Source organism: Podarcis muralis, chromosome 6, assembly GCF_964188315.1.
Source record: "Podarcis muralis chromosome 6, rPodMur119.hap1.1, whole genome shotgun sequence".
NCBI lineage: Eukaryota > Metazoa > Chordata > Lepidosauria > Squamata > Lacertidae > Podarcis > Podarcis muralis.
This window is the reverse complement of record NC_135660.1, coordinates 49,108,387-49,396,744: the sequence shown is the minus strand read 5'-3', so window position 1 is coordinate 49,396,744 and position 288,358 is coordinate 49,108,387. Positions and strand designations below refer to the sequence as shown.

The 288,358-nt window shown below is 40.6% G+C and overlaps 1 protein-coding gene across 38 annotated transcripts; it reads right to left on the bottom strand.

The window, feature by feature from the left end:
- Positions 1–57,299: 57,299 nt before the first annotated feature.
- TCF7L2 (transcription factor 7 like 2) lies at positions 57,300–259,205 on the bottom strand. Of its 38 annotated transcripts, none has more exons than XM_028730252.2 (16): positions 258,697–259,205; positions 258,227–258,293; positions 257,874–257,998; positions 181,910–182,011; positions 99,745–99,813; positions 92,088–92,220; positions 88,567–88,669; positions 85,714–85,800; positions 79,688–79,828; positions 77,184–77,343; positions 75,672–75,791; positions 68,229–68,277; positions 67,649–67,699; positions 66,451–66,523; positions 65,737–65,809; positions 59,376–59,514 (listed from the first exon to the last, which is right to left on the bottom strand). In XM_028730252.2, the coding sequence occupies exons 1-15, from the start codon at positions 258,883–258,885 to the stop codon at positions 65,767–65,769; spliced, it is 1,512 nt and encodes a 503-aa protein (XP_028586085.1). In that variant the 5' UTR covers positions 258,886–259,205; the 3' UTR covers positions 59,376–59,514; positions 65,737–65,766. The 38 variants fall into 38 exon arrangements, with proteins under 38 accessions (XP_028586064.1, XP_028586065.1, XP_028586066.1 ...); XM_028730257.2 differs by lacking the exon at positions 65,737–65,809 and adding an exon at positions 64,917–64,941 and having other exon boundaries at positions 59,381–59,514; XM_028730231.2 differs by lacking the exon at positions 65,737–65,809 and having other exon boundaries at positions 57,300–59,514.
- Between the last annotated feature and the right edge of the window lie 29,153 nt (positions 259,206–288,358).

Sequence of the window (288,358 nt, the reverse complement as noted above, 5' to 3'; positions counted from 1 at the left end):
CCCCCCCCCCAGGCCAATTTGATGAGTTAACCCAGTTTTAAAATATATCTTTGGATTCTTTTGTCAAAGTTTTTTTGGAAGGAATCGCATGACCAGACTACGGAACAGAATCAATCATATAGAAAAGGGGGGGGGGAAGTATTTGGAAGGATTACAGTGGTACCTCGGGTTAAGTACTTAATTCGTTCCGGAGGTCCGTTCTTAACCTGAAACTGTTCTTAACCTGAAGCACCACTTTAGCTAATGGGGCCTCCTGCTGCCGCCACGCCGCGGGAGCCCGATTTCTGTTCTCATCCTGAAGCAAAGTTCTTAACCTGAAGCACTATTTCTGGGTTAGTGGAGTCTGTAACCTGAAGCGTATGTAACCTGAAGCGTATGTAACCCGAGGTACCACTGTATAGGGCTTTGTTGGGAGAAAGGTTCACCTCTCTGTTGCATGGGTACCTTGTGTAGTTTTGAAGTTCATCAAATCCTAAGATGATTTTGAACCCAGATTTTAGGGCAGCTCATAAAGAGCAGTTTCATATCACCTCAGATCCTGTCTCTGACTTGTTCATTCTTGCCACCTGCCACACACTCACATCTCAAGCCACCCCTACTTGCAGACTATGGACCCCCTCTCACCAACAGTTTCAGTACTCTGGAGAAAACCTGGCATGGTATGGGGAGTACTAGTAACATCATATCCTTTCCTTGCTCATGCCCTGCCCATGTGACATAGAACTGCTGAAGGTGTGGGCTTTACTCGACAGTAAGACGTGTACAACTTGTGAACCAGAAAGACTTCTGACTGGAGGACCTGGGAAAGCTATTTCCAGTTCACTCTTTGCTACCAGTTCAGAAACAGAGGTGAGACTGGGCTGATGCAGTGAGAAGAGCAGGTCGCAATAACATCTTAGTCAGTTAGTTATAAATAAGGTCTCTGGGGTGAGTTACAAACGATGTAATCATACAGCGATAAAAACAAGTAAAATAGTTACCACACAAACCACAAAACCAAACCTTGACTTTCAAATACCAGAGTAAAGAGCTGTGTATGTAGCACATGGCAGGCACTGTGAAGGAAGATGATAGGTCCATCTGTGGGGAACGAGTTCCACAGTTTAGGGTCTGCCATAAAGAAAGCTTTTTCCCGCACTTCTGAGAGTAGCAGAACAACTAAGCATGTCCCTCTGCTGCTCTTTACAGAATATATTTAGGGATGAAGATGGTCTTTCAGATGTGGTACCCAAGCCAGTTGGGCTTTAAACACCAATGTGACCACTTTGAATTTGATCTGGAAACAAACTGGCAACCAGCGCAGCTGCTTTAAAATGAAGGCATGAACTGAACGGATAATGACTGAGGACATCCTTGAACATCATTTGGCGATAGAACAAGGAGCGATGAAGACCCTTGTTTAATTTGTAGCAGAAGAGTAGCAGAGAGTGTGGCAGCTGGAGTGGCAAATGGACAGGGTAGAGACTTCGTGGATTCTAGCTTTTGGAAGAATTTAGTATTAGGGAAGACATAGGACCTTTGATTAAATGGCAGTTAGCTGGAGTGGTTGACCATATTTTCATTCATCAGTGAGAGGGCAGGTTGGGAAAGGAAATAATCTACTTAGTCTGTGAAAGGGTGCTTGCCTGCAGTCTTTCTTTAAGGAGACTGATAATGCGTTACAATATTGTGCCTTGTCTATCTTTGACTGCTCTTAGCTAGCAAATTTTCTCTGCATTGTTACGGTTTTATTATTTTCTATATGCAATATACATTGCATATAAATTAGCGTACAAATTTTATTTGGTCTACAGTGATAGGCATGTAGATATGTCCTCTTTTTTCAGTGGCGTGCGGACGCCCTGCTCATGTTGAGCAGGCAAGAGTGTCTGCTTTGCTCTTGCCATTTCTGTAAGTGCTTCACTTTGTGATCAGGGCACTGCTGCTGTTCTAGAATCCGGTGGGAAACCACCATTACGTGAGAGGCTTTTAATCATTGTGGAGAATACAAAGGAATTTTTTCGCTTAAAAAAAATTGAACTCTTGGATTCTGAACTCTTTAATGATTCTGAAGTGGCTAATGAGAGTGAATCCTCTTTTCCTTTGCCTTAGGCTCATAGAAAATGGAATGTGTGGTATCATGCAAGACCTTGGCTTTTATAGGCATTTGGAAATCTGTTCCTGACCTGTAAGCTTGTAAGATATGCTCCCTGTCTGCTCCCCAAATCATAGAATTCCAGAATTGTGTATGATGCTATTTGACAGAAAAATAAACCCATAGTGATTAAGGCAGTGGTTGCCTTCAGAAGAGTTTTTTTTGTCTAACATATGCATGTATATTACTGTAACATGTAACAAAATGTGTATGTTGAACAGAATTGCATACAAATATATACATTCGGAGAAATGCACATTCAAAAGCTGGTGAATTTTCATGAGTAGTTTTTTTTAAAAAAAATGTTCAAACTGATGTGGAAATGTGGAGAACTGAAAAACAAGATTGAAAAAAGAGTAGTAGTAGTAGTAGTAGTAACAACAACAACAACAACAACAACAACAACAACAACGTATTTATTTATACCCCGCACATCTGGCTGGGTTTCCCCAGCCACTCCCAACAGAATATGAAAAACACGATAAAACATCAAACATTAAAAACTTCCCTAAACAGGGCTGCCTTCAGATATCTTCTAAAAGTCAGATAGTTGTTTATTTCCTTGATACCTGAAGGGAGGGCTTTCCACAGGGCGGGCACCACTACTACGAACAAGGAAGATATCTGGCAATAGAAATACAAGTTCAAGGAGAAAAAATTTTGGTATTGGGAATATATGCACCAAATGAAGGGAAGGCGGAATTTTTTAAGAAGTTGCATGAGACTTTAATGGACTATTTGGACTTTAAAATCATAATGATGGGAGACATGAATGGTGTTGTCTCCACCAACATGGACAAGGCACAGAGACAAATAATTTCTAAAGATGGAAGATTACCAAAGACTTTTTTTGAAATGACTGAAACATTGGACCTGATTGATATTTGGAGAGTGAAGAACCCTCTGGAGAGAGAGGGAACTTTTTTCTCTGAAGCAAAAATGACATGGACAAGGATCGACCAAATCTGGGTAACTAGTAGCATGGCTCCAAAGATAAAAAAAGCAGAAATCTGCCCAAAGACTTGCTCCGACCATAATGCTGTGAAGATGGAGATGAAATTAACAACAACTGGAACCTTCAGATGGAGGATGAATGACGCCCTATTCAGAGATGAAGAGATTTATAAGAAGGCCCAAAAAACTTTGAAAGACTATTTTGAGATAAATTTGAGAACAGATGTGATGCGAGGTTTCCTGATACAACAAAACTCTATAAAGAGGAAAAAGCAGAATGAGAGGAAAGAAAAACTTTTGGAAAAGATAAAAGAAGGTGAGAAGAAATTGAGGTCTAAACCAAAGTCTCATGAGATTTTGAGAGAAATAAAGTATTACCAGACGCAATATATGGAACTGATGAATCAAGAGATAGAATGGAAAATAAAGCAAATGAGACAAAGAACATTTGAATCGGCAGATAAATGTGGGAAACTTCTGTCATGGCAACTGAAAAAGAGACAAAAACTGAACACTGTGACAAGTTTGGAAATGGATGGAAAAATTATTCATAAACCAAATGAGATAAGCAACTGTTTCCAAAGCTTTTTTAGGAAATTATATACACAGGGGCCAATTGATGAGCGGGAAATAGAAGAATTTATTAAGAAGTATGGATTACCAAAGATCTCAGATCAAAGTAAAATGATTCTGAATGAGAAAATATCAGAGCAAGAAATAGAGGGCGCCATTCAGAATATGCAGTTGGGAAAATCTCCAGGACCAGATGGTCTAACGGCTAGATACTATAAGGCATTGAAGGAATGGATAATACAACCACTGAAGGAGGTCTGCAATGAAATTTTGGAAGGGAAAAAGGCACCTGAATCGTGGAAAGAAGCTTTCATCTCACTTATACCGAAAACAGAGACTGAAAAGAACCAGGTTAAAAACTACCGCCCTATATCATTACTTAATGTGGATTACAAAATCTTTGCAGACATTTTAGCAAAAAGATTGAAAAGAGTACTGATTGAGGAGATTCATAAGGACCAAACAGGCTTTCTCCCAGGGAGACATATGTCAGACAATGTCAGGAACATTATAGACATTTTGGAACTGCTGGAAGTGAACATTAGCAGAAAGGCGGTGCTAATCTTTGTGGACGCGGAGAAAGCCTTTGATAACATTTGTTGGACCTTTATGAAGAAGAATCTCCAAGGTATGGGGGTAGGCCAAGGTTTTGAAAACGGTATAGGTGCTATATATTCTAAGCAAAAAGCAAAGTTGATTGTGAACAATGTGGTTACGGAAGAAATACCCATAGAAAAAGGTACACGACAAGGGTGCCCAATATCTCCCTTGCTTTTTATAACAGTCCTGGAGGTCTTGTTAAACATGATTAGAGGGGACCAATTGGTTAAAGGGATTCAGGTCGGAGCCAGAAATTACAAACTAAGGGCATTCGCAGATGACCTTGTATTGACTTTACAACAGCCAGATACTAGTACTAAAAGAGTATTAGAACTAATTGAGATATTTGGTCAAGTAGCAGGATTCAAATTGAATAAGCAAAAAACTAAAGTGTTGGAGAAAAACCTAACATTGGCAGAAAAAGAGAAGTTTCAAAGTGAAACAGGTTTAGTAATAACAAAAAAGGTGAAGTACCTGGGTGTGAATCTGACTTCTAAAAATGTGAATTTGTTTAAAGACAACTATGACAAATGTTGGACAGAGGTGAAGAAAGATCTAGAAATATGGTCAAGGTTGAAACTTTCCTTGTTAGGCCGAATTGCTGTTATTAAGATGAATGTATTGCCTAGAATGTTGTTTTTATTCCAGACACTCCAGATCCTGGATAAAATGGACTGTTTTAAGAAGTGGCAAAAAGACATATCAAAATTTGTCTGGCAGGGCAAAAAGCCCAGAATAAACTTTAAGATTTTAACTGATGCAAAAGATAGAGGGGGGTTTGCCCTGCCGGACCTGAGACTTTACTATGAATCGGCAGCGTTCTGCTGGTTGAAACAATGGCTGCTTCTTGAGAACACAGACATTTTGGATCTGGAAGGGTACGACAACAGATTTGGCTGGCATGCTTATATATGGTATGACAAGGTAAAAATGCATAAAGGTTTTAAAAACCATATTGTTAGGAAAGCACTATACAATGTTTGGATAAGATATAAAGATTTACTGGAAAGTAAAACTCCCAGGTGGCTATCACCAATGGAGGCTAAAGAGACAAAAAAACTTAATATGGAGTCTAAATGGCCAAAATATTGTGAAATTTTAGAGCAAGATGGTGAAAGGGTCAAATTACAGAGTTATGATAAATTAAGGTCAAAAGTACGAGATTGGTTGCACTACCTTCAGATAAATGAGGTATTTAAACAAGACAGGAAAATAGGTTTTCAGAAGGAGAGGTCGAAATTAGAAACAGAACTGTTAGAACCCAATACTAAGAACTTGTCAAGAATGTACAATTTGCTGCTGAAATGGAATACACAAGATGAAACAGTAAAATCGGTTATGATCAAATGGGCACAAGATATGGGTCATGACATTATGTTTGATGACTGGGAAAGGTTATGGAACACTGGTGTGAGATTTACGGCTTGTAATGCTTTAAGAGAAAACATAATGAAAATGATCTATAGATGGTATATGACCCCAGTCAAACTTGCAAAAATTTACCATTTGCCCAATAATAAATGTTGGAAATGTAATGAGACTGAGGGTACTTTCTATCACCTTTGGTGGACCTGCCCGAAGATTAAAGCCTACTGGGAAATGATCTATAATGAAATTAAAAAGGTCCTTAAATGGACATTTTCTAAAAAACCAGAGGCTTTTCTCCTGGGCATGGTGGGCCAATTGGTGCCAAGGAAGGACAGAACTTTCTTTATGTATGCTACCACAGCAGCAAGAATTCTTCTGGCAAAGTATTGGAAGACGCAGCAGCTACCTACTCTGGAAGAATGGCAAGCGAAGGTGATTGACTACATGGGAATGGCAGAGATGACCGGCAGAATCCGAGACCAGGGGAGTGAGACAGTGGAAGAAGACTGGAAGAAATTTAAAATATATCTTAAAAACTGTTGTAATATTGAGGAGTGCTGAGATGCTATGGTGTTAAGAAACGGAGAATTGCAGCTGTATATCATAAATTTAAGGGAATTACAAGGAAGATGAATTAATTAATTAAATGGAGGGTTGCTGATACAAGGGAAAAATAAGGATGCAGAAAAAGGGAGGTATGGGGAAGTCCGGGAAACAAGGTGAAGGAAAATGAGTTTATGAAACTATACATGTTTATTTGTGTGTATGTTTTGTTTTGTTTTGTTGTTTGTGTATAATACATGTTTGGAAAATTAATAAAAATTATTTAAAAAAAAAAAAGGAAATGTGGAGAACTGAAAAACAAGATTGAAAAAAGAGTAGTAGTAGTAGTAGTAACAACAACAACAACAACAACAACAACGTATTTATTTATACCCCGCACATCTGGCTGGGTTTCCCCAGCCACTCCCAACAGAATATGAAAAACACGATAAAACATCAAACATTAAAAACTTCCCTAAACAGGGCTGCCTTCAGATATCTTCTAAAAGTCAGATAGTTGTTTATTTCCTTGATATCTGAAGGGAGGGCTTTCCACAGGGCGGGCACCACTACTGAGAAGGCCCTTTGCCTGGTTCCCTGTAACCTCACTTCTCGCAGGGAGGGAACCACCAGAAGACCCTCGGAGCTGGACCTCAGTGTCTGGGCTGAGAAGTTGACTGATTGCCCCTCACTAGTGGAAGGTGAAACGGAAGCCAGTGGCCATGCTGGGCCAGAGCCAAGGCGAGGGACCATCTCCCTTTCCCACCCACCCACCCTCTCTCCCCCACTCCCTCTTTGGTCTCCCATCCCTCCTCCCCTCATCCCCACCCAGCAGGTCTGGGTGAAATTATTGCTTGCAGAGGACTTTTGAAGTTAAGTTGGGGGCCCTAGGGCATCAAGTTGCCCACCTGTGCACTAAAGGGGCAATGTATTCAGGATTTAGTGAAGCATCTTTCTTTTGCTACATCCATGTGAAGCACATGAGTGATTGCCCTGGGTAACCCAGCACTGCAACGTCACAAATGCCTCGCTTCTTCCGCCACACATCAGTTGTCGTTTATGTGCTAATTTCGAGGTTGTCTGATGCATTAGATCTTGGCACAGCCAGCTCAGAACTTTCAAACTGTTTGCTTTGTTCTCAGATTACACATTCATTTTGATTCTGGAAAAGGATTACCTAATTATAAGCAAGCATTCCAACAGAAGCCGGTTGCAGCTCTTTCCAGTCATAATGATTGTTTTTAATGACTATTTAAGATGCACCGCCTGGGGGTTGTATAATCAGCCCATATTTATTGGCTTTTGCAGAATTCACGAGGAGACACCTCATAGGAGCAACCCTTTAGCATTCGACGAGGAGGAGATTTTACAGTACAAGTCTGCCAGGCTGTCACAGCGTTAATTATTACCTAGGAAGCGAAGAATGAGGGTTATTTTCAGTGTTGTTGTTGTTGTTTTTAAACAGTCATAATGCTAAGGAGCCAAGCCATGCCAGAATTATCTTTAGGGTAATTCAAGAAACAGAAAAACAATAAATTTGTTAATTATTTAAATGTGTTAATTATTTAAATGAATCCATGCTTTAGAATAAATCCAGGGTTCAAACCAACCATAGCTGATTGCCCTGACCAAGCCATCTCTTGTAGGTAAGAGGACTCTTGCCTACAGTACAAAATCTCTTCTGTTCCTTTAATCTTGAATTGCGAAAGTTCATGAATGTAGCTGGTATAAAGTTCTTTTTACGGGGCTGTGATCTTGTGTGGCACCCTAAAACACATGTTTTTAAGCACTGTGCAAGCATGCCCCACAAAAGCATGTGTTTGGGGCTCTGTGCTCTGTACAGGTCACATGACTCATGTGGGAGCACAGACAGGAAGACGCGTGTCCCAGTTTTGGAATTCAAGAGGTTGGAGGGTATGAAACTGGTACACTTGAAAAAGTTCATCAGGATAAATCGTCTACATTTCGGCAATTAAGAGTCCAGGACTATAGAGGAGGTGTGAGCTTTTACCAGCTGTTTCTAGTACACCAGCTCTGGTTGTATCTGGATCGGAATAACTCAGCCGCTGTAGTCCATGCATTGATAACCTTGACATTGGATTACTGCAATGGGCTCCATATGCAGCTGCCCTTGTGCCTGGTCTGAAAGCTCCAGCTGGTGCAGAATAAAACAGCAAGACTGCTGATGGGGCAGAATGCCAACAGCATGTGACACCTCTCCTAAACTATCTGCAATGGTTGCCCATGTTCAAGGTTCTTTTGTTGATATACAAAGCCTGAACAACCTGGCTCCAGAAGAGTGCTGTTGGTTGCCCTGTGTTACAGAGACCTGACTGGCCTTAGCTAGAAGCTGGGCATTTATCATGTTGGTGCCATGTTCTGGAACATTCTTCCAGCAAAGATCCAACAGGCCTCCTGCTTTTTACTTTCTGGTGTCTCTTGAAGTTGTGTGTGTGAGAGAGACACAGACAGGCCTTTGCCGCTATTTAATTTTTGATTTGTCAGGCACCTGAGTGATTCTCTCTCTCTCTCTCTCTCTCTCTCTCTCTCTCTCTGTGTGTGTGTGTGTGTGTGTGTGTAATTTTAAATGATGTTTTATGTTTTATAGTGCATCCCACCTTGATATATTTCATGATATGGCAGTATAGAAATACTTTTTTATAAATAAATGAACAAGCACTCGGCAATGTTATTAGGGACTCTGGGATTTTTAACCAAGAGGAAATTTATAGCCTGAGGCTGGAAGCTGGCTTAGTTTTAGCTACCTTCGAGTGTGTGTTTATGCCCAGGTTTCAGTAGGCAAGAGGAGGATGCAACACCAACCCTTGTGATCGAAAGGCAGCATGAGGTCTCCACACTAGCCAAGCCTGGTATGAATACGAAAAGACCAGCTTTCTGCCCTTGCCTGGTCAACAGAGAAATGCCTTCTGTGGTCTTCCCCAGCTCTTCCAGCTCATGCTTCCTCTAGCATCTGCAAATGACCTAGAGTACATACCCTCCAGCTCTAGTTCAGGGACATCTGCTAGCCTGGTTGGTCCCTAACAAGAATCCATGCTGTGTCAGAGATGTCTATAGGATAGGAGAAGATGAACATACTCCATGGTCACCACTGGCTATCCCCTGAAGAGGGAGGAATTTAGACCTGTCCCCAAAGTATACAATAAAGCCCCTGACTTCTCTGCAAACCCCAGGAGAAAATGCTACCCCATCTCCTGGCCTCTTCATTAGACATTATTTTGACACAAAACAAAGAGAAGAGTTTACTCCTATGAGGACAAGCAAATGAGATTTCCTTCCCTTTAGAACCCCGATGCTGTACCTGAGTGTCTTACAACAAAAACTAAACCACAGAGCAAAAACCTATCACAAGTTAAACATAAAGTTTTTATGAGTTGAACTCTGAACTTTAAAAAGTCTGAAATCTTTAGCAATTGCTTCTTGCCTGCAGGATAGATGCAGTTAGTCTTCTGCCTTGTGGGCATGCCCTCAGCTGCAATCCTTATTGATGTTCCTTTGCTACTGCTTTCAAAACTGTTAAAATTCCTTCACTCAAGTGTTCTTAGCACTTATGTTGATAGGGAATACTTCAAAGGATACATCTTTACTTTATCAAATCTGCTCTAATTTTGCAGATGGAATCAAAGAGCTTTATTTTAAGTCTAGTCAAGTTTGCCAACTGTCCTAAGCCCCAGAAAATCAATTCTATGTTACTATTGTAATCAAACTCGGTGTAAAAGCCTGTAACACAGTGGGCCAAAATATTCCGTGGAGTAACTGTTGAGCTCAGCTAGTTTACATGAGGGATAGCATTAGGCCCAGTTTGCAGGATTCCTCCCCCCCCCCCGTGCTCTTTTCCTTAAGGCATCACCTGATATATTCTGCTCTTTGACTACATTGATAGGTGACCTACACATCAGTCCCCAAAACATCTTTCTCTTTATTCATAATTCAGAACTGTGTTCTCTCTCGCTTTCTTCAGAAAAAACACACACCAGTCCTCAGGAGTGAATTACATTCTGGGTGTTCTGATGGAGTTATTATAACGACAGGGAATATAATGAGATCCAATGTGTTTGGCAGGCTTTTATGACTGACTTGTATAGGAGAAAGCAGCAGTAGTATAGCTGAGGGTCTGGGCATTAACATCCACCAAACACTGAAGGAAAAATAATATTTCTCCCCCTTCATGGGCGCTCTCTCTCTCTCTCTCTCTCTCTCTCTCTCTCTCTCTCTCTCTCTCTCCCCTCTCCCCCAAAATGTTGCGTCCATGCTGGCAAATTGACCCTCCTACTATTAAATTGCACATATAAAGACTTTTAAGTAGGTTGGTCTTCCATTGGGATTATTCAGATTGCATCACTATGCAGTCTTTCCTTGCAGAAATAAATTATTAGGACCTCATTATCAAAAGTCATTATTGTTCACAATTGCAATGTGTTCCTCATGTTGCTCCATTCTAATACCACCACAGAAAAGAGTCCTAGTACTTTGGTTAGGTAGTCTTTTCTTTTCCTTTCTTTCATTTTGCTGTTGTCAGCCTGATTTGGAAGAATGTATTAGAAATGAAGCCAAGCAAACAAGAATACTTTGACAAAGTAAAGATGGCCATATTGGCCTAGAAGTAGCATTCCAAAGCCACCCCTTGATTAGGCCAACCAAAATGTCACAGTGTTGATATTCTATCAAGCTCTTCATCAGGCTTGAGGGCAAACAAGAAGAGGGGAGAGAAAATTGGACTAGTGAGAATGCCGCAAGTCTGCATCTGGTAAGCGTCTTTTGCGGGTTTCTTGCCCACAGTAGTAGATATGATGGTCTTCCGAACTGAATTCGCCCATTCCCGTCCATTTTAGTTCACTGATGCCCAGGATGTCAATATTTATTCTTGCCATCTCACTTTTGACCACATCCAACTTACCCAGGTTCATGGTTCTTACATTCCAGGTTCCTATGCAATATTTTTCTTTACAGCATTGGACTTTCCTTTCGCTTCCAGGCATATCCGCAACTGAGCGTCCTTTCGGCTTTGGCCCAGCCGCTTCATCAGCTCTGGATCTACTTGTACTTGCCCTCCGCTCTTCCCCAGTAGCATGTTGGACGCCTTCCGACCTGAGGGGCTCATCTTCCAGCGTCATAACTTTTATATGCCTGTTGTCTTTGTCCATGGAGTTTTCTTGGCAAGGATACTGGAGTGGCTTGCCGGTTCCTCCTCCAGGTGGATCACGTTTGGTCAAAACTCTCCACTATGACCTGTTCATCTTGGGTGCCCTGCTCGGCATAGTTCATAGCTTCTCTGAGTTCTTCAAGCCCCTTTGCCACGGCAAGGCAGTGATCCGTGAAGGGGGCACTACTGCTAATATCACCCATATGTTGTAGTGCCTACTCCAGCAAATTGGTTATGAACTCATCACCCTGGGAATGTATTATCTACATTCAATATTTTCTTTCGTACTTTGCAGGTGTCATTCTGTAACCATTAAAATATTGGCAATATTAAAGGTCTGTTTCACAGAAAGAAGAGCATCACAAAGGCCTGTTGCATAAAATATAGCAGCCATGTGGTGGTTCTCTCCATGTGCTAAGTCATTAACATGCAGACCTTGCATTGTTTGGGTTGGGGAACATTTGCTAAAGCATGGGAAGGAAATTCTCCGATCTGCATGGTATCATAAACAGATCACTGCCACATGGACAAATCTAAAGTAGCCATGGGGTGTGCTGTATAATGTGCCCTGGCCCTGAGCTATTCAATTCACTGTGTTGTTTTACCATCGCATCATTTATCCCGGGCACAGACATTCACAGGAAGTCCCATGTGCTTGAAGTTTTAGCTATGTTTTTTACACTGCTGAAGGAATACATCCCAACACACATACTCCCAAACACTTTAGTTCAGGGCTTTCACCACATCTTCAGCTGTTAACAGAATAAATCTATCCAAGTTAAAAAACAACACATTGAGCCAGGAAACATTAGGAACTGTATTTCTCACAAACCTGGTGGCAATGGAGAATTATCCAGATCTGAAGGCAGAGGCTGGAAACAAACAGATTAAATTAAGGTGATTAAGACAAACTGGATGAAAGAAAGACAACTCGAATTAGAGGGAAGAAACTAGTAGTGGCTTTTATGATGAGTCAGCCATTCTCATGACTATCAAAGTCAACTAGCAGTGGTCCGTAAGAATCATGAACAGTCTGTACGGTGTGCATATTAGCCCTAGATTTGGATGGGATGGCCATGTGTCTTCCTCTAAAGTCCTCTATTTGAAGGGTTTGTCAGAGGACAGTTCTCTATTCGAAAGCATCCTGTATTTGAAGGAGTGTTGAGTCTAAGACCAGTTTAAAGTTAAGCAAGGAGAGCAAGATCCGTGAAGCCACTCCTCCCCAAAGGGCACCTGGACAGCAGAAAGAGCAGGAATATACAACGCCTAGTCACAGTCTTCCCCCACTGTAACAGGAGCTGTTTTTAATTTTAATTACAGTCCTTGATTCTAATTTTTCATCTCAGTGTATGTTTTATCCCGTGCAAATCTGTGTCCTCTTTTGGGCGACGCATTTGCTCTTTTTCTGACAGTGTGCAACGGGCTACCCTTGTTTCGGAAGGTTCCTGATCATATGGGGGGGGGGGCTGAGCAAGTGCAAATCAGAATGCCCAGAAGCTCTGTACAGACATTTGTCAGTATACATGCCCCTTCCCACATGTTCTGTGTGACCCTGTTGTGTTATCCTCACAGGGCTTACCTTGGGAGCCGATGAAGGAATACTCAGATTTTTCATCACCAAGCTGAAAAATGAGTATGCATTTCACCCTAATCACAGACATAGTATGCGGGGGGGGGGGGAGTACATATGTGCTTGTGTAGAAATATGTTAAACACCTATAGCGGGAATATGTCGATTTGACAGAATATTTGCATCGAGTATAAGAATCTCGGCTGGTGTAAATCAACCTTGTCTACTGCGGGAAACTTCACGCTGCACTCTGCTTTGACAGCTGGGAATCAGGCCCATTGTGTGTACATATTGGTGAGTGGGTATGTGTGTCAATTAGGCTGACATCTTCCATGCTGATGGCTGCCTCTCTGAATGCTGCCAGCAAGAGAAAGGTAGCCGTGTTAAGTAAAGTTGCATGAACCACGGCCTTGTGGGAGACAGGCAGCCAACAAAGAAAGAACGTTAAAATGACTGACACATAAGAATTGTGCTGCTGGAGAGGCCTTTGTCGTGTGCCTGCATGGCCTCATCAGGTTCTCTCCCCCCAGCCCACCGCCCCGCACTTCCCTGAATTTGTTTTGTGGCAGCGATACTTGAAGCTACTGTGGTATGGAGCAGGGGAATCGCAAACCTCTTATGATGGCTTTTCCTTTAATGGCCTTTTCAGATGCCAATAAAACCAATTGATCTGCACCTTAAAAGTGAAAATATATTGAAAAAGAAAAAGAAGAAGTATTCTTTACCATTAAATCAGGTGTTCAACTTTACAATAAAGGAGGCACCTTTGAGAGGCTGGATGGAATAATCAGCAGCCATTTAGAATGCAGGGTTCTTTTGTGTCTTATTAACCTCCACATTAAGAACTTGTAATTTTTGCTTGCATTCCTTCAGGCAACTTAGCACACTGTTCTCTCCACCCCCCCCTTTATTAAAAAATTGTCAGAGCTAGCACCCTTTCAGTCTATCATCAGAGAAGACACACACACACATGCATTCACACAAACGAACTTCTGAATGATCATTGTTAAAAATAAGTGGCGGGTATGATTAAGAGTTAATGATATCAAATACCAAGCATAGAAAGCAGCACATATGATATTAAGAAAACATGGTATTTAATTTCAGTGAGTGATGTTTTTCTCGCTCTGTGTGGTGAGGGACTGCAGCATTAATGGAAATTCAAATGCTAGCCTCAGTCTCCTACTAAAAAAAGAAAGGGTTATTATTTAATGGGCTATAGAGTAGCCAATTTTTGGAGACAACTCTTTTTGCTCCTAGAGAAGCACATGCTGGGTTGTTTAGCTAATTTCCTTTAGAAAGAATGGAGGATTCAATCTTTATTTTTCTTCCCGGAAGCAAAATCACATCGGTTTGCAGAGCCACGGTGGCAGATATCATATCCCCTGATCAAAAGTTGGAGAAGTGGAAACAATCGTTACAACCTTGATCAGTGGGAGTAATCTGGTAGAGGGATTAATCATAACATGGTGCCTATCAGTTGCCCCTAACACTTCCATTCTACCCTGGTCTGGATTACTGCTAAAGTAGCTGAGGGGGAAAAGGTCAACAAATGGTTGCCTGTTGTAGAAGCATGGAAAAGACTGGAGGCATTTCACTGTTTAGGCTTCAGTTCAAAATATCTGCTTTCATGACTTTCAGCTTTGTTACCAACTTACCGTTAATAAGGTTCACCCAGTGCAGACTCTTTTGACTCTTTTTCTCTCACTGTCCTCACCTGTCAGTCCTCTCTTCATCAACTATATTTATTACAATCAAGCCCTGTCAACTGTCACAGCTTACATACAGACTGCCGGTAAATATGTCTTTCCAGTCATTAGACATTCCTTTCAGTCACCTTGGGATTTCTACCTTGTCTATCTCACTCCAAAAAAACTTTTGTTCAGAAGTATTAAACTCCCACAGAGCAGTGTCAGCTTGGGGCCATTACTGTAGGAAGTGACAGAAAACACCAAACTGTCACTCATTAAGGATCCGGTTTTTCCAGGAGTTGATGCAAGTCAGTCTTAGCCCCCCAAAATGAATCATGATTTATTTAATATATTTGCTTCTACAAGTGTCAGCTCATCAGCTTAAAATGTTTCTCCTTTAACTCTATTGAGGCCTGTACAGCAAGTTGGCTTTGAAACAGATTTTTTTCTTCTTCTCTTGCTCTAAGGCTTCATAATTAAAACAGAGTAGAGAACAGTCGAGATTTTGCTCCATGGCTGCACTTAGTGGCCCTTGGTTTTATAATTATATGTACAAAGCATTTCTGTTAAAATTAGAGCCGGACACACTTGGGAAAAGACCTCCTGGTGAGTGAGTTCCTTTTATGCCAGGCTCCTAAATCCAGGGTAAGATAAATTATCAGTCCATGGACAGGTTTAAGGTGAGAAAAACAATTAGGAAAGCAAGGTAGGAGGAAACCCCATTTCCCTCTAATTATGCGGTGAAGTATTGCTCTAATGGATCCCTATTCCCAACCCACCTGAAGCAAAGCGGTAAAGGTGAATTCACTTCTGCACTTGTTCTTGCCGCATGAAGATCGTCTTTCTTACTCTTTTCCTTTGTGTGTAAGGAACTAGGCAAGTTTTTTTTAAAAAAAGAAAACATTCCAAAACAGTTTTCTTCACAAGAAGCATATGTCAGAAATAATTTGTACTTGGAATAAAATTTTAAAAGATGGTGGTAAATTTTTCTCCCTAGGAAAAAAAATTAAGTAATTTTTCAGAATTAGGTTTAATGTATGTAATTCCTCCCCATCCTCAAAAGGACGAGGAGGGGGGAGAGAGAGAGAGAGAGAAAGAGGATATAGACTGCAGCGGGGCATTCTGGAAGCTGGAAACAACAGAACTGTGAATAATTATCTGGAGGAGAAGCAAAAGTGAAAAAGCAGGAGGCAGCATTTGAAAGCAACAAGGGAAGCAATAAAATGCTGAGTGAATGGGGAGCGCAAGGGGGCAAGGGGAAAACAGAAATCTTAAGGAAACTGGATGTGTAGCTTGTATGATCAGGGAATGAAATGTGTTCTGTGTTAACTCTCTGAGGCTGTAGTCCTATACACATTGTAAATGGCAGTAAGCCCTATTGAAAACAGTGGGGTTTACTTGTGAATCTACAGGCATAGGGTTGTGCAATGAGATTAGCAAACCAGAATTAGGAATCTAGAAGTTAAAAGAGTAGTGCAATAGACACAAGATAATATCACCAAGGCAACTATCTGTAAACAAACAATAAATGGTCATGAAATGGCTAAAGTAGTTTCTTTCCAAAATAGGTTTTATCTTAAATAATCTCAAACACAGTAAATAAAGAGTCCACTTGTAATATATCAGTGGTTCAGTGCTCAGACGTCACTCGTTTCGTCCCCAAAGGGCTTAGTCATTGAGCTTTGTAGTAAATAATATACAACAGAAGACAGTATATAAACAGCTTAAAGCAGGGGTGTATCTGTGTCCATCGGGAGGAACATAGAAAGAGGATGGTGTCCTTCAGTTTGTTAACCCTCCTAGTTTGGAAAGAAACTACTGTCGCCATTTTATGGGCATTTATTTTTTCAAGTACTGGTTGTGCCAATGCTACACTCAGTCCCAAGTTCTTCAGTGTGGTGTAGTGGTTAAGAGCGGTAGTCACGTAACCTGGGGAACCGGGTTTGCCTCCCCGCTCCTCCAGATGCAGCTGCTGGGTGACCTTGGGCCAGTCACACTTCTTTGATGTCTCTCAGCCCCACTCACCTCACAGAGTGTTTGTTATGGGGGAGGAAGGGAAAGGAGAATGTTAGCCGCTTTGAGACTCCTTAAAGGGGGTGAAAGGCGGGATATCAAATCCAAACGCTTCTTCTTCTTCATTGGTATTTTCTACTAGATAGACCCTGGTTCAAGATTTAGGGACCCCAACATGGTATAATCACCATTTGGTGGACAAGCTGCCCATCTCCAAGCTTGTCAAGGTACCAGCATTGTTCAGTCAAACTCGTGTTAAAGCTCTGTGGCGATCACACAGGGCCCCCGGACGTTTGATGGTCTATTAACCCTGTGCCACCACTGTGATTGCTTTCTTCGCTGCTACCACCCCGTTTCTCACGGGGACACACGGAGTCCAGACAGTTGTTAACATAAACAAATAATCAAGTTTATTTTTAAATGCAGGAACAAGCGTATGGTTTCAGTTTATTTTACTCTTGTCAGTTTCTTAATCTTAATTCCTAACAACTCCAAGCTGATTATTCCAACTATCTATCTGATTCCACCTGACAATTCCTCTCACTCTCTCACAATACAACTCTATCAACCCGCACCTAATCCTCCCTCTTCCTTCTTCAACTCCCAAACCTCAACTGACTTTCAAAACCTCCCACTCTAACTTTTACTCCCCCCTTGCATTCTCACTGGCCAATCACATCACACTCATTTTAACTCTTTCCTTATGACCCACCTAGGAGGCAAACGCCACAAGCTCATTCTTACAGTCTTTCAAACACATGGGAGCCATAAGCTTTGGTCTGCTAGGGTGGACTTTGCTTTCTCACAAAAGGTCATATCAGAGCTACCTGGTTTTTGCTGCATATGAGCAGAGCTCACCTGTATCAACTATTTGCACTTAATTATAACCACAGCTTGTCAGCATCAGCAGTCATATCATATATGTTTTTTGGAACTCACAGACTGCCATGGCTCCAAAGGTTATGAGAAATATTACTTGATTTCTATAACTTGGTAACTGGAAAAGCCAATGCTCGTTGGGTATAGAGGTTGTCAGTATATTTCCAGAAACAGAATGTTAGAACAGACATGATGGTATTGTGTGTTGTTGTTTTTTAAAAAAATAATAATCACTACGAGACTTATTAAGCAAGCTTCAGGTAGCAATGTGCAGGGTTGCCAGAAAATACTAGTTTTTGTTGTGTATAGTCATAAGAACTTATGATAGTGAACTAATCAAGAAAAACATGGTATTACAGGTGTTCAGAAAGGAAGCCCAGAGCAACATCAAACCCTTTCCCAAAGATGTGAGAAAGTCCAACAGTAGAAGTATAAACAAGCTATATCTGCATTCTCTGATCTTTATTCAATGTTCCACTAATGCACTATTAGCAACCTTAAGCTATTTCTCTGAACTGAACAATATAGCACAGATGTTACACGTCACCTACTTTTAAATCTAATTGAATGCCATGCGTAGGGAAGCTTTAGACCAGGTTAAGTAAATGTTCCCATGATGACTGTAGTGGCAACATAATTATACAGAACGTACCCAACAAAGAAAATAAGCATTGTTATGAATTCAATGAGGAGGGGTGGAATCAAGGGAGCCTCAAGGTTAAATGAGAAATGGATGGGATGGGAACTAAAAAAAAGAGAGAGAGAGAGAGGTAAACAAGCAAAATCTTTTGGCATAATTTTGAAAGTAATGGAAAACAGTTTTATTTTGCAGGTGTGCAGAAAGCACTCTTCGGCATTTTGCCATCTCGTACTCTGGCTTCCAGTTCCTTTTATCAAGAGGCCTTTGACTGAAGTCTCAATTGTCTTTGGAAAGAAAGGATAAAATGCTACATGAATAGCTTAAGTGATAGTTTGTAACATCTTGGCTGCAGCAAGAAAAAGGCAGGGTAATGGGTTTGTACACTAAATAACATGGGAATTAAAACACATAGTAATCAAGAGCGAGGAAACGAGAAAGGTAAAAGCCTTGATCTTCTATCAGCCAAGTTGATTTTACAAATGGAATTCGCAAAATTTGTAGAATTGTTTAGATTAATAATTTCACATGTGTTAGCATACACTGGGGGTCAAGCTGGCCATACTGTCCATTTTGTAGGCCTATTGATCCAATCTATTTTCAACTTTTAGTCTTCAGGTGAAGGTGATGGAGCACCCATAGGGTGAAAGGTAGGAATGCATGAGAAAGGATGGGAATCTTTGCCATCTCAGCATCCTTTGTGCATCTGCTAGAAATGTCTATTATTATTATTATTATTATTATTATTATTATTATTATTATTATTAATTTGTACCCTGACCATCTGACCAAGCTGCCCCTGCCACTCTGGGCAGCTTCTAATTTATATAAGAGCATAATAAAACTTTAAACCCTAAAAAGCTTCCCTATACAGGGCTGCCTTCAGATGCCTTCTAAAGGTTATATAGTTACTCATCTCCTTGACATCTGATGGGAGGGCCCTGAGAACAAGTTGAGTGTTATCACAAGACCCATTGCCTGTCAGTTAAGCCCCTGAGACCTTGTTATTCATCAAGACATCCTCTGTCTCATAGGGCACACCTGCAGAAAAATCTTAAGGCTGCAGTGAAGTGAAGAATGTTGTCTAGAAGAAGGAGCAATAGGGCACCAGAGAACCATGCACTAAAATAGTTACTAGCCCTAAATGGCAATGATCCTCAAGCTGCATGTCAAGGCACAAAGGCTGTCTACCCAGTCCCATTTCCGCTGCATCCAGCCCACTCTCACTGCTGCATTGGGAAGCAGTGTACAAATGACATTAGGCAGAAGCCATATCTATCCTGAATATGAAAGAATGCATTTTCCCCAAAACCAGTTTTGATCTGGATTGAGAAAAAGAATTATCTAGCTGTATTTTAAGCTGGTAATGTGTACAGATAAATCTCTGCTGCCATTATATCTTAAGTGTGCGTTCTCCACAGTAGTGGTAAGCTGTTATCCCCACCTTCATGCTTAAGTCCTATTTAATGTGCATATTAGGCAAAAAATTAGATTTAGAACCATCTAGACCAGCATCTAGACGCGGGTGGTGCTGTGGGTAAAACCTCAGCGCCTAGGACTTGCTGATCGTCAGGTTGGCGGTTCGAATCCCCGCGGTGGGGTGCGCTCCTGTCGTTCAGTCCCAGCGCCTGCCAACCTAGCAGTTCGAAAGCACCCCCGGGTGCAAGTAGATAAATAGGGACCGCTTACCAGCAGGAAGGTAAATGGCGTTCCGTGTGCTGCGCTGGCTCGCCAGATGCAGCTTGTCACGCTGGCCACGTGACCCAGAAGTGTCTGCGGACAGCGCTGACTCCCGTCCTATAGAGTGAGATGAACGCACAACCCTAGAGTCTGGCAAGACTGGCCCGTACGGGCAGGGGTACCTTTACCTTTACCTTAGACCAGCATTCTGTTCTCAGTGGGGATGTGAAGGGGCTACCATGTACTGGCTCCAGGGCCACAAAAGAAGCTTCAGAAGTGGCCTGAAAAGACTTAGACATGCCCGTCTCCTCAGCTCCAGTTCCCCCCTCCAAAATGTAATGGTAACATTGACCTGCCTTATAGGAACTGACACTACTACTCACATAATATACATGAAGTGCTTATCATGGAGGGTGAGGGTATCAGCAGCAGCTCACCACAATGGCTATGTTCTGCCCCAACTCTCGGGAAGTGTACCTCTGAACACCAATTGCTGGGAATCCCAAGTAGGGAAAGGGCCGTGTTGCTCAGGTCCTGCTTATGGGCTTTCCACAGGCATCTGGTTGCCCACTGAGAACATGTGGGAAGAGCCCACAATGCCAGGGGCGTAGCTAGCCGCTTGGGTGCCTGGTGCGACACGCACGCCCTGCAGCCGGGGACGGGGCGAGTGGCCCATGGGGGCGCTGCGTGCTGCATGGAGCCTCTCTGCAACCTCCCCCTCAGCTGTAGGGCGGCTGAGGGAGAGGCGGTGAGCAAACGCAAGCTCCACACTGCCGTTTCAGGCAGGCCCGAGCCTGCTGGCGCTCAAGCCATCACGTCACTCCCAGGAGAGACGCGTGGCTAAGGCCTCATGGTAAGTGCCGGCCCCCACGGTGTGGCGCCCAGTGCCAGCCGTGTTTCATTGCGTTTGTTGACTGAACTAAAAAGTTCCGTGAGCCCAATTTATTTATTTTTTAAAAAATTAACTCATATTTTTGTCATTTTGTCACCCTCCCCCGCAGTGATGACACCCGGGGTGACCCGCACCCACAGCACCCCCCTTTCTCCGCCACTGCACAATGAATCTGCTTTGTTGGCCAAGCTTTAGAGATCCCACTTTACCAACTTCTCCCAAGTGGTCCACGTTTTCTGGTGTTACCTAGGTAATGCAGAGAAGGACAAGCTCATTGCAGCTTCCACACCATGGAAGCAGTGTCAGACCACACACACACACACACACACACACACACACACACCAAGGTTATGGTTGAGATGACATCATTTATATAAACATGCCATAAATGCAGAAATGACTGTTCCTCAAACAGTAAAGCAGTTCTGTTTCCTAACCTCTTAATGCCATTCCCCTTCCCCCATTTAATATTTGTGCTTGTGCTTTCCCATCCCAAACGGGCCTGATGATTCCTTTTCCATAAGTTTGCATCAGCTTCCGCTGGCTTAAGCCACGTGCTGCAGGATGAGGAAAAATATTAAAATCAGAAAGATTCCCCTTGCACCACCCCCCACCCCATCCTCAGCTATTATTCTAGTTTAAATTACTATAGCTCTATACATCTGGTTCAGGTCATTCAAAACGACTCAGGTTCTCATTCCTTGTTTCCCTCAGGGACAACTTCTCTCAGTCTCACTGAGGAAAATGACCCTCATGCCATCAGGATTGGGCCTTGAGAAGTCCCCAAAGCCTCATCTGGAATGAGAATACCCAGCTGGGTTTTGAACTTATTGCATCAGAGACCAGTAGGTCACTGCATTAATCAGGAACTCTTAAATCCGGTGAGATACTTTGTTGGGAACTGTTACAGGGTTCTGGCTAGTCTTAACTATAATTTTAAAGACATTAGCCTTTTTTTAAAAAAAAAGGCTATTTCCCATTCCTTCAAACTTTATGCCTACTTAAACGTTCTTTTCCGTTTCCTTCATGCTGGATGATTTGTAATTGACACATATTACTTTACATCTTTGGCCTACTTTGCCTAAGAGAACTATTTGACTGGCTGCATTCGTTATTACCGTCATTACTATTATTCTAGTTTACATTTTTAATGCTATGTGCTAAACATCTCTCCCCCACAAACAGTGATATGCCCCCCTTTAGTTTTCTTTTATAACATATTCAGCATTTTTTTTTCCTGGGACATAATTAAAACATCAAACAGTTTTCATGCTGGTTATGCTAAATTCTGAGAACTGGAGTCTGCCAGTGTTATTGAAAATTAAAATGTACTATTCTTATGCATATTTAGAATGACCTTAAATAACGATCGAAAATGGGTTTGTAGTCCATCATGTAAGATTGCCCCACAATTCTAAAATACCTGAATTAAAGAATGTCTCTAATTGGTAGCAGGAGGATTCTTGATAAAAAAAAATATAAAATATGTATTTTTGTTCACTATTTTCTCAGGCTTAATATGCCTAATTTTCCCATGCAACTTTATCCCTAAGGAAAAATAAAGAAGAAAAACCCATTACCAATACATGAAGTTGAACAGCCCTCTCTCTCTCCCCCCCCCCCCTCTCATTCTCTTAAGATGTAATTGCTATCAAGGAGACTGGCAGCTGGGTAATTTTAGTTCAAATGAGTACATAGCCTGAAAAAGGAGGTAAATCAGCCTCCATAGGTCTGAAATTAGATCCCACTGTGGGTTTAAGTTCAGAAAATAAATGTACAGTATGCTCATAAAGGATGTTCCATAGAATGCAAGGCCTGGCAGATCCAAGCGGATGAAATGCAAAGTTGGGTGGAGTAGGCGCATACGGTGCTGGTCTATAGCAGGGGTTCTGCTTTTGCAGGATTATTCTGGTAATCTGGCACTGCCTGACATGCAAATAGGTGTAATTGTTGTGTGTATCACTATCACATTAGCCTATTGTTCCACCTCATAATTTAGAAAAGCAACCCCATGCCTGTTTTCCTGAGCCGCAGATAAAGATAGTGAGTGAAACCAGTAGCCTCTCTATATCGCCTTGAGCTCTGTAACGTAAGGGGCAAAGGAGGGATATCAATATAATAGAACAACATTGTGCTGCACCATCTCTAGAATGTGTACTTTATTCTCTGGGAATGAATTGACCTATTTTACTTAAGTCCATAAAAGAGCTGCACACTATTTTTTTTAATTTATTTTAGTTTATTTTTACAAAGATCAGAGAAGGTGAATGAGAGTAGGCTATTTTGTTCATGTTATTGGAATTTTCCCCCTACAGTTTTATTTGTTAAATAAACAAATATATTTTTGTTGTTGTTTAGTCGTTTAGTCGTGTCCGACTCTTCGTGACCCCATGGACCAGAGCACACCAGACACCCCTGTCTTCCACTGCCTCCCACAGTTTGGTCAAACTCATGTTAGTAGCTTCAAGAACACTGCCCAACCATCTCGTCCTCTGTCATCCCCTTCTCCTTGTGCCCTCCATCTTTCCCAACATCAGGATCTTTTCCAGGGAGTCTTCTCTTCTCATGAGGTGGCCAAAGTATTGGAGCCTCAGCTTTAGGATCTGTCCTTCCAGTGAGCATTCAGGGCTGATTTCCTTAAGAATGAATAGGTTTGATCTTCTTGCAGTCCACGGGACTCTCAAGAGTCTCCTCCACTCCTTCATGGCTCACTGCCTTGTCGTGGCGAAGGGGCTTGAATAACTCAGAGAAGCTATGAGCTATGCCATGCAGGGCCACCCAAGACGGACAGATCATAGTGGAGAGTTTTGACTAAACGTGATCCACCTGGAACAGGAACTGGCAAGCCACTCCAGTATCCCTGCCAAGAAAACTCCATGGACAAAACAACAGGCATATAAAAATATATTTTACAAATCAACAAATATATTTTATATCCCACCCTTCCTCTTAAAGATGAATTTGCATAATAGATATGTGCACCATTGGGTGGCAGAACTGCCTAACTGCATTACAAGAGCCCTGGGGATTCCCCCTCAGTAGTGGCACATGCATTGGGACAGAGCCACCAAACCAACTTTCCAGCACTGGAATCCGACACTGAGGTCCAGCGCTGAGAGCCTTCTAGCAGTTCCCTCACTGCGAGAAGCAAAGTTACAGGGAACCAGGCAGAGGGCCTTCTCGGTAGTGGCACCCGCCCTGTGGAACACCCTCCCATCAAATGTCAAAGAAATTAACAACTATCTGACTTTGAGAAGACATCTAAAGGCAGCCCTGTTTAGGGAAGCTTTTAATATCTGATGAATTATTGTATTTTAATGTTTTATTGGAAGCCGCCCTGAGTGGCTGGGGAAACCCAGCCAGATGGGCAGGGTATAAAAAAATTATTACTGGATGGGCTTCAGGTAGGGTGACAGTGGGGTTGGGGTCATGTGGGTGCACCAGTGGGAGAACTGGGGGGCGGGGAGCGGATCCCAGTAGTTGTACTGTGCAGTGATATAGAAGTAAGTAAGTGCGGGTGGCACTGTGGTCTAAACCACTGAGCCTAGGACTTGCCGATCGGAAGGTTGGCAGTTCGAATCCCCGTGACGGGGTGAGCTCCCGTTGCTCGGTCCCTGCTCCTGCCAACCTAGCAGTTTGAAAGCACGTCAAAGTGCAAGTAGATAAATAGGTGCCGCTCCAGTGGAAGGTAAATGGCATTTCCGTGCGCTGCTTTGCTATCGCCAGAAGCGGCTTAGTCATGCTGGCCACTTGACCCGTAAATACTGTCTGCAGGCAAACACTGGCTCCCTCAGCCAGCAAAGTGAGATGAGCGCCGCAACCCCAGAGTCGTTTGCGACTGAACTGTCAGGGGTCCTTTACCTTTTTAAGCACCTAAGAGGAAAGAGTTCCTGTCCTGCACACTGAGTGTGGAGATCAACCAAATGCAATGTTCCACATTGAATCTGATGGCATAATGGAATTTGTTTCTCAATACATCCAATTCGCTTTACATATCCGCATACGATTTCCTTCATAATGACATTGTAGATTGATGCCGTAACCCTTGAAAATAATACATCAATATTACAATGTATTCCAGATGGGGATACTGATGCTTAAGAGACTGCAGCCCATAATGTTCATGGCCACACAAGGATTGGGTGGAGCCCAGGTCCAAGGTTTTCCATGTTAGATAACACCAGCCTTTTAAAGACAACTGGAGGGTTCATTCACTTGCTCCCCTCACTTCTGGGCCTTTAGAGGAGAAATCACTGAAAAGGAAAGAGTTGCAGAAAAAATGCCAAGCATCTCTCTTAAGCTGAGGAACTCAAAATTCACTATGTATGCCGAGGTAAAAACATAACCCAGAGTAGTCCCTGGAGTCTAAAAAATTTCTCTCATTACACAGGGTTCAAAGACAATGTGAGCTGTGTAGCGCAGCTGAAAGTGTCTGCATAAAGGAGTGCTTTATGATGTTGTTTTGTTTCTGACTTGCCTTTACCTGGGCTATCTAAAGACATTGTTTGAGGCTAAGGAAAAAAATATGAATAATGTTGGGCCTTGAGATCAAAAAGGATTCTTATTATCACAGTTGTTAGTCACCAGTATCCCAGGTGGATCTGTTCATTTTTTTTAAAGCGACACTGAGAAGCAGGCTGTATTAAGTAGAGTTCCTTTTCAAATTTTATTTCATATTTCCAGGAGTTTGTTCTCGATTTTTTGAAGATGCTGGAAGCTTTTTGATGTTGCAAAACCAATCATAGCAGGCAAAAGACAAATTTAAATGTGAGATAAAACCAGTTTTACATACCTAGATAGGAAGGCAACCCTTGAACAAATTACTTGCTGGCTTTGCAGTGACTCTATTCCTTTATACAATGAAATGGTTGACAATATGAAGGAAATAGAATATTAGGACTGGAAACATTGCTGGTTGATTGGAGTGCTTGTTACTTACTACTAATTCATGTGAGTCAATGAAAACTGGTATTTTGATTATTTCAATAAGCAAACATGAAGCAATATGTAATTTGAAAATATAGTTCTATATATCTTAATCAGCACAAAGATTAGGATGCCTAACTCCTTTTATTCTTTGGGATTCTTCAGATGAAACACTAAACCGTGGTTTGCTAATATTTGAAAAACTTAGAATGTGCCTTGGGCTACACACCTTCCTTTGCCTCCTCGTTTGCTTGCATGTTACAGTGCTCTCCTTCCTTCCCAGTATGAGGACAGGACAAGCCATAAGAAGAAGAAAAAGAAGAAGAAGAAGAAGAAGAAGAAGAAGAAGAAGAAGAAGAAGAAGAAGAAGAAGAAGAAGAAGAAGAAGAAGGAGGAGGTCCATTTGGCTGGGTTCCCCCAGCCACTCTGGGCAACTGCCAACCGAATGTTAAAAGCACAATACAGCATTAAACATTAAAAACTTCCTTAAACAGGGCTGCCTTCTGATGTCTTCTAAAAGTCAGATAGTTGTTTATTTCCTTGACATCTGATGGGAGGGCATTCCACAGGGCGGGCACCACTACCGAGAAGGCCCTCTGCCTGATCCCCTAACCTCACTTCTCACAGTGAGGGAACCGGCAGAAGGCCCTCGGAGCTGGACCTCAGTTGAACAATGGGGGTGGAGATGCTCCTTCAGGTATACTGTTTATCCCTTTATTTCTCCCTTTAAATGTTTCTTCTTTGCTTTTTCTTCTATTTGCCTCTTTCATTATTTTTCCTGTTCTGCTTTCTCTTTTATCCAGGTTTTCCTCCACTCTCCTCTCCCTCTTTTGGGAGAGTCCTCAGGGCTGAGAGAGACCCCTGTCTAAAACACAGCCACTTCTTTTCAGAATAGACAATGCTGAGCTGCATGAAGAAACCATCTGACTCATAGACAACTTCCTATGTTCCTATGTTTTCTTTTCAAAATCCTCTTCCCCATTTTTGTGGCCTCTCTTTTTGATAATCCACAAATGTTCCTGTATTGAGAACTGAAATTTGGGCAAAAAAATGAACTTTGACAAGAGGAGGCATTTATGCTGCATTTGAAGTCTTCCCGGCACATCTCATAAACTTAGTCAAAGAGACAATCTAACGAGGTGAGTTGTCTCTTTATTTCCCTTCACAAGTGGCCTTACATACTCTTATTCCGAAAGGTCTACATTCGGAATGCAATGTAACTAAATCAAGATGAAGTGTTTGGAGGAAACCTGCAACGTTGAAATTAATGCTCCTTCACAAGACAACACCATCTTGAAGAGCCTAATTTTCATTCAGTTGAGTAGATTGTTTAGCATCTGAATCACATCATCATTCAGTTGACCCTTGGTTCTGAAGTGAGGTATCTAGTTTGAAAGAATGCAATTAGCTCAAGGATTTCCTTGTTGTTGTTGTTGTTGTTGTTGTTTTTAAGCCACATTGGTTTATGAAAAGTTACGTGTTGCTTCTTCCAATGGCATTCATTCTTCAGAAGCTGAAGAGCCATTTCTCCTTGACAGATACTGTCAAGAGCTGAAACAAGACGTGCAAACAAGTCATTGCTAGAAGCTAAGGGTAAATGTAACAAACAATGAAAGAATTCACCAACACAACTATTTTAAGTGTTATTTTAAGCCTTTTAGAGACAGTTTAACAGTGCCAAATCTTTGCAAATAGCCCCTCACTATCAAAAGATTATTTGTCACTGGTCTATGTCCATAGAACTCCACACCACCTTTCGCTTCTGGCACAAAGGCCGTCACAGATAAAACATCCTGATGTACAGCACCCCAGCAGCTCTCCCTGTGCTGGCATATCTCCAAATGCATAATTTGGCTCTCAAACTAATATCCGTGAAGGAAACTCCGAAAGCTACAAAGACAAAACTCCCAACGAGAACTCTCAATATTTGGTTCCTTGTCCAACCAAGCAAGGCTCATTGAAAAAGAAGCACATAAATCCATAAAGTCTAAGGACGAAGCCAAACACAATATAGTGCCCAACTTGGCTTAAGAGATGTGGCTGTATAAGCACCTGAAAGCAATCAGTGCCAATGAACTCTGGTAGGTCTGAGAGGACAAATTACTCTGACGATCAGATGAGCTCTGGCCAGAAGAAAAGAAAACATTTGCAAACAATCCAAGGTCTGTTTTCATCTGCTCTGGCAAGACTTTGACCCCCAGCAGAACTTTTACCTCAGGGATGGGAAACATCGGGCCCAGGAGCTGAATGAAGGCCTTCAGGCCTCTTGGGACACTGCCCCAGGCCAGACCCTCTCCAGCCACACACTTCACTAGTCCTGCTTCACACCATCTTAGGGTCTTTTTGCCAAGCTAGAAGGTGTCCTTCAACTCTGGTGGGGAATAGAAAGGGTTTGGGTGTGTAGAAACTGGCCTGCTGTACAAAGGTGAAATTTACATTAGTTGCTTCACCAACCTTTGCCTCTAGCTCTGCCTACCAGGTGCCCCCTAGAAGGTTACTCAAGAGCGAATGTGGCCCTTTGGCTGAAAAAGATTCCCCACTCCTGACTGACCCATCGATATCCACAACAATATACGTAAAGGGAAGCAGCAAATGGGTTATTACAGAGGTCAGGACATTAATACAGAAGGTTCTGACTATCTTGCATGTGTTTCTTTTTAATACTGATGTTCTCGATGCTGTTGCTGATAAATTTGAATAGTGCTTTAGGAAAAATTCAAAGCTCTCCTCCTTAGCTAACCTTTTTACTAGGGACTAGCTATTTTCCACTCTATGGTGTGTATATAATGTTATCTCACTATGCCTCTGAATGCCATTTGCTATGGATCGTGGGTGGGAAAGTCCTGTTATAGGATGGAGGTGGTAGCTGAGATGTCATGTTTGGGTCCCCTCCTAGTATGTGGTGTTATGCCTATGTGATGGGATTCTGCAGAAAAATGAATTCCTCAAACCAGTCTCTTTGTTAAATTAATGGCTCTATTCATTAAGTATTTCTCTGTATGACAATAGGGGTTGTCCAGGTACTGGCATGCTGCCATAGAAATTAGTAGCCAATGATGCTTCCAGAAGATGGGGGCAGACCTTCCACCCTCACATGGATGTAGGCCAGGGAACAGTCTTGTCTTGTCTTGTGCAGATGTTGGGAAGAAACACAGAGGCTTAACTTGTGCTGAATCTATAGCTATGGCTAGAAACATAATTGGGGAGGAAGAACTGCAATCTTCAGGGTTAGCATAATAACACACCTGGTTCTCCTAAGCCTGTTGATACCTTCCACTTTTGCATAAGTGGTGCCATTTAGCTATGTAAGGAATGACACACACACACACACACACACACAATGTAGGTGTCATTTATAAACTTAGTGGGTGGGCTTAGGTGAGCCATTATATCTCATTCTGAGTTACTTTAGGTTCTTCTTAGACATAACTAGGATACATGTGAGAAGAGTATTCAAGTACTTGAGGAATGCTATATAAACACTAAGGCACAATCCAGTCAAATGTCTTTCAATACTTTTCTGGGCACAGTTACCTGAGGAGCAGCAGGACTTACTGGAGCAGCAGGACAAACATTGCACCTACAACCTGAAGGAGGAGGTGGTGATAGGGGAAAGTAATCAAGACCAGATCAGGCCTGATGCCATTTCATGATCACAGTGAAGCTGGCTCAGACCCTTGCCCAGCTCAGCCCCTCCCCAACCTGTTTTAAGGGCTAGCAGCAGCAGCAGCAGCAACTGCTGGTGGCACATTCATGTGCCCACACATTTGGAGGCCGAATAGGAAGTTCCATGTCAGCATAGGGACACTGGCATCTCTGTGATCCAGCGGAGACCAGCTGAACTGGGTAGACAGACACCAATCCAAATTCCTCCCCTGCCCCCTGCTCAGGCATCCGCAGACATTTTCTTACCCCTTTAAAGTGGGAGAAGAGTTAACCGACTAGTTTTGAAAAGAAGATATCTGTTCAACTTAGAGGGAGGAAAAAAACAACTGTCTAAGGGGGTCTAGCAGTATACAAAAACCATAGGTGAATGCATAAAATCAATGCATGTTACTTTTGATACCATGTGGATACATGACAGGATTGGGGGCATAAATGGAAGTTCAAACAACAAATTCAGAGGAGACTTGTCTTGTCACTCAAAGAATAATAAATGTTTGGAATGGCCTACTGGGCAAGGTTGTTGAGGAAAAGGCAGTGGGTTCGTTCAAGAAGCAATTAGATGCTGTCCTGGGGGAAATGCTGTAATACAAGAGACAGGCATCAATGTGGTGAATAGTCTTTTCCCGTTCCTAATATTTCCTATGTTCTTTTTCTGTAGTGCATGTTCTTAAGAGGCTGTAGCCATCGGTGTGCAATATCAATATGGAAATCAGTCCCAGTGACTGTTCTGTACTAAACTGGGCCAAGAGACTGGATAAAAGGCTTAGACTCACTCCAAGGGTGTCGGGGCTGCGTTGCAACGTTGTTTATTTCATGCTGGGTGCTGATCATGTGGTAAACCAAAATGGTCACATTCCTTTTTTAAGGAAATTTAAATATCACAACCCTGAAATCTTGTCATTCTGCGTCAGTGTCAGCATAATGGTGACACTCCAAAGATGGGTGACAGGTGCCACTGTTCCCTGCTCCACAAGACACTTTGGAAAGCCTTTGGGATAAAACGTACCAGATGAATGAAAGACGGGGGTCGTGACTGCACACACTTTTATAGGGAAGCCTCCTCCCAAGTGCAAAAGAGAGTGGAGGAAAAATCTTTGAGGGGAAATGGATTCTGTCAGATAAAGGTTCATCTTTCTGCCCTAGGAAAGCATGGGCTGGGGGATCGACGGCAAATGTGCTGTATTAGAAATAATAAGTGGGGTTGGAGCTGCCTGTGAATATCCATAAAAGACAAAGTAGTAGTGCTTGAAGCAGTGGAGAAACCAAGGCCGGAAGCAGTAGAGTCACAGGGAAAATAACAAGAGTGGGAGGCCATGTTTAGAGGAAGGCTTGCAGCTCATTTAATGGAAGCCATTTCAGTTCTCTACAGCAGTGTTTCCCAACCGGTGTTCCGCGGCACACTAGTGTGCCGCGAGACGTTGCCTGGTGTGCCGCGAGATGTTGCCTGGAGGGAGGCGGGCGAGTCGGGCGGCGGGAGGCGGGGCGGCGGCGGCGAGGAGAGGCCGCCCAGCGTGGGGCTCTCGCCGTCTGCCTGCCTGGCTGCCTGCGTGGCGCTGACGTCACGGGGCTGTAACGTGCCCCACATAGGCACACGCGGGGCGGCGAGCGAGCTCCCTCCCACATCCCATCGCCGCTCGCTTCGGCCGGCCTACTGGGCTGTCGCAGGCAGAAGGCCTGCACATGCGCGAGGTTTTCGCGCCTTCGGGATTCCCTTCACGCCTTCCTCCTCCCGGGTCCTTGAGAGCGCGGGAAGCGGCAGCGCGAGACCGGCGTTGAGCCTGGTAGGTATTGCGCTTGCCAAGGCAGTCATTTGGGAAATGAAAACTTGCAAAGCAAGCAACCAGTTCAATCTGAAGTACGTGTATGCTTAATATCCTGTATCTGAAACCTGTTCTGCCCCCTCCCCCACACTTGGTGCCATTTTCATCTACACATGCAGCAGAGTAAGTTGACCCAGAATAGTACCAATTCAGATGGCAGATGGGAGAATGACAGTGCTGAATGCTTTCCCATGTAGAACAGTCCCTGCAAATAAAAACCTAGCATATTTGGAAGAGGGATGCTAGCCTAACCATTACCTTCTATGCTGTTACTATTTTTTTATTATTTTTTTACATAAGTAAAAAGTGACCTTTCCCCATCTGGCATGGTGGTGTGCCTCGAGATTTTTTTCATGAAACAAGTGTGCCTTTGCCCAAAAAAGGTTGGGAAACACTGCTCTACAGGCATCAGAGTTGAGGATAAAACCAATATGTGAGTGGCATCCTGCTGAATAGCACCTTTCCTGGCATCTGTACCTAAGGTCTGAATGCCTGCAGACAGCTGTGTGTGCAACGGGTTCCACAGGTCTGAAACCCCGGGTGCTTAGGGTTTCACATTGCATGAAAGCCTTCATGCATTCAGCTGCATAAGCAAAGCCCTCTTCCCTACAGATGTTCACCCTGTATCTGCAGCCACCAGTGGAAAGTGAATCTCAGCAGAGCACCACTCCATGATAGCACATTCTTTAACAAGTCAGTACAGCACACAGTATACATTGGAAGCTGCCTTGTACAGATGCAGTCCACAGGTCCATCCAGCTCGGTGTCTACTCTGGATGGATTTCGCTAGAGCTTTTCTGGATTTCAGACAGGGGTCTCCTCCAGTCCTACGTGGAGATGTAGGGAATTGAGCCAGGGACTTTCTACAGGCAAAGAAGATGCTCTACGGCTGAGCTACAGACAGGGCAAAGTTTAGCAACGAGAAAGGACACCTGATCCGTAGATGTGCATCCCCTCTTGACACATAACCTAAGTACAGAACAGACCTAGTTCGACTTTTCCAAATGGTTTAAATGATCCAGTATTTGCTACAATCCTCAAGACAGCAAAATATGAGACTGGGTGCTGCCAAACGAATAACCGAAAGCCACCTAGGAAGCTTTTGCTGAAAGGCAGCATAGAAATGTTTTAATCACATAAAACAAACAAACATTATTTGGGCTTCACTGTAATTAGATGGCTTTGGCTGCAACGATACCAAGGGGACTACATATTTATCCTGGGCCAGGGCACCCATGGAGCTTTTGATCTGTATGCCCACACAGAGCTGCCTCCGACATGGAAATTGAAGAGTGAAGTCTCTGTCCAGCTGGACCTCCAAGCGCTCTCTGGAGGCCAGCAAGGCTTTGAGCTGGAATGCTGGGAGTCTACCATGTTGAATGACCAGCAGATGATGACTAGAAATATGAATGCTATGTTAGGCTGCATTGGTTAGCCTTTCTGCCTTGCTTTGCCCTGCATTTATTCATTCTGTTAGGGGAAATGAATAAATACCAGCTCACTGCATTGTACACTTGATGTGCTCAGGTGAAGGAATGATAAACTGCCTTACACAGTTATGCATTTCTCAATAGGACTATGGAAGTCACCTCCTATTTTGTGATTTCTATTGTTAAAACAACGGAACAAAAAGGGTAAGGCTGCAGCGCCATGAACAATTATTCGAGAGCAAGCCCCACTTGAACTCCAGGGTCCCAACTTTCAAGTAAAGATAATAGGCTGCAGAAATTGTGGCAAATTTCAATGTCCTTTAGAATTTAGTATGGTGTTCTTGTGGTTGCAGCTCCTTATTTGGAGCTTCATAAGCTGTTCTTAATGATTCTTGGGAGGATTCAATGCTGTGCTGTGATTAATGTTCCATCGGAGCAGTTTGCCAGACAGAATGGTCCCCCTCTCCCCACACCACGCACACTCTTTTTTTGGAGGGGGGTTATTCTGATCCCCTCAAGACAAAGAAGAGGTGGGAAAGTCCCATGATGAAAGTGGCAGTCCTTGCACAGAGCTTTCACAGATGAAGCTTGTTAGGGGAATCCCACCCTCTGTCTGATGCCTAAGGCTTATGGGAAGTGAAAGATGGGTCCCCATTTCATGTACAAAAGCCAGCGACCTTGCCAGCTGAAACTGAGGGCAGCCAAGAACATGGGGCTGGCCACATGGCACACACAGAGGGGATGCCCAAGGGAACTCAGTTCTGCTGCTGAGATGAGTGCCTTACTCTAGCTCACAGATGGGTCTGCTTAGGCCCATAGGTCCTCTAGGCCTCTAGGAGCATCGGACTCCTTCCAGGCAACTCCCCTCACTGGTTCTGTTTCATACCCTCTCTAAGTGTTTTTGTCTGGCTGGAATGTGTTATTGAACATTGTGATTGCCTCTCGTTTGCCTGCATGGAGGATGGAGATGGATGTGTCAGTATATGTGTGAACATGTAAACCAGGCTACTGTGCAAAGGTAAAAAAAATAAATATTCATTGCTCTGCTCACCTTTGCCTCCCACCACTGGCATGTGGCCCTCACAAAGCTTCCCAGAAGGCAGTGTGGCCCTCAGGAAAGGGTTCCACACTGCCATTGTGCCTGATGGCTGGGGCAGCTCTGCTTGGATATGCCAAACTATAGCAGATTTCCTGCATTGTTTCTTAGATTCTCTCTCAAGTCTTAATTTCAGGAACCAAGAAATAAATTGATCAAAGGACATAGCACCTCTTTAAAGCCATGCAACAAAATGTAATTTTCAGTTGGGAAATAATGCTGACTATAGCATTTACTCATTGGAATAGTTCATATATTTTTGCATGTGTTAGTGAGCCGTTATCAAAGGCGAACTGCAGATTTGAAGAAGTTGAGCCAGGACTGCCTGAATCATTCAGCTTAGCCAATAATACTTGCTCATTTTCTGATGATAAATGTTGAGACATGTTACCCTTTCAAATAAATAGTTTTAACGTGTGGTTTTTGGCTAGCTTTGCTGGGGCACCGCAATATCCATTTCTCCTAGCAGAATGCATCGTGTTTAATATCATTGCTACACTCCACTGTGTTTCCCAGGATGATAGCTGTTGGCACAAAAAAGGAATCAACTCTGTCAAACAATAAGTAATAAATTGTGCAAGGGTGAGGTAAATATTTTTCCATATCCCTAAACAACTCTAAGCACATTGCTTAGATCCATCTTCCAGACTTGCAATTAATCAGACTGGGAGCTAGCCCACCCCCTGATTCAGAGGATCATAGACTCCTAGAACTGAAGAGTTGGAAGGGACCCCGAGGGTCATCTAGTCCAACCCCCTGCAATGCAGCATTCATCTGCAGAAAAGCCTCCTCAGTGCTCCCTCCCCATTTCCAGCCCACTGGGAGAATGAAGCAATGAAGCAGCCAGCTAAACTTTGTTCCATTTCTCTGGGCACTGCCAGACCCTCTCCTCCCCCCCCCCCCCCCGGCTCTCACCTTAGCAGAAGGAAAGGGACCAAAAAGAAAAAAAGAACTAGCTTAACTCTGCTTGCCCTTCTGGGCAAATCTCTCTCCCCATCTGCTAGTTTCCAAGAATATCCTTGCACATTAACACACAGCCAGCTTCAAAGCAGATATGTGTAATCAATTCAAAAAGGGTACCTCATCACATTCATGCCTACAATCCCGTATAATAATAATAATAATTTATTTATACCCCGCCCATCTGGCTGGGCTTCCCCAGCCACTCTGGGCAGCTTCCAACAAAATATTAAAATACAGTAATGCATCAAACATTAAAAGCTTCCCTAAAGAGGGCTGCCTTCAAATGCCGCCTAAAAGTCTGGTAGTTGTTGTTCTCTTTGACATCTGGTGGGAGGGTGTTCCACAGGGCGGGTGCCACTACCGAGAAGGCCCTCTGCCTGGTTCCCCATAACTTGGCTTCTCGCAGTGAGGGAACCGCCAGAAGGCCCTCGGAGCTGGACCTCAGTGTCCAGGTAGAATGATGGGGATGGAGACACTCCTTCAGATATACTGGACCAAGGCCATTTAGAGCTTTACAGGTCAGCACAAACTCTATGAATTGTGCTCGGAAACGTACTGGGAGCCAATGTAGGTCTTTCAAGACCGGTGTTATGTCGTCTTGGTGGCCGCTTCCAGTCACCAGTCTAGCTGCCACATTCTGGATTAGTTGTAGTTTCCGGGTCACCTCCAAAGGTATCTGGCAGTCCGCTCATCTGTGGTCTCTTCTCTCCCCTGGCTCACACTGTATCAGCAGCAGTTCTTGCCCTAGTGCTGGAGCATATCGTAACAAAGAAACTGCCATGGGTGAACATGACAAGAAGGTTTTGCCTGATTGTAACTCATGGTTCACTGCTGCCCTCGTTGTGCAGCCGGCACAACTGTCCCAGGAAGCAGAAGCAGCTCTTCATACCTTTATTTTACCAACTGGTTTTCTTGATATGTGATTAATGTTTCTATTGATGCTATTGCTGCAGCATTATGCTTTAATGGTGTTGTCTGCCATCTCATTTTTCTATGAAAGTGCAGTTTAACAAACAAACAAAGAGGCATGAATATCCAGCTGAGCCAGACTGATTTTCCATGGCTGGTGGACTTGGCTTGGAAAAAGGTGGTGCAAGTCATCCAGCAGCCCTTGTTCCCCCGGCTAGTGACAGAGGCCAGAGTGTGCTTCCCTTCAGCTCTGTAGTCCCAAGGCAACTGGCAGCTGGAGCAGAGTCTACTTCCTGGCAGGGAAGAGAACTTCCAGCAGCTGCTCCTTCTTAGGCAGATGGATGGAGCCGGGCTGGTCTTCCGCTACCTGTGATGCAAGGAGCAGAGAGAGACCAGCAGGCAGTTCTTGTGGAAATCAAGGTCATATTGTGAGACGGCATCCAATGTCACGTCCAAAACTATTTGGCGAATTGGCCAGAGCCAAGAGTAAGGAAGGGCAGGAGTGCTTTGTCCTACATTGTACCAGCTGGCAGATAAAGTGGTGGCATTGAAACCAGGAAGAGCATCATGTCAGCCTTAGCCACTACACAAGCTCTGTCACTAATTACAGATTAAGCAATATAAAGATGGTGAGTCTAGAAGCAGTAAGCAGCCAGATGACTTTGATCTATTGAAAGAAAGAAGGCCAAGTGGTTTGAAAGGGCAAGCACATTTGTTCAGGTAATCAACAGAGAACATGGTGCTGGATTTACTCATTTCTCTTTCCTAAGAAAGGCAGGAGGGGCCAAATCTAATCTGTCAAGTGCGCCAGATGATGTTGCCATTACTTTTTCCTATCCTTTCTTTCATTTTAATGGCAGGACCTGCATTGACTACAGTAATTAGTTTGATTATATATTGCTTTATGGAAATAAATGGAAACACTGTTAACATAGAAGAGTATATAACATAGGAGGGCACACCATAATCTTGATCTAGGCACATATTCACCAAAATATCTAGGAATATTGCTTATGAGGTCTCTTTAGATGTTTGAAAAGGGGGTCTCCATAGACTGCTTTTCTGACTCCATAATTGATCAAGTAAACTTTATAAATCAGCTCTGGGTTTGTCAGATTATTGGTTCCCTGGGTCAATACATAACTTTTTAAAAAGAGAAACAGTTATTCTCTGTTGGCAGCAATGGAGAGAAATGCCCTGCATACATACATCTATACTTTGTACCTTAGTCTTAAATAATAAGAGCAATTTAAAGAGCATACATTCCATTAAGTCCTTGAGCCCTGTTGGGATTCTCTCTATCTGGCAGAAGACTGGATCTCAGATATGGAGACATCATGTAGAGAGGCAAAATTTTGTAAGAACATTCATAATGATGTCCCTAGATTGCTCCTGCTGTGGAAATGCTACCTCTTCATCTCATTACTGTTTGGTACCACAATGGTATCGTGATGGGCTCAGAGAAATTAACAAGAACCAGGTGTGGAGGCTCTAAAATGGCTGCAAGCCTGTTGAAATGCTTAACTGTTCTGTGGCTTTAACTAATGTCCTTTGCAGGCCTTTCTGGAAATTCTCCTTATCAAAATACACCAGCAATACTGATCAGATGTGGAAAATAACAAGACAAACAGCACTGTGGGTGTTTTTTGACCTATGCAGACAATAGACTGAAGAAGCCCCAGAGGTTGCCCCTGCTCCGTTTGGAAAGGACAGTCATAAATCCCACCCTCAGTCTCATCACTGTTTGCAGTATGGAGCACAGGAAGTCCATCTAGGCAATACAGTTCGCCATTGTGCTGTAGCTTCTTCCCCTTTGCAGTCCCATGGCTGAGTGACCTAACATTAAGGATATGTATACACCACATTCAAAGCACATTATTTTCCCTCAAATAATTTGGGGTACTGTAGTTCATTCAGGGTTGCTGGGAATGGTAATTCTGTGAGGGATAAACTACATTGTCCGGAATTCATTGAATGAAAGACTATGCTTTTAATGTGCTTTGAAAGGTATAGTGTGTACACAGCCTCCTTCCTGATATCATCAAACTCTCTTCCATCTCAGCATGGAGGTCCCATGGCTGAATTGTTACAACTTGTGCATCAAATGGGTGTCAAAGCAGAGGACACCAACCCTCTATTGGGTGGACACACTGCTGCACATTGGGAAATCTTTGGATCGGGGCCACTCACTTGTAGGTTTAGCACAGGGGTCAGCAAACTTTTTCAGCAGGGGGCCAGTCGACTGTCCCTCAGACCTTGTGGGGGGCCAGATTATATTTTGGAAAAAATAATGAATGAATTCCTAGGCCCCACAAATAACCCAGAGATGCATTTTAAATAAAAGGACACATTCTACTCATGTAAAAACACGCTGATTCCTGGACCATCTGCAGGCCAGATTGAGAAGGCGAATGGGCCGGATCCAGCCCCCAGGCCTCAGTTTGCCTACCTATGGTTTAGCACTTTACCTTTAGCACTGCCAAATACTGTCCTCCACTGCCACAATACACATAATATTACCTCTTTCCCACCATACAGTAATAAGGCTTGGCTGCTTTAAGAATGTTCCATACGGTGGAACAAAGCAGCTGAAAACAGAATTCCCCCTATTAAATGTCTCAGTTTACAAGGATACTCCAAAACATCTCAGCTGCATTATTTAGTGTTATGGCTCTTGTGAGAGTTTAAGTTTAAAGCAGCCAGCTGTTTATTTTATGTATTCATTGATTAATCAATAAGAGCATTCCTTGTTGGAAGTTGCTTAAGGTTACTTTCCTGCACATTTTAACAGCAAGATGGCATCCTCCACATATACTACATAGGAGAATGCTAATCCCACTTTCCAAGGCTGCCCACTTGCCTTTTCAGAGGAGTAATCTAAAAAGGACCAGACCATCTCCAATACGTTCTCCTTGGCTGAGCCTATAATTCCACATCAAATGGCACCGAGCACACTTAGTAGTCATGGGATATGAGGACAGGTCCTCTTAAGGATTAGTAACTGGTTAAACAACAAGAAACAGAGGGTTTTAGTAAATGGACAGTTCTCACAATGGGAAACTCCTGTGAGACCTTCCAAAGACTTGTATATATTTGATTAACCAAAAGTATTTAATTACTTATAATGATCACAACTTGGGGTGAACAGCAAAGTGATCAAATTGTGGATAGCATAACGTTTTTCAGAATGGTATTACTTACTGTATTTTTCCGTGTATAAGACGCCCCCATGTATAAGACGCCACCTATTTTGGGGGACTCCAAATTAAGAAAACACCCCTCAGCACTACCTGTGTATAAGGCGAGCCCCAATTTTAAACCTATTTTTTTGGTTAAAAAAACAACAAATCTTATACACAGAAAAATACTGTGTTATTTTGTTATATTTATCAGTCTTCTCACCTGAAGAGCTTCTACGTAGGTCATGTACAGTACAATAGAAAGCAAATAGTAAAACATAGCAAAATACCAGCCAAATAATGCAACCAACCAACAAGAGAAAACAAGTATCAACATTGACACCATCATATAAAGATGAAAACTCCAAATACTAGGAAGTTTGAGATGTTAAAGGTAAAGGTAAAGGTACCCCTGCCCATACGGGCCAGTCTTGCCAGACTCTAGGGTTGTGCGCTCATCTCACTCTATAGGCCGGGAGCCAGCGCTGTCCGCAGACACTTCCGGGTCACGTGGCCAGCGTGACAAGCTGCATCTGGCCAGCCAGCGCAGCACACGGAACGCCGTTTACCTTCCCGCTGGTAAGCAGTCCCTATTTATCTACTTGCACCCAGGGGTGCTTGAGATGTTAGAATAACATTAATGTATTAAAAGACTCAAGCAGAATGTGAAGAGCCTCATAAGGACCTCTCCAAACTGATTGAATGGGCAACAAAATGGGAAATATGCTTCAGTCTAAGTAAATCTAATGTGATACACATGGGGGGGGGGGCATCCCAACTTCACATATACACTAATGAGGTCTAAATTGGCAGTAATGAAGTGAAGAAGAGAACCTGGGGCCATGACTCACTGAAAATATCAGCTCAGCAGTGGTGGGTAAAAAAGACTAATTCTGTGTAGGATGGCTAGGAAAGGTACTGAAAATAAGATTACCAGTATAGTATAATATAAATGCATGTTTTGGCCACATCTGGACCACTTTGCATTTCTCATCACTTCATCTCAAGAAGGATATTGTACAACTTCGAAGGGTACAGAAAATAGCAACCAAAAGAATTTAAGGACTGGAGGACCCACCTTACAAGGAAGCATTCAAGTATTGGGGACTTTTCAATTTAGAGAAAAGCTTATTAAAAACTGGGGAGGGGTATGATACAGTTTTATCAAATGATGGGGTGAAGAAAGTGAGAAAAACTTTTCCCCTCCTCTAATTTCTTTTCTTGCATAGTTTAATAATGTGTTTTTATCTATATCGTTGTGGAATTGGTTTTACACTTGTAAGCCACTTAGAAACCCTTTGGCAATTATGTGGTATATAAATTAAGAAATCAATAATACTAGAATTCGTCAATGAAATTGATTGGTGGGAGATTCAGCACAGACAAAAATCACAACATAACATACAATTAAAGGAATTTGCTACCACAGGATGTGGTGGTGATCCTTTCATTGGCTTGAAAGGGGACAAGGCTATCAATGACTATTTGCATGCAGTGGAAAGGATCTGGGATCAACCAAGTGTGAGTTTAACATACCCACAACATAATTGATGACAGAAAACCCCCAGTTTGTGCAATATAGATCAAGGATTGGGCAGCCCATTTGCTGTCTGGAAAACCAATGAAGTTGGCATGCTGGTCAGTTTCACTATGGTGCAGGCCGGGCATGATGGTCCTCAAATAAACTGGGACCAGAGTTTTCAGTTCACTTCCCCTGTCCCCCATTTTTCAGTGCCACTCTGTCACTCTTTATGGGCATCCCTCATAGGCAATAGATCCTGCCCAATGGCCTCACTCATCAATGGAAAACTTGTGAGAGATTGAGATAGTCAGTGAACAGATACACTCACAGCCTTGCTATGAAGAAGGGCGGAGGGAGCTCACCAGCCAATTAAGGCCATGAAAAGAATGCCGTCTTGGATCTGCTAACTAGCAACCAATGCTGTTCATAGTAAGGGTTCAGAGTGAGTTAGCTGGCAACATTGAATGCATTGCAGCACTCACAGTGAAGGCCAGTCCTCAGAGAATGAGTGCAGAAACAGGCTTCCCCATAGGCCCCACCCAAAGAGCCAACTAGGACCACCTATTGGCTCCTGAAAGGGCCAGGTCTGGTCTGAGTTACAGCTTGAAGGTGGCCCACCCAGACTCAGCTAGCTGCCTCCTGCCCCCTCCAAGCTGGGGTGCAAATGTGGACCACTGTGGAGAGGCTGTGAGCTGGTTGTAGTCCTGATGGCTGTTATGGAGGCTACAAGTACAGAAGCAGTATTGTGGCTGAAAACCAGTTATTGAGGTCAAAGCTATAGGAGAGTTTCTGCCTTTGTGTCTTTATGGTGGAATCTGGTTGGTCATGATGAGCTACAGAATGCTATACTAGATGGACCCATATTCTGATTCAGAAGGTCTCTTCTCATGTCCTTATACAAAAATGTTATCGTTGTGGCACATACATTCCCATCTTTATGCCAACTATCATCAGCTTTGGATGTTTTGGACTACAATTCCAGAACATCTAGAGGGCACAAGGTTGCAGAAGGCTGCTTTCTGCATACGTTGAGGCAGATCCGATTCTATGCAGTGGGAAACACACACAAAAACTGGCAAAGGGCCATAATCCCCTTCTGAAGAAAATCTTGTTTTGTGGTTGGTCTCAAGCTGCCCATCATTATAGCAGAATATTGCTGTGAAATCATCTAGCCCCCAAAATACAGTGAATATTGTAAAGTATTTGCACATAGGGACTTATTTTGGAGACAAAATGGTACCATACTACACCTTGATGAAATTAAGCAGCATCTAAACTAGTAAATTGTTTTCATCCAGATCAGCAGATCACATAATAGAAAACTGATCCATAAATAAAGCCTATGATCTTTTATACCTGGAGATGGGCAAATGAACAGAAAAAAATGAGGACATAATCCAACCCATGCCAAAGATTAGAGTGGTGTGTATGACTGTGTTTTCCATTCCTGGGAGAACTCAACTCAAAGCTCAATCCATTCAAGCACCTGGGTTTCGTTTCATAATAGCCTCTGTTCCTTGTTCCTTATTATCAGAGCCAACTATGTTCAAGCTAAGGCAGATCTTGTTCCTAAATTTATGTCTCTGTGTGTGACCACTACAATATGTGTTTTGTATGCTTTCTCCTGAAAGCCTAATATAGTGACACTGGTGACACAGCTTGGACTCTTCCTTTCATGTATATTACCAACTTGAACTGCAACCTGCTGGCAGATTTTTCTTAAACTCTAAAATGAGGGTCTAACCTTCTCTTCTTCTTCTTTTTCTTCTCTGTTACCTATAATCTTGATTTGACTCACACAAAAGCGACACAGTGGGAAATCCACTCAAGAGGACTTTGACAACGAACAATGGAAGCCTACCTACACGGAAGCTGACTGGTGGCGTTTATAGTGAGGAAATGTATTAAAGTTTAAAGATGTCATGTATGTTAACTGACTGGTGTTGCTGGTCAAAGGAAGGATGCTTAGAGTCACATCAGCTAAAGTGCAAATATGCTTGCGTATAGAGCACACAGGATAACAACAAGAGGAGGAGGAGAGGAGGGTTGGTTTAAAATTGTAAAAACAGAGACATAGGATAACACCTAAGTGATTCTATGCCTGATCAATGAGAATGCTAGAAATGATCGATAGTATGGTGGAGCAGGTGGAGACTAATAAAAAAGAGTTGTGTTGCTAACAATGTGAGCACTCCCAAATTCCACCTCATAATGAACTCGCAGAATGGCCCTAGGCAAAATGTTGCAAGATGGAAATAATAATATTGACTATGTTACAGGGTATTTTTGACCACTTGAAAAGTAATGTAATGTTTGTTAGGAAATAACTGGGGAATACATGTGTGGGAAATACGGAAGAAAAATGTCTGACTGCTTGAATTCAAAAAGTGTGAGGGGCTTGACTCACTCCCTAGCCAAAAGGGCCCCCAGCGGAGTTTAAAACAGAAATACGTGCAGCATTTGTAAAGCATGGGAAATACAGGTTGTTAGACCTTTAAATGTCCCTGTATTAAGCACTCACAATTGTGCTCCCCCACCTCTACCCCTCTCAAAGTGAATAAATTACAACCTAAAGTAAGTTTAAATGCTTTACTTACAGTAATCAAAGTTCTCAACCCTCGTTCAAGGCTATAGCAGAAACAACACAGGCAAGGTGTTATTGGTTACAAAATGCAAAAGTTAGTCTCACACATGTGGTCAGAGTCTGGAAGCCCATCCACAGATGTCAGCTGCATGGTTCAAAGAGAAGAGAGCGGAAAAGAACAGGAAGAGGAAATTTTTCTTCCTTCCTCTCTGCAGCTGAGGGATCTTGACAAATCCAAGCCTTCTTTAGCAATTAAGAACTCTGTGATCCTTAACCCCTTGTTGACTAGCAATTATGCAGAGTCACGTTTGGCTACATGAATCTCTCACAATATCCATGTTCTATTGCAGTGGGTACAGATATTGACCCCACCCTCGCTGCTGCCTCACTTTTGCTTCCACCACACCACAACAGCATCAAGGTAAGCTGCAGCAGTCTCTGTGCCAGGAGGGTGGCTCCACCCCATCGCACACACTGCTACTGTCAAGGCAGAGCTTAATTCATTACAGTTTTTAACCCTCTCACTCCTCTAAGAAGCTCAAGGCAGCATATATTGTGCCCTTCCATTTGGAGAAATTCCATTTGGTGGAATGGAGAGGTTCACCCAAGGTCACCCACTGAGCTTCACAGCTGAGTAGGGAAGTGAACCCGCTTTCCCCCAGGATGCATCTGACAGCAAGCCCAGTAGGACCAGCACTCAGCCACAATCTTGTTTTTCATGCTAGGGCTCAGCCCAGGCACAGGTACAGTGTATGTGTGCCAACTGCTTTTCGTCTCACTACGCCAAGTACCAAAACATCTAGGATGTGGCGGTGGCTGGGTTAGTGGCCAATGGTCATGGATTTTAACATAGGCCAGAACTTGTGCAATCCTTGCGAAATTAACCATTCTCCATTTCAATTGCATTTTTTAAAGAACCTGGAGGTTTTACCACCTACACTTACCACAGAAAGCCTCTGAGAAGGAAAATAAATTCCACTGACATCCCTTAAAAAAAATAAAACCCAAGCCCAAATTGTTTTTACTACCTCCATCCAGCCTCGAGTCAGTATAATTTCATCCTGCTGCCAATCTGTCTGGCTGCAGAGAAAAGCTTTCCAAATGGGCTCGGACGTGAAGGGAGTGCATGGCTTTACTTACTTTGTTTAAAGAGCAACCTGGCTCAAAGAAAGGCAAAGGCAAGATTAGCACCTGCACACTTGTACAGGTGCACAATGATGCTGCAGAGGAGCACCATTGATGCAATTCCAACTAATCTCATTCATCTGATTCCCAGAAGGGAACGCATGCCTAAATCACTCCCCTATAGCCATTTTGGAAACTATTTTTAGTGGCATATAAATATTTGAAATCACGGCAAACTTCTGGATTGGATGGCCGAAGCAGTTTTCTGGCCACTGCTGTTCTGAAACTGGTGTGTGTGTGTGTGTGTGTGTGTGTGTGTGTGTGTAATCTGAGTCAAGTGCCTCAGACCTCTAATTCTAAGTCCTAGCATTCTGGCAGAAGGAAGGCTAAGTATCCTAGAATCTCCTAAATTCCTGATAAACCTGCTTGGACCTTCAGTACCCTTTACCCTCCTCTCCGCACCTGAAATGTGAATGCAGGTTTATCCAAGTCTCTGAGGCTGCCTTTTTCCCTTCTGAATCATGAACCAAACCCAGATCCATGACTGGCGTGTATGTGTGTATGTGCACATGCATGAGACTCATGTCACAATCATAATTCCATTAGCAAGTTTGTTTTGGAAGAACAGTATTGTTTGTTTTTAAGGCACCGACATCTAAGCAACAAACCAAACCCTTGCTATGGTTTCAATCACATACCAGAAGAGATGAATTGTGAGGAAAAGAAATGTTTTCCCTGAACAAACTCGTCCGAAAAGTGTTTTGCCTTTGCATGCAAGCAAGAAAATGCCCTGGATAAAACAAAGTTTGCTTATTTTAGTTTCTACTCAATTACCTGTTAATGGAAAAAATCTGGCCCTACTAATAATGAGGGAGAAATGAGATCACTGTTCTTGAGGCCTGGTTTGTCAGGGACGCTTGCAACAAGAAGTGCATTTATCTGCCTTTCTATAACCCTTTTCAAGCCCCCTGGTAAAGAGCCGAAATTGAACAGCCAGTTTAGGAGGAACTTGGAACCTGCTCCAGGCTTCGTAGGCCCTCTGGGACGAGGAAAATTATTGTTGGCAAGCCTGCCTGGCTCCAAAAGTCAATCCAGTACCCCCCACTTGCCCAAGCAGAAGCTATAGCAGCAGCAGCAGACACAGCTAAGAATTTTGTTATAATTAAATAACAGAGTGCTGATTGGCTGACTGAAGGTGGTCTTGAAACCGGTGCTTAAGGCCTGATAGAACAACAGCAGCTATTCATAGGAAGAGGGAGAGAGGCTCAAAAGCCGCGTGTTTCCATTCCAAACTTAGTCCCCACCTACCTAAAAATGCCAACTCACTGTGTTTTAAAACTACCACCTGCCTGGATCTTTTGTACTTGACGCATTTGAAAGTGAAGAGAGCATCTTTAAAAGGTACAATTGGGACTTGAGTGGGAAACAGCAGCCTGTTGACAAGGGAAGATAACAAAGTTATCTGGCAAAACCTGGCATCCAGCAGCAATAAATGGGATTGTTTTGCAAATAAGATAGCGATGTTTTCTCAGTGCTTTCCTGCCTTGCTCATCGACCAGAAAAATATATATATATATAGGGAAAAAGGTTTGCAGCCAAACAAGACATAACGCACACAGAGCCACATCTTGTAAATGCTCCACAAATATGAATAGGCTCACTAACGTTACACCACACAGCAGAGTGTGTATTTTAATCCAACTGGCTCTTGCCTGCGTGGATGACACCAAGCGGTGTTATTGACTTTGCTACAGAACCATGAAGAGTCCTGGGGCTTCGCTGCACAGAAAGCTGAATTTCCTCCAAATGAACAAGTCTAAAGAATTTCATAATTTACTATCCCACAGTCCAATATAGATATATATATATATCTACAAGCTGAGGTTCAATCATAGTCAAATATTGTTGTCCCTTCTTCCAAAACCCATAGGTCACAGAATATATATATATATATATATATATATATATATATATATATGCACAAACACATACACATGCACACACACAGTAGATTAATGGTTTTTAAACATAAAGTTGATCATGGGCAAAACTTTTACCTGGATGTCCTGCACAGGTTTTGTCTCGTTTAAATGCTTTTACTGTATGAGCCAACTTAAATTCACACTTTAGTGTGCCAGCTACCTGAGACCCATGAGACCAGGGCCGCCAGGCCACTGTACTGCAGTCACCAAGCTAAGTGAGGCAAAAGGGACCAACTTGTTAGCACCAGCAGCTTCACATCCAATAGCAATTGATCTCTTTGGCTTGCTGCAGGAGGAAAGAAAGAGGGTGGCTTTCAATTTAGAAGTAGGACTGTAACCTGGCTCCTTCATCCTCCATCAGTTTGCAGACCAGCAGTGGTCCACAGGTCAATTGCTGGGACTGGGGCAAAGGAAAACCAACAGCCCTTTCATCCAACACACTATGTTGACTATATAGAATTGATATAATATCTCCACAGCATCCCTTATTTTTGGCATGGAAGTGGCAAGGCAATTCAGGCTGCAGAAAAAGCTCCTATGAATTCCTTTTTATTGTCAGTGCCAATTAGCATAGTCAAAGAGCAAATTTTATTGCACAAACTGGGATAATTTAAATGTACAAAATGATATAATTACATGAGTTTGTATTTTACTTCTCTATGTCAACACACACACACAAAGTAAGGTACCAGCCTCCTGCTCTGGGGAGAATAAAATCAGACAAAATAGACTCTCAGTTTGTAGTAATGATTGTGAGAGGTCATGGTGTAACACAACTACAGTCTGCAGCATTTAAGACACTGTGGGATCACACAATAGAGATGGATTGGCATTGATCTGATACACAGGCAATCCAAACCTGTCAATATGTTTACATTTTATTGTATTTGTGTTTTTGGGGGGTGGAAGGGAGAAAGTAAGGCAAAATATAGAGGGGGAAATACACTGCATTCTTTATCTTAAGTCAGTGGGATCTAATGGGTGGAATGCTGTTGGTTCAAACTGCCCTCTGAGATTCTTTCCATATGGCAAAATAATGAGACTATAATAGCTACAGAAGACTATCTCAAGGCAAATCTTTAAAAACTTAGTATAAACACCGACAATTGGGAATCACTGGCCTGTGAGCATTCCAACTGGAGAACAGCCTTTACCAAAGGTATCATGGACTTTGAAGACACTCAAACTCAGGATGAGAGGGAGAAACATGCTAAGAGGAAGGCACATTTGGCAAACCCTCACCTTGATCAACTCCCACCTGGAAACCTATGTCCTCACTGTGGAAGGACATGTGGATCCAGAATTGGCCTCCACAGTCACTTGCAGACTCGCTGTTAAGACTGTGTTCATGGAAGACAATCTTACTAACCTATGAATGATCGCCAAAGAAAAAAGAAGAATAAGTCTTCTTCGTAGTTTCTGATCATTTCCTTCCAGGGTCTTACACCAGATGAAGATATCAGTTTTGTCTTTTCTGTGACCTCAAGCAATTGCATTTTTCTATGGAATGATTTGGGGGAAAACTTTAAGCCAAATAGTAATATGAAAAAACAGCACCTTTCAATGGTGTGTGAAGGATGTAATACCCCAGTGGACCATATACTCAAACTTATTTGATGGGCAAAAGGAAGTCTAGAGCCAGTGTATCATCTTGCAGATTTGGGAAGCAAAGTTCATCCTGAGAATGGATAGTTGCATCTATGACTCCTAGTATTAGCAGCCCACAAAAATATGTGCTATTTCAAATTTTAAAAATAGGGTGGGGGTGGAATTAGACACCTTGGCACAGCATGTGTAATAAAACAATATTGACTTCTTTCTTCCTTTTCCTTTCCATTCTCTTTCATCTCTTTTACCTTTCTCTTTCTTCCCATTTTACTTTCTCTTTTCTCTTTTTTCCACTTTCTAAAAAAAGCCCAAATTGTACACAAGCAATTTCTGCTAAGCAAAAATGCTTAATACAAAACTGTAACAACTGAAGATAAGAGAGGTAGTTGTGGGACAAGAAAACAGTAGTTTGTAATCAACACCTACTGTTAAAAAAACTGAAATAAAATATGAATAATAAAGAATTTTAAAGTGCATAATCATGAACTGCAGTCTGTGAGAGGACCTGCCAAAATCCACATGAGAAATCCAAAGTAGTGAAATAGTTTGCACCTGCCAGCACACTCAAGATTTCTTCTCTGCTGGGAAATGGAAAAATGTTCTCTCTCCGTATAGATTTAACTGTTTGAGATATAGACACAGATCCTTTTTCCTCCTTAGTTTTATCACCAAAGAGTAATAAAGTAATTTCCAGTAATTTGAAAGTCCACCAATTTATTCAGTTTGCTTTTAAAGATTTGGCAATACTAGAGTAACATATATGGGGGTATGTATGTTTGGTCTATTTGGTGTAGTCAGTTGTGTATCATATTCCATTTTTAGTTTACCAACTCCCCTGTGAAATCAATGAAACAATTCCATGTTACCAGGTGCTTCCTCCTCCGCTGAGTACATTCTTTTGATTAAGCCAAGCACTCAAATTCTAATATAGGTGGTCCATTATCCGACACAACAAACAAAATGAGCATGCTGTTTTGTAACCCATTCTAACTGAGCTATCACACTTTCAGTAATCACATTTGGTTGTGCTGCCGTGTTCGGTTTGAAATTCCCTGCAAAACTATTCACCTCTAACAAAATATTCCAGTCCTTTGTCAAAAATGGTTGCTGTAAAGCGGAGTTTCTCTAATTTTCTATTTGCCAGGACCCAGTTGAAAGGGTTGGAAATTACTCACAAAATGACAGCAGGTGGAGGTGGAACACCTGGAAATTGCTGACATCATTCTCTATAATTACCTATTATTTCTTCCAGCCTACCTCTTAAAGGAGACCTATCCCCACAATAATTCCAACTTCTTAAAGCTGCAATCCCATGGTCCCTGTCAGCCCCAGATTTAGGGTGGTGGGGGGACAGTCCCCTACATAAGGCACTGAGCCAAAGGGGCACATGACAACAAAAACAGCAACAACCTATATTTATGTGGGTAAATACACAAGTAAACTGCACCAGAAGGAACTATTGCTCCAGGCGCCATATTACCAAAGTCCACCCATGTCCCTGTCACAGCTCTCTATAGGCCATAGAATAGTATGGACCTCCCTCTCTAAAGGCTGACCAGGACACTCACTCACCAAGGCATCCTCCTCGGCGGCTGTGGAAACCTCTGTAGCTGCCCCTCCTCCACTGTCAGTGCCCAGGTGGTAGAGTGGGGGGAAAGGAGGCATTCTGGGGTGGATCAGGGGATACTTCAGATCCATTGGAATCCAATCCATTCTGCTGACACAGACCCAGAACAGGACAGAAAGTATGCCAGCTACGGAACTTCCCAGTGGACTCAATGAGAAGACATTCTGACTTGGCTGCAAGTGATCGCCAAAGGAAAGGCATTGGAACCCTTTTTCCAGTTTAATTTGTCTGCAGAAGTGATGTCAATAGATTGCCTGTTATTTTCAACACATGCTTAGGAGATATGAAGCATAACTGCTGGGGTTTTCTTTGTGAACACTATTTTTAGAACCAATTTTTCCTTCTCTAAAAAGTCTTTGAAAACAACCCCCAGATGTTATTAAACCTCTTCACTCTGAAACAAACAGAAAATGGCTGGGTACAACCCAAATCACTACCATAAAAAGCATACGTGATTTTGATTTTTTTAAAGCCAGATACTGTGTTTAATTTACTTTTTCTGGAATTCTATGACAATTGCCTTTTTATTGAATAAAAGTGTTTCTTGAGACTACACACTCATGGTTTTAAGGCAAGCTGTCTTTTGTCCATCTGATGCTTAGTCAATGCATATTTTTTAGCTTGTTTCAAAGGGTTTGTCTGGTTTTCTTGGTGTATATGGTTACTCTGCTCCCTTAATAAACCAAGAATGAATCACAAATACACATTTTAAGTGATTATAAGAAAATAGAACTTTCTTGAGGTACCAAGTCTTTCAATGGGTTCTATCTTTTCAACTATGGACTTTCCACCACTACTTGATTGCTTTAAAGTGGCAAAGGAAGAGGGATATTTGCAAGGAGGTGAAAAGCTAGGGAGAGTCAATGGCAGATGAGACGAAATTTTCAAAAGTCAGAGTCATATCCTAATTCCATAAGAACTGGGGAGATCTATAGTTTTTCTCTCCCCACTCCCCAGATCTTTCTTTCTCATCAGACAAGGACCTCATTTTATTTTAAGCATTAGAGAAATTTCAGAAGTACATTCCTCTTTTTTCTCTTTGTCCTGGTGATAGCGGCTTATTTATATTGGCCCTGTCCTATCCAATGAACCAGTGTGTGCAACTGAACTCATTGCCAGAAAATGTGACTAAGCAATTAACTGATTGTTGCCCAATGCTTATATTTTGGATGTCTATAAATGAACAGTTTAAACAGAAGTTTAAGCTAATAGTCTGGACCGGATCACTTTGTAACTGGAGCAGAAGTAATGAATTTAAAATTTCCATTCACTCTCCATCATACGTTACAAAATTGCATCTGTTTATTTTATTTTAAAAGCCTTTAGATTAAAAATGTGATTCATAAGTATTGTTTTGCATTTTACTTTATTTTGATATTTTAGATTTGTTGTGGTTTATGTTAGAACGCGGGTGGGACGCGGGTGGCGCTGTGGGTAAAACCTCAGTGCCTAGGACTTGCTGATCGTATGGTCGGCGGTTCGAATCCCCACGGCGGGGTGAGTTCCCATCTTTCGGTCCCAGCTCTTGCCCACCTAGCAGTTCGAAAGCACCCCTAAGTGCAAGTAGATAAATAGGTACCGCTTTATAGCGGGAAGGTAAATGGCGTTTCCGTGTGCTGCGCTGGCCACGTGACCCGGAAGTGTCTGCAGACAGCGCTGGCCCCCGGCCTCAAGTGAGATGGGCACACAACCCTAGAGTCGGACACGACTGGCCCGTACGGGCAGGGGTACCTTTACCTTTACCTATGTTAGAAGAAACTTTCCATTACGTGGCATAAATCAGATGTGGAGATAAAATTATTATATAAAGGAAAAATACTCCTGGTGTAAGAAACTTCTTATTATAATATTGTTTGTTGCAAACTTTGCATGGCTCGTGAAACAGAAACATGAGAGTATAAGGAGAGCAGCGTGCAGTCATGTTCGTTTTCATTCCTCCAGTTCTCTTGCAACAACTTGACTCCACTGCAACGTTTACTCTGGTAAATGATGCCATAAGAGAAAGGCCTATCATTCAAAGATCCTATTTCCCAGAGTGGCCAACCAGATGCCTCTGGGAAGCCCTCAAGCAGATGTCAGTGCCACAGGAGATGTGAATGGCACAAACTTCACCTGACACCTAAACTACAGGTGATCTCAAAATGGCTCCTGTGCTAGGTTTCAATTCTCTGCTGGTATGTTCCCCATATGCTTTCATTAAGACACTCATAAGTAAGAAAATTTTGGTTCCCACTAATCATTAGATCTCCCTTTTATTATTCTCTGTATCTGATTGCCTCCCCATTGACATAGTCAGCTCAGTGTCAAAGCACTTCTCTAAAGCCCCACTGACACTTGGTACCAGTGTTTTTTTCCAAAAAAATAAATAAATGTTTAGGGGTACTCTCATTTTCCTACTCATATTGAAATGCTGCCCACAATGAGGCGAAACTTAGATTCACAAAATGTTTAGGGGTATGTGTCCCCCTGCGTCCCCCCAGGAAAAACCCACTGCTTGGTACTACAAACATTTCAGTTTCTCAGGTCTGATACAGGAACATCTCCAGTCTCACTTGTTTTGTCCATTGTGGGCTTGTGACTTTTAGTGTTCTCCAGATTTCCTCTGTTGACTACTGCATCATCAGCCTGAACCAAATATGATATTGATTTATATGCATTTCTTTAGTTATTTAACATTTTACACCCTTTCCCTTTAATCTCAAAGCACCTTTCAACTCAAAGCTTCATTAAAACGAGAACTGTCCTAGCTTGTCCATCTTTTGCTTCAGTGTTTTGTTTTCAGTTTCCCGTCTGATAGAAATATTTGCTGCTGACAAGCTTACAAAGCAAACCTACAGAAGTAAAGCAGAAGAAACTTTTCCTTACTGAGCAACTCAAAGTACCACTGAGCCTCATTGGCCCACAGGAAGAAGAGAGACCTGCAGAAAATAAGAGTTAGCTGTAGGTGCATGCAGAGCTACGAAAGTGGCTTCAAAACTCTAAATAATGAACAAGCCAAGTTTTGAAACCAGTTTGCTCCTGGCTTGTCCTCACAAAGTGGTTTAAACAAACAATGGTTTCCAAGTTCATATATAGACGTCAACTTGCCAAACCTGAGAGATCAATTAACTCTGGCATCAATATCTTCTGATTGACTCAGATCATAATTGGATCTTATAGGTTAGCAGCTGCCTGTGAGTTTATTTTCTGAAACAACATTGTTTTCCCAGCTTCCATTCTAAACCCCACTACAAAATCACTGACCACTGTTGGGGGGAAAAGCACTATTTCCCCAAGTGAACATTAGACAGGAATTTAGTCCGCTGAATGAACTGGAAAAACCCACTAAATGTAAACTATTGGGTTGGCAAAAATTGCATTCCTGCCACACTCCCGGAATTAAGACGTGGGAGAGACTGTGAGTAGGTCAGCTATGGGTCATATAACTATTAATTTACATGTCTAATCTGCACCACTCTGGTGCAAATATGAGAGCGAGGAGACTTTAAATTGGTCCAAGAGCCAGGGCCTGTGTGTGGTATATACATTTAACAAATGAGTAAAACTGTATTTCGCTGTTTGGCTTGTACAGGTGACTCTGTGCTAGGCTCCAACCTGTGACTGATCTTTGTTCTGAAAGGCGTGGACAGTCAACATCAGGAAGCTTCTAGAAGGGCTGGGAGACTGCTTAATCTAAGATACTTTGAGTGGGAAATCTGGTAAATCTGGATGGATTTCAATCAGTCCTTGATGGTGTTGTACTCCCCTTGAAGGATTAAGTTTAACATTTGGTGGTGCTACTAAACACCTTGCTGGCTGGGAAACCTCAGGTGACAATGATAGCCAGGAGTGCCTTTTACCAGCTTAGATTGGTATGCTACTTGGGAGTCCTGACTGAAGAATTCAAATCTCACCTCAGTTTCAAACCACGCCAGGCCTACTGTAATGTGCTCTGTGTAGGGCTGCCTTTCAGAAGCTTCAACAAAATATGGCTCCCAGCCTATTGGTGAGAAGCAGGCAGGCAAAATTTGCCACACCAACTGCATTTCTGGGCCCTGTTCAAAATGCTGATTTTTACCTTTAAAGCCCTGAACACCTGCAATCCCTACAAAGATAAGGCAGGTTCCATGTATCAGGTCTTTTAAGAAGGCAGCTTTTAAAGCCTGTTGGTTCTTGAAAGCTTTTAATTTCGGATTATAAATGAGAGTAGGGATATAGCTCAGTTATTACTGTTTTGTGCTAGCCACTCCTCCTCCAATTATTATTGATGATGACTAGGGGCTTTAAATGGTTTTATGAAAGTAGATTTGCATTTCAAAAAGTTGTAAGGTGTCTTGTGGAGGGTTTTCTCTGAAAGCAGAGAATAACTCTTATAAATAAATGCATAAATACAGTGGTACCTCGGGTTACAGACGCTTCAGGTTACAGACGCTTCAGGTTACAGACTCCGCTAACCCAGAAATAGTACCTCGGGTTAAGAACTTTGCTTCAGGATGAGAACAGAAATCGCGTGCTGACGGTGCGGTGGCGGCGGGAGGCCCCATTAGCTAAAGTGGTGCTTCAGGTTAAGAACAGTTTCAGGTTAAGAACGGACCTCTGGAACGAATTAAGTTCTTAACCCGAGGTACCACTGTAAATACCTTCTGGACTCCCTACTCAAGCCCCCCCCCCCATGTTGGTTGCAACCTATGGAACAAGCCAAACAGTCTCCCCCCCCCCCCTAAAATTTACTCCTCAGACCCACTACCATCAATTGACTTAATTCTGCACTGCCAGAAGTCGGGGTGAGCAATTGGGCTGTGACCATGGCTAGGAAATGCAGTTTGGAGGCAGCTGGTGTAACAATTTGTAACTGAGGCAGGACACCTCAGTAATCCAGCCTGATCCTCATGTGCCCCCCTTATACTGCAAGGGGTGGAAGAAATCCAGTGAGCAATGAGAGGCGAAAGAGGCTTCTAATGATTTTTTTACTAAAACCCCAACCTGTCAAATGTCTGTTAATGCCTTTTTTAGATTTTCCCTTTCCCATTATATTTTAAATGTCACCACATCTCCTCTAACTGGTGCAGAAAAACCATTCCTTTACTAGCCTTTGCTGAATAATGATTCCTATTGCTCTGCTTCAGATAAGAGTGCATATATTCATAGCTTAAACAATAATCCAGGAAAGTTGAAATGCACACATCTGCTTCTTCAATTGGCAGTAAGTGGCAGAAGAGCCTAACACTACTGCAGTTAAGACTGAATGACTCTTTTTACCACACACATACCAGAATCAGGAAAGTGGCTCAAAAGTAGGGCTGCAACCTGATTGCGTTTTAACTAATCTTGTGAATTTCAGCTGAGCAATTACATATGCGTACATGCAGACGCAGTATACTTAAATTGAGGAGCATACTTTTGTTGTTCTTAGATAAATTGTTGCATGTATCAGGTATCATCTTAGGAGAGGCAGCACCTCCAATGTAAGACAGGATGCCTCTTTTAAGATGAGGTTTGCCCTCTGCCGTTTTTAGAAGTACTTGGAATAAAAATAATTTGCCATTTGTAAAAATCTACTGCCTGGTTAACTGGGGGCATCATTTAGTCAATTAAAAATTGATTAAACACTGTAGCCCGACTCAGGTGGCATGTGCAAGATCAGCCTTAGAGATGTGGGTAAGGGCAGCCCTAGTCCTTTGCATCTTAACATGATAAAATTACTCCACTGGGCAAAGAAGAAAAGGCAAGGTAGTGGAAGAGTGCAGAATAAGCAATAAACAAGTTTTCTGTGCCCTGTCGGAGGAAAAAAATGTCACTGGAGAGTTGACCTTGGGCCAGTGTGGTCCTCTGCCTGCAAAAGCTTAGCCACCCAGGTAATTAACTGACAAAAGAGTAACCTGGGAGCAGGGTTGGGGATAAAGTTCAGAAGCAGGTAGAAAAAGCAAAATTAAAGGATGTTGGAAGAGGATTTGGGCTGTGGACCAGCAGATAGCAGGGTGGCTTTAGCTGTCTTTGCAACCTAACAACCTTAAGGGGCTGAATTTCATGTCATGTTTAGAAATAACCACTATGTGAACTTAACTTTGTTCTAGTTGCACTTTTATTGGTCTCAAAGCTCCAACAAAACACGGCCACCACAATTTCCTGGCAGGGCCCTGTGCTTTTAAAAACTGTGTGGAGCAGAGGTTTATCAAGTAAAGCTTTTCCCACTTAAGAGATATAGCAAATGTTGTGCCTGCTACATTTTTGCCAGGCATACCACTATGGAAATTTAATCAAGGCACTCTGAAATCTACTTTTTTGTATAAAACGATTGATAAAACAGCAGCAGCAGCAGCAGCAACAATAGGCATGGCATCCCTGCCAAGTAAAATGAGATAATATGAAACAAACTATACAACATAGCACAAACAGAATAATATTTGTAAAAGTATGTATGCGTGTCCAATTTATATAGGTTTGTCTGATTTAGTTTAGAGGTGATTTTTTAAATTTCATTTTGTTTTATATCCTTACTTGTTTGAGCTTTCAGTATAGGGCAGTAAGAAATATGGGACAGAAATTATTCTTCCTTGTATGTTTTAATAGTTTCTGATTGGGAGGAAAAACATGAGATTAATACTTTTTTTCATCCCACCATTCCTCTACCTTTTAATCTATTGTCGATCTGCAAAAAAAAAAGGTGCAAGACTAAGAAATTCAGAGAGAGAAATATCCAGTACAAGACGTTCCAGTGTTTCCCTCAGTACATTTTTTGCTCTCAAACAATATGCCAATTCTAATGTCTCAAATACATCTTCTCTCAGCTACATGAGTTATTGGTGTTCACAGATGGCTACAAGTTGCAAAACAGATACAGTAATCCTTTTTATTGAGAAAATAATGTCATGCAGATAATGCAACATTAAGAAGAAAACACAACATACTGCCAAGTAAAGGATATGTACATTATTCAAATGTGTGCTGTTCTCCAAACAACAGTGTCCAAAGTTGGGGAGCTCTTAGAACTGAGGAGCCACATGAGTTTTAGTTGATGGGAAAGCATGTGTCAGAAGAATTGAAATGCACACAATGTAAGCTGAATTGAGCCTACTAAGTATCTACAAATTCCTGGCTGCAATAATTCTTAGCACTGTATGTGCTTCAAATGCATTCTGTCCTTGCAGAGAAGGGAAGCTGGAGATTCCATTCAACAGACATAGGAAGACGTATGGTTGTACCAATAATTAAAATCCTCAAATGAATGGCAGCGGAATTCTAGAGATGATCTTGTCTGCAAAGATGGGAGAGAGATATTTGCTCCAAGTTTTTGACAACAGAATTTACTGCAGTGGGGAAGAACTGTGGGTGAAAAGGGTGTCCAAATTTCAAAAAAAGAGAGACAGGATTCCTGATGGACTTCTTTTCAAGAGCTGTACGGAGGAGTAGAATGGCATTATAGTTTTTTCCATATCCTTGCAACATTTCAAGAAGCACTGAAGAGCATCTCAGCATGTTTTCTCTCACTTACTTTCTGCTGCTCCTTGTAATCTAATAAAAGGGAACTCTCTACTCCATCTAAGAAATACGTAAGCTCCATGTTCATCTGAAGCTTACACGTCTCCCTTTTTTGTTCTTTTGTTTGCATGGAACTGTGGAAAGCGGGATCCTAGGTGTGGTTGTGCTTTCCCTCTAAGATGCTTCTTGAAACCTGCCAAGAGGCAACTGGGTTCTCTTCAGATCTCCTACAGCAACAGAAGCTCTACCCCTTTTCAGATTATGGTTGCCCTATGCTTAGTCTGGAGCAGAGAGAACCACCATGGATGCCCTCCAGAGGTTGTTGCACGGCCAGTGGCAAAGATGAGAACATAAGTTGGCTGCTCCTGGCCTAGAGGCTAAAGTATCCAAATTTAGTTCAGATTGTGTATTTTGGGTGAGACACAATCTCTCAGTGAATATTACCTATCTGTGTTTGGTGAATAAACACAGTGTCCAAATGGCCTTGAGTCAATCCTATGCTCCTCTGATCTGAAACATTATAAAATAACCTCAGGCCTAGGCAGTCACAAAATACTTAGCAACCTGCCCAACCTCTATGTTGGTTTATTCAGCATTTTTTAAAGCTGCTTTTCCTGAAACAGATAAAAACACATCCTGTCAAAAGCTTTCTTGGCGGAGGTGCTGGGGGTTAAATAAAACCTCTAGGTAAATGAGCTGCAAGTCCATCTGCACGTACTAAGTTGCTTTTATTAATCCAGAACTGCATGCTACAGATACTGTACAGCATGGACATTTATTCATTACAAAAATGGCTTCCAAACCATTAGAAATGAAAAATCGGAATAAGAGCAATAAAACGGAACAGTAACATCACAACTGTTAGGAAACATTCAAAGGATTCACAAAAAATGTCATAGTTAGCATCTTAATAAACCAGAGAAGAAAACTGGAGACAGTTTTACAATCGCTTCATGTCAACTACAATGGCACTGGATGAACAGATGAACATTTTTTTTCAGCTTTATACAGCATTTATCTTCTTTTAAAAAATTTGCAACATCAACATGCCTAGGTTTTTTTTTTAAAGTTTGCTACCTACCTGTATGTAGTAAGTGTACATAAAAGTGGCAGTCTGATTTTTCATTTTATGAATAATCTAATATACAGAATTTGGCCCTTTAGGGTTTATACCTCTTCATTTTAAAATGCTTTCTGGACAATCTGCTACCAAACACGTCTGTAATAGGTGACATTAAAAACTACATACATATCTACCTATGTAACATCACAGCAAAACAGGATGAACAAAAAAAAATACAGCATAAAAATTGTTGGGAAAGGAGAAAATCACTGAGAATTTTGGCACATAAAATTTTTTGCTCACAGCCTACAAGTGGCAGGGGAAGTCATCTGCAGTTCTGAATGGGAAACTCTGCTGTTTTTCCAACAGCACTGATAAAAAGTCCCGTGCTAAATTTTCAAGTCTTATTTCATGTAATGGCTTTTAAAGCTTTTTTTTTTTTTTTAACACTATTGATCCATCTGCAAATGTCCATTTGGTGGCAACTGTGTGACAGAAAAAAGGAAGAATTTAAAACAAAATAAAAAAAAGAAGCCAACAAAAATATATATATACACATTTATATATAAACTTAAAAACCTTGTACAAATGAGTTGTTATATATATGTTGCTTACACTAAGGGGGGAAAAGAAGACCTTTACACAATGTTTCAAGGGAAAAAAAGAAAGGAAAGCATTTCTTTTAAAAAATGGACAAACATACAGATACAACAAGCAATCTCTAAAGCAATAAATACTACTGGTCCAATAGCGTTGTGATACTTTTTAATTGTTGAGTAGCGTTCCCTCCCCCAAAAAAGAACAACACCATGGAACAAGGTATATTAACACATTTTAACCCTTTGTTTCTGTACATTTAAACAATAACAAGTAACATCACAAGGAAAGTTATATCACACAAAGGGAAAAAAAAACGGGGGGAAAATAGCGGCACTGCATTCATTGTGCCCTTAAAAAGTTTTAAAAACCAGATGTAAAATGATTGGTTCGCAAGCTCGTATTTAATACAAATAATAAAGAACCAACGCCTTCGGCAAGGGCTGCTTCAAAATTGCTTCTTTTTTTCATTTTTAAAATCAGTCTTTGAAACTAAGCTATTGGAACTACATAACAGTTATGTATATATATATTTATATATATATATTTTAAACGCTACAAAGACTTTAAACAGCTGTTGATAAAAATTTTGGCAGAATCATGAGGCTTTTTTTTTCTCCATCTACATATTTAAAAAGGAAAAAAAATTGAAATAAGGATGGGTCAAATATTGACCAATGAACTCGATACACATCAACTAATGTAGCCAGCCATATGGCACAAATTTTTAAAAAATATATAAACGGAAAAAGAAGGGGGGAGGGGAGAAATCTTGACACAAAAAGAAATGAAATAAAATTTAAAAACGGCTACAAGAGGCTAAAGCTATTCTAAAGACTTGGTGACGAGTGACAGTGGCTGAGGCTGTGTCCCAGCCAAAGAATTATGGGAATGCAAGGAGGATGTCGAGGGTTGCGCTAGCGAAGAGGAGGACGGCGCGGACTGCGGTAAAGTGGCAGACTGATGGTCCAGTGCCCCGTTCTGACAATTACTAGCAGGCAGACCGCTGGATTTGCTAGTGGAGCTTTCAGTCAGGGCTATGGAGGACGGCGGGGGCGGCATCATCGAGAGGTGTGAGAGTGGGTCGGGTTTCAATGTGAGCGAGAGAGGTTGGGTTTGTTCAGTCTGTGGTTTTGAGTCTCTTGTGGGGGAGGCTAGCATGTTGGGAGAAGACGGTGGAGAGTCTAGTAGGCTTCCATCTGAAGAGGGTGGGCTGACGCAGCTGCCTTCACCTTGTATGTAGCGAACGCACTTTTTTTTTCTCCTAGAAATAGGGAGAGAGTAATCTGTGAATGAAGGGCAAAGATGCTATTTGGAGGGGAAAATAATAACCCTAAAGCAAAGAGCCATCAACCAACTATGCCGGGCTCTGTTTAGCTGTACCCAATTATATAATGGTGCTGGCTACCTCTGGACAACGATTAAGGAATCCGTCTTTCTGCTAACTAGCGGAATTTGCTCTTTGTCCCATTTATTTATTTTAAAAGCCATCAGTTTTATGTTCTTTTAGCACCAAGTGAATTCATTCTTAGCTGTTTACATTCTCGTTCCCCTACAAACCAAAATATGGCAGATACTTCCTCTCAGTTGGCATCAAGCATTCTGAAAGACTGACTCTGGAGTCTCGCTTCTGGAATATCTCCCTGCCTGCCTTGGAAGAAACCCCACCTTTGCGACCAACTGTAGCCGAGGATCTACCACTCCTGCTTGTTTCTGTTTAGAACCACACCGTGTGAAAACAAGAACAAACAAAAAAAAATCAACGTCACACAGACACAAAAAAGAGGAAAGAGTAACAGGAAGAATAAAAGTGGGAAATGAAGGAAAAGGAAGATGAACAGAAATACCGTCCAAATTAACAAGAATAACTGGTTGTATAACCTGCAGGTTGTGGATTATCACACATTCATGTATTTTATTTTATTTCGTAAAGGGTGGGGTGGGAGAAGGAATTGTTTGGCTTCTACTTTAATTTATAAAAATTAAAAGAACTTCAAAAGAAAACTTAAATCTCGGTTAGGCGTGGAGTGCACAATCAAAGCAACAACAGGTATCATTGTAAAGAGAAACAATCAGAAAATGGTTAAGAATTTCACAAAAATTATCAATGCTATTAAATCAGGCCACTATGCACCCTGGCTTATCCAACTTACATAAAGAACGACATCTATGCATTGCACCTACTGCCTAATATTCAGAAGACACGTCTAGTGGCAGAACAAAAATATTAGGCGTACAATGAATGCGTCCTCTGGAGCAGATTCCCACAGGGCAAACGGATTCTAAAAACCGGTCACAGCAAACACGACGTTTTGATCTTTTTCTTTTTTGCCCAAAGCACTCGTGTTGGAGTTATACAAGGCACCTTTCTCAACTGAAGTTCATGTCTGTTAGCATGAGACTCTCAGCTGAGGCTGAGAGGCAAGTAATCGTATGTGGCCAGTTGACCCTATGTTGAAACTGACCAACATCAGGTGTCAGGGCTTAAGTGATTGATTCCAAGCTGACCCATATGTAGAATTATAAAGGTCAGCTGGCACAATTTTCCACTGGTGTAATTATAAAAGTCCAGTAAAGTAACACTATTGCCCAGTCATCTGTAATCTGAGAGTTAACACTTTCAAATCCAAGAGAGTGGACCATGTCCACTTCAGAGGGCATTCCACCCAGCATTAGTCTCATGTCACAGTCTCCATTTCACTTCACTGATGCTCTGTCACTGCACCTTTAATGCACTTTATTCTATGAGGTCCCAGGTTCAATCCCTGGTATCTCCAGGTAGGACTAGGAGAGACCTCTGTCTGGAAGCTGCTGCCAGGCAGTGTAAACAATACTGGTCAAAATGGAGCAAATTGTATAAGGCAGCTTCCAAATTTAGCTCTTATTCCCCTCCCCCCTTTGAATTGTTTTTAACCTTTTATGGTATGGTTTTTAAAAAATCATTTTAATGTTGTAAACTGCTTTGATATGCTCTTAGGATTTAGTGGTATATAAATATTTTTATAATAAATAAATAAATAGAATGGGTCACATTTTAGAAAGGATTAGCTAGGAAACCCAAGCAACTTGCTCTTGTCAATTCCTAAAGGTTTCTGGAACAGAACAGATTAAGAACTCCCCCCCCCCCCAAAAAAATGAGATTAAGGTTCTGCCCAAAGTTCCACACAGCAAAGTCAATTGTTAGGGCAGTGGAGAATTTTAACCACATTAGCCTGCTGATCAATACATGCTAGAAACTAAGACAGCCATGCATGTAAAACCTTATGAATTAAAGCAACAAAGCACAGAGCAGAAAATAAAAGGAAAGAGAAAGTGCAAGATGGCAAGCAACAGCAAACCATGCTTTATTAAGGCAAGTTAAAAGATAAAAAAGAGTAATTGGTGGGCTCTAAACAGAACCTTGCTAGAAGCCTCCTACCTCAAGTAATAAAAACTGGAAATCTATTAGCAAGAAATTGATGTAGTCCACTGGCCTGAACTATTTCATGTTCTTTATGTCTTACTCTTTAATTAGTCCCTTCAGGCAGAAAGGAGGCAATGTTACCATATCAACAGTTCAAAGCAGCATATATTTTTTTTACCAACCCATGGGAAATAAGCAAGATTATATTAACAGAGTGGTGCTAATATTTAGGAGATCCCATTTTATGTTCCACATCGGCATGCAAGGTACTATTATCTTGCCTTACAGGTCAGCGTTTTCCAAATAGCACACAGAGCTCTACCTGTCAATGCCATGGGGACCTTCTGAATCAGTCGCCATGCTGTTGGTGGGAAGCAGTGGGAGGCTCTGGCAGGCCATGCAGGACAGAGGGTAGAGGAGCATGTGTGTGCATGCATACACTTCATGGATCAATGGATAGGATCTCTAGATGCTAACCCCTCCCACCAAACTCAACTTCACAGATGCACCTCCTTGCTCAAGGATTTGGTCATTACAGACATAGCCTGCAATGGTAAGCCCATAAAGAAGCCAACAAGCTTCAAGATGGGTTCTTGTTCTGAGGTGCTGAAGAGAACTATACATGTCTGCATTACCAGTCTTGTCCCTAATAGGATTGGGATCAGTGCCCAAATTCAGTTTCCTCCACCTCCCTGACACCCACTCTTCTTTACAACTAAAGGGTTTCCCTACAGCATCGGGCCAAGAAAACCCAGAACATGTGATGGCAAAATGTAGCGTCATTACTGAAAGTGGCGTTTCGGTTGTTACTGTTTGCTGCTGTTCATTTACAGAAATCACTTCAAAATCAGAATCAGTCTCGTACGGTTCAGGCAAATCAGTTTTATATAAAGGACAAGAGAAACTGATGTTTCTTAGGACGTGTGTGTTTAGTGTTGCATCAGGTATAGATTTATAGCTGAGTAAACAGTAGGTCATCAGCATGAGGCTTGTAGAAAACAAGTACTAAGGCCAGGGTAGTATGTAAAAAAAATAAAATTCAGTGCTGAGAAAAGCTGAATTCTATAACAACTAATAAATACAGACCTGTTTCCTTATCCTGAACAATTTATTTTGTGAGTTATGGCAAGGGACAAAGTGCTACGCAAGCCATAAATGTATTTTCCTTCTCTGGTCAACATTTGGGAATTCAAAATGTTGGCAGTGATTTTCCTGACCATAAGGTCCAGGAACTTGATTTTTTAAAAATAATAATCTTAAAACTTTTTAATTCAGCACTCAACAAAAGTTTTTGTCCTTACACGGAGCAGCCACAGAACTGTGAAATATAAACACAGCACTAATAAGTCATGGAACATGCAAAGCTCTCTCTCTCACTCTCTCTTTTTGCACTTTAGACCTAGTGGATTATGGGCAATTTTTTTTAGCTCCAAAGCATGTTTAGATCAATTAATTGAATAATTAAGGTGTCCCTGAGCCCAGTGGTAAATGTCTCATACATATATGCTTTAATATAGTGTAGATGGCATACCATGAAGCAAATACTGGAATTGAAACCCAAAAGCACTTTATTGTTCAGCTAGTTATGATGGCACTGGTAACATCTATAGAAAACCAAATATCTATCTAAAAGCATTATACCTAATTTAACTGACCTTTAAAGTATTTAACTCTATGTTCTAGACAGTACTGACCTAGGTATGATACACACATGAAGTGTGGGCCATGATACTTACGTATTCTCACAGGCTAATGCATATTTGGAATATTAAGTACTAATTAATACTAATATTGTCCCAACTGTCCTCATTTTACTCTCAGTAGAGTTTGCTATCAGAAATCAAAAACTATCTTGGGTTTGTGGGATGCCCGCACCCAATCACGTCCACTATTTGCTCCTTCACTGAACTCTGCAATGTATCATCTATCCCCAGAAAAACAAAACACTGGAGTCAAGTAGAAAGAGTGAGGGAGAGAAAGAGAGAAAGTGATGACCTACAGAGTTTCAAGTTAAAGTTTATTGTAACTGTTTTTAAAAAATTTTGCAGTGTTAATATGCATGCTCTGTAGCTTCAAGAATGACATTTTAAAGATCCTACTGCAAAGCTTTTAGAACTAAACTGAAAGTTAAGCTGAAAATGCTATTTTGTATTAGAGAAAAGAGTTTGTTTCTCCCCACACACAATTCAACAATCATTTGACTGAAAATACTACAGATCATGTAGCAGATCCTCTTTAAATATGACTTGAAAATAGTTAAATGTAGTTTTAAAGCAATAAAATACTGGCTGCAGTAAAAAGGTAATAAAAGAGGTAGATGCTGGAGACAGGCATCTAGAGCCAAATCTGATCCTCGTAAGACATCCTATCGGGCTCCCTTGATCCCAACCTCCTTCCCATGCACAATTAGGCACCTTGGCCACTTAGACCAAACCAAGACACATACAAAGACGGTCTTTAATCTCATTTTCCTCCCAGGGCAAAGAGAATTTCAGACCCGTGCATAAACCAAGTCACAGGTGAATATGGCAGTGAGCACCTGAGGTGCCCCAAACGACGCCTTTGACAAAGTATTTATTACTGTATATTCTGCAAGATAGATGGCTAGGGATGCCTTTGCTTATGTTGCAGTGACCAGACGTGTGGAGCCAACATTGCTGGCCTCTATCTCAGTTCAAAATAGTCCCTTTACTGATAAGGGATTTAGAGCAGAATTTCTACCTTCCATCAGCATTCTAGTTTTGACAAATATAAAAATGGCCGCCTATGTCTCTATGTACTAGAATAATTGCCAGATAAGCTTAGTAGTGTTAAGAGGAATTTCGCTCTCTTAATGAGTTATCTCATTTTTTCAAAGCTAAAGTTGTTATCTGGCTGTTCCAATGTTTCTTGAACGTGTAATTTTCAAAAGGTATTCAATAATCTGCATTGACAATGACCTGTGCTATTTTGCTGCTTCTGTCACACAATCACAGTGCTTACGCATGCATCTGATGGGAAGTTACAGCGTTCAGGTGGAATGCCGTCCTTAAAGGACAATGCATGAACTTTATCTAACAATTAGATGTACAGTACATTTTCAATCCATGTGTATAGCTCGGAATCACAAAACTAACAGAATTGGCATGCATATAATATGAATAACTGCTCTATTGTCTAAAAAAACAGAATGAAGCACATGGTATGGGTGTGAATCAGAGGGAAAGGTGAGGAGGGGGAGCACTACATACAGAAAAGAGTGTGTGTTGGACTGAGATACCTACCATCATAATATTCCAAATTCAAAGACTGCTTGGATCAGAACAGAGAAATAACAAATTTAACCATATTAAGGGGAAAAAAGAATGCAACAAGAGATAGTTTGCTTCCCTTCACCAAGAAACAAGTGCACACTGAATTTATCCTGCAGTAGAACATGGGTTGTTTCAAATGTTTTGGTCTTCGGTGCCATTAAGCTGAACAATGCAGAACAATGTCCTGTAATTTGATTAAAATCCCAAAACAACTTGCCAAGCAAATGTCAACTTAACAAGCCAGAGACAAATGGACTACTGCAAATATTTTTTTGCCAGGCACCTTATGAATGTGCCTAATATGAATTTTAGTTGAGCTTTCATAAGCACACAAGATTGATTCAAAAATATACAGAAGAATTTGTTATATAGACTCCCAATATATTATTAGCTTAGATCCAAGCAGAAATTCTAATTTGTATCCTCTTTCATCACAGTGCAAATACCAGTGCTGCAAATATCCTTTGGAGACTGAGAGCATACACATAGACACTTGTACGGATGTCCACTTAACACACTTGTTTGACCAAGAAAATGTTAGTTTCTGCATCTTGGGGATGTGTGTACCAACTCCCAGTTCTACTACCAAAAGAGAGGTTATTGGTCAAGAAGGAAAAGAAATTTGCACTGAATTAGCAAAGAATTCTGAAGATCAAAAATTGATTAGCAATCGATGTCGTAGAAGCAAGGAAGGCGAGAAGTGGAAGGGGAGGGGTTAAAAATAAACCACACATTTAATACTAGGATGACAGAATGCTTTTAGTTCCCAAAGGCCTAATGGGTAGTATACCTGCACGGTTTGCACCATAAACTCTGTCGGTCAAGCCCGAACAATGCCCGACACTTCTTTGGAGTATTTGCATCTGTTAGCACAAGGTAAACACAAAAAAATACAACACAATGGTGGATAGAGCTCAGTTGGATGCGAAATCTTAGCTACAGCTAACATTTCTCCCAGTTCATTTGGCAATCTCGCAGACCAAAGGGCAAGAAAGAAAGTGGATCTCCACAAGGCGACTCACACTTACAATGCCTAAGCCTGCTGTGCATTCTCTTCACTTAGACCTGTGTCTTCTCTGCTGAACTCTGCACTGTGGTATCAAAGGATGTTTAGCAATGTTATATATCTATATCTATATATATATATAGATAGATAGAGATAGATATATATGGTATGGAACTTTCCAGAGAGGAGGGTGGGATTGTGTGTGCAAGCCTAGGCTGATGCTGTCTTACAGTGGGAATTTTCCAGCTAGCGGCAGTGTGCAGGTGGGTGGAGGAAACAAAAATGAAGGGGGGGGGCGGCAGAAGAGAGCGAAATCCTTTAAACAGAAAGAGATGATCATTCACGGCAGCGTCCCACTCCCTTGTGTCTTCTAGATCACAACACAGAGCTACAAAGCAACAAAGCAGGAGGAGAGGGAGGGGAAGGGGGAAGTACCAAATAAACCAGCTGCAAAACCAGCCATAGCAAGTCGGGGTTGGGGGGGGAGACTATACACACCTGCAGGGGCCGCACCAGTTATTCTGTTGATCAAGGCCAAAGCGCGCTCGGCATTTCTTAGGAGCGCTCAGGTCTGAATGAGGTCAAGAAAGAAGCGAGCAGGAAAAGAGAAAGAAAGAGAGAGAGAAAGAGAGAGAGAGAAAAAAAAGGAGAATAAAAAAATAAAAAATAAAAATAAGAAAAATAAATAAAAATAAAAGGAAATAAAATCAATGACCTCATTATTAACTGCAAAATATCAACTTTTGATTGTTTTATTTTCTTTAAATAGTGATTGTCACATCTATCAAACTTTTGAAATTAGCTGTTGCAATTAAAGCTGCAGTATCCCTTTGGAAAGGACTGTATAATAATAATAATAATAATAATAATAATAATAATAGGAAAAATTGCAATTGATTCAAGAGGCATTGGAGGCACAACCCATCTACTGTTTCTGCACAAGCCCCCAAGAAATGCAGCGGGTTTGTGAAGAACACTATTTGGTGGACTTCTCTTTTGATATAGAAATACTTCTTTTTATAGGGAAAAATGGTGTGTAGGGGGGAAGACAAGGAACTTAGTATAGAAATAGCTAACATGCTTTCTTCTTGGGGGGGGGGGATAATGCAGCTTTGGGAATAAACATTCAATTTGTATTTTTTAAAAAATAATTTAAAAAAGAAAAAAAGAAATGGCTCAGAATAAGCAGATAGCAAAATGGATATGTTAGTTTCAGCCAGAAATAAAATGATCAGAAGCATGGAAGCAAGTGGTATGCAGGTAAAGCAGGTGAATAGCAATGAATATGTTTGAGTAGAAAGGCATATGTCTATATATATATCTCTATACAGATATATATATTGCATGCAGGCATGAGAAGACTTAGTGGGTGCCGCATAAAATGCCATTAGATTAAGGAGGTTCATTATTAAGCTTTTTATATCAGTCTCTTTAAAGAAATACTGCATATTCAATTTGCACAGTTAGTACAAATGAGTTATTTTTACTGCATTACTGTTTAATAGCAACTGTAATGAATAACAAATCAGAAACAAAGAAAAAAACTAACCATAGCACATATATATACGCTACAAACGTGTGAATGATAAATTTATTTTTAATGTCAGTGTTTAAATGTTAATAAAATCTAAAATGGCAGGATAAAAAAAAGAGCAATTTACAAACTATTTTAAATGGCTGAAAATGACATTAGCACCTGTAATCGGAGGAAGTGAAAGGCAAGGATTTAGGAAACATTCGCTGTGTTCTGAAAAAAAAGAACAAATTATACAAAGGCTTCAAAGAAAAAAATTAATCAGGGCTTTTCCAAAATTGACTATGAGATTGCCTATGCAGTATTTCTAATTTTCTAGAAAGAATGGCAAACCTCCTTAATTTAAAAAAAATGGCTGCAATTTACCACTGTAAAGGCATGCATCAGTTCACACAGAAACAGCCCAGATTAATACCAAACTCTCTCTCACACACACCTTTGGTAATAATGGCACAGGCATTAACAAACTATGGCTCTACAGTGAGTAGCTCTGCAGTTATTAAGGACAAACATAACTACCATTATAATATGCTATTCATGCATTTACATGGCTACTAGTTTTAAAAGGCGAGCAATAAGAATTTAACTGTACTTAAAATCCAACAGGAAAAAGCTGGATGTAGTAATGGCCCTGTGGCAAGAAGGTTGGGAGATTTCAAACTTTCTTCTTATGCACAGTATTAGTAACTTATGGCCTTCATTGTTCCACTACGGAATACGTAAAACATTCCATTTTACTTACCATTGGTCTCTCCTGGCTGTTTGTCCCTTTTCCTTTTCTTCTTTTTGCCCTGAATGAAACACAAATACATGAAAGGGTTGTTACAGAACCTACTTTGAAAAAGAGGCAAGAGGAAAGGAATGTTCTGCAAAGCTTGCTAGAATTGTACATATTTGAAAACATTTCAATGTGTGTGGCAACACAACGCTTTTCAGCAGCTCAAATTGCCCACTTTCTACTTAACATTTCATTCTAGTCATAGCGACACTTCAGAACTCCTAAGAGTATAACTTACACCGTGTACAAAGAGCAGCACATAAATGTATGATAAAATAAATCATTTGCCAAATGCGTGTTTGGGTTAAAGGTGGGGCTTGGATCTGAAGCGCTGAAGACTACTGATATAGACTACTATTGGATAAAATCGTGTCAGAGCATTTAATGTCAACACTTCCCATAAAGAATCCAAAGCTGGCCAGCAATCAAGACTCTGTTTGTGTTACATAAATTACCATTACATACTTTTGCTCTTCATCCAGTCAGAACAAATGGGACTGGGGATGGCTGGGAAAATATTGTACCCAAAATATGCTCTACAATGTCTGACAAAATCTCACAAACAAATAAAGTTAAAAATGGATTGCAAACTTGCATTCAGCAGGAAACCTTTTCCTGTCAACAGTCTTGTTTTAATTATTTACTTGTGTTTTTATCTTGTATTTTATTTTGTAAACCACCCTGAGATCTTATGATGAAGGGGGGGTATATAAATTTCAACAAACAAACAAACAAAGACGTAAGCATTAGAAATAAGGCTCAACTTCCCCATGAACCTTAAGGAAGCATCATTCTTATTTTTAATACGCCAAGAAATGAAAAGAACAGCAGTCCTAATCAGGTATTATACCAGTAAGGAAATAAAACACCTGAGAAGGATGATGGGGGTGAACATGCTAGGCTCGACCTCCAACACTGTTGCCATTGCCCCTCACAAGCTGAGCTGCAATGGTCTGCAGGGAGGTTTTCCCCACTTGGCTAGGATTCCTCCATGATGCAGAGCTCACTTTTATCACAAGCAGAAGCCAGCTCCCTGCTGCAATTAGTCAGAGAGCAACCTTGTGGGTGTATGTGAAGTAAAGCTAGCATGCTCACACCCATCTGCCCTCTCACATCCCTCATTAGTGTAAGGCCTGAATAGGGCTCGTGTCTATGTTCAGTAAATTTGCTTTCCCTACAACAGAACTGGCAATGCTGAGCAACCATTAAAAGGCTGCTCAGTCTCACCTTGCTTTATTGGCTCTGCGTAGTGTGGTTAGGCTGGTGGTTACTTGCATGCTCTGCTTCTAATAAGGAGATATTAATGGAAATTCACAAGGGAGTAACAGAGACTAGATCTCTGTTCACCAGCGGGTAAACTGAAAGCATGCTCTCGGAACGAGAAAGCTTTGGGCTTAGTGAAGATTTGGCTACAACCCTAAGGTAGGTGGGCGAGAGGCTTTCCTACATCTGTGATGTCTTCTCTTCAATAGCTTGGTCTAGTTCCCACTTCAGCGATTCATTTTGGGTTTCAACTCAGCATGTCCACTATGATGTTTATGTTCCCTGGAATGTACCAGTAAGAAGAGGAGATGTGAACGTTCCTTTTGAAAATGTAGCTCATGCAGGTCTCCAGGCATAAGGTCTTTGAACTTGTTCCTCCTTGCTCATTCTGGTTGTAAACTGCTACCCTGCCGATTTGGATGTGACAAATAAAGTCTTGTTCAGGTGAACTTTTGCTGATGGAAGGCTGTGTCTGTGCTTGCTTGTTTTGTTCAGATTTAATGCACCTGCCGGGAATTTTGTGGCACTACTACAGAAACGGTGTAATTACCCAACTTAAGCCTCAACTTAATCTCCACCACATATAAGGTGATTTGCAGAATGGAACTAGTATCTCAGCTATATAGTACTACCATACTCAAAATCCACAAAGATTAATGTTTCATAGCCTTTCCATAAATAATTCCACAGAGGGGACCAAAACAACTCAGATATTTCAATGGTGTACTGCATAACTAAGGATCAAAAATTTTTACGCAATATTATTGAAACAGTTTTAAATTTGTGGTATAAAATATATAGATTTTATTTTACCAACAAAAGTGACAAGGATAGTGAACTAGTAAACATCTTTCATGGAGAGTTTATTATTTTGCATGAAAAGGACTGGAGCAAAACAGGTAGAACTGAGTTCATCCTTCAAGAGGAAGAGGTGGGAAATTCAATTCCCCCTCCCCACATAAAAGTCAAGCAATTATAAGTTTCTACCTGACCAACTTCCTTTACCATCAGATAACAAGATAGCTTGTTGAAAAGTAAATTCCTATCATTTAATCTGACACTGTAATAAGCATTTTAGAAAAACTATTCTCCTCTTCGAAAGTAATCCATCAAAAATCCCCGACAAGTGCATCTTTTCACTTCAGATAGTTTGGTTGACTTTTCAAACCAAGCTAGAAAATCTGTGTTAATATAGATGAACTTGGCGAAGGCCCTTCCATATTTCCTCAAAAACAAGTTTCTGAACCCAGTACATAATATTAAATAAGTGGCATTGTTGTGGGAAGAGAAACAGTATAAAGATGTTTTGTTTCTATTAGAATCCTGGCATTCTGGAAGACATGCGTACTTTTCATTGAAGTATATGCAACGTTCACAAGCTCCTACACATGATGTCTAAAAGCTATAATTAGGTGGACTGGCAAACCTCTTTTTGTTTACTGAGCCACCATATAGACATTTCCAGTGCCTAAGGCAAAGATAGGGAATGTGTGGCTCTCTACATATTGTCAACCCAAGCCTGTATTGGCTCATAGTCAGGGATGATGGGTGCTGCAGTCCAACAGCATGTGGTGGGCCACAGGTTCTTCATCCCTGGTGTTAAGAATAATTAAATTTATGCATTGCCCCTCACCCGAGCAGCACAGGGAGTTTTATAATAAAAAAACACATAACCTAATATTAGTAAATGTTACACAGACAGTTCCATTCAGCATGGGAACATACGATATCATGTTATATGGTATCTTGAAAATGAATGGAAAAAATGTAGCTGTCTCAAAATTGCTACATTTTACATTCTTCAAAAGCATTGTCTTACTGGATCAGCCCAATATTTACCTACACTTAATATTAATTCCCCAATAACAGACAGTTGGATGCTTCTAGATGGCTTAAAACCAAGAAACTCTGTTCCACTGCTAGTCCCCAGAGTTTGGTCACCAGAGACCTAGAGCCTCTGAAGATGGAGATGCTATGACATGGCTAATAGCCATTGACTAATTATTGATTAATTAAAAGCAATCTAAGCTAAGAGACATTATATCTCGCCATAATAAATGTTAATAAGGCATTGCATGTTTAAGTGCTTCCTTTTTGACTTCTAAACCTTACACTGCTAAGGTTACACTGCTCTATTGTTCTCCCACATCATTCACTTGATAAAAATGCATGGTTTTATAAATCCTTATTATATCCTCCTTAGTTTTATATTTTCCAAACTAATAATCCGCAAAGACTGTTGCTCTTTCAGCAAACTGGCATACTCTTTGAGAGAGAGGACCAGAAATGTACCGTATTTTTCGCTCTATAAGACGCACCAGACCACAAGACGCACCTAGTTTTTGGAGGAGGAAAACAAGAAAAAAAATATTCTGAATCTCAGAAGCCAGAACAGCAAGAGGGATCGCTGCACAGTGAAAGCAGCAATCCCTCTTGCTGTTCTGGCTTCTGGGATAGCCGCACAGCCTGCATTCGCTCCATAAGACGCACACACATTTCCCCTTACTTTTTAGGAGGGAAAAAGTGAGTCTTATAGAGCAAAAAATAGGGTACATAGTATTCAGAGTGATCATACTTTTATTTGATAATTTCAGTCCTTCTTTAGTATTTCCTAACACTGAATTTTTATTTTTCACTGATGAAACACGTACTTTTAGTGAGCTCTCCACTCTGAACCCATAGCTCTCTAGGTATTTTTGTGATTTTTGTAAGTAGCTTTAGTAATAATAATAATTTTTAATTATATCCTGCCCTCCCCAGCCGAAGCTGGGCTCAGAGAGGCTAATCTTTCTACTCTGTTGTTTTACTGATTTATTTATTTATTTAACCTTATAACTTTTAATTTAAAATTACAAGTAACTATAGCTGGGCCATCTTCATGTCATGTCACAGTGAACTGATGTTTCTATGTGGATATGGCACATGAAACCTCTACAATTTCCATAGTGGTACAAGCTCAAAAACCTTAGACCTCTGATATATATGCATCCTGCAGAGATGCGCCAGCTCCCACAAACAAGAGAATTTATATAAGCATAGATTAGATGTGAGCTGGTGGTGAGACCTTGTGTGATCTAAGTGATCTTGGGGTAGGGGCATTGTCACGTGTGAGCCAGCTGTCAATTTATTAGTACTGTACATTTGTGTCTTGCTCATCAAAATAAAATTTTGTAGTCCCATGGAGACTGAATAGCAAGGGTATTGTAAACTGAATCCATCCATTCTGGGACTGAAATTGAACTTCTGAGATTATTTTTAAAATGAAAATTCATGTTTTTGTATAACAACTTTTAATCTGTCTTCAGGGAGTGGTTTTTTTTAAAAAACATCGTTCAAGTATACAAAATTCTTATCCTGGTTGACATGCTGCTTAAATAAAAATAAAAATATGAATCCTAAATTTAATACTTAAATTTTGACTACACAGTTGGAACCAAGGACTTAGTTTCTGATATTTAATTTTGCTTCAAGTTGTGAAAAAATTAAGATATGTGCACAGAGGCCTCCAAAACTTCATTAGGTATGGCAGACACTATCATGTGTGTGAGACATAAATACAAGATGAAAAGGACACAGAGGGTCATCTAGTCACTACATACAGTGCAGTCCCCATTTCCTTTCTATATCTGTAGAAAGACTGTTGTCCAAAGAAAGAATGTGGAAGAGGATAGACTCCAAGAATTCTGAGTGTTATGCAGAAAAAAGTAAAACCCTTGTAGATCATGTGCTTGTGTGATCCAAAGCTATTGAGTTCTCCTACTGTAGTAAGGTTCCCCCTGAAGGTCAGGTGGGGATAGAGCCTCAAGCTGCTGGGGACGTATCAGCTTTCTTATCCTGTCCTTTTTAGCTTGAGAAGAAAGGGATTTTCAGTGCTCACACGCTGAGGACAAATGTAAAGGTCCTAAACATTTAAGACACAGTACATGCCCATCTGTCAGTGACACAGTCACTAAAGCAGAGGAAATGTTTCCTGGAAATCTTTCAAGCATTACGGCACATCCCAGCGCTACTCCCCCAGGAACTCCCAAGAGGAATCAGACTGCAGAGTACCAGGAATGAATCGGCCCTGTGGTCTGACAACTTCATTCCACTCCATTCATGGCACAAAATGTGGGCTATGAATTTGGTGGTGGCAAAAATGGTCGGAGACAGCTCCTGGGTTGTAAGGGAAATCACCTCAAAAGAGGGTATACAGATACTCTCTTATGCATGTGAAGAAATAAGAACTAGGGAAGGATAATGTGAGGATTTTGATACCACAGATGTTGATTATAAGTTTTAAACAACACTTCATCTTTAGGAGCCAAAATACTAAACTAAGATGCTGTCTTTGTTTTCTCTCAATAAATGGAATTAATAAAATGTTGCTTGGTAGCATATTAATGTGCCTCTCCTCTCCATGTAAGGCTATATAGGCTTATGCATGCAAATATGTGCAGCTGCATAAGAACATAGGTTTCCTAATTTACAGAAGAACAAATTCCTGCCTTTGCAAAACAAAACAAAACTAACACACACCCACACCCGCACACTTAGATCTAAGACTCACTGAGTTCTATGGAGTTTACTTCCAGGAAAGTGTGCATAGAACTGCAGTCTAAAGAAATAATCAAGACAGCATATTTATTAACAAAATTCCTAAGTATAATGCATATCAGATTGTCTGCAATAAGAGAGGTAAGGTTGGCAGGAACAATACAATGTCCAGTGGCAAAGGAGGTCAGGGATCCTGTACCTATTATACCTGTGTGAAGAAGGAATTTCAGAGGTCCAGCTTCTCATGTTAAGGTGAAACCTCTCCAATATAACTCTTAAAGCTACAGGATCTGGTCATCCTACCAGATATAAAGCACACCCTTCTCAATTATAGGCCTTTGTAGAACCAGCTGCTCAGGAGGTTTCTCAAAGCCTACTTATATTAACTTTTCCATAGTGCTTGCAAGACTTGGTTTAAACATCTGTTTGGTAGGGTCTAATATGTTGGGGCTGTGTGGGTGTATTTCAGCTGTTATGTCATCTTGTATATTATTCTAATTCTGCGAAACAGCTCAAAAGTATCTGTGGCAAAAGCAGAGGCAATTAATTATGTCTGGGAAGCTTTAATTAATTATGTCTGGGAAGCTTTAATTAATTATGTCTGGGAAGCTTTAGAGATTTTACCAATTTCTATTAGGTACAAACTTGGAAATACTTATCAGTGAGCTATTACTTCCTTCTGAATGTACATGCTATGCTTATTTCCTGCCTATGGGATTTTGGTTGCAATTCAGCCATAGCTGTGACCAAACAGTCATGCGTATTAATTGGTAGATTTATGCATGTTTGCATCCCCTTCACATCTAAAGACTAAGCCAGCCACTTCATCAGGGTTTGAATGAACATTTTAGTGTCCAATGCTCATTCACAATGCATCTGCATTGCCAGCTCAAAGGCAGGGTTTGTCATGCATGCAAAAGGCAGCTTCCATGCACATCTCTCTCTTGTTAAATCAAAACACTGATCTCTGAAACCAAGCAGCCACAGTTAGAATAACTCAATGGAAGAAAGTGTGGCAAATGAGAATTGCACAGGAATAGTTCACCAATAGCTAGCACCAAGATGTTTGGTAAAGACATCATGAATTGAAAGCATTTATGAAAAAATTGTGACCATGACAGACAACAGTACAATAATATAAAAAAGTAGAGGGTGGAATAATTTATTTAGCCCCACTTGAGAGCAAGACCTCCAACAAGTCTTTGCCAGTCCTTCTCTGAAGCTAGGGTAAGCCATTCTTCCACTTTCCACTATACTCTCACACAGGTATGCAACAAGGCACTAATTTGGGGGGTAAGGGAAGGAGATGAGGGTGATAATAGAGAGGGAGCTCTTTCTTATTTTCTTATTTTATTTTTTTGTAAACTGCACAAAAGCTGGTGCCCTGATGGAAGACACATGGCCAGATTTCCCCGCCCCCCCTCAGAGCTCTACTGACACACCTCAGTTGAATGGGTGCCAATTGTATCCAAATGGGTTGGCGACAAAACCAAAACATCCGCTAGAATTACTGGATTGGTAGTGCTTGTCTTCCGTGTGTGGGTGTACTTCAGCAGATTACAGCAGTACTTGTCTACAAGCTCTACTACTGAAAAAAATTCCACCTACATAGCCACCTACATAGTTATCCCGTGCGGACCAGCCGGGGTAAAGCTGCATGTGGAGCTGTCGTTCCTTTCTGGCTAGTTCATAATATTTAGCTTGTTCTTCTCTGGATAATGCATGCCACTGCAGAGAGAAAGAAAACAAAACCACAAGCACAACAGAATGTCAGTAATACAGTGTGTGTACAATGTGCATTCACATTCAAACTTTGGAAAATGGCAGCCAATTAAAGCATATCAACTGATGCAGACTATTTATTTATTTATTATTAAGAACTCTGTTTTATCCAGGTTAGCTTAAGCTGGGTTATACCGATGGAGCCTTTCACTTTTGAAAATGGAATAGTGTGATTCTTCAAGTACTTTTACCAGTGGTAGATGGTGCCCATTGGAAGACCAACAGTAGTAGAAGCAGGAGCCAATGACAGGCAGAATCAACTAATTCCAGCTTTGTCGCCAACATCCTCTTTGCTGTGTTGTGAAGGGGCAGCACTGAGACTAAGGAGGAGGAAAATGACAGGCGGTGCCATACCAGGAATGGTTGTAAGTAAGAAGGCAGGCAGGTGAGGTCTTGATGGAACAGAACCCCACTCACCCTGATGGACCAGCCGCCAACAGCTATTCCCCTTTAACCAGCATTCATTTGAACAAGACATGCAAGAAATGCCCATAAAGTAGACCACACTTTAAATTTGCCTCTCCCTTCCCCACTTGTCACAATTTGTCACTCTGGTAAACCAGCCTCCTCCAAATAATAATAATAATGACATACATTAATCAAATACCTATTTTTAATGCCTGTAAGGCAGACCTGCACAATGTGTGACAGAACAAGTAAAATAGAACCTACAAGCTGTAGCTTGCTGGGAAGTCATTAAATCTTGAATTTGCTACCTGTCTTCAGAACTATGCTTTGCCACAAGTTGCGAAGGCCTGCTTTAAGATACAACATTCAGACTTAAGGTTTCTACATCCAGGGAATGGAGAATCAAGCTTCAAGTAAAAGCTTCTACAGCCTTCTGAGTACAGAGTTCTTCACTAATAGGCTACAGTGGTGTGTTTAGAGATAGCTTACAGAGAGAAGTAAGAATGCTGGGGTTCCTAAGACATGTCTCAGAATTAAGGGGCAGAGCAACCAAGGTATGGTGATGCCCAAGCACTGATGGAGAGGTAGATGGAGTTGAAAAGGAAAGGTCTACATCAAAGCAGGGTCATATCGACAGAAAAAGAAATGCATCTGCTGGATAAAAGTAAGTAGCATATGATTATGCTGTGCAGGTGCACATGCATTTGGTGAAAATGTAACTTTATTTCCTTGTCTGTGAACTAGAATGCAAAGAAGTTTCAAAGCACAAGTATTCAACCAGAAAGCTCGGAAGTTCCACTGGGCAGCCAAATGCCATAATCACACTTAAAATAACATTGTGGATTGTGCCCTTTCATTTCAGACATGTATCACACTCTCATTCTATCCCACATGCAAACTTGCATATACATATCCTGACTAGTTACCTACCCTTCGACCAAGGATTTGATTGATGGCTGCACTCTCTTTCAATGTGCATTCTGCTACAACTTTTGCTCTCATTTCCTTCATATACAACATAAATGCATTAAGAGGTTTCTTTATGTGTGGCTTCTTTTTCTCCTCTTCTTTTTTGGAGTCCTGATGTTTTCTGGATGGTTGACAAGAACAGACAGAAGGAGCTTGTACAACATTGTCAAAATACTTCTGTGCACTTATCCCAATCTTTGCCTCCATCATTAAAACCATATTGAGGGGAGCAAAGAAAAACTCAAAAGACCCTGAAACTAGCTGTAAAGCATCATACCAGCAGCCATGTACGGGAGAGAGATGCCCTTGGTGCACATCCAATATATTATTAAAACTTTGATAGATAATATTGCTTGATTACAGTACACTACTCCATGTATTTTTTTTACATCAGGAAAATTTATTTACTCAGATTTTTAACCTTTTGCCATATCTACATGGGCAAACCTAGGGTTCTGTGCACCAAAATATACATAGCCATCAGTTTTGAGTACCTGACTCTGAAGCAAATATGAGTTTTGAGGTGAACTATCATAAGATGCAGAGGTAGCAAGGAGCCATTTTACTGCCCTCACAGTAAAGGGGTCCTCCCTGCTGCCCAGGATATTTATAAACACTTCCAACAATTTTCTTCTCTTCCCCACCTGTAACTTCCCCTGTGGATCGTCAAGTAACACAGGCATCTAATAATTTACACAGTGAACGCGTGAAGAAGCTGACTTATAGTGAACCTGACCATTGGTCTAACTAGCCCAGTATTGGCAACAGCTTTCCAAAGTCTCCAGCAGGCAGGTCTTCTCCAATCTAATCAGCTACTGGAGATGCCAGAGAGTGGACCTGGGGCATAAAGTAGGTGTTACTCTGCTGGGTTATAACCACTCTCCCCAAGGCAATAGACAGCCTTCAAACCCCAGGTCTTAATTTTCTTGCCTGGCAATAGGTGCTGAGATATGAAGCAATTAGGGTAGAGGATGACGAAGAGGCAGGTATCCAATCTGATGGAGAATGGGAAATCAAAGCCTGTGCGAGTGAACCTGCTCATGAGAATGCAAGAAGAGCCTTCCAAGATCAGAACAATGCTGTACATCTGGTTTCCAGCAGTAGCCAGCCAGGTGCCAAGCAGTGTGTGAAGGCGATAGCCCCTTCCTGATGCTTATCCCCACCATGTGGCTCTGAAATGTGTAAAACCAACTGAGCTGATTGTGATGACTCTGAAGGCGGGAGGTTTAACACAATGTCTGGGCGGATGAAAAATTGGGCCCCGGGTTAACCATTCAAAATGCTTATTTAGTTAATAAGGATCTTGGCCAATAAAATTACGGCCCCTATTTGTGCTTGCTTTGGCAGCACATATACTAAATTATGGCCCCTATTTAATAAACAGCATATGAATGTGCAAAATATTTGTGGGGCAATACTTCTCCCCAAGTCTTACTAGAAACTACAGGCTTTACATGGGATCACATAGACTGGGTTTAGCCAGAATTGTTGGCAATTGCTTTGGAAACAAATAACTGAAGTTATTTCAGAAGCTGCATACTTTGCTATTAGGTAAAGGTAAAGGGACCCTGACAATTAAGTCCAGTCGCAAACGACTCTGGGGTTGCAGCGCTCATCTCGCTTTAAAGGCCAAGGGAGCTGGCGTTTGTCCGCTTCCGCAGACAGTTTTTCCAGGTCATGTGGCCAGCATGACTAAGCTGCTTCTGGCAGAACCAGAGCAGTGCACGGAAACGCCGTTTATCTTCCTGCCGGAACGGTACCTATTTATCTACTTGCACTGGCGTGCTTTCGAACTGCTAGGTTGGCAGGAGTTGGGACCGAACAACGGGAGTTCACCCCGCCATGGGGATTCGAACTGCCAAGCTTTCAATAGGCAAGCCCAAGAGGCTCAATGGTTTAACCCACTGCGCCACCCGCGTCCCATAAATACTTTGCTATTAGCAACCCATAAATAAAAAGATAAGGAATTCCCGAGTGCTTCAAATACACACATTTGTTCACTATCTTGACTCGTTCAAAAACCATAGACTTCATATATATCTATACAGGCACTCTCCAAATGAAGGAAAGGGGACTTGGGATTTTCGCAGGTCTGGGGTGGGCAGGCTCGTGTCTCTTTGACATCAATTCACCCTGAACAACTCAAAGGCTAATGAAAGTTAAGAGATTGTAATCACAGTCTAGGTGCTTGTAAATCCCAGCACACCCATCCCGTAGGAAAAGGGCTGTTGTTTAGTGATAGAGATGTATGCTTTGCTTGTAGAAGGTAGTACACTTGATCCACAATATTTCCCTGTCTGAAACCCTGGAAAACTATTGCCAATATGTGTAATATTGAGCTTGCATGGTCCAATGGTCTTTACTTTGTTTGTCATAAGGCAGCTTCCAATATTCCACACCTTCTACAATAAGCAACATTAAATAAAAGTTTGTAAAATAGATTTGAATATTAAAAAAATACTTACGAGCTGTGGAGTGAGCCGACATCATTCTGGGAAGATTCCTGTTTGACTGTTGGGGTGACTATGGCCGGATGAGGGATCCCAGTCGTATGTAAACTATGATGTGGAGGGACCATGTGTGGAGGGAACCTAGAGGAGAGAAAGCTGTGTAAATCGTCAGAATAAAAATGAATGAATGGGGAGGGGTGTGTACACGCATATAATAAAAGCCATATAAAAAGCAAACAAACTCTAGACAAGCATATATGAAAACTGGCAGCAACAATAAATGATACTTTAAACATCATAATTCTTTTACTATCATGAACAGAAATAACAACTTTTAAAATAATAATAATAATAATAATAATAATAATAATAATAATAGCAACAATAACAACAACAACAATAATAATAGTTCAGTTCAGTTCATGGTTTAAAAAAAATAGAAATTTGCCCACTCCTTCTTCATTGTAAAGTGCAGGTCCTACTCATATAAAATTATGGGGAAACAGACTCTGGGGATTTGAACTTTTAATATGAACCTCAAATCAGGCTGAGGATTACAAAATGGCTCTTTATTTCATTGTTATAAATAGCAAGTGTTTGTGGAACCTCGATTTACATGCAATTCTTCACCTTATTAGCTATAGTCTCTTAAAATGGAACGTAAAAAAATTGGGGGTTTTGTTGTTTTTTAATCATTGTCTTATAACTCCATGGCACAGGAAATCAAATTTGAAATTGTCTTGAGATTTAAAAGCAGGGACTTCTTAAAGAAGGAAAACAGGAAACATTTGAAAGGAAAATGGGAGATGTGAGTGGTAAGATCCAAATGTACAGTCAAATAAATATTGAATCATGTACTGGTGTTGTACCTATGTTCCTATAGCCATCTTTTACTAAACAAGAATCAATAAATATGCTTTCTAGTGGCAAAACAATACACTGATTAATGAATGGTGTTCAAGTGTACTCAGAGTAAGTAGAAGCAACATTAAAGTTGACTAGGCTATTTCCCTTCAATCCTAAAACGCTACTCTAGAAGGGGTGTGTATGTGTGTGCTGAACCAAAGAGAGATGGGAGAAGAAGTAGAGTCCTTCACCTCAACCCACATGCAAAATTGCACAGGTCCCTCTCATCTTTTTGTCATTCTTTGCCATATTCTAATCTATCATAACCAAGCTACAGACAACAACAATGGCATATGTTAGTGCCAGAAGCAGCTCAGTAGGTGAGGCCAAGCAGATCACCTGTGCTAGCTTCCCAACAGGTGGGTCGCTATTGCTTACTGGAAGGGACAGGAGCAAGGCACTGGAGACATCTGCTTGATGCAAATGCAGCAGCAGAGCCAATCTGAAGATCCTGGCTGGTTGCCCCTCACCAACCTCTCCACCACCTCAATCCTGCTGCTCCCAGGAACAACACTCTCAACCACCAGCCAGAAAGCTAGTGTAGTGGCTCCATCTCACCTCGCAAGCTGTTCCTGGGAGGGAATAAAGCTTTGCAGATATTGGTAGGGTTGTGTCATATTGGCCTCCACTTAGTTAAATAGGACTAGGTATGAAAGTTGCAGGCTCGTGACCAGTGTGTGGAGTATCTGGGTATCAGGTGGAGGTATAATACCTGCTCCTGCCCTAGACATGGCTCCCACTGACTTCCACTGGCTACAGAGTGTAGTGTCACTTTGCCTCTCCTGATGACCCCAGGGCATGGATGCCTTAAACACGTCAAAGCCTTTAATTCCTGGCATGGATATACTCATCACCAACTCACTTCCTTCCCTTATTCATGTTGGATTTGGCCCTTGGGACAGGTGTAGCATCAAATGAGAAGGGAAGGGGTTAGAAGGGGGTGAAGCAATGAGAATGGGAAAGAAAAGAGACTTGCCACTCCTCAATATTACCAACCCTAGCCTTCAAATTGGTAGAAGAAGAGAAGAAGAAGAAGAGTTTGGATTTGATATCCCGCCTTTCACTCCCCTTCAGGAGTCTCAAAGCGGCTAACAATCTCCTTTCCCTTCCTCCCCCACAACAAACACTCTGTTTGTAGGCTGTTATCGCATTCTAATTACGGAAACTGTTTTCACCCAAATTGGGATATGCATACAACTGGTTTTCTAGCCCTTAGCTGATTGTTTTCCTTGTATGAGAAGGGAAAAGCAGAGTGATATAATATAGGGGGCACAGAGAAGATGGGAATGGTCAATGTCCATTCTGTTCCTCCGTTCCCCAAAAGAATTTCTTAGGTGGGAAAGCTTGGGTTTCTGCTAGAACAATGTAACCTTCCAACACATCCCCTAAATATGTTCTGGGTTCCCCCCTCCCAAGCCTCCAGAGCAGATTTAGGGGCCATGCAGAGAAAGGACAGGGAAGGGAAGTTCTATTTAACAGCCAGAAGTGCTTATAAACAGGAGCAGAGAGGTGTTTTCATTTCCAAGATAAGTTTGCAAATCATTATTGAGAATGACTATGGAGGCGGAACTAAGAAGTGTGGCAGGGACAAGGAAAGTAGATATTGTATTAACTTTGGTTTGGTTTTGTGATAGAAGAAGAGAAGACAAGGTGAGAAACCAGGTGTACTACACTACAAAAGGGGCTGTGTTGACTTGTCAAAATGTCATTTTCAGCACCAGTTTGTACATGGTTTTTTGATGTAGCGAAGCATCAACAGTCTATCATAATTTCATATGGAGAAGAATTTGTGTGAAGGAGTTTCTTCCCATGGGAAAAGAATGGGAAACTTCCTGCATCACAGAGGTAATATGAGAACCCCAATGCAGATTTTTAAGGTATGTAACATTCTTCATTTTACCATGGAAAAGGTTGCGGCAAAGCTACTGCATGCAATCGTAAACCTTGTTACAAAATAACACAATAAACAACCTATGGAACACCAGGATAGAAATCTCATTATTATTCTACTTTAACTAACATTTAATTTCTGGAGGTTGGGAGGGAAGGTAAATAAAATTGAGGAGTATCCCAAAGAAAGAGCAGGGAACTTAAAAAAGAAACATCAAGCAGTAAAGAAGATACTACTTCTGGCATGTGAGAAAACAGATTCCACCATACAAAAGCTCAGAGTGGTAGTCAGCTAAGTTTTACTCAGAGTAGACCTATTAAGATCAATGACCAAACTTGATCATGCTTGTTAATTTCAATGGGTGTACTCTGAATAAACATAATAGGATACTACCCTCAATTTTTTTGTGTTTTTTTTTTTTTAAAAAAAACACAACTGCATGGGATTTCTGATTATAACTACAAAGGTTAGGGGCCATGCAGACTCAAACTTTATGTTCAGCTGTAAAATACATGGTCACAGAATCACAGAATCGAAAGAGACCACAAGGGTCATCTAGTCCAAACGCCTGCAGTGCAAGCCATATACGTTTGCTACGCCTTTGGGGTGTAGCAGGGCATAAAAGAAGTGGGCAAAGTTATATGTGTAAATTATGAGTTGATGCCCAATTTCAGAACTTGACAGAGAGCTGTGATATTGTGTGTGTGTGTGTGTGTGAGAGAGAGAGAGAGAGGGGGGGGGGCAGGGAGGGTGAGAGAGAAGATAGTAATCTACTTTAGCGTTTAATTCTGGGTCTGTGGGGGGGGGAATCTATCATATTTTTATATTATTATTAAATAAATATAATTAAATATTAAATCAAACCACCTATTCAATACAATGGGGCATGATTATAAAAGGCACATGTCCTGCACTCATGCATGTCAAAAGAGGACAAGCATAAACATATGAATGTGGTGCGTGTTCAATTACACAGAGCATATTTAGCAATGTAAGAAACTGCATGTCAGCAAAAATGCTTAATCACACTATTCATCACACAGTAGGTCTTAAAGTTGAAATTTTCAAATGTGAAACAAAAGCACACATTGTACATTTTAATGCATTTTGTCCATTAAACATAGAGAACATGTTTCGTTGCGCACACACATGCCATGTGCACGCACATGTGGATTATTTTTTAAATGCTACCCCTCCTTTTTCTGCGTGTTTGTTTGCATAGCGTGCTATCACATATAAAGGACACACACCCTTCTTTGACTGAGAAATTCCTTTCCGCAGACAAGTATTCTATGAATTGCAATAAACACCCTAAAAAATTCTAAGCAGCTCATTATATACCCCTGTCTGCTTTTATGGCTCCAAGCCAGAATATAATGATGAGCCGTAACTTGTTAAGGACAACTAATTTTTTGTTCCTGGCTGTCTCAGGGGCTTCTCTCTTACTCACTCTCACTTTACTTCACTGTTGACATGTTTCTGTTAACTGGATGTCATCTGCCTGCCTTGATTTTATGCACAAGCAGTGGGATGCATTTTTTCGTGCAACAATTCTGCTTTGAGTTGCATTAGATTTGTCATTATTCCCTCATTTTCCCCTTGCACTTGTAACATTTCATCTATTCCTGCCTCCCCCCCCCCTTTTTTCCTCCTTTTTTTGAGCCACGGTGCACCCATATTATGGTTTATACATGATCTTGCTCCCTTTGAAGCCGGCAGATTTCAGAGCCAGCCCTCGTCAGGAGAAGTGCCTGCTACCAATTTAGCAGGCTGAGGGCCCCGAGCTCCAACATCTCAATCTAAAGGGGGTCACAGAGTGGCACAAGCGAGTGTCAGCAAGTGCTGTTTAATTGCCAATCTTGGCTTCTCCATGGTGTTTAAAGTATAATGACCCATCACTTAATTCTGAGAAGTCCTGGCCCTGCTGCTGAATAGAATGAATATCAAAGGATGTGCTAGAACAGGGCAAGGAGCATACAATTCCTATAACTGCTGTAAGTATAATAGACTTGTACTTCTGTCGTCCCATTACCACAATAATGTATTTAATTTGCTGTATACCCTTTTTAACTAGATCCCTTTCATAAAGGCATATCTAAGCGATAGAACTGATCTCTCTCTCTCTCTCACTCATTCCTGCCCCTTGCAAAAAACTAAACAGATAAATAGAACAGCCTTAATAATAATTAAGATGAACTCAGACTCATTTTTATTGCCCTTTCTCAGCTTGCCAGTCTTTTTCACAAATGTGCAATATTAGCAGAAAGGTTAGCATTAGGGAATCTGGGTTTTAATTATATTTACGTGTGCAGAATTGGTTTGCTGCCTCGTTCTGCAACTGTATAAGAGAAGAGTTATCTGCTAGCCATGAAGTTTCCTTTAGCTTCTCCATGCCCTTTGCTTCCTCAAACCCTTCCTCCTCTGTAATCTAACCTTCACGTATTAACTGCAGGGATTGGAAAGGTCCGGGGGGGGGGGGAGTTGAGGGGGAAATGTGGAACCTTGCTATGTAATGCATGCTAATTTAATTATGTACCATCATCAAAATGGATTAGCTGTTTCAGCCCATCAGGAAAGTCTAAACCTCCACCGATTTAATTAACTAGACTGAAAATCAGATGAACAGAGAATAAAACTATCATTAGGAGCAATTAGTGATTACTTAAACATAGTGCTGCCAAGCAGTTTGTAAATAAAACTAGCAGCCCTTGGAAAATTAGCTGGAATTAATTGGAGGTTGGGGCAGAGAGAGAGAAAATATATACTTCTAAGCCCTTTAGAGGATCAGGTGGGTCTTTTTATGTCAACTAAAAATAATTTGAGCTTGGGAATGAGAAGAAAATGCAACACCCCTCCTTCTAAGTCTGCTTGCATAATAAAAGCAGACAGACCCTGTTCTTCATAGAAAACCCTGCTTGAAATGAGAGCCATGGAGAAAGCAAAACTTGCAACAGCATAATCTCTGGGCTTCTCAATATCATAGGGTTACAATGATGCCTCCCTCTAGTTAGTTAAGAATTAAAATAAACGTGGTTCAAAAGCACTGATCTTCAAGAACGGACATATGACAAGGCTTTGTCACTGGGAACAATGTGAGGGTTCCCCACACCCGCCCCAAACTAAAACAAAAATCATTGCATAACTAAATCAAGGCATTTTTTAGCAAAGCTTCACTGCCCTACAGAGAGTGATAAACAGAAGTAGCAGATGCCCCTACTTCTGGACCTGAGTATTTTGAACTCACCTTGACATGGAAGCATTGACAGTCAGAGCGGTTGGGTAGGGATGTCGGAATCCCCCTGTTGTGATTGGATAGACTGGTTGACCTTGCCTAGAAAGATGGGGGGAGGGGGAAAGAATGAGTAAAAAACCAGGGGTATGTATTTTTGGCATTTTAAATTTCTCTCTCTCTCTCTCTCTCTCTCTCTCTCTCTCTCTCTCTCTCTCTGCACAGTAAGCTTTATTCTCATTTGATCAGAACAAAAATCTTGGGGATTGTACAGCACGGATCAAAGGAAAGAAACACAGAACAATTTGAATGCCATAAATCTGATACGAATGGCTAATTAAATTTTATAACCTCTGCTTATGTCAATAGAGACCCTCTCCCCAAGCTGAAACTAGGTGTTTTGTTGTAATAATTAAAGGCGAAGTCTTGCTTGCTTTAATGGAGCCATCACACTAATTGAGGGCTACACATCCAAAGGAAAACAATAATGAATGTAAATTTATACCAAAATAAAGTACAGTGAATCAAAGGACTTCAGTTGCGCTTTGGGCCTCTTTCGGTATTTAGATCTCGGTGAGAAAACATTAAATTAACAGAGCTTAATTTGTAGCCTTTTGTCAGATTAACAAGTGTTGACAAGAGTTACCGGGGGAGAGTCCCCAAGAAGTATTGTGGGTAACCAATAGACAATCATACCTCATTACAATAATTAAAAAATACAGCAACATGCAAAACAGCATCCTCATGAAAGCTACACAACTTTTTCTGATTGAGGTTTGTCTGTGTTGGCTGGTCCTTTTCATCTGTCTTTCAAATGTATCCACTGAACGGGTAAGTTGTTATTTGGGGTGTGAGTTTTTCTTGAAAGGTTACTCTGCTAAATATACTCACAGCCCATCTTAATACAGAGCAGAGCCCATAAATGGTTAAAATAATAAAAATACCAGGTAGACAGTTCTATCTTTTAAAGGAATTTGATGTTTATGCTCTTTGGCTCTTCAGAAAGTTGCATGGGGTACAAAAAAAGTTATCTCTCTGAAGAAAAGAGAGGGGGGGGGAATGATAGTTGTACATTAAAATGTCTTTGAAGTACCCAAACAGTTATTTATTATGAATTCTGTAAAATCTACTCCTGCATACAGAAGATATGTAGGTAGCCCATCAAATGACAAGACATTGTAAAAGTCCTACTACAATATAGAAACCAAAGGTATACTGGTGTTTGTTTGGATAACTGTCACAGGGAGAACAAGAGGCTAGTGATTCTATTTTCCTGCTATTATTTTCTTCCTTTGAAGTGTGAACTTTCTGAAGCATAATCAGGATGTGTTTTCTAAAACTGCAGTGTTTCCCCCCTAGGGATCACACATTTTGTCTATAAAAATAAGAAATAGGCCCATAGGACCAGGAAAATAGTGTACCACCTGTAAAAGGAACCACTGTTTCCATGTGGCCACATAAAAGGCCACAGGTTCCAATTCTGGAAGTATATTTGAGCTGTATATACTACAGTATAGTAGTATAGCAATAGTACTAAGCTGATATTTTTTCAGTGCAAACAACCTTTCTCCCATTTCAAAACCAAAAGGTTGCAGGGACATAGGGAACCTGCTACTTAGAATGGGTTACATAATAAAGGAAATTATTTGAAGCTAAAATTAGATTAATAAAGCCAAACAGAAGGAAAGGAGGGGACAACACCACAAATCAGGGGGGAAATGAGAGAGAGAGAGAGAGAGAGAGAGAGAGAGAGAGAGAGAGAGAGAGAGAGTCTGGTTCAAGTTAATACTCAAAATCATCAATGTACTTTTTGCATCTAATGCATTTTGACTAATTGTCATATTCAGACTCATGTAAATCACACAATCTTATTACAGTGGCTTATTACAACTATTAATTTAGAGCACGTTGCAATCAATTGTTTCAACTAGTGCAGTGGAACAGGATTGTGCAAGATTTGCTTGTCCCTGAAGAAGACAAGTAGTCAAAATGTTTGAGGCAAATTACATGCCACAACACATTTTTTTAAAGCATTGTTTTAAGATTTTGCCTCTTTTAATTTGAATTTTCAGATTAGTAAGACCATTACTGCACCTATTCCATTAGACATTGCAAAAATACTGCCTACACATTAGAACTCTTCTTCCCTCTTGTTGTTATTACAGATTTTGAAATCAGGTTCTCCCCATGAGCTCCCTCCTGCAGTCGGTAGAGCCTGAGACTCTTTATCTCAGGATTGTGGGTTTGAGACCCATGTTGGGCAAAAGATTCCTGCATTGCAGCGGGTGGGGCTAGATGACCCTCAGGGTCCCTTCCAACGCCACAATTCTATGATCCTATGATTCACTTAACTCCCTCCCAATTTTTAAGCCATGATCCAGCCCATTAAAAAATATTATCCCAAACCTTGGAAACAAGAATTAAAGGGGAATGCAAATGTAATGCAGTTACACAAAGCTCAATAGTAGTGCACTATAAAATAATAGGGTATCAGCAAGGGATGTTTCTGAAACAGCAACCCTACAAATTATACTATCCAGAACGTTTTCACCCCACCCTTTCAGAACAAATGTTTGACATTTATGATCCATGGGTCACCCTCTGATGTCAGGACACATGAAATGATGCCCTCATGCTCTGTTCTTATTTAACACGCAATGACCCGTCACTTTAGTTCATTTAATCTTTATTGAGCAAAAGTTATTGATTTGCCCATGCCATAAACTGGCAGCTGGCAAGCATGCTGAACTCAACGTATGCATTTCAGGCAAAGCAAATAAGCACAATTATCCTCCCCCCCCACTCCCCCCCCACATATGTACAAAAATGAAAAATAAAAAATAAAATGAAAAAAATGGAACTCCTTACTGTGGTACTAACCATCCTAGCGGATGGGGGATTTGCCCTACAGTGCCCGGTGATAGTGGATAATAAGGAGATATATCTGGAGGGTGCGGAGGCCGTGGAATTCCTAGGGAAGAGGAAAAGGAAGCATCATGAAAGTGGGTCAGGGCAGGGGGAAAAGGGGGATTAAAAAAGAAAAGAAAAAGGAGGCAGGAAAGTCATACAAATTTCTAGACCATGAGTACCACACTTTCTGCCTTTCATAACTCTACTTCCTATTCTCAAGACATGGCCTGCTGCCTTCACCTATCGTCCCCAGAGCGTCCTACTTAGTACAGTAAGCAAATGAGACTCAGCTAGAGAAGTAGGACATTTGATCTGTTTTCTTCCCCACAGTCAAAGACCGTGCAGGACTTTGTTCTCCCAAAGTCTTAAAAGGATGGAGGCTCCCACCTTGCTTTCATTTTGTACCATCATGTGTGTCGCCTCTTTTGTGCAGACACCTTCAGGTCACTCAAAAAGGTACTTTCTAAAATAAACCATTTTATATGGCTGCAGTGCCTTTCTGTTTCCAGAAGGTTCCTGTTACGAGTTTATATAAGCCACATTTGTTCTAATTTTGATTTGGATTAGTGTTTCCACATGAAACATTAAAACCTTGATGGTAAAGGGAAGTTTGGGGGCGGGGATGGAGTGCTGAGAAAATGAAACAAAACAATGAACTTATATCTGAGGAGTTGAGGGGAAGTAGTCATCCATTTAATTAATGTACATTATTAGCCCTTAGCTATTTTAATTACTCTTTTCCTATGGATCACATTCTGTTTCTGTACAAAACAGTAAAGTTTTTCACTGTTCCAAAATACATTTAGAGAATAGAAAGGCAAATTTAACTTCATTAATGACTAAAATACTAAATCTAGAAACAAATCCTTGGATTAACAAAGAATACTACATTTTCCAAGCACAAGTAACCATACTGTATTGTACATACAAGAGAAATATGTATGAAAGGTTACATTAATCCACATTATTCTAGGTAGAAAAGGCATCCTCAGTTGCAAAGGTTTGGGCATACACAGTGCTTCTGATTTCATTTAAGTGATCAGTGGTGGTCCATAGGGTTGTCTGCTCCCTCCACTTATGCATGCAAATCCTCCCTTGATGGCCATAAGCATAGTTAAAGATTATGCTATAAAGCTATCATGAAAGCAACCCTAGTTAGTATTAGCCCTGGTTAGAATCAGTGCACACTAATCCTTAACCATGGTTAAAGCCAAAGGAAGTAGGGAATTGAATTGTGAGAGAGAAGCTAGGAAGTGAGCGATTCTTAAGCCCTTTTAGCCATCGGGAGCACTGTGTCTCCACCCAAGTGATGGTTGTAATCAGTGTTTTTTTCTGGGGGGGACACATACCCCTAAACATTTTGTGAATCTAACTTTGGCCTCACTGAGGGGCAGTATTTCAATATGAGTAGGAAAATGAGAGTACCCCTAAACATATTTTTTTTAGGGGAAAAAGCACTGGTTGTAATATATACAGCTATATGTGATAACTGTCCAAATCATGAGTGGTTTGGATTGTTTTGGTGTGGATGCAGAAGAACCAGTTTCAAATGCCTCCCAGCCATAAACAAACTCAAGTTTCACACTGAGTGTAAACTCAAGAGGGAGCTTCAGCAAATCCTGGCTCTTGGTGATAGTATGTTCATAAATATTTATCTTTTCAGATAAAATGAGTGTAAAGGATGAGATCCTTGAAACACTTTGTTTGGAACTATCCTGAGAGTTCTGCCCAGGAATAAATAGATCATAATTTGCAGTGCTTGCATGTTCAAACTTCTCAGGTGAGTAGAAGTTACATGTTTGGGTACCTCAAGAGCACCCAGCTCTTCAAAATATAGCAAATGTAGAATTAAGAACAGAAGCATTAAAATGAAGAGGCACTGTATTCACAGCTAAAAAAACGATTTTTTTAAAAGACACTCAGGGAGCTTTTAATCTCTAAATTAAATCTTCCTGTGTGACATTTTCGGGCAGACACAGCTTTTTCTCCATTACAAAATCCAAACAGATTAACTGGGCTTTAACCATACAGTGAGCTGTTTGCACACTTGAAAGAATGTTCGCAGAAGAAAAGTAAACAGTCTATGGACGTTAATCATATGTTTTACGATAACCATTTAGAAACCATTCCCTGTACTCCCATTATTTAAATGGGTGTCAGACTATGCTGCCATGCACTTGCAATACAGAGATGGCTGGATGAAGATCCTTTTAAACCTATGCAATATTAGCATTAAACGCAATCCAAAGGAAGCCCAATTGTGGCATATGGGAATAAAAGAAACATTGATTCATTCATTCATAGACTGAGTTTGGATGCATTATCTAAATATGTTAATCACAACTACAGCAATTCTTTGACAAGCTCTAACACGTATTCACGGTTTCAAATTTACTTTTTAATTAACTTGCAAGGATTTGGACTAACTGAAAAAAATGCCCTCTGAGGACTCTATGCAGTCTACAGAACAAAGACTGACACTATTACATCCTCTAGGGCAACAGGCTAACAAGATATATATTTTTAGTTAACAAAATAACTAAAATCTAGTCTTGTAACACTAATAAATCTAAGCAGGGTTGAGAGAGGGCCATGTGTCCACAATAATCAATTTGGACTGGAGTAAAATTTACCAGAATGTAGCAGTGGGATTAAAAATTACAAGAGAGCATTTGAACCTGTGACACTGGCAGACAAAAAGATCACTTAACACGATTATGCATTTTATTCATTGGCTAAAATCAGCAGCAAGCCACATATATAACTTGATGAAGTCAACAGAATGGCCTCAAGAATGTGGTTTTATAACTACACATAGGATTTAGATTTCATTTTTAAAAAACAGAATTGTTAAAAGCTAAGGTAAAAAACTGATTTTATCCAGGAAAAGAGCTAAAAAAAGTATTATAGAACCTTTAAATACTATAATATAAAAAGTAGTAGGAAATGACTCTGAAATTAAGAAGATCAAATAAACTATTCAAAAAGCAGGGCAATCTCCATTTATCCTCTTTTTAGGAAATGTTCTTTATCATACATCTAAAGTAATTTATGATATAAACCTTTAGTCAAAATAGCACCTCCAACATCAGTTATTTGGAACAGTGAATGCCTGAATAGCATTACAGACTGCTGCACTATTAGAATTTAACAATGGGGACAACGTGTCATTTCAGTTTCTAGATTTTGATCAACGTATTCCATCATACGCATAGATGTTAGAAATTGAACACACTGTTGTTATTAAAATGCGATTGAGGGCCTAAATGACAGGAGACAGCAGCCTGAGATCAATTACACAGTCAATATGTTCATTTTATTTATTTTTGGGTAATCTGCAGACAATTAGCTTTAATATAATTACTCCTAAGTGAATACTTTGCGTGTCCCCCCACCCCCAAAATGATCTAACTCTGTGATATTTCAGGAAGCTTCCTCCCCGCAAAGCCTAGCTCCTCATCAAACATTGTTCACCCTACCTGTTTTCGGATCTACGTCGGCTTGTAAGTGTGGAGGAGGATTCCCTGGTGTGAAGTGCTCATTGCTGTACGTAATAAGCGGCGTGAGAGGATGTACATGGTGTGGGTGCTGCACAACTGGGACTTTGTTAGACTGTGAAAAAAGAAAATGGAGAGTATGAGGGAAATGCTGTGTTAAGAATGCTACATAGCGCAAACATTAAGAAAGCAGTTTAGAAACACACACACACATACTCTGCTATAAAACTAGGCGTAAGACATTTGTACACAGTAAGAGTGTCATCAAAATAGCCTCAGTCCCCCACCCCCCACATTTTCACACAAGCTTATTAGTTCCTGCTTTTCCTAATGATCTGGTTCTCAAACTGTTTGCTAAAGATGTCGGTCAAGATAAGCTCATTGTTATTAAGGACCACCCTTTGGCTTGCAAAAGCCTGACCTGTAAAATGAAACTTCTTTAATCCCATGCACTGTATTGTCCCAGCACCCATTCCTGGTGACCTTGTAACCCATCTGTATGGTTTTCAGGACCTACAGACAGGCCACCCACCAATTTGGGAGGGGGGGCTGCCCTTATGGCACAGAAAGTAGTATATTGTGTTTGTTTGTTTTACTGTGCTTAGACAAAGGCAGGATGCATTGTGGTCTTGTAAGGGGCTTTAGCATCCTGAAATAAGGAAGCCTAAGGGAGCAATTGATTGTTGATTGTTATCGGGTATAGGAGTTAAAAGGATCACTTTCACCAATATGTACCTGCTAATAATGCAACGTTCAAACTGCTGAGACACAGCTCTCACCCACAGTCAGATGTGTGCATGCTGCAGAGTTCATTCCAGGACACACAGATCTAGCCAAAAGTGAGACCCATGTGTCGGCAGTTCAAAAGTTATATTAGCAGGCATGCACAAGCCAGAGCCAATTGTGCATCTGCTACACCCTGTAATAAGTTGCCATTCCCATTGGATCTTGTATGTTTTAAAATAAAAGGCAAATCTTTACAAGAAGGAAACGTGGAGGCCTGGCAATTCAAATTTCACCCCCAATTTTCCCTTCATGCCTTTTGAGAACAGGTAGTTCTATTATTTCCTTACGGAGAAACTATTTACATCCTCTTCTTTCATCAGAAGGACCAACTTCTGTTTTGCTTTGTTTAAAACTCTTTCCATATGAACCGGAGAACGGGAGAAATCGTTTTGCAGTACTTAGACCATTAAATAGAAAAGAACAACTGGTCACTGCTCTGTAGTAAAAGAGATTGAGACTGCAATCCTCTACACATTTTCTTGAGGGTAAGATCCTTTGAATTCAGTGGAGCTTACTTTTGAATAGCTATGTATGAAACTGTGCAGCAATGTTCAGTTCGAAGTACACTAATAAGCAGCTTCTTAACAATGAATGTAAGTACACAAAGTTTTAGGGCAGAAAAATGGCACGGTTATAAACAGATGCTTAAAGACATGAGGGCACATTTTTTTCTGTTATATTCCAAGACAACGTAAAGCTATTATTTATTTTTAAAAATAATGCAAACAGAATGCAACAATATATTTTTTTAAAGTGCTACAGTTTGTATGATACTGTAAGTTACCTTCACAAGATCACCAAGGAAAAATTAAGATGAAACAAGCAAAGCAAAGAACCATTTCACTGTGAGTAATCCAATTCTCTCTCTCTCTCTCTCTCTCTCACACACACACACACAGAGAGAGAGAGAGAGAGAGAGAGAGAGAGAGAGACTTATTCCCTATAGAGGATTTACAATAAAATCCTACAACAGGGACATTTAACCAGATTAGGTAGCAGCAAAGATAAAGAGGCTAGTATTAGATGACAAATGGATTAGAGTCAACTTTCATTTTCAAATGTGTCTTCATTTTCTTTTATTACTTTAAGTAAGGAACAATTTGCATTAACATCAAGTAAAAGGAATTACATTAAAAGACCGAGGGACAGTGCAGTGGTGCTCTCGAGCGCCACCTCAGTCCAGCACCTGTCAGTCTTTGCTATTATCCTCAGACTAGATTAGCAGCATCCATTGTCAAAAGGGTATGGATATTTTCAATGGAGACCATGAAACCTAGAATGTGTTCATTAAAAAACAATACCTATGTGTTTTGTTGATCTTTTCAAAGCACTTTTCAAAATACTGTATCAGTCATGTTTGTTTTTGCAATAAGATTAACAAAAGCTTTGAACTGGTTAAAATTAAGTTAAAACTTCAGCACAGCTATGGAGTGAGTGAGGTCTGCTTAATGCTACAGGAGATACTACTGAAAACAATCTATCTGGGAGGCTGCAATCCTAGGCACACTTAGTAGGGACTGAGTTCCAATGATCACAGGGAGACTTGCTTCTCAGTAAACATTCAGAGGAACACACAGCATGCATTCATGGGAAAGTCATGCTTTCTTGGCCTGATTTTCCCTCCTGTACAATGGGAATAAATACAACTTAACTCACTATTTTATGAAGACCATGCATTTACTGCCTATTGTTCTTATTTGTTGTTTTATGCTAACTCATTTTTAGAAGAATTTCGTTATTTTACGGCTTTTATTTCACAAGCTATTTCAGAAGCACAAATGAATGTCTAAAAAGTGGTATTCGAATGAAGCAAATGGGTAGGTATGTGTAGAAGGGTTTCTAACAGACTACAAGGTGTGGTGGTTCGCCCATCTTGTTCTGTGTGGAATTGTTCTAAATTGTTCTAAATGGGTGATGCAGTCAAGCATTTTAGTATCTTTCATCCTTCCATGAATGCATCTTGCATTTTTATATCTGCAAACTGTAAACTGTGACCTAATTAAAAAGAATGCACACACCAAAATGTTAGAGGAAAGTCACACTAGAGAAGAAGAAAATCCTTTGAGATTTGTTCTATCTCTTCAACAAGCTTTGTTGCTACACACACACACACACACACACACACACACACACACTGCCTCCACACTTCCTTTCCCTGTTTTCAGACAAATTGCATGCTTGCAGTTTTTACAGTGTAAGTATGTCAGAGTGTACTCAGTCATGTAGCTTTTAAACTCCTCAATGAACCATCAGTCAAATGTATCACATGGATTCTATGTAGAATTCTCAGATTCCATGTACTGTACAGCAGAATCCAGTTCACAGATCACACCTCCATAGCTTCCATGAGAAAGCATGGCATATAATCTGGCATGGCCAGCCAAAATATATGACATGGAACATCTTTTCACTTTGTGTGTATAGTTTGGACCACAACATACTAAGCCAGGTGTGACAAACCTATGAAAACTTTGGGAATGGTTGACGCATTTCATTAATAACATGCACTGCCTTAACAGCATCCATGGTCTACATGCCTGCTTCGGCATTAGACCTGCTCAGATACAGAAGTAAAATCATGACGCCAGCTTCTGGTGTTCCAAAGTTCATGAAATGTTACATACGACATGGTAAAATGCAAGAGCAGCTGATGGGGAGGGCAGCCTGTGGACCTGGCTTCCTGGTACTGGTTTCACTGAACTTACCAGGCCAGGAGCAGGGCATGGCAGCAGTGAGTTTGGGATGGTGACAGAGCACCAGTGTAACCCTCCCACCAGAGCACCCCCACCTCGCCCCCTCTAAGTGGCAGTAACACCAGTGGCAGGAGGTCAAGTCTGCAATACTGCCTGTCCCTGCCTGCCATAAGGAGAGAATGTACAATTCCCAAAGAAAGAGTTTAGAGAATAATTTGGTAAATCTTTACCTCTTTTATTGAAATAGTTGCCCAGAAGCTAATGTTCTTATGAGTGAGCACTTAGCTCCAATCCTCACTGTTCCTATAAATGTTTAGCATAAGCGATGCTGACTTTTCTTCACCACATCAAGAAATTTATGCTAGAATTCGAGTCTGAGGCATCTTCATAGCAGGTCTTCTGAGTTATCATCAGACTTGTAATAACTGCTTTGTGAAGGAGGGAAGCCTTTGTTTTCCTATTTCACTCCTGCTATTCTGAGTCCTGCCATGCCACGTTCAATGCCTGGAACAGCCTCACCTGGTTATTAGGGGAGTTTATTCCTGAAGGTTCTGTAGGTTACTCCCTTGTCACATCAAACACTCATTTGCCCTTCACGTACTGCCAAGCCTTCCTTTCCTGCTTTGTCCACCAGGTCTGATACCAGTGATCAGATCTCTGAATAAGCGTTCGGCACGCTGTTGGTTTTAAAGCAGAAGTGAAGCAGAACAACGGCATGGTGGTGATGGTTGTTGAATTTGCAAATTTGTACAGAAGGCAGTTTACACAAAACTGACACAGTACAAAATAAGATTTAAAAAGCAACCTAAAAACAAAATGCAGTAACAAACAAACCCAACAGCAGTTAAAAGCAGCAGTTTAAAAAAGCAGGTCACACAACAGAAGACTGGGAGTCATGAGTCTGCAGTCTCTTCCACTCCAGTTTCTCCTACCAACACTCGATTCAAAACTAGGGTCTGGGGCTGTTTCCACAGTTAAGAGGGAAACGCACCACCAGTAAGTGTGCTGATACATAGTGCTGACCACACATGGTTAAAACTAATCCATGTCGATCTATCTATATATGCATATTTCTATAGAAATGAAGCTCTCCCTTTGTTTGGCGGCCACAATTTAGTTTTGTCGCGGATAGAAGAGTAAGGTGAAGACAATCACTGAAGAAGGAAGCATTGGGAGAGGAAAGCTATGCTCGGTTTAAAGATATCCAATAATTTGCAAGAGGAAGGTACAAACAATTCTGGAAGCACTTCTGGTTGTGTAACAAACAAGGTTGGCTTTAAAAGTAGGATTATGGAATTATATTAAATAAGCTTTCACTGGGGGGGGGGAGTAGAGGCACAGGGGGAGACTATTAGCAATGTGAGTGATGAGAAGAAGATTAATCCTGCATTTGCTTCTCTCTTTGAAGTATACAGGGGGTTTGCCTGACTAAAAAGAGCAGTCTCTAGCACTATCCAATGGCTATAAAAGGTAAGTCAGAGAAATTAGATAAAAAGCACTATTAGATCATCTTAGCCCATCCCGTCTTCCAGATACTGTATGTGATTGTCCCCTGGAGTATATTTTCCTCTTACTTTGTTCATGCTTATTTTATAATAAAAGCTAATAGCTATTCTGAGAAAATTGAAGTTCTTTGGAAACAGCATCTCTTTTTTTATGCCATTAATGTCTATCACAGCAGTTCTTATTTTTAAAGTTAGTTATCCTAGTAGACGGAATTTAGAATAAATGCAAACGTAAATATAAAATGAGAGAATAAGGAAGTAAGGCACTCCTTTTGTTTTAAACTTGCTAATTAATGTTCTGGACTGAAAAGGCAAATCAAAATACAAACAACAGGAAAAGTTTGTTTTCCCCCCTTGATTGCCTATGCCTGAAGCAAAGCAAATTAAATTGCACTCATGGAATCAACAATGAAGTTACCAAACAGGAATTAGGGATGGTTTAGCACATGTATAAACAAAGATAACATAAACCATAGAGCTGAGTTTCCCATTAGAAATGTAAGCTGAACTGTAGTTGAAAGAACAGCTGTGTTGTGAGTAAATTCCTATACATTTCCCTCAATGCATGAGGTGGAGAAAAACCAGGGCATTACACATGCAGGGATACTGCTAGTAAAATTAAAGGTAATTGCACACAACAGCAATAATTACACATACAGCCCAATGCACTACCTTCTTATATGCCAAATGCTCAAGGGTACAGAAAGCTTTCAATAGGAACAAATCAGATCCATGCCATAGTTCATGAAGGTCACAACCCTGGGAAAGAACCGCTCACCTTCCAAGCATACTTAAAGCATAAACTTCTGTTAGCTTGCACAGCATGTCCTGTTAGCATCCTCCTGTCTACACTGTTCACATTTTGGATTGTGGTAAATTTAATATTGAATAGGCACTTTGCCCCAGACCTCTATGGCTCTAATTCTTCCTCTAGGATTCATATTCTAAGAGAAATGGAATCTCGCAACTCACCTCTAAACCTATGAATCACCACCACATATTGAAAACAAATGGAACTATAGCTTTACCTGCCTTCCCCTCCCCATCAATATTCCCTTAGTGCTTTATTTTTCTACACAATAAAAACTGGACTTGTAACTTAAAACTGCCTTTAAAAGCCTAATACACTAAAGCAAAAGAGAAGTCGTTTTGTAGGCCTTTTCTGTTAATCTTTGAGAGATTGCATTAAAGCACAGTCATCTTGGATTACTAAGCCCTTCCAAGGACAGCTCTGTGCACCAGCAAATTGTGCCATTCACAACACATTTACATTTAAGAACTGGTATTCTATACTCTTTCCAGATGCTCTTATTAAAACTCTGCACCATACTTATGGCAGTCGGTAAAATATCATTATGAGGTAACACGCTTACAACTAGAAAGATCCACTAATTTTTATTCTCAAGACTGAAATGCATAAATTTAATCTCATTTATCTTCACTAACCAATGAACGTTTTAAAGCTTTCTTTAGAAGTTTCTGGACTTTACAAATCTAGAAAAAGCAATGTGCAACATGTGATGTTGTTATTGTTATTATACAACATCAGCCACACTGAACATGGATTTCTCTCTTGTTTTGAGACACCATAAGTAACTAATTTCACAGGAAGAGCGCCTGAGTTTTGCGCTATTTCTAAATTTTATTTTTACCAACCTGTCTGCTATAACCTGGTTGATCCTTGCAGTCATAATTGGTTCCCAATGCCATATTTACAACAGAAATGTGTGTCTTTAATGTGCATTATTAATTCGAACAAAATAAGATTGTAAACTTTTTGAAACATGGAGCAGTATATAAATTACCTAAATAAACAAATACAACAGAATAAGAAAACAAAAATGTCACATTTTAGAGAATTCTGACACATTTAAAAGACAATGAATACAAACAAACTCTTCATCTTTCCCCCTTCCAAGTGCTGGACATGTTCTTGTGCGGAATGAGACCATTCTGTTTATCTACGCAACATGCACTTTATTGAAATAAAGAATGCTTTCACACCTGACTAAGCATTTTCTTCAGAAATCTACTTCTCCTTAGCCTATTATTGTTGATACAGTGCTCTGAACCCTTTCAAAGTTTAGTGTAGCTCATTTCTACCTAAGGTCTTGCCCTGTGCTCGCTCCCTATTGTAACTGAAGACAAGGCCTCCATTGATAACCATGGCTCCCTACACTAAAAAAAAGGGCTCATTTTCTTCCTTCACACAAATGACAACAGAAGCGCTGACAACCATGTGCTGGGACAATACTCCCCTAGCTTGGGTCTGACAAAAAGCAAACCACACACACACACACACACACACACACCCCTTCAAGGAGTGGCATAGGCACAGCATATTTCTACTTCCCTTCTGTTTTTCTCTTAGCAGCTATTTCCTGGTTAGAGGACTGCTACTATCAAAAAGGCCCTACCTTCCAGTCCCCATAATTCGGTAAATTGTTTAAATAAAACAATGCTGGCTTCTTGCTCTAAAATATGGGACAGCTAATTTAAACAAAGTCTGGGGGCAATGTTCACTGATATCCCATGTCCCCTGCCTCACTTCTACATGACACTTTTATACACTCTTTCTTATAGAAAGATTGCAAGACATACCCACGTAATTTAATAACAAAGACACATTAAGGATACAATCCTAAGAATACCTACCAGGAAACAAGTTCCAACAAACTCAGGGCGACTTGCTTCCAAGTAAACATGGCTAGGATCGGTCTGTAACTGAAATCATTAGGATTTTACCACTTGCTTAGGAGAAAGAAAGCTATACATAGTACCTCAAACAATAAGATTCAAACAAATGCATTTTTTTAAAAAAATAAGATTGCTGTTATTTTAATGCTACTTTTGATGGACAGAAAACCAACCGTGTTTCATAATAGCATGTGACATAGCCCAGAATGTACAGGTAATAAATGTGATAATATACATGAAATATTCTTTTACAGGGAGGTTTTATTTTATTTTATTTTATTTTGGGGTGAGTTCTAAATAGAAGATTTTGGGAACAATCAATATCATGTCAATCAGTGTTAGCTTTTAAAAGTTCTGCAAAAAAAAACCCTACAAGTTAATACATTAAACATAGTTTTCTTTATGAAGTGACAACAATGCTTAGTTTTTTATTACTTGAAACAATTTAGCAGCCTGTTAAATAACTAGCCATTTAAAAATTGTGGCCTACATAATTCCAGGTTAGTTTTACCAGCATTATAAAAGGATTAAAGATTGAAACCCACAGGTGTATGCCTAATACAAGAATTTGTGATGAAAAAACGGACAGCCATCACAATCTGCCCCCTCCCCACCTACCAAATTCTTCATGGAAACTTTGAAACAAGCACTAATTTCATTCTACTTTATATTTAAACTCATCTACATAATTTGTTTTAGGTTGTTATACAATGAGATATAATACGGATAAAGATCAAGAGCCCAGTGACATGATTTTTCTCCAAAGTGATGCTCGGAAGTACATGCATCAACCTCTTCTAAAACAGAGAAACAAATGTAACCAATCACAAAACAAGTAACAATACACACACACACACACACACACACACACAAAAAGCATATAGCTGTGCTTTGGAATTCAGGGATAATGTAAAGATAGAATGAGGTCGTGCTGTTTTGTTCCAAATGTATTTAGAGGAAAGATTGGCTTCCTCTTTCATATGAATCACTATCAATATAAAAATTATCTAAATGCTTTAGTTTTTGATTTCCAGAACAGGGGGGGGGGGGGGGGGCTGTGCCAATTCATGCACTTGTTTATGCAGGTCTCTATTATGTGCAGACAAAACAATACCACACACACACAAACTCGGCCCAGGCAAGGGAAAACATGATATTTATATACAATAGAAAAGCTATTCAGAACCAAAGTCTACATGTATTTGAGGATGAAGAGATGGTTTGGATAGAGTGAAATGAGAGAAAACTATATTAACTGCAATTCATATGTATGTAGTTTTTATCGCAACAGTAAAACAGCATTAAAAAAATAAAATTCAATATTATAAATTCTCCAAAATCCTATATAAATATTTCATTATTACATAGTCTATAAAATATCATTTTTATTAACTTATGTGCGTTATGTAACAGTTTAATATCCACAACTATAAAGAAATAGAGAGACGTTAAGCCAAACTTTCGTCTTTGAGAATCTTTTAGTTCACAAAATATTTAAACACACACACATACACACGACAGGATCACTGAAAACGGAAAGATAAAAATGATATATAATAGCATTTCAACCATTTTTTGAAGACATTAGATAGGGAAGGCTATCCATAACGAGGCCTAAACCTCAATGAGACAGAGCTTGGTTATTGCAGCATAGCAAGCAAGGTATGTTCTGCATCCCCTTAGATGCGTCCTGAAAACCCCCCGAATGCATTTTTCTTGTCACAAGCACTGAAGTATATGTATCTTTTCAACTAACATCTTTTGGATATTTTTGCAATGCAAATAATTACTATAACAACCTGTTGTCTCTTCTATGTTCCTAATAGAGTAAATGAACATTGTCCTCACTGAATCCAATTTATTTCCACATGGAACCCAGAACCATTCAAAAGAGCACATGTTTAACAAATCTACTCAAATTAACACCTCGGGTGAAGGTGTTATGTATGTAAGGTTAAGACTGTAGAAAATTTAAATACTACATTATGATTTTTTTTTTTAAAAAAAACCTCCACTGTGGAAATCAGGCACTTAAAATCAGCAGAACTTACTTTACTAATGTAAATACTTATGTCTGTCAAGCAGAAATAAGGCTTGGCTTCCAAAGCAGAGAATAACTAAGAGATGAAATACCTGCACAATCAAATAAAATTCTGAAGCAAACATAACAAATAAATAAAAAGGGAATGTTTTGTTATGCTACATACACCTATCACAGTACATATACAAAAAAATACATGCACGCATACACACTTGCTTTTGTTGGCAAGCTCCACTCAACAGCTTTAGCTCAATAAATACAACCAGCTGTATATTATGAAATGGCCTTTTCCCTATGACAACACTCCGCAACGAAAAAGAGAACTGCTCTCCAAGAAGAAGAAAAGGCAAAAGAAAAATCCCCTCCAACAATTATTTTTTAATTGTTCCATGCCTTTGCATGTGATGAAAAGGACATGCATGCTTTGTGTTGTTTTGTAACTATTACAGTATGTTAAGAACTGTCACTGACAAGTCATTCTACCCCCTCCCCTAAACTGACTCGCACTGTATTTTTTTTTAAGTATTGAACAAAGGTCACAGCTTGAATTGACTGTTCTATCTTCCTTTTAAAAAATGCTTCCACAGACACGAATAAAAACAAGTCACACAACTAGTTCAATGGTCAAGATGCGCTCTCTCTCTCTCTCTCTCTCTCACACACACACACACACTCTTAAACACAAATGCTACTCACCCAGCAATTCAAATTGAGATGCCAGCAGCCAAACTGCTGAAACAGAGAGAACCCAGAGGCGAGTGCTCCTCCTTTACCACTCAAATCTTCCATTCCCACTAAAATTGCATCCCTCGGGTACATAACGGCTTTGTCTTTCCCACTCTTAATCTCATAAACTTTTCCCCCCTTCACTGTCTAGATGCCAATTGTACTAGCTTTGTATTATTTCCCTTGCAGCTTTTCACTTTCTGTCTCCCTCCCATCCCCCGCCTGCGTTTTTTCACTTAAAGTACAGTCCTAAAAGATCAAGATGTTTCCAGATTTGAGGCCTGGCGTTCCCTGAATGCTCCGCATCCATCGTGACATCGGATGTCGGCTGTGAGGGAAGGTGTCTTATTTTCTAAGATTGTCTCTGCTGCGGATTTCGAAACTTGAAATAATCACTTCTGTTTTCTAATACGCAAATTCTCTTACTGTCAAACACACACACCCCCAACCGCCCCTCCGTTTGCTTGCTAAGGATAGCTAAAGAAGCAGTTACCTTGGAAATAAATGACAACGCTACTACGATTCAGATAGTTACAGGTAATGCTATGCGTAGTGAGGCGACAACGGATAGCCATGAGGGAACAGGAGCACCTAAGTGTAACAGGCAGTCACTGTCAGATCCCACCAAACAAATTTCTTCAGGAGAGACCTGCAGGAAGCAGTTGATTTTGTTATCATTTTGACACATTAGTAATCACTCTCCTTCGCCCCCAACTTTTACCAATATTAAATTTTTTGGTTCTTGGTTTAAACAGGGTTGGTTCACATGAAAACAGTATAAGAAATGCTCATCAAGTTTTCTACAGTCTCACTGTCTAAGGTATTTTGCTACAGCAAGCTTATTTTGGTTTCTGTAAGCATGAGCTTAAAACAGAGAGCAGATTCCTCCGCAAACTGAAAAATTGTGTCTTTTTTCATCTACATTCATAAGTTATCCATCCTTTGTGATAGGTATTGACGTAAGAAACAAAAATCGCAAAGGCAGCTCTGGTTTTTATGGGGGAATGCGGTCAAACCTATAGTGGCTACCTCTCAAAATACCTGACAAGAAAGCGCCAGTAATATGGTTAAGCACGATGGATAGGTAAACTATCTGTGGTTCAGTATCATTAGTAGTTCAGTGTGTAAGTTAATTTTATCAGAGCAAAAAAGTTTCTGAATTGTCCAAAACCCACAAAGAATTTATACTCAACTGGAGGAGATGTGAAGAAGATCTCTCATAAACCCTTATACCTTTATATATAGTAATATAACCTACACAATGATTTTTAAGACAGTTTCAAAACTTATGCTGCGCTAATCACTACAGAAGTCACTGCAATGTTGTCCTGCTGTATTAATTACTATCGTTGCTATTATTACTTTACAGGTGTACAGACTGATCTGCAATTCAGAAGTGGAGACAAAACCTTAAGAATCTGGAGACACTCGCCAGAATGTAATCAACGGAGACAGAAAGTTCTTCTGTTTGCTTTTCTTACCACCATCCTTTTCCGCACTTATCTGGCCTTTGCACGTAAAGTGTCAGCCAGCAACCGTTAAGGCCCTTAATACCAAAACAAAACCCTGCAATTTCCCTTTACATGGCAATAACAAAAGCAATGAGGCTCCAGTTTGACAAGTAAAAAGCTCCAACAACACGGCAACTAATTGCCTTCCCTCCCTCTATTCACAGCGGCCACCACACTCCAGCGGCTGCTTTTGTCCCACGTGCAATTTCTTAAGTAAACTGCAAGTTCTCTGGCTGGTGATGGACAGTTCCCAATCATTTAGCAACAATAACTTATAAAGTGCAGCAAATAGGATGGGCAGCTTTTAAACTGAGGCTTTCCTTTTCTTGGATATCCCAAAAACAGGAGGCAGAGGGAAGCAACATCGGGGAGGGGGGTGAGGAAGCACAACAGTATAATGCCTAGTATTTTTTTCTTTTCTTCTTTCCTATAAGCAATGCATGCACCTACCAAGTTTCTTCAAAAAATAGTTTCTCAGCAGAACTGATCTGAAAGCATTGCAGAGAGCAGTCATCTAGTTAACGTCCTGCAATTAAAATTTCCAAAAATATTTGGGTTTGCGGGTGCGGGGGGTGTTGAAGTGTCAGAGAAGTAAGCACAGTCTAAGAACAGAAACCCAACTAATTAAGAAACAAAATATCTGAAAGTTAGCAAAATAAGCTGTGATAGTACCTCTGTGGAGGGATAGAACCCTCCTCTTGTTGCAATGAAGTTGCAATTACACATGGGAGAGACCAAATGGATCTGCTGTTCAATATCAGATTCTTCTTAGGTCCAGCACACAGATGTTAAAGCAAACTTTATTATTTATGGGAACAGGGGAACAAGTACTACCATGAGATTTTCTACAAGGGGAGGAATCCCCCAAACATTCGTCTTCCCTAAGACAACTTTTCGTTGATGGAAGGAAAGTGATGGCCTTACTTAACCTAACCTTGAGGAGCAAAGCACTGAAGAATATTGTGTGTCTCCAAGAAGAAGAAAAAGGCAAAGGGTTAGTTGTTGATGATGACAGAGATCACTTTGTCCATGCTAAAGTTCCCAAACTCTGAAGCTTCTTTTAAAAGACAAAAACTCTTTGCTATGCTTTAAACCCGTCAATCTTAAAATGCTCCGAACAGAGAAAAATTAACATGCAACAAAAACATGCGACAGAAATGAAAGTATCAGTGCCGATTCATTAAAAGCAATGCCTCACTCTGCTAGCCTTGTGGGAAAGAGGAAAAGGTTTAGCTTACCATTTACAACAGTTTTAATCAGGATGCTTCACGCTGCCTGGTTTCAAGCATGCTGCCGCTTGTTATATTAACATACCTACATGATGTGCAATAAGACTGCTGTTGGTTGATCCACTGGAGGGCAGCACCCTACCTAAGCCATTCACCACTGAGCTGCACTGAGCAGATAAACACACGGGAAGCAGCTCTGCAACGCCAGCTCTTCAGAAAAGATGCTCAAGTCCAGTTCCATTCATAGAATTATCTCGCATGGTAGGAAAATGAACAATACTCGCCTCTCCCCCTGATTCAATGCAAATCCACAAAAAAGTGAAAAAAAGCTCTCGTTTCTCTCTCCCCTCCTTCCCACAAAACCCTGTATATTCAGTCTAAAGAACAAAAGCCGATATTTTGTTTGCCGACTTGGCAAATATAAAGGAAATCTCAGTTCTCCAAAGTTCACCTAACTTGGTGAAAGCACTGCTTTGCTGCTCGTCACTGAAATGAAGCTTTAATGGCTATTTGATGCCACTCAATTGGGGGAAGCCCGTGGTTCAATTTCAGTAAAAGGTAGAAGATTGTTCCGCTCTTTCCACCCCCTTGCTTACAAAACTTCCCCCATTCCCAAATTCCTGTCAACAGCAATAATTGAATTCTATTTTTATAAAGACTTTTAAAAAGTATAGCATAATGTCTAAAAAGAAGACAAAAAAAACAAAACAAAAACAGAAGCATTTAGTATGTAATTTTCCCCATGGTTTTAAGTAAAAATCACAGAAACTTGCGGATGTCTTCCTTTAAAGCGAATGGTCCTAACACATATTAAACCACCGCTGCGCGCCTTCTAAGCATAGTAGGAAAAAATGACTATTGATCTTCAAATAGCGATAATTGAAAAGATCAAAAAGATTAAACAAAATCACGAATGTGCTGACTTACCATGCTATGCTTTTTTTGTTGCAACTTTGTAGAAATTTCACTCAAAGAAACTGCATCAGAGGTGTCAAATTTTTTAGCGGAGTGTGATCGTATTACTTCCGCCGCCCTGCCTTCCAATGCTTCAGAACTTTTTCCCCTTTCTCTTTTTTGTTTGTGGTACCTAGCTTTTTGCTATAGACTTTAAAAGCCTTCAGCTCAGCAAACCAGCACAAATTATCTTGCCACCTTGCGTAGCTCTGATGCTTTGGCCGCTAACTTTGGAAGGCCCTTTACTACTGCATCAAAATTAGCATTGTCAAAGCAGTTAATGAATATTAATATTGTATTTGTCATTGGAGCTGGCCCGTTGCTGAACTCCGAGTCATCCATCAGGGACAAGATTAAGAACACAATTATTTCTGACTGACAGGGACCAAATCTGCTAGAATTTTTTTTTTTAACAATTCGGGGGGGAACCCCCTCCCCCCACAATATCATCATCTTAAGGTGTCTCCCAAGAGACCGGCAACTAGATTAATACTCTTTTAATGAAGTACAGATCATTATTTGGGGAGGGGGGGGTGAGATATAGACTATTGAAGCTATTTAGTTATGCTTATTGTTAGATTTTTATTTTTATTTTTTTTTAAAAAAATACAGACTGCATATATTTTTTGACAGCTGCCCAGATTTTTATTCATACTGTTCTAAGAAAAAGAAGACTTTTCTGAAATCTTTTTTCCTTAAAAAAAAGAACAGAGAATGAGCAATTCATCCCATCTGGGATAATTTTCCATGTCTTCACTTTTAGTCTAGCAGCTCAGAAAAGACAGCACAGTAAATAATTCCCACACAATTTTGACAAGAGACACCTTCATCAGCTACAATTCCTTCTACTCCAATTCCCTAGTTTCCAAGAACTGTCTCACTCACTTTATTCTGGATGAACCATTACATTTACAGAAACTCTTAAATTCCCTTTTAATGGTGACATCTTTCTGTAATAAACACACAGGAAACAACACTTGAAGAACCCAAGAACAACCATTAACGAACCAGTAAGCGGAAAGTGGTCTCCCTTGGACTCGGAAGAGATCAAACTTGTTAATTTGAATTCAACCAGGTCCCAACTTTTGAACATGAAAAGTCGTGCATTATGCCTTATGATAATTAATGGATTCGTGAAATCAAAAGGAGCGAATGGAAACCGAAGGAAATACTGGAAAGATTTTGAAAAATGACCACACAGAGCTGAGCTACTAGAGCAGTTCAACGCTCGCTGTTTTAAAATAAATCACATCTTAAAAAGTTGTCTCTTACCTGTTTTAACCAATTTATCTGTATCCACTGCTGTATCCAATTCACCCACCCACCCACCCACACCCACACAGATCAAATCAGTTACTTAATTTATATACCTGGGCATGTGATTTTTACAGGCGCGTTTTGGAACATACCTTTGGTGGCTTCTTTTGCAGAAATTGCTCCCGAGATCATATTTGTTAATCCTCCCCCTCCCTCCATTTTGGGGAGAAGTTTCTTATTTTAAATGTGGTAAAAGGGGGAGAACGAAAGGGGATAAAAATGACAGATGTGATAGCTAATCTGTCCAATGAATCATGGGGGTCTAGGTAAAGCTGTTGAGGCTACTGCGCTAATCTACAGCTCCCACTGACCAGCCTACTGGCCCCCTAATACCATTATCAACCCTTAGATGAACATTCTAAATTAGAGTTTTGTTCCAAAAGGGTGTGAAGTTGACCTCTGGTGCCAGGAAACCTCTGCCGTACATACAGATGGAAAAGTTCTTATGATTTTTTTTTTAAAAAAAGAAATCTCCTTTTCAAAGGGATTTTGCATTTGCGTATGTGTGTGCCCTCTCTCTCTCTAGGAGCAGTTTTTATGGATACCATCAACTACTGCCTTGTCAAGACAAATAATAATAATAATAGGTAACAAACTTCTTTAGTATATTGATTTTTTTAAAAAAACAAGAACACTGTTGCTGAGTTTTGGGAATCATTTCCACCCCCAGCCACCTCTTTGGTACAGGGGGGAAAAAGTGCAATAAAACGCAATCTTCTTTCAATGCACTTTGTCTAAGCAGATTTTTGTTTCATTTATTTGGGTTTAGGATGCCTTCAAAAGACCGACATACCCATACATCATTTTCTTTGTCATAAAAATATTTTTTGGCCATTACCAAATGTTAATCGTAAGCATCCAAAAATTGCGAAAGGTAGAATAAAGCAATATTTATTTATATATAATAATTTTCCTATGGGTTTTAATAATAGGGTGAACTTCCTTTGTCTTAAAATCCATTCCCCCCGCCCCTCAGTGTGAACAAGCAACACTGCGGTAGGAAAGAAAGCTGAGTAAGAAAGGAAAAAGAAACGAACATTTTCTATCATTTGTATACCCTCTTTTGGAGTAATAAGAGACTTATCATCTTCAAGAGGTACTATGCTTTGGGCTTTGTTCAGGCCTATTTATTCTACATTAAATGGAAATTTACTTCGATGCCTGTATTACCAAACCCGATACTGGTCACAACAGTAAACCAGTAGCTTATAATCTTCAATAAAGCCAACATCTCATTTCCCCTTAATAATATGTTAGAGCTTGCAAATTTTTAGGTCAATATTTACAATTTGGGATTTTGTGGATACCAATCAACACCATCAGACACCTATCCCCATCTCAGTTCTTAATAGGCTGCTTTCTCTGCCTCTCTCTGCTTCCCCAGCACGACTGCATCAGCACTAGTATCAAATTAACTCTCCGACTTTGAAACTTATTGATCTGCTATTAAGACACCAGTGAACCTGATGAAATGAGTGCTGTAGGTGCAGTCAGGACTTCAAAGTCTCACACAGCCACATAAAACAAGTGCCTTTGATCCTAACTCCGATCTGCTGAGGGTTTAAAGCCCAATTCTCCCTAAGCTGCCCTTCTCACTCGTCATGTCTGATGTCTTACCAACCAGCGACTTGATAATGTTAATAATGCAAATTTTAGCAAATGATTTTTACAGTGGCAAAATTAATTATATGAATTTATGCTCCTTTCAATTTGGGCATCTGAAGTACAAAAAAAAAAATCATGGCAGCAATTACAGTTGCAAAAAAGAAATGCTGCTCGTGTTATGCATTTAAACTATAACAATTTTTGGTATTTGTACTGGCAAAATCACACTGAAATACCTACTATTTACTGCAAATAAAACTGAGCTTTGGGCTAAAAGTTACACAATTATTTTAGCCTTCTTGTACAATGTGTAGTGGGAACTAGCAGCTATTTGCAAGCTTCACATATTCACTTTTCTGTCTTTTTGCCACTTGTATAAACGAGTCCTTGTTTGTTCTTCATATGAATTCCAAATAACTTCATGCAATATGTTCACATTAAATAACACTTTCTTTAATGCATGTACCTTGGGATATACGATTATTAGGTACAACAAAAGGATTTCACACAGTTTATCAAATATAGAAAGAGGCAAGCATCATGTTGCCTGAAAAACAGAATAGATCAGTGCTTAAATACTAAAGATTAAATACCGAGGAACTTAAATCTATATATTTATAAGTTCACTTATGTAGATTCTATTATATATTAAATCAAACAATCCTTTGTGCCACTAATAGATTATAAGCATTTTCTTGAACATCATACTGAAGGCAGAAATCTAATGGAATTATAAAAGTAAATAATATATATGGTGAATATTTGCTCTTTTTCTCCTCATGGAGACACACATTATTTAGTCAACAACTTTCTGTATTAGCATAGCAAAAGAACAATAATCCTTAATACTTAATCAACGTCAAATATTAGGGCAATTTTTGAAGAACATTTTGAGGGAAGGTACCTCATATATATATATTTTTAAGCTGTGTACAGGAACAACTTTACACAAACTAAAGCAGCAATCCTGATCCCACTGAGCATAGCAGGTTTACTTCTGTGCAAGCATGCAAAGGATGGTACTCTAAAAACGGTTCTTTTTAAAAATCAAGGACAGGAAAATTAAGAGATGTATTGTTATACCTTTAATTTCCCCAATATATTCCTTCTGAGGAAAACATATCTCAACATTTCTGCCATACAATTCTGCCATATTTTTCCCCTCAGAAGGAATATACTATGGTGCTCAGCACCAAAATATTATTTTGTAGAAATACTGTTTCTAGAAAACTATTTCCCCCCTTCAAGAATTTGTTTCTAATAAAATTTAAATTAACATGGGGGGGGGGGAGAGAAGCCCTAAAAAGATATTGCTATGTTGATACTCACTTAACCTACTTGCAATTCTAAAGAAGTCAACACTTGATTGTGACAATGTTCAAAAGAATTTCCTATGCCACAAGCACAGTAAAAACTTTCACCAATTAGTGCAGGAAAAAAGGAGGGAAAAGCCACAGCGCTGGTGCTCAAAGAGCCAGGCCTTGCGGCAAAGCTGTCATGTCGAGTGGATTGATCAACAGGACCACAATTTCTAATGGCATGTTGTCATGAAAAGTCAGCCACGGGGAGCCACCTGCTTTACTGCTCGTAGACAGCTAGGGAGAGGAAGGGGGAGCCTTTCATACCTATCTTCACTAGACCCTTTTGCTGGCAATTTTGGAAAGGGTCTCCTGATTTTTATTCAGTAGGAATATGTCATGTCTCCAAACGCATTACCCAGCCTCTAAGATTACAGTTTTAGAAGACTGGAATTCTCATCTTCTCTCGCTCTTTTACAGACACACACACATACACACACACACCTTTTTTTTAAATAGAAGAAACGGTACCTTCACTATCACACATATTCCCAGATCTAAAACATTTCCGTCGCAACTCTAAACCAATCACAACTATAACTCATGCCTGAAGACAGTGTAGACTACCTGCCTTTGCCCTCAACAGAGATCCTATAGTTTGTTTGACACAGAACATGGTACTGGCATTGTTCCAGTTTATATGCCACCATATTTTTAGGAACTTGTTACACATTAGACCACTGTGTTGCTTGAACTGTGGGCAGACACCAACAGATGAAATGGTTGATATTTTTGATTTTTAAAGTATTTTATAATTTAACAAAACAAACAATATTTTGTCTCAACTCTGGATGGAACACAACTGAAAGCTGAAGAACCTTCTGCCAATTTACCATCAAACTGAGCACTGTACTGCCTTATTCAAGAAAATTGTGCTAACCTTTGGCTTGTACTGTTTTGACTGAGGAAGCATGGGTATTTTGTCATTAGAACAAATACTAAGGACAAATATTATACCATCAAATATGATATAAGGAAAATTGCTGTGGTAATTATGGCTTAGTGGAACAAAAAAGGCAATGTTGTGTCACAGAAGAAAATAAACATATCCAAGTTGAAAATATCTGTGATTCAGTAGACAAACTCAGAGCTTTTATTTACCTAGACTTCAATGAGGACTAGCAATAGGTTTAAATTTTCAAGGTATTGAACATTTTCTATCTGTTTATTTGAAAGCATCTACAGTAAGACAATAATAATAATAATAATGTACTGTGTATACCAATTTAATGTGTGTGTTTTTTTACCAACACAAATCATCTATGTACAGAAGAAAAAAGTCAAATAAAAGTTAAAGAACTTTCAAGTTCATGTAAGCAACCCCCAATTGGCATGCAAATCACGTACTGTAACCTTTTATCGGTGCAGCCTCTGGTCTCATCAGTCGATGAAATTCTCAGCCCGCGGCAACAGCTTAGCCGAGGGACGCAGACCAATGAGAAAATATTCATTGTGTTAGCATTTCAAATGGCGAGAAAGGAAGAAGAAGCGCTAACTGATCACTGCCCATGGAATTAATTGGATATTCCAAGAATAATGTCTCTCACTGAAGATCCTTGGAGGCCGAGCACGAGTAGAGACCACATTTTGTGCGGTGCCTTCAAAAAAAGACCGCTTGGGGGGCAGTGGACATATTAGGGGTTTAGCGCATTTCCCTAAAGGCCAGAAAATAATCAGATGCACTGAACCAAACTCAGCTAATCCATTCCATAATTATACACACAAAATCCAATAAACTTTGTCACATTACTGGAAAATTAAACCATTATAGCAAAGGCATTGCTATTGTGCATAAGTTTGGGGTATGATTTTGGTTCAAGGAACATTTTGATGAAACACTGAACTTCAAGGGATATTGTCTTTAGAGTCTAGAATGAGAATAGTGTAGATTTGAGTCTTCTGTTTTGTTTCAAACTTTTCTAGATGCTTCCGTCCTTTATATAGATGAGATTTACGTTTCAGCTTTATCGCACATAGTCCAAGCCTATGCAATGACCCCGTGTGATATTAGTATATCGTTCCTTAAGACACATCTTACTTCAAGCTTTTCAAGACTTGTTTGCTTTCAAACTCAAAACAGCATAAAGAATTAGCATTGTTGGGGGCGCTAGAAGATTGAACTAAGACTTTGACTTGGTCCAAAGCAGTAGCCTTCTGGATAAACAGTTGCTTGTGCAACTGAATAATCTCCAAAAGGTAAAAAGAAGAAGAAGAAGAAGAAGGGGGGTAAGAAAGGGAGAAAAATGAGATTAAGAACCTTCCCAAATGTTCCATCTTTCCTATCGACCGCTGGCCTAGCGTGAGGTGTCAATTTTGACTCCAAAGAGAGCACACGAATTCGCAGCGGTCCCATTATGCGGTCTCTGCGCTCATTGTAAATTCTGTCAACGAAGTCAATCTTATTAACTTCCGCACTGGTTCACACATGACATTTTCTTCAATTTTCTTGCTGACATCAAAAACATCAATTAGCAGCCCGAAAATAGGAAGGAACGAATGACAGAGCCTGATAACGTCAACTATTTGAAGCCAAGGGTAAATCTATTCTCCAGTTCTGAATGCGTTCATTACAATTGCATTTTCAAAGAAGACCTCCAAATAGCAAAGAAAATTAAATTTATCATCTAGAAATGCCTAGAAATTGTTTTTTTAATCCTATGTCTATCTCTCAATCCCAGAGTGTAATACAAAGTATCGTAATTCATTTTTATGATAACATGCCACAACTTTAATAGAAAGTTTATAAAATATGCAGCCCCTGCCATACTTCCTATCACACAGAAACTAGAAGGGATGAGAAATTTGTCCACCAGATTGGACCACTGCCTTGTCTACTCATCGGTTCTTATAGGCTGGCATAGAACTGAAGGGGGGGGGGAGAGTGAAAGAGAAAGGACACACACCGACATCTAGAGAAATGAAGGAATCATGGGCATTGCAGCTTTAGACTAACTAGTGTCTTTAAAACAGTAGCAAGCAGTAAAACACTTTAGGGGGGGAAATCCTTCCATTTGCATTTTTCCCATCTCAGATAAAGCAAACCCAACTCCTCTTCCATTAAAGCAAAGGGAGAAGTCCACTCAAAGACTTTACACTACCTGTCAAAACCTGAAAGCACATGTCTTCAATCATCTCCTTGAACTTCACTAACTGAACTATTAAACCCATTTCATTTTATTGATGTTTTCAAAAACAAGAACTTAAAAATATCTTCCCTTCACCTTAAAACACTTAAAACCAAAATGGAACGTATGCAGTACTCAACAATTAATTTGTGGGGAGGATAGCAGCCTTAACACGACTGTGGGGGAAAAAACACACACGTAATACCAAGCTGCTGATTTAACGAATTTTTTTTTTGTTCTTGTGTCTGCTTTGTGAGACATCGTAACTTTCATGCTTGTATTACATCTCCTAGGGAGTGAATGAAAGCAGCTTCAGTTGGCTACCAAAGACACTCACTCGGACTTAATGCAAACAGAAAGAGCAGCTACACCCTGATAAACAGATCACATTCCTTCAGCCCATTGATTTTTTGATCTTTTGACATTTTTTAGTTGCTTCCATTCCCTTCCTTGTCTTTTTCTCAATGTCACAAAAGACAAAAATGTCTAAACAATTGATGGTGGGGATATCTATTAGCTGTCAACCCGACTTTTTTTCCCGGCACCGACTAACAAATTCCCAAATAGAATGCCGAGAACCGGCATGACGATGCGCATCACAGGAGTTATTTCAAAGATAGCTAATCATGATCTAATGTTTTGTCTTTACCAAGCAAAACCTTGCTAGGAAGAAGTCAAGTATGGGAAATGTGGAAGCAGAGGAGGAGAGTTCTGTTGAGCAAGCTGATACTATTTCAACCGTGTTGATACACAAACCAGGAAGGAAAATAATTCCTGAAAAGTTGCGCACAGTTCTTGGAGCTTTCGTAAGATTATGAGACACAAGTACTTATCCTGCCTTCTTACAAAACAGATCACATTCATATAGGAAATATTGAAGAATGTTCAAAAATATGGATAATGGCAATGAATCGAAGCTTGAAAAGATTTTTTTGAGGTTCAAACTGGTTGTCAATATAACATCTTATTGAAAAATCAGTATTATTAATTATATAAATTATAAATTACATAAGTAATCATCAAACCGATTCATAAAATATATTATTGCACTATCATTTGCTAATGACTAGAGCTTCTCATGAACCCAAAATGAAAAAAAATGTTCAATTAGCCATGTATTTTAGTTTATTACAGTGCAATCATGTGTATTTTTACCCAGAAGTAACTGTCACATTCTTCAGTCGGACTTACTCCCAGGTAAGTGTGTGCAAGGAATATAAACCAATATTTGAAATTACTGCTGTCTAAAATTACTGCTTTTGATTTCTTTCTTACTCCCCAATAAAGCTAAAAAAATTAGCTGAAAGAATTTTCAAAAATATATTTGCAAAACAGTTTCCATCTCCATCTTCTCGGAGACAGATTCTTGTGCTTTTTCCACATTGTTCTAAACATAAACAGTGACACTCCGTTGAGTGACAATTCTCTGTCTCTAATCTTTTGTTTGAATCAAAAGAGTCATTTTGAATCTGGTAAGATAATCCACTGGGGTGTTATCTTGCACAAACTCCAGTGAAATGAAGGAAACCTACGCGAGAACACGCACATTCAAACGTACATGCTCTTGTGTGGTTTCCATTGATTTCCGTGTAACTTGTGTGGGGAAACTTTCCCAGCGGATTGTGCCCTAGCGTTTAAAACAAAGCTCTAAAACCTTTCAGGAGCAAGAGTTATACATACTTTTAAAGGGTCCTCTCGGATGGACCTTCAGCAACTGCATGTGGCGACTATTACCACTGTTAAAAACGAAACTAAGGCAATGCAAACGGATATGTTAATCAACATACAAGAATGCTTCTGTTCTGCAGACTCAATGGATTTGAGTTGGACTAATTCTCATTGTGAAAAATCTTCCAGGTTTGGTGTGCTTCTATCGCAACAATCCTTAAGGAAAATAAATTAAATATTTTGAAAAGTTTGTAGTCTTTTCATCTCTTCAAGAATACTGAACATTATTTACATGTGATGGTTTTATATATGTGTAAACATTTAGATAGATAGATAGATAGATAGATAGATAGATAGATAGATAGATGATAGATAGATAGATAGATGATAGAGTTATATTTAATTATGTGAGGGTATTTTACAGCATTGAAAAGTCTACTGGGTTATATTTGACTGTCAGTGGCAAAGAACTGACCACAGGTTACAGATAGGATGAACTGCGGTTATGTTTTTTCAACCACGCGCTGTCCTTGAAACGGAGGCTGCATACGGCTCCATTAGATATAGCTCCGGTGCTCTTGATCTATTATTTACAAAGAATAACCCTTCACTGCTTAAGTGGCGACTTCTACTTCATCCTTCCATTTCAGACGCATCAAACAATTTGGGAGGGGGGGGGAAGAAGGGGGAAAATAAGTTCATAATACAATTTTATGCAAGTGAAAATAATACTTGAGGGTTGTTGGGTTTTGTTTTGTTTTTTTAAAAAGGCAGATTATCTGAAATAAGAATGTTCTTGTCAGCAGAAAATGAGACAGCTTTGTTCTGCTAAAAAAAAGTTATCTTAAATTGATGGTAAACTGTAGATACTAAAATTATTTGTGGCCTTAAAACAAAAATAGATTTAGAGCAGCATACATTCTTATCTGACTATAGAATAAACTGACGGTCCCAGTGGAAGAATCTCTTCTAATATGAGCATTTTTCCATTGAAATATTGTCTCTGTAATGAATAAAACTATTATTTAAGCCTATTCAATCTAATTAGGAAGCTTAGATCTCACCTTTGAATTGAACTTTCAACTTTCTGATGCCAATTAGAAACTATTTTAAAAGTATTTCCCAATTAAACAGATTCCTGTGATCATTTCTGACATAAGATAAAATAGAGCGTTTCAGCAAAATTCTGTTAGTGTACAAAAGGGAGATATGACTATGCAATGTCTAAATCTTACCAAATATATAGACTGGATTTGGCATCTTGCCAACAAAAAAGCTGCTTAACTTCCTAATGTCCCTGCTTTATCTCCACCATATTTGACAACAGTATTAGAGCTACAAATTCTTTTTTATTATTATTTAATGTACTTCTGCCTTCGCTGAGTTATTATATTTTGCCACCAGCTATATTCATACAATGACACAGATGTTTGTTTGTTTAAGAAAGTAAACCGTTTAACAGTGAAGTGTTCCAGACCACTGACTGTCTTAGGTGCACATTAGAAACTTTGTCCCATGGAATAGGTGTCCCATATATGCAAACATGTGGAAGAATAAGGGCATGGCCCGATAATACAGAATTTATTAGATAATTCTTGATATGTTTTAGATACAGTAAGCTTAACATACATGTGCATATGAGAATGTGTATTAAATATAACTGCAACTCCCATCAATTCTGCACACTGTGAATTAATGCACATTTTATCACTGGCCTATCAAATCAAGCATATCCCACAGAGTACCATATTTTCCGTCTATAAGACGCCCCCATGTATAAGACGCCCCCTATTTTGGGGGATTCAGATTTAAGAAAATTGGGGGAGATGGCCCAGACTGTAAGACACCCCCTAATTTTTGACATTATTTTTTAGGAAAAAAACCTAGTCTAATACACGGAAAAATATGGTATATGCCATACTTTCTGTTCCGTCAATGAATCCTCCAAGTCAATTAACAAAGATTTTAATATATTTAAAAAATCAGTTACAAGAGAAAGTAATACACTAAAACATATCAAGAATTATCTAATAAAATCAACATTAAGAAGAGGAGTTATCCAGACCCCAACAATGGAGTAACACCTTTTTTGTTTGTTTTATACTATCAAAGAAGGGACCAACCAGACCTCTTAAGATAAGGAGTTTCAGAACTTAGGCGGCCTTCCCATGTACCCAGCAGCTGATGGTGGAACATGAAGGCAAGTCTGCCCCAGAGATGGAAAGGATTATACAGCAGAAGACCCGCTTCTTATATATCTTGGTCTCACCATTCAGGACTCGGAAGATAATGAGTACAATGGAACTTGGAAACAATAATGAAGCAATGAAGCTGATGAAGCAGTAGGGGTATATATTATTTTAAAAACACCACATTGTGTACCAGCTGAAGTTTCTGAGCATGCTTTAAAGGTATACTCAGATACTATGTGCTGAAGTAATCCAACCTGGATGTGTGATAGCGGTAGGAGCTGACTTTTATGGAAAAGGACAGAGTTAGTGTAGCAAAAGCAATCCTAGCCATAGCCCCTGCTCAGTGATCAAGGATTAATGCTGATTTGATGAGTACTCAAAACTATGATCCTGGTTCACCAAGGGATGTGCAACCCCATTCAAAACATGTCATATAACTTACTTCATGACTTTTAAAAAAACCAAAAAACACCTCTAAGTGTTTCTATCCATCTGGATTAAGTTTCTGGTTTTTCACTCAGATCCAGTCCTTCACAGATCTCATACACCAGACCAGGACCTTCACTGCCTCCCTGGAATTAGATTAAAAGAACCAAGGTCTCATCAGCATACTGATGCCACCCAAACCACTGGACAAACTCTTCTGGTACTTTAATGTAAATGTTAAGCAACATGGGAAACAAAGTAAAGTGTAAAGTCCTCCTGAACCCCATATGCCACAGGCCATTGGATTTACCCACTTTCTAGAATTTAGATGGGAATCTGACACTTTGGTCCACACACACACCTTAATCCTCACTAGATGTATGTTGCACCTAGTTCTAAATGTTGACCTAAGAAGACCTAAGTTTTAAAAGTTAATCTCCTGAAACCTCCATAAACTTTGACCACATATAGAAAACTCATAGTATATTGATCCCTAGCTAACAAAATATATATGAATAAATGTCAAACAAAATCAGGTTTCTCATATGATAGAATGTATTGAGATATCTAACTATCAATGGGCAATTTGGCTTCATTTTGTAACAAACATCACAGTCAATGTGGAATGGTGGATAATTATTATTCAAGAGATCAATTCCAGCTGCACCAAAGTGCAAAACTATGGATCATTACAAATAGGACTACTCAAGGCCGGATAATGTTATATAGCTCAAGACGACTTCTTATGTACACACATGCTTGCATTTGCAATGTTTGTCTAACAATTTATCATTAGGCTCATCCTTCATTAATGACAAGTCGGGTCAATATTTATGATCAGATTGCAAATTAACCAATTTAAGCATCCCACACACCTGTGTTGAAAAAATGTGATGTTATATTACGAAACTACTGTGCAATTTGGTGTATCACATTACCGCATTTCATGCCCAATGCAAAAGAATGTAAGTAAAATTAAATATATGCCTATGTAAAGAATGCAAATCACACATGAGATAACTGCAGATGTTTTAAGCACAATTTTTGATGCAAGGCAATGATTCAGTAGGCAAATACATTAACCAAAAGTGCAAGTATAGAGGTTAAGAGCAGTGAGGTGACGATAAACATGTCATTAAAGGCCAAGTAGCAGACTTGAATTTTCATTACAGATTATAATACTCCCAATTCTCTGAATTACACTTAATCATAGTTTTCAGAGCATTTAGCTGTCTAAATGACATGCTTAAAAGCTAGCTTAGTAGGAGATGGGTATTTGATTGTGCAAACTGATGTTTGTGGGAAAGAATAAAACATTTGAACATTAAATTCTTTCCGAATTTATGTTGATCTACACACATCTAAGTACACATGTAGCTATTAGTTTTTATAGAAGAGAACACAAAATTAAACTTTTTATTGGGATTTGTGTGTTCTGAAGTCATCATTGGAATTTATAAATATTTAGGATTTTATTCATTTAAGTCTATATCATACTAATATGCAGTATATCATCCAAATCTAAAAAGTCAGTTCTGTACCTGTCTTCTTTACTTCTTAGTATTCCCAAAAATCGTCTATTAAACAGACCATTAGGGAGCCACTATTCAGAGATATTTCTTTTGAGTTATCTACAAAGCATTTGGCTGGTATGAATACTTAAGAGACACTTGTGAATTCAAGTTAAAATGGCATAAAATTGTATTTTGTATAATGCCTGGGTGTGTTGCATTCTATTTACTTATTCTGTATATTTATGTCAACAAAGTGATGATAGCTTCACATTATTAGTAAATCACCCACCGTTTAATTATCACATTCATGCTGTGTATTGTGGTGTATGCAGAACATGCACATGAATAAATATGGGGAGAATGCACATCTTATACAGTTACAACTTAAGACATGTTTTGAAGTTGCTAAAACATTTCATGAATAGGCAGGAAACTACCATTCCAAAGAAAAAACATGATGAGGATAACTTCAAGAAGCACAAGTTATTCTAAAGGAACTTCTTCATAGTGGATGCACGTAGGGCAAGATCCAGCAAAGTCTAGCACTTTGAAGTCAAATTAATTTCTACACAGAAATCAATTAGGATTTTTAAAAGTGCTTAACTTTGATTGGATCGTGCCCAAAGTGCTTAAGGAAATATTCTGTTTTATGAGACTGTTTACAATATTGTATTTTTACATTACGAACCTCCCTGAAATCTACGGATGAAGAGTAGTATACAAATTTAGTAAGTAATAATAATAATAATACCAGAAAATAATTATGAAGCAATTCTATTCTATTCCCCTGTTTTAAGAGAGTATAATCTCCAGTCATACCTTGGTTAACAAATGCCTTACGACTCAAACGTTTTGGCTCCCGAACGCCGCAAACCTGGAAGTGAGTGTTCCGGTTTGCAAACGTTCTTTGGAACTTGAATGTCCAATGTGGATTCCACGGCTTCTGATTGGCTACAGGAGCTTCCTGCAGCCAATCAGAAGACGCACCTTGGTTTCCGAATGTTTTGGAAGTCGAAAGGACTTCCGGAACGGATTCCGTTTGACTCCTGAGGTACCACTGTATATTGATAAAAATACAGTATGGATATTTCCGTGTATACAATGACAATAGGGTATGTTATTGCTTTAAATGTATAGTGCATATGGGGCCTAAGTGATTAATGTACAGACTTTGGAGATACTGAAATACATGCATATTTTTCTTTTTTGAAGTTAAACACCACTAAGAAAATACATGCCTATAGTAATGACTCTTTAATATGTAAAATATACTAGAAAGCAAATTAATCCTATAGTTTGTTGCTAATAAATGCTACATAAACTATCACCATAAGCGGAACAATGAAGTGTCTGAAGAATTTGCTGTTTTGTAATTTATATTTGATATAGGATAGAGATGTGAAAATATATTTTATTAATATTTGTGTTTCTGCCTCACTTTTCCTCCAAGAAGTTGAAGATAGTGCACATAGTTCCCACTTTTTTCCTTGCAACAACTCCATGAGCAGAGGCAGATCTACTATGAAACTAATGAAGCTAAGTTTGGAGAGGCCCCAAGTTTGGAGAGGTCCAAATTGCTTAAAAACTCTGGATCTAGTAGACCCAATTTGAGTCACTTGACTCAAATTGATTACTTTTTTGTTGTATATATTTCAACAGTCCCAAAGTTTGAGTGTCAGTGGCACAGATGTTGTGCAGGTGTGAATCTGTCATGGAACAACCCCATTGAAGAAGATAACAGAAGTTACCCAGTAGTCATCATAGGTTGCAAAACTCCCTTCAAACTTTCCCACTCAGTTCAAGGACATAAGAGCTGCCTGCTGGATCAGGCCAATAGCCCATTTAATCTAGCATCCTGTTTTTACAGTGGTCAACCAGATATCTGGCAAGCAGGACCCCAGCACAAGAGCTCTCTCACTGTAGTTTACAGCAAATGGTGTTCATACACATACTGATTCCTACTGTGGAGGCAGTACATGGCCTCCATCATGCCTAGTAGCCATTGGCAGACTTATCTTACATGAATTTGTCTAAATCACTTTTAAAGCTATGCTAGTTGGTGGCCATCACTGTCTCCTGTGGGAATGAGTTCCATAGTTGTAACTATGCGCTGCGTAACGAAGTACTTCATTTTATCTGACCTGCATCTTCTAACATTCAGTTTCTATGGATGTTCATGAATTCAAGAGTTATGAGGAATAAATACGTTTCTCTATCCACTTGCTCCAAGCTATGCATTGTTTAGCTCTAACAATCATAACTCAAATTGGACACTTTCACTATCAAGCTTGCTAAGTTTTATCTTCTATTGTCAAACCAATATTGGCTTCAATTTGTTATTAGCACAGAGAAGAAATTTAGCCAAAAAAAATTGTATTTGCAGTACAGTCAAACCTCTGTTCCTGAACGCCTCCGTTATCGTACGTTTCGGCTCCCAAATGCCGAAAACCTGGAAGTAAATAATCTGGTTTTCAAACATTTTTCAGAACCTTAACGTCCGACGTGGCTTCTGCTTCAGTGCAAGAAGCTCTCACAACCAATCAGAAGCCGTGCCTCGGTTGTCGAACGTTTCAAGTCGAATGGTCTTCCAAAACGGATTACGTTCGACAACCAAGGTTTGACTGTAACGGGACCCAATTCGTTACAACATCTCACAGTTTCTCTATTGAAAGGTACACCATTATTAATTTTTTAAAATGGATTTCTATAACGTCACCTGTTACTCACCTTTTCTGTATACTAAGAAATGCCATGTGCCGCAGCCATTCATCATAGTGGAGTTGCTCCATCTCCTTGATTGTTTTGGTTGCCCTTTTCTGAACCTATTCAAACTCCACAATATCGTTTTGAGGTGCATTGACCAGAATTGCACATAGTATTCCAAATGAAGTAACACTGTAGATTTGTATAATGACATTGTGGTATTTGCAGTTTTAGTTTCAATTCCTTTCCTAGTGATCTCTAGCTTGGAATTAACCTTTTCCACGGCTGAGTTACCTGCTATGAAGGTCTCATTCCTGGTCAGTCACCACCAGTTTAGACCCCATGAGCATATATGTGAAATTAAGATGTCTTGTTTACATTAAACTTAATGTGCCATGTTGCCACCCAATCACGCAGACAAAAAAAGTGATGAATTGATACCAAGTGTACCATGGTTGGACGTGGTTTGTGTGTTTCCCCCCCTGTTTTTTTGTTGTTTGTTTTTTTGTTTTGCAAGAGTTGAACCTCAGGAGTTGGAAAACAGATGGTGACTTTGCAGTTATCACTGTCTTGTGTGCATTTATGATGCTGAAGTTGGTTCCCAGTTCCTTATTCAACAAAGAGCTGCATGGATAACCTAAATGTTTTATTTGACCCTATACCACAAAATATGAATTCTAATATCCCATATCATAGATCTCCCTCATTAGTGAAACTCTCCCCATCATCATTCTTTGGGGCAAAAAGTGTTGTTTTTGTGCAAAGCACATTAATGTGCAATGACCTCAGTCTGCAGTTATGAATAAGGGAGCTGTAACTGTGTTCCCCTACATAGTGGCAGTCGGTAGTTCTTCACCTCTCTTTTCTTAGTGCAAAATGGGAGATACTCCGATCCTTGCCAGTAAGTCAATGTAGCAGCTCTGCCTAACACTAATGGGCAACTTGATTTAGATAATTGTAATTTGTTTTTGATTGCATTGTTTTTATTGTGTACTGAATTTTAAAACTGTTGTTTTGTATGGAACTGTTTTATTATACACCACCTTGATATTAATTTTATGAGGGGCAGTAGATAAATATTTTAAATACACAAACGATTTTCAGTACGATACATATGAAAGCTCTCTGTTAAGCCTCCCTAAGAGTATTCCAGCTCTAGCACCACAAGTGTGCAATACAAATGATACAAACATATGAAACTGGCAAGATAATGAAAAGTTAATTGCATATAGACTTCTATCCACTGATACATATTTAGAAACAGAGTAACACAGAACAAAGGAAATATGCTGGAAACAACACACCAGAAATTTAGATAATCAGCTATCTTCCAGTAAAGATGCATCACTAATTTAAATGTATTAACGTTAAAAAGGTAATTAGCGCCCTTATTTTCAATTTCCCTTTTTTCTGTCTAGATCTAAAATGAATAAGGTTTAGAGAGAAAGACCTGCCAAATCAGTCTAATAACCCACTGATTTGTGCGGTATGTTGATGCCTTCTTAACTGGTTGCAGAATCGGAAGTTCAACCCTAATGTCTGAGATTTGATAGGCTGCTCTATATGCATGCATAATTTCACTAAGTTCAAAATTCATTTTGTTCTAATTATGCCCCACCACCCATCAAAAATGAAAATAAAAAGCTCCACTGATATGAAAATAAATCTTCAGCATTTGAGGAATGGTAGACCCTTTCTTTGTACTAGAAAACAATAGCTGAAATTGGACTTTCCGCTTTGTTTTTCAGCAATGATTTCAGCATTTGTTTCTACCTCACAATGGCCATATTTGTCACATGCGAAAACATGCAGTGGCAGAGAAATAAGATAAGTTTAGGGGCTAGTTATGTCCCTCCTTTTGCTTCCTGAGTTCACCCAATATTCGGTGAAAGTTCATCTCAGCCATATGAAAGAGGTTATGGCTGCAGTGTTCCAGGAAGGAATTTGAACTCAGCTCTTCCCTGCACGCTAACCACTGTACAACATTATCACTACCATCTATGGCTTTACTAAGCACTGAATTATGAGAACTCGTAATCGCTGAGTCAGTTTGCTGCTTAGAACACGCTCATAGGGAAATAGATATTAGCAAACTGCACCATCTTCTGGTATGGCTGGAAGCATGCTGCCTAGGCTGTAAACGACAAAACCAGAAAAATATATGGCCACACACTACACAACTTTTCTACAAATTAGGGAAATCTAAATGGTCTTCAGACATAATCCAACCAGTCTACAGCAGGCTTCAGTGTAACTTATTACTTTCAGAGGTATTGTAACAAGTAACTCCTCCCCAAAATGCATTCAATACAATATTCTGGAACACTGTGGAGGCATAAAAACAAAGGCTCCAGACAATAAATGAATATTTGTGTCCATATATTTTTACCTCTGATTCAATGGTATGCAGTACACAAGCATGAGTGTTGCAAAAGGGCCAGAAAGCCTTTGGGGTATGTGGTTTCAGTGGTAATTCTAGTTTGACATTCAACTAGAGGAAGGGAAAGGATTATTTCTATTAAAATATTCCCCACCCCCACCCCAATCTCTGGAAAGGAAAATTCTTTCTTCAAAGTTGGAGGCTCTGTTCCAAAAGGTCTGGAACGAAGGATTATCTGTGTTTGCATTCACTCAGAAATTTTGTTGACACATATTCCAGCTATCAGTGGGACACACCAAGGCATATGTACTCCTTAAAAGCGAAAGGAGCAAAAATGCCTTCTGCTACTTTCTCTGCACATGCTTATAATCATTCAGCCCATGAACAGTTGAATATGTATCTGGATCCTAGCTGGCAGCCTCTTAATGGAGTTCAATGGAAGCAGATTACAAACCCTAAAGAGCCTATACAGACAAAACACTGTCAATGCCTTAATTTCAGTTAAGGGTTGAGTATAGAAGACAGCACTTCCCATTGTGCACACAAATTTTCACTTAAGTCTTACACGGTGCTAGCTAACCATGGTTTGCTCTTAACATGGAATTGTGAAGCCAGTTTCAAACTCTGATTAAATTCCAAATTCTGATTAAAAACTAAATGGTCATAGAGATTTCAATATACTTGCAGGAGCGTCTCCACCCAATCGCTCAGGGCCGAGGACCTTCTGGCGGTTCCCTCACTGTGAGAAGCCAAGTTACAGGGAACCAGGCAGAGGGCCTTCTCGGTAGTGGCACCTGCCCTGTGGAATGCCAGACTTTTAGAAGACATCTGAAGGCAGCCCTGTTTAGGGAAGCTTTTAATGTTTAACAGACCACTGTATTTTAATACTTTGTTAGAAGCTGCCCAGAGTGGCTGGGGAAACCCAGCCAGCTAAGGGGGGGTGTTTATAAAAAAAATTATTATTATTATTATTATTATTATTTCTTCAATATAACTCTAAATCATGAGTATGGCTGGCATAAGATTCATGTGGAGAGGGAAGGGAAGGGAAGGGGTGGGGTTAAGATTAGGAACATTGGTCTGCAGCGCTTCAAGGTAAACAACAATGTATAAACAGTGGGTTAGATTAAGGTTACCATATTTTTTTTCCAACTTCCTACTAAAACTCAATAGATGGATTTTTGTCAGGGGAGTGATTTGTAAAACCGGGGACTGTCCCCGGGAAACGGGGACGTCTGGTAACCTTAGGTTAGATCCTTCTGCGTATGGAAGGGCTCCTTCCATCCACAGAATGGACCAAGATCCAGTAGTGGAAGCTCCACAATGGAGAAGCTGTTTTTATCTACTCTTTTTTCTCATGTGTCCTGCACTTCACCTACAACCCTGGAATACTCCTCTGGATCTGGAACAGATTTTCTCCAGATTTAAACCTCTGGAGCAGATTTTCAGGGGTTACAAGGAAGGAAGAATCACCTATCTTCACCTTCTCCAGCATGAGCAGAATTCTGCTGGGTGGATTCCTGGATCCAATTTTGGTGAAGCAAACACGGGGAGGGAGTTGGACTGTGCCCCTGGGAGCGACACAAACGTGGCACAGTTGAGACAGAGAGATGCAGAGAGGAAAAGGCAGCCTCAGGGCAGCACCTCACTCAGGGCTGGCAGAGGAGGAGAAGGGAGAGTGCTGAGCCCAGCAAAATACATGGGAAGTAGGACCACCCCATCGGCTCTGCTAAGACACCAGGTCCATTGGGCCTCTTCTCCCTCAAGACGATCATCACAACTCTCAAGAACTGTTGCCTCAGTTTGCTTGTTTTCCTTTCTCCTTTTGTGCTATGTAAACCTGAGGGCAAGGACTGGCTCACTTGTTAATGATCTCACATCATTCTGGGAGCTTTTTCAGTTGAAATGTGCTTTAAGTAAAACACACATCTATATACACGCATACACATTTATACTATGACTCAGTGTATACAAGCATCAGAAATCCATAGTACCGAGAAGTTGCTGGTAATGAGAAACGAGAAATGACTTTTACAATCTTCCTTCTAAAATCTGCAAAATGGGTTAAATGGATAACAGGTACACATTCAACAGCAGTCACGTGTCTATTGTCTGAAATGGTATTCAAAAGATGCAGGTGTTTCTTTTGCAAGTTTCAGGTAGTTTAGATAAAAAGTGAAGATAGAAGGGATTAGTGGAGATGGAAAAGCAAGCCCCCCACCCGCCCCCTCAAAATGCAGACCAGTATATTATTGCCCCAAAACATCTAACACTCACGACTAAGTCACTTGTGATTATCACTTTAGTTTTCAGCACCACAAAACCTTTGAAACTGAATTTGCGTGTATGTTTCAGCTAAAACTGAAAGATCATTCCCTTAACATGTTTCCTTATCGTGACAAAAATACTACCAAGGAAATGTCACGTTAATGATATTGGGAATCCCCTTTAGACTTAGAGCTTCCTTCTGAGGAGTTATTTTTGCAAGACTTTGAAACAACACAATCGCAGTTGAGCCTACCAAATTCCACCTAAGCAGTACTTCGAAAAAGACTGTTTCTTCTTCTACGTTTGCAATTTACTAAACTTTCACCATGCATGAATGTTTATGCTTGGGGGGGGGCTTTGTGGGTTTTTTGCACTTTAGAAGACAATTGTTTTGGGGTGTGTGGAAGGGGGGGAAAGGCGGAGGCTTGTCTGTGAAATTATACAGACTAAGACACAACGCAGCAGGGAGGGGGGAACCTTTTCTTTTCTGCAGTCTGCAATTCATGACCCAGAAACATGTTTATTGACACTATGAAGGAAGGCAATGTGGGTGTTCTTAATTACCACTCCTGGTGTGACTGTAGTACAAGAACTGTTTACAAGACCTCTATGATTTCCACTATAAATATAAGCTCTTTCAATACTAGCCAGTTTCAGAACCAGGGCTGAGTACTGGAATATGAACCTAAGAACATAGGAAGCTGCCTTATAAGTCAGACTTATTGCTCCACCTAGCTCAGTTTGTCTATACTGACTGGCAAGAAGCTATCTAAGGCTTCAGATAGGGCTCTCACCAAGCCATACCAAGCTGGGCATGGAATCTGGATATCCCAGATGCAAAGAATGTGCTTGGCCACTGAGCTCTGGTGCTATGGGAAACCAAGTTTGCTGGACAATGCACAGAATATTATTTTCTCATCCAAGGAACTATATTTTCCCATTTCCCACCCCAGAAGTAAGAAACAGATTGCCTCTGAAACCAGGATTTTAAGAATTAGGGCTGAACACACAAATCCGCTCCATTCCACTCCATCTTTCCACATTCCAGCAGCCCAGGGGTCACAAAACATGTCTTTTTCACATTTTTTTTTAAAAAGAGCAAAAATGGAGTACATATTTTGAGGAAGTAGTCAATCCTTACAAAAGACTTCAGCAGGCGTAAGGGTGAGCATCACTGCTTGTGTCCCTTAAAAAAACCACAACACTGGTGCACTCTTGACCTCTGCTGGTCTTTCAAAACTCTTGCAGTTTTTGGTTTATCAGAGGCAAAGCAGGGTCTCTGCAAGGCACACCAGCGTAAGCAGGAACTCCTTAAGCACTTTGGGGTGCCTCAGTGATCTAGACATTAAAAAAAAAAAAGTTGCAGGCAAGCATTGGCTGAAAGCAAACATAATGTCTCTAATATTACTATAACACCAGGGACTCTGCTAGACTGGCAAAGAAATAGCGATTTATATGCGTTGTATGTGCAATATAACATTGTGCCACCAGATGGCGACGTGGAGTCCCGTTTTTCTCTACCTGTTTTCCCTGTTTAAATTTGCAATGCTTTAAACCATGGGTGGGCAAACTAAGGCCCAGGGGCCGAAACCGCCCCAATTGCCTTCTAAATCCAGCCCACGGACGGTCCAGGAATCAGCGTGTTTTTACATGAGTACAATGTGTGCTTTTATTTAAAATGCATCTCCGGGTTATTTGTGGGACGCAGGAATTTGTTCATATTTTTTCCAAAATATAGTCTGGCCCCCCACAAGGTCTGAGGGACAGTGGACCGGCCCCCTGCTGAAAAAGTTTGCTGACTCCTGCTTTAAACTGAAATGCTTCTTTGACGTGTCTAGATCCAGCATTGGATGGTGTGGTGGAAGAAGGGAAAGCAAATCAGAAGAGGAAGGAGGTAGAAGTCCACTGTGACTGATAGGTCAAAGGGAATAATTTTAGCCAGAAAACAAATCTGTTTTCATTGTTCCCACCCCAAAACCAACTTTAAAAGATGTCTAGCACAAAAGTCCCTCTATGTATTTGTCTACAATTTGGCAGGTTTCTTACGCTTTCGTGTCTGCGATTTACAGACCAATTGCACATAAAATACATGGGAAAATTAAAAGATTTCATTTTCATCCACATCAGAATTCTTAACAGCTGGCTTGCAGGAAACTCACTGCAGTAATCCTTTAGAAATGTAGGAGAGGAGTAGTTTCCTATGATTTTCATTAAACTCTGCCTATATGTTTCCTTTTTTTTTAAAAAAAGGCAACTATTAAAGGTGCTCAGCAAAAACATCCCTAAATCTATCTGCCTATAATTTGGCAAACTTTAGCTAATCTGGAGCACTAGCTCGCCTGTAGTTTTCATCCACTGTATCAGAAGTTTAAAAAAGTTATAGATGGTTATTTATTACAATACTATTTTCCAGGACTGAACTGGGGTGTGAATGGTGGACAAAGCAGACCTGGATGCATTCTGAACCAAATGGGACAGCCGGTGAAGTGCCCCACACCCAAGTGGGGTTCTTTCCAAAGCACCAAATTGGGATCGGAACCAAATCTTGTGGTCAGTGCACACCACTAGTACATTCCAGTTTCCATATGATATTTTTATGTATCCATTGATAGTGGTAAGAAATAATAAATAATAATAATAATAATAATAATAATAATAATAATAATAATAATAATAATAATTTACACCCCGCCCATCTGGCTGAGTTTCCCCAGCCACTCTGGGCAGCTCCCAATCGAATGTTAAAAACAATATGGCATTAAATATTAAAAACGTCCCTAAACAGGGCTGCCTTCAGATGTCTTTTAAAAATAAGATAGCTGCTTATTTCCTTGACATCTGATGGGCATATGGTTTAAAAAGCAGCATGAGAAGCAGTCACAAGATCTGATTATTATTATTATTATTATTATTAGCAGGAGCAGCATATTCCATGCCTTCACTATAAGGTGAAGAGTTACGATGCAAAAATGAATTCTAAAACCTGTTAAAGTAATTTCAGATAGCATCAAACTATTGACTGCACACACCAATCCATTCCATTCATACATCACGCCTTGCTGGAAGTCCTTCATGGAGCTGTGATAGTCATTTCTGGTATCCAGCAGTGACAGTCCTGTTGTCCCACTCATGGTGACCATGAGAAGGATCCCAAGAATCAGAATAGGAACACAACTGGTGTTTGCAAACAAGTAAGTGGGGCTCAACCCAAGTGCACTAGCAGCTGCCACCGTTGGCCACCCTATATTAATAGCTCTTTGGGATTAAACTCGATAGACAGTCATTCCATATGGATGCTATTACTTTTTAAGCTGTCTTACTTGTTTACCAAAATATCAAGCGTTCAGCAATTCGTGTTATTATTTCACAGTTTTTTAATATAAATAAAATAAGATTCTAAATAGCAGTTTGAAATACCATATGAACAATCTCTATCTTTCACAGGTGAGTAAACGCAGGTCTATGCGGACAATATTCCTGAAAAATTAAGATAACACTTGTGTAATAGTCACATTTAACTATGGAGCTTGACAACTATTCTACAAAGGACCCTCACTCCAGAATATTATGATGAATTAAAACATGAGCTACCCTGCCCTGAATTAGCTCTTTGCTACCCCTCCTTTCTTCTGTAAAATGGAAAAAAGGGATCTTAATGATGCCCAGGGGGTGCCAATAAGTTTAAGTAGAGAGTCATTTTTGTTAATGGAATTCTAGCTTATTCAGTTTGAGTTAGAAGGATGAGAGAATCTTTCACTTTAGCTTTCCAAAGTAAATATTTGGCACTTTCATCTTCCAGTGCTTAACATGCAATCTGTCACCAAACCCTATCCCTCCCCCCTCATTTATGCAAGAGCTCGTGGGGCGGGGGAGAGAGAATGGCAAGTTTCTGATGGCAACCAGATAAGGGTAAATGCTATTCTATTGCTCTGAAAAGTACATCTTACAAACTGTGGTGCATGAACAAATTGAACATCAGCTGCATTCTCCCAGAGCCCTACAATTCTGAAATGATGGCTCTTTTCATAGAATTCAGCTGCTGTCAAAGAATTTGGGTAGGTAACTTTAAAACTTCCTGCAATAATGTTGACCACATGCACTGCAGAATATGCCTTGCTCCTCACTAGACCCATTAGCCTCTCGTTAGTACTTTTACTACCTATCCTGGACATTTTCCAGCATTCAGATTCTTTAAAACGATGTAGATAGAACTATGTAAAGAGATGGGTGCAAGTATCAACTACTCCTTGGGGTCACTTTGCAGCTTTGGGAAAGACACTACTTCTTGGATTTTGATTCATTACATACAAGATAGGAATCACGTTAAGAATAAACTTAATGAAATACCACACAGGGAGCATTTCTCTCTATAGCTGGCCTTCAAACTCTCACTACTGAGTAGAGTACCCAGGAAAGTAGCGAATTTATTTATTAATATTTATAAAAGTATTTATATACTACCCTCTCTCTAAACATAAAGGCAATGTACAACATAAAAACATTTAACAGCTTTACAAAGCAACAGTGCATTAAAATGAATGACTACTCAAGGGATGTTTTAGACAACTACATAGGTGTAGTGGCATAAAAATAAATAAATTCAAGGGACACATGAATGTAAAAAGCAAGGATGCCTGGCAAATCTCTGTTGGAAGAATCTTCCACAGAATGACACCAGCAAAACTAAACACTTGGCTTCTAGGTAGTGGATCTCTGTAACATGGAAGACAATGAACAATGCTTCTCCAGATGCACTCAGTGATTGGGCTTGACCAGGCTTACTCAAACTCGGCCCTCCAGATGTTTTTGGTCTACAGCTCCCATGATCCCTAGCTAGCAGGACCAGTGGTCAGGGATGATGGGAATTGTCGTCTCAAAACATCTGGAGGGCTGAGGTTGAGGAAACCCGGGCTTAACTATATGGGCTCAGGCAGCCCCACAGGTATCCAGGACCAAAACTTTTCAGGGTTTTGTATATCAACTCAAAAATCTTGAACCTGACACATTAGTACATACAGCAGCCAGCACAGATGCTTCATCAGAGGTGTCACATGCAGCCTGCCATCTGCCCCCACCAGCGTTCTTGCCGCTGTATTCTATGTCAGCTGGAGCTTCCAAAACAGGCCCAAGTCCCACAGGGTATGCACTGTATGCTGATAATCTGAGCTCCAGTCAGTCACTGTACTGCACACACATCTGCACAGACAATCTGGTGTCTCCGCTGGTTTCTTTGCAAGAAGCAGCGCCTTTCCCAAAGCTAGTGCCCCCAAACCTCCTGTAAAACCATTTGCTTAACTCTTCAGATTATCACTAGCAGAGTCCAATAAAGCAACAGAAATTCTGAGGTGGGGGCGAGGGGAGCAGAGATGTCCACACATAGGCAGAAATGCATGTGTTCACAAACATTTGTGGATACTTAAAAACAATGTAACATTATTATTTATTATTATTTACTAAATTTGTATACCACCCTAGTCCCGTAGATTTCAGGGCCTAAAATCACGATATAAGGCAGACATTATGCAGATATAGATAACAGATAGATTGATGCAATTATGATAATAAAGAATTCATAGAGCATCTATGTAACATATGATGACGATGATGATAATCATCATAATCCTCATTTATTACCTGTACCCCATCCATCTGACTGGGTTGCCCCAGTCGCCCTGGGCAGCTTCCAACAAAAGAATACATGATAAATCAGGCATTAAAAGCTTCTCGATACAGGAATGCTTTCAGACAACCTTTACCATTGTTTATCTCTTTGATATCTGATGGGAGGGCACCATTACAAAGAAGGCCCTCTGCCTGGTTTACTGTAACTTCGCTTCTCACAAAGAGGGAACCACCAGAAAGCCCCTGGAGCTAGATCTCTATGCCCAACTGAACTATGAGGGTGGAGCTGCTCCTTCAGATTTGCAGGACCAAAGCTGCTTAAAGTCCTAAAGGTCAACACCAACACTTTGACTTGTGCTCAAAAACGTACTGGGAGCCAATGTAGATCTTTTAGGAATATATATATACACACACACACGAGAGAGAGAGAGAGAGAGAGAGAGAGAGAGAGAGAGAGAGAGAGCGCAGTATTCTTCAACCTTGCATCCCTAAACTTTTTAGAACTCATCCTCTGCCAGCTTACCCAATGGTGAGGGATGATGGGAGTTGTTGTTCAACAACATCTGGGGACCCAAGAGTGAAAAACACTGATCTACAGTGTTAATAAGAAAGCACAGGAAGTCTAAAACATAAATCAATGTTGTTCACCTCAATCAACCAGTTAAAATGGCCATCATATTTTAAAGCAGGATGCAGTTTGTGGAACACTTTGATATACATGGGCTCTGGTGGTGGTCTATAGTATAACCGGGTTAGGTAAAGGATTAGATCAGAGCTTTCCAAACTTTTAAAGTTGGTGACCCACTTTTTAGACACACGTCATTTGCAACACAGTATTTCAGTTTTACTAGCAAACCAGAGGTTAAACTAACCCCTTATAAGAGCATTCACACAGCACACTAACGTGTCGTGACACACAGTTTGGAAAGCTCTAGATTAGATTAAAGATTGGAATACCAGTGGCTATCAAATAAAATGTCCAGGTATCGTACCTAAAGCTTGGTTGAATTGTGGGACCGTCAGAAGGAAGCAATATCATAGTACCATCCTGTGGTAATTGTTGGAAGCAGAATGTTGGGCTCATTGCACCATTTGCCAAACACTCAACATAGTTGTCATGTCTTCTGCTTCTTTTTGGCAATACAATGGTACCTTGGGTTACATACGCTTCAGGTTACATATGCTTCAGGTTACAGACTCCGCTAATCCAGAAATAGTGCTTCAGGTTAAGAACTTTGCTTCAGGATGAGAACAGAAAACATGTTCTGGCGGTGCGGCGGCAGCAGGAGGCCCCATTAGCTAAAGTGGTGCTTCAGGTTAAGAACAGTTTCAGGTTAAGAACGGACCTCCAGAACAAATTAAGTTCTTAACCCAAGGTACCACTGTAATAACAAAGTAATAATACACAACTCTCTTTTCTAAATAAGCAGTCTAAACTGAGACATGCTTGCGCCATCTAGTCCTTACCAAAGGGTATGGCTGTTCTCTCTCTTTCTCTCTCCCCCCCACCCCGCCTCCCCAGCTACTTAAGCCACAACATTTTGGCATTCAGAGGCTCTTAGCCTCTTAAATTGTCTAGGGACCTGCTGCTATTCTCAAATGGCTCATCACCTGCTGGCTGTTTGCTTGCCTGGCCCTGCTGCAGCTTTCATTCCACATTCTTCCCTTGGCATAAAAGAGAGAAAGGAAGGGTGGGGGGGAACACAGCCCAGACCATCATTTTTGCTTTGTGCTTAAGCCAAACTCCTGTCTCCTTCTCCCTCTGTTCATAAGGACTAACAACAGGAGCAAGCGGAAGCAGGTCACAGAATGTTTGGCTGTTTCTGTTTGGAACAACTGCTGTGCAGAGGGCCACACGTGAACATTTTGACTGCCACAGAATGCAGCGTGCCAAGGCTGCGCTGGAGTTATAAATGCAAAAGCTGCCCTTTGATGACACTACCCAAAAAGCATGAGGGAGAGAGGGGGAAGAGAGAAATTTAGGGGATGTAATTAATGCCCACTTCCTCTTCTATACATTTACAGTGGAATTCTAAACATGTCAGCTCAGAAGTAAGCCCTATTGCATTAAATGGGACTTTCACCTGGGTAAGCAGGGTTAAAACTGCAGCCTTGGTTTTAGAGTTTAAAGGCACCAAAAGTGAGACTGATACAAACATCTACTACTTATTATTAAGATCATTCTTTCCCATCCATCCCTGAAAAGTCACATTATACTCAATAACCTTCCCAAGGCTTAAGCTCAGCAAGGAAGCTGTTTTCATGGCCAGGGCTATCCTGAAAAAGGAGATAATAAGAGATTGCTTCTGAGCGTATACTGAGTGCTTTTCCTCAGTGGGTAAACTATGCACACTGAGTCATCCCTATGGAAACATGGTGTGTGGTCATGGCCTCTGTGTTCCTACAATGAATTCTTCATGATGTGAGGTGGCCCAGTGTTTTGCTAAATGCATCATTAGTTCTAAGGAACTCCTTGCACTCTTGACATTGTCAATTTACCAGTCTCTAATGTGATAATATTGAAAGGAAGTTATTAGTTATAACATTTCACACATCGGTGCTCTCAAACTTTTGGATGTTGCTTGCACCTGATGTGATTCCACCTCTCTTTTGTTATTACTAGCATGAATAGCTCAACAAACAGCACTGGAATATGCACAGGAGAAAGCGGCCAAATGATCCCACCTGTGGTTAAAACACATTTGTTCAGAGGTTCTTTTGCACAGGAAGACGAATGTGGAAAAAAGATCAGCTCAGACCAGAAGGTACTATAGCAATGGTAGCAGTCAGGACCATTTGCAATCCTCAGCTGCCTGGGCACACGGTACTGCTTTTGGAATTCAGTAACTTGAAAACCTGCCTCCCCTTCCCCTTTGCAAGATCTCTGGGTCCAAACAACATTCAAGCCACTGCATTTTCAACCCAATTTCTTTGGCTTTGCTTGCATACACGTTATTGCTAAGCCCCTAAAAATAAAGGCAAGTGTTTATTGACCCGCTGTCATAGATATGAAAACAGACATGAAATTTGACCACGGTGAAGGAAAAATGGAATCTTAATTCATATGTCAGTGCCTCCAACTTGTTCAGTTGCTTAGAAGGACGAGTTATCAACTCATTAGAAGACAATATTTAGATCACACAAAATTCACATGTGTAGGCCTGCAATTAATTTTTTGTGCAAAGCTTGCACAGGCTGAAATTTGCAATGGCCATTCAAGTGCTGCAAGTCTGTGTCACTGGCCACAGTCCCCTAAAGGTGGTCTACTTTCAAGATATGGATGCTAACAGTATTCCTACAAGGCTAACATTACTTCGTTTTTTAAAAAAATCTGTGGGAGATACTATTTATGCATCATAAGGACCCAAACTTTCCATGGTGCAGACTTAGGTGGGAAAAAACTAATGAATGTCAGTTTAACATGGCATGGGAACAAGACCGCTGGCAGTGGCTCTCCAGAATTTTCGCCAGGAGTCTCTTCCCATTTCATCAAGAAATACTAGGGACTGAACCTAGGAGAAAAGTTATAAATAACATAAATATAAGGCCAACACTACTACTACTACTACTAATAACAGCAGCAGCAGCAGTACCACTACTAAACCTTCTTTTCTTTCAGTGAATAGTGACATGGTCTTCAATTTATTTTCCCCTGGCAGTTTCCAAACTACACTTTTTCCGTGTGCTGTTAAAAGCAGGCTTCTTACCTGTCACTTTAGTTTGTTGTAAATGTAACCCTGATCTGAAAACTGCTGGTACTGATGACACACTAAAACAAATGCCTACTGATTGAAGGCCTTTGTGATCACCCTTGACCCCAATTCTGTAGATCATGTTAAACCTAACATTATCTCCCTGCCAATGTTGTTTTCTTAAGAGGCAAAGGCTTGGTGCAGAGCCTTGGGCCGGAGGCAGTGCAGTGAAAAGCTGACAGGGGAAAACTGTTGGAAGGTGGAGCTCTAAAGCAGCTATTTCCCACTCACGGCTACTCCTTATTCAGGTCTCCTTTTCCTCATTACCTAAATGCAAGATGAAAAGGGGTTTCTCCTGTATGTAGTAGGAAAGCCAAACCAAGGAAAGGATTCAGTAGGGTGTATTTGCAGAAACACTGAGTGGACCCCATCAGAAATGTAAGACTGCTCTCCCCCCCATAAAATTCCCAGCTAAGCAACTTTTCTTAGTTTATTAGGAATGAAGAAAACAGAACCTAAAACTATGTACCTCTCTTTAGATTCTCAAGTAATTTTGAACTATCAGAAACAGGAGTCCCACGGAGTATTATTTTAATCACAAATTTCTACCTAGTTAGGGGACAAAGACAGTGTTTAATGGCTATTTCAGTAGTTTGAGCCGTAGGATTAGCACATGTTGCTTTGGTGTTGGCCTATAAAAGTTAACCAGGATATATCACTATACACTGAATAAAAAACAGTCAAAAAAGAAACTGTATTAAAACTAAACCAAATATTGACATTCGTTTTATCAGTCAAATTCTGCTAAAAACAATTTTGGATGCACAATAATCTCTGATTTTTGTCTTTCAAGCTAAATTCCCAAACCAATTTATTAACTAACCAAACTAATTTACCAAAATTAGAAAACAAAGACAAAATGCAACAATTCACATGGGAATTATGTCCCTACCTGTCATAAATAGTAATCTGGATGATATCAGTGGTATCTATTTCCACTGTAAAAAATTAAATAAATCCCTCCAGTGTAATGAAAGCTTTTCATGCGTACCAGAACAACTGGCTGAAATTTTCACATTCAAGTGAGTCCAGACCTCAGCTTAATCCGTGCCATCAATAAATATGTCAGAAAGTCCCTTTCCAAACACAGGCAAACAAACAAACAAATGAATACATTCTAATAATTACAGGGAGGGACACCCACATGCATACAATTACAAATAAGTTAACACTGGGAACAAATAACTGAGAAGTTTTCCTGCTAACACACTTGTTAAAATGATCAGGAATGTGCCGGACCACAATGACAGATTGCGTCCATATTAAGTCCACAACACTTGATCTTCCATACATTGCTTTCAGAATGCTACTTTCTCAGAGAGGGTAGAAGAGTACAAAGGATTAGGACTGGACCCACTAATTCATTTACAGTTTCTGATCTATCCTGAATCATGGATTATAAAGAACTTATACCACTTACATAATTAATCAGTAGCAAAATTAGCTATGATAAAATGGGCAAAGTTGTTATTCACCTATGATGACTGAGCAGTCAAAGGCTCCCTTTAATGAGTGCTTGATAACCTCACAGGTAAGTAAAAAATGTATTTAAAGATCAGTCAACTTTTAGATAAAGGTACGCAAACATCAAACTGTGTAGCTGCCCCATTAGGTTACAGTAAAGTAGAGTTTGATTCAGCAGAGGAGTGCACAGCATAAAGCAGGGCCAGGAATCTGTGACCCCATCACCACTGATCATTGGCCGTGCTGGTTGGGGCTAATGGGATTTGGCATCCAACAACACCTGGAGGTTCATAGGTTCCCCACCACTGCACTAAAGAAAGGTGAACATTGGGTACTGCTTTAAGGGACAGAGTACTTTGATGTCCACCAAGATTTTATATAGGACTCTTACAGCAATAGTGGAGGAATAGTACAGCAGGAATCAATACTATGGCTGCATACATTTAAAGCACATGACGTTCCCCCAAAGAATGCTGGGAACTGTAATTGACCCCTCACAGAGCTACAATTCCCAGTACCCTTCACAAAGAAGAGCTCCCACAACTCTTTTGAGCAAGTGATGTGCTGTAACTGTATGGTGTGCACACAACCTTATAGCTTTAAAAGCTTGTTAAAATGTTGCTAAAATGGTAATATAAAAAAAAATGGTACCCAAAAGGCAACAGAGTAGTATCAGGGTTGGGTGGGTCAGATCACATTTTTCTAACGAATTATTACTCTTTTAAGTGTGGAGAAAACCTGATTTTACTGAAACAGATGCCCTTGTAGTTTGAGTCCCCACAAAAACTGGACACATAGAGGACAATTACAGGAGATTCAGCAAAGGCCCCAAGAAGTTAGATTTTTATCCAGTATGATACAAAGGGATGAAACCCACAGCAAATACAGGTATGAATGGTTCATTTCTAATCTCAAGAGCTGCCAAGAGTCAAATGGGGAACTGAAGCATTTGGTTGAAACATGTGAAGAAGTTGTCCATTAATCTGCCCTCCCTCCACTAATCCCAATGAGACAGGACAAGCTGTTTTGTTATCAGTAATAACCTTGCTCTTAGAGCAATTATAGGTGCATGGCTTTGCCTTTTCCCTGAGTACACACCCTATTATTGTCATTATTAAACCATGTTTAATGACCCAAATACAATTACTTAGGGTGGTTTGCTTTCAAATATCTATTGATAACTAAACAAAAGGAAGTGAATGATGCATTTTCTACCGTGTTTACTTACTTAGCAATGTTTACACTACTGATCTACCACCCTTAATGCAAGGTGATGAGAGAGACTTACTTACTGTGTACGTGCAGGACAGGGCGGGAGAGCAGAGAATGAAACTGCTCTCTCTGGGTGGAAGAAAACCACACCCATAACCACACAAATCCTAGATTACTACTTGAGAAATCTATATCTGATCATGTGGGTAGCTGTGGCTAGTCTGCCTCCCTCCACTTTTTAAAGGGTTTAAAAAAAAAAACAAACAAAACCTGTTCTATAGTTTGGTTGATAACTTTTCAAACTTTCACTTATCCCAAAATAATGATGAAAATAGAAGGCTAATTCAGAACTGAAATTGTAAAGTATTGGGGATTAAAAAAAATGGCCATAAATTATATTCCAGTACTTTATTTAGGCACTAGATTTTGATTGTGAGTAAGAATGGAGGTTCAGCCATGGGGAGGGGGGAAACGTAACAGTAAATCAAGGAACACTTATCCCAGGGACAGGCTGGGTTCTTTTTACAGGCTTAAAATGTATATACGAGTGAAAATTTAGTCACACACACAGTGCAAGAATAGTTCACTTCACCTAGCTGCTTTGTTTGTCCAATATGAACTTGCAAGACAAAGCAACTTTGTGTAGATAAATAATGATTTTGCTATGAAAAGGCCAGAAAAAAACAAAGTTTTAAAGCGAATTGGTCTCTGGTGTTATTTCATAATTGTTGAAACATAATTTCAGAATTAAAATAGAAACTTTGTTTTCCATGACTCATTATGTATGAGTTTGTGGTGTTTTGTTCCCCGGCCCCCCATGTTGGTACTGAGCGCCAAAAGATGATCATTTGGTTGTGGCAGTGACACCACATATGGAAGCCTGAAACATAGCAGTAAATGATTAAGCACTGTCCAATTACTGAAGCAAACTATGGCCCAGTTTGCATATAATATTAAACCACAGTTTAAAGAAATTATAGTTTAATCTGAATTCTTATGCAAAAATAAAAATAAAAATAAAAGGCCAGAGTCTGGATTGTTGTGTCATCCAAACCAGGGCTCACAGTGTTTCTCTCCAAATAATCTATAAGCGGTAAGCAAAGAAAAAACATTGGCTACCCCCTTATGGTTTGTTTGGAGAGAAGCAAAATAATGAGCCTGGGTTCAGATAATAGAACCAGGCTCTTTCTTGTTTCATCTGCTACATAGCAGGAATGGGGAAGAAACTTTTAAACAGCCTTTACCAACTCACTGTTCGTTCACATTAAGCAATAGTTTTCTTTAAACTATGATTTACTATGACATGCAACCAAAGCATGTGAGTATCTGTAAGAATTGTAGAAATCTGCAAAACCACTTCCAATTTTACAAAAAATAAAATAAAACCCAGTATTATTATTTTTTTTTACAATTTTACAAATAAAACTCAGACTCCAGTAAAATGTACTGGAATCTTAACAGAAGTTTAGTGCTTATTTCCTTGTTAATTGTTGCCTCAGGAAAAATACGAGAAAAAAACTTGGAAAAGCATGAGTTTTGTGTCGCAATTTCACGTGGCAAAATGTGGGGTGGTATCCTGGCATACAGTTCTTTCCCGCTGTTTCAAATTTAGCGTGACAGGTCAGTAAACTGATGAAAGAGTCACAGTTTCATTAAGCAACAGGTAACACAGAGTAGAAGGAGCGTGACAAATCAGGACAAGAAGTGCTAGCATTATAACCAGCAAAATTAATGCAATAAACCTGTCGGAATGTAGACAAAATCAGAGCATAAAAACAGCCACAGATCTCAACATCCTGAGCTGAGGCAATATCAGCAAAGTAAGATAAGAAGAAAAGATTCTAAGGGTGCAGAAACAACATGCAATGGATTTTTAAGTGCTGAGGCTGGACATGACAAGGCATGAGAAAAATACCAGGAGTATTGTCTTTCTGAGGAGAAGAAACCAAGGACCTAGGTGTCAACGAGGAAGTCAGCCTCTTATCAGGGCTGTACCACTTCAGACTACAGGTGTGGAAAAATCCCAGCATACAAATAGTGCAGGGATTTCCTGCCCCATGAAGAAGCATGATGAACTCTCACCTGCCCTGAGAAGGAGCCTTCCAGAGTGTGGTTTCTCCTTCTCTACAGCAAGTTTTCTCTCAGACTGTAAGAGTCACTCAAAGAAGCTTTGCACTTTAGCTGTAACAGCACAAAAGACAAGGGTGACAATTTTCAATTGCCACCCAATGAAGCCACTCATGTCCTGAAGGAGCATCCCCACCCCCATCGTTCAGCCTGGACACTGAGGTCCAGCGCCGAGGGCCTTCTGGTGGTTCCCTCACTGCAAGAAGCAAAGTTATAGGGAACCAGGCAGAGGGCCTTCTCGGTAGTGGCACCCGCCCTGTGGAATGCCCTCCTATCAGACGTCAAAGGAATAAACAACTATCTGATGTTTAGAAGGCATCTGAAGGCAGCCCTGTTTAGGGAAGTTTTTAATGACTAGTGTTTTAATGTATTTTTAGTCTTGTGTTGGAAGCCACCCAGAGTGGCTGGGGAAACCCAGCCGGGTGGGCGGGGTATAAGTAATAAAGTATCATCATCATCATCATCAAAAATCTGATTCAGAGGCAGAAGAGACATGGAACAGAGGGCTGAAACAGATGGAGGGTATTGGTGGAAACTGGGAGTCCCACCTAGCATGAGCAGAAACACATCCCATTATCTAAAGTCACAATCAGATACAACCTATGATTTTACAGTGGTGCCTCGCAAGACGAAATTAATTCGTTCTACGAGTTTTGTCGCCTTGCGATTTTTTCGTCTTGCGAAGCACGGTGTCGGAAAAGTTTTGGAAAAGCTTCAAAAATCACCAAAGTCTTTAAAAACCTCAAAAAAGGCTACCACACCGCGTTCTATGAGTTGCTCCTCGAAGTCAAGTCGGAACTGTATTAACGGTGTTAAGAAAAAGGAAACAAACTTGCAAGACATTTCCGTCTTGCGAAGCAAGCCCATAGGGAAAATCGGCTTGCGAAGCAGCTCAAAAAACAAAACAAAAATTTCGTCTAGCGAGTTTTTTGTCTTGTGAGGCATTCGTCTTGCGAGGTACCACTGTACTTTAAGAGCTAATGCCCTGGATTGTAACAGGCTGCCCACATCCAGTCAGCTGGAGAGATAAATACTGTTACTGTTAATATTTTAAAAAATGTCCATGGCCCCCCTGGAATCTTAAGATTCCATAAGACTGAAAACATACCAGATCTAGGGCTTATGTACAATTTAATGCTTTAAACCAGTGTTTGGTTGGTTTGGTGTGTGGTTTTTTTTAAAAAAAAAAAAAATTCCAATGCCCCAGATGTGTATGTACTAGAAAAATACAGTATAAAATGAATGTTAAGGAATTTAAATTTATAACCTGAGCAAGCGGATTATACTTCTTTGCCAAGTTTCAAGAGCTATATTTGGCTTGGCCTGCTGTATGCAAAACTTTATTTGTGTTTTCTTAACTGCAATTATAAGTGCATTTCAAATCTGGATACGTTCCTGTGATTTTGTAAGAAGAAAAATTCAACAGCTTGATTGCACAGGAAGGTGTCAGTAGATTATAGGGAGAATTAAAGCAGATTTGTTCTGTCAAGCTCTCACATCATAAGAAAAAGCCTCGGAGAAATAATAGTAAATTTCCAACCTTCTTGTGAATGCAAACTTTGAAAAGAGGGAATCATAACTCTGAAATGTTTACAGGCATATTTCTTACATTTTATACTCTTCTACTACATGTGTACTTCCCAGGAATAAGATTCATCTATGTTTACAAAACTTGCCCATCAATTCCTCAATCACTTGGTCTTTGAGTACCCTACCCCAACCTCCTTCCTCCCACTCCCAAATCCGATTAATGTCTACCTCCCCTTCATGGCCTTACTCATGTGGAGATCTTACATGGTGGTTACATCCTGGACCCCTGTGACCATAAGTGAAATCATGTAAATAAGGAGCACACGACTTTAGTGGGGAGGGTGTACAGGGAGGAGAGAGAGAAGGAGACTCATATGCATCACTGGGGCTGCTGCCTGGAAGTTGCTTGGGACGGCTGCCCAGCCTGTCCTAAGCCTTCCCTTGATAGGGGCTGCTGCCTGGTGGACCTTTCCTTACTCACTTCCAGGCAGTAGCCCCAAGCAACTTCTATCTATCATCTATCTATCTATCATCTATCTATCTATCATCTATCTATCTATCATCTATCTATCTATCTATCTATCTACCTGTCAATCTATCTCATGATGACCCGTGTAAACATCGTCACATGTGAGTGGATGGCACATAAAGTGTGTGTGCCTGTACTGTAAGTTAACAAGGCTTATAATGGAATAATGGAATTGAGTAAGCATCTGAGTCATTAAGTATAAGTCTGTCTAAATGTCTTGGTGTATTTGGACAAACCCAGCATGAGGGAAGGAAGCGCCCAGCATTCAGGAGGACAGTACATAAGACAAAAGTTTATTTGAGCATTAATGCTCCCATGTTCACTGATATGGGGAAAGGAACACACTAAGAAGCCCCTCCTCTTTGTCTTTGTGTGAAAAGCACAGCCAGTCATCTGTAGCAATGGAGCCTCCAGACATACAGGCTTCCATGTGACTCAGAAACTATACAATTAAGCTTACGGTTTGAAGTACAGTTGTACCTCGGTTTACGAACTTAATCTGTTCCCAAAGTCTGTTCTTAAACCAAAACCATTCTTAAACCGAGGTGCGCTTTCCCTAATGAGGCTTCCCGCTGCCGGTGCCCTTCCACCGTTCAGATTAAGTTCTTAGACTGAGGTAAAGTTCTCAAACCAAGACACTATTTCCGGTTTTGCGGAGTTTGTAAACCAAATCATTCTTAAACCGGACTGTTCTTAAACCGAGGTACCACTGTAATGCTTTGTGCATGCAGCAGTCCATGAAAATGTGCTGTAGCTGTTCTGCTCTTTAGACAAAGACATGCCACGTAGTCTCTCCCCCCACCCACTCCTATCTTGAGGAGCATGGGAGCATTAGCACCCAAATATGGCTAGAGGCTTTAATCTACAGAGGTGTGAGAACTGCTTTGCTGTTGTACAATCCTAGGATCCCGCATACAAACAACCACATGAATGTGATAATTGTGTGGGAATTTACACAGTTGTCCTGTTCAAAAATACTCCCTGCTGTGTGAAATCACACCCATACAGCTGCAGATTTGTGCAAAGAGAACAACGGAATTAAATTCATCACAGAAATGATCAATGGTCCAACCATATCACATAAGAGAACACCAAAATAAGATACACAATTCCACTTTTCTAGGCAGTTTAGGTTACAATCCTAACCCAACTTAATTGGGAGAAAGTCCAGCAGAATTCAATAGGATTTACATCTGAGTAGTAGTGGTTAAGCTTGCACAGTTAGCTAGCTTTTCAGAGTTATATTGCTAGATTAAAAAGGTTCACTTTGAAAGTAATCCTATGACAATTTAAACCACAGATCTCAACATTTTACAGTATATATATTCTACATAGTTGTCATAAGAAAATGAAATAATACTTTTCTGAAAGTGCTTTACCATCATCACATATTTGTAAAACTATGAACAAAATTAAAGAAACATACTGTGATTTTATTAACTGGGCAAAAAGTGAACGAAATATATTAGTGCTGGTTAAACAGTAATGGCATTTGCACTGAATAACTTGTCACATCCAGGTTTAAGCCTGGTCTTCAGACTCTTCCTTGCAAAAATTATGCATCCGCATTGAGCTCTGTCTTTCCTGAGATAAAAGCATGTCCTGAATATTCTCTAGTCTTCAGGGCTACTAATTTGAACAGGCTTGTCACTCTAAGTCTAGGGAGTTGTGGGATATTGACATTATATTGAATTATTTAAGGGGAATTAACAGTGCTTCTCATCCTATGAGATTGCTATTTCCAAGCAACGCATAGCATTCTTCTTATGTTCATGTTAGCCCCAGTTTTTCAGAATTATATACAATGAAAAATAAAAAGGCAAGAAATAAAGTTGCCTAGTTATGCATGACTTCACGGAGAAACTGCATGCAAAGCCCCAAATTTCTGCAATTCACTGCCCAATCCTATACAAGTCTACTCTGAAATCCATCCCATTCAATTCAATTGGGCTTTTTCCTAAGTTAAGTGGTTGCAAGGATGACAAACTCAGCTTCCTTTTGTCTTGTGATAAGAAACAAAATATTACAGATGAACTTCTGCCTCAGTTTATATATTATGTACTATATATCTCACATAATATTATATACTATAGAATGCTTACAGTCCTGCTTAATTAAGGGTACATACCAACAGAGTTGTCAGTTGGACCCCTATGACTTAGAAATTCACAATCAGACCTTCTTTACAAAACCACCCAAATTACCAATAGCTTGGAGACACTACTCACAGGGATCTTGCCCATTCTGAAGCAGTGGTAACCTCAGTCTTCTCACAAATATCAGGGGTAAAGTTCATGGAAAGGACAGGTAGTAAAATACTCTGTTTCAGAACTTTACTTTATACTTTAGGCAGAGAGAAGATAACAGAACCTCACATTTATTTGAAAACAGTCATTGACTTGGTCTTCAGAGTAGAAGGGAGAAAAGACAGGGAAGAGAAACCAGTGAAAATTCACACTGTATTCCAGCCACTATCACCAGAAGAAATAAACTAGATGTGGTGGGAAATAATCTTACGGCAGGGCTAAATCAAACTATGGTAAAATATTGTGTATTCCAAAAATAAAGGTAAAGGTAAAGGTACCCCTGCCCGTACGGGCCAGTCTTGACAGACTCTAGGGTTGTGCGCCCATCTCACTCTAGAGGCCGGGGGCCAGCGCTGTCCGCAGACACTTCCGGGTCACGTGGCCAGCGTGACAAAGCTGCATCTGGCGAGCCAGAGCCGCACACGGAAACGCCATTTACCTTCCCGCCAGTAAGTGGTCCCTATTTATCTACTTGCACCCGGGGGTGCTTTCGAACTGCTAGGTTGGCAGGCGCTGGGACCGAGCAACGGGAGCGCACCCTGCCACGGGGATTCGAACCGCCGACCTTTCGATCGGCAAGCCCTAGGCGCTGAGGCTTTTACCCACAGCGCCACCCGCGTCCCCCATTCCAAAAATAGCAGTCTGCAATTGTCAGCACCTTCGTTTATATCAGGTTTTAAAACTTTTTCCAGTAACAATCCCACAGGGAGGTCAGCTAATCAAACTAAATTTGTGGTCTCTTATGGTCTGTAACAGCGGCTGGGCAGCTTTCCTGGGGCTCATCTACTTGGAAGATGCACAAAAGAGTGCACTCAATTACTTGGCTAGGAACAAAGGAAGTCCCACAGACCTATTACAAGGAGAGAACTAGAATTCCTTGGAGCTATCTGATATTAACAATGGTATAAGCAGCAAACTGCCACCCTTTCCCAAGCATCACCCTGAAAACAATTGAATGGGTGCTTAAGTTTGGCTTTACATAACACACAGCAAGTTGTGACACTGGCAATCTAAGAAGGAAGATGCCAAGAAATCTGCTGACTGCTGTAAGTGAAAGATTCCAATGTAGGGGTGGAATTCAATGTAGTGCTGAGTAGCTCATTCCATCCATGCAAGAGTTTCTGCTTGTCATATGGAATGCTCCCCTCTTATTCTCTTCCTGTGCACTGTTCTGGGGGTTCTCCTTACCTGACCCTCCAGAGAAGTTTTGGAAGAGGCACTGGGGAGGATAGGGGGGTCCTTGTGTGGGCTTCCGCTAGCATAATGGGATAGCTAAATCCAGTCCTTGTATTTGAAAAAGCAGAGGGAAGAAACGGTCATAGATTTTTAAAGCATGAAGCTGGAATACATCCTTGTGGTTGTCAGGTGGCTGAAAGTTTCTCCTGGAGACTTTAGAATCCTAACAGGCATTATTTGTCCATTCAAGTCCAACGGGCACATAGCTGTGTTAGAACGTTCCTTTTGTAAGCACTACCCATGTGATGCAGATTGAGAATTAAGAGATTGCCAGTTATCTGTGTAATGAGTTCCTTAGCCTTTGTTACTCACAGAAATGATTCATCTACAACATTTACTGGGTGTGTGTGTGTGCGCTCCCATTGTTCACACCATATGATTGCTAAAAATGGAATTCATTTTTTTGTTTGCTTGTTTTTTTCTTTTCAAAGATGAAACAAAGAAACAACAAAGGATTTCCTACAAACAAAAAAGGAGAAGACAGAAAGATCTTGGGAAGATAACTGGAATCCCATTGGGAAAAACTCTGAAAAGATAAAAATATTAGCATTTGCTAGCACACTTAACTTAAACGTTTTGTTTCGAGTAAAGTAACCACCAGGGAGGTCCCTGCCCTTTTTAGACCTGGGCACATGTGGAATTCTGAGAAAGTGCTATGGGCATCAGTCACAAAATGGCTGCCATAGAAAAGGACGAACATAGAAGTCAGATAAAAACTGGATCCTCTTTCATTATTTTTACGTGGAATTTACCCAATTTGTCACTTCACAATACTGAAAAGCAGATATTGTAAATAGTATTACACATCTTCATTTTCCACTCATTGAATTAATCCAATTGGTTGTTTCCTCTTTAGTGTGAGATACAGTTCTCTGTTACATCCAAATGAACAAACTATGATTCATACTTGGCTTCCGAACTGGAATTGCAGACTATTGTTTGATGCTTGATTGCAGTCCAAGAGAAGATAAACACAAGGTATGAACCCATAAAAACAAAAACTGGGCACTTCCCTCCTCATGCTCTTTCCATCCTTCTCTGGCCTATATGCAAACTTCAGACATGCACTCTATCCTTCTAATCAGAAATCCTCTCTTCTCTGTTCTACCCAGAGGACAGGAGATATTGAGCAGTGATGGATGTAGTTGTGAGGAATAGAAAGATGGTGTGTGTGTGTGTGTGTGTGTGTGTGTGTGTGTGTGTGTGTGTGTAAAAGAAGGAGGCAACATGCAAGCTCAGTTTTTATTCTTATAGCACCATACCACAGTTTGACAACATCTGGCCCAGTTCGCTGAATTGAGGCAAGAAGCAATTGCAAAAGAAACACAAGTCGCCTATGAGTTTGATACTGATATAATGCTGCAGGGAATACCTGGTAGATATTTGCAGCTTGATCTAGCATTTAAAAAATATGCAGAACTTGCATAGTTCCCCCTCATAATGTAGAGAGCAGTCCTCAGATTCAAGGCAAAATATGAAGGTGGTGTTGGCATAACAAAAACATGGATAGCTCAGTCATCTGGAAAGGTCTCCAGGGTGCAATCTAGGAAGTGTGTGGGTTCCCTCCCCCCCAAAAAATGATCAGAATAGAAGCACTCTTTCAACAGGTGTAATTATAAAACAAACAAAGCATGTCAGTTAATGTTTCACAATCATGATGAAAATTGTATCTGTTTCGGGTGCTCTGCACAGCTGTCTTGAAAGTTTAAGAAAACAGAAGAACAACATAGAGAACATAATATAAAGTCAGAAATTCTACCAAATATTAAAGACAACTTCTAGTTTGAAAGAGCAGATTTACTTTTTTTAATGTAACAACACTAAAACCTTGAAACCCAAGGCCTCCATTCATGCTGATCTAAGTCTCTTTAGTTCTCATCAATTTTACCCGTCACTGAAGATGGTGTACCTTTGATGTGAACTAATTACATTCGAAACATTTTGTCAAACAGCTTAATGCGGATGCCAAATAAGCTCTGTCTGTCTAAACAGGGCTTTAGACAACTTATCACTTTCACTGTTAACTAAGAGCTATGTTCCACTTCAAATAGACCATTATGCTGAACCCAAAAGCAATCTACATATAAAAATATCTTGCAACATACAAGGGTTAAATACGAATCTGCTTCCAACTTATCTACTTTTTTCCCTTTGTATTTGCATTGAACTGAACTGAGCAGAGCAGGCACTCTTCTTTATTATACACACTTATATAATGTATAGAGTAAAACATACAGTGCCCAAAGCCCAGCTTCTTTTATCTGCTAAAACTACCAACATGACAAGAGAAAGTGTTTTAGGACAAGGCATTCTGTCTGCTGTCTGTAGCATCATTTCAAGATTCTCTCCAAAGAATCTTGTTTATTAAAAATGCATTAAAAAGAATGATTATTGCAAAACAAAGAACAACAATAGGGGGAAACCACATACAGTGTGTTAGAACCTTACTGCTGGAGGTGAGAAAACACTGGCGTTTAGCCCTGTGAGCAAAATTTTTATAACAAATAGTTTTCTTTCTTTCACTTAATAGAAGGTTCCAGTTACAGATAGGTAGCCGTGTTGGTCTGCCATAGTCAAAACAATTTTTTTCCCCTTCCAGTAGCACCTTAAAGACCAACTAAGTTAGTTCTTGGTATGAGCTTTCGTGTATCTGAAGAAGTGTGCATGCACACGAAAGCTCATACCAAGAACTAACTTAGTTGGTCTTTAAGGTGCTACTGGAAGGAAAAATTTTTTTGTTTTAATAGAAGGTTGGAATGGACAGAGCTGGTAGTTACAAAATAGTGAAATTGTTCTTATTCTAGAATATTTGTGTTTTTCTAGAATGTGAGAGGAATCAATAAAACAGCATTGCACTCACCAAAGTAGAGTAAGGAAGTGGCAAGGTAGCAAGCAAATGAGATGAAAAGTACTAATTGCCATATGATGTCTCACTCGCACTTTCTTCTTCAGTCCAGTCATTTAGCACATCATTATTTGGTGGCACATTTTTCTTCCCTCCTTTGACTTTCCCCTATTCATTTGCACTTGCACTTCCATTTCAATCTGCAGAAATGATGCCTGTAGCAGAATGACTTCCAGATATCCAGAAAGTTTGAATGACATGAACAGTCCCATATGTAAGTGATATGGAAAGACTGTTGCAAAAAATCAGGCAAACTTTGTTTTGTTTTGTTTTGTTAGAAAGAATCAAAATCACAGAAAAACACTATCAATTTGGGCTTATAAAACTGACAGCAAGAGGACAGCAGGCATGAATTAAATTCTGTACCAGATGCAGATGCTGCACTGATAACCTGCAGTATGCCACCTAACACAGTATCTGTAATGCTGAAACACACACTCAGCTGGGGGATTTATGGTCATAGGAGCGACATCCTATTTTTGCTGATAGCATAAGGCTTTAAATGATAGAAAGCTCATTTTGGATTTGCATCTCTAGCCATCATTTTCCTTGGAAAACTTAAAAATTAGGGATAAGGTGTTTTTTAAAAAAAAATCACAAAGATTTGCAGCACAGGAACTCCCAACCACTGGATCTTCACCAAATCACTGGGTTCTGTCACATTCTATTAACTTGGTTCAGTAAGAGCAGGCATAGGCAAACTTGGTCCTCCAGACATTTTTGGGACTACAACTCCCATCATCCCTGCCCACTGGTCCTGATAGCTAGAGATGATGGGAGTTGTAGTCCCAAAACATCTGGAGGCATGAGTTTGCCTATGCCTGAGTAAAAACCTAGGTATGAAGCTCCTCAGCCATGAAGCTCGCTGACCAACAAATGCTTTGTATTAAAGAAATGAAGAACAATTCAAGACCTTTGCTGTGCCATCATATCCAGTCAACTTTTGGAAACATGGGAAGACACATCACCAGGAATTGGATAAATTTCAAAGGCTTTCATGGGTCAATGACTTAAAGTTGTCAATCTTGCAAACAAAGTGCAATCTTCAGCATTAACATGATATGACTAATACATGTCCCTTTTCTTATTGTTTTAATTGCCTTAAAACTGAATGTGTTTACAGCAAGTTGAAAAGGTCAAATATTGTGGGTGGGTGCCATATAAAAGATGGGTGATTTATGGCTATTTACCTGTACCTTTCGTTATGTATGATAAGATAATATAGGACAATTAAGTGCTCTGTGGCTCCATCCTGTTTGCCAATAGATATAGGAAAGTACACTTCAGATGAGACTCTTTCATACACCAGAAAATTGCTGCTGTCAGGAAAAGCCAAGGTCTGCTCTCTAAAGATACCTAAAGGAAATTATCTCTGTGGTGTGCATAATAAGCAGCGCCTTTGGGTCTGGTTTACAGTACAGTCACATACATTTCCACCCAAAGGTAAGCCCCATTCATTTCACTTAAACTTACTTTAGGTATGTGTGTATAGGATTGCTGCCTAAATCTAGCAGGTCCATAGTGTAATCCTCAGAATATGATTCAAAAGCCCAGATCAATGGGACTCATTGTGCTTAGGATTTCATTTGTTATTGTCACCCCCAAGTGGCATATATGATGGGATCCATTTAGATTAGTAGAGATGTCCAGCTTTTGCAGGAAACAAGAATTGGTAACTGTAGTGTGAGCATAGGACATGGAAGTTAGGATGATGGAAAGAAACATTTGAGTTCTGCCACCAGTGGACATATGAGTCACATGATTATAGATAAGCATTATCTATAATCCCCTACATTAGGGGTGAGGAACCTGTGGCTCCCCAGATGCTGTTGGACTGCAATTCCCATTAGGCAACACCGAGAATGCAGTGGTAGTCCAAAAACATCTGGATGGCCATAAGTTCCATATCTCTGTTCAGGAAGGGAAAACACATTGCAGGTATTTTATAAAATCAGTTTGAAGTATTTGTTTATGCAGACCTAAGCAAGCTAAGACAGCCAACCTCATATCCCCCAATGTTTTTCAATCCCAACTCCCATCAGTTCCAGCCAGCATGGCCAATAGTCAAGAGTTGTTGGGCGCTGTAGCCCAGTAACATTTGGGAGTCCCACACTGAGAATGCCTGGTCTAGACTGTAAAACTGGATGGGGAATCTGTGGTTCTCTAAATGTTGTTGGATTGCAACTCCTATCACCCCTGGCTACTGGCCATGGGAGTGGCCACAGGTTCCTCATCTTTGCTCTACGTGGGTTAGGTTTCTGCTTTATCTGGTTTTCAAGGGCCTTCTTCCAGTTCTTGATACCACTGAGTCAGGAAGAGGCCTGAGAAGATAGGTTATCTTAGAAGACATGTGCCTTGTGTCCTAAGTTCAAACATACCCTGTTTGACTCCGTAGAGTCTAATACCTAGATTCTACTAGATTCTAATACCTAATGCCTAGATTCTATGTTGCATATTATTCACATTATTCACATGCCTAACTTTGGTGGGGATAGAAATAGAGAGCATGCCCGAGAGTGAGTGAAGTCTTATGGAGAGTGAAGAAAGGCAATTATATCTTACAACAATGAGAGAAAAGAAAGATTTCGGGAATGCTGGCCCATTGTGACTTTGGGTAGTATTGACTGATACAGAGATATATCCCTATATAAATATAAACTATATGTGTGTTTTAATTACATGTGCAGTCTCCCCACCACCCCATCTAGCCACTTAATTCTCCACTGTCTGATCACTTCATTATTTGCTCTTAAAACAGCACTTGGTCTCCCTCCTGGACAGAGCTTTATAACTGTTTCCATATTAGCAGCAGGACTATTCATTAGCATTATATAATAATGTGTATTTTCTGCTAATAGCATCAAACTGCCAATGCCTTTGTGATGCAACAACTGTCTAATATAATACTGAAAACATTTTGCTTTTAAATTCTTTTATGCTGCTTGAAAGTGCGCAAGACAGTGATAATGGAATCAAAATGTAACCATTTTGTATTTGCAAGTGACACAGAAAGAAAATGCATTTATTTATGGTGCTCCATATTTTTTTGCACACATAAAGACTTCCACTTTTTGAATCAGTTCTGCTGGCCAAGTTATCATATGTTCCTGAAGCCAGTTTATCTTTCTGCAAAACATATCTATCACTAATAGACATAAAGCTATTGCACAAGATATTCTAATAATTAGTAATGCCAATTATTGGGTGATATTTGGCTTTTTGTGGGAAAGAACAAAACTAATGGGAATCTGGGCACTATAATTAAATAATGTGCCCTAAAAATCACAAATATGGTTTCCTATCTATCATCTAGCACATGCCTGGGGCTGTTCCTCTGTTGTTATTTTTACATATACACATGCCTGCAACAATGTTGTGTGTATTGATCTCCCAGTGCATCCTTTCACAGAAATATGTATCAGGAGACAATGGGGAAATCAGTATTCTTACATCTACGTCAGAACAAACGAAACTGGCATGACCATTCTCGTATTACAAAACTCTTGCACATGAGCATGTGCATGCCTGCGAAAGGTACTATAGAAACCTGATATCCCCATCTCCTTGCTAGGATAATCACTAAACCTTCACTTGTTTTGAACCAGACACTTAAGAACACAAAAGATGCTGAATGCAAAACAGAAGCTGACATTTCCGTTTTCTATTGTTTGTCGTTGAGGAGAGTAAAATGCCTTCATAAACTATCACACATACAAAATGAAAATGGGCAATGAAATTTGAAGCAAGCAGTGAGGTCATCCACAGATATACATCTGAATACTGAGGAAAGCTTCACCTATCAGTTTGTTATGCACCTGTTGAAGGAACAAAAGGCCTGCCAGCAAAAACATTGGCAATATGGTAATTTAGCTGTGGCTCAACATTGCAAGTCGCACAATCTCAAAAATTATGCATGTTATACGTGCATAATTCTATTTGCAAAGTTGAGAGTGATGAGCAAGGATGGAGTGAGTGAAATAGAGAGAAGAAAATGTACATGTATAGGGGAAAATATTTGCTCTAGGCCAGGTCCAAGGCTCTACTGGGGGTGGGGAGTAAGGATAAGGAAGAGAAGGGGAACATGTGCTGGGAGCACCCTCCATTTTTTTCCAGCAAATGCATAGTTTCAAAACTGTCCCTATAACCAAGAGAGCTTGGCAACATTTATTTAAAAAAACTTGTTTAAAAGCAAAGTTTTCATGAAGGTAAAATCTGCACCAGATTGTTTTAAAGTCAACCTATTACCCTATAGAAAATGGTGGGCATACCTTAATTTTGAATGTCACAGCCCCAAATATCCCACATGTTTTCTACCCTAAAGCAGAAATACAATCAGGTAAGAAAATAGGGCATAATGTGAAGAAGAAGAAGAAATGGGGAGATGGTGAAAAATAATTAATGTCAGTTGTCAATTCAGCTGGCTACCTGTGTGGTATAAATAAACCCAATTACATGTTTCCATATAATTTTCACATCAAACATATATTAACTCCATTTCTACTTACTAAAGCAGCTAACAGCATGACTAGCAGTCAAGATTACTATTTTTTTTTTTTTAGTTCTCTTTAGCAAAGCCATTTTTCTGAACACAAGATTAAAGTCGCACATGTGCAAACTCACTTATATTTCAACAGCAAAGCCAGGAAAAGTTTAAAATGTCACACAGGAGTACTAAATGTGTAAGCATCTTTTTAAGATGCTGGGTTTTTTTATATAAGAAAGGGGAGGATTAGGAGAATCTAATCAAGATCTATACAAAACTTTTAAGACAAATAGTAGCATGTTGTGATCTTGATCATTCTTCTTTCCAATAATGAAATGCCCTCAACTTACAAATTTATCCACGGCAGATAAAACAGGTGGTGGGAAAATTTGTGCCCTGGTGACTTTGGATGATCTTTACTAATGATCAGGTAGTAGCTGATTTTAGCACAAAGATGAGGCTAGCAGAATACAGCCCATAAGGGACTGCTCAGTGTACACACACACACAACCTCCGTTCTCTGCATGGAAGGGTTATATGTCATTATGTTTGTGCAGTTTTAGTCAGGCTTTTTAGGTTTAAGAAATGCCCTTGACAAACTGCTCGGCTATGCAAGATGTATTGGTGAGAGCACATTTTCAAAGCCTGGATTTATTTCATTTTCATTTTAAAAGGCTTTTAAGAAGGTGAACATTTAGACTCTGATACAGAGGCACTTATGTCACAGTCCTCAAGTTTAACATATATTTCAATTCCATTTCAACACAATGTTTTTCTTTCAAGGTAGAGGATACTCTAAACAACATAATTTGTTTAAATGCTTTCTCCCAGGGAATAGTCAACAACTATTTTAATGTGTAGCTATGACTGATGGTATAGAAATGCAAGATTACATAATCTATACACATTACAAGCTTGCTGCATTAAAAAAAACACCTTCGGTTTAAGGTGTATAGGAGAATATTATATGAAGAAGAGAAAGAGAAATCACAAAGATTACAATCTCCACACACAATTATTATTATTATTATTGAACTAACACAGGTAGAAGGCAGATGCAATGTAAGCTATTCAAATGTGCTGGAACATCTCTATTTCCCAAGAGAACAAAGAAGCATATCAGCGAATTGAATGCTGGTTCCAGCTATCACTCTTACAACTTTCCATCTACTCCCTCCTGGCTACAGAAGATGGCACTCTGGCTTTAGAAGACGGTACTCTGTGGGCAACAGGCCCTCCCTTCCCTGTTCTACATATCATTATGGGAAAGACTGTGTGCAGAGAACTAACTGGCTAGATTCTAGATAGTACAAGCATAGTTTCTACAACAGAATCAGAGGATTTATAGAGTTGGAAGGGACTCCGCCCCCAAGGGTCATCCAGTCCAAATCCCTGCAATGCAGAAATCTCTCCAAATTTTTTTATTGATTTTCCATATTTATAACAAACATAAGAACAAACAAGGAAAACAGGAAAACAAGCAAACAGACATACATTTATCCTAACTGTTATCTTTTTTTATATATAAGATATTTATTAACATTTTCACAAGTTTTATAAAACATAAAAATCACACAAAAAAGACACAAAAAAGAAAATCAAAAATACATACAAAAAATCAGAAAACAAACAAAAACCACATGTATAACTTCATTCCCTTATGTTCGTGAAAATTACTTTCCCGACCTCCTCATACCTCTCCTTACTGCATTCCATTCTCTAATTAATTCTCTTCAACAAATCCTTCCCTTAATTTTGGTTAATTTTTTAAGCTTTCTTTTCATATTACATAATAAATTGCAGCTAGCAACCCCATAATTTCAGAATCAACATCGTCTTAACATTCAACAATTTTACAATATTTCTTAAGATAGTCTTTAAATTTCTTCCAATCTTCTTCCGCAGTCTCTTTCCCCTGGTCTCGGATTCTGCCAGTCATCTTATCCTAACTGTTATCGTCCCACTTTTGTTACCACTGTCAGGTGACTTCCTCAAATCCTCCTAGCTGAGTTTCCATGTAACTCAGTGTAGCAGTTTTCCACCTGCAATGCAGGAATCTCAACTAAAGCATCCATGACAGGTGGCCATTCAACCCTGTTTAAGGACATCCAGTAAAGGAAAGTCCTCGTCTTTGGAGCAGGAAAAAACAAGTTTGCTCCACCTTCCATGTGACAGCCCTTTAGATATTTGAAGATTGCTATCACTACCTCCCAGTTCTATGTTCTTGGTCCTATGTACACTGTCAAACAGCACTTGCAAACACCCAGTTTACAAGTAAACCGAAGAAATTAGCCACTTCTCTAAGCATTACCCTCTGATTCTCAGATATAACTGTAGTTTTCTTCTTTGTCAGAAGTGCTATTTTATTTTTTTAAGAGGGGTTGAAAAAGCTATAGTACTGACAAAGGACTGTCTTAGAGCAAGAATGGGGAACCTGTGCCCTCCTCCTCAAGTGTTGTTGTGGAACTACAACTCCCATCATCCCTGACCATTGGGCCATGCTGACTAGCACTGGTAGGAGTTGAGAGTTCAACAACATCCAGCAGGCCACACATTCTCTATCCCTGTCTTAAGGACTGGTCTTAAAGCACAGAGCACAACAACTATTGCTCCAGTGGAGAAACACCATCCTTAATGTTACCTTTTCAACAGAAATTGTTCAGTGATGTTATACAAGCACAATAGTGTGGGTCAGCAATGATCCTTCAGAAACAGCTACCGTTACCAGAAGGACCAGTGTATTGGGGTGAGTGATATACAGTGGGTGGTGTGAGACTGAATTATGCACACTAATTAAAGGATTTTGTCCAACCCAGAGCATGTTATGTTAGATATATTTGATTAAAAATATTTTAAAATGGACTCATACCAATTAGGCACAACACAACACATTATTTATGTAGCCGCAGTTATGTTTCTTTATCTATAAGATCAGGATACTAGTACAGTGGTACCTCGGGTTACAGATGCTTCAGGTTACAGACTCCACTAACTAGAAATAGTACCTCGCGTTAAGAACTTTGCTTCAGGATGAGAACAGAAATCGCGCGGCAGTGGCGGGAGGCCCCATTAGCTAAAATGGTACCTCAGGTTAAGAACAGTTTCAGGTTAAGAACAGACCTCCAGAACGAATTAAGTTCTTAACCCGAGGTCCCACTGTATACAAAATGTTTCATTACCATCTCCTAACAATGACCCCTCAGTATGACCAGCCACCCTTTTAGGTTTCAGACATCAGCTGATTCACAAAGTTGGCAGAACTGGGATGGTAAGAGTTGTAGTTCATCCATCTCAATTATTACCGGCACCTCAATCGAAGCACTGCATAAGCAGTGACACTACAAACACTGACACTACAGTTTGGCAGATATTCTATCATAAATTGCCCACCAACCTTATACTTTCGTTTGGAAAACTCTCTCTCTCTTTTTAATGAAAAAATGTTAGATGTTTGCAGAGCACTGAAAGATGCAAATATGCTCCTTTATGATTTACAAGATATGAAGTTTATCATTTCACTCAACGTTCTTCAAGCAGCTTTCTGTAAGGCAAGGGTAGTACTAGGTGCATCACAAGCTAACTTATTTATGGTTAAGTAGCAAAGTGAAATGGAGCTGCCAAAGCCTGTATCAAAAACAAGAAGAAATCTGACAAACTCTTTGCAAAATCCAAATGAGAAACGTTGGGCCTACTGCTTTCTGTGTCAAGCAACAACAACAACACTGGCGAAATCTGCCACTGGGTGCCATTCAGCAAAATTACAGGTGTCTGCTATTTCCTTATTTATAGATGTTTTACTCCCATCGCTAAATGACAGATTTGGAGCTTACATTGAAGTTTTATTGCTTTGCTGTCTTTTAGCAAATATAACTAGTAAGTTGAACCATCACTTTCTTACTACCTGCATTTCATTAACATAAAAGGATAAACTTTGATTTCAGTCGCATTTAACTATCACTGGGAGATTTATGCCAATACAAGATTGTTGAGCTTTTGAAAATCTGCCCTATTGTATCCTGTGTGATACACAACTCTCCCTTTACAAGAGTCTATCAAAATATGCCAGCTGGTTAACTGGCGAGAGACTATTGCAAGCAGCTTTGGATGTTAACTGAAATGGGGAATAATTTCCTGTTTCTTCACTGGAATATCATGACACACTCATCAGTAGGTCTCAGTTGTCCCACCTTCCATTTCGTAGATTGTAGCTTTGCTACCACAATTGCTACCTCAAGGTGGGAGATAATATACTCTCATTATTTGTACAGGAGTAATCACTCCTGTTTGAGAAGCACCTTGACCCAATTGTTGCATTATTAACATTTTTTAATTAAACAACCACTGGTTGCTATCACTGATTGGCATTCCCATTGGAGTTGCTGCCCATTCATCAAGCTATGCCTTTTATAACCACGGCACTGGACTTCCTCCATGAGCAGTATCAGGATATCTTGCATTTCCACAAATGCAATGAATTGCTCTGTGCTGAGGAAATAGCTAAATTGTCTGGCATGAATTCCACACCGCATATTCATGTGAACCTACAAAACCCGCATTATCTAGCGTTAAAAACCAGATAATATATACTGAACAATTAATTTACAAGTAAAATATGGATTGCTAAGCAGGTAATAGGTTTCAGTTTTTCATATGCACAAATAAAATAATCCACTAAACTATTTACAACTTCTTAGAGAACCTTAATGATTAAAATACACAAATTAAAATACACCAATGATGAATTTTTGTCCTATAATGCTAAATCCTGACTTGATGTATGCAAACACTGCAAACAGGCAGAACACAGCAGTTTGTGCACTTGTTTCCTGTCAGTCCTTTACTCACTGGATGGTTACAATCAGGGAAATGTCAGGATAACACCAAAATGTTATCTTGCCCGAAGTGGGAAGTAGAAACCTCCTTAAATTCCTATAATTCCGTATATAACATTCAATGGTGAGTTATTTACACTAGGAAAGTTAAAGACTAGTGATTGGAGAGAAAATAGCTGATGGTATTATTTAGTCCGAAGAACAGGCAACTGGAAAACTGGGGCCAAATCCACACTTCCATTATTATTGACCATCGAGCCACCCATGATGTAAAGTAGAGTGCATACTTGAATCAAGCTCCAAACTGCTCTGCTAACTTCATGAAATGGATCAAGACATTTATCTGTCAACACAACATTCAGCCACGACATTAACTACTATTTTCTAAGGTTTATGAGCACTGAAAAATACAACAGGACTGCAGCCAGTGGCTTTTTCTGGGGGGACGCAGCGGTATCCCTAAACATTGTGTGACTCTTTGTACTTTTGTCCATTTACTGTATTTATTTTCCCCAATTTGAACAAGAAAATGGTGGAAATTGAGTACCCTTAAACATTTTTGTTAGGGGGGGGGAGAAAGCACCGACTACATCATTAAACATAAGGCGGGTGAGGGGTGTTCCTTGAGCCGTTAGAGGAAAGCTGCACCACAGCTGGTTGGTTTGGTGAGAGGTGGGTCTGGCTTGGTGTGGATGAAGGAGGAAATGGGAAACCTGATCATACCACTCTCCATGGCTTTATAGTCCTGATGACTTTTCTCATCTTCAGAATAACATGTTCATTTTAGACATCCCTTCCTATAAGGACCTCAGGATGACACATATAGGGTGGTATTCAACCCACTGAAATCAACTGACATGACTTAGGGCTGTTAATTATCAATGGGACTACTCTTAAGTAAAACTTAGTTTCCTCCTATGCATAATATTTTCTGTTTTATAACCTCACAATTATCTTCAGGTAAGTAGTATTGAATAATAAAGACAGGTGATGGTCAACCAGTGGTCATAGCCACACAAATTGATTTAATCAAAGTCCAACATTCACTGCAAGCATGTGAGACTGTGCTTCTTGAAAAGTATAGCTGTGGTGGTTCCAAAATTATTTTTCTGCAGGCCCCAAAATTGTATCTTTGAAATTCATATACACCCTGAGCCTGTTAGCATTTTCTTTTCTTGACTTAACAAAGTATTAAATGAAAGCAAGAACTGTTGCATTATGACAGGAGTTTTTTTAATATTAAGTTGAACAGCTTTTGAATCTAAGGTGACAACCACAAAAATTGCTTCTGACTACCCGTATGGGCATCCAGCTACAGAAGCAGAAAGACCCTTATCTCTCCCACTACACAAAGCTAGCTATGCAAGATCCCACTGTGAATGCAATGGAGTTATGTAATCAAAATAGCCTGGAGTGGCAGCTGCTTCATTCCAATGCTTTCAGAACATAGGCTAGCCATATGTGGAGACAGCGACCCAGACTTGAACTGAAGGATGAACCCTACTGGAGTACGATGGCCTCATGGCCTACACACAAGTGTAGGAACACACAGGGACTGTAGAGAATACAGCAGGCTGTACATGTAGGTCCAACTCAAAGTCAAATGTTTTCTTCCCAGGTAGTATTGAGCCCCATCACCATCTACTCTTCTAAGTTCCTAAACTATAAAAGAAGATTGTGATGAAGTTTTCTGAACAGTTAGAAGGATGAAAAAAGACAGATTGGAATGCAGCTTGCAATAAAATACACAGACTTTATCATTGATTATATATATATTTTTAAAAAATGTGTCTTTGCAACAGCCGCCTTGTTCCCATACTCTGCTGTAACTTAATCTTGAGTACATGCAACTGAAATAGATAATAATATCCCCTCTTTGCCCCGTCTCCGTCTCTCAACTCCTGCTCTGTTGTCTGCCCTGAACAGATGTAAATTCCTCAGGCAGGACCCTGTCCTCTTATAATTTGCATGGGAACGTGCATATTGATGGCATTTCCACTCATATACATATATGAATCATTCTTGCCTTGCCTGGTGGCTCTTTCTTGACATCAAACATTAGCTAGCTGAAGAGCTTTCAACTGCAGTGTGTGTGTGTGTGTGCGCGCACACACACATGCATGCAAACTGTGAATCTCATACAACCCAAACAATAACCAAAAGCTACTACATGGGAATCTCATACCTTTCTAATGTATAAGAACACTTTAACTTAGATAACCCAAACGCATATATGTCCTGAAAGGTTTGTCTAGTATCATTCAGCTGCATTAGCAATGCCTAGCTACTGATCTAAGAAAAACTTGTATCTTAAGCATAAAACTAAGGAAGGAACTATTAGAAGATGAACAGGACAGAGTTATTTATGCAATATGTCAATGATATCAGACACTGGGGAAGTAACATTGGTTTCCTTGACACACCGTTATAGAAATGGAGTAGATGGCATTTTTAGTGATTGTGGCTGGTTCTGAAGACCTGGGTTATTATACACCATGAGTTGCCAACATTTTTGAACCAGTGGGTACATTTTGAATTTTGAGAGCACGCTGGGAGCACCAGACACAGAACAGCTTGTTCATGTAAATGTAGCTATACTTCATTACAAGAGCCTTATTGTAAGAAGATAAATCTCAATTTCTGAACTTCTCTATGCTACATTAATAATTCCAAATGAAGCGGAATGCCTCCTCTCCCTCTCATATGCCTTACCCTTACGCCTTTCCCATCTCTCCCCTCCCTCCTAGTCTTCTCATCCTAATCCCTTTCTTTTACTTCTTTACTAGCTTTAAATGCTGATTAATTCAATATTTATCATATTCAAAGTAGTGATCAGCAAACTCTGTGTGCCTATTTGGGGTTGGGGGTAGATTGCTTTGAACACACCCATAAATTTATTTGGGATCCGGCTGCTATATGTAAGAATGTAGGTGGATGTTTAGAGACAAAATAGAGCATGCACAGTTGAAGGGTGTGATGAATGGGGAAAGTGTCCCATATAGGACCTACTGAAATAAGGAGAACTGCACAAGAAGCACGCTCTGCACTGAAGTAGTTGCTTACAGATTGTGCCTCAAGGAAAAGACATCTAGAATAACAGAATTGGAAGGGAACTCATCTAGTTTGTGTACATTCATTCCTTATGGAAACTGGATGGCTACAACGTCAAGCCAACCTCACTTCCGTTTCCAGGTGTAGAAATGGTAGAGAATATATAGTTGAGTCTGAATGTTAAGAGACAAAACCTGTTTCTCTGTATACTCTGAATTCTTCAGTTTATAAGGTTCCCATTTCACTAGATTAATTAATCTGAATTTGAGCGGATGCAGACTGCAGCTCTTAACTGACAAAAAACAGTTCAAGGTCTTCAAATTATACTGTTCTTCTGACCCGAGTTACACCTCCTATTAATAATCAGCAGGCAATTGAATTGAAGGTATTCAACAAACCATTAGCTGTTGAAAATACTTATTTTGTGGTTCTTCTTCAAATGTACATTATATTACACTTATATTAGGGTTAATGCATAAATGCCAGTTCTTTCATAATGGATCATACAAGAGCAGCAATGTGCTCAATTCAATCTTTCTCCCTCTTTCCAAGGTGGCTGGGCTTCTATGCTCATTGTTTCTCCTTAGTGAGCCCCACTCACACCACTCTCACTGACAGGAAGGTTGGATTGAAGAAATGGTAGGAAAACATGAAAGCAAAGACACGAGCGTATTAAAGGAAGTATTAAGAGGCATTGGCTGTACATTCTGCCTCCATTGCAAAGGACTTTCATCTGTTCTGTGAGATATAAGGTTCTGTAACATTTTAAACACCACTTTATAAAATATCCTTCTGCAAAACTATCACTGCATCTTTGCAGAGCTGCCTGCCACTGCAAAATGATGCTAGCGTTAGGGAGGAGTTATAGGCACCAGGCCAGAAAGAGTGGTAACCCCACAAAAAAGGGAGGGGGGAATGTTTCAAACAAGGGAACCTTAGTAAAAAGCCAGTGCATTGTGGGTGCTTTTATAGAGAAATTATACATACACCCTGTTTATGTTATTAAAACATTGCAGGTAGGCAAGGATGGTGTAATTTATCTAATGCTCTTTTATATTTATGCTTCCTTAGGTTTCATGCCATTTATTAAGTTTTCAGCCTTGCCTGCAGCAAAAGGATAAACAAAAGCAGATGTGAGACTCTCCTGTTTAAAGGGCCTGCCAACCTCCTGCAATGCATATAACCAGCTGGAAAGGGCTGATTACCATCATTTCAGCATTTGCTGTTCAATTCACTCTCTCCTCCTCTAATAAGCCCTAGGTCCCTGACCATACTCTAAAGTGCTGTAACCCGTTAACCGCTATGGTTAACTGAATTACCATCCAAATTGAATGGCTAGAAAATCATCCTGGAGGGGGAAACCATTTACACCAAAGCAAACTGTGCCACAGCCAAACCATATTCAAATTCTTAGTCAAGCAAAGTCTTGCTTATTGCAATTCACTCTACGTGGGGCTATCCTTAGGCCTGGTACAGAAGTTCAAGCTTGGACACTGTGGAGTAGCTAGACTGCTGGTGGGGACAGACTACCACCAGCACATAAGACCACTTCATAAAACATGCTTCCTCAAACTCAGCCCTCTAGATGTTTTTGGCCTACAACTCCCATGATCCCTAGCTAGCAGGGCCAGGAGTCAGGGATTATGGGAATTGTAGTCTCAAAATATCTGGAGGGCAGGGTTTGAGGAACCCTGTCGTAAAAGCTTGAACTGACTGGCCATATCCTATTAGGCTGGGTTCAAGGTCTTTGTATTAATTTAGAAGGTGCTTAACAGCTTGGTCCAGGATATATTGATGAATTATGTGGAACTCCTTCCTGGCTGAGATCTGACAGATCCCCCTCACTGTTGAACTTCAGGCTCTTGACAAAAGACCCTTCTATTTCAGCAAGCCTTTAAAGGATGTTTTCTGCTTTTTATGACTTAGTTTAATCAGTATTTCCCATTGCATCCTTTTTAATTTTGATGTACAGTTTAGAAATGTTTGTAATTAAGTTGTATATAAATATCTTAAATAAATAAATAAGTCTCAGGTTGGACCCAAACATCTGAGAGAAAACTTCCCACTCATGCACTCTGGCCTTTCAGTTGTTGAAAATCTGTTCCTGGAGAGCGGACTGCCCAGAACAACACAGGGATCTGTTGTTGAGGCTGCCGGAGGTAGAGGGAATCAGCACAAATGGGGGTGGGTCCCCCTTTGTGCAAATGGAGGTGCATTTCTGCTTGCAGATGGCGCCACATACAAATTTGTAGTGCTTGCTTACGAAGGCTGCTTCCTTCATCTAGCTGTAGCCAATTTGGTACCTTCCAAATATTGTGGACCTCAACTTCCATCAGGTCCAGCTGGTATGGTCAACACTCACGAAATTCTGGGAGTTGTAGTCCACAACATTCAGAGGGCAACATGTTGGCTTCCCCCATCTTATTTCATACATGATTGCAGTAATAAAACAGGTTTTGTCTCTCTAATAAAACTAGCAGAAAATAATATCCCACTACAATCCTATACATATTTATGCAAAAGCACGGCTTACTCCTTGGTAAGTGTGTTTAGGACTGAGATCTTCATGGAATTGCAAGTCTGTGTGTATAAACGCTGCAAAAGAGAAAAAGTGAACACACTGGAGTTACTATAAAAGTGCAACCAGGGTAGAATTTGAAGTGAAAATCTTTTCCATAGTGCTGAGACAGCTACTGAAACCTAAGAGAAGCATTACTACAACAATACCATTCCTCTTTCTGGAATAACCAGACAGTCTGCTTTATCAATTTTGTTAACACACTAACACAGTAGATTCACAATCATTGCCTTGCTTTATACCATATCCCCACATACTTCCACTATCATCACAGGCCTTTGAAACCCCAACTTTTATTTATCCTCATGGTCAGTCATTAGAATATCAAGTGAAATAATATCTCTCTCTCTCTCTCTCTCTCTCTCTCACACACACACACACACACACACACACACACACACAGGTTTATTTCCTATGGGAGGGTAAACTTTGGGTAAGATGGGGAGAAGGCACTTGATCGGATAAAGGATGGCTAGAAATAGCACTGGAACTTTGAGCACCACCTCGTCCGGGTGTACCAGTCACTGCACTTACAAATTACAATATCCAAACAAAGCTCTTGGTTTATTTAAAAAAATAGTTTTTTTCAATTAGAATTTCTTCAAAGCAAGGAAGTCAAGCCTAGTTTATTAAGATGCACCACTGGAAAATGTTAACTTCTGCATTTGAAACACAGCCAGGCAACAATTTCTTAACCGTAGCAGCAGCAGCAGAAAGCTCAGTTACAACAAATTGGGAATTCCCTGTGTCATGACAGGATCAGACTGTGAATTGTAAAGTTCCAGAGAGGATCAATAACTGTCAGAGTGAGAAGAAAGTGAGCACTAAATTCATTCGCCTTTCATCTGCAACAAATGGAACAGAAAAATCTGATGGATAACAGAACCTTCCATTTCTATAGCATACTTGTTGAACTAGACTAGCAACGCAGAGATGATTCTTGACACGTGTCTCCAGAGATCCAAAAGCAATTATTAAACTCTTTTACAAAAAAGAGAGGGAGAGAGGGTAACACAATACATACGCATGCACACACAGTTACAGAAGGTAAAGCATGTGAACCCAATAGGAACTCATGCACTGGGCACAGGAAAAAAATAAGTTACAAAATGCATAAAACAATGTAAGGGAATGGGGCTGGATGTTAAGTTTGGCATAATATTGATATTTCTTGTAAAGCGCTGTTTCTGTTTTAATCCAAATACAAAATAACAACAGAACTTTTTTTAAAAATCCACATTTAAAGTCAAGAAAGGAAGGCACAGGTGGAAATGATCAAAAATACTTTACTGCATCCATTTGCAGCAAATATCCAAATAATTTTAGGTTTTTGGTACTATTCAGATAGCGTTAGCACTTTGGCTCTTGTATCCAATATTTATCTTACCACAGGAAAGCAAAAATAGGGTGAGGACAAGCTTTCATTTACATGCTTTGACCTCTGACATATTAAGTCATGCTGCAATGGTTCAAGGCTGATACACTTCCCTTCAACTCTTGACCCAGAATACGAAAGCGTGCAATGTGATAATCTGCAGGGTTTTACCTTGCTGTGTTTTCATGGCGTATCCTGTAAACAATCACATGGTGTGGAAAGGAAACCCTAAAAGCCTTCTCTCCTTCTTGAGTGAGGAGCAAACAGATACCATTCCACTTCCTTGTATCCTAATTAGCCTAAGAGCTGCCGCACTGCTCATATAGTTATGCATGCTAAATGACAGGTACTTCCATAGCATCATCATAAAGTAGGAAAAAAATAAAAATAGCAAAATAATATAATTATTTAGAGTGTACTTCTCGTGATGCTTACAACAACCCTTAAAACTAGGTCAGTGTTTTTATCGTCATATTACAGGCTGGGGTAGGTGTGCCCATGTCTGCATGCATTCTGCTGTTGCACAGAAGGTGTGGCGAGATTTGAACTCGCCAACCCAGACGGCATGTATTCAAGTACGGTGTGGTACTATTCAATTCCAAAAATGTGACAATACCGATTATAGGAGAGATTTCCAGCAGAATCCTCTACCGCCAACCCAGAAAGAACAATATTATAAAATATCCTTACCTCCCTTTCTTCCAGATTTCGCTTGAAGATACCCAAGCTCAATTTATTTAATACAGTTAATAGCACTGTAATTTAACAAACAAGCTCCCTTATTTGATGATTACCTGCCCAGGGTAATCCAGTACTTCACTTAAACCATATGCCCTGAGATCTAAACACATTTACTTGGATACCGCCGATATTTCTACAAAGCATGCTTTCAAACAAGTGTTGGTTCTTAGGATACAATCCTGTGCATACTTATCTATAGGGTGCCCTACCTTTATTTGACCTTTAAACAAAACATAAAAAGAGAGAATAGGAGGGACCTTGTAGCTGCTAATTGACAGCACCTGGATTTACTCATTGTGGTGATATGAATTGTAACTCTATTTAATTTACAGTATTTTTTCTTCTAAATTTTCATCTATACATATTGTTGTTGTTGTTGTTGTTGTTGTTGTTGTTGTTGTTGTTATGACTGCTGTTCATTTAAAAAATGGGGCTTACATAAATTAGCTTGTGCAAATTTTATGCTAATCTTTATCTTCCTATGTACTTTTTGAAGCAGGTCATCCTACTTAGGAGTGAGGCACTGTGAATCTAGTGGGACTTATCTCCCAAGGAAAGATGGCAGTGTTTGTCCAGCTTTTCATTTACATGTATACATCAGCTTGAAATGACACACTCATGGCCAGCCATTCACTTGATTTCCTCAAAGATTCTTCTCCTCACCACCACCCCATTTAAATAATCATCTAGCATTTGCTTCAGAGCGCAGTGCTAACCCATGTGACAAAGCAATGTAAGCCATTGGGTTGTTGAGTGCAAAAACGCAAAACAAAATCAACAAGCCGTTTTTGAGCTTTTTTTATAGAAAAGCAGCAAAAGCAGCACTGCCAGAATCTAAATGGTACTTTGAAAGAAAAAAAATAGTGTTATATATAGATAAATCAACTATGTCCCTGAGATGATTTGTACCATGCTGCAAGTTGTTATATTTACTTAGGAAGTGATTTCCTTTCTGACCGGAAAGAGGGGGTACTATAGAATTTAGCAGCCTACAAAATGCAAATAACACTTCCAATGCAGTTGACAAGGCAGATGAAATCAAGAGGGACACCGAGAATGAACAGACACAAGATGTTTCAAAAAGGAAGGGAAACTGAAAAAAAATACAGTAAATTAAGTTTTCTGCTCCCACTAGCAGCATCACCTCACCTCACGACTTTTGTATGAAAAACTGTCTTCTAGCCCTAAAGTGCATTAACTATGAGACAAAAGAAGAAATTATTAAAAACAGACTTTATCTCTTTGCAGTGAAGCTCCACATCTTTGTACCCCGAAGAAAAAAGCTTCTCCTGCTCCCCCCCCCCCTTTCCCCTTCCTTCCTCCCTTGGAACAAAACATACATTTAAAAGATGCTGACAGAAGGGTTTCAAAGTTCCATTGTTTCAGACACATATTCAGAAACAGCTGGAATGCTATAGACTCTTGTTGCTTGCTTTTGTAATGAAGAAAGTGCAAGTATGAGGAGAAGACTAAGTGGCCAGTCTCTCCCTGTCCTTTAGATACTGTATATTTTTAAAATAAAACGAATAAGTGGCTAAAATACTGACGCAACTTGCTGCTTCTCAGATTTCGCCCGATTTCAAAACTGTCTTGTCAACACTGCCTCCTAAATTAAAGAACAAACTCCTTGCAGGCTTGATTCTATCTTTCCAATGAACATTTACAAAAATCTGGCTCACCCCACCTCCAAAGAAACATCGCACCCTTCTTTCTCTCTCTCTCTCTCTCTCTCTCTCTCTCTCTCTCTCTCTCAACCTGCTTTGCAGAATGCAAAAAAAGGCAGTTTGCAAAAAAGAGAGCAAAACTTTTTAAACACATGGGGCTTTCAACTTGAATGCTAGACAAATATGTGGAGAGCAGGGTGACCTTTTCCTTATCTCCCCACTGACATGTTTAATCACTTCCAAACAGAAAACACTATTTTCTGCCACCTCTTCCTGCAAACACCTCTAAAGCCTGTATGGATGGTAAACAGTTAATCTCCCAATATCCCCTGCTGCCTGCGAAAAATCAAGGAAACAATTGAGACATTGTCCAGCGAACAAGACTCCCAGGGACTGACATTTTTGTTTATGTCCCAGTTCTCAGCCTGTCAATTTTCACTACCACTAGTAAAGCCTGACTTGCACCAACATATTCCACCCAGAGCTCAAAAGGCTTCACTTCATTTATTTTATTAAAGCCATGGTGTCTGTTTATGATTCAAAGTCTCTCTCTCTCTCTCTCTCTCTCTCTCTCTCTCTCTCAACTGCTCCATCTCCTTTACTTTCTTGGAATATTGCCTATTAGGCTGGTGTTGCAACTCCTTCTTTCCAGAACGCTGCCAAGGAAAGTAACAAAATATTTTTTAATACCAATGTTTGCAGGGCTTGCCAAGATGAGGGGAGGAAAAAAGTTCATGCTTTATTTATTTATTTTTAAATAGCACACAAACATTTAAAAATAAGCCTTGTGCAATTTTTTTTGGAACCCAAATCAAAGGAGCGTGTGAGGAAAACACTGCGCGGTGGTGGGGGGGGTGAAAGCCACCCACATGGGCCTACTCCATGAGGGCAAAGGAGAACCACACTGAAAAGTAGTAACAGAGAAGCCCTCAAGAGTAAAGCAGTACTTTCACCTGTTGCTCAGTGCTGAGTCGCTTCATTTTCAACCTGAGTTTCTACATATATTAGTAGTTCTAGGTCTGAAATTTCTCTCAGTCTCACATCATACCTTCCCCCTTCCTTCCCTTTGCCAAGACTGCAGTCTATTTTTTTTTAACTCTCTCCCATTACTTTATCTCCATGAAAAGCACACACAGTGGTTACCAGCATTTCCTGTTTGCAGAATGTGCTTTAACTATCTCACACCCTACACTGCTGTGATGGAATGCACAGCATATGGTATTGTGAAAGGGTTTACTGTTGAATAATGGCAGAAATGCAGTCCTGCTGGTTTATATCAAACCCTGTCATTCTCTTCACGGAGGTCTCTCCCTCTCCCTCTCTTAGCAATGAGGTACAACATGCACACAGCAACATTATACAGGCTTTATGGAGGGTGTTTTCAATGCAGGCATTCAGACTTCCATCGTCTGTAAGCAGCTTTTCGCATATTAGATACAATAAAATAGAGGGATACTTCACACATCGTGCATTAATTAACACACTGCTACTTCCTGCACTGTCCCCTCCTAATATTTTTTTTACTCTCCCTCCTATTTAATGCATGCACACACATGCGCGCACACCATGTGCTTGAAACATAAACATCTTAACAGCTATATACCCCACTAATGGCTACAACAAACGGTGCCTTAACCACGCTGGGCCCAGGACTTGGTACATCCCACACAAGACTGTGGCCAGCATTAATATCTAAAACAATAGCTGTGAACTGCTAGTGTTTGTGTCTTACAGATAACCAAGCATGCAGTCCTGGACATCATCTTTTCACATGTGCAGGGCAGCTTTTCCCAACCTGGTGTATCCCAACTATTTTGGCTCTGACCATGCCTAGGCAAAATGGCTGTGCTGGCTGCAGTTTATGGCAGCTGGGAACTAGGCTGGCAAGTGTCACTATAGAGCTAGCTGAAAATTTTCAATGGTTAGAGGAAACAAAATGAATATATCCTATAAACATTTCTACTGTATTACTGTTTCATGCATTTTGGATTTAGGACTGGAGCCTTGTGAATCTTGGCTCAATTGAACCTTGAATGAACATGCCAAGTCCATGACTTGGGTAGTGCATCGAGAGATAATAACTTTACAGAAACATGTTACACATCAACAATTTGCCACTTCTGGACATTTTGTCTCATGTTGCATGACGTTTGTGATTGTGAAATATTGGGAAAGCTTGAAATGCCTACTTGTGCCTAGATTCCCTAAGTATGGGGCAAAAATGTCAACTCAAAATACACCAACCTTTTACTGTAAACCATAACCTTGCTTAATAGACCTTAATACTGTTCAAGTTGGGTTGAAAGTTCAATACCCTTAAAAGTAAAATAATAATAATCAAGATTTCTGAGCTTGTTAAAAATATCCAAGTGCTAATAAGCCATTGCAACCAGGATGCTGCTACAAGTTCTTTCAGGATGGAAGTCTGGCAACTTGCTTCTGGGTGGCCCATTTAATAATCCCAAGTAGTGTGCCATAATTCGCTAAAACTGTGATAGCAAAGTACAACCGTGTAATGTTTGCCTTGTGCAAGTAGCAACATGCAGTAACAGCAGGGCAGTTTGAATATGTAAGTACCTAGGAAAAGGAATGTGACCTAATAACATAGAAGTGTCTAACAATACTTGTTAGTATTATGACGATAATGAAGGATAAACATATTACTACTATTGAGAGAGCTTAATAAGTCAAGAGGCCTTTCACTATCCAAATACCATGGAATATATAACCTCTGTAAACATGCAATATTGAGACCCAATTTACATATATTCACCTGTGCTTATAGCCACTAACTCACTGAAGTATGAAAACTACAGGGAGATACATTGAATATGCACCAGAAAGTCCTAACTGGCAGTGGTTCTACAGTGCTTGCCTACTGCCTGTATACAAATATGCATTCCATACACCGTTGGATAGGAACCCTTTCTACAGAAAGGCCTATGTGGATGGATATTCAAAGGAATTTGCAGTGGGTTCTTGGGATTCTATCTAGAACTTTTCTTGTCCAGGCTCCAATACTCTGGTGACTGGAGGATTTTTCATCATAGTATTTTCCCAGATCATATGACCATGAACCCTGATGTTAGCAAGCCTGAAATACAATCCATTCTGGAGCCACCCTGGAGCGGCTAATCTACTTACTACTGTTATTTGCAACTGAAGACGACCACACAGTCAAAATGCATTTAAGAACTTTATAATGCTGTTGGTTATGTTCTTCTTGTGTCTTCACATTTTATTTCATTATATGTGATAATATGTATGATTTTAAATTCTTTATGTAAAATAATATCAAGGGGCAAATTGCAATTTTAATGGTCTTGATACTGTGCTTCAGTGGTCAGGAACTATTCTTTCTTTCTTTCTTTCTTTCTTTCTTTCTTTCTTTCTTTCTTTCTTTTTTATTCCTCTAGAATTTTTTTACCTAAAGTCCAGAATTAGAACATTTTTTAACACTTCTGTCAAAATATGGCTTTGAGACAAGAAAAGCCTTTTCCTGGACAACCTTATTATTTCTAATCTAATGGATTAGTGCTCAACCGTCTTTAGACATAGCCCATAAGCAAGTTGTTCACATCTAATTTAAATTTTACACTGAATCTTCTGAGCAGTGCTTTTATTCTCTCCTACAAATATGAAGGGACAGTAGAAACGTGAGATAAATACAGAGGGCAAAATGTCTGAAGAGCAACACAAAATGCCCACCCAAAGCTCCTGAACTGTATTCACCAAAGGAACATTATGAATTTATAGCAGCTTCAGCAAATAGTGATTCTAACTTCCTTGATAATATCAAAGATCTGTTGTTTTCTTTAGGTTGCACCTGGACAGCTGTGGTAATTCTTTTTTTAAATTCTTTTTAGGAACAGTACCCAAATCTTACTGCATCCTTACTTTACAAAGACGCTGATTCAGCTTTTCCAGTTTACATTGGGAATCGTATTAAACACCTATTTCTTGAATTAGATTCAGCCAATGGGCAGGCCGTGGCTCAAATGTCAAATCTATAATTACTTAATTCCAACCTCTTTCACTATGTCAGATTACATTCAGTTTTAGCTTTAATTACAACTTGCCTGAAGTAGTCTTGTATCAGGCAGCCCAGCCAAGTCTCCCACACTGATTAGGCAACACTTGGGATGGAACAGCCTCACACATCAACAACCACAGCACCACAGATCTTCACTATGAGCCAAGCAACAGTCCTTTACTAATGAGCCTAAATATTGCAGAATATCATTCCCAAGAGCTTCTAATAGTTGAAAATTATTCCCCACATCTTATTATTCCACAGAACCCTCCCCCCCAAAAAAATCTGTGAATAATTCCTGCTAACCACTTAGCAACCAAGAGAGAATGCCATGGTGGGAATTGCAGAGTATTGCACAGTATTATGTAAGTTCCATTATCCTCCAAACATTTTGCAAATTCCCTTCCATTTGACAAAAAAAGTGCAATAAACACAGTTTTCAAGGCGAGATTGTTCCACCGGGCAAACAGAAGGGCTTGCACAGACAGAACTATCTCCTTCATACTACATTGAATTCCACCCTGTATGTTTACATTATACCATTGCTCAAACATCCATTGCTCATGGCTTAATCAAGAAGTCTTACATTTCACACTGACTGAAACCCAGGAACTAGGACATCAAAACAAACACATTGTTTTAGGAATCACTCCTTTACATATTGCTTGGAATGTACAGTTGGTTTTAAATGAAGTTTAGCTGAATAAACCCTAGCACAGTAGCTAAGTACTCCTGCAGCGTTTATGTATACACTGATTCATTCAGGCTTTTTCCATCAGTGACTTTCAATCTTAGGGTATGAATGAAGATTACCAAAATGCCAAGGTTCTGGAATGCCCAAGGCCATGCCTTCTAAGGCAATGCAATTACACTGAACAACAGTGTAATCTGATAGAAGACGTGAACTCTTAACAGATGGTAGGAAGCATACATTCAACAGCTGTACTTGGTTTGTCTTTTCAAGACTTTACATGGCAGTGTCTATTCTTTGCAAAACACTCTGATATCCTAGACTTATCATTCAGCAGAAGATTACAGAGAGATGCAGCGACTTGGTGTTCTTTTCTTCTGCTTCTACTTTTTTTAAAGAAGGCAGATGCCTTATTATGTGTTAACAATCCATATCCTAAGCGTTTTGGATTTCTGTTTGTCAGCTTAATTCATTGATCCAAGTTCCATATTATAATATGTGAAATAACACCTGAGCTACATGGAATGAAATCTCCTCCTACCTGTTGCTTCCCAAGGATTCAGCAAGCTACTGAATGCTGTAAATAAGAGTGTGAATAAATAGTGAAATATTACCAGTCACATTTAGCCATGTAACGGTTATTTCCAAGTTACTACAAATAATGCCATGTTGGCTGACAATATAAGCACTGAAAGAAGAGGAGATTGGTTTCAGTTGCAGTGCACCAGTTATAAGCATGCTAAAGTAATCAGTGATTGTTAAAAGTTGTAATTTCAGTTCTCTCTGAAGATTAACTGTATATGGAGATGTCTGAAGCTCATCGTAAGGAATATTAAGGTGGGTTGTGGCCCAGTGTTAGAGTATCTGTTTTGCATGCAGAAGGTGCCAAGATCAATTCCTGGCATAGCCAGAGAGGGCTGGAAATGCCCCCTGTCTGAAACCATGAAAAGCCATTGCCAGTCATTGTGGACAATACCGAGAAGGATAAACTAATAGTCAGATTCTGTATAATGCTTATGTGTTCCTATGAGGGCAACTGTCATTAGGTTGTAGCCACTGGGGATGAACAGCAGAACAAGAGGGGTAGACAGTCATATCTCTAAGGCTAGGACAGCCAGAGTGGTGCCCTTCAAACGTTGTTAGACTCCAACTCCCATCAAGCATGGCCAATGTCATGGGTAATGGGTGTTACAGGGCACTGTGCTGGCTACCTCTGCTCTAGATGAGCCACAGTTTAGAAGCCAGGAATGAGCGTCAATATTGTGTTCTTGCTCATCACCCTTCCTTCAGTCAGTGCTTGCATCCTCTTAATTCATATTCTTCTTTATTGCACTTTCAATGTCCTAGGCTTTCATTTTGCCTTGCTAGGCATCTGGATTTTCATGCAAGTATTCCTAATAACTGCTAAAGAATTTTTGTGGAAATACTCCAAAGCCTTCCTAGTCAGAGTATGATGAAAACCTGCTATTCCAGCATACATCCAAGGCACACCATCACCACTGATAGTGCAACTTTGTGATGCTTGTGCATCTCCACACTAGCTTGACTGCACTGCCAGTGGACAAAATGGGAGGAGTAACTATTATTTATTACAAATTTTATACTCCCTAAGGATCGAGTCCTACCTCCAATTCTAACATAAGACTGCACCGACTTTGACAGTGGTACAAGTGAAAAATAAAGCAAAACACCAAACCACTCACAGAACTCAAGGGAGACCAAAAAACTTCTGTCTCCTCCTCCTCCCATCACATTTCTCTGATCACAGTGCAGCAGGAACCTATAAACATGAAGCAGGGAGACCATAACTTGGATGTTAAGCAACGTCACCTTGAGGCCTCATCTTGTGCATGCTTAGAGCATACAGAGGTGAACACTGGTGAGAGGAACTACAGAGAAGGGTGAATTGAACAAAAGCAAAGTACTTGGCATGAATAGGTGCAAAATAAAGATGTAGAATAAATACTTAAAGACTTACACTTGTCTACCTAAAACCCTGTACTTCAGGATGCCTGACACAAACATCCAGCACCCGCCTGCACTCCACTTGTACAACTAAAGATGCAAGGACAGACCCTGTTTCGCAGATAAGAAAGGATGTTACAAAGTATAAGTGCTTCAAGGGTTCAACCTATCACTGAGAATGTTGTTTCCCATACTGGAGACACACAGGTGAGTATGTGTTACCATGCAGGTATGCTCTCCGTTGGTGAATACCAGACTGTTTACCCTAATCATTGCTACTATTGCCCAAACACATTTGAATACTTCTGGCTTGCTGGATACATGGGAAAGAAGAAACAGTCACTGTGAATGTATGTTGGCTATGCCAAAATATTCTGAAGCAGGATGAGGCATTATTTCAGCTCAATCCTCATATAAACTATCACCTTGAGAATATATCATTGAGTCACCAGATGGTTCCTTCCACTGCCAAAAAGGGAGCACAATAAGTTGCAGGAATTGCTGCAAATGGTTATCTCTGAAGATAAGCACTTCTGAAATAACTACACAGATAAAATTCAACAATGAAGACCAGTCATGAATGGGATGATGCTTGCCATTTATCTTGCTTAGAAAACAGGCCCTTCACTTTTCGGCAGTTATTTGTTATTTTGGGTACTGATTCTGGAACAAAGTCCAACCTCCCTTACTCCCATCAGCCTAGAAACGTTTAACCTTAAAGTGTGCACTTTATCTCTGGGCAGAAGCATGGTCCCATTGTGAGACACCCAACACACACAGGGATGTAGTGAAGTACCATATGAAAGCAGTCATTTACTCCCCCAAGAATGGTGGCTATGAAGCAAAATGCCAAACAGGCAGCATGGGCCTTCCCTTTCTGTTCATGCAGATGCATACTGAAAGATAAGACCCACATGTACCATTTTCCACATTTACCCTGGCCTTGCCCTCATCTGTGTCCTGATGTCATTTGCATATTCAGGGGGCATAAACATGCATTTCATTAACATCCACTTAAATAATATCATGTGCAGTTTATAATTCACAAGGGTTAACTTGGGCCAAACGCCTTAGTAGAACAGTTCCATTGTGACTCATGTTGAAGCAATAATAGTTATCACATCCAGTATTCATAAAGGGCTACAAAGCTATTCCAAATGTCTATATGCCAAAATCTGCCCTTTTGCAACGCATGCTAATACCCAGCCCTCCTTGACCTCATATTATGCAGCATTCTTCGTTGTAAGGAATGAAATGAAACATGCACAAACCCTTCCCTTTGTAGTACCACAGGATTCTGGTAGGATTTCAACATGCAGCCTGTGTGCAAAGATGGTAGCTTTGAAGACCCTGGGAAGAAGAAAGGACTGAAACAGGTACACATGCTGCATGAAATTCAAAAATAGGTGGGGGGGGGGTTTAGTTGGGTGGCATGTCTCGCCATAGTAAACTTTTGAGGACAGGAGCCTGAAAAGGGGGAGGGGGAGGCAGAAATATCCATTTTTCTGCTTTACATTTTGCAGAAGCTGACAGTGCTGCAAACCTTTCACCAGTAAACGGATATAAGACCCAAAATAATAGTGTCTGGCTGTAAAATACGGGGGGGGGGGATGCAGACACATGTGATGCTACATTTCTTACTTCCTTCAAATCCCTCCTCAAAACTCACATTTCCATGAAGGCTTTGTGCCACCATACCTTACACCACCATCACCTGCACACCTACTCAGAGTCTTTCTCAGGTAAGTAGATAAAGGACTCCAGCCACAGCATATAACTAAGCTAAGGCACATGTAATTGAAACAATTGCACACTGATTTTCTATTTACCACTGCTGCCACTTATCTCCTTTCCCTCTATTGTTTATTCTTTGTTTAAATTTAGATTGCAGGGCCCTTAGGGCAGGGAACTGTCCTCTCATAAACTGTTAAGTACCATGCACACTGATGGTGCTGAATAAATGCATAATAAAAGAACGGATATGCACAAAGAACTTAGTCAGGCAGCAGGATATCTGCGATGGTCTGTATATCCATATTAGTAGTATAAATTTGGGTACATCTCCTATACTAGTCCCTGTCAAAAGAAGCACAAGTGCAGCAGTCAGTTATCTATCTACATGCTGGCATTTCTATGGGCTCTTAAGTCATCCAACACATGATGAGCGCTGTCAGATTTGACAGTGGTGTTAAACTACCGGGAGGGGTGAGTGACCCCTTGGCCAGGGTAGAAAGTCAGAGGAAAGTTTTGTGGGGGATCATTTCAGCCCCCACCCCATCCACAAGTCTTGTGATAACGGCTGCTGACAAGATCAGCAGCAATACTGAAACTCTTTTTGTTTCGTAGGTGCCGTTCTAATTCAGTGCTGGCACACTTTGGCACCAGCAGAAGACACATGGCAATTATGGTTACACATCTAAACCTAGTCCCCACACCTCTCTCCTATGGCAAAAGAACCTGCTAGTAGCACCAACCCCCCTCGGGGTCTATTTTCCCAAAATTCAGCTGCAGTGGAAGTGCTGGATCAGTGTTGGAAAACAGTAATGAGGCTCTATGTTTATAAGCAAAGATACAGTTGAGCAACTGTTCTCCCAATCCAGAAAATCAGCCTGCTGTGGACAGGATTGTATCGGGCAAGTCTAGGGCTTTGTACCTGCTGGTGCACCAGCCATAACCACTCCTGCCCCAGGGTAACCTATCCAATGTTATTCACCTCAGGGCTGCCTAGTTCAGTGCTTTGCATGGGAGCTGCCTTTGAAGACTTATCCAGTTTTTTTTAGCCTGGATGCTACACCCATCTCTAGAGGCCCTCAACTTTCTGAGGTTAGGCTGGTGACAATTGGACTGTGGGCTTTTGCAGCTATGGTGCTCCAACATGTGGAACGCTCTCCACAAGGAAGCTCACTTAAACTTTAACCTAATCTCCCATCTTGGCTGTGAGTCCTGGAAGACCTGCTCTCTGCCTTGCAGGCCCTTTTCCATGGGGCACTGACTGACTACAGTTACAAAAGCTGGGGCTGCTGAAAAGGAGGAGGGGTGAAGAAAAATCTGTGAGTGACGTGGAGCCCTTGTCCCATTCTCTGGACCCACTTGGAAGCTCCTTAAATTTGCAGAGCCTGGAGCTGGGTGTGGAGAGTGAAGCTGAACAAGACACAGCTAGGGCAGCCTGAAGAAGTACCATCCGCTTCGGCCTGACCATAAAAAACAAGTCTAGAGTGAGAGACTAGGAACTCTTCTCATTGTGAAACTTTGGTGGGGGGTTGTTTGGACCCTGGGTGAGAGGGAGGGTATGTCAGAAGGAAAATGAATTGAGGTAGGGTGTGTGTGTGTATGTGTAACTTTGCATTAATGTAACATTTTTTAATGTAACTGTACTTTTGTAATATTTTAAGTTTTCTGTTGTTGCTTCGGTTTTCTATATACCACTAAGAGATTTTTTTAATATAGTAAGTGGTGTAGAAATTAAATAATCAATCAATTCTTTTGACAGCTGGCAAATATCCTTTTACTCGCCTATGTCTTCCACCGTACCATCTTTTATTTTATTTATTCTTAGTCCTCCAAACAGTTTTTACTGTTCCTTCTGTGTTTTATTTTTATGCAAGTTTCCTACTGTGTATTAAATATTGTTTAAAACTGTTGAGAACCACATAAAGGGTGATGCACAAATGGTTTTGAAATAAATATGCTGCAAAAATAAATATGCTGTCAAAATGTCATATGATTTTTCTCAGAGTCACCTTTCCCCCAAAGAGCAAAAGTTTATTTAGTCCATACCTTCCCTCAAATTTGAGAATGACTCTACACATTTTCATCTTCACTGCTTATATCATTCAATTCTTAGGACTTGGAAGAGCCGTGCTTCTATAGTCAGGGGAGACGAACTGTCTCAAAATGTGCTATATGTGTACCTTGCTGCATAATCAACATCTTACTAGGAGCTGATAAATTGTTGTACTTCTAACTAAAAAGGTTTGGCCAATATGGAACACACACAGTTGGTTCATCCAGGAACTGAATGCAAAACCCAAGGGAAATAAAACATTTCAACGTAGTAACTCCATCCTCTTGCAACTATTGCAGCTGTGGCCAAACTTTCTATCACTATCCTGGTCAAAACAGTGAACGTTCAGATAAAATTGCCTTGTGGTCCAAATTCAGCTCATGACTTTGAATACTGTGCAAAGATTCCTATGGTGAAAATCGATAGGTTAATATATTGAGAACAGAGAGATTTCAGAAACTTTTGTCCTAAGTTACTCCTGCCCTCTTGCATTTTCAGAGCAAGATTTCCCTCTCCTTGAGCAAAAACATACACGTAATTATAGATCTTCTATAGCACCATAGTACTTTTTTCCCGAGGTTCCAACCTAGTTTATGAATGTGCTCATTACACAATGAAAAGTCAGGACAGTTGCTCACTATAAACTCACCTCAAGGTAAAATTTACATTGACTTCAAAAGTCTTGCCTCCGGGAGGGAGGGAGGGAATCAGATGAATTTCTGAAGAGTTTCCGTTTTATAAGCTGTGTGTGTTACCAAAATACCACTATTTTTGGCATGGCATGATTTTTTGCCAGGTACAAAGGAACTTAAATGTAAGTCTTTGTATAGCAAAAATACAGAAGTATGTCTTGGGAATGGTCTTAGCACTCTAATCCTGTGATCTTGCCCAAGCACTTTGAGCAAGAATATATTCTCATAAGGAAAACTAGAGCACTTTAAAAAGGGAGGGGGAGAAAACACACTACAAATGGTCTAATATGCCTCTTGCTCACACAAGAGTAGAATCCAACTAAATTCAGTTGGATATACTGCACAATCCTGCCCATATCTGCTCAGAATTCAGATTTATTGAACTCAATGGAGCTTAGTCTCTGGTGAATAGAATTAGGATTGAAGCCTTACTTCCTAAAAAGAAGAGGCTGAGGGTTGCAGCTTAATCTTACTAGGTTGAATTCAGACTTAGTTGAACTACGGAAACCAATGCGAAAGCCAGCCATGTTCAATGAAGTTCAAAACTTGCTGCTTCTGAACAAACATGACTCATTACAGAGAATAAAAAAATTAATTTAAGAGGTATATAAAGTCAGGGTGTTTTGTGCCCCCCCCCTTTTCCCCATTATTTCAGCACAGGCAAGCAGTAATTTTAATTTTTCTTAAACAGGAGATATTTCAGATAATGTTTGCAGTCCCTCGATTCTCAAACCATCTATCAGATGTAGCTCCAGTTCTGATTTAATTGATACAAGTGTGAAGTGAATTGCTACTGTTAGAGGTTCTCCCCCAACCCCACAAAGTCCATTTAACAAATGCGTTTAAGGGAATGGCAGAATACCAGCTCACTGAAAGGTTATAGGTATTCTAGAAATGGGGGAGGTTACTTATTTGAATATGCCACATTCAGTGCACTCATTAGGGAACAAAAATGGTAATGACATTTTCATTGAAGAGCCGCATATAGAGTCTTACAAGGTAAAATAGCAAGTATTACTGATGCCACCCAATATTATCAATAAGCAACAACTGCTGGTACCAAAACAAAAAACAAAACCAACACACGCTATTATATACCATTATAGATGTTATAATAAATCATAATTTAGCTGTAAGTGTTTAACTCCCATTTATACCTTACATTTTTATCATGGGAATCATTGTAAATGTATGAATTGTAATTAAAAGGTGGAAAATTAGCTGCGTGAGGTGAAATTAAGGACTTTGTAAATGAACAAGCCACTTTAAAAGGTTAACAGGTGTCCAATATTTTATATATATATATATATATATATATATATATATATAAATTTTATGGTCTACTTTGATTCACCTAAACCTTTGTTTCCTTGAAGTGGGTTTCTCTTCCATTTTTATTTTATGAATAGTGTGATAAGAATGTGGGAGTTATAGTTGTAGTGTGAACAAGCTGTTTCATGAAGCTTTTTGAAGTATTTAAAGAAACTATTCCTACAAGTAGGCTTCATGTTGTAACTTTGGTAGCTATCTTAAGCACACTTTGGTCAAGGAAGAACTTTCCTTAAATACTACCACAATAGGTTTATAAAACTGATCCAGAATTTTTAAAATGTCATTCTGTCACCTCCATGTGCACGCACATACATACACACACCTCTGCCTACAAAAATAGAAACCATCCTTAATTATTTTCAGACTGAAATTAATTTTCCATTCAGATACAGTGTGGCTGCATATCAATTTCTCATGCTAGGAAAAGCAGAGCTCATTAAAAAAAGAAAGTTAACATTCTTTGCAGCCCAAATTCCTTGTGTTCTGAATCTGAATTAATAAAAAAGAAACACACAAATAAGAAGCTTGCTTATGAAATGTCCCTTTTCTTCAGTAAAACTGTGTTTCAAACAATCATCATAAGCCCAGTTTGAAGATCAACAATTATAACCAGTGGTTTTTTGTGTGACAGTACTCACCAGTACTGAGTATCACCATCTCTTTTTTTTGCTGCCCATGGTGGCCATTTTGTGCTGGCACCCATGGCTCTTTTATCAAAAATAAGAGTACAGTGGTACCTTGGTTTGCACACCTATTGGTTTGCATACGTTTTGGATTACAAACATGTCAAACCCGGAAGTGCATGTCCAAGTTTGCAACCTTTTTTTGGATTACGAACAAAAAATTTTTGGAGGCCCCATTACAACCTGTTTTGGTTTGCAAATGGACCTCTGGAAAGGATTATGGTTGTAAACCAAGGTACCACTGTACTGGCCCCTCTCACTTTATACCAAAAAAAGCACTTGTTCCTTAATAAGATAACTTAATACACTTTTATAAGTGGTACAAAGGGGAAAAAATGTATTTAACTTGATGGATATTTCAAAGAGCAAGAACTGAGAATTTATTCCCACTATTTCATAATGTGTTTAACTGGAGAAGGCAAAAAGTGACAAGCAATACTCATTAAACCCGTTCCTCTTTCCCCTCCACCAAAGAAACAGAGACACAGAAACAAAAGTAGTGCATCTTTGTTTACTTACAACAATGTGTGCTGGAGATGGAGACCTAGCATCCTTGAGGGCTTGCCTACTCTGTAGGCTCCCTGCCTGAACATCAAGCAGTGGCCATTTCATCTGCAGGTACTGGATGGAGGAAACAAAAATGGGGAAAAAGAAAAATGAGTTCAGAAAAGAAAGGCAACTTTAAAAATAAAATGAAAGCAAACACATATTAGGCAACGTGGGGAAGTAAGTGAAACTAAAATGCATGCAACAAAAATAAAGTAAAAGCCCCACAGAAATACTTTATTGGGGTTGTGTTGAACAAAAATGGAGTGTACAGACATTTCCAAGGTGTTTATTAAAAGGGGTATAAAAGGGCAAACACAATGTTCTGTTTCATATGCCAATCACTATGGTAAATCTGGAAAGGAAAATTGTGCAGAGGATGGAAGGAATAAACAGGGCAACTCATCATTACCACAATTGAAGGAACAGAAATATCTGTGAAAGTAACTTTAAAACTGCACATTAACGTTGAAAAACCTGGCATTAAAGCTGATAAACCAAGTAGGGAATGGCAGAAAAGCTACTGCTGGAAAATATGCCTTCTAAAAGTTAAACAATTTTTTTTTTTGCAGGGGCAGGCAAATACATAACATGGGTTCCCTCCCATACACATAGTGCAATCCCATTCCAGACATACAATCTCATGAGTTATGAAACAAAGCTTTTTATGTTAATTCTGAAATTACATTTTCTACATTTCTGAAATTACACCACTGAGAGGGGGGTGGAGAAGGAGGCAGGGTGCAAACAAACCAACAGTAGCACCAGATTGGCTCCACCAGTGTGTCTGCACCACGCTGCCTGCCCCACTGCCTTTCCCCTCTCCCTCACAGTAAGCCGCCCACCCGCCGGGGACCTGGCATAGTGGGCTCTGCCCAACCCAACAAGTTGCTTTTGCCTAATGGACTACCATAGCTAGAAACATTTTATAAATAGACTAATTCACTTTAAACCTCTATATTTATATAGCCTTTTCATATCAAAGTAATGAATGATTTCATATCAAAGAATGAATGACATAGTCATATTTGGCAGGTGGGTGTACTAGATATTTACTTACATAAATTTTGGCTTCCCACTCTTTCTGGTATCAATTATTGTGGTTTTTATGTTCCTCACACCAGCTTTCCCTCCTACCTGAAGAAACTTGGGGCTGGTACTTCCTTGAGCATGCCACACAAGCAAGTACAACTATTTCTCAAACTACAAGTCATGGTTTAACTTTCTAAGCACACTTCCTCTGTTCCAAAGAAGGGCACAGATCAGTAACTCACTGTTCAGAACATTGCTTTTTCTGATCCTGTTTCTGACTGAGACCAGCAAATCTCACAAGATCTGGACAATAGGGGGGCTTTCCTGATGCCCTCATTACATATCTTTAGGTGCCAGGCAAAAACATTCCTCTTCAACCAGGCCTTTGGATATTAAACATTATTTATCCTTTTAGATGTGGGGGTATTGCTTGTTGTTGTTGTTGTTGTTGTTGTTTTATACATAATATGTTTCTATGTTGTATATGCCTGGGGATCTTTGGATGAAGGGCAGTAAATAAATTTAGTAAATAATAATAAATTCAACATTGTGCTCTTCCAGTCATTACATCTGTGCAAGCATCTCAGCTAGCCAGGAACCATTATCACCCTGTCATTTATGTGGGACTTTCCCTCCAGGAGCCAGTTTCGGGGAGAGTTATACAGGGAGGAAAGCCCCATTGGGCAAACAAAAGTTCTTGTGCAGGTCTTCTGCTGATGGGGTTATGTTAGGTGAATCCTGTCCAATGTATCCAAATACAGGAAACAGGTTTCCATAAACATCCTCAAGCAAGATCTGCAACTTTGACTCATTCCCTCCGGCTGCCCTGTCATGGTAATAAAATTGCAACCTGGGCCAGGAACCCAGGCCCTGGTAAAGTGTGTCCTTCTCCACTCCTTCATGCAAGACGACGTCTATGATAGGCTATTTTCAAAGTGTATGTTTCAATTTTCGAAACCCACTTTAAAATCCCTCCTCTGGACCATTCCATGCATTATGCAGATGCCAACGCCCATCCATCACAGAGCTACAGTGTGCCAGAATCAGCTAAAGTTCTGCATCAAGAATATGAATGGAGGTGACAATCCTACATCTGATACACACATATATACACAAACTCTCTGCTGCATTCGAACCTGATATTTTTCATTTGAAACATCACAAATATATCCCTAAAATTGTAATGGGTGAAGGGGCTCTCATCTGCAAAGCACAAGATAGTCTTGAAGAAGCCCCCAACCCCAACCAAACCCCCTGTGTTGGTGTTAGGCTAAAAAACTGCCCACAAAAGAAGGGGTGGGTATGGCAATGTGGCAAAATAAAATGAAAACAGATTAGAACAGAGAAAAGAGACAAGTAGATTCTCCAAATATTTGTATTGTCAATAGGTCAGCATCACTTATAGCAATGATCACACCCAGAGTGTTGTATCTGCATGCTGCTCTCTTCAAAAGACAGCCATGACTTGAGTTCTGTTAGCCTAGCAGAGCAATTTCCTCCTTGTCCATCAGCACAAGTTATAAAAGATAGTCGGTTGGAGAACATGTGTCCCCATGACGTACAAGCAACCTCTTTGCATAAGTCACTAGATTGCCCGTGAAACTGAGACTCCGTAAACAATCCTGTTCACGATGCACAAGCAGGAATAGGGTACAGCTCACTCCCTCCAACAATAGCAGCCAAGGCTTATTCTCGTTACTGAGGTCACTAGATAGGATTCAGGATACACAGGAAGCAGGTCCTGCTGAGAAAGAATGTGCTGAATTTACCTAGTCACTTTTCAGCACAAGCTCCAGTGAAGCTTTACAACTGACCTTTACTGGGAGAACGGGGGTGGGGGGTGGGGGAGAGAGAACCACCTCACACACGAATACTTAATACTAGCAGGATAATGATAGTCTGGACTCTGTTCTCCAGTTGCTAGATTTTCATATGTGGGCCTTCCTTCCTATTGGCAGCAGTCACTGCAGAGTGAAGTGGTATAGCCCAGCAACTAATACATAATGAATAACTACTGATCATGTGTTTGAGCTCTGACGAGAATGGCTATTAAAATCCTTGCTTAGGTTACCACAAGCATCAGGTTTAATGCTGGTTTAAGGAGTGCAAAACATTTTGTTACTACACAGAGGCTAACCTTTTGTTTAAATACAAGTACAGTGGTACCTCGGGTTACATACGCTTCAGGTTACAGACTCCGCTAACTCAGGAATAGTACCTCAGGTTAAGAACTTTGCTTCAGGGTGAGAACAGCAGCAGGAGGCCCCATTAGCTAAAGTGGTGCTTCAGGTTAAGAACAGTTTCAGGTTAAGAACGGACCTCCAGAACGAATTAAGTAGGTAACCAGAGGTACCACTGTAATTTAACAATGCTGCTCAATGCAATATATATTTAATGGGAGTCGTAGCCAAAAACTATTATCAAAAATAGAGGTCCAGTCCCCTGACTTGCAGTTTGGAGACTATCTAATCATATCAGATTCTAAACATAATTGCAGCAACCAAAAGGGATCTCACACTCTTCCTTATACATTTTAACTGCAGTCTTTTTTTGCTAGGATTCCCCCGCTCCCTCCCAAATATTAAATACCAATTTTAAAAGCCTTTCTAAAAGGCACCATTTTTCTTCTTTTGTAGTCAGTCTTTGGAAATAAGTAGAGAGAGTGTGCTGGTAGGGAGATGTCAGTAGGGGGACTGTGCCAGGGGGGAATCAAATCACTGTACCAAACGATAATTCAGATTCTGCTACAAGACTCAAACCAGATTAAATATTTAAAAATTTGATCAAATTTGGAAAAGATTTTAGCTTCTTCTGCTAAATTTATTCTGAGTTTGCTCATTGGAGGGATTATCTATGTAGCAAACAGAAGCCCACATCTCAAATCACTGGAAAACTTGCTAGTGAGATTTCACCAAGCATTGGTGCAATACGCACTTCCAAACTTATCTTTAAAAGCTTAAGGACCTGAAGAATGTTTCTGTTTAAGAGGAAAACCTGAAAGTCTCAAATTGTGAAAATCTCTACCAATACTATTCTGACATTAAAAGGTGTGATCTCAAAATATGTAGAACTATGCCTTAAAAAATCAATGTGTGTTATTAGCAATAAGGATGGTATTACTAGCAACAGATATTATGCTGATACATAAACCATGGGGTAAATGAACTCAATCAAAGACTGGAGTACTGTACAGCAATCAATGAAGTAACCTCCAAGTGAAGGTTACTATGGAACACAAACAAAAAGAAGACCTGAAAAAGCTGTCTTCATCAAAATTTTAAAAAACTATGCTGCTTGCTAAAATGATTCTCCAGCAATATTCTCCAGAAAGCCTTTTTTGTAAAGACACTTTCACAGGCCCAAAAGACCCAGGGAAGCTCACCTTTTTACATACCACTTCACTGCTGCTTGTATTCCCATCACCAGAAACTGTTGTACCTGCTTTGCAGCCTATTTTCTTCCAAATAACACCTGTATAGTCAAAAGGTTTCAGCTAACAACAAACCCAGTTCAGAGGAAAGGCTCTGCTCTCACTCGGTGTTAGCTCTACCCTCAGTGGAGTAATCACACAGCTAAATCTGATTGGTTATGTGAAACTATCTACTGCTTGTAAGAAGAGGGATATACTGAACGTGCACAAAAATGGTGTCAAAGCTGCAGCCAACAGGGACTTCAAACACATTTTCAATGGAATTTCAATGGAATTGTATCACCACCACTGCCAGAATGACAGGAACAGGGGCCAGTAGTCACCTGAATGTGTGTGAAGGGCCGCCTTTTCTCTAGAGTGTACCTACCACCTGCAGAGAGAGAGACCCAAAAGCTTGGTGAAAGGGGGTGCATTTTATGAGCGAATAAATTTGTGAATCCCTCAATCCCTACCCCCTGGTTTTAGCTCATCCCTAATAAAAAGATCCAGCTCTATTGATAAAAGAATAAAACGTTTGTTTCGTTCAACAGCTTCAAGCTTGCCTCAAAGTCTCTCAGCCCAGGAATTGTCATGGCCATAATACAATATTAATGTGGTGGCTTATAATTCTTATTTTACATAAAAGCTTCATTGTGTGCCAAATCCAATCTCCACAGGCTACCTGAGCCCCAGATTTTTACGAGTCTACATTTCAGCGCTGCGAGTCTACAATACACATAATTTTCAATTATGTTAGGGCAGGGCAGGATCACTGCCTATATAACATTACTGGTTGGAGGAAATGAGACTCAGTCCTACTGCCGAGTGAGCTAACTCAATCCAGATGGTGAGAGAGTGAGAAAGAGAAAGCACTGCTATGGAATTATGTAGCAGCGATCCAGCCCACAGCAACTCTTGCACAATGGAATGAACTGCCAAGTAATTGCCCCCACCATCCACACACAATGCTTTAAGGTATTAGTTTGGAAACTAAAGAAGGGATGGTTCTTTTGGCAGAGGAAGGGTTACATCACAGCACTTACACAGCATATATTAGAAAGAGAATGCGTAATTGCCCTCTCGGGTTTACTATTGCAGAATTATGCAACTAATCAGAGGGGTCTCTCTCTCTCTCTCTCTCTCTCTCTCTCTCTCTCTCTCTCTCTCTCTGATAGTGTTTTGTTTGTTTTTTAGAGCTTTGGGGGGGGGGGGTTGTCCCATTACTAGAGAGTGGTAAATCCTTTCCTTCCTCCTACATGAAGCAGCAGGAAATGCTATTCTTTCAGATTCAAATACAAATGTGAGCCAGGAGTCCCTCCAACTTGCAAGTGTCTGCAAAAGGAGAAGGTGAAGGGAGGAGGGGGCGAGATATTTCCTTCACAGGATCCCAACTTTGTGTCTATACCATACAGTAAAGAGAGAATCCAAATACTCTGTTCTATAAAAATTCTGTAATCTCTTGTCTTTTCCAGCCTTACTTCTATTTGACAGGAAATATTATGTTCCAACAAACTGGTGTAATATTAAAAACAGGGGGGAAACGTATATAGGTTCTGATGTCCCATTTTAAAGCTGAAATATTAATATAGATATACTGGCCAGAAGTTCAATACTGATTTAAAAGGATGATCTAGCAATAGATCATTATTGCTTCTTCTGTTTTTGAGAGAGAGGAAGAGAGAACTCCTAATCTTTTAAGGCCCCTACTGTCTGTGCAAAATATTATAATGTGTGGCTGGCTAGAATCCGTGCACAGGGGTGGGTGAGGAGAAACACAACACACTCTTGAAAGGCTGTTAAATTGTCATCACAAGGGGGAAAGCAAACACCTCAAATGGCAAAGGATAGGGCTTTTTAAAAAGTGGAGAGGGAGGAGGAAATGTATCTTGGGTCCTGCAAGAAAGCAGATGTTATCAACCATCTTATTGCTACACTGACATTTGAAATGAGGCACAGCCCAAGGCAGAAAGCTAAAGCACTTCTAGAGAAAATATCTGGTAATGGCAATACGGCTAAGTGGAGCAAAATCCTGTTCAGGGAGACAAGGAACAGCAGACTTGGGGGAAAAGGGGGGGCAAACACGAAGACCTGTTCAAAGTTGCAAACTCAAGCGTTTAGTCAACTAAATGCTTGCAATTATCAGAAATTTGGATAATTAAGGATATAATAATGGGTTAAGCGTAGATATGGAAATGCAGAAGAATTTGGTATATATAAGGAACCAGAAGTGGAAATGAAGGGAAGATGCAAGATTTTAAGAATCTCACAAGATATAGTGTTGAAAGGATAAATGTACATATGGGGGAGGGGGGGGACTTGTTTTTGATGTTATTTGTGGAATCATTACTTATTGTTGAAAGAAGAAAATAAAATAAAATAATTTTACAAAAAAACAAAGTTGCAAACTCAAAATCCTGCCACTATGCTCTACCTCGTGACTGTCAGGAAAATTATGATACAGTATCAGAAAAACCAAGACCTAAGATATTTATAGCACCACTTTCCTTACGTCCTTACTCCTTTTGTTTTTGATGTTAAGAGGTATTTTCTTGACATAATATACTAAAAACTCACTTAGTTCAATAGATGGAAGAATCTAGTTCTAGAAGATAACATTTGCCATTGGAAAGTTTTCCCACAGTTAGGCCCAGTCTTTGGGGAACAAGACATTACCAAGGAAAAACACAAACACACTGAACACAGATTAATGAAATGTCTATTCCACCCAATATTCTGTAGTTATCACTATATTAATCCTATGGAACAGAAATGGAAATATAGAGCAGTTGCTAAGCTTATTCAGAGGCTCCCAACACTATATTACAGAGATCCACCAACACAGAATTTGTTCATTGCCACTAATCTATCTCACCACCTAACCCAGAAATCAATCGCCTTTCAATGATTTGCACTACATTCTCCACAATGTGTACTGAATGCACAGCTAAATCATCCACTTGGAAAGCTACTGTAACCCACTGGTAGATTACCAATCCACTACCGACAGATCTAGACATGTTTTTCTGTCTTAATCCTTAAATACAACCAAGATTTTCCAAGTGAATACAATGCATTTATTTTTTAAAGTTTAGAATGTCAGCTTCATTCACAAAAATGTGGTCAACAGATAGGTTCATAACTGGAAGAGGTACCAAAAAAAACATACAGTAGCAGATAGCGCATTCTGAAACAACAATTTAGATGCCAGATTGAACAGCCCACTTGTTCCTACTCTAATACTATAAATATTCTATGAAGAGTGTCTTTTATTGTGCTTAGCAGGTTCACTTGCTATGACTTTTTCTGGACTATGTCACTCTATCAACCACCATTAACACTTCTGGTAAACTCATGGATCAGCTACTGTAGTTCTTTATACATGGTGCTGCCCTTGAAGAATGATTTGAAGTTACACCTGACGAAGCAAGCAGCTGATCATCCGCTAAGAGACAGCTTTCATGAAGAACATCTTTCAGAATCAATCATTCAGTCAGAGAGGGAACACCCCCAATTCCCAACAACCTACCCACAAGGATATTACAGTCAATGGTATTTATCAAAAGCTGCTGAAAGATGCAGAAGAAATAGCCGGCTTAGAATCCTCTGGCACATTATCCAGACCAAGTCATCCATTAGGATAGCCAAGGCAATTTCTGTGCCAAACCATGCCCAAACTAGACTGAAACAGATCCAGGAAATCAGTTTCATTCAAGAGCACTATGAGTTCACACAAACAAGCACGTTACCTAAAGACGTGTTACTTGCAATCATCCAGTAGAATCACAGAGTTATGAGTTTGAGACTCACACTGGGCAAAAAAATGTCCTGCATTTCAGTGGGTTGGAGTAGATGACCTTTTTGATCCATTCCAACTTTAATTTAATAGTGGCCTCACAACAACTTCTTTCAAGACAGATGGGCCCACTCCTCTTGTAAGATTAATCACTTCTGCTAGATGCAATAAGCACATAATGGCGAGGGTTGAATAACCACCACCAGGTCCAGGTCTTCGGGCTGAAATAACGTAAATTCATTTCATAGCCCCAATATTAGACAGTGCTCTGGGCACAACCACGGACTAAAATGCTGAACTAGCACAGCTAAAGTCAAGGTGGATAAAAACAACTTTCTTAGGAAACATGCTACAGCTGCCCTCTGAGAGTGGAAGTCCAGTACCAGCTGGAAAAACTCTGCTGGTGCAATGTAGTATTGTGTCTTCACTGCCATGGAGGAGGCTTCAATGAGAGCCACCTTAAGACTTCTGCTTACTTGTATTATCGCCATCTCAAAGTCTACTTCATTGAACCTAGTTCCCCAGAAAATAAAGCAGTAGGCTGAGCTCTGCTGTGTGGGAAAGGGCACCATGCCATTGTAACCTGACTGTTCCAGCTTCACACCCTACTTCATCTGCCCCTGACCTATTTCTGCTACCTCCCATTTCAATAGTAACCTCCTCCTTCACTCCAAAGGCTTCCTGGCCCTCCAGAACACCTTTTCAGGAGTGCAGGGAACTATTATCAGGAGGGAAAGGGTAAGAAAAACAGCTTTGGCTCCAACCGAATGAGCTCCAGCTTCAAATAGTAATGTGCCTGTAACACTAAAACTCCTTGTGACTGAGGTCCCTTCGCCCCTGTCCCCAATAAAATAATTGAGGGGGCTCCCCCCACCAGTAGACAGGCATTGCCATTCAAATGGTGTTCACACGCCATGTTTTGTGATTGATTATGCAAGCGGGACTTACCTGCACCCCAATATTTTATTCAAGGTGGCCTGCCTGACAACGACAACAACAAAATAACAATTTCTGAGAGAGCTCAACACTCAGATTTCACAGTCAGGAAATAACCCAATATGTAAGGAGAGTGGTCCCAACAAAGCCATATTTTCTAAGCCACTTTTAAATATGAAATGACTATGTGGTGCCACTCTCAAGGAACAGCTACACATTAGGATTATTCATTGGCATCTCTGCATGCATGTGGTATTCATCACTGGGTGCACATCTTCCCCTTATAGCAGCATGTCTATGACCTCACAATCTCCAAGTGCTTACTAAAGCACTGGGAAACAAAGCCTACATACATAAAGTTATATGCACACATGCCCTCTAGCTGATCAGGAATCTAGAACATGGAAGGTTCCTGACTACAGGGGTACGCTTATGGGTGTACATACATGAAATTTCCTTTCTGATGGTCTGCAGCACCCATGAAAATGTCAGGAAGGGGCTGGAGGGTACAGTTCTGCTCCTCCCTCCCTGTGTAAACCACAAATATGGAAGCTACCAAGAATGCTGTTAACATGACATACTCATGTTCCAACTCACTTTTATGGAGATAACATGAATATGATGGTGGTGGAGTAGTGACTGTGGTGGAGAATTGGTGGAGAGAAAAATGGTTTATTAACTTTCCCATCTTCCCTGTTTCTCCTTGCATTAATCCCACTACTCGTGGACCTGGGCATCTCAAATTTCAGCAGCATCCTGTGCAATGCTAAAATCTGGCATGTGCACCCTGCCTCTTGCCTTCCACTAGCTGTCACAGTTGTGGCGCCCCCTGCAGCACCCCAGAAGCTCTGCACCGGGTGCAAGCTCACCAGCTGCACTCCCCCAGATTTGCCTTTGATTCCTCACATAATTTTTTTCCTGTAGCTATGCTTAATGACAGTTTTGAGCCCAGCTGGAATAAAACTGGTTTGGGGGACATCTTCAGGTGCTTTAAAAGACTTAAAGCAACTCCTCCATTTAGTCACCCTTGAAAATGCCCACTACAGCGTCAGCCTCCATGTTTTTAATTACAATTCCTTGGACTATTATTTTCCCCATATCAATTTTGCTATCATTAACACTAGTCTACTTAATGATACAGGTGTACTTTTATGCTTAATTCATTTTCTTTTCTTAACTTCCAAGTACTACTACCTCTAGCATACTACTATGATGACTACAGGGGTCATTTTAAACATGAGTAATCCAGTTTTCTCCTAATGTTGAACATGACAAAAAAAGGAATGAATTGCTAAATATGCTCTTAAGTAAACCCATAAAATTTCAAACTGAATTTTCTGTCACGTCCTTTGTGGCTTTTCCTGTGAATGGGCCTTCACTGTAACAAGGGGTTACTTCAAAACATTTGGCTCCAAAGATTACTGCCTCTCTCTCTCACCAAAAAACCCCCCAAAACCAACAACCCAGAGACTTGCAAAATTCTCTCTTCCCTAGGGTCAGTGGGGAAATAGAAAAACAAGCAGGATGCTTTAATACCGAAAATGTCATCTCAGTAAAACAGAAAAAAGATTGGAAGTTGCTGAGCTAATATTAAAAACAGAAACATTCTGGTCTCACAGGAGAAGGTGGGAATGCTTTTAAAGTCCCAGCAGAAAACTTAAACTTTTCACTGTGCTCTCATTCTTCTGCACATTCTTTTCGTCGGAACCTTTGGGGGGGGGGGAGGGAGGGAAGAGGGAGGATGTGTGTGCACAGATGCCCTAGGATGATGCAAAAAGGTCAACTGTCCTCTTGGTTAATTTTGTCAGTTGTGAAACAAAATTTTCAGGGTGGGGGATTTATGTCAGGCTGACCTTCGGAAGAGACCAGCTACTCCCCTGAACAATAAAAAAAATAAAAAATCTTGCTGCCTCAGCCAGAAACCTCCTGCCACTCAAGTATCATCTTGCTGTAACAAATTACTCCTAACCCAGGATTACAGCTCTTTCCAAATCCCTCCTAGAGAGCAGAGAAATAAACATTCCCTCCCAGGATTCAAGACCAGTTGTTTCCCCTATCAATAATCCTTTTCTCTATTTGCTTCTTCTACAGCATTAGCCTGGGAGGCCAGCAAAACCACTTGCACCCATTTTCCTTTCAACCCATAAGCTTGAATGTCTCAATTGTCCATTAGAAAAGTAAAAGATGCAAGGCTGAAATCCTCGCACAATGGTTAACTATCTCCACACACTTGTGATTTGATAGGACACTACAAATGTCTAATCCAAGTCACTCAGCGCAGGCCCACAGCCTCCCTACCAGCCAACACCAGCCCAAATTATTTCACGAAATGTTCAGATGTGAAGGAACAAACCATTCAAAGTGAACCCCGGGGTGGGGGGATTAAAAGAATTGTGGAAATGATGTTTGGGAAAACAAACCCTTTGGGTTTAATGGAGAAATATAGGCTATCCCCTCAAAAGCTCAGCATTTCAATCAACACACTTTTTAATATAGTTTGAGCAATAGGCAGGAAAGGAGGAACCTCTTTTTGTATAGGAACCGGTTAAAGTTGTTGCTTTTCTTCCTAAGTGAATTTCTATCGAAATTCTAAAAATCAGAAAGAATTTTTATATTGGCACACTGCTTGTTCTTGACAGAGGGTTGACTCCAACTAAGTTAGAGCAAACTCACTGAAATTATTGGATGCAAATTAAGAGTGCAAGAGTGAGGCCACATCTTCCAGGCTGAGTGATATAGGATGTAGCAGATCTTGGGCTTGGTTTGGCTGAGGTAAAGTAAAGGTATAGGGACCCCTGACCATTAGGTCCAGTCGTGACCGACTCTGGGGTTGCGGTGCTCATCTCGCTTTATTGGCCAAAGGAGCCGGCATACAGCTTCCAGATCAAGTGGCCAGCATGACTAAGCCGCTTCTGGCAAACCAGAGCAGCGCACGGAAACGCTGTTTACCTTCCCGCCAGAGCAGTATCTATTTATCTACTTGCACTTTGACGTGTTTTCGAACTGCTAGGTTGGCAGGAGCAGGGACTGAGCAACGGGAGCTCACCCCGTCAAGGGGATTCGAACCGCCGACCTTCTGATCGGCAAGGCCTAGGCTCTGTGGTTTAACCCACAGCGCCACCCGTGTCCCTTGGCTGAGGTACTTTGGTTTAAATCCCTAACTCCAGTTTAGCCGATAGAACTGTTGTTTTGTTGAAAAGGTGGCCAGCAGTTTTTTAAAATACATAAAAAAGATTAGTGGAAACCGTTACTGGCGTTTGGTGCAAAAAATAAAAATAAATCACACCAGCAATAACAGTCTTTTTGAACTTCCGGGAACGGAACATGCAGGAATGAGTTTAATGCATACAGTGATCTAAACCGGCAAAGCAGCTTCACCATGTAAAACATTAATGATTAATGAGGCTTGTATTGATTTGTTTTCATTTTATCGAAATCAAAATATTATGCAAGACAAGAGGCCAGTAAATAAGCAGTAAACACGAACATTTTTAATATTAATGAGCGGCTCTTTCCAGGCTTAAAACGCACATAAGCCTCCTCCCAAGAAGATGTAATAAGCAAAACCCAGAAGGTGGAGGGTTAAAGGACATAATTTGGCCTCCTTCGTGTTTCACTTCCTGCTGACATTTGTTCCCTGCGCCAAATATTTGTGGTAGTGGATGAGAGGGATTCTTGCAGGGTGTGTGTGGGGAGAGGTAGGAAGCAATGTGAATGCCTCCTCTCTCATTTCCAGGCTGAAGAATGCCCAGCACACTGACTGAGAACCTCTGACCACATTTCCCCCCAGTAGACAAAACAGCACCACAGGCATCTCAACCACTAAGCCACTCCCACCCACTCCACTAACCCACAATATTCAACTATGGGCCAAACACTCTCAGCCCTTAGGCTACAGCAAAGAGGGAATATAAGGGGCCCGTGGACTTTTAAAACCTTTAAATAACCTGAAACGATACACTTGTTCCTAAGCATAGATCAGCTGTAAATAACAGGCGTCACCCACAAGGTTACTTTTGATATTGATTTTTATTTAAAGGATTGTGGTTTTCAGGAGTAGGAAATATGACAGGCCACTGTTCACATTTTGTCGTTATGCAAGTGCACGAGTGCAAACAGGCACACGCACACACAAATAAAATAGGAATATACCTGTTTATTTTTAAAGCAGCTTTACTTAAAATAACTCCACCACATAAAGGTTAAAACAAGAAGGATTCAGCTATATTTGCAGTACAGTCAGCTATGCAGTCGGCAGCAACAAACCAGTAGAGAGCATACATGTGAAACAAAATAAACAGCACTCCAAAGTGAGATAGTAAATTTTGCAGATACTTGCACATTGTCAATCATTTGGTTAAAGAGCATTAACAGTGGCCAAAATACTTCTCAGCAGAACCGCTAAAAAGAATGCACAATGCCAATAAATGCATTACTGTTCAAAGGCTGCTCATACCCAAATAGACACCTCATCTCATCAACACAAGCAGAGAGCCACAGCACATCTAGAGTCTGTCTCAATCATCATGTCACTTATATCAAAACATAGGGCCATGGGAGGAACCCACGATGATAGAGAGTACAGTCGTTCCTTGGTTCTCGAACTTAATCCGTTCAACTCCAGAAACGGTTCAAAAACCAAGACACGGCTTCTGAATGGCTGCAGGAACTTCCTGCAGCCAATTGGAAGCCGCGTTGCAAAAACGTTCGCAAACCGGAACACTTACTTCCGTGTTTGCGGCATTCGGGAGCCAAAACATGCGAGTACCAAGGCGTTCGAGAACCAAGGTATGACTGTGCTTCTATTTGTGTTAGAAAACACAAAATATAGATAAAGCTCAAATAATGAGTAAAATGTTAGCAAAAAATAATGGCACGATAGTGCTTTTACACCCACTATAAGTTCTTTTAAGACCTACAGCTATTGGGTAATAGAAATAGTACTGAGCCTTAAGAGTACCAATACATTTCTCATACATTAACTCATTGTAATTCTTGCAGAGTAAAGTAAATCAGGATTACCACCTCCATGTTGCAATGGCAAACTGAGGCTGAGATGAAAACAGAAGCGGGCCTAAGTCAAGCTAGTGAGTTGGTAGCATGGTAGTGATTCAAAGTGAGGTGCCTTCGATATGTAGGGCATTCTTTAGCCAGCATTGTATAACATTCTAAGTAGCTACGATTCAGCAAAACCATACAAAACTATAATCCTCATGTATCTACAGCCCACATTTCTCTGCTATGGTTGGGCTTATACCATCTCCCTACATATCTGAGCCACACATCTATGAACACTTTTCTTCTTCCTTTTCCCTCCCATCCAAGACATACCAGTTTCTTTCTTTTCAACAACTCCAAGATTTGGTATTTCATCTCTGCGTGTTAAATCCCTAGGATATGCCTTGTTCTTTCGTATGATACCGAACCATTTTCTTAACTAACCATTCCTGCATCTGTGGCTTCTCTTTAGAAAATTCACAAAACCTCTCTCCTCCCTTGATAACGGCAGCCCTACTGAGGCATATCACTCACTTGTAGGGCATAACTGTGGGGACTGAACTTTTAGCAACGTTTTGTCTCTTCCCTCAAACAACCATGGCCTGCAGCTGTCTGAAGAGAAAGGGAAGCAGAGGCTCCAACCACGCAGAGGCTGGTCACAGGATGCTGGACTAGATGGACCACTGGCCTGATCCAAGAGCTCTTCGTGTGTTCAAAAATAATCATAATAACACCATATATACAAGTAACGCCTGAGTCAGGCTTATGGTGGCCATCTTTTGAAATCCCTGCTACGCTTCCAGAGCACTAGTCCTTTTTTTAAAAGCTCTACATCCTTCAGTTTCACAACAACCTTCTTCTCACCTTATGACACCTTCTAAAACTCTCAGAGATTCACTTACTACAAGCCTGTTATATTTTTGTTGCCCTTTCCAGTCTTTGTGCTTTCCATCGTTCTACTTCCTATATGCGGAAGTATAATAACAAAGTCCCACAAACTAACAGTCTTCTCTAAGCTACCCTTGCCTTTAAAAAAATCTGTAATTGCCATTTGATAGACTCCTCCCCACTTCTTTACTGTTTCTTCTTCACTCCTCATCAAATACTATTACAATGCATATAATTTAGCAACAATCCATTTCCTTCCAGTTGCTACTAGGTAAATCTACTGCAGTAAGTGCTAGAAGTAAATTTATTCACCTGCTTCATCACTCACCTATACATCTACCAACTCTCCTACACCTGTGGGCATTTGACTATCTTTTCCTTTAACTGTGCAAAGGAGAAAAGGGGTGACCTATTAAAATCTGCATTTCATGACTTTACTCTTCTGGGCTTACTTGATAGCGACAGTAGAAATCTTCCTGAATCACAAAGTAAAGGGGATATATTTGTTGGCCAATCAATTTGTTGTTGTTGTTTACTTGTGTCCAACTCTTCATGACCTCATGGACCAGAGCACGCCAGGCACTCCTGCCTCCCGCAGTTTCGTCAAATTCAGGTTGGTAGTTTCGAGAACATTGTCCAACCATCTCGTCCTCTGTCAATTTGCATCTCATAGCAAACTTCTAACAGCAGGAGATATGCACATCTGGAAGCTCTTGCTCTCTGCATCCATATTTGTGCCTCTTGAATTTGGATACTTTGTGCATGAGCTGTGTGTGTGTGTGTGTGTGTGTGTGTGTGTGTGTGTGTGTCACACTTAAAATAGACACACACATTAAATCAAATATCCAAGGTTTAAAACCTTTTGTCAATGAAAAATGTCAAGCTTTAACACGATTTGAAACTGGAGAAACTGTTGAATTTCATTACAGCTGTTCAACCTTTTTTTTTTTTATTTAAGCAACAAAAAAAATCTTTTTATTAGGAGGGAAGGGAAGGGGGTGGGAGAAATCGACAGCTCCACTAGCCAGAGGCACTTTGCAAGCAGGAAAGTAGAACTCAAGATGTGGGCAGGCCTCAGGTTTCAGCGCCTCAGGGCATATCCAAGAGACACCAATGTATTTACTGAACAGCCAGTAAAGCAAAGGCTCCAATCTTATAACATGTTATAATCTTATATTTTATGAGAGTCCACAGTAAGTTTTCAAGGTTCAAGCAGGGGGTACAATTGGTTAGGAGAAATACAGAGAGGACTTATTATTCACCTATCCTTTAGAAGATAAAATAACTTGCATATGTGTAGCTGCAAACTAAGATACTTTAATTACTCTGCCTCATTTCATAATAGATACTAACTCCTCAAATAGAAAACTCTATTCTAGTCTCTAGCTGTGCAACAGAAAAATATAACAGCCTCTAGTTCGCACTGTGTCTATGAACATGCATACCACACACACACACACACACACACACACACACACACACACACACACAATATTACTGTATCACACACTATTTGAATAAGGATACTTCACTCAAACATTTGCATGTGTGGCAAAGGCAGTCACCTTAGGGACCTTTTGACTTAAAAGACCTTTGAATGCAAGGTCCTGGCAGTGTAATCCGCTGTCCTGCACATAAGAAGCTTACAACTCACACAAATTTTGTGTCAGGCTTTACTAAAGAATATGCAATGATCCAATAGCAGCTAATCTACTGAACCATCTTCCTGAGATGATGCGTGGTGGCTCAAGCCAACGCAAGGGAATCTGCTGGGCACAGTGGCGAGAATGTTCCCTCTGCACTCTGGCCTGGTTCTCTCTACCTTCCTCTACCCAATAAGCGAATGGCTGAACAATCTAGAATTCAGCTGTTAATCATAGCTTTCCACTGTGTGCAAATCCAGAAACAGCTCACAGACAAGTCAAGTGCAAATGCATCCATTGTGTGAGTTTGCTGTAAATAGTAATAACAACAACAACAAAACAACGTAGGTAAGTGGTGGTGGTGGTGGTGGTGATATCTATTATACAGAAGTGTTTGGATTTGAGTTTGGATTTGATATCCCGCTTTATCACTACCCAAAGGAGTCTCAAAGTGGCTAACATTCTCCTTTCCCTTTCTCCCCCACAACAAACACTCTGTGAGGTGAGTGAGGCTGAGAGACTTCAGAGAAGTGTGACTAGCCAAAGGTCACCCAGCAGCTGCATGTGGAGGAGCGGGGGATCGAACCCGGTTCACCAGATTACAAGTTTACCACTCTTAACCACTACACCACACTGGGCAAATTCCCAAAATCTTATTCTTTATTGAAACAGATGATTAACAGTGTGCATTCTATAAAGATGCATAAAAGGTGGCTTTGTTGCAGGTTAGATTTGGGCTTCTAGTCCACTGTTGTCTGCTTGGATTGGAAGAGGCCTTTCACACCTGATCCATTTTTCTTGGACCTTCTAAATACAAAGTACGTGCTTTACCACTCAGCTACAAACACTTCCATGTTTCTGTATTTGGTCTACCAAAAAAACCCACCCATTGTCTATCCCAATGGCATTATGTCGCTTAAAGAGGAAAGACAATGAGATACTTGGCAGCGTTATAAAAGCAGAAGGCAGGAAGACTGCCTAACATTGGAATCTCCTTGGAGATTCTCCTATTGGCTTCTCAGTCTTTAGTCACATCCTCCAATATTTTTCCTTCTTTGTCCCCCTTGTTCATATACATGAGGTCTAGAAACACACTTTTTAAAATAAAAAAAAAAATGAAGGGAATTTTTAGAATTCTGAAAGTGAGGCTAGATCCTGTGCATATTATTTTATAGTGTTTGGTCAAGATGCAGCCTGGATTCACGCAGAAAGTCTTTTGGCTTGTACATTCTGCATCTGACTACTTTCCACTACTGTGATCATATTGATGAGGCAGGGAAAATATCAAAACTGACAACCAATCCATGTAAATAGGAGGGCCTGGTTGTGAAGCGCAGTATCTAGACAAGGCAGGTTGCTATGATCACTAAATGCCATGCCTGCAATACCACATGAATCATTTGAGTTCTTTATTGCATAGTGCTCATGACTGTAGAAGTTTCATTTAAAAAAGAGAGGAAAAAAGCTGTCATTCATCCTAATGCAAATTAAGCTCTCTCCTTTTTTTTAATACACAACATTTGGGTCAGTTTCCAGGGAAATGTTGCTGAATTGCCCATGTTTACTCCAGCTCCAGCAATGCAGCACAACCTTCAGTCAAGCTATTAACTTGAATGTTGAACTTCACAGCCTGGCTGTCTTTCTCAGCCATCCTTTTGATGTTACCTCCAAAGCAAAAGATCAAAGGCTCCAAGTGTGGTGAGGGGAAGTCCCAGGCTCTTAGCCTACCAGCCTGTGATATATGTTAAAATCCTGGCCAAAAAAGAGAGAGAGAGAGCGAGAGAGAGCGCACAAGGGAGGGGGAAGAGAGGTGGGGGGAAGGAAAGAAAGAAAAACCAGCAAAGGGAAAGTGTCCAAGCAGGGCACCAATGTGAGGATTTGACAGAATAAAGCTCCTATTTATTTTTTAAAAAATCCACACAGAACAGAGCGGGGTTTTTTTAAAAAGAAGTTCTGACATCAACTGCATTTCTAATTGTGTGTTCAATTTGACAACTTATCCACTTACAATTTTCATGTACTGCTTCACCTCACAGCATTAAATTATTTATTCCTTCACCACTGAGAGGACACAATTTAAATCAGGATTTCAGTGTGCCAGGGGTAGAGAAACCAAAACACAGCTTACCTCCCCATTTTAAAGAGCTCACAATCTAGATATGCTGCAGCTCGGACAGTTTTATAGAGTCTTCTATCCAAAGTTTCCTGAAGAATCTTTCCAGCTAACAGAATCCGTGTGTGTGTGTGTGTGTGTTGAAATGTTATAACTTGCCCTTCCAATATATTTGCATCCCTTGCAACAATTTAAAACAAAACAAGTCCATAAAAGAAATAAAAGCAACAACATAAAAATGGAAGCACTGAAAAACATTTCCAATGTGAGGGCCTCCCACCAATCACCATCATCATCAGCTAAGTGAGACAAATGCTTGCCAGAACTGGGAAATTTTAACCAGTTGTTGTTGTTTTTTTAAAAAATGACAGGTTACATAGGGTGAGATATTCCACAATCAGGGTGCAACAACAGAGAAGGCCCTCTCTCTTATCCTGAACGCTCATGCTTCAGCCATTGATGGGACATATAGAAAATCATTTCAAATATATTATAGGGAGCAGAAGGTCTGGGACAGGAGGACACAAGTAGAGCAAGGTAACAAAAATATAGTGAACAAAAACACAGTGAGCACTGAGCAGCTACTGGAAGCTAGAGCCATCCCCAGGAAATAAGAGCAAAAATCTGTTGAGGCTTTGGTAGTAATAAGTCATAGTATAGTTCACTCCAATTACTCTACAGCTTGCTGTTGTGTAGCTTATACCATTGAAAAGGCAGTGACATTTTGGCAAAGCTCAAACACAAAAACCAAATGGGCTCCATCAACATCTTCTGCTTAATTAAAGCACACTCTGTATGAAGTGAACAGATGCAACTATGCCTAATATTTTGGAGAGGGCATATGTGAAGCCAAACAAGACTTTGACTAGGAATGGCCATGCAATCTTAGCTCAAATCCGTTGGGCAAAGCCTGTTGTACTTATGTGCAATACCTTTGCAACAATGTACTTTCTTCAAATTACAAGTGCAATAAAATATACCAACCACCTGAGAAAGTTTGAGTAAGCTAAATCAAGTCAGAGCCTAAATCCCATACAGGTAATCTTGGATAGTAAGGGTAGCATGACCACAGCAGGAATGGGATTTCTGACAATCCTAGATGTTATATTGGAAGTGAAGGCGTTTCTAATTTTGAATATGGAAAGTTTCACATTCCTACACACCAAGTTTGTAAACTGCCACTCACCAGGGGCAAGCAAATATACTTTTAACGTTATGAAGTGAGGAGGATTTGTAAAACGAAGAAAAAGTTGGTTTGTGTCTCTCAGTTGACTCACGCCTGCATGTGTGAGCAGGTGGATTAGGAATTTTTAATACAAATTTTTAATAAATAATTTTGTAGATTTGTTTGCAGTGTTTCTAGACAGGAACATGCATTCATGAGGGACAAGCATACACAGCCAGAAATATACTGAAAGCTTTTACTGCAGCCAATCAACTGGCAAGCGGGATTTATTTAAAACCAGCTTGCCCATTCAGCTGCACAAAGAATTTGCAAAACATTTCCACCAGCATAAGCCAAGGGTTCTAGTGGTCTACGTGGTGGGGCAGAACTGTAAAACCACCCTCTTGATACTGGCATTGGTGCAGCTTACTGGAATGGGGCAAAGCAGGGGTGAGGCTGGGGCGACATGGGCACACTGGCAGAACAAATCCTTGACCTAGTCCTGTCCAAATAAGCTGTAGTGGCACTGGTGTTAGGATGAGAGTTCTGCGGTTCTGTTCTATGGGCCTCAGTTGGGCCCTAGAAGAAACATAACCATCAAATAATTTAGCTGTTAGGCCATGAAAATTCCACATATCTGAATCAGTGAAAAACAATGAACTGAGTCTGATTAGTACTGCCTTCCTAAAAAAAACGATTGTCCATTGTTGAGGAAGTAGCTTCTGCTTATTCAACAGTAAGACACAAGGTTCTCACGACAAAAAGAAGAACTTCCTCAGAGTCATCAACCTGTCTTCTCTCTCTCGGATTATTCTTTGAAAAGTTCATTTAGAAAACCAAAACCAAAATATGTACTGCATTTGAACGACAGTGGGAAGAGCAGATATTCAGAAACTACCGGCTGTCCTGGGATTTTGCCCTAAGTCAGTGAGCAAACAGGACCTCACAGTGTGGAACTCAGTCTCTCAAGATAATCACGTTAGTTTTTCCCACCGTACCTTTTCAAAAAGGTGTTTCAAATAAAATCAGTACTCTGGGTGCTTTTAGGAGACTCACTGTTGGTTCCTCTTTAAATTATTCTCTCTTTATTCCCTTTTTCAGATGTATTTAACATTATTAATGCGTCAGCTGGCAGTATATGTGCATGCAATATCAATTACTATGAGACCCTATCGTGGTATAATGATCACATAACCCTGAGACTACGAGCATCTCAATGAAATAAGAGTCCCTGCACCCCAGCAATACTTCCAGGTTTTTTAAAAAATCATTATACATAGCATCATGTGACTGCACCGTAGACAGATGAAGTCAATTGGGAGTAAGGGCACTTCTCCTACTCTGAATTGGAGGTGGGAGAATGGGGTAATGATGGCAGTTGACACATGTCAGGGACGGAAAGAAACTACAGCTGCTATTTCAGCCCCTGCCATGCAGAGGTTACATGTACTTCCCCTCCTGTGGTTTCACATCCTGCATGGTACAACCTATAACATGGGTAAACACTTAGCTGTTCACAACCCATGAACAGCGCAGTAAAGTCGATATTTCCTAAACCAGACTCAATCAGCAGGCGCATCTGATTTATGCCTAATCCAACAAGTGATACACATATAGGAGCCTACTTACAAATACGAAAACAAAAAACCCCCTTTGCTATACTGGGGCTCTGGTGCTGATAATGGCCCCACAGACTCAGAAGAATCCAAAATAAAGTTGGCAGAAAACTGAATTAAAATCCTGTACCGCATTCCATTCCTATAATAATACAGGAAGAGGCAAATTATGTTTGCCCAGAATAAATACCTGCCAGTAATAAGCTTCTATTCAGGGATTATATGAAGATTGTGGGGGAGGAAATTAACACCTCACCAACAATGTCAATTTTATCAAGACAAAAATAGCAAAAGGGAATAATTGAGAACAAAAATAGACGAACATCTTATTCAAGCTTTGCCTAGTAGTAAACTACCATGTACAGTCTTACATTTCTTTAAGAGAGAGAAAGGAAAGAAGTATTTCTAAAAATATAAAACCCTGTATCAAAGTCCTTTCTAATTTGTGTCACTGCCACCAACAATATTTTGTCTGGGCTCCTAACTGCCCTACAATTGCATTCAATTTCCATTCCCTACCACCAATAAACAAATATCCATGGTGAACAAAGTTTTGACAGCAAACTTTATAAGCAGAAAGGAAGGAAGGAAGGAAGGAAGGAAGGAAGGAAGGAAGGAAGGAAGGAAGGAAGGATTTGGCATGCATTTATAGCACATTTAATTTTACATACAGATTATATGATAGAGGGTGTTATCAATGCAAGAGCAACTTTTATAGCATCACGAAGAGAATAAACTTCTCAAGTGCCAGCAGGTATTTCCAGCAACAATACTTGTTGTGTAGCTATGGATCACAAATTGAAAATAAAATACACTTCTCTCCTAAAGCCCAGTCTTAGGGATTTATACACCTGACCCAATACCCCTCATTCCTTCAAAAGCACAAGAAAAATCCAGGTTAGGAGAACAAAAGATCTGATGCGAATTTAATGAGGATATCACATTCCATCCCCTTTTCCCACCTAAAAGAGATGTGAAAAGTTGCCTCCATCAACATGTAAAATTTCTCACAGAATTAAATCCTATAATCCCATTTAGCACAAACGAGGTAGAGCAGCACGTTTGTGCTTAAGACATTTTAGTCTCTTAAGAAAGTAACATTTTTTTAAATTGCTTCTCTTGAAGAGTGTTTGGGAAAGATTAAGAATCTCTCTATTTCATCTCTGTTGTTGGTATAGTGAAGTCAGGGCAGAGACACAGGCTTGTTCAGTATATAATCTTCCAAACACTGAGCTAAATTAATCTTTGAAATGGAATATACAGTATATTACACATTCTGTCTGTCTGTCTCTCTCTCTCAAATCAACAGCTTCATAGAAACAGTTGCTTACATCCAACAGTATTGATTAATGATTAAATTAATGATTAAAATTATCTGCGGCTTCTTTAATATCGCATCACTGAATGATATTTCTACTTAGCCCCCAAAAGGAGCCGATAACTCCTTTCCACAGAGCAAAATAAATTGCAGATACTATTGGAAGACTGGAAACCAATCCATTCAGCTCCCCCTTTGGCAAATGACCTATCAAAAACAGTACAAGATTTTTGTTCAGCTCAGTCAACTGGGTTTTCTGCTTAACCCACAGGCATTTTTCCTGTTTCAAAGTTTCTATTAACTCCCTACTGATGTACCCTAAAAGAATTTTTAAGGGCTTGGAAGCACATAAATAAAATACTTTGTTGGACCGGCACAGCCAAATGAAAGTCTTTCTCCTGCAGTGGTGGTGATAAAAGTTTCAGTTGCAGCTATGCACAGAGACCTCCATAGATTTCTGATAGCTGAGATTGCCAACCAATCAGCAAAGCTGAGGAGCCCAGCTATGAGAGCTATCATTCCTGTTTAAGATGAGTGTCAAGGCAGAAATTTTATTTTGCAGAGCTCTAGCCATCTCTAGCTGCAAGGTCACAAGAACTGACCTCTCCGGTCAGCACTCTTTCAGTGATGAGGAATCTGGAAAAAGGAAAAGGAGGAAGAACATGGTGGGGAAGGAGCAAGACTGTGTGAAATCAGGAACAGGGGTGGGACATTAAAAGTTTGTTTCAAAGCCAATATGGTGCACTAAACCAGCCTTACCCAATCTGTTGCCCTCCAGGTGTTTTAGACCACAAGTGGTATTGGCACCAGGAAGCACTTGATTGGTAGTGTAAAATATCTGGAGGTCAAACTGGTCCTAAACCCTCTTCCCCCTCACCTTGGCTCTGCGTGTTGAGATTTCTCTGCTTGTGTTAGCATGACTCAAAATGATGAAAAATGGAAGTGGAAATGGTATTAAACATTTTTGACCAAACGTGAGTGGGATTCATTTTTCTTTCTTTTTTTTAAGCCTTTGAAACCACAAAACACCATACAGTGGTTCAGGGAAATATACCAAGTCTTGGTATTTTTTCAAAGACATAAACTACTCCCGTAATGCAGAGCAGTTCAGAAAAAAGAGGGAATGTAGAAAACAGAGAGAACTGAATATTGCTGTGTACGCATTTACAGAGTAGGTCGTGTAAGCAGTATGCAAACTTGAACCCCACCATTATAAGGTTTCCCATATTACTTTTTATTTGAGGTCTACCACTAAAAAGGCAAGCTCCCAGAGATGATATGCCAACAGCTCAGCATAGCCTGTCCATACCTATTAATTAGCATGTAGTGACAGCTGAAACCAGCTGGCTTTCTTTACTCTAAACAGAGTAGTAAACAAATTCAGCATCAAGAAGCTGGTGCTACAATCCCCCAAATGGAGCTGCTTGCTTGCTAAAAGAAAAAGGGACCACCATCAGATTCACATACTACTGCCCAGTGGTTTCCAGCTCAAGTGGATGTATAACCCTGCCAAACCACCTTGGCCTAGGCTGCCTGCCACTGCAATCACTGGCAATTTTCACATCGTATCTTCTGGGCAATACTTGTGCCAACTGGTACCAGAGAAGGAAGGCAGAAGCTTCCCTTCTCACTAAGGCTTATTGGAAGGGTAAGCAAATTAGAGGCACAGAGGAAGAAAATGTGATTTCCTAACTGAAGTGTATTGCTTTATTATAGCTACAGACAGATACAGTTGTAGCTGATGAGACCACATCACAAGAACACAAGGATCTGGATTGGACGAGTCCAGGAAAAGGACACTAATGAACATCTTATCTTGGAACCTCAATTAATGAGCCAATGTAGCATTTCACAATTTCCCTAGGGCGCTACTAGCTTGGACATACCCAAACATTTCCAGACAGGCAAATGGCTGTTCTACACACATGTCTTTCTCCTCCTACTGTACTGGTGGGGTACAGCTGCTTAAAAGGTGGAATGAAAATCAAGTATTTGGAAGAAAACATAAACTTCATGTTTAGAATTATAAACATAAACTTCATGTTTAGAATTAAACATAAACTTAATGCGGAATCAGCATGACCACAGAGCTCTTTTCTAACAAGTGAACAAAATGAGAGAAGGGGTGCATGAAGACTTCTGCCCTAAAACGTGAGTGAGGCCTGCTAAACTTCAAATCTCTTCCAACACAATATTCACAACACAATTTAGGCAAGCAAAAGGCATGCAGATCAGTGAACAGTTGGCAGTTCTGCAGTACTTTCGATTATCAATATGCTGGGAGCTCTGGGTTGAATCCAAAGGTTTCCTTCCAAATGGAAAGGGTCTTTCTCCAACAGATGGACTCCATCCATCAGAGAAAAAGAATCTTTGGGCCCAACCTTCTGTGTCACACATTTACATTACACCAAAAGAATATACGGCATGAACCCTAGGAGTAGCTATAGATGTGAAAACCAGTGGAGTTAAAGAGAATGACTTACATTCTAAAATATTGCTAGTGGGGGTTTTCAAACAATATCTACTTGGTATCTTTTTTAATAGAACAGCAAGAAAACCTTAGGGCTCCAGTAAACAAAGAAACACACACACACACACACACACACACACACACACACAGCAACTTAATCGGAACTTTACAGAATAATTTACAGCATGTCTTATAAACACAGCATAAACAATGTTTATTTGTTTTAAATAACTCCTGCATATGTTTTCAGGAGACAACTCAGGCCATTATCATGGGCTAAATCAATTGGCAGAAGCCAATTTGGATAACAGTGTTATGTTTGTTTGGAGTGAACATAAGAAAGAAAATCTCTTTATACACTCAACACAAACTGAAAGCTTCTGCAATGTTTGTATTATGTCCACCAACCACGTCACTCGTTCCCTGGACTTGCACAGCCATCTATAGGTGCTGCCAACTGACTTAATTCACCCTCACAGCCACCAACACAATTGGCAGGAACAGTGGAGAGCAATAGGCTCTGTCGCCCCAAAAATCTCTTTCGTATGCTGCAATAAATGCAAGCTCACTGTTGAAATGGTAGCCATGCATTCCAAGTGTACTCATGCACCATAAATAAAAGTTTCATTAAGGTTACAAAATACCAATAGGTAATGCTAATATTCACAGGACATCCTAAGGAGCTATTATAGAGAAAACTGCTGGTGAAACGGGCAGCTCAGCTTTCTTCTGGTCAGGATGCTGTTGAAGTCTGCCTACCCTTTGTTCTCTTTGCATAGTCTACGGTGTTTAATTCTTCATGGCTACATAGCAGAAGTGTACGGGCAGATATACCATGGCAGTTCTGTATTGAAGGCAGAGACCACTTTGTTCCTGTGTAGTGCCACCTTTATACATAGTGCTGCAATATAAATTGGGCAGGGCTGATTAATGTATGATCCAGCAGCCTGATCCTGATACCTTAGCACTGTTGATCCGTTCTGAATCCTGAAGGTTTGGTCTTCACTGGCCCATCTTGGCTGGAGGGCAATCAATCAATTTCAAGCAGCAATTATATATCAAAGATGCACAAACTATGCACATCATTCGATGGTCATTATTATTCAGTGGTGTCCATAAATCTGTGGATTATATCCAAAATTGTCAAGGTAACTAGAAATAATGTTGAATTAATGGCTTGTGTAGATGTGATTATAATTTTGGTCTCAGAAGATGCATTATACTGGATAATGTCAGCAGGTCATGGAAGTACTTACTGTTAAGGTAAAAGAGATTATGTTCCAGAGCTGGGATAGGAGGTCCTATTCACAAACTTGCATCGCATTTCAATGTCAGCTACAGAAGCTGCCTGAGACTGTCATTCACAGGAGTTGTCATGGAGTAATTCCAAAGATTTCCACTGGTACTTTAGTGACTGTTTCCTGACACTTGAGTGGGTATCAGATGTTTTGGCCATAGAGTGTGACATTTTACACATACAAATATTACCGTTAAAATTTGCCATGTGTCTAACTGCTACATTAAGGCTGAAATCCTAAACACACTTACAAAGGAATAAATAACACTGAGCTCAACAGTACTTGCTTCTGATTAAACATGCTTAGGATCGTGATGCACAAAATTAAGTCATAGTTGCCAAATTCTGCAATGCCTTCTGTGCTCCCTCCCCCACCCAAAAAAAAAAAGCTGTGAAATTTTAAAGCAATCATAGTGACAAGTAGTCAGAATCTTGTCTTGTCTGCAGCATACGAATACCATTATGTGCACATTTCGTTTCATGTAATGTATTTGCTCATTTGTTAAGAGGTTTACAAACAAAACCACGGTTAGCCATGATTAGAAATCTCCAAATCAAAACTTATTAAAAAGAATATAAAATAACATAAAGCACACCATTAAGCGGGGGAGGGGGGAGAGAACCCATGGGGTGGTATTCTCCTAAATTCTACTCAGAGTAACCACATTCAAATTGATGGCGCTAAATTAATGTCCATTAATTTCAATCAGTCTACTATGAGTAAAAGTTAGTGGAAGACAACCTCTAGTAACTACATTCATCAGAGAAGCAGAAAGACAAAGAGGTGTGGTCATCAGGGCACCTGAAAGGAAAAGGCTTTCTAGAAATGGAAAGAACAATGCAAACTTATAGAAAGAGGTACGGTAGTTCTGCTTTGGACCAAGGGCAGAAAGAACATGGATGATGTAGGGTACAACATACCCCAAAACAAATGAAATAAAGGAAAATGTGGGCAACACCTCACCACAACAAACAAAAAATCATTAAAAAATTGGGGAAGGGGGCTCACAGGCACCATGTTGGGTACTCCAGCATAGAAAATCGTCCCCAAATTTTCCCTGCCCTGGTTTATTTTCCATTGGGATCCCCATGGCTGAAAGGTAAGCCTTCCTTGAGGCCACCAGCATCAGAGTGGGAAATTCAAATCTGAACCATAGGAGCAATGTGGACAGAGGGAGCACACACTGATGAGTTCGGTGCACACCATGTACAAGGGAAGCCAGCAAATCAGGAAATAGCACTGCATCCAGTAAAGGTAAAGGTAAAGGTACCCCTGCCTATACGGGCCAGTCGTGTCCGACTCTGGGGTTGTGCGCCCATCTCACTCTATAGGCTGGAGGCCAGCGCTGTCCGGAGACACTTCCGGGTCACGTGGCCAGCGTGACAAGCTGCATCTGGCGAGCCAGTGCAGCACACGGAAACGCCGTTTACCTTCCCGCTACTAAGCGGTCCCTATTTATCTATTTGCACCCGGGGGTGCTTTTGAACAGCTAGGTTGGCAGGCGCTGGGACCGAGCAACGGGAGCGCACCCCGCCGCGGGGATTCGAACCGCCGACCTGACGATCAGCAAGTCCTAGGCACTGAGGTTTTACCCACAGCGCCACCCGCGTCCCGTACTGCATCCACTAGCACCACCCAAACAGCCAACTTATCCCCTTCTTTCTTAACGTGCCCAGTGTTCCTGAGACCCCACACCGCACCCTGGGCTGTTACTCTGCAGCCTCCTCTCAGCAAGTGAACACAGTCAACCTCGGTTTACAATTCAGCAGTTAAGCAACTTGCACCAGCTGTATTATGATAGCTTGATTTCTGAGGCAAGATCCCAGTTCAAACTACTTGTCTTTCCCCCCCTTTTCCTTTTGTTATTTTTGGGGAGACAGATGATTTTCATATCTAGCTTCTAAACCACCTAACTCCACTTCGAGCTCTTTTCTAGCATTTCCACCGCAAAAAAGAGACAGCTGATCTGGAGCTGCTTTTATCCAGGAATTACAACAGGGTGAGGGCTTTTACAGCATCTGATGAGTGACTGAGGCCTCCTAGACACCTCTCTGCCTACTGAATAGCTTTCTGACTGCCAGGCATTTGTGTGTGTTTTTTTCTCCCAGTGAGTGAGAGGAGCCAAGCACAAACAACAGGCTCCTTGTTCAGGCACGCTTTTTTAGCCCAATGAGGTTGCCCTCTAGAAATGCTTCTAAGTAAATACCTAAGCCAGCCCATCATGAGGTCTATATACAACCCTGCTTAGGATACAATACGTGCCACTGTAACATTTCATCTGTCAGCTGCCCTTACAACCACCTCTATTGTAACATAGATTCCACCTTCACTGGGGGATTTATGAAAGAATCAGAGGCAAAATCTAGGGGCTCTCTACATGGGAGAAGCATGGAGAGCAAGAAAAACAAGTCTTTTTTTCTTCTAAAAGAGAGGCGGAGAGAGAGCGACAGAGACAGATGTGATCTAAAACATTTTTATAAGCTGCAAAAATAACAATGTAAAGAAAACCAGTTGTCAATTTATTTACAAAATCCAAAATAAACTAAAAGATAGAACACGATAAAATATTCAGATATACGCCCAACAAGATTAAAAATAGTTCTGATTTAGCAAGTTATGCAATACTAGTTCAAAAACACCAAAAAAGACATTCATATTCTGTATTTGTTTAAGCCCCCTGTATTTGGAATGTCAAAAATATGTTTGTGCGCAGGGATTAGTAGTACAGAATTCAAACAATCTCTACCTGAAACCTTAAGTGGTACATCTTTGGTATTATTGGGGGGGTTTTCTGAACACTTGCATCAGATTCTTTTGGTATCTCCGGAAGACACTAGGGCTTAAACCAACCAGGTAAAATAGTCTCAGAAAATTACTAGCCTGCAAAAAACTTTACTCACATACTTTTTAGTCAAAGCTTGTGGAGGAGGAACAGAGCACAGTGTTTTTCCTTTTCCAGACCCTCTTGTGAGTAAAATGCAGGCAAGTAAAATATTTTACAGGCGACAAACACTGACAAAGGGGCACAAATTGCACTGACAAAGGGGCACAGAGTGATCTGTGCTTCTTCTGCCAGACCACGTGGTTCCTGTGCTGAGCACCTTGCATGTTTAGGGGAGTGGTTAAAAGCAAGACTGGTGCAGCTTTTGTATCCTGCATATCCAGAAAGGACACATAACAGGCTGGTGGTGGAAAGAAGGAGTGATCCATGCCTCTGATATCAGCCCACTTGATTTCTATGCTGGACATGCAGCAAAGGGCTTTGTCTAGTACAGAAGTTCAGCAGGCTAGCAAGAAAGGTATCTGGGTTGTTCTGCCCCTTTACCATCACTCACCATGTTTGCACACCTGATGAGCTGTCATGCTCACCAAGTATAGAAACCCAACCAGCTACCACTCCATTTCTGTGATGGATGCATGGAAGAGGCAGCTGCTTTCTCCACATCCAATTTCTCCACCTGGCAATGGAGAAACTGATCCCTCTGTTCATTCACTACCAACCTGATGCACTTCTGTGCTAGATATGCATGATGTTTGCCTACCAACAATGGAGGCAGCAGAGGAAAGGAGTGCTCCTTCCCTCTGGCACCAGCATGCTTAGTATCTGTGCACATAGGAAGGAACCTCATCTCCTGCATGTTTATATGGTGATGTAATGAGCTGTTAGAAGGACAAAGCTCTCCATCCATCCTCTGGCAGCCCACATAGTTTCTATGCTGCACATGGAGGAGGCCAAAGTGCCTTCTTCCATACCCAGCATAGAAGTGCAGTGGGCTACCAGAGGATAGATCAAGTCCTCTACTCATCTTCTGGCAGCCTGCTTGATTTCTGTGGTAGGCAGGGAGGAGAGCCCTATTGAATCAGATCCAAGATCCATCTAGTCAAGCATTCTGTTCTCACAGTGGCCAATCAGATGTCTGTGGGTATTTGCTGGTAAACATCATCCTTCTGACAACCCACTCACTAATCTATATGCAATATTGCTATCTATGCTAACCAGGGGTGTGGTTAAAAGCCAACATCTGGAGCATTTCCAAAGCTAGGCACTTTTATCCATTTTGGAGTAGCTACTGACCAACGTATAATGTTTTAAACCAAGCTGTAATCTATTTTGATGAAGGGCAGTTTATAGATATTAAAATTAATATATTAATGCTTCTTTCTCCCGTGTCCCCTCATCATGGATAAAAATGTGCAAATGGCGGTCAGATACTTCCCTACTCACCACCAATGAACATTATCAAGGATAAAATAAGGCTTATACAGTCATACCTCGGGAATACGCTTTGGGTTAGGCATTTTCGGGTTGCGCTCTGCAGCGGCCCGGAAGTAACAGAGTGCATTACTTCCGGGTTTCGCCACACACGCATACCATCAAAATGATGCCACACACATGTGCAGAAGTGCCAAAATGTGACCCATGCACACGCAGACGCATGAACACAGGTTACGTTCGCTTCGGGATATGAACGGGGCTCCGGAACTGTATCTGCATGCTCCCTTCAAAACCCATGTCTCTTTTTGCATTCAGGTATTCATAACAAACGCCAGCTCCCTCGGCCAGCAAAGCAAGATGAGCGCCGCAACCCCAGAGTCGTTCACGACTGGACTTAACTGCCAGGGGTCCCTTTACCTTTTTTATTCATAACCAAGTACAAGCTGCAACATAAGAAGTGGCCCCCAAATCTGGGCCAACAGAGAAGATCAGACTCTCAGGCTGCAGCAGCTGTGCATACAGAGGACTGCTAGCCATGAGCCCCGCCATCCAGCGATTTCCCACAAACAAGAGTTACCTAATGCTATCCATTTTCAAGTGCAACTATTTTCAATTAAAACTTATATAGCCTGGCACAGAGAAGCTGAGCTTGAAGAGAATGCAGCTACCTTTTCAAGAGTTAAGATGCCTATGTAAAGTACACTTCAAATTAGAAACAGATTGATTCCTGGGCAGAAAAAGGTCGTAAACGGTGTAGGGGATTATTTCAATCACAGAGCAGGTAGTCTCAGCCAAGAACCACAAGCAGAGATAAGTGAAAGGGTGTTGCAGGTTTGCACTGAACAGCAACCTCAAATTCCAGCCACAAATGTATTTTCAGACTGATGAACGATGGAAGCATTTTTAAGGCACAAAAAAGGGAATAGTTTGAAAGAGATCTGTGCAGTTCAGCAAATCAGTCTTAGGTTTGTGCATGTCAGAGTAACTCCATTTATTGGGCTAACCCTGGATAGACCCCAACAGCCCTACAGCTCCCTTCCCTCTTTCTCTCGCAGCAACTCTATGTTATCTTCCTATCACAGCATGCTTTCCTCGGCTTAGGCCAGGGGTCAGCAAACCTTTTCAGCAGGGGGCTGGTCCACTGTCCCTCAGACCTTGTGGGGGGGCAGACCATGGGGGGGGATGAACAAATTCCTATGCCCCACAAATAATCCACAGATGCATTAAAAACAACAACAACACATACATGTAAAAACACCAGACAGGCCCCACGAATCACCCAGAGATGCATTTTTAATAAAAGGACACATTCTACTCATGTAAAAACACACTGTTTCCCAGACTGTCCACGGGCCGGATTTAGAAGGCGATTGGGCTGGATCTGGCCCCCGGGCCTTAGTTTGCCAACCCATACTCTGTTAGGGGTCAGCAACCTTTTTCAGCAGGGTGCCGGTCCACTGTCCCTCAGACCTTTTGGGGGGCCAGACTATATTTTGAAGAAGAAAAAGAACTAATTCCTATGCCCCACAAATAACCCAGAGATGCATTTTAAATAAAAGGACACATTCTACTCATGTAAAAACATGCTGATTCCCGGACCGTTCATAGGCTGGATTGAGAAGGCGATTGGGCCGGATCCGGCCCATGGGCCTTAGTTTGCCTACCCATGGCTTTGGCTGTCCCAACATTCATCCCCGACATGCACCACCAATACCACCTCCATCCAGTTCACTAATGTGTTATCTTCTCCACTGCCTCTATTTCCTTAATGAACGTGACCTGTTTTAACACAACCACTGTTTGCCATATTGCTAGTTTCCAGAGTCCCAAATTACCTCCCCACAGATTTGCAAAAATGGCTGGAGAGGCTAGAGCTAAAGCTTAAATATATATATATATATAAATGAATGCAGCAGGAATGAGGGTGGTTTCCAAGTCAAAAATTCCCTCCGTTCTATTGACATGATAACCTTGCATTTATCAGTCAGTACTTTCTAGCATTCCTCTGGAGCTACTGCCAATTTGCCTCTCATCTCTCGCCATTAAGCTTAAAGGTAAGTGTGTGGAGTAATTGAGACCTGAATTTCGCAAACTGGGTCCCTTAAGGCTACTGGCTTTCATCAGATCCAGAGTGCTGTACCAAAACATACACAATGAAATAATTTTTGAATAATATTGCTACAGGAGAAAAATTGCGAGAACCATCATGGGGTGAGCTTTCCACCTGTCTTGCCCCACCTTAACCCCTGCCTGAGATTCTTATAAGGAAGACATGCTGAAGTATTTACTCTTGTTCTCTCTAGCATTTTTCTGGGGACTGCACTTTGCCTTTTGGGCAGGAACATGCATGTATTTGGTCTTAATATTTTTTGAAATGTTAAGATTTAGTTTTGAATCGTCGTTTGTATTGTTTGTGTCTGAAAAAAGGCCTTGGGCCCCCCTTTTTTTGGCCAAATGGTGGCATATTAATACATTGGTACCCCGCAAGACGAACGCCTCGCAAGACGGAAAACCCGCTAGACGAAAGGGTTTTCCATTTGCGAGTTGCTTCGCAAGACGATTTTCCCTATGGGCTTGCTTCGCAAGACGAAAGCCCATAGGGTAATCTCCGGGACAGCGGGGAAGCGCAGCGTGTCTTCCCCACTGTCCTCGGACCTCCTCCCGTCGCCCGCCATCGGAACGAAGCTCCGATGCCGGGCGGGGGGGGCGGGAACGCGTTCTCCCGCCGCCCGCCATCAGAACGAAGCTCCGATGCCGGGCAGGGGGGTGGGGACACCTCCTCCCGCCGCCCGCCATCGGAATGAAGCTCTGATGCCGGGCGGGGGGGCGGGGACACCTTCTCCCGCCGCCCGGCTGCGGATGGCTTTCCTGAAGACTTGGGGTGGGAGGAGGGTTTTCCTTCCCACCGCCAACATTCAGAATGCTGTTCTGAATGTTGGTGGTGGGGAGGAAAAACCCTCCTCCCACGCAAGCCCCGGGAACAGAGGGAAAGCGCTGCGCGCCTTCCCCTCTGTTCCCGTACCTGTCCTGAAGGCTTGCGGTGGGGAGAAAAGCCCTTCTCCGCACCGCCAGCCTGGCAAGCGGTTTCCCTAGGAACGCATTAATTGATTTTCAATGCATTCCTATGGGAAACCGTGCTTCGCAAGACGAAAAACTCGCAAGAAGAATAAACTTGCGGAACGAATTAATTTCGTCTTGCGAGGCACCACTGTAAAACATAACAAAAAGCTCTTCTCAAGCCAAAAAGCTCTTCTCAAGCCATTTTCTGAAGGAGCAGAATGGTCTTCCAAAGCTTACCAGGGATAATCCTCATTGGCCTGTTTTGGGAAAGCATGGTTTATTGCTACATGAACAAACTGTAGCAAGTCTCATTCTTGCACTGTCTTCCTCTTTCATTCACTAGCAGAAGAAACCAAAAGCATATGGTTCCAATTTTAAGCAAACCATAGATCCCCATTGCAGATGAACTCTGGGAATATTGGTTGGTTCAAACCATAGTTAGCAAGAGGCTGATTTCAAGTCATAGTTTCACAAATGTACATTATACTGCATACTTTGCTCCAATTGCAAAATGTAAAGGTTATTGTACTGCAATCTCTATGGCACAACCTCCGATCCAAAGCAGTTACAATAATTCAAAATAAATATCACCTGTCTAGTCGGCAATCAGATAAAGGTGGTCTAGCTAGGAGCAACGCTAGCCGAGAAGCTGAGCATATGAAATATTAAGGGGTACAAAGAATTTCCTACACTACTAGATAGAAAGAGACAGTGCTTGCTGATTCATACTGCCGTTATTCCACTTTCAAATTATCTAGTTTCTCTTGTCCTCTTATTACACTTATCAGCCAAATAAAATAAACAGTGACGCAGAGAACAATGGCCTTAATAGCTTAATGAGCAGAGTGTCTTGCAAAGTACAGTGAAGAGCCTTCCTCAGCTATCAGAGTCATTGAGACTAAAATAAACTTCCAAGTCCTTGGAATCTGGAGACAGTTGCATGATAAACATGTGAGTCAACTGTTTCCAACAGGCTTCGTAGCTGGCTAGGCAGAGCCTGTTGCACCAGCCTAACTCTTTATATTAGGATGCATTGACCTTGCAGCTTCATAATCAATGATCTGGGACTGTTCAATAATTTTTCAAGACAAGGCCCCAGAATATTTCCCTGTTTTAAGGCATCTTAAATCAAAGATGAGTGGAGTGTTGAATTTGCCACCTATGTCCAAATATCACCCAATATAAATGAGATTCTGTTCAACTCCTCTACACTGGACACATTATCTATCCAGCTACCACTAAGCATACACACATACTTTAATATGTATTATATTACACATACACTGTCTCTATAGTGTCCAGAAAGATAGGAAAGGTTATACACAACAGACAAGGACTCTGATTTTCACCATGGCAACCAGCTTATTTATAATGTGGCCTACCTTCATCAAAGCACAGCAAAAAAACCCACAAACCTAAATGCAAGTGTAGTGGTACATTCAAGTACTGAGATGAAGAAGCTTGCATAAGCATGTAAATGAACTGCTTCCATTACATTATATGTACAATTATTAGCATTTACTCTTGGATATTCCTTCTCCTTTTTAGCCCAGGTAAAAGTAATAGGAAGAAAAAATAATTATTAAAGGTTCAAGTACACATCAGCATCAAAGGTAGGAGACCTCCTTACGAGTGCTTGCTTTTAAAAGGGACAACTTCAGTACTGGAAAGGGAAGATACAGAAGATGGTGGTTAGGCAGCAGGGAAGGGGACAGATACAGTGACATGTTCCTTACGAACCTCTGTCACGTGTTTAGGAATCAGAAATTTTATATATATATATATATATATTCATGAGAGAACTGCATTGTGTCTGGCACAAAACGAAAGCGTCTATTTCAAGGCAAGTAACACCAAATCACGAAAACTAACTGATACTGTTAATTGGAATCTACGCAAAGCATTTTCCAATGAAACTATTGTTTTACGTGAGTAGCTACTTCCTGGGATATTCAAAGTGGCAGCTTAACAAATCACTGATAGTAAAAATGTACTCACCCTATTATTTGTTTTGTCAACAACATGTCAGTAGCTTCTTCTGACTAGTTCTAAGTCTTAGCATATAAAATGTGTGAACACTCAGGGAAAAGCACAAGCTTTCTTAAGAGATAATCCTTTGTGAAAAGGTGCATAAACAACCTTTCCATATGAAAGAAATGAGTCAGAAAGCAGGGAAAAGGTCTACCAGGATTTCTTTATACTGACTGATCTAACACAAAAAGAAATACAATTAGGTTTCTGGAGAATTTCTCTCTCTACTACTGTAAATAAGTTGGTAATTGTATAACACCAATCTCTATTTGTTGCTTTTTGGCTTTAAGATATTCTAATCAACAGGAAACTTCCTAATCTCTTCGTTCTGGTCAGACATTAAGATAAGATACTAAAAGGAGTGATAAAAATCGGGTCAACCAATTGTGATCAACCAAACTCTAGATGTGGAGGTTACTGGAAGTTAATATATTTTCAATTGAGGACTTTCTTACTTAAAGGTAAAGGTAAAGGGACCCCTGACCATTAGGTCCAGTAGTGGCCAACTCTGGGGTTGCGGCGCTCATCTCGCTTTATTGGCCGAGGGAGCCAGCGTACAGCTTCCAGGTCATGTGGCCAGCATGACTAAGCAGCTTCTGGCGAACCAGAGCAGCGCACAGAAACGCCGTTTACCTTCCCGCCAGAGCGGTACCTATTTATCTACTTGTACTTTGATGTGCTTTCAAACTGCTAGGCACATCCAATTCAGATTCTTCTTTATTACAACAGGAGCACACCTGGCATTTTCCAGAGGAGGATATCTGGTAGGCAATATACCTAAAACAACCAAGTGATAAAAATCTCATAGCTTTTAAGTTGAGTGTTAGAAGCTAGAAATTAGTTACAGGAGACTCTCCACTGAAAAGTCAGTTCATGTATTGTACACGGTCTTGGAAATTTACACTGCCAAGCACGGATGGGGTGCACACTAAGTTCAACGCAACCTGTCACATGCAGCACCTAGGACAATGTTGGCAAAACATGAATGTTAATTAGTGGGAGCTGTAGCATGACAGATCTTGTATGCTCTAATTTTGTGAATTGGCTATATTCCACTATGGAACTTGGAATGACATACCACCCAAATAACAGGATGAATCATTCATGCCATGCTGCAATGTGCTCAGAAGGTCTCATAATATAACATCACAAAACCACAGAATTGTAGGGTTATAATGGATAGAAGGTCATCTTTTCCAGTTCCCTTCCTACAGGCAGATATTGTCAGAACAGCCAGGAGCAAGCAATGAGGTAATTATTGATATAAGCTTTCAGTTCAAGCCAGCTACTAAGATCTTACTCCTCCTTCCTGATATGAGATTTGTCCACTGCTTAACTAGCTACAAATCCTCTTTTTATGTAGGATGCTTTTTGAGAGATAGGGAAGCAAAGAAGGTCATCCCATCATTAGCTCTGCTACCCACATGTACTGTAATATGTGTTCAATGTGCCAGGAATCAAGTTATCTAGTGCAAATGAACATTTCACATGCATGACCTCAATATACAGCCCTAAATTGGTTTAATAAGTAATTTTAATTTCTTTGCATACTGCCCTGAAATCCCATTTTTAGATGAACCGTTAACACGTTCACATCAGTGTGAGTGAATCGTTTTACCGCAGGCCTGTGAGTGAGGAGCCCATGATCTTGCAGTACACCTCCAAATTCTTAATCAAGTTAAACGTTTGGCTCTTTTACATGTGCACTAGCCTTCATTTGTGTATGTAACAAAGCTCTGAACTTCCCTGCCAGTGCATCTGGAGACTGGATCCCAAGCTTCACAAAATCTAGAACATCCCTCCATGCCCTGGGGTTAAGTGGCAACTGAGCTCTTTAAAGTGTGCTGGAAGCAATGTCACTTCTTGATTCACAGCCTCATTTTTCAAAATAAACCTACATATCTTTCCTTCCTGTGCAGTTCACATTCCTCTTTATTTATTTATTTTGTTGCTGTTGTTGCTAATTACTGTAATTTCACTCTATAGGATGCCCTTTTTCCCCACCAGAAATTAAAGGGGAAATGTGTGTGCACTCTATGGAGAGAATGCAGGCTTCAGGCAGCTATCCGCAAGCCTTCGGAGCACTCTGAAGGCTTGCGGATAGCAGCCTGAAGCCTGAAGCCCGGGGAGCGCAGCCTTTGTTTTGTTTTGAAAACATACTCACCATATGCACCTCACTAGCTTAATCTGTTAATTTTACTGAAAGAGGGGTAGGTTCTAAAGAAGTGGGCGAAGCCTGAAAACTTAATGATTGTGTCACAATCCCCGCCTGTTCGGATCTGACCAATCCAAACTGGATTGGAATATCTATGAGTTCTCAGGAATCAAGAAGACAAGAATTTTTTAAAAAAGAATGGGGAACGTTTATAATGCATATACAAAATCATTGTAAACAGGTCAAAACATTAGCAGGATTTTAAACACACTTGTAACAGGATGTATAGATAACTTAGGAAGATGAAAAATTTGAGAAATAGTGATGTGCAGTTGAAAACAGAATCCAAAGGACCCAGGGAGGGGATGGGGAGAAGTCAGGAGATTCAGAGTAATCTCGATATGTGAATATTGTATGGTGTTTTTTTAATGTATATTTATTTTCTTTCGCTTTCTTTTTCTTTCTTTATCTTTGAAAATCAAATTAAAAGATTATTTTAAAAAAAGGAATATCTCTGAGCTCACGAGTGCACATTTAGTAATGGTGGTGGAAGGTTAAACATGCATTCACAACACCGAGGAGCAACCTTTTTGATGGAATATGTGAGGATTAGTCATCTTTATGAAGCTGGGAAGGAGCATCAGGACCCAATGAAGTGCCCTCTCTCCTCCCCTCTCCTTCCATTATTATGTGCTGGCTTCATCATAAAGATCCTGACTTGCTTCATCATCATATTTATTATTCACCCACTTATTCTTGGCTTGGTTTAAGAAGCCTAGAATTATTGTCCTATATTATGCCAATCCAAACTAACTGAAAGTAAATGTTAAGTATTGAAAGGAAGAGAAGTGTCATATCCACACTATAGGTCAACTGTAGAAGATCCAAACCATTTAGCACATTTCTTTTTGTTTGTTTTTCCAAAAACACCAACACTAAACAACACTAAAGCACCAGTTTCTCATTCAGGTACAATTTCAAGTTCAGGTTTTCAAAAAACAGGTTTACAGGTATATGAAGATTTTAACTGTTCGCAAAATGCAAGCAAGCTTTGAAAGAAACTACAAAAACTGCTAGCGGTGTGTGAAAGAAACAAAGCAATATATTTACTAAAATATATTCTCCATAGCTGTAGCCTGGACTTTTTCCTTTCTCGTCAGGGAAGCAAAAAAGAACAACTACAGTGACATCTAAGTACACAGGCTGATTACAGTTTTACTTTCAAAAGAGCTCGGATTGATTTTTTTTTTATAGATTTGAAATAAATTAAACTAGATTGACTCACTTGAGAATGGCCATAATCCCTTAGTCAGATCCCAAAGAACTCTTACCAAACCAGCTGTTAATTTAGGATTTATAAGATAAAGCATGAGAAATCCACCCCCTCGTACCTAAGAACAGCAGCTGACATCATCACTGAAAGGGGCAAGCTGCACATTACACATTGCAGTTGTACACAGCTGGCCTCTTCTCTGTTGTCTAGTCTAGTGCCCTTGGAAAGGGCAGAGTAGCATTAGAAAAGTAACAGAAGGAAAGTCTAACACCTCCCATACCAACAACTTTCTCTTAAAACTCCCCCCAAACCCAAATCTCCCCCCCCCCAGCATTCCAGACCCTGTTGGTAAACATGGGACCAGAACAGGAGGATGAGGGTTCAAGTCAGGTGGGGTATATGTACGGAATCTGTGGCAGTGGCGTAGCGTGGGTTGTCAGCACCCGGGGCAAGGCAAGTAATTTGTGCCCCCTAACCCGTGGATTTGCGCCCCCTAACCCGTGGATTTGCGCCCCCTAACCTGTGGATTTGCCCTAACCCCAGATGTTGCGCCCGGTGCGGCCGCCCCCCCCTGCACCCCCCACGCTACGCCACTGATCTGTGGAAAGTAAGTAGTCATGGGAAGCTTAAACCACTTCCTTCCCTCCTGTTTCTTCTTCAGATTTCCCCCTCCTAAGACGCTTTGCACTAGACAAGCCATGACCCCTAAATAGGTGCAGGAAAACATTCAGATTGCAGCTAACTTGGCAACTGCTTTTAGGAACTAACCAGAAAGTTCTAGTGTGATGGCTATGAGGGAACTTGGGTGTGCGGAGGAGAAATGGAAACCCCATTTTATAGGACATTTTTTTCCCTTAAGAATCATAATATGCAGGCTTCTCAGCTTTCCTTTCAATAAGAATGTTTTAAATCACTGGATTGGTTTCCCCATGCCCTACTGGAACTAAGGCCAGGTACCTGCAGCTGAAATAGCACATCCTTTTCCTGTTTACCTCATCTTCTCTTTCCTCTCCCCATCCCATTAGGAACACAGGAAGCTACACTGAACTGAAGCAGACCATTGGTCCAGCTACCTCAGGGCTGACTGGCAGAAGCTCCCCGGGGTTTCAGACAGGGGTTTCTCCCACCCAACCCTCCTGAGGACACCAGGGGTTGAACCAGGGACCTTCTGCATTCAAAGCAGATGCTCTCTTGCTGAGCTGTGGTCCTCCCCCCTAACATTGCTGCAGGTATGTCTTCTTGTGCCACCGAAAGCACAAAGATGGTGCTCTACATACAAGCAAGTAGGCAAAATGAAATTCTTCAGAAAAGAGCAGCTTTTATATCAGGAGTGTGGAATCGCAGGCTCAGGAGCCAAATGTGGAACTCCAGGCTTCTTTTCCTGGCCCTTGGCGTTCTCCCAGCCCACACCCCTCACTGCCTTTTTCCCACCAACATTATCCTTGAGTGTTTTTGTCTGGCTGGAACATATTGTTGAAGTGTGATGATACATCTCGCTTGCCTGACTGGGAAGGTCTATGTTGCATGGCTAGAACATTCTCTACTGTAGAAAGGTAAAAGCCACACCCATTGCTCCTCCCACTTTGCCTCTGGCCACACCCAGTAATGACAAGCAGCCATTGGAAGGGTCCCTCTAACAGAATGCAGCCCTTGGATTGTTCTAGCGTACCAACACAAGGACACTTAAAACATGCATTCTCAGGCTTAGGTACTCTCATACTTTGGAGTATTGCAAAAAGCCTCCATCTATCCGAACATTTTTTAATTATATCCTTACACCTGTGATTATTATGTTGGATTTGAAAGTAATGCCTAGGGTTCAAGTCATTACGGAGGTGATTCTAACTCAAATTGTGCACTTCAGTTTTCTAACTTATATTTTGCAACACTAAAATCAAAATTTGATAAAGCCAAGAGGCAAGACCTGCCTTAAGACATCAAGGCTGCATAGGCTGAAAATCCAAATTAAAAAGCATAGCTAAATATTTATAAGCAAGTACAAAAAGGTCTTTAAATTTGCGTAACTGAAGTAGATACTTCCTAGAAAACAATCATTTGTACCAAAGTTTCTTCATCTTTCACGTGGACTCCATGATGGTGACAGCAATCACAATGAAATATGTCTCACCCACTACGTTTCTCAGAGTACACCCAAGAAATGCTAGCTGGTTCTGTCACATTCCTTTCAGCCCTCTTGATATTTACCAGCAACAAGTTTATCTGCATAGGTTACAGCTGCACTCCCACTCCTGGTCCTCCAAATAACAAACAACCCCCTTCTACTCTATGATTCTGCAAAACTGGCAAATGCATTCTAATAAATATGAGTATCTGGGAATTTTCCATAAAAGTAAACTAGCACTCAGTGGTCATAAACAATCAGTGTCTCCCTTTATTTTTAAGTGCCAAGATAAAAGGGCTTAAGACACAAAGTGACTTCTTTTGATTTTCTGCTGCTTACATTATCTCTCATTGGTCAATAGAATCACAGAATGTAGAGTTGGAAAAGACTACAAGGGTCATCTAGTCTAACGCCCTGCAATGCAGGAATCCTAACCATTTTGCTCTCTATAACAAACTTTACTGCTGGGGAGTATATTTCTTCACAGTGAGGACATCCCATGTATTCATGTTTCTAAGTAGGTCTACCATTACTTTCCATCTGGTTACTCTTCTTCAGTATGTGAAAAAAGTCTTTTCATTTAGTATTGTAATCTTACACCTACTTATTTTCTTTCTTTTTTACCATGTATGGATGTATGTCAGAAAATTAGCTCTCACACCAATACATTCATACTGAGAATTTTCTTATTTTTGTTCCAATCCTAAATATATAACCCTTTAAGTCTCAACACAGGATATCCCTATATGCCACAATTAATTGTGTTACAATTACCTTTTTAAAAAAGCAAGCAGAGGTTGTATTCAGTGACTTCCACTTGCACAACTGGTTGTCCTCCTTCCCCTCTGTGAGCTGTCCAAATATGTTTTTTGTGAGGGGTGGTTTCTCCAACTCTCTGTAGCAAATTTGGGAATGACACAGGACACATGCAGGGAAAGTGAGATGGGGTAAGTCCTGTTACACAAGCAGGCATTATTCCACTTGCCCCATTATTTAGTTGAATATGCTCCACTATGCTCCACCCAAATGACTGTTACAGGTCCAGTTGTGCAAACGGTGCGTTTTCAGGGTTAATTTATGTTTAAATCTTAGGTTATAATCTCAAGAGAGGAAATCACTCTAGTCTTCAGCCTCTATCCCCTGTAGCAAGAGATAAACATAACATCAAAGGCCCATTGCCTTGTTTGCAGAGCACTAAGTATTAAAGGGAAATTGTTTGTTTCTGTTTATTTTTTTAAAAAAAACATTATGAGCTGGTGTGGAGGAAGCAGATGATACAAAGCAAATGCACTAGTACACTGGTGAGATAAAATATCCTCTTCTCATTGGTCTTTCCTCCTCTGCACTATATTTCCAGGCTATGATACATTCAGACCCACCAAATGTACAAGCATGCTTAAAACTCATAGCCCATGATTTCAGAGTGGAGCACTGAGTGGTTGATTTGCACATAACCTTTCCCACACACATGTATTGCGCTCCTTCTTCCGTGGTCATAGAATTACAGTGGTACCTCAGGTTACATACACTTCAGGTTACATACGCTTCAGGTTACAGACTCCACTAACCCAGAAATAGTGCTTCAGGTTAAGAACTTTGCTTCAGGATGAGAACAGAAATCGTGCTCCGGCGGTAAAGCAGCAGGAGGAGGCCCCATTAGCTAAAGTGGTGCTTCAGGTTAAGAACAGTTTCAGGTTAAGAACGGACCTCCGGAACGAATTAAGTACTTAACCCAAGGTACCACTGTATCTGTCGGATCAACCATCTGAAGGGGAAAGCGTGTTCTATCCCAGTTGCACTGGTCACCAGGCCCACAACTCAGAAAACAAGTGCATCTTTCATGAGCATATATTTGCACTTTTTTAAAAAATTAAATAAAGAACTATCATTGGTTTGTTATTCATAAAGCAATGAGGTTTCATAAAACACTCTGTTTACAGAATGTAAGGGGATCAGAATTAAAATCCAATTTAAGGAATTATGGAGCCTTCAGATTGCTTTTGCTCAGTGATGAAAAAAGACAGGGATGTTGTTACTGGAAGAAAGCCAGCAGAAACTGAGCGCTGTAATAATAATTATACAACCATGTATGTAAAGGGGAGGGGGAAGTATTGAAAAAGAACTTAACAGTCTCAATAGTTACAACTCGATAGCCAAGAGTGTCTATGACCTTGATTTACAGTTCGCTGAAAAAAAATGTGTCACTGAGTTGCCTTCTTCACACACAAAATATGTCAACATCTAAACAAGCTATGCTGCGGGTTAGTTTGCTTCATTTCCATTTGAGGCCATATATTTTTTATTTTTATACATGTAAGGAGATACTTTTTTCTCCCCTGTCAACATTAAGTAGATCTGAATAGGTAGCTGGGCCCTATGTAAATAAGGGATTGGTCATTCTTACTGCCCAGCTCTATCATTGTAGCAGTCAAACCAGTCACTGCACGGCCATAGCTAGTAAAATCAAATTCAGTTGCTAGGAAGTAGAGCATAGTCTATCTTTGACATATTTGTCAGACAAAATCCTTATTTCACCCTTCATATTTAGCAACAGTTGGCATTTATTTGCAACATTTCCACACTGCCCAAAAAGCTCCATGGACAAACAGAGCTTGAAAGGCCCATAAAAGGGCTCATAAAAGATGAATAATAGGGACAAAGGTGGTGTCAGTTTCCCCTACTAATCATATTCTCCAGGCTGAAGATGGCTCCACCTGCTTCCTACCTCTACTCTGTCCCGTTTAGATGCATATAGTGGTTTTATGGGGCCTCCATAAAATGCACCGTTAAGAACAACTGCTAGTAGATATCTCTTCTTTTCCTTGAATTCCAGTGAAGTAGTAGGCTCCTTGAACTGGTTCTTGGAATCAATAATGGGCTGACAGGATGCAATAAACAGAAGCTCAAGTGAAATATGATTTAGTCATGGGTAGTGGGTGGCCATATTGTCATCCCGTTCTAGATAATGGGATTAAAATCATCCTGAAGGATCAAGATTGGGCCACTCCTGGGTTCTGCTTTGCTGAAAGCAGCTACAGCTGAGAAGGTACTTGCGCCAAGTTTTGGTTGGTACAATGGCTGTGCAGGCACAGCAACTGGGAAATCTGGATCTAAAAACCATTGTTAATATAGAGCTTGTTTTGATAAAACGAAGCACTGCAATCCAATCAATGTGGAGCTAAACTCGTCCAGAATGCTGTGTCAAGGTGGCTGACTGGTATTAAACACAGAGGACATATAACTCCTCCCCTCAAACAACTTCATTGGCTACCAATACATTACGGGGCCAGAGTTAAAATAATGGTAGCAAGCTCCCGCAAAATATTCCTCCCATACATTCCACCTCTTAGCAAGATACTCCCTGCTAACTATATCTCTGTACTTCTGTTGTGTAAAGCATGGAAGACCATCTCAAGAGATACACAACTGACTCCCTGCAGTTAGGAGACAGAATAAGAACGTTTTAGGAAGGATCTAATACCCTAATTTATTTTAGCAGATGGGTCTCTTTCCTGCCTTTCACACTATTGTTTTATCCTGTGCTTTGATTTAATGTTACCATATTTATTACAGGTATGTACACTACTTTAGCCTGTTGTAAGCGGCCTGTGGTCCTTGTGCAGCTGGGAAGTGGGGTAAAAAAAAATGTAATAAATAATAGACAAAAGCTGTCATCCCAACCTAATCAATTATTTATCCAACTAAACAATAAATACATGTTACTCAAGTCTTCAGAGTTAAGAGTCCATTGATTAAGAATGCTTTTCAGTTTCTCAAGTTACAACTGGGTTCTTTTAACAGTAGGCCTCTGTAACACAAGGAAAGACAAACAAGAGCTTCTTAAAGAATTGTGCCATGTTTTAATTTACACTTCCTCAAGTTGTGAATAAAAAGGAGGGGAAGAGATTGCAGATTCAAACAAGATATGGGCTACCTCAAAACAATCACAACCTTGAAAGGTAAAAGAAAACTGGCTCTCCAGAGCAGGGTTGTGGCTTTCTTTGAGGGGCTGGGGTGGAGAGGAACTTCCACTGACACAGCACAGGATACAAGTCTGTCCAACAACATCTGACGGGCCACAGCTTCCCCACCCCTCACTCTCACTTTAAACGAAACAAAGTTCAGCCCCCATGAGTATGAAGATGTTTCTAAATAGGCAAGAAACTCAGGGCTCATACATATTACCTTTGGCCCTGTGCTTTCTAGGCACAAGTCTGCATTTTAAAGTACCATGTCCAAGTGCTTCTCCCCCCCCCCCCCTCCTTAGGGCTTCCCCCACATAAACCCACTGTTTAAAGCTGAATCGGAACAGTAGCACAATTTGGGTTTTCCGCAAACACCTGCCTATCTGGTTTTGCCTCACATTCCAAAATGCCTGTTACACCTACAAGCTGTATGCCAGGGGTAGGCAACCTAAGGCCCGGGGGCCGCATGTGGCCCAATCGCCTTCTCAATCCGGCCCATGGACGGTCCAGGAATCAGGGTATTTTTACATGAGTAGAATGTGTCCTTTTATTTAAAATGCATCTCTGGGTTATTTGTGGGGCCTGCCTGGTGTTTCTACATGTGTAGAATGTGTGCTTTTATTTAAAATGCATCTCTGGGTTATTTGTGGGGCATAGGAATTTGTTCATATATTTTTTCAAAATATAGTCCGGCCCACCACATGGTCTGAGGGACGGTGGACCAGCCCACGGCTGAAAAAGGTTGCTGACCCCTGCTCTATGCTTTGACCCACTACCGCAGTCCACCATAAACAGGAAAGCTTCCACATTTGCCAGTATGCAGACAATGATGACTGTGAGTAGATTACAAGAGGCTGAATTATTTGTCTTAGAATGGAAATCACAATGTTTCTTCTGTTATACAAGAACCGTCTGAGGAGTCTTGAGTAGAGTTCCTAAGGGCCACAGTAAGTTCTTAGAAGGCCTAGTAGTCCTAGTATTTATTTAGGGTTCCTAATCCAGTGGTACCTCAGGTTACATACGCTTCAGGTTACAGACTCCGCTAACCCAAAAATAGTGCTTCAGGTTAAGAACTTTGCTTCAGGGTGAGAACAGAAATTGTGCTCCGGCGGCACGGCAGCAGCAGGAGGCCCCATTAGCTAAAGTGGTCTTCAGGTTAAGAACAGTTTCAGGTTAAGTACGGACCTCCTGAACAAATTAAGTACTTAACCTGAGGTACCACTGTAATGTTATTTTGTATAGGAACATAGGAAGTTAATAAATAAAATAATAATAATAATAATAATAATAATAATAATAATACACGTGTATCCCGTTCATCTGACTGGGTTGCCCCATCCACTTTGGGCAGCTTCCAACATATATAAAAACATAATAAAACATTAAACCTTAAAAAACCTCCCTAAACAGGCAAGCTTCCCTTCATCTAAGTCAGCATTGTCTGAACTGACTGGCAGAAGCTCTCCAAGGTTTCAAGACAGGGTTCTTCCCCAGCCCTACATGTAGGGACCTTCTGCATGCAAAGCAGATGCTCTGCAACTGAGCTGCAAACCTTCCTCATTGCTTAGTCTGCTCCTCCAGGCACACTTAGGTGCAATCCACTGCCGCTGAGAACTGACACAGGAGCCTGAATTGCACTTTTCAAGGCACCCACTGGCACTAACACATTCAGTTTCTTCTTTCAGGAGGGCAAAGAACTGTGGCCTTCCACACGGGAGAAGTGTAGAATTTCTAACTACTCAATAGTCATAAAATACTTTAACATTCTAAACCAAAGCTCGGAAACTGGCCTAGGCCCAAATGTGAAATTCAATCATCGGGGGTGGGTGGGTGGGATTTCCTTTATTTATTTGTTAAAATGGAGCAGTCCGAAGGACTTGCAATAAGTGTGCAGAATGTGGAAACGAAAGACAAGCAGATGAAGCGATAACAGCGCAAAGTGTTTTGCGTATCTTTTCATACAGATGGCTTTGAAAACTCATAACTTGGTTGTATATAAAAAGAGCACAAGATTTCTCGGCAATAATGGCATGGCAGTATTATTTTAATCAACTTCTATAAGCAAACCAGACAAGTGGGATGGGTATCACATACTTATTAATTGGGACAGATAATTTTCAGATGTTTATTGAGCCTATAAAAACATGCTCCTGCAGTTAATGAAGGAAACCTTCTAGCCCTGAAAGGCCAAAGTCTAACATTCTAACAAGTAGGCTGAAGGCTGTAAAATGGAAATAAAGTCTTCCGTGACAGGAATTTCTTGTACATAAAGGAAGCTGACATGGAACAAAATAGCGCAACTGGCAACAGATTCCTCATCTGACTGCCACTAATTTCATGCCTATCAATGAGATGGAGAATTCCAAGATCCTTCCCCTCTGGAACCTTTTGTCCCAGCACCCCAGGAAGATAAATTAGGTCATATGTTATGCCCTTTTCCCTCCCAGCTCTTGTTAACCAAATATTGGCCACATGGAACACACCAGCCAATACCAAAAGCATAAGCTGACCATTATCTGAAGGGGGAGGGAGAATTAGATTAGCTTCTGCTTTCATTTCATGGAAAAATAAATTATCTAAAACTTTTAAAAGAACCAAAAAGCTGAATAACACTATAAAATGCATGAAGGGCAAATGTTTTAGAGAGAGAGAGAGGGCTCGCGATTAAGAGCAAAAGTACACAAGTAGAGATGATTTAAGAGGATGATTTTTACTGTTGCATATGGCGACTAAACAGCAAAGAGTAAACATGATTAGTGTCTAGCAAAGCTCATCAGCACTTTTATAGCTTTAGGTTTAATTAAAACAACAATGGTGCTGGGATCTGAAGAAATTAAAGAGACATAGTTGAAATAATGCCTTTCTAGCATGACATTCTCCCTAGGGAGGCAAAGAGGAAAAGGGTTGACTTAAATAGCAGGATGGGGGGGGAAAGATAATGGGCATGGAACTATGAATTCTACATTTCTAAAATACGTGTGCAAAGCAATCCTAAGCATTTTTATTTAGATGCAAGAGCCCTCTTTGGGAGAAGTGGCTGGAGGCCCATGTAGAGCAACATTCCAGTCTTAAAAGCAGTCTGAAGAGACTCATTTCAACAATGCCTTGCCTGAGTCACCCAATGACCCCCATCCCAAGCACTGTCTTGATTCCTTATTCTTCTCCATTATCCCTTGAGTTGTGTGAGTAAAGGTGGCAGCAGACTAGGCAGAAACGCCATAGTCGCAGAAGGGATGCCCCTTTAGCTGCCAGCCAGTTCTACCAGCAGGGATCTAATTTGGGAGGAAGCATCTGCTCTGAAGGGTCTACTTGGGAGGAAGCAGAACACCCAGCTGCAAGCAATGACCCAAGAGAAGACCAGGTAGAGACAAACACTATATAAATTCTTCGGTCTCATTTTGTTCTTTACATTGCTATTAGCTCTCTATGGGTCTCATGCATGTTCCAGCTCCATCTACATCATTGACTCAGGCTCCAGCCTTTACACTCAAGTGGTGGTCAGAGAAACTTCCCCCAAGCAAATCATGATCACTATAATCCAGGTACCAACCATGAGGCCAGGCTTGGACATCACAACACGCTATGTTTTCCATCAGAGCAGCAGTACCAAGAACAGACAGAGCAAGAACTTTTCGGCAGGTACACCAGCACACTGTGTGTTCGCATTAAACAATAGTTCTTGATAATAAAAAGCACTATAGTTTAATCTCCAGATGTTTTGGGACTACAATTCCCATCATCCCTGACCACTGGTCCTGTTAGCTAGGGGTGATGGGAGTTGTAGTCCCAAAACATCTGGAAGGCCAAGTTTGGCCATGCCTGGTTTAATGTGATGCACACACCAAGCCACATCAATGCAAGATGAACTCCTAAATGCTATGGTACCTATTAACATAATTTAACACTTTAGGCAGGGCAATAGGAGGATTTTCAGTTTTTCACCTTGTTGTAAGGGCTAGCTGGTATTGCTGGATATATTACATCTGTTGACACTGAGACTAAAGCCTCAATTCATACCAATTAAAAATTTTGTCACTGAAACCAAAGGGGTGCAAAATCATGCCACATGCAACATCAGAAAGAAACAATTTTCCCTAGATGTGTGGACGGGTCCAAACAATTCATAATTTTAAAGTGTTTTGTAACTATGCCTATTATTGCAAATGTTGTCATAATAGATTGAGGTAGTCATTTCTGCACAACAGCTTCACTTGCAACAGCTTTCACATGCTGTTGAGGAAGACCTAAATGAACAAATCAAATTGGGATCGTGAACCTTGGCTGTCCAGGTGTTACTGAACTACAACTCCCATAATCCCTGACTTTTGGCCATTGTGGCTGCGAGTTGGAGTCCAACCTAACTAGGAGGGCCCATGAAGGAGAATAAGAAAATTATAATGTTACTGCTAATCTAAAATATGTATGTAAGACATATTAAAACATAGTCTTAGATATACTCTGTAGGTGTGTTGCAAGTAAAAACCACGAGTGATGAACTTCAGTGAAAACTAGCTTTGAAAACACAGAGATAAAAAGCCACTCTGTAAATGAGAATGATAAGTGAACCACTAAAGCAGAAATCAAAACCATATACATTTTGCATGTGGTTTGCTGAAAAGCAATACCACTAATTTGACTCACTTGCAGATTCTTAAATAATAATTCTGTGTGTAGCTCTTGAGGAAAAACGACAACATAAATAGACTGTATTATCAACAGACTGAGGGTTAGTAAACCTTCAAAATGGGTTCTGGGCTAAAGTGCCATTTACTTTTAGGAGGGCATTTTTAAGAGAATCTAAACAACACATTTCTAGAATCCTTTAAAAGATAAACCAGTTCAAATCCTTGTTTTAAATCAATATTTTGAGCAACCCAAGTTTCCATCACCAATTCTGACTTTGGTTATTCCCTAAAGCTGTAGATTTATACATGTTTGGAAACCAGAGTAATTGGAGTATGAAGGTAAACAGTTAGCTAAAAGTCCCACTGAGAAGTCAGAGGAATGGTGGTCTGGAGACAGAAATAGTGGCAATTTACGTTGCCAAACATCAGAGTGTCTATGGTTGACTAGGCAGCAGGTTTCCAACCGCTGTAAGAGGAAAAACTCACAACTTTTATCCAATGCTTATAGATGCAACCAAAATCTAATGATTGTGCTACGTTAGCTTGTGGGTACTGCTGCATCAGCACTCAAAAGAAGGTTGCTAAGACCTGGAGCAAATGGACACGGGGAAAAATGTTTTAGATGCTACAACTGTAATCCCGAGTGCCCTCACTAGACAGCAACTCATCAGCGTGACTCAATTCTGAGTAAAAATGCCTGGGATAACAACACAACATGATTTGCAGGCTGAAGCGTATGTTCAGTCAGCCCCGAGCTCTGTGCTTCTGCGGTGCAATTGTTATGTACGCACAACCCTTGATACAAAAATATTATATAAGGGAACATGGGGATTCATTACAAGTCTATACTTGAATGGAGAATAGATTTGTTGTCTGTGATGCTAAATAAACCCAGAAGTGTTTTGCACAATACTTTTAGTTCCAAGTTGCTGCTTTTTTTAAAAAAAAAGTATCAGCTTTTCAGAGTTCAAATGGCAAAAGATTAAGCTTCTGAAAGGTGGTGCTCTATAGCAGAAGAATCAATTGATAGGTTGACTTAGCCTCATAGCAGGCTATTGCTGCTGTGTTATGTTACAATTAATTTTAAAAATATATTTCTTGCCGGGTAAAAGGGGCCTTGACATGTAAATTGCACAATGATTGAAATATTGTTCAGCCACAACTGATAAGTGTCAACAATCCTTTATAAGTACAACATCAACATGGAAATAAAAACAATGGCACTCCATGTCTGATAACATCATTCAAAATCAGAAGGCTTCGGTGTCAATTGCCCTCCGCTCACACTGCAGGTTAAGACTGAATGGCAAACCCTGAGTGGAGACCTCAGGAGTAATTCACAAAGTGTGAAGAAGACCTCAATCACAAATGCAAATGAAACCATACTAGATTATTCATATTAAAAGAAACTTACTATGACAAACAAAGGGAAATAAAGAAACAAGAAAAGCTTGGCTTCTTTAGAAACAAAGGAGAATGTTGCATAATAAATCGTGTGGGCTTAGTTTAGGAAATCTTTGAAAGATTTGCAAAAACTGCTTCAGTTTGGGCCTGGTAAAGAATCATATACAAAAACCCTATGAAATGCTAGGCATGCTACCTAAAACTGAAGGTGACAAATGCTTTGGGGGAAAGTGAGACAGTACTAAGGGAAACATGCTGTAAAGGACATTAATACTACTGTAACAACACAGTTTAACTGTTTACAGTTGATTTTTGTGCTTATAAAACTCAACGTATCTTTCAACTGGCTAACAAAGCTAACTGAGACAAATAAATACAGTCCCTGAGAGTTTTGGGGGACCTTCACTCAAGAAACTAGACAGTGAGGTCAGACTAAGATAAGCACATCACACAAAAAATGCTTACTAGCCTAGAGTACATCCTTTACACTACAGGACAGAGAACCATCTTGCTTTCAGTGCTTGGCAAACACTGAGCCTGCAGGACTGCTATTGTGAAACACAGCTTACAACCAACCCACCCACCCCACTACTAATGGGAAGAATCAGGATGCAATCTTTAAGTCCATCAACTTAGTGCTTATTATGGTGATGAAAGGAATAATGTTCACGTTACCTAAAAATGAGAATTCAACACAATGGTGAATTGTTTCAGAATTCTGTTTGTCTTCTCCAACTGATAGATCTCTCGACATGTCTAGCTCTTCTTTTTTTAAAAAAGGCTGACATTTTTCAATCTACTGCATTATGGTAAGCATAGATTGTAACAATAAATTAATATTTCCTTCTTCATTTGAAAATCAATGGTTTCAAGCAAAAATAAGAACCCACATCATACCAATAACCACAAACCAGTTCTCCTCCATGTTTCTCCAGTTGGTTCATTTACACAGTAGTGCTCTCAGAATAGCTGTTAGTACATCTTTTTGTCATTTCAGCTTTCCAGAGTCATTAGTATTAGGCACTGAAACGGCACAGCACTCGCCTGCCACTCTGTTGAAGCTTATAGAGCATCTCTTTCCTATGTTGTTTCCTCCTTTGACTAATGTTCACCAAGACTCATACATCATTCCCAAATTGGCCCAAATGAATTAAACACAGCTCTGCTTAACATTACGAGATTTAAATGGATTTTCTCTCTACAGGTCTGCCCCATAATTGGGTTTATCCATCTTGTTGAAGTACAGTTTACACTTGCTAACATCACGACAATTCAAGCTACATTTTCTGCTCCAGTGGCAGGAGTGAAGGAGATTTGTCATCGGATCATAACAGGTAATTCAAACAACAATTAGTTTGATGACGGCCCGTATGTCAATGTCTGGCCCCAGTCGGCATTACTCACACCCTGTGTTCGCTAAGATGAATTGGGCTTACAATTCTTCATTTTCAATCATCAACAACACTTGCAGAAACAACTTCAGCTCTGTTGACACAGAAATGTCCTGTCTTTTCAGCAGACGGTTCTCAAAGGAACTTATTGACAAACAGCTGCATGTCATCCATCTATTTAAATATTTGGTGGCATTAAAGAAATATATCCTTTCCCTCGTTCTGAGTAAAACACCCTGTCACTCCTTTATGCTATATAATTTTTCCTAGGTGCCGCAACTCTAAAACGCTTCCAGTAAAATTGGTCTGCATCCACAGGGCATTTTGGGGGAAAGTTCAAATGAAAACCTGTGTGAGCTGGATCCCAGGTTACTGCAAAAAGGCAGCCTGGATGAGGCAAATCATTAACACAGGTGATACATTAATAAAATATTTTCATGTTTAAACATACATCCACCAGAATAATTCCAAAACCAAACTCAAACCTGCAAAATGTAGCATGAGAAGTGTACCCACAAATGTCTCACAAACGCAGAAATTGCTTCAGGGTATATTACATTAGCCAACCTGAATACCAAACCAGTGTGATTTAATGATTATGGTCCTGGACTTATGAACAAGACCCAGATCCCAAGTCTTCTCAATCAGGAAACTCAGGGACTAACTGGAACAGTAGCTCTCTATCTCTCAGTCTAACTTACCTCATAGAGCTGTTGTGAAGATAAGCCCTTGAGGTAGGACAGGACAGAAATTTTATATAAGTACATTAAAATAAAATAAAAACTAGCTTTCAAGGTGTCTCTAGTGAGACACTAGGTACCTGCTGGTTTTCCTTTTTAAAAAGGAAGAGGTAAAGGATAAAAATATTTCTAATGCCACTCTTTCCTGAAGAAACACAGGGTTTCTCTTCTGAAAAAGCATTTAGTGGTGTTTTCTGAGAAAAAGAGTCATAACATTGCTCGGTAGTAAAGACAGGCTGGACTACAGAGGAAGGATGGGGACCAGTGGGCCTCTAGATTTTAATTGACCATATCTCCCATCATTGCTGACCATTGGTCCTACTGTCTGGGCCTGGTTGGAGTTTGGAGTCAAACTGTATCTGTAGGGACACAGGTTCCTCAATCTTGACCTAAAGGATTCTCTTCAAACTCTTTTAAATAAATGTATAACATAATCCTATGCATGTGCACTCAAACGTCCCACTGAGTTTAATAGGTATTACTCCTAGGTTAATGTGCATTGGATTGCAGCCTTACATTTCCTTTCAAGAGTATGGAAAAATACTTTCATAGACATAGTTTCCACCTTCTTTGCACTACCGGAAACATATGCCCCCAAACCTGGAAAGCCAAACTAGACTGCTCAAATACTACTACTGAGCTTATAAAATAAAGTCATGATTTTCCAGCGCACAACTAAAGAACAGATTTTTCCACATTCAAATGGGGGGGGGGGGTAAAATTACATAAATAACATGAACCCAGGAATCCTGGGCCAGGATGATTGATTAATTAATGGCAAGTTTAAGATAAAGATAGGAACATAAAGTCTCTTGAAGCCAGGTAGACACAATAAAAATGTTTATAGGCTAGGATGCTGTCAAGACCACTATGATGGAGGGACATATTTGTCTACTGTTGGATGAATCATCCCCATTTATGCAAAATATTTCATACAAAATGGAGGGAAAGTCTCTTCATTGTTGCCAAAATGGAAAAAAAATACAAGCAACCTTTAAACAAAAACAAAAACCCAAAATTTGTTTCCTCTGCCTTATGGAACTAGTGTTGTTCTTCAATTACTCAGACAATGATCACTTTTGCTACATAGCCCCAGAATACAACGTCTCATCCTACACTTTCCTATGTGTCAAGCAGCTCATGCAAGTTGACCCTGTGAGACAACTAGGTAAAGAATTGTTAGGCTACATTTTGATCAATCTTCCAAATTTGACATGGGAATACTTGCTCTACTTGTTTTGTGTGTGGGTTTTCCAGTTAGATGGATATGAATAACTGCCTTTGGCAGTCTGCTCTGCTGCATGCTGTGCAATGTATCATAAGCTGCAGCTGGTGGGAGGAAGGTCTATAGCCAGCCTGGCTAGAAAACACCCTTGCAGCATACACACAGACATGCCTTCCACAAGGTTGCAAAAACTGAGTTGCTACTGCCCTCTTTAAATTTATTACTGGCATCTGGCACCCAGGTTTCTGAAATCATCCAGGAAGAACGACAGGAAGGCCACCCACGCAGTCCAGTCTCAAATCTCATTTCCCAACCAGTTTCCATGAAGACAAGTCAGGTGGGAAGAGTTAGGATGAGCTGGGAAGATTTTGCTTTCCTTAGCAAAGTCCAGTTTTAACATCCTTTTTTCCTTCCCTGGTGGATCCCAGTCTTAATCTCAACCTTCTTCCCTGGGACAGCATGATTTAAATCATCTTTCTTCCTTGAAGTCTTAGCAGAACCTACTGTGATCTCCCTCCCCTCCCAACCTCCTTCAAAAAAAGGTGAGAAGAGAACACCATGCACCAAAGAAATAAGAATTCCTTCTCTTGTTTGTGCATGTCTTGCCCTCCCTCCAAGCTGGCTCCCTTGCACGCATCAGCTGCCTGAGCTGTGTATTTGCAGGAAAATGTCAAGTGTGCTGTACATCACCCATGACAGCTCACACACATTTTTCCATGCAGGTAAAATGTCATGTGTGAAGGTGTACCATCAGCCGTATAAGGAAGCATATCAGAGACCCAATAAAATTCCTTTTATTATATCTGGGACAGAACAAAACCAGGAGATGGGGTGGTCATAGAGCAGTGAGGCCACATACCACACCATTGGTTGACTGCCTACAGCTCCATGTGTCAAGTTGTGAAATACTTGGTTAAATGTTAGGACAGAGCATGAAATTTCTCCACTGCTTAAATATACCATAGAGATGTGATTTAAGCACACACAGTCAGTATTGCCACAAAGTAAAAGTTTGTGGAAGCCCAAAGGGAGGAGAAGTAAAGCTTCTGCCATGTTTTAGCAGGTTTTCAATGCAGTAAGTTCTCAAAAGTAAAGAGAGCAGCCCTTGGCTGTCACCACTGTCATTCTAGTTCCAGCAACAATGGCTCCTCACCAGTCTGGACAGAAAGCCAGACTTCGCCTCCACCTGCAAACAGATGGGCTCATCTATAAAACCACTGCCAAAAGCTTTTACATAATGAATTCCTAAGGCTACTTATTATAAAACAACTAGGTGCAGCCTCGTTAAACATTAGCTTGGAAATAAATAAAATAAAATAATGACAGGGTGAAGAAGTAAGGTGCATTACAGCTGTCTAAACTGAACAAACATCCCCTTCCCCCCACATCATATTCTTATGTGGAGGAACACACCCTGTTGCAGCCAAAACCAAGAGCAAAACCCATTTGCCACAAGTGGTGAGTGGATTAACAGACCTATGAGGGCACAATAATCTGCCACATAAATGACTCAACCAAATCCAAAATTCAGGATACGAAAATAAAACCCAGGGTGGCACTGTGCTAAAGTATGTATGATTGATGGAAGCTCTCCTTTACTAAAATGTATGCAAAAGTAAAAGAGAAAGCATTTCACAAATTGTTTCGAGGGATTTAAAAAAAAGACAATAAAGATATTGTTCCACTCTCCTTAATATTTCTCCTCCCAACTCTTTCTAGCACATTCACCTTGAATGCTAAAGCTAGATGAGAGTGGGAGGACAATAAGCTTTCCGAAGCAAGACACAATGTGGTGTATCGGGGATTCAAAGCAGATCAATACATACTAAAAGCATTCAAGTTCTTTGCATGCTTCTGTTTGCCCACATGGGCATCAAGCCTTAGCAAACACAAGCCAAGAGAACAATGCTGTCTGTTCTCAGACAAATATTAACGGGATAAGATTTCTCAGTAATGCGCATTGTAGTGTGCCCTACCCTCCAGCGAAGTTATCTGTCTTCAAATGGCCAGTTCAGGACCAAGTGGGCTTAAGATAACAACCTTCAACTGCAAAACCAAGAAACTGGCATGACTGTTCTGTCAGACAGACTGACACTGCCTGATCCCTGGGGTGGGGCTCCACTAAAACTAGAATCAAAGCTCAGCTTGCAAAAGCTCTCGCACAATCAGTTTACAGGTCTGGAGTCATCAATCCAGTTCACAGAAGAAGAAGAAGAAGAAGAAGAAGAAGAAGAAGAAGAAGAAGAAGGAGGAGGAGGAGGAGGAGGAGGAGGAGGAGGAGGAGGAGGAGGAGGAGGAGGATGGCTATTTGGAACAGCAGAACACACACCAGGTTCCCAATTGAGTTAAAACTTTTTTTCCACCATCTACAGCAAGAGAGTCAATTCATCATTCTCCCTTCACTCAGCATCAGAACAAAACACACACACACACACAAACTTTGAGAGGATTAATCTTCCTCTTGAAGATGGGAAATTTTCAGAGTAAAACCCACGACCTAGGCCAAGCAGGATCTGCTTTCTCATTGAAGAACCCTACATGCATACATCAATACATGCAAAAAGCCCCTTGTCACCCAATGGGTATGTTGGGTTTGGGGCTAGTCCACACAGTCCTATTAACCTCTCACACACACTTGCAATACAGGAGGGAATTTATCTGAAGTCGCTTATGGTATGTATTACACATTATATACATAAGAAAGTTTTAGTCTTAAAAATATGAATTTTAAAAGAGTTTAAGATGATACAATATTACAAAGCAATTTAGGCTTGCTGCAAGTTCTGCTAAGGTAGAATCATGGCCAGATTTAGGAATCAACACTGGAAGAATTCACTGCAGGCTGCCAGCAGGACTTGGTTGGAATCTTACTCTCCTGGCATCAGAGGTGCCAGGGTTGCAACCTGGAGGGTGCCGATTGAGATGTCCATATTGCAAAGAGAGTGAGTCCACTGTATGATGTTTTGCAGAGGTCTCTAGGGAAAGACACGGCAACCAGGTCTTCCATATGCACCACCATACAGAGTCCTTTGCAAAAGCCTTTGGGGGACATTTCAGGTACTCCCTTACAGCTAGGCTGTACAACTCAAAGCCTTGAGTCTTCTATTGCTAACACAGAAAATTGTTCTGATTTTAAACTTACCCCCTGCTATTTGCAAGGATAGTTAATGATAAATTCCATCTGGTACCACTTGAGCTCTGCTTACTTGTTGCAAAAACGTAAGTAGCAATTTGGTCAACCTAACAGTTTAAATTATGGCTTCTCCCAATAAAACTCCAGGAGTTCAAGCAGAGAAACTTTGGATAAACTGAAAGAAAGTTTGTTCATTTCCCTCTTTTAAGCTCTGGGGTGTGCCATAGTTGGTTGTCCTGGGCATATATGGACAGTGGGCTTGTCCCACTACAGGAAGTGACATGTAACTTTTCCACATGAGAATGCAGAGCTGAAGTAGTGGAGTTATGAAGAAGAAGAAGAAGAAGAAGAAGAAGAAGAAGAGGAGGAGGAGGAGGAGGAGTAGTTTGGATTTCATATCCTGCTTTATCACTACCCGAAGGAGTCTCAAAGCGGCTAACATTCTCCTTTCCCTTCCTCCCCCACAACAAACACTCTGTGAGGTGAATGAGGCTGAGAGACTTCAAAGAAGTGTGACTAGCCCAAGGTCACCCAGCAGCTGCATGTGGAGAAGCGGAGACGCGAACCCGGTTCCCCAGATTATGAATCTACCGCTCTTAACCACTACACCACACTGGCTCTCCAGAAGAAAAGTTCATCCTGCAAGACCAGGAAGGCAGTCAACAATGGAGTTGTCAGAATTCCCACATGGCTGGTGCCAGAGTACCAACTCATTCTATTTTAACTTTACACGATTTTCTGGAGTTGCAGGCTCATTTGTAAGCAACTTGAAATATTGATGGCTCCACTAACCCTTTCCTGATGAAATAATCACTATAAAGTTTGCATTTCCTCAGTAGTATTTGAATGCAATGCTAATGTAGTCACTACTGGAAAATCCAGCAATAGTTCTGAATACTGCAAGTTAAGTCAGTATTAAGAGACTACATGGATGGTTTTGTAGCAAACAGATAACCTATTGTGCGAGTCCCTGACAGCTTCCTACCTGCTCCAGGAAAACAGTGGTACTCCTCTGAGTAAGAAGACATTGTGCAAACTGGAATTAATTAAACAACCATGTTACAGAACACAGATAGGAAGCAACGTAGCTATTGCAATAGTAGTATCAGATGAGGACAAAATACCGCTGGGAAAAGGTAAATGCAGACATGTACACATAGCTTTAAGCAGCCTATAAATAATAAATAGTAATTTGGTTTAATAACTACATAATCTCTCTTTAGGCTCTGCTTTGTGCTGAAGTGTTTAGAAACACATTGGCCACAATCCAGCACAAGTAGAGAGCAATCCTAAACCCCAATCTGGAAGGAGATGTGACTGGGTGGAGTTATGCCTTGACCTGGTTCTGCCAAACTGCGCCCACCAAAAACACATTCAGGAAGTTCCCATTGACAGTCATGAACATAAGTCCACAAAACAGGGCATGCAGGACAGATTGAGGGCAGAGGTGAAGCAGATATGGCAATGGATCCTAGCCTGGCCCATTTTCAAGGCCCCAGTCTGAGCCACCTCAGCCTAGACTGTCACAGCAAAAAAAAAAAGGGAAGAAAACCACCTCACACTTTCCCTCTTGGCTAGTAGGACACAAGCTTTGGGTGCAGCAGTGACTCTGCTGCTTCATTCTGCCCTGCTCCTCTCAGCCAGGAAGAAGGATTGTTCTGCTAGTGTGCTTACAGCCACATATTTCAGGCAATGCACTTAACGGATGTATTGGATTTTGGCTTTCAGCTGTTTAACTTTGAAATATTAATCAAAAACTTCATCCAAACGCAAACTCGCCACTAGCAACAATGGTTTCTCCCAAATTTAAGATTTGTTTACCAGAGATCAGACTTAGAATATTCTTTAAATTAGATGAGAAGGTTCTGAAACCTCAAATGGTTTGTAATACTGCTCAAAGGCTGGAAGGAACATACTTTTGCCAGCATTTAAAGAGTTTCAGTAGCTTCCAGTTTATTTCCAGCTACAATTCAGAGGGTTTGAAAGCCCTAAACCAGTCTTTCCCAACCTTGGGTTCCCAAACATTACTGGACTACAACTTGCATCACCCAGACTATTGCCTACATAAGTGGTGTCCAAACTTTTTTCAAAGAGGGCCAGATTTGATGAAGCGAAGGGCAGGGCCTATCAAAGGGCCAACCAAAGTTGTTAACCTTTTTTTAGGATTTTACCCCAAGAAATAAACTGCCACAGGGGTGAGAAATAGACTTTGAACATGCCTGGCCTACACTAACTGGGGATGGTGGGAGTTGTAGTCAAACAGCATTTAGGGACTCAAGACTAAGAAGTCTGCCCTAAACAGTCTGGAACTAGGCTACCTGGAAGGATCAGCTGCTCCTATCTACACCTGTTGAACTGCTAAGATCTTCATTCCACACCTTAATTCAAGGTGGTGGGTGGAGAGCCTTCTCACTATTGGCACCCTACTAATGAGATCACACTCTCGATGTCACATGATCTGGTGCCTAACTGCAAGGAAGTCGTTGTTTAGGCAGGCATTAAGTTATAAGCTGTGCCGCTAACTTTAGTGCTGTTTTTATTTTTTAGTGCTTATCTTTGCATTCCTGTTTACTGCATATCAAATGAATTGCTAAGCTACTTCAGGAACCCTTGTTAGAAGATGGGTTATAACTATTAGAAACAAACAATGAATGCCTTATAAACCCAGATCATACATTGGTCTATCGGATTCAGAAATACTCTACCTTTATCATTTACGGGGTTTGCATGAAAGTTTGGGAGACTTTCTTCCTGTGAATACCCCATATTTGTATGCAAACAAATGCATTGTGCACAAAAAAGAGGAGCTTTTTCTAAGAGAGAAAGAGCTTCAGCTATGTTAAGAGGGAACATAATCATTAACCATTTAAATGAGAAAACATTCACTATGAATAGTGGCAAGTAAGTTGAGAACAAATCTTTAAGACTTCCTTTTCCTTAGTTCTTAGACAAACAAGTGATTAGGTGACATGCCTGATATGGTTAACAACTCTAGCAAAATTAAAGCTGCAAGACCCTTACCTGAAATTAAGTCTCCCTGAACATATTTTAACTTACTTCTGAATAGACATGTGTAGGATTGCTCCATTAGATACTAATTACTATTACAAAATCCCAGTATTGTCATGCAGTCTACAATTTAAGCAATTTAAGACAGAGCAAAAAGTTGCATGAAGTTAAGCTTCAGTTCAGAAACTGTTTTTCAAAAAATCTTTTGTGTGAGAGCCAAGTTTGCTTGGGATTGCAGAGAATGTCTACTTCATGATGCATAAACCACACACACTGGTTTTATCAGTACAGAATGACAAAGCCATGCATGGATGGTACATCATGAAACTGAAACCTTAACACAAAATGATGTTCAGTGGTGCATAAGTCAAAACATTTGATCATGTGTACTATCTCTCTTCTTGTATGGAACCCAACTTTCTGAATAAGGTAGCTTGGAACATACATTTACATTGCCGCTTTTCAGAAATAGGATCCTTTACAACACAAAAACTACGGCTACATAGGTGCCACTCCCTGCAAAGATAATTTGCTTAACTGGAAACACAAAAACACCACTTGACCAAATACTGTGTCCGGTAACCACATGCAAAAGTGGTTGATTTTATTCATCATGAAGCTCAAGTAAAAATATTTTTAAAGCAGGGATTATTCTGGTAGACAATAGGATAATGCAATAATATAAGTAGACAATGCAGATGAACAAATGTTGCAAACCTAGGTAGCACATTTTGCACCTTGTGATATTTTACTTCACTGCTCTGAATAGTCCTGGGGAGACTACAGCATCCAAATTATTCTAATGATGAGAGGTCCACAAAATTGACTTGTCATTACAAGTCTTCCTTTTGTAAGTGTAATGAGCTCCAAACCTCTCACTGAGAATGGAGATGGGAAGGGTAGAAGAGGAACCATCCCCACAGTTGTACAGAGCTTTTTAAAATGCTTGATAGCTAGGGTTAGTTCATGACATGCAGAAGTTCCAGAGCACTTCAGAAGCATATGGATACCATGGATACCAAACACTCCTCATGAGCTTGGACCTGAGGAGAATAACAGTCTCTGACTTTGTGCTGCACTTGAATCCAACACTATGCCAGAAACAAGATCTCACCTCTCACACACTGGGGCTGGCACAGAGCCCTGGAAACCACAGGGTTGGGCTGGCTACCAGAGTGGTCTGAAATTGTGGGGCACTGATAATGACCAGCTACTCAGAGCATCGTTTTCACACAGTTAAACATAGCATAAAGCTAGCAATTTTGATCACTGAGGTGCAAATAACCTAGTGTTGCTAATAACGTGAAGGAACAATGGCTCTCAGTAATTTAACTAGTGTAGGAACTATTCGTGCAATCACTGCAGAGAAAAGCCTCTGGAAGAAATTCCTCCTGCAACCATAGGACTAAAAGGGACCTGAAAAACCTGTGTCATGCCAAAGGCAATATCCTTCATATATCGTGTATCCCATATTACTATGCATAATCCTGAGCGCAGGAAGAAATACCAAGAATCAGAGCAACCAATGTAAGATTACTTGCATGGAAGAAAACGGAACTATTTACTTTAGCAACAATCCCACAGTGAAAAGTACACTTGATCCCAACTCTGTTCAGGAGTGTGGCTACTGCTTGCTGATATGGAATGGGCCTCGCATGGGGGAGGGGAGAAGCAAGCCTTTCAAACAGAGTTTGACCTTTTTGCCGATGTATGTTCTGCTGGGTTCTTAGGTCATGTGACCAAGCTGAATGGCGTTATGATCCTATGTTGCCTGATCCCATCCCACTAATTTTTGAAAACAAATAAATTCCCTGACCATTAATATTGGCTTGGTACATGCCACATGTTACTGTGAATGTTGTATCATTTGGTGTTACTCATTTATGGTGTTTTTTTATGAAGTGATTTTGTTATTGTTGTTCACTGCTTTAGTTCTCTTTTAAAAATACAAATTTGTATATAAATCAGTACATAAAAATGTAAATTGCTTTTAAGTAAAGTAACCTTGTTTTCCAAAGAGTCACATGCATATTGAATATTTGCATAAAAACATATCCACGTCAATCACAGGATCAAACGCTATCAAGATTGCCACAAATAATGTTTGACACATGCAGTCTATCCGGTTGCATATCCTCGCGTGTGTTGTAAAAAGATGGAAACATACTGTGAGGATTGAATAAGTATTCTCCCACCAAACATTGTAATTAAATTGCAACAGCAACAGTGACAACAACATCTTTATCTGCACGTGCTGAAATATTTGCAGAAAATAGCTAGCAGTTCCAACAGGAAACACCTCACGTATCTTGGTGGGGGAGCTGTTTTAGGAAAATAAGCCTGGTATTACTTGACTGACACTTTCTTATTAGTCAGACGTCGGTTGGTACTATGAAAACTTGCCAAAAACAGTTTTACAAAAACTGCCGCAAGTGTTGGAGATAAGAGATCTCGTGACTACATACGTGCTCCTCATTCTGGGAATCAACAGAAATGTATGGGATTTTTACCAAACAAAGAATTTTATAGTAAGTGGGTTTCATGGTTACTGTATCCATAGCTACTAGGTTAAAAAAAAATCAAGAGACACCAACTAGTTTATTTGGCATGAACTTCCATAGGAAACAGCCTAGTCAATCTGATAAAATAGACTCTAGTCTGCCACAGAAGTTCCAGTGTTTAGGCAGGAAAAACCAACATCCATGTACTCTACATTTGCAAGGAGTGGGATATTTCAACACCTTTTGCTCTCACCACAAGATAATTACTAAGCTGAAATTGAGTCGAGCTGACTCTATAGGGTGTGTTTTGCAAATTAATTTCCAACTTAATTAACATAATGAGTGATTTTGATTTGCCTTATCAGGTTCTTTTTTGCCTTGAAGGAGTTGAATCTTTCCAAGATACAGGCCTACATTTGCCCCAGAAACCACCAATGTTTCAAACCAAAATAGTCAGTGTTTGTTTAGATCCCAAACTTTCAAATACGTGTTTGTTAAGGACAGGAAAAAATGGAAACAGAAATGTATCTAATGAGAAAATTAGCTAGACATTTAAAAAGCACACCAACGTATAATTTCACGTGTTTCATCTGAGGTAGGCCCGAACCTTGTTACCAGTACTTCACACACCTCTACTTGAAGGTGTGTCTCAGCCCTGGAATGTAATAAGCATATGATTCATGGGGCCATTTCTATCAGCTCAGGCTTATCAAATAATCCTTCCAACGACCAATCAGATTACTCACAAGACATGGGTAAGTTTAACAAGAGAGGTTTCTTATCTGCGATCCCTGAAAAGCCTTCCAACTATACAAGGTAAGTAGCTAAAACAGTCCTGTAATGACTCTTTCAGACTGCTGAGGGAACTCCAATAGAAAAAGTAGGAAATAGGCGCACGTATATCAGGAACACAGGATGCATCATCAATCTGGATAAAGATATCAATAGCTACAGAGTCATGATGGCATCATAAGTGAGAGACTGCTATTGCTACTGAGAGAACAGAATATTGGATGAGATGGGTCTTTAGGGGTGCGAGTCGGGTGTATGAAAAGTAGAAGTTTCAATAAACTTTCTCAACTTCATTTATCTTAGGATATAAGTCATTTTAAATGACAGAACTTCAAATGAATCACAGGTGAGTGGGTGGCAAGTGCCAACACTTTTGTACCTGACAAGGCTCCTGTGCCTTTAACAGCTATATCATGAGCAGAAATTAAGCAGATAAAGTTGTTCCAATTGATGCATCATGCTGACTGGGGAAAGCTTTGTGTGTCGAATTTCTATTTGCCATGCAAACTGATCAATGCACCGAACGCTGTCAGAAAAAGGTCACCCTCCTGCATTTGAAATATTGTAAAGAAAGTTATCGTTTTGCAGAAACACACCTCTTCCGATGCATTCCAGCACCACAAAACTAAATCTATTACACCACAAGCCTTAAGGTAAAGGAGCAGTAAGGCTTACGTTTCTATATGCAATCCTTATACCAAATCAAAGACCATGTATCTTTCCACAAGCGCATTTTTAAAACAAGGAACAGAGCTAAATTAACACACAAGCCGGCTGTCTAAAGTGTCAACAATTAGTACACACAAATGGGAGTAGGAAATGCCAAAATAGCTGGACTTCACTGAAGGGGGAGGAGGCCAATGCAACTCTAGGTTCATCAAAAATAAGGAAAGCTAATGACGAGTAAGCAGCTCAAAACATGCCTGCCCTCTTTCACCCCGTTCCCCCTCTCCCCGTCTCTTGTACATACCCAAAGAGGAGACAATGGTTGATCAGGAGTGAATCACAGAGGGGGACACAGAGAGAGGGAGAAATGAATCTGAACCCTTTATCTTCTGTCCTTTATAAAAACTGCCACTCAGTTAGCAGAGATTGCTCTAATTGCTGTGACAATTCTGCAACCATTCCAACGACTTGTGTGTTCTGGACAGGTTTCCCTGCAAGTTTGAAATTCTTGGCCTGTGAACCACTCTCGTCTAAAAGAGGTTTCCCTTTGGAGCACAGAATGCTACATTAACCACTTGTCCCTCTTTTGAGCTCCCTTTATTCTCCTCTTTTCCAATTGCCAGATTTAAACCTTAATGAAAACTTGCCCAGCCTTTTCTTTCCACGAACCCCATAGAGTCCCTGGTCAATTGGAACACATTGTAACCAAGGAATTTCATATTGTCCCGTTTATACTGAATAGCACCTGATAACTAAAGTATACATATCAAAAGTATAAACATAATACAGATACACTTTATGTTTATTAATGAAACTGATGTGTTGTAACTTATCACTTCACATATTTCTTTGAGCATCACAGAAATGTTTTGAGAGCAATGAAATTAGACACCAGAAGAATTTTTAAAAGTGAGTAAATTTGAACTAAAATGCAAAAACGTATTTCATTATGCATGGGTACACCCACACATTGAAGCTACTTGCGCTATTGGGTGATCTACAGGTAATGCAGAGATGCAAGCGAATATGCTCAGTGGGAGAAGTGTTTCTCTTTATGTTGTTTTCTGATTATTGCAAAGCGGGAAAGGGGGTTGGGATGTTACTGATGAGTCCCTCAGACACAATTTATCCAGTAACTGAGAAGCAAAGAAGCATATTTTAAAAAGATGCCTTTATACTTAGTTATACATCTCTCAAGGTGAAGAGAAGACAGACAAAGGGACTTAATATTTTTAAACATTTTACATCTATGCAAGGCACAATAAGACATACATCTTTTCTAAAAAGGTGTGGCAAGGGGAAAAAATAAATTTAAAAAAACAACAACTAGCCAGCGGGCTGCCATCATATTCTTTTGATATTTCATTCAAGGTCATATCCTCTCATGAGAATGCTTGTACCACTGAATATTAATTTATATACATAATATATACTCTGCAGCGATTTGTCAACACTAATGCAACCATCTCTGAATGGAATTATCCACACAACCAGCTCTCTGCAAGCAAAGTATCATTTGTTTTAATTTGATCAGTTGGAAAAGGCTGTAGCTTCAGCCTCTTAATGTAAGGACATCACTGAAACTGTGTTAAATCTTAAGTGCAAGCTGAACCAACTTAAGAAATCATGTCTGTGACTGTCAGAAAGCTAGGAAACTATTAATCTTGGTAAATTTTACCAGCTCAATAGCTTCTTTAACAACCCATGCCTGCCATTTGTTTCTGTTGACCAAATGTATATTTTGGCAAATTCAGAATAGCTATTTTTACAAGAAGAAAATAAACTATCTGCTACATTTTATACCCTACTTGGACCACTATAATCAAACTGACAACAAAGCATTGTTCAGGGCTACATGAACCAAACTTGCAGCCATGTGCTCCCACCTTCTCCTGTATACTCAATTGACTAACTTGCTTTCTCCAAAATAGTAAGCAATAATGGACGCTTGTCACACAAGCTGAATAAGACAGCAGTTCCAAATTTTAGTTTCAAGTCTTTTTTTTTCAGATTGCAAGTGCAACTGGTTTGGATGCAGCAGCAAACAATGGTTTTTGTCAAAGTGGTATTAACACATAGCAATGAACCCCCATAACACATAGAAGGTGAAATGGGGGTATTTTGCTGATCCCACCCCTGATGTCAACATTTTGGGCATGGACATCTGATAAGGATAGCATTTGTGTGCAACACTATGCACCTAAGCCTCTGGATGATCTGAAACCCCAATCTAGACTACAAGCATAGAGCTATATGTATAAGGGTGTTGCTTTTTTATATGCCCCTATTCAACAAGTAGCAGCCAAGCTGGGGCCCTGCTTCCCCTTCTATGCTTAGAACCCTTTCACACATACAGCTGAGGGTTACAGAGGGTTTAGCCATAGGTCAGTGGTAGAACATCTACATTGCATGCAGAAGATTGCAGGTTCAATCCCCAGAAACTCCAGATAGGGCTGGGGGAGGATCCTTTCTTAGATCCTGGAGAGCCACTGCCAGTGACTGCAGACAATATTGAGCCAGATGGAACAATGGTCTGACTCAATAAAAAGGCAGTTTATGTGCCTAAAACACACGTCAGGAGTGGAAGGAGGAGGGAAAGTGCTTAGACATTGGGCTCACTGCTGTAGCACCAGTCCACAAATCAAACACAGGAGATTTCGCTAACAACAGTGACATCAGGTTGACAAATACAATGGGGTGCAAGAAGGAAGACAAATGCTAGCTGAGCAGCCAGCATGTGAATGTGCACATTCAGTTTCACATGAATACGGATCCAAAGGTAAAATCAGTTACCGTAGTTCCCATTAGTGTTGTGCACCATTGAACCAGTAGAGTCCACTGATCTAGAAATCAGACTTGGAGCTCAAACCACTTGTACCATTTTTTTAAAAAAGTCTTGTCAAGCTATGGTTGTAGCAAACCATTAAGGGGATGTGGGAAATCCAAAAGAGGAAGGGGAGGAGATTAAATCACAGCCCCTAGGTTGAAGACAAGCAAATGTGACATCTGGAAATAGTTAAGTCATCATTGGAGGGTACATGCAGTTAAGCCCAAGGGTAATTACTCATTGTGCTTGTAACTTGTTTACTTCACAGAAGAATGTTTACATTTCCAAAGATAAACAAATACCATCAGGTATAAGAGAAAAGCAAAACTCAATTACCACTGAGAAAGGCAATGAACAACAGTATCTGTGATTATGACCAGTCTGCTACCAGTGAAGATATTGCTACTGTTGTGTCCAGAAAGTTGTCCTGATTTAAATTATCTGGATATACCTTTCTAACTAACCAACACAAGGGGTGGAGGGAGAAACACTGGCACTATTTGGCTGTGTAAATGGGGCCTAAATCAAGCTAACAAGTAGCTCTGGATAACTGAGATGCAAACAATGGGGTCATTGAGCATTTCAAACATGCTAAAAATGAAAGACATGGTCTTTATGCCTTCCTTATTCAAGCAGGAAGTCTCAGTGAAGTTGATGAGACTTCTGGGTGTGCAAGGAATGTAGAAACAGATCTCTTACAAACTGGTAGTATATTCTCTAAGAGAGACACAAACTTGTCTACATCTCTCGTTAAAGGTTTTGTTGCAGAAGCATTTTCCGTGCCCCTTCCCTTGTTATTTTACTTAGCTGCCAGTGATAGTAGTGAACCAATTTCTACTAAATCCAATTGTTTCACGGTCCTGTGCAAGAAAGCCATTGTTTCTCAAGGATCAGCAATGTTCATCAATAGTGCCCCTAACCTTGATTTAATTTATTTAAAGCTAAAACAAATGGCTAAAAACAAAACGACTGGCTAGTACTTCATAATTGGCCTAGCAAGTTAAAGCTCAGTTATCTTCTCAGTAAATATTTATACTGTCATTCTTTCCCATTCATTCTGCATTTCACACACACACACACACACACACACACACACACACACACCCACAGACTGTAGCCTACATCTGCAATTCATTGACTTTACAATTTACCACATGTTGAGATGGAGAGGTCTCAGCTCCATTTGAATCATTGCACAAATATGCAAGTGATTTATCGTTTTAAAACTGAAGACTGCAAAAGAACGACTCCACTTTTCCTGCACATTACTCCTCCTGGCAGACCACAAACAATTACAGTTCGTACTAATTAAGCTCTGTAAAATGTGCTGTACCCTGTTAATGCCAACCAGGCCCCCAAATTTCTCTTCCCCAAGCCAAAGTTTAGCTAGCAACTTAACTCATTCATGGCTGCCTGCTTGACTGTGTACAGCTTCAAGAATAATGAGGATCAGGGTTTTGGAGTACTTGAACAAAAACACACAAAAGAACAGACCAAGTGCCAACCTGGAATTAAACAGGGAGTTGCAAATGAATGAATTCTCTTGGGAAACAGACAAACACCACTGTTGATAACCTGCTAAAAGGTCCTACCACATCACCTCTGTAATGTGGTGTTAAGGGATTCAGATTTATCCCTAGGGGCTAATAAGTTACAGAACTCTACCGGTTAGGAAAATTCATAAAACATTATGTCCTAGGCTTCTTGAACATTTACTAGTGGAAAGTTGTTGGGGTTTTTTAAAATATATATATATACAATTTTATATTTTGCGGGGGGAAATGACTCAGTATTTTAAATGGAAGGGGGTAAAAACATATGGGAGAAAACCAATATATGTATTCTTCCCATACTTCCTTGCCCAAATTAGTATCTCTAAATTGAATGTGATAATGCACCTAACTAGACTGCTGAGGTGGGGGAATATATTCCTAGGACTTATTTAAAAACCCTGATTTATCCTTTGGCCTATTTTTATATGGCTTTTTTTAAAAGAAGAAGAAGAAGCCCCATCATATAGATTAAGAGAAAAGCACTCTTGCATTTAAAAGCATTTAAACAATGCACTTGTTTAATCCAGGGAGAACGAGAGAGGGGCCCCTCAAGTGATGCTTCGCCTTGGCCCCAAAGACTTTCCTGACACATGAGCCAATCATTCCCTAGATGCCCAGCTTCCCCTTTAGCAGCTGATCTCAACACTATTTTTTTTTCAAGCACCCCTACACACTAGCATTCTTCCTTATTTGCTCCTGGCCTCTGGATTTTACCACATTCTTTCCCAGATACACATTTTTTTTCTAATGTGTTTTCTCTCCTGATCTGTCCCCTCTAGAAACCCAGATTTTATTCAGTTCTCTAAAATAACGGGTGGGGAGGTAGGCACGTAATTTAAAACCAGACTTTGAAATGAAAAATGTATCATCTGTCTGCTATCTAGATATTCTTATTGAAGTGCCACTTTCTTGCTTTATTTCAAGAAAGAAAGACAGAGATCAATCATAAACATACATCTGTTAAATATAGCCTAATGTAACTTGTTTATTAATTCAGGCATGGCAATTCCCCCCCCCCCTCAGCTACAACAAATATATTCAGGGTTATATCAGGTTTCTTTGAAAGTATTCTGGGAAATATTTTGCAGGGTTCCTGTCTAGATATCCTACACAAGACTGCGAGCACGTTGATAAAGAATGCAGGCTGTGCTAAAGGTTTGCTTAAGCCACTACACATTGCCCCTCAGTATTTCAAGCGTTAATTCTGAATCATGGGAAAAGGCCAGCCGTGCAGTTAGGAGAACAAGCACCAAACTCCCACCAGCCCCCCCAAAACAATCTAAGCTTTTCATGGGTTTATTTCCCCAATTTCCCCATCTCTCATTGCTTATAATTAGTGAAAGAAACCTGACCCACTGCCAGTGTCTGTGGACCTTGGATATTATAAGGCCAGCGTGGCGTCAAATATCTTAACATTCATAAGTGTTATAGGCTGTAAATAAACCCTGTAGATTTATGACCCTTCGCTGCCTGCCAGCAAATGACTGTGGCACATTTCTTTCAGCAGACCTGTTGAGGTGCAAGTTTGCCTTTGGTTGTAAAATTAACCATTTCCTTCACAAACATGCCCAATTACGAGTCAGCGGGCAAGGCTCTGCCTGCATATTTGCCATAGCTCAGTACAAAGAGAATACACACACACACACATACACACACAAAGGTTTGGGTGAGTACAAACTCTCTTACTATGCAAACAATCCAGCAGCTGCAGCTGCAGCAGTTAAAAAGTCTGGAGCAAGCAAGAAACAAAAAGTTCCCACAACAGGTAAGGTGTGGGAAGGAGTACATTCTAATTCCACCTACATCCCTGAATGCACTTACAAAAACACACATCCATGCCCTCTTATCTGCAAGGGCTCTTTTGTTGGAAACTAGATGCACTCTGACCCAAAGAGTGCATCCCTTCTTCATTTTATTGTGGCAGCATGCATGTTTCAAGAGCAGCCACAAAGTGCCTCACAAATGTTTTCTCCCCTCAAACCCCCCCCCCCCGCAAACAGTCACCTACTCCCCTGTTCAGGAAAGCATTTGCTAAATCCAGGTTGTCTCATGCTTAACAGCCCATAATCCAACTTCCACATAACTACCAGACAGCTGGAAATGGGGGGCCTTACAGTTTTAGTCATGGTGCAGTGTGGAAACACATACATGCATGCAAAAAAAAAAGAAAGGCAGAAAAAGAAATCTACAGCTGTCCTTTCTCTATTCTGCTTTTTTAAAAAAGGGGAGGGGTTGCATTTCCTTAGGAATCCATGAAAACTGGAACTTTCAAATCAAGAGCCAAATCTTAGTATACTTATTTAAAAATACTACATCTTAGCATTGCCTCACAACAAAAGGCAATATTTGGGACCCTCACACAAAAAGATGCTGCACACTTTGCCATCAGTCAAAAGCGTCAAACTTTTACTTCTCTGGGCTTACAAGATTGCATTCGGCTTCCAAAGGAGGACTGGCTCTTAAAATTCACTGATTCCCTCTCTGTCCTGCAACCTTAAAATCATGCTGGAGAAGTTTAAATGCCCTTTTAAAAAAAAAGTTAACAAAGCTAATGCTAGTTGCTATTCTATATTTCGCAAGCCACTTGCAAAGCAGAAACAGCGTTCTAACTGGGCTAAGAAGTGAGAGGTTTTCAGACTCCCGTGCTTCATTTGATTGGTGTCAGAAGATCATCGGCTGAGAATAGCTTGTTTCTACACAGTTACAGGGGGGGGGGGGGACTTCATTGTTGTTTTAAAGCCATCAAGAAGGTGAATGGTACAATTCAGTGAATAGCTTATCTCTGCCATGAAGCGCAAACACGCTGACATATGAAAACTGTATGTACCTTGTGAACATCCAACTAGTTTAACACCATAACCCTTATTTCAAAAATCAACTAAGCCCTCAACCTTCACGATTAGTCAGGAATCAAACCATCACATTGGAAGCAGAAATCTTAACAGTGCCGAGCAATAAATATTTCTAAGGAAGATGAAAAACAAATTAGCATAAATACCAAAGAAGGGCAGGAACACCTGTTCTTTGTTTTTCAGCATGATAAGCATTCCATTGTTCTCTATTTAAAATGTAATGACCTGTGTAATTACAGTAATATTACATTGTATTGCAGGGGCTCCAAATGTCACACTTTTGAAAAGTGTTGTCAAAACAATTCAAGACAGGGGAACAAGGGGGGGGGGGATACCATTAACTCTTCGTGCACCAGGATCTACATTCTTGTGCAGAAGATTATGTACTTCAGGAAATAAAAGGGAGAAAATACATTTTCCAATTCATTATTTTAAAACATTTCCATTCATGGGCATTTACCAGATCACAAGCCATATCACTTCCATATTTTCCTACACTAACCATTTTAGATTCAGGTTCAAATGAAAGATGAGCACTGTGAAACAACTCAGCACCGTGAAACAAATCTTCCCCACAAAAAGCAAATTAACAGTATGTTCATAACCAGAATTACATCTAACTACTTAATTGTTCTTCTGTTAAATTCTATTGCAACCACTACCACATTGCCTACACAAGTGTATTCTTTAATTCATTATTTCATTTCTAACAGAGCTCTCCTTACTGCATACTGGTCCTCTTCAGAGCCAGGCACATTACTTTAGCAAAAGCAAAATTAGCATTATGTAGAATAATATTTTGTCATTTTAAAATAAAATTATTGCTAACAAGCTTTATGGACTCTTTGGCAATTAAAGCATTATTCCTAAAGTAATGTATTATTCATCATAAGCAGATTTAATGATACTTCATAATTCTTTACATTTCTTAAAGCAGAAAATCAGAAATCAGTGTTTAGCTTATGTATTTCTAAGAACTGAAGGTTGCATATGAGAACAACAAAAATTCCTCTAAATAAAAACAAAAAACAAAAAGGTGGAAACAATATTGCAAAACAACTTGTTTAACCTTCAGTGAAAAATATGGTTCATGAGCTCATAATCCTGTGTGATAATTCTACCTATGTGCAAGACTCAATATTATTTATTTACTTACACCTTTGAGTTAAAAAGAACAGCCAAATTACAGGAATACACCTTGAACAGTATAAACTGAATAAATCCTTTGTAATATTTAATCATTCTGGTTTGTACCATAAACGAATAATGGGTTCTCTTTAAACCATAATTTATCTTGCTTTCACAAATGCAAACTCTACAAATCATTGGGAGTAGAAGAAAGGGCCCAAAATATGCTGTTGGCTTATGTGCAAATTGCCTACTGAATATGGAAAATGTCTTTTGAATCCATATGATGCTAAGGAACAAGGTCACCTGTTATATCAATAAAATAATATATTTTTATACAATGAAATGAATTCATTGTAACAGTGTGTTGTTATTAGAGAGAGAATGTTTAAATATGGCCAAGAAGAATTTTCTCCATTAACTAATAACTACTCTGGGGCCCTGATCAAACATCTATTCAAAACCTCGATACAAATAGTTCCCACTCATTTCAAAAGGTAATTGACTGCATCAATATTAAATCCTAAGTGCTTCTAGACAAAGATGCAAATAAATATAAAATTCTTTTTTTTCCAGGGGAATTTTTTCCCCCTAATGCTCATCAGCCCCACTAATTTAAATTTGCAAAATTATTTCTATTTTGAACAGAAACCACTCTGAGGAATAATTTTAAAAGGTTATGCTTTCATAGTACATAATTAAAATAACCACAAAACAAACACTCTCTGCCTACCAACATATAAGACGTTTTACCTGTCCCATCACCTCTCCAATTACAAAATCCAGTCACCTTTCTTTTCCATTATGCTAAAACTGCGGTTACCAAAATGTCTCCTTGCTATGACCATAGCCCCAAAATAAAAGTAAATTATAAAATATCTTGACTGGGTTAACCTCATCCTTGAAAACATTTAAAAATACACAAGTAAACACTATTTTGTCATCTTTCCCCCTGTAATTTGTAATCTGAATTTGGACTTTAAGTAAAAACAAGCCTGATCTGACATTTTGAAAACAATTGTAGACTGGACACATTGAAAACATCCCATAGTCTAGAAACTGATTCAGCAGCTACCTAACAGTGGAACTTGTAATTTCAGATAGCTGCCTCAAATGACCAAGTTAAAAGAAAAAGGGTGAGCATTCAAACAGTAGTTTGGAAGAGAGAAAATTAAATGGATAGGTTGGGAAAGAATACTTCAGTTAAAAGATGCAATAGAAAATGAGATAACAGATAAAATGTATACAAATCCTGCATTCCCTAGGGGAAGTGGCTTTTTTTTAAACAAAAATTGTATTTGAAACAATGTTAATGAAGATTGTATTATGGTTGGGCAGAGGAAGTAGAGCTGGCATAAATCCATGAGGATGTGTGAGGAGGGCAGTGACCAACACTTCACACCTCCCAAAAGTTTTAACAAAACCAGTCTGAGGGCTACAAGAAACTTATTCCCTCCATTCATACTGCCACACCTTCGGATCCTCCTGCCACACCCAAAAGTCTTAAAGTACACATATTCTTCCAGATGAGCCCAGTTGTTTTGGAATACATATATATATTCCTTTCAAGTGAAGGCTTGTTTCTTTATATAATGCTTTTAACTTTTGTTTGTTAATGGGAAGGCAGTGTCTGTTTTGCAGGATTGCATTTGCCTTTTCTATACTATGTCCACACTCAGCTGAGCAAAGCACAACTATATATATATATATATATTCGATATTTTCTTCCCAACACAATAAACATGGGGCCCACATCCACTATCTTCTTATGGAACTCATACATGTGATCTATTTAAATGAAAGCTGGTGACTTTAAGGAAAGCCAGTGTGCCAAGGAATGAAAATAAAAATTTCTCGCCCCTTCCAAAAAAAAGATGCCAAAAAATTCTTACACAGAATAGCAGGAGGGGAAAACTGGGAAGGGGGGAGAGAGCTGTCTATAGTTAACTGCCACCCTTAAAATCTTTTAAACACAAAGAGTCCTAAAGTGTTTTTAAAAAAAAAAAAAAAAACCCGGATAAGATTTTACACCAATTAATCACTCGATGGCAACGCTGCCAGTAAATTAGTAACTCGGGAAGGTTTCCGCAAGCGAGCAAAGGGTTAAAAGGGGGAGGCAAGGAAAGGGGGAGGGGAGAGAAAGGAAACCCAGTCGCCACTCGAGAGGGGAGAAGGAAAACAGAGCGCGATAGAAATGGCAGAGAGAGTTTTGTGGGAAGGAGAGCGGAGGAGGCTCGCTCGCTGGGCGCGGGGGGGAAAATTAAAAAGCTGGGAGCTGGGACTCCGGGTGCCCTTCGCCTCGCCAAGTCCCAGGGCCGAAGCCCCAAAACTGAAAGTAAAGGAGTCAACATGGCGAAGTGTAAACAGCCCCTTTCTCTGCCCTCCCCCCGCCCCCTCGGCGCGCAGTCAGCGGAAGGCGCAAAAGTTTTGGAAAGTTTCAGGCAGCGCCGCGGCGGCCGGGAGCGGAGGGGGCGGGCGGAACAGGCGGCAGGGGGACCTGGGCGGGTGTGGGACACAAATGCGCGGAAAACACCGCTCGTCTTTACACATATATCCCGTATCTCTGTACATGTAGACACGTTCGACTTACCGTTCTTGCCGTGGGCGAGAGGGAGCCATTGGGAAGGTAGGGGCCGGTCAGGTCGGGGATCATTATAAAGGGATACCCAGGATATGGTGGGCCCTTAAACAGCCCTCCATCTTGCCTTTTCGCAGCTAACATGGCGGGGGAACGAGGCACAAGGAGAGAGAAAACAGAAAGCGGGGGGGAGAATCACGGTTAGAAAAAGTGCTTCTCGAAACTTGGAAGAGCATTTGTTTGCGCCCACGGAGAGCACGGTTTTGGGGGTGCTCCAGATCCCCGCGCTCTCTCTCCCCCCCCCCCTCCACCACCCTGGAAAGGGGAAGGGGGTGGGTGGGATGGAGCCATCAAGCCCGACTTACCTTCCTCTAAACTTTCTCTGGATTTATCTCTGAAACTTTCGGACCTAGGCGGGGGCCGCCTCTCCGCCTTGGATCAAAAGAGGGTGGAAAATAGGCAAAGAATAAAATAAAAGGGCACCGGGAGAGTAGATGAATGAGGCAGTTTGGTGAAGGGGAAAGGGGTAAAAAAAAAAGCAGCAAGGAGGAGAGAGAATGGGGAGAGAACAAGTTAGAAGTTTGTGCAAAACTTGACACGGAAAATACAGAGATAACTGAACCCACCAGAGAAGCAACAGGGCAGTCGCCGACCATACTATAAGAAACAGAGTTGCAACTCCGGGCGAAAGCTCAGTTCCCCCACCCCCTCCATGGCATTTTTCTCTCTTCTCCCCACCCCCACCCCAAACTTCTTGCATCGCGTCTCCCCGGGAACCCCCAAGGTGGAGTAAGGCAGGTGTGCTGCAAAGAGCGGCGGGGGGGGGTCTCCTTACCTCCGAGTCTGAAGAGCTGTTTTGATTCGTTTCTGTTTCATTGACTAGCGACGATTTGACATCGGCTAAATCCCTCTCCGCCGACGAGTTCTCCGAGATCTTCTCTTCTTGCTCCCCTTCGTCTTTAAAAGAGATCAATTCATCGTTCGCCCCCAAATCGTCCCCTCCACCGCCATTTAGTTGCGGCATTTTCCTCCTGACTTACCCCACCAGCAGCAATTTTGCAAGGACAGAGGGGAGGGAGGGAGAGAAGAAGGGGAAAGGGGGGGGGAGGAAAAAGGGGGAAGGATTAAAAAAAGAAAGAAAGAAAAGGGGGAAGTTTGCAATTTTTTGTTTTTAAAAAAAGTCCAAGGTGAAAGTTTTTTCCTTTTCCTTTTCTTTCCTCCTGGGGAGGGGAAAAGAGGGAGGAGGAGGAGGAGGGGAGGGCAGTGTCCCTTCTCCTTTCCTTTTGCACCAGTGACTTTGGGTTTCTTCTTTTCCTTCTTCTGGATTTTCTCTCTCTCTCTCTCTCTCTCTCTCTCTCTTTTCTTCCGAAGATCAGATCAGCGTGTAAAGCGCGCGCACAGACACACGCGGGTAGACACACACAAAATTAATAATAAAAAAATTATATAAGGAGGGAGGGAGGGAGAGACGGGGGAGGGGGGAACTATAAAAAAAAATTGCAGCAAACAAACCAAACAACAAGTCAGCTGTAAAAAAGGGGGGGTAGAAGCCGCAGATATAGGGAGCCTGTGCCGCTCGGATTTGAGTGAGTTGAAGTTAGACTGAGAGCTTTTCAGTTCAAAGGCGGCGCTGATTGACAGATAGAAAAAGGGGGATCGAAATCCGGAGGAACGGAGAAGTCTGGGATCCAGGATTATTGACAGGGAAAAAGAAACACACTAGGCACTTAATGAGATGCAGGAGGGGGCGGGGGCTCCCCAATGACGTGTGCATAAATAAACAGGAGGAGGGGGGAAGCGGAGAAACTAACAATGATCCTTTTTGGAGAGGGAGAGGGAGCGAGAGCCAGGAGCGGGGTAGACGAGGGAGGAAGGAAGGAAGAAAGAAGGGAATGGTCCAGTGCAGACAATGCGAAAATAGGAGAGAGGGGCGTAGAGAGAAATGACCCAGAGGAAAGAAAACACAGGCTAAACACACACACACGCAATTAAAAGAAAATGGCATTGTGCCTCAGTTGTGCATTTGCGCGCAAAAATAGGCTAGAAGCAGCGGTGCAATTTGTTGAGCCGTCAACTTTCACACGCGGAGCACCGCACTTGGGGCTGCTAACCTCTGCGCGTTTACTTGAAAGTAAGCCCCCTCGCGATTTCCGTCCCAGTAAGCGGGCTCCAGGACGGAACTGTTCGTCCCTGAGATATTTACATGGCTGCACTCAAATATATATTTATGTATCTTGCTGTCCTGAGCAGCTAGGAAGTTTATTGGAGATAAACCTCGTGAGTATAGCTGAGCCAGGGCAGCAAGCGAGGCAGAGGGCGCCTCCCTCGCCCCCCTCTCCCTTCTGAGCAGAGTTTGCCTGGGACTTGAAAGCTGCTCCTGCAGGAGCGCGGCTGGGGAAGGCGCGCGCGCGCAGCGCCCTGCGCCCAGCTTCCCGACCAGAAAGTGTCCCTGGCTCCGGAGGGCTTTCCTCCTCGGGCCTCGGGTAGGAGCCGCCCGGCGCCCTCCTCCGTCGGTCTCCTCCTCGGAAGGAAGATCGGCCGGGTCGCGCGGGGCTCGGAGCCTTGCGAGCGCCGGGGCAAAGTGTGCCAGAGCCCTTTTCCTGGAGAGGGATTAGGCGTCGCCTCCCAAACAACGAGAGGGAGGGATGGCTCAGCACCATCCGCCGCTGCCCACCCCCACCCCCCGACTGGGGCTGGTGGAGATTGGCAGAGAGCGGTTGAATGGGAAGAAGTTAATTGTGGCGCGGGAGAATCAAGGGCTGCGAGACTCGAGGTGCGAAGCCTCCGTTGGCCGCTCTTGCTTGCGCGTCCCGCCACCCGGCTCCCCTCGCTCGCTCCTCCAGGAAAAAGAAAACAAACAAACAAGCAAAAGCGCACTGGCTCTAGGGGACAGAAAATATCGCTTGTTTCTCTGTGTGAGATCCAGCTGTGTGGTCCCCAAAGCAGGCTAGTAAATGAATTGCCAAATATAGATTATTGGGGGAGGGTGGGCGGAGGAGGAGGGTGGGGATGCAGTTCAGGAATGCGCAACAGAACATTCTTTTCCAGTTACCAGCCAGCGATCAGGCTCCAAACAGGCGCAAACTGGGAGCAGAAGAATAATGTGGCTGCTTTTTTAAAAAAGGAAAAAGAAAAGAAAAGAAAGAAAGACATCTGGCACCCGATTCTACTGTGCTGATGAGGGGAGTAAAACAAATTGATCTTCCAGCAGTGACAAATTGTAACAATGGAGGAGTCAATTGGAAACTTTAACATGGGCCAAGGAACAAAAGAGGAGACGGGAAGGAGGGGGGAGCGGGAGAGAAAGACAACACACGGAGTAAATTCAAGGGGAATTAGTAAATTGCCTAATAGAAATGGTGTCAAAAAGAAACAGAAAAAAGTATAGGCTGTACTAAATCCAAGCATTCCACACACACACAACAAGAAGCATAACCTGCTGCTCTTACTAAGAACCACTGGATCTTAAAGGGCTTCCAAAACAAAGCCAATCTGTCATGCAATATTTAGACAATTTAGAGGGCGGGAGATACCGGTATTCCCTAAAACTGTCTGCTCTGGAGAACATGAATGAAAAATAATAAAACAGCGATTGACACAGCATATATATATATATACCATAAGTTCACATAGAAATTTGCATACTAAAGGAAAGATGCAGGCAAAATAGATTTTTTTAATAAAAAAGAATCACGGCAACTTGCAATCAGGAAAACAGGAGTAAAGAGAAAAGGGACATGAAAAGAAGTAAAACAAATGTGTACATTTAATCAGACAGGATTGCATAGGACACAAAGAACAGGGCTAATTACTCTCAGCAGGTAGGAACTAACCTTCAGACTTCATAAATAAGTAAGTCTGTGAACAATGTCTAAGTGGGAGGATGGAGACAGAAAAAGGATTATTTCAAGACACCCAGAGAAAAAAGAAAAACACAAGAAGAATGAAATACTTCTCTGTTAAATCAATGTACAAATGGATTTAACAGTTTCTTTTTCTTCTGGGTTTTTGACCAACTTGCTTTCAGACATTCTGAAAAATAACTATGTTTGGGATACATACTAGTCAATTGCCCCTGATCAGTATAATGAACCTGATATATTAACAAGTGGGTTTAACTGACAGTGTTTCTCACAATGTTGCTTTTTGTTTTGTTTTATTTTTAAATATATTTTAACCTCAAGATAATATAAGAAAAATAATCAAATGCTGAATATTTCATTGGCTGTGCTCTAGCTAAACGGGGGGATTGGTATTTACAACAGCTGGTAGGAAATGTCCTACTCAGAGCAAACCCATTGGAGTTAATGAACATGACTAACTTAAACCCACTGAAATCAACCTTAGAAGAATACAAATTTATAACCTGCTTTTCAATGGGAATTGTCAAAGTGAGATAGGGTTTTAAAAATACAACATACATAAAATCATAATTACAGGCAGAGAGACGTGTCAAAAAAAAACCCAAGAGGAAGTATTCATTATAACCACCACAATCCTAAAAACCTGCCTGGGGCTGCAACCCTATACACATTAGTACTTTGTGGTAAGTCCTATTGACTCCAGTGTGACTTACCTCTGAGAAGACATAGCATCATCAATATAATGGTCTTGTTTCTTTGAAAGGGGCATGCTCCCATGTCTGAATGTGGCAAACCAATGTCATTGTTATTACACAGCAAGTAGGGCAGGATAGCACTAGACACACAACCCACAAAGCACTTTTCATATGGCATTTCAATCCTAAACATAAGGGTCTAGATTCAGGGCTTCTGAGTGCACATAATCCTGACCGAAAGCGGATGCCTTCATTCCCTTAAGTCAGGCATAGGCAAACTTGGCCCTCTAGATGTTTTCAGACTACAGTTCCCATCATCCCTGACCACTGGTCCTGCTAGCTAGGGATGATGGGAGTTGTAGTCCCAAAACATCTGGAGGGCCGAGTTTGCCTATGCCTGCCTTAAGTGCTTGGGAAAGGTTCACTCTCTAAGCTGCCCCAAGGATCAGTGGTAGAGGTGTGAGAGTCTCCCATATGCTCTGTGAATGCCATATGGTCACCCATACATTATTTAGTTGGCTATTGCCTTTATAGACTACCTTTCTGTGAAGGCACCCAAGGCAATTCCCAGTTATTAACACAAAGAAAATTTACAAATATCTGCAGTCTGACTTCAGAAGCTGATGGTACTAGCTCTGAAGGCTGGGCTTCTCCTCTTTGTCTTAATAATAATAATAATAATAATAATAATAATAATAATTTATTATTTATACCCCACCCATCTGGCTGGGCCACAAATACAGTAAAATATCACACGTTAAAAACTTCCCTGAACAGGGCTGCCTTAAGATGTCTTCTGAATGTCAGGTAGTTGTTTATCGCTTTGACATCTGCTGGAAGGGCGTTCCACAGGGCGGGCACCACTACCGAGAAGGCCCTCTGCCTGGTTCCCTGTAGCTTTGCTTCTCGCAATGAGGGAACCGCCAGAAGGCCCTCGGCGCTGGACCTCAGCGTCCGGGCAGAATGATGGGGGTGGAGACGCTCCTTCAGGTATACTGGACCGAGGCCGTTTAGGGCTTTAAAGGTCAGCACCAACACTTTGAATTGTGCTCGGAAACGTACTGGGAGCCAATGTAGGTCCTTCAAGACCGGTGTTATATGGTCTCGGCGGCCGCCCCCAGTCACCAGTCTAGCTGCCGCATTCTGGATTAGTTGTAGTTTCCGAGTCACCTTCAAAGGTAGCCCCACGTAGAGTGCATTGCAGTAGTCCAAGCGGGAGATAACCAGAGCATGTACCACTCTGGTGAGACAGTCTGCAGGCAGATAGGGTCTCAGCCTACGTACCAGATGGAGCTGGTAAACAGCTGCCCTGGGCACAGATTTGACCTGTGCCTCCATGGACAGCTGTGAGTCCAGAATGACTCCCAGGCTGCGCACCTGGTCCTTCGGGGCACAGTTACCCCATTGAGGACCAGGGAATCCTCCACACCTGCCCGCGTCCTGTCCCCCAAAAACAGTACTTCTGTCTTGTCAGGATTCAACCTCAATCTGTTAGCCGCCATCCAACCTCCAACCGCCTCCAGGCACTCACACAGGACCTTCACTGCCTTCACTGGTTCTGATTTAAAAGAGAGGTAGAGCTGGGTAGAGCTTAAGATGTAGAAAGATGGAAGTGGGACTATCCCAAGATTCTCTCAGGCCATTGATAGTCCCTTCAGGAACTGGCCTGGGCACCCTGGCTTCTGCCTTGCCTCAGGGCACTTAAGCCTTGTGTAGCCCAGGGAAGATGGGGGCAGAGCCACCCCAACAAATATTTCAAGCATCCTCCACAGAAGTGGTAACCGTGCTGCCACTATGGCATGGTAATGCATGTAGGCCTTACAGTTCTGCAATTGCCATGGGACTTTTTTGTTTTTACTACAACTGACTAACAAGCTTCTACACTCCTGAAGTTTTATCATTGTGGCTAATTATTGAAGAGCTTCCCTGCTCGCACAAGAATCACACAAGAGCATCTCCAAATGCACACGGCATTCTCCAAAGGTTACTAACAAAAGATCAGAATTGTCTGTGCATATACACACATTGCACTATGCACCTATGCCCATTGGGTGTGAGGGATGTGGGTGGCGCTGTGGGTTAAACCACAGAGCCTAGGACTTGCTGATCAGAAGGTTGGTGGTTCGAATCTCCACAATGGGGTGAGCTCCCGTTGCTCAGTCCCAGCTCCTGCCCACCTAGCAGTTCGAAAGCACGTCAAAGTGCAAGTAGATAAATAGGTACCGCTCTGGCAGGAAGGTAAACAGCATTTCCGTGTGCTTCTCTGGTTTGCCAGAAGCTCCTTAGTCATGCTGGCCACATGACCCAGAAGCTGTAAGCCGGCTCCCTCGGCCAGTAAAGCGAGATGAGCACCACAACCCCAGAGTCGGTCACGACTTGACCTAATGGTCAGGGGTCCCTTTACCTTTTTAACCTAATAGAAGGGGAAGTGTAGTAAAAGCATACACAAGCATTTTGTGATGTCAGGGTCACTACAGGACAGAAGGAAACTTGGGAAAGACCAGCACGTGTTTTTTAAAAATATATTCCACCAAGTGAAATGGTTTTCCATATTCTTCAGACATGTTTACATTGTGGTTGTGGCTAGCACTGTGGGAGAAGAATGACTTTTGTAAACATATTTTGAAAATAATCCTAAGGAAATAATCCTTACATATTAACGTCTGCAATGGGGACAAGTTTATAGAAGCAACCAAATATTTAGTATTATATAAAACTATGCATATATGCTACATATCTGACAGTTTCACAACTCTTATCTAACCGCATTTACTTGGAAGTAAATGCCACTGGTTTCAGTAGGACTTACTTCCAGATAAATGCACTTAGGTTTACAGCACTTTTTTATACAAGGAAACAAAAACTTACCAAGATCAGAAACACCTGTTTGCTCAAAGTTCTCAGGTTGTATCCTAGATGAAAACAAATGCATAACTTGCTATAGCCAAAGTAATACAATATTCGAGGGGAAATTCAGACTAATCCATTTTGTGAGCAATGTGATATATGATTTGAAAAGCACATTCTAACCAGCAGCTGCTATGTCAAACCCAAGTGCTTGGGGCATGGACTTCAACAACTTCTTCCTATATATGCTAGACTGCTGCCTTTTAAAACTGATGAAGTGACCCTGTCTGGACCACCAAAGTGCTTTCATAGTCAATAAATATAGCAGCCTGAAGTCCAGGTGGCATGATTGTTGCACCTTTGTGTAGCTCAGTAGTAGATGGGTAGCCAAGGCAGCTGCATTAACAATGGTGTCACATGTTGCTGGCCAGGCAGTTCCATCAACAGTCTGGCCTCTGCCTTCTGCATCAGCTCGTACTTCTGTTCCAGGCCCAAACATAGGCATATTGAAGCATTGCATCTGTGATTATGAATGAACTGATCTAATGCATTTATATCTTGCTTTCCTTGCAATGCTTGAAGCAGCTTACAATCTTCAAATAGATCATAAAACCAAAATTTTAAAAACAATAAAATATTGAACAACACATACTAAAAGGGAGAAGCAAAACAGCTATTTAAAAACATTAACAAAAAGCACGCGAGAGAATGAAATAGCACTCAGCAGGCACCATAAAGACAGCAAGTAGAGTGCCAATCAAATATCTCTGGGAAGGATTTTACAAAGGTACAGTGCCAGGCCCCCCAAAAACCCCCGCATGACACAAACTGATATGCAGTATGCTGTTTAATTGCACAAATTCTGACATAGAAAGTCTTAGGAGCAAATTTTGGTTCAGGAGCTAAACATAAGCCAAACGTGGCCCTCCTGGACTCTCCCCTCCCGCTTTGAGACTTCCCTTCTCATTGGTCCTTTTCCACGTCCTTTGCCTGGCTGGACTATGTTATTCAACTGTGATAAGGCTTCTTGCCGTGCTCACTTTGGCAGCACATATACTGTAATAATGCTTCTTGCCTGCCGGGATGGAGGATGGAGAGAGAGAGAGAGGACTCCCTAGAGCGTCATCTAGGGAGCTTCATCTAGAGAGCCTCCATACAAAGGAATGTTACATCACACATTAATGCTTTTGCCCACCCACACCCCTCGTTTTTGCCTCTAACCCAGTGGCATGCTCAGAAGGGAACATGGCTGTCAGGCTGAAAAGGACTCACCATACACTCAGCCAATCTGTAACCCGTGGAGCCACTAATGATGCCTGCATTATTGGGCTATGTTAAGGCTTACTAAGGGCTAATTTTCCCACAGGAATCACAATTACTGAAGTTTGAAATGCTGTCTGGCAGTGTCAATGCTGACACAAGCAGCACAACTGAGAGGCAAAGTCCTCATAGAGGACTGTACCTGTTAGATTGCTGCTGGAGGAATGCCATTTTTAAATGCTCTTCCCTGTAAAAACATACTAGCACTTTTCATTTATTTATTCGTGCATTTGTTTAGTTCTTTGTAAACTTCTGCAACTCACAGTCTGCCACTTGAAGTTGCAGCTCAAGCTACACGCGACATAATACAGACAATGATTTTAAAAGTGGTGGAGCTATAAAAGTGCTAGCACATCTGCAAAGCTAGCTAAGCAGGGTCCAGTATAGTTTCACATTGGATGGGGGAGCACATGTTAAGATTCCTGCAGGGGGTTGGACTAGATGACCCTCGTGGACACTTCCAACTCTACAATTCTATGAAAATACAAACAATTCCAATTTCATGACAGGGAGAAATGTTTTATGCTGACCTCCTTCCTGTAGTGCTATTTTTCAAAAAGTCTTTTTTATAAAAGGCAACTTTAAAAAGTATCTTCCACCTACAGCTTCATCCATGTATTATGAAATACTAAAAAAAATTGATATGAATACTTTCCATAAGACAGTGGTTTCCAAACTTTTCCCCCATGGACCACTTTAGATTACTCAAGGTCCTGAGGGTCCTGTTGTAGCAATTGTACTAGGTGCTATATGAGTTTTATTTTTATTTTTGTGGCTTCTTTTATTTCTAATATTGTGTTGCAGTTTGCACTCCTCCACAGAATTCAGACTGTGATGCTATAAAATACAATACAAGAAACTAAAACAGCAATTAAAAATCAATATGATTATTTAATGCAGATTTACCACGGCTCACCTGAATGAAGTTTGTGGACCCCTGCTGTTCCATGGACCACAGTTTAGGAGCCCATGTATATGTTAAGCACATGGGTCACTTTAATTAGAACAATATACATTTTTTAAAGCATAATTAATTTCACTTCAACACACACAAGGAGAAACTGGAAAAGGAATGGATCCCACTTACATGTCTCTAAAAGCAAAGCCGTAACTTAAGCTACTCATAACACATGGACCCAATGTGGATTAGTGGAGAGAGTGTTAGAGGACTCAGGTTCCAGAAGACTCAGGTTCAAGTCCAGCCATGAAACTCACTTAGGCTGCAATCCTAACCCACTTACTTGGGAGTAAGCCACACTCAATTCATCAGGACTTACTTCTGAGTAGACATGGGTAGCATTTCAGTCTGTGACCCTTGACCACTCAGCCTAACCTACCCAAGTTACTGAGAGGCTTAAAAGGTGGATTCAATATTTGTGTCCCTGAGCTCCTTGCAGGAAAGGTGGCTATGCAGATAATAACTGATCTGAGATAAATGTATTTTGTATTAAAGCATCTACACCTATAATTTAAATTGGACTGTACGTATTATAAGAAGGAGCCAAGCAAGGACGTTTGAACAATGGTACCAGTTTAAGCTCCCTCCAAATCCTATGGAAAGTAATATTGCAGGTAAATCTTGTCTCCTTTGAAATAGCTTGGAGTTTTGCCACTGACCTCAAGATAACTGGGATTTCTGCCAGAACTCTTTATGTATGCTTAAAATGGTCTGCTAAATTTGCTTTGGATCCCCTAGCATACCTGACCTTTGCTTTTTGCAGAACTGCTTGGGAAAATGCACACAAGCTAACTATCTCAGCAAGATAAGGAGCCTTGAGCTGATCCTGTAACTTGTTATAAGGTGTTTTGTAAACCCATGATCAGTCACTTACTATTTTACATGGAAATAAGCCATATTTTCTGTCAACCTACTTTTGCATAAATGAGTTTAAGGTCATACCCTCACTGAATTAGACAACATATGCTTTAGACTTCAAGCCATCTTATCCAAAGTAAGGTGACTGAAGTCAATAGAACTTCTTTAGCTGTCTGAATCATTCATTCAAGAGTAGCCCCAATGTCTGTAGTGGGATTTCAGCGAGTGCATTCCAGTTATGAGCCATGTGTCTTGAGGATACCAGTCTTCAAAAATATATGATCAATGAGTAATACATTTTCAGAAATAAGTCCATTTAGGTATGCCACTGAACAAATCAAAACACACCCCAATACAACAGAGTTCCTATCAAATACTGCTGTTCCAATTTCCAAATGTTCCAATTTCTGTTCGCCAGACTGATGTCATGTTTTCAGTTAATCTCATATTAAGATAGCCAGTTGGTTGTTGACTAGACCAGCCAGTTTTGGGGACCCTTCAACAGATTTGTTTTATTTATGTCACCTTCATCTGAATTTATTATTATTATTATGCTTTCATACAGGCACATGTGAGCAATACAACTGACATGGAAAGGGTTTGGCTACTGTGCAAATGCAATCCCTCACACCATTAGCACTGTCTTTATAACAGCTGCTGGTGTTTGACTGTCCTGCCTCCAATTTCAGTATTATTTAGGCAAGGTTCCTATCTCCTGGCCTCTCAGCTTCACTTGGCCTGGCTTGGTGAAGTTGCATTGCCCGTTAACTGGTTCCTCGGGCATCTTGGCACTGGGAGAATTCACAGTAGCATCAGGGAACGAAAGGAAGAAAATCCATGCTGTCCCCTCCCCAGAAACTGGACTTCTTTCTCCCATCTTAGCCCACTCAAGATGGCACCATTTTCAGAAGTGAGATTACACTGGCGGCAGGACATCAAATAACAAGCCTTGCTGGGGCCTCAGGCCTTCCTTCAGAAAAAGGAAGGATGCTAGAAGAGCTTCTGATATCTGCCCAGTTCTAAGTCCTCACCTTATCCACTATGCTACAGTGTCTATCTGCAACCATGTTAGTTTAAACCTGATTGCTTGCAATTGGATGTGTGCATTTCTGTGTCCCTATTAGAGCAAACAGAAATTGCATTGCAATCATGTTTCCCTACATTTTATGCATTTTAAAATTTTTGTGTGAAATCTGAGAATTGGGGGTGGATGGATAAATACTCCCAAGAGTGTGCATCAAAAGCCTTCTCTGTTTGTTTTTCTTTTATAAGCTTGAACACTGGAGTGTTTCTGTAAGAACGTTATTAAAAGGAATCCAATTTTTTAAAACAAAAAACAAATCCCAGCCTTTTTGGTACTTAACGTCTTAAAAGCCAAGCTTCTTTTTACTAGCCATGCCTATGTAGACCACTAAATTCTTTGAACTTATATTCTGCTATAATTCCAAGGTTTATTAGTAAGTTTCACCAGACAACAAAAATATTATTAGTCTGAAAGAAAGGGGCAGTGATCGAAATGTAATCTCACACTATCATGAGGCAATATCAAGCTTAATACATGTATGTAACAAGGACCGAGGCTCTGAAAAACCAAACCATCCATAAATTTACCATTTTTATTGACAGCGTGTCTTTTAACCCTAAACAGCAATGGAAGAAGACCAATAAATGAAACATTTACTGAATAACTTGCCTTATTTTCAAGTGGTGTGTGATTCCTTTCTAGCTGTCTCTAGAAGATGTTTTTAGCCTAATTTGCTCCCTAGAAATTTCACTCACTAGAGTTCTACATCTATGACGTTTCATTGCCTGAAGCCAAGTCTGAATAAGAACTTTCTTAAGATATACTTATCCTAATGCCCGTCTATAAGCATTGGGCTCCTTTAGTTTGATTTATTTGTACTATACTGATATATAGTTTGCATGCATTCTGACATCCAGTTTCACAGGACAACTCTTAAGGTTTCCATTTATTTATCTTATTTAGATACAGTTCTTGAATTTATGTGCCACATTCCTTACCAATGAAAATGGTGCCTGAAGCAGTGCATAACCACAACAAAACAATAAAAAATGTGACAAAACACAAATCTTAAAAAAAAAAAACCTTACTGAAAAACCCAGTAACATCTAAGAGAGTAGTAACAGAGCCAGGTAAAATTCCCCATAGATAAACAAAGGGAGTTACTATTATCAGCAAGTAGGAGATACTGAGAAAAGAGCCAGAGAGAAAACATGTAAAGATGAGGTGCCATGTGTCTCAGTTGGCAGCAAAGTGTTCCAGTTCATTTAAAACAGATGTAGGTGCTTTCAATCTCATGTTTACCACCACAATGTAGAAGAGGAGAAGAAAGGGGATGTCAAGGATTTCCTTCTGCTGGATGCAATGTAGCAAATGTTAGCATCCTATCAGTTGAATTAGTGTGCAGCTAAATGTTTCAATGGGTCTTAAACACAAGCAACTTCCATTGGATTGTGTCCTTTGCATTTGAAGACTGGGACACTTATCACACCTAAAATGGTCACCACTTAACTACATCAGTGCTTTTTTTCCCTTAAAAAAAATGTTTAGGGTTACTCTAATTTTCCTACGCATATTGAAATACAGTGGTACCTCAGGTTAAGAACTTAATTCGTTCTGGAGTTCCATTCTTAACCTGAAACTGTTCTTAACCTGAGGTACCACTTTAAGCTAATGGGGCCTCCCGCTGCCGCTGCACGATTTCTGTTCTCATCCTGAAGCAAAGTTCTTAACCCGAGGTATTATTTCTGGGTTAGCGGAGTCTGTAACCTGAAGTGTCTGTAACCTGAAGCGTCTGTAACCCGAGGTACCACTGTACTGCCCCTCAATGAGTCCAAACTTAATTCACAAAATGTTTAGGCGTATGTGTACCCCAAGGTCCCCCCAGAAAAAAGCACTGACTACACCTAAAATAATAAAAATGCAATGTAATAAAGGGAGGTATGTCTAGTAGGGGTGCAGCACATTGAAATGAATGAAACAAGTGAGCCATTACTATAGTTAAGTCCCATTCATTGTGTTGGATTCACCTATAGCACCCTGTCAGCGGCAGCCCTGCACAAGGATTTCCACTTGTGGAACAGCCCTTTCCTACTCTCCTTCTCCTCCTGTGCGCCCACTGAAATTGGCCCCTTAGAGCCAGGAGAAACCCCAGAACAGCATGCAGCAGGAAGTGAGGGGGGGAGGATTCCATCTGACAAGCTGAAATGCTTGCAACAAATGGACTGATGGGAAGAATATAAAGTTGAACTCCACCCGTTGTTTTCAGTGGGACTCATTCGCAACTTACTATACTTGGATAAAGGCATGATGATGAGATACAGTGCAGTCACAGCAGATGTTCACTAGTGCCACAGGGCTTGTCTATCCTCCTCTTCCCCACTTCACCACATTCCCTGCAAAAATCTTCTCTAGAGAGTTTGGGAACCACCGGATGTCCCACTGTACTAGCAAAGATCCTTTTGCACAACTGAATCTCTCTCCCTAAATGTTTAATGTCTGACCAGATCCATTATCATGAAAGTGATTAATGCCCTAAGCTACCTGCCCTTCCCCCCTATACTGCTTAAAAATAAAATAATATAAAAATATAATATAATGTGTGTGTGTGTGTGTGTGTGTGTGTGTGTGCATTATCTGCTATTTAGTGGACCCACGAACACAAGTCAAATGAGCAGCTTCTTGCTTTTTTAAAGCAGACTGTCACTAGTATGCTCAGATACATGATTCTCTTTGCAGCTGAGAAATGAAGCTCCTGCATACAAAAAAGAAGTGGCAAGGGAGACGTTTCTGGTTTCGGCTGTTGTCTCAGGCACATTCAGTATGTGTGTAGCCTAAGGGCATAAGTAAGCAGAGGAGATGGAATGGACAGGCCTTCCTGTAGTACAGTTAAGTGTCAATCTGCTATCCAAGTAATATGTACAGTAACAACATCTAGAGTATTCCCAGAGAGATCAATATCAAGAGTACCTTTGAGAATTTCTATTATTTTATATTTATCTATCTTGGGAGAATACAGAAGCCTGAATCAGAAGCAGTGCTCTGGTTGTCATTCGCTAGGCTATATAGACCCTATCATAAAGGAAACAAAGTCCTTGTGTCAGAAAAGCTGCAAACTATATAAATTTAGGCTGCAATTCTAAACCCACTTACCTGTGAATAAGGTCCATTGAATTCAATAGGATTTACTTCTAAGCAGTCATGGCTAGGATTGGGCTGCTGTCCATCCAGCTTGAATCGAAGAAAATGATGATCCCAGAGCACCAATCTGTAAACACTGTTGTAATTTTAATATTTGAAGTTTTATTGTGTCTAATATTTTGTCGGGAGCCGCTCAGAGTGGCTGGGGCAGCTCAGTCAAATGGATGGCATATTATTATTAGTAGTAGTAGTATTATTATACAGTGGAACCTTGGTTTTTGAGCGTCTTGGAAGCTGAACTATTCGGAACCCAAACGCCAAAAACCTGAAAGTGAATGCTTCTGTTTTCGAATGCGCCTCGGAAGTCAAACGGCTTCCAAGGCGCATTTCTCCATTTTCTCCATTGAAATTGCCAACCGCCCATTGTGCCTCGGTTGTCGAAAGTTTTGGAAGTCAAACAGTCTTCCAGAACAGATTACGTTTGACAACTGATGTTCCACTGTATAATAATTAATAAGAATAAAAGGGGCATGAGGCATGGGGAAATTAACAGATACCTGTTCCCTCTTGGTACCTGGTCTTGGGCACTTCTAAGTGAGTATGTGTGCATAGAAGAAGAATCAGGGAATGTGGGGTTTTGTTGCTATATGCAGTGAAGATGGTTGGGTGTCTTTCATTTATTTTAAAATATTCACATTCTGCCAGCCCTATATCCCCCCAACACAGTTTGTGCCTGTGTGTGAACTCCTAAATAGGCCTAAAGTGATTGATTAGCCACTAATAACACTTCCACTCTTTAAGGGCAATACTGTTGAAGTGTCTTTCTTTAGGTTGCACTCCTGAACACACTTACTAAGGGGTAAGTCTGACTGGATACTATGGGACTAACTTCTGGGTAAATCTGCATAGGACTGCACTGTTAGGCTACAATCTCTGCGGGTTTTTTGGCTAGTAAAGCAAGGATGAGACATTCACCAGACAATAGCAATTTGAAAATTATGAAGTATAATGACTCCATGAGACGTAAGCTTTTCCAGTCCATGACTGTATTTATATGAAATGTGTTGTATAACACATTGCACAAAATCTGATGTACAAAAACCCATTGTTCTTCTGCGATTTGTGGAACTGCAGACCAAGTAAGAACACATAAACCACCGACACCCTCAGAAATTATTTGCTGGCTCAGTCTGTTAAAGGTGCACCACATAAGGGAAAAAAATGTAAATAAAACAATCAGGTTTTGCATTGTTGCCCTGCAGTGAAGGTTGAAAAGAAACACTGTGCTTTAGAAAACATTTGATTTTAAGGCCTGGGATATGTTAATTAGAATATTTTAAGTAATATGCTTTAAGTGGGGGGGGGGAGTCTTGTCTAGACATATTACTAAATGTGCATAGTAAATTAAAGGCGAGGCTCTTAAAACTTATACAAAGATCTCATTTGCAACTAAGCATGACTAAAATGGTATTTTAATAGGTGTGATGATTCCATTAGGACGATGGCAGACTAACAGTGCAAGACACGTCTACTCAGAAGTCAATCCAATTGAGTTCAATAGGGCATACTCCCAAGTAAGTGTACTTTAGGCTAAGTTACAGAATGCTAAAACTGTTGAACTACAAGACTTAAAAATACAAAAGATTTCTCATTTAATACTTCTCAGGATTGCTTGAAACACTTTCTGAATTTGGGATACAAATATATTCATATATGTCTGAAGTTGCCATAATCTTCTCTTGCCTATATTTATGCTAGTAAAAGCTGCGGCCAGAGCTTTTGCGAGATCTCAAGGCACTCATGATCATGCAATGTCACTTCTCTATATGTTTGTGGCAAACACTCACAATGAGTATTTTAAATTGCATGAAGTTCCACTCAAAGCACATGTTTGCACCAGAAGGGGGACTTCAGTTTGCACTAGAAGGGGAACTTCAGAATATGGAACATCACAAATAAAAAAAGCTGTTGTGGTACAGAATTTGTTTGGATTTCATAGGTTCTCAGATATTATTCTAGATTCCATAAAGACTAAATAGTGGGCAGAATTTGACTTTTATACAGGGTGCTGTGTGGTAGAGTTAAATTGTGGTGCAACTTGTGCAAATAAGTGGGAAGAAGAGAAGGATTGCAGTTTGTTGCTTCATACTTTTTAGTGTACTAATCAATAGCAATACAGACCCCCCAAAAAAATTTGTAAAAAAATCTTGCTGTGTTTTTGGCCCATACAGTGGAACATTAGGCAATGGGACAGGCAATCCTTCCTGTGCAAACATTGTTTGTATATGAAGTGAGAAGTGGTTAGTCAACTTTGTCCCATTAACATTCCCATTGTTGTGCTATGTTGTTCTCTTCTTCTAGGCTTTTAGCTAGCAAGGAGTATTTTATGGGCTTTGCAGCATATTCCTGTGAACTTCTTTTATGAATTGTGCCCATGATACCCAAATTCAAAACCAAAAGCCGGTTTTACACAATACAGTGGTACCTCGGGTTACATACGCTTCAGGTTACATACGCTTCAGGTTACAGACTCCGCTAACCCAGAAATATTACCTCAGGTTAAGAACTTTGCTTCAGGATGAGAACAGAAATTGTGCAGCGGCAGCGGGAGGCCCCATTAGCTAAAGTGGTGCTTCAGGTTAAGAACAGTTTCAGGTTAAGAACGGACCTCCGGAATGAATTAAGTTCTTAACCCGAGGTACCACCGTATGCTGAACCTGGAGAAGTAGCTCCAGTTGTCACGGAGGCCCCACTATAGACATGTATAGCATCTGAATACATGTATTAAAAGATATTGCACTGATGTAATTTAGCCCCAAGTGTAAACTTTCTCTCACTGACTGTAAATTTGATAAAACTAAAAATAAATCACTTTGTTGCTTGTCCTGTGTAAAGGCAGAAATAATCTTATCGTAGGGCCTGAGGGCTTGGGTGTGTGAATGTTTTTTTGTGAGTGCGTTCAAAGTGGGGGAGGGAGAGAAATAACAGTGTTCTCATATATCAGCAAAATACTGGAGATAGAAATCTCTGCTGTTGCTGAGCTTTTCTGTTCCGGGCCTAGGAGACCTGAATATTATTAAGGGATCTGTCGCAAAGAGCATCAATCTGGCATGTAGTTGAGCCAGATATCTCTTTGCCAGGAACTGGGAAGGGGAGGGGAGAAAAGCTATAACAGCAGGCTTGCAGTCAAGGAATGGCAGGCTTTGCTTTGATTCAAGAAAGTCTGGGCACAAATATCTTCCTGGACAAGGATAACATCATGGACTTTGGGGAGCATATTAAGTCACCCCCTGCCTGAGCCTTGGTAGCAAACCTACTTGTGAAAGATCCAGTTTTGGATTCATTTGTTAAGGGCTTGCATGATGACTCTCTTTACTTTTCAGCATCCAGATAATGTGGTCATGATAGCAGGTTTTGCTGCGATACTTAGGGAAAATGTCTAATTAATTTCAAATAAAGCAATAAGGCACAAATAAACAGAAACACAAAGTGAACAGCAGGCAGGATGGCTTAGATTTTTGTGCCTTTCCTCAATAATACTTTAATTCCTAGTTTGGTCTTCTTTATTCTTGCTTATTTGTAAAACCTACCTTCATTTATTGATGTAGCAGGGTTGACAGTGGTCATTAAACTGTGTGCTAAAAGAGAAATAAATAAGAGTTGAATTAACTACTAGGAAGCTTTCATGTTTGCATAACTTTCAACAATGGCTTCAGCTAATATGGCAAGTCAATCGTTTACAGCAGTGGTTGTTAATGTGGTACCCTCAAGATGTTTTGGGTAACAACTTCCATAATCCCTAGTCTAGGTTTTGTACTTAGACTAGTGATACCCAGGCTTTTGATGTCAATTTGTTTTAAAGGAACCTCAAACTATCTACTATGTATCCCCTGGACATTACATATAATTATGAAACAACTGGTAGAATCCATACTTCGTTTACAGTTCAGGTGTTCTGAAACTCATTGTGGCTCTATGTAATCTGAGAATGCACCCTCAAATGTACTCAACACTTCCCTGAAACTTCACTCTGTAAGGGAAGATTGGTGGCAATATTGGCACACTTGCTTTCTTTATTTAACCACCCCACTGATAAATTCCAGTAGCCACGGGACTCCGCAGAATATAGTTTGAAGGCCACTAACTTGAGTGAAAGCAGGGAGGAAAATATTAAGGTGTCAAGTGTTGCTATCACACCTTCTTTAAAAGGAAAATTCTCTATATTAACTTATATAGGCCTTTAATCCTATGGTGTAACTTGATGTAACTTTAAGTATATAGAGTATATTCCTTTGCTGATAAATTTTATATTTTCAGAAAGAGCAGTTATCCCTGTGCTGTATCCCAGTCCTAGATAAAGATGTCTTGGTGGAATGGCAAGGCTGGGCCCCCTGGTCTTCATAGTTATGCTCTGATGTGTGAATTCAAAATTATCTATCTTTCTTAGTTGGAAGAAGAAGAAGAAGAAGAAGAAGAAGAAGAAGAAGAAGAAGAAGAAGAAGAAGAAACCACTTTTAGACCTGCTTTCAGTCTGTCTATATGGAAAAGAAGAAGCACATAATTATATTATCAGTCCATGCATAGATCTTTCACATGAAGTGTAGGATTTATACCCAGATAGCAAAGCTCTTTCCTGTAGCATGATATGCATAGCAGGAAAAAAATATTAGCAAAGAATATGCTAATTGATGGTAATTCGTACACTGTGATCAGTGTAGAATACTGTTTACAAGTTCTTTTGTTCGGTATTTTATTCTTGGCAAAGGGGAAAAAATAACAGATCAAGAGAATCACTGCAACCTAATTTCATATATTTTGCTGATTTTTGGAACAAAGGAAGAGGAACTGAATCTATGTAACTCCAGCACAATGGATGTACTTCTGACAGAAAATACTTGTTTTGTAAAGCTTTTTCCCTCAGATAATTTTTCATGTCCCCTCCTCAGCATTTGTTCATTTCTCCACTCTAGCCAGACTGTCAGCTCTTTGGGAAACAGGAGCCAATCGTTGGAGATTACCATTCTGAAATCTCTTTGTTGGCACAGTTTGCAAAGTGTTATTCCTTTAAATGAATATGACCTCAAAATTAGATGCATAAATAGAGATGTCGATCTTCAGCTATCAGACCAATTCCTTTAAAGGAGTAAAAGAATGTGACTAAGAACTAGCTGAAGCTCAACAACAGCATTGAAGAAGGAGCATTTATTTGAGTGCTTAAATAGATACTTAAGAGCCTAGCTTTGCACAATTATTAATAGACTAGAATGTAATCAAGTTATCACAAGGGAATTTAGAGCTGTTCTGCACTTTTCCTATCAAAATGTACAGAAGCAACCTAACTGATGAATTTTATTCTGGACCATAATATATCTTGAAGCTGATGAGGTTATCTACCAATGCTTGAAGCAGTAATAAAACAATTACACTAACATTAACACCTTTTGATAAATAGTTCTCACGTCTCACAACTCTCAGCTCATAACTGATATATGGCTCCTTGTGCTGAGGAATATTAATCTATGAAATCTGTCTTATCAAGTGGATTTGGCCGTATTTGATAGAAACATTTAACAACAAAGGCTTGTGAGGATGAGTTTTCTGACCACAGCTGCTAACACTGAATCAGAGAGTTGACTCCTGAATATCCTCCCTTATCATTTTGGACACAGGTTGTTGGGTAGCGGTGGCAATTAGAAGGAATAGAAGCTCCACCGCCCAGTAAGGTTGCTGCATAGGACTTTGAATACTAGCCATAAACTGTGAAGGAAGGGGAAAGTGGCACGGAACAGGAATGGTGCTACACATCTGGGGTCATCAGGCTCCACAAGTCTGAGGACGACAGCTGTAGCAATCAGCTGTAAAGTGTTTAGAGAAAGGGATTATTAAAAGCTGTGGAAAACCTGCCAGATCATAAAAAAGGCTAAAGAAGACATGTTGTCTTTTCCTGCCCTGGGAATAAGGAAGTTTGTGAAGAACAGCTGAGAATACAGAAGAATCAATTTTTGTGCTGAGTTCCTTTGATTAACAAACTGCCTGGTGGATAAGGATGGCGGGAACAAGGAAAATGAGATCAGGAGCCAGGGGGAAGAAATATCAGTATTATTTCCATCCTGTCCTTGAATTTTTATGACAATGTAGTAAATGAAATGGAACCAAATGGTTTGAATCCAACATCTGGAGAGACACAGATTCCCCAACCACTTGGGCACTGCCCTCAGTCTGCCCCAAACTGTCTGCCTTCTTATTTACAATGTCCAGGGGCAAGGGACAGCACTGCCTGTCAAGTTACTCTTCCTTAGTCTCAATGTTGTCTTCATAGAACTCATAAAGGAAGAAGATGGAGACAAAAGTAGAATTAGTTGGCCCTGCCTGTCATTGGCTATGCCTTTACCTTCTGCTGGGCTCTGTGCATTTCAGCTTACCAATCCAAATGGGCAGCAGCCAAATGGGCAGTTCCCCACCATTGCCCAATTGCAACCAACTGTGCCACAGCGTCCAACATTTTGGTCCATCCTCCCTCTCAAACTATCATTTTGTTTCACTTTGCTTCCAAATTGCTGCCACCAATTACTGCTGTTGTCTTAACTTTTTCTTCTCCAACTCCAAGGTCTTTACAGCGATGTCAATAAATGTTTCGATATTTTAGCTCATCAAAGCCCTTTACTCAGAAATGACAAGGACACATTCTGCAGAATCTTGTAGTCAGAAGAAATGATGATTGAAATTGATTTGTATTCCATGGTTGTTTTGTATCTTTTGGCTAACACCAAATATATGGACCAAACAGTTGAGATGGGACTTCTGGAAACTGCAATTATATGAATGTCTGTAGCAGGAAAATGTTAATAAAGGGCAGCCCATGGAACTGAGGTTAAGTATTTTCATACTTCTCAGCTAACGCTGTAATGTCCCTGAATTCTCATTAAAAATGATCTCCATAATCTTGCTTTACCTCATTAAGAAAAGTACAATTTGAGGAACAAGAAATAGAACTTCAATAGGGAGAAAAGGTCTGTGATTTCATTTCTAAATCTTCAGTCTTAGGTTTCTGAAAGTACAGTATCCATCAAACCCAAGTATAAATTTTATTTGTAAAGTTAGTAAACAATGACATGTTCCAAAAAGAATGGATCCTTATGTTTATTAAATTTTCCTCTAATGATGGCTTAAATATTTTTATATAGGATGATCTATGTGCACATTAGCTAACAGAGGTGGTGTGGTGTAATGGTTAGAGCATTGGACTAGGACCTGGGAGACCAGGGTTCAAATTCCCACTGAGCCATCAAGCTCACTGGGTGACCTTGGGCCAGTTGCCGTCTCTCAATCTAACCTACCTCACAGGCAAAACAAAGAAAATTCCTTCCAGTAGCACCTTAAAGACCAACTAAGTTAGTTCTTGGTATGAGCTTTCGTGTGCATGCACACTTCTTCAGATACACTGAAACAGAAGTTGCCAGATCCTTCTATATAGGATACCTATCTGTAACTACCTCACAGGGTTGTTCTGAGGAGAAAACGGGGAGAAGAACCACCATAACCACCACCTTGAGCTCCTTGGAGGAAAGTGGTATATAAGGGTAATAAATGAATGAATAACAAATACAGAATCTCACACACATGCCTTATCATCCAATATTCAACATAGGTGGAATACCCCCAAATACTACTGGACTACAACTCCAATCATCCCTTTCCATTGGACATAGTTGTTGGGTCTGATGGTACTTGGAGTCCAATAACATCTAGAAGGCCACAGGTTCACCACCCCTGCCACATAGGAAGAACAAACCAAGAGGTAGGACTAAGGAACAAGCAACAAATTAGAATGAAATGAAAAATCAGGACTGGAGAACAAACCAGATAGCATAAAGAACATGCTAGGATAGAGTAACACACCAGACCTAAAGAAGACCTTGTTGCTCAAACAAAGCTCATTCAGAAAAAGGAAGCCCCTTATACTCCTCCTTTCTTAGAAAGATTCAGCCTGGGTGTGTGGAATCAGTTCAGAAGGGTCTTCACAAAAAAGGCTCTTCCAAGTGAGGACAGCCACCGCCTGTTCTACTAACCCTGATGGCTATGTTCTACTGCCACTGTCGGGGGCAGTATGATTCTGAACACCAGTTGCTGAAACCCACAGGAGGGGAGACTGCTGTTGCACTCAATTCCTGCTTACACCCTTTCCACCTTCAACTGGTTGACCACTGTGGCAACAGGATGGGTCACTGGCCTGATCCACCAGACTCTTCTTATGTTTTTAGTGGTTCATCACAGACAGATTCCAACAGCTCTGATACCTGGATGCTGCTAACACAGTGGTTTTTGATACCATGGACTATATCCTCCTACTGGACTGCCTGTAAGGGTTGGAGTTTGGAGGTATCTGAAAGGCACCTCACTCCATCTTGTAGATCTTTCACATACAACCTATGTGAGCATCCTATCTAAACTATACTGCATCTACGATGCAGCATGCACAAAGGAAACTTTAAAAACCCAAAATCCCTTTTGAATAGACTCTTTCGCTGCTGTTTCACTACACCTGCTCTGATGCTGGCATCTATTAACATTCCACTGAAGCAATTGGACAGGCCGTACCTGGTACACTCGAAAGAACAAGAGGTGCTTTCTACATGGTCTCATCAGGACCATTCAAGCAAAAGACAAGCAGTCAAGAAAGGAAGAATGCCCATTAAGAGGGAACAATTTGTGGAATACAAATTCTCATATAGTCACATGATATTTTCAGGAGCAACAATATACTTAGAACTAGATCCAGTCACAGTCCAGGCACTTTTAAGTCCCGTTGATTCCAGTAGAAGGGAGTTAAACTCATAGAAGGGTTAATCATGAGCTGAACTCTTTTTCCAACAAAATAAATTGATGAAAGTTAAGTATATATGCAATGAAACCACTGAAGTAAATTGGACTTAAAATGTCTCAATTTTGACTGGAGCAAATCCAATAATTATTCCTTAACTGTCTTATATAGTGCCTTTATTAAGTGAGATCTTAGAATTTTGAATAAACACTCATAAACTAATAGGACGTTTTGCACTGCTGTATTTTGTTGTGCAGATTTAAATATTTCTCTTCCCTCTGTATAATCAAAGCATAAACTAATGGGAATTCTAAGGAACCTAGAAATCAGTACACTTTTGAAAGATTCAGCCCACCATATTGGTTCAAAATGGCATCCAACTGTATTCAAACATAGAGAAAAACCTGCTCCTTGATCTCAGGAACCACCATGTAAAATTTGGTTAAAATACACTCGTATTGGAGTGCTCTGTAGACTGATCGCTGTGGTCTTATATATACTAGCCTTTTGCGCTCTTTCACTCTTGTCTGATGTTCCTAACCCTTCTTTTAGACTTTTTTTGGATATATATATATATATATATATATATATATATATATATATATATTCTGTTTTAACTCCATTTAGTTTTAGGTTTTTTTTAAAGTGGGTTTTTTTAGATTTTAAAAGATTTTAAGTGATTGTACCTTTCTCTCCTTATGCTGGTGTACAACCATAATAAAGTGGTGGTGTTGTTCTCTCTCTCTCTCTCTCTCTCTCTCTCTCTCTCACACACACACACACACACACACACACACACACGTATGAATGGATAACATAATTTGTTGGCTTTAGGGCTCTGCACAGTCCCTCCCACTAGGGTTCCTAACCTGATATGATTCTGGCCCAATTTGCAGGAGGTACTGCAGTGCTGCTGTACATGCCTGGCTGTACATGCCTGTACATGCTGTACATGACCAGCTTAGCCTTCTCATTCTGCACACCACCACCCTGATCAAGTAAAACGATAGAGATACTTAACGAACTGACCAATCATGTCGGTTCATGCCCGCCTCCCGCCAGTGGCGTAGCGTGGGGGGTGCAGGGGGGGCCGGCCGCACCGGGCGCAACATCTGGGATTAGGGCAAATCCACAGGTTAGGGGGCGCAAATCCACGGGTTAGGGGGCGCAAATTACTTGCCTTGCCCCGGGTGCTGACAACCCACGCTACGCCACTGCCTCCCGCATAGTTGTCTCCAGTGTGTCCTGGCTCAGTGTGGTTCAGGCCACACTGTGTTGCCACCCGCAAACATTCCCAAGCAAAACCTGCTTCTCAATCTCAGGAATGGTCATGTCAAATTGGGCAATGATATCTTCAGAGGCATCCATGTTGGTGCACTTTAAAAACTGAGCCAATTGGGCAATGGCACACCAAACTGGGTGATGGTATCTTCAGAGGCATCCAAATCAGTGGTTTGTTTGTTTCCATGTTATGCATCTTCATTGCAGCTTGCTGCACTATCATGGCTTTGTTTACTGTTCCTGCTGCACCCACACCCTTCTGCTATCTGATTTTGCAGCCAAAATCAAAGGGGAGTAAAGAAACACAACCGATAGGATTGTAAATATTCCTTCATCATGATCACCATTGTTTATAGGTATCTTTTGAAAAGAGGATTATTTTCCCACCGTGGAGAAACTAATTCAAAATCCCAGCAAGATTAGCTTGCCCCAGTCATAAGGCAGAGGAACAGCAGCCGCTGGAGCCTGCTCCCCTTGCTTCCAGAATGAACTTGGCTGTGCTAGTTGATCAGTTGCCCTGTGATTGTAAAGGTGAGGGGATGGGGATTTGGCCATGAGCCAAAAATGGAGGGCTACAGAAAGGTGGTGTCTGTCTTTCATAAATAGAAATTAAGAACACAAGAAGAGCTCTGCTGATTAGAACAAAAGCCATCTGCTTAGGGCCGTCCCATCCAGGAAGCAGACTGAGGCAGTTGCATCAGGTGATGGAATTCAATGTACAGCGGCACAGGTGCACCTTCCTGCTGCTGCCAGAAAAGTGTGGAGAAGCAGCTGCAGCAGCTTTCGGGTTCCAGCAAGATCCCAACGAGATTTGCCAGGACCCCGAAACCTCAGCCATGTGACCCTGGCAAGCCAGGCTTCAGCGGGGGTGGCAAGGGAACCTGGGTGGTGAGCAACAGGTGGCGCATGTACACGGCAGCACCATCCTGTTTCACCTCAGGCGGCAAAACAGGACAGGCCGCCCCTGTACTACTCCAGCAACTTATTCTTACAGTGGTCAACCTATGGGAATCCTGTGAACAGGACCTGAGTGCAAACACACTGTCCCCATCTTTGAGCCTCAGCAACTGGCATATGTGGTTGTCTCTTTTCATTATTTTAAAATGTTAACAGTTATTATTGTGGGCTACTTCAGGGATGAAGCAGGGAATAAATTATAGTCTACCACTATGAAACCTCGCCTCTTGAGCAAGTGGCAGCAGACAAAACTTTGAGGGAAAGCAAGGCGACAGCACCTGAGCTCCATGGCAGATTAGCTGCTATGCATACAAAAGATCCCAGTCCAATCACCGGCTTCTCCATGTAGGTCTTGGAGAAACCCCCAGACTGAAATCTTGGACAGACACTGCAATTCAGTGTGGGCAGTACTGTGCTGGTCTGACTCACAGCAGCTTCCTGTGTCCCTATGATTTATCTATGCACACACACCTTTTAAAACCAGAGTTAACTAAAGCAAGGAAATTTGTCCCGCTCCAGGCAAGCATAATTGACAGCAAGGCAACTCCAAACCAAATGAGTCTTCCAGACGTTTGCAGGGCACACAAGTGTTTGTGGGTTGTCCATCAGGCATGCCTCAAACAGGCATTTTGCGTAGGCAGAGGCCACAAATCAGAGCCCACTGTGAGCCGGATATTTTAGGTACAGTTCTCCTAGCGCTTGGGACTCAGTTTTTTCCTGGTTCTAAATAGCAAGAAGGAAGTTCCAATTATGCGTACAGATCTGATCTGCAGGATTGTGCCTGAGGTCTAAACGGCTTTTGCCATTCAAATATAAATGCAACTATGCTAGCCTGAGGAGGCTTGCTCTAGTTGTCCATTAGTGCAGTGCAAGCGGGGGTGGGGGGTGGGGGGGTGAACTCTAGCTTTTGTTAATTGCTGGATTCAGATCTGACTAGACTCCCTACCTCAACCCCAATGCGCAGCCTGTTGAGGTTAACCCAGGGACTGGACCACAAATACAGCTGCCTCTTTGCTTCTCCTATTGTCTGAACTTATCTTCAGACAGCTATTAAAACACAATATGACCTTCCTTTCAAGGCCATTTCAGAACTCTCCCAATACCAATATCAGTGTGAACTTTTACCTAGACAGTTGGGAGTGGGTGGGAACAGAGATTCTTCTGAACTTCTCTAGACAATATAAGAGATATGATATTAATACAGAGAACAATTTGTACAGGAAAAAATGGTTTGATGCATTACTAGAACTTCCCTCCCCACTTAAATGGTTATTTTTTGTTTATTATATGTCTTAAAAGATGTACAGCTTATTTAGCACTCTTAAAAGTTACCTGTGCATGAATGTGGTTGTTTTCTAAAGCACATTCTGTACTTGTCTTGCAAGGTTGTGTGTGCACGCCCCCACCCTTCCCTCGATGGTGGATTATAAACCTCAATCCTAGAAGCAGCTGAGTCTGAGCACTCTTGCTGAATCAGCAGAGCTGTAAGAGAACACAAACACCCTAATGGAGTTACCGAGATAACTAATTTGCTCAACTGAGTCCACAGTAATTGGTAGTTTGCAAGATTGTGCCTATAGAGAATGCAATGCCACATAGTATTTCTGTTGTGGTATAGACCCAAATGGACATTTCCCCCCACAAATGGTAAAATCATAAATGGGTCAACACCAATAAGCTAGTGTCTAAAAAAAACGTTTCTCAAATGTTAGGACTAAAAAACCCCCCAGCATTACCAACAAAGGGATATTACTGCTCTTCAACTAATGCTTTGAGGGCATCTCATGCATTAACTAGTTATAATCCTTCCAAAAACCCTGCAAGGCAGGGATGGGGAATGTTCTAACCCTCTGGATATTGTTGGACTCCACCTCCCATCAGCCCCAGGCAGCACAGCCAATGGTCAGGGATGATAGGAACTGTAGTCTAACAACATCTGGAGGGCCGCAAATTCCCCCTCCCTGCTGTAAGGACAGTCATTTTTATTATCCTCCACCCACAGAGACTCTTGAAGAAAGTAAAAATCAGTTCAGTATCTGCTTTAAGTCCGGTTGGTGTCACTGCCCTTTGCTATTAGACTAGGGTGGACTATGAATCTCAGTAAAAGGAACTGTGCATCATGGAACCAGCTGAAAAGAATCAAAAGGCTGTCTAATCTAACCTGCTGTTTTAAGAATAGACTAGAAAATCCTTCTAGTCCGCAATGTGGCCCAAGCAGAGAGTGAAAGCGTTGCAGGAAGGCTCTTGCAGAGCAAATAGCTGAGAATGAGTTCTGCGAAGGAGCCAAGCTACACACTGAAAGTTGTTCCAGTTAAAGATGCCGCAACACTAACCTCAATAATTTAGAAGATGTGATTGCCTGTGACAGGAACATTTTTCTCCCAGATGAGTGCATAGTGGTTTAAATAAATTTAGATGAGGGGAAATGTTCTATCATGTCTCTTCTTCACCCAAACCTCAAACTAGTTTGGAGACAGGAGAGGGAGAAGCCGCTTCACACCAGATCAGACTCCCCTCTCCCCCATCTGATCCACTATTGTCTGCTTTGTGTTTCCCTGCTCCTTCAGAGCCTTGTAGTCTCCAGAGCCTTTCCCACAATCTGCTACCAGTTCCATTTTACCTGGAGATACCATGGAGTGGGACTGGCACCTTCTGCAAGCATTTATGTGCTCTGCCACTGAGCTTTGATCCATCCCTAAAAGGACTGACTTTTAGATGTAGCTTCATTTTGGCTCAGTTAGCTTGGGTAGCCCTACACAATGCAGAGGGGGTCATCTCAAGAACAAATCCAGACTCAATCCAGACGTTCAGGATAATCTAAATCTCACATATTTCAGTGGGAAAATTAAAGATGTGCTTAACTCTCCCCCACTGAAATTGAAGGGTTCCTGTGGATGAGATCGAGGCTTCCAATTGCAGATGTCGAAGTCCGTTCCTCATCTAACTAACATTACTTCTGAATACTTTAGTGTTTGCATTAAGCAAGCAAGTAGACAGTATGGAAGGAAACTTTTATTGAGGAAATGGGGGGGTCTTTGATGCCATTAAATGTGTTTTTTTTCTTATTCAAAAGCACTCAGAAGATGATAGATAAGTGGACTGGCTGATGTATAAATCAAAGGTAAATAAAATGCTGAACTGCAGTGCCTCCTAAACTGTACTACTAATTATAATTTAGCAATCATGCCTCAACAACAACATCTCTTGGACTCCAGCAACCACGGTTCTGAAATTATTACACGCAAGTACAGTATCCCTGCTGAAATAAAATGAATCACACAATGAGTAGATTCAGAATTGCAGCTACAGATATCAGGTGCATATTCAGATAAGATATGCATTATCAAGTGTGGGAACAACTAATATTTTTGCCACGTGACTAGGTGGAGCACCACAGTGATGAGCAATTTAGTTCTGTGGTATTAGTATAGCTATAACATTCTTTTGTGCAATATGTGGATATATATATATATATATATATATATATATATATATATATAGGTTTCAGTTTGTTTTAAGTGCATTTGTTGCTTTTGTGTTTTGAACTGTTTTTAATTATCTTCTGTGTCACCTTGATACAGTGGATTAGAAAGTGATTTAGTAAGTCACTAATACAAATAATAATATACTACTTTGCATCACAAAAGCTCACAAAGGGGTTTACAGTGGTACTTCGCAAGACGAATGCCTCGCAAGATGGAAAACTCGCAAGACGAAAGGGTTTTTTGAGCTGCTTCGCAAGACAATTTTCCCTATGGGCTTGCTTCGCAAGATGGAAACGTCTTGCAAGTTTGTTTCCTTTTTCTTAATACAGTTGCGACTTGACTTCGAGGAGCAACTCATAACACGCGGTGTGGTAGCCTTTTCTGAGGTTTTTGAAGACTTTGGTGATTTTTGAAGCTTTTCCAAAACTTTTCTGACACCGTGCTTCACAAGACGAAAAAAATCGCAAGGCGACAAAACTCGCGGAACGAATTAATTTCGTCTTGCGAGGCATCACTGTACAAAGTGAAAGCAAAAAATAATAATATGCAAAACAATACCAAAAAATTACCTGCAGTATGGAAAACATCAAAACAATAAACATCAAACTCCATGACAGAGAACTGCACTCAATGCACCTATACTCAGAGCTCACCCATATTTCCGTTTGCCCCTCCCCTTTCCTCTGGCAGGTTCCTAGAGCCCACCCAACTCCTCCCCAAAGCTGGGAAAATGTTAACTAGGCTTTGGGAAGGAGGCAGGAGGACTCTGGGAAGTAAAACGCCTCCCTTACCAGGCTTTGGGAAGACAGTGTAAATGCTGAGGGAGGCATTAAATGTTGCCAGGGGACACAAAAAAAGGCCTTGAGGGCTACATGTGGCCCTCGGACCATGTGTTGAACCACTCTGTTCTAGGAACCACCAGTGAGAGGCGAGTGCAGGGTAGGGACTAAAGATGGACAAACAACCTGAGAAGGAGCAGCATGTATCAGAGGTACCACTCCACCCCAACACCTCATACACCCCATAATATGATATAGAAATGTATATGGTTGTGATATATAACAGTACATCCCATTCCCACTCAGAAATAAGTTCCATTGAGTTCAATGAGGTTTACCAAGAGGTAAATGGGTATAGGATCACTATAATATTTTACTATGCCTACCAAGCACAACTATTAGTAGGTATTCATCAGTAGCCAAGAAATACATTTCCAAGGGAGTTTTTTAACACAAATTATTGTGTTCACC

Coding starts and splice junctions, on each gene's coding strand:
- TCF7L2 (XM_028730231.2), bottom strand. CDS start 258,885: ATGCCGCAACTAAATGGCGGTGGAGGGGACGATTTGGGGGCGAACGAT. Junction 257,999..258,226: donor CAGAGAAAGTTTAGAGGAAG/GTAAGTCGGGCT, acceptor CCGCCATGTTAG/CTGCGAAAAGGCAAGATGGA. Junction 92,221..99,744: donor TTGTTGGAACTTGTTTCCTG/GTAGGTATTCTT, acceptor CTTTTTTCACAG/TCTAACAAAGTCCCAGTTGT.